At 36.3% G+C, this 234361-nt stretch overlaps 3 protein-coding genes across 6 annotated transcripts in view; 1 reads left to right on the top strand and 2 right to left on the bottom strand.

Annotated features, from left to right (window-relative positions):
- Positions 1 to 1266: 1266 nt before the first annotated feature.
- LOC123549897 (genetic suppressor element 1-like) lies at positions 1267 to 138667 on the bottom strand. Of its 2 annotated transcripts, none has more exons than XM_053546497.1 (15): positions 136234 to 138667; positions 130160 to 130346; positions 48410 to 48625; positions 27172 to 27341; positions 26727 to 26860; positions 25398 to 25613; positions 21187 to 21396; positions 18702 to 18958; positions 16306 to 16484; positions 15174 to 15945; positions 14222 to 14428; positions 13513 to 13887; positions 11127 to 11255; positions 10417 to 10535; positions 1267 to 7143 (listed from the first exon to the last, which is right to left on the bottom strand). In XM_053546497.1, exons 1-15 carry the CDS (start codon positions 138325 to 138327, stop codon positions 7048 to 7050), a joined length of 5361 nt encoding a protein of 1786 aa, XP_053402472.1. In that variant the 5' UTR covers positions 138328 to 138667; the 3' UTR covers positions 1267 to 7047. The 2 variants fall into 2 exon arrangements, with proteins under 2 accessions (XP_053402472.1, XP_053402473.1); XM_053546498.1 differs by having other exon boundaries at positions 10432 to 10535; positions 136234 to 138666.
- Positions 138668 to 144947: 6280 nt separating this feature from the next.
- Positions 144948 to 197849, top strand: LOC123548380 (uncharacterized). Of its 2 annotated transcripts, none has more exons than XM_053546490.1 (7): positions 144948 to 145063; positions 146820 to 146989; positions 152689 to 152828; positions 160484 to 167056; positions 168293 to 168393; positions 177585 to 177599; positions 191114 to 197849. In XM_053546490.1, exons 2-7 carry the CDS (start codon positions 146919 to 146921, stop codon positions 191327 to 191329), a joined length of 7116 nt encoding a protein of 2371 aa, XP_053402465.1. In that variant the 5' UTR covers positions 144948 to 145063; positions 146820 to 146918; the 3' UTR covers positions 191330 to 197849. The 2 variants fall into 2 exon arrangements, with proteins under 2 accessions (XP_053402465.1, XP_045191520.2); XM_045335585.2 differs by having other exon boundaries at positions 168290 to 168393.
- Positions 197850 to 209924: 12075 nt separating this feature from the next.
- Positions 209925 to 234361, bottom strand: part of LOC123548381 (A disintegrin and metalloproteinase with thrombospondin motifs 18-like) — a 156186-nt gene continuing 131749 nt past the window's right edge. Inside the window, exons 10-25 of one of the 2 annotated variants that reach the window (XM_045335586.2) lie at positions 234021 to 234174; positions 233560 to 233655; positions 232321 to 232469; positions 231404 to 231579; positions 230938 to 231068; positions 230251 to 230374; positions 229537 to 229781; positions 228693 to 228834; positions 228175 to 228301; positions 225825 to 226032; positions 225267 to 225469; positions 224698 to 224893; positions 223839 to 224030; positions 221148 to 221360; positions 216588 to 216735; positions 209925 to 215967 (exon numbers count right to left, since the gene is read on the bottom strand). In XM_045335586.2, coding sequence (XP_045191521.2) covers positions 215852 to 215967; positions 216588 to 216735; positions 221148 to 221360; positions 223839 to 224030; positions 224698 to 224893; positions 225267 to 225469; positions 225825 to 226032; positions 228175 to 228301; positions 228693 to 228834; positions 229537 to 229781; positions 230251 to 230374; positions 230938 to 231068; positions 231404 to 231579; positions 232321 to 232469; positions 233560 to 233655; positions 234021 to 234174 — 2620 coding nt within the window. In that variant the 3' untranslated portion in view covers positions 209925 to 215851. The remainder of the gene's footprint in view (positions 215968 to 216587; positions 216736 to 221147; positions 221361 to 223838; positions 224031 to 224697; positions 224894 to 225266; positions 225470 to 225824; positions 226033 to 228174; positions 228302 to 228692; positions 228835 to 229536; positions 229782 to 230250; positions 230375 to 230937; positions 231069 to 231403; positions 231580 to 232320; positions 232470 to 233559; positions 233656 to 234020; positions 234175 to 234361) is intronic. The other variant, XM_045335587.2, reaches the window with a different exon arrangement.

The raw sequence follows: 234361 nt of genomic DNA, 5'->3' as shown, positions 1-234361 counted from the left end.
AGTTTATGACCCCACATGACCCAGTTTCAAACTTGATCTAGATATCCTCAAGACAAATATTCTGACCATGTTTCATAAAGATTGAGTCACAACTGTGGCCTCTAGATTGGTCATAAGCTTTTCCTTTGATCTGACCGGATTACCTAGTTTTTTGATCCCACATGACCCAGATTTGAAATTGACCAAGAGGTCATTAAGACAAACATTCTGACCAAGTTTCATGAAGATTGAGTCACAACTGTGGCCTCTAGAATGGTCATATTAAGCTTTTTCTTTGATTTGACTGGGTGACCTAGTTTTTGACCACACATGACCCAGATTCGAGCTTGATCTAGAGGTCATCTAGACAAACATTCTGACCTAGTGTCATAAAGACTGGGTCACAACTGTGGCCTCTAGAATGTTCACAAGCTTTTTCTATGATCTGGCCTACTGACCTAGTTTTTGACCCCATATGACCCAGTTTCGACCTTAACCTAGAATGTGAAACCAAAATTTGTAGTCCTGTTTGGCGCCATATAACCTATACTGTGTTGGTGCGCCGTAAAACCCAAATAAATAAATAACTTAACCTAGAAATCATTAAGACAAACATTCTGACCAGTGACCAGGTTTCATAAAGATTGGGTCACAACTGTGGCCTCTGGAGTGTTCACAAGCTTTTCCTATGATCTGGCCTACTGACCTAGTTTTTGACCCCACATGACCCAGTTTCAAACTTGACCTAGAGATCATCAAGACAAACATTTTGACCAAGTTTCATAAAGACTGGGTCACAGCTGTGGCCTCTAAAGTGTTCACATGGAAAATGTTGACGCCGGACAACGACCGGTCACAATACCTCACCTTGAGCACTTTGTGCTCAGGTGAACTAAAAATGTAACCTCTTGCTTAAAAGCTATGCGAGGTATAAACAGGCATTAGTGTATGGACCGGCAATGTTCGGAACCTTCGTTAGTACACAAGTCCAATCCGTCTTTTTCCGTAGGAATTCCTTTTCTATATTTAACTTCAGAATTTATCATTCTTTACCTTACACCCCTATATTAAGGGTGTAATATAGATGGTGCTGTGGTTGGAAAATGGGTTTCCCCAGACTGTCAATTTGCAGAAATTGTCACACTGGATTCCCAGGCTACCTATGGCCATGAGATGACCTTACTTTTTCTTGGAGCCAACAAATTGACTGATCAAAAGGTCAAGGCTTCTTCCTTGACTGACATTCATGAAACTTGTGGAATGATAAAACAAGATGAAAAACATGTATGACGGTAATAACTTTTAATTGATTTATCTTTAAAACATTAGCAAGTCAGAACCGAGCACACATTACACCTACGGTATCATAAATATATCAGCACATAACTAAACAAAAACATTGTAAAATATCTACTCTTTAAAAGTTGTTCATAGTAAGCAAAATTAACAATGCAAAAAATTACATTCACATATGCATGTGCTTTATGAAAAGCTGAAGGAACTTACACACTAAATTTCATGAAATTGATCAAATCTAAACCCTGCTGAAGTTAACATCATAGGGACTACATACACTGTATTTAGTTACACTGACCAAAGTGTATAACAAGTAACACTGACCACTTTGTATGATGGCTGCTAGAGTTAGCGTCATAGAAACTCTTGCACTAAATTTCACGAAACTACAAATTCCCTGCTAAGTTAGCATAATAGGGACTACTTGCACAAAATCTAGTTAAACTGGACAAAATTCAGAATTCCCCCATAAAAAAGCATCATAAGGAAATCGAATGCTTAAACTCAACAACAGGACAGGAACATTTTGCATGTAAGCACCGGAAACTGTAAACAAAGAAATACTGCAGAATGGTTAATTTGAAACAACATGCTTTAAATATATAACCGGGTACCAGCCATTAATTCAATATATAACCGGGTACCAGCCAATAATTCAATATATAACCAGGTACAGGTACCAGTCATTAATTCAATATATAACCAGGTACCAGTCATTAATTCAATATATACCCAGGTACCAGTCATTAATTCTTAACAATGCAAATAAGCTAATTACTAAATTGCAAACTAAAACCGAAGCAAAGATTTACCCACTACAGTAAGAAAATTTATTGAGATAAGAACCTGAAGTTTAGATGTACCGATAATGTACAATACATATTTTCTAAATACATTTCAGTAAATTTGTATTGAATTTACTGACATAAAACTGGGCAACAACTTTATTTATGCAACTGACAAATATTCTAATAAATTTCTAAATCAGCACACTATTACCATACAAAACGATACGGTGTTTTTTACAATATTTTCATAACCTCAATCACATATCTCATTTGTGCAGCACATTTTAAATAAATGCATTATGGGCCTTTAATGAAATGCAAATTCAATATATCACTGACATAAAAGGGAAAGATGAATTCTTACATCTTCAACACCAAGAGAAAAAGTTTAATCCACTCACACTGAATTTAGGGAATGTAGAAATTACACATGCTTGATGACATATATACGATACATTTAAATCTTGATTAAAGAGAAAAAAAAACTCCCAACAAAAAACATTTCTTTACAGTTTCTAAGCTTAGTATTAGTTAAGGGAACAAGTACACAAACAGTGCCACCACAATAAGAAAGGTATATAATACATTTATAGATTTAAGTCTTACTTCATTTTTCCTGACCTCCCTGAAAGTATTAGACCCCTTTTTTCAGAAATCAGTTTGTACAATACTGGGTTAATGCCATTATTCCACAGTTTCAGTTGTCTGTCGACCTATAACCTATGGCCCTGGATCTCTACTAGTACTGACCTGACAAGTTGCTGACATCTTCACCATATAAAGCAAGAAATGACCTGAGAAGTAGCCGACAACTTCACCACATGAAGCAAGCGGCTCTACATACTTAACTCACTGGGAAGGCAACAGACAAAAGCTATAATCTGCGTGTTATTGTTTGTTTTGGGTTTAACACCATTTTTCAACAGTATTTCAGTTATGGCGGACAGTTAACCAAACCACTGTTCCTTGAGTCTGTACCAGTACAAACCTGTTCTCTGCAAGTAACTGCCAACTTCCTCACACAAATAAGAGGTGGAGGACAAATGATTTCAGACACAATGTCTTTTATCAAATCGTCACGGAGAACATACGCCCCACCCAGGAATTGAATTCACGACTGTGCAATCCGTATACATCTTCACTCTCCCTACTGAGCTAAGCGGGTGCTTTAATTAAAATAGTTTTAACACTTTGTAATTAATTCCTATCGTTTCATAAACAACTTCTGAATGTGTATATGCATAGAAAGAATGCTTTATAAACGTGGTACAGTGGAACAACACTGGCTTGAGCCTGTACTCGCATGAACAATCCATGTAATGCCAGGCCGATTTCATTTTCTTTTCTATTTTTGGGTTATTCAAAAACCTCGATAACTCGAGCATTTAGCTCTTCCATTTGCGACCTCGTACAGGTGATGTTCTACTGTTAAACATTAAGCAACTTACAAGTTCTGGGGATTTTTCTTAGACACATTTAAGAAAATATACAACTGTTACTACAATAAGGGAAAGACCCTCCCATTGGCCACTTTATTACCAATTAGGGTTTTTTTCCATTAAAATTATACAATTCAGTGAAGTTGCACAAATTACAAAAATAAAAATGTAAGCTGCCGCAAATATATATTATATTGAACGCATTATGAAAGTTCAAATTAACAAGCTGAACAGAAAATAATGCCACTTAAATTAATGATATGCTATGTAAAATGACAAAAATCTACTTGCCAATTCAAATAGGCAGAAGTACTGGAATAAGCCATAGTGAAATGTGAGAGCAAGAAAAATACATGTTTGACATCAAGATAGAATGAACAATCAACGACACATAAAAATAAGCTGCACATGTAAAATTATTTTATTTCCAAATCAGAAAATGTTATAAAAGTTATATAGAATTCTAAAAAGTTTGCCAGAGTGCCTTTTTATAAAAATATACAAACAAAGATACCAACTGGATATAAAGTAAATGCCCCTTTTACAAAATAAAATAAATTTGATTCCGACAAAAAAATTAACCAGCTTTGATCGTATGGTTTCCATCTAAAAAAATTGTTGATAAAGTAGTAAATAACATTACTCCATCTCCCCTAATATAAAAGTGTCCTTAACAAAATTTTATTGACAATATAGGACATAAAATTCTTTACTGGTAAAACAATGCTGAAAAACTACATGTGTATGTATGATCAGACCTGTATTATAAGACCACGCAAAAAATAGGTCTTTATTTGTAATTTGTAGGCCTTCATTCACAAGTTAAAGTATACTGGAGGTCTCTTATGGGAAATGAAATCAGCAGTCATTATGGTCAGTATTATAATTCACAAATGGTCTTTAACACAGGTCTGACTAAACTTGATCATGTGCTATTTCACAGTTTTATTTAGAAACATTAAGGTATAAACCAATCAAATTTAAATGCATCAAATTGTTTTCATTTTCTTCCCTATTCATTCTAACCTTATCGAACTATGTGTCTCCATCTATAATAAAGCTGTAGAGAGAACATCCTCAATGCATAGAATACAGTTAGTGAAGAGATAAACCTGCTGTATGAAGACAGTGTCTTTAAATTACAGATGAAATCCTAATGTAGGGAGATTTCCATGTTCTAGTAAACAATGTTCAATGTTATATTGAGAATAATTACTTACAAAAGAAGGCAGTACACTTCTTAAACTATCTACATAATTTGTTTATGCAGATTACCAGTATCCTCAATATAGAGAAAATCTGTGAAAAATTAAAACTCATCTGTCATGTAGTGAATGATAGCTATATGCATAAAATCTGTGAAGAAATAAATATCCTCGATAAAAAAAAAAAAATTGTGAAAACCATCTGTGATGCAGCAGATGACAAGTAGGGAATGCAGCAAATGGTATGCAAGAAATATTGGCATGAATGCAGCAGATGGCATGTATGGAATATGTGATGCAGCAAACGGCATATAAGAAATATTGGTATGTGATGCAACATACAGCGAAATTGTTATGCAGCAGACAACATGTAGGAAACGGACATGCTGCAAAGGAATAGCTAACTGTGGAGATTAAAACAGCACAGGCTAGAAAGATATTATTAGTTCCTGCCCTTAATAATTTTACGCCTCAATTTATACAATAGAACCATCCTATCATCAACAGCTTGTGTACATGTCACCTTGACCTTTGTTCAATCTCAACGTTTCAATTTCATCAACACTGTCATATTTACTACTGTGTGCTATTTTTGGAACCTTCTTCCAAAATTCATCTTTTAGTCAACTTAACTTTAATTAATAAAACCTTTATAACTTGAGATTTAACTGTGTTTGTTTTTTCTCCTTCTGAGTATTTACTTTATTCTTGACTCCACAACCCCTAGACTACAATAACAGCAACTTCGAATAACAAATTAAAAACATCAGACAGTAATACTTGTTTCCTAGCAACAGATATAAGACAGGTTGAGATTTCAAGACTGTACATGTTCACCTATATGCTGACAACCCCCTTTTGTAGTACGGGTAATAAAGATCATAAATGTTCTATGGGCAGAAAAATCACTATGCATACTTCTTAGCATCTCCTGAAAACTGTCCGAAATTTTTGAAGTTGCTTCTTACACATAAATCTTCATGTTTAAATCTTCAGGCACAAGATTTACAAGTAAATTTTGAACATGTAAGGCTAAATTGTGTGAAAACCGCAATGCTCGAAATTTTTACACCTCTTAAACACATCATGAAATAATGAAATTTAACATATATGCATACACATACAAGTATGAAATCTCAAGTGTGTTTATGTAACAGTGTATCACAACACAGATAATGCTAGTACAATCAGCCTTCTGAAAGACATGGTGACACTAGCATATAACATTAATAAGCATATTTATACATCTATTTATAGTAACATTTAACATACTGTTTCCTTGGCATGAAACTACTGTCCCTGTCACTTAATCCACTGTTTGAATTACTAATTCTACAACAGCATTATCTAAATGATTAATCCTAATTTTTTCAGGGAAAAAATAGTAACAGTTTAAACGTCTTGAAACTTTTTCGAACTTTGAATGTTTCTTAAGAATTTTTTTTTAGAAAGTTGTATAACGATGGTCTCTGAAAATTTGGAGCAAATTTTTCTTGAAGTTTTGCAGTATTTGATACCATTATACAGCAATGTATGATATTTCTGAAGTTTTATTTTGATCTGACAAATGTTGTGAAAATTACATTTTTTTTAATTTTAGCAATCCGAAATGGGTGAAAATAACACTGGATCCTTTGACAATAAATTAAAAACTCCACAATTTCTTTTTTAAATTTCCATCCTTTAGTTCCTCAGAATGATTAAAATTACTAATACATGTATCATCATACAGTATCTAGGAAAACAAAAGAATAAAATGCTATCAGTGACACAAACTTTACAGTTACAACAGTTTAATGCCAAGGACATAAATATTAGGACATAATAAAGAACATCCAATAAAAAAATGTTATTCCAAGTGTATACATATGAAAACCTTGAACAATAGTTTGTGCTCAGCACTCAATTTTTCTCCACTATATAATGACTAAATAAAACATAAAATCTGAAAATCCTTTAAAAGGACAAGCTACAATATTTCAGTCTGTCACTCTATCCTCGTATTCAAAGCTCATTATACATATGCAACACATACTACAAAATTCTGTCTGAGGAAAGGATCAGAATAATTTGTTCAATAGAAAATAGTTCCAGACAGTTTCATCTGTCAGCATACACCTGAAGATCTGCATCTGAGTTAACTGTTATATACATTTCGCAGGCTGTAGTCTTAGCAACTGATGTTTTGATGAGTTTCCTCATCTGTGCTTTTCAAACATCTTGTAACCAAAATGTTTAAACCTCAATTTGAATTTCTTGATTAATAAGTGCAATATTTCAAATGAATTTCTTAAATTGGTAATTTGGGGACAATAACATGAATCTTGAATGTTCCGACCCTCATTTGAGTTTCTTGATAGATGATTTTAGTACATCCACACGTTCCTGATTGTAACATCTCAGTTCTTCAAGTTGCCGTTTATTCCTCAGTAGCTCCTGGAAAGAAAGACATTCAACTGTTAATATCTGCCTGGTTATATATTTGGCATGTTCAAAATAATTTTTAGCATCATTAACTGTTTGATCTGTCTTTTCCGTAAATTTTTTTTTTTTTTTTTAAATTTCTTTTAAAATCTATGAAAACACCACTGACATTATACATCATTCGCTCCAAGGGTGGTACCAGTAATAGGAACTTTCTGAATTTATATTTCAGCCATTTGAAAACCAGTATTTTTTTTTTAATTAAATTATAGTTCTGTTTTCTGGCAGACTGTTATGAAATTTTCTGGATATCTTATTTTGCATAAAAAATATATATCCGTGCAAAAATTTTGTAAAATTTTACAACAAAAAAACAACATTAATTTTTGTCAGATTGTTACAACATAAGATATATCGTAGGACATTTGGTTACATTGTTTTAAATGAAATGCATGACTTTCTGGTTAACAGATATTTTACATTCATGATCAGCTGATGGTAAAACACATATGCCCCCTTATGACAGTCTATTGGAGGTAAAATATGGCATGAAACTTCCTTCTAACATTCGCCTACTGACCAAAAAACTGGAGTCGTCTACTGATTACCGTAAGCCCAAGTGTAGTATACGTTTGTCCGAGCACGCACCAGGGATAGATATTCCTGTCTAGCATGCATTAAAGTGATGTCACATAGTACTGGCACTATTATGACATCATATACTATAAATATAATGCCAGAAGAACCCAGATCTATTTGTCACCATGATCTATTTTGAATGTGATAGGCAAGTAAATGATCTAGTATCTGTGCCTGTGTAAGACGGCTTTTTTCCCAACCCTCAGGACACCTTGGATAAACAAGAGGACCATGATGGTCCTGAATCGCTCACCTCTTCCCACATGACCCTGTTTTGAGTATGACGTCGTTTTTTCTATTATTTGACATAGTGACCTAGTTTCTGAGCTCATGTGACCCAGTTTTGAACTTGACCTAGATATTATCAAGATAAAAATTCTGACCAATTTTCATGAAGATCCATTGAAAAATATGGTCTCTAGAGAGGTCACAAGGTTTTTCTATTATTTGACATAGTGACCTAGTTTTCGAAGGTACGTGACCCTGTTTTGAATTTTACCTAGATATCATCAAGGTGAACATTCTCACTAATTTTCATGAAGATCTCATGAAAAATATGGCCTCTAGAGAGGTCACAAGGTTTTTCTATTTTTATACCTACTGGCCTAGTTTTTGACCTCACGTGACCCAGTTTCGAACAGGACCTAGATATCATCAAGGTGAACACTCAGATCAATTTTCATGAAGATCCATTGAAAAATATGGCCTCTAGAGAGGTCAAAAGATTTTTCTAATTCTAGACCTACTGACCTAGTTTTTGACTGCAGTTGACCCAGTTTCAAACTTGACCTAGATATCATCAAGGTGAACACTCAGACCAACTTTCATACAGATCCCATGAAAAGTATGGCCTCTAGAGAGGTCACAAGGTTTTTTATTATTTGACCTACTGACCTAGTTTTTTAAGGCACATGACCCAGTTTCAAACTTGACCTAGATATCATCAAGGTGAACATTCTGACCAATTTTCATGAAGATCCATTCAAGGGTATGGCCTCTAGAGAGGTCACAAGGTTCTTCTATTTTAAGATATACTGACCTAGTTTTTGATCGCAGTTGACCCAGTTTCAAACCTGACCTATATATAATCAAGATAAACATTCAGACCAACTTTCATACAGATCCCATGAAAAATATGGCCTCTAGAGAGGTCACAACGTTTTTTCATTATTTGACCTACTGACCTACTTTTTGATGGCACGTGACCCACTTTCAAACCTGACCTAGATATCATCAAGATGAACATTCTGACAAATTTTTATGGAGATCCATTCACAAGAATGGCCTCTAGAGAGGTCACAAGGTTTTTCTATTTTTAGACCTACTGACCTAGTTTTTGACCGCACATGACCCTGTTTCAAACTTGACCTAGATATCATCAAGTTTAACATTCAGACCAACTTTCATACAGATCCCATGAAAAATATGGCCTTTAGAGAGGTCACAAGGTTTTTCTATTATTTGACCTACTGACCTAGTTTTTGATGGCATGTGACCCACTTTCGAACTTGACCTAGATATCATCAAGATGAACATCCAGACCAACTTTCATACAGATCCCATGAAAAATATGGCCTCTAGAGAGGTCAAAAGGTTTTTCTATTTTTAGATCTTCTGACCTAGTTTTTGACCGCACGTGACCCACTTTCAAACTTGACCTAGATATCATCAAGATGAACATTCAGACCAACTTTCATACAGATCCCATGAAAAATATGGCCTCTAGAGAGGTCACAAGGTTTTTCTATTATTTGACCTACTGACCTAGTTTTTGATGGCACATGACCCAGTTTCGAACCTGACCTAGATATCATCAAGGTGAATGTTCTGACCAATTTTCATGAAGACCTTGTGAAATATATGGCCTCTAGAGAGGTCACAAGGTTTTTCTATTTTTAGACCTACTGACCTAGTTTTTGATGGCACGTGACCCAGTTTCGAACTTGATCTAGATATCATCAAGGTGAACACTCTGACCAATTTTCATTAAGATCTTGTGAAATATATGGCCTCTAGAGAGGTCAAAAGGTTTTTCTATTTTTAGACCTACTGACCTAGTTTTTGATGGCACGTGACCCAGTTTCGAACTCGACCTAGATATCATCAAGATGAACATTCTGACCAACTTTCATAAAGATCCCACAAAAAATGTGACCTCTAGAGTGGTCACAAGCAAAAGTTTACGGACGCACGCACGGACGACGGACGCTGCGCGATCACAAAAGCTCACCTTGTCACTTTGTGACAGGTGAGCTAAAAACCTGACTAAAGCTCGGTTTTTCGTTCCACGCTGTCCCTCGGGTAGGGAAAAACTCGTGTTACACAGACAGGCATGTAAGATCCTGATATTCTCCAGTTCCTAAATGACTGACCAACCAATGTAAGACGGGAGCATGATAAAAAGCATAGCATTCATGGTAAAATGATAATTACAAGTAAAGCTATAGTTAAATATCACACATAAGATCTATGAGATAAACAATATATCAAGTCGTAAGTTAAAGGGTTTAATAGTAAGTACCGAATCTATGAGTTAATGGGTTAAAAATACATACTGTATTATAAGCTTATGTTAAAAATCAAGATTTCGTAGTAAAGAAATATGTTTCAAAATTGAGAGTTGATGGGTTAAATAATATGTATTACATTTCCATAGTTTACCTCCATTCTCTGGCTGAGCTGTGCTGCTGCAGTATTAAGCTTGGCATTCTCTTCACGTAACTTACGGTTTCTATCGAGTAATACCTGCCGTTCTAACTTCTCTCCTAAATAACAACAGTTTATACTAATTTATTTTAGGTTGATTGTGAAACAAGTTCTATAAGTAACATTAATCACTCTCGACACCTCATTCCTGATGGAATCCATCGCCACGAGGGTTTGAGAGAAGAGGCCAGTTTCCCTTTTTTTATGCTCAGCGCCAAGCAAGTAAGCTACTGGTACCATTTTTCACGTCTTTGGTATGATGCGGCCAGGGATCGAACCCATGACCTTTCACACTCGAAGCAAACGCTCTACCACTAGGCTATCAAGGTGGTTAACAATAAACTCCAGCAATTACAACCAGTTAAGTATTCATCAATCAGTAATAGTCTAAGACAGCTATAAAAAGCTTTTTCGTTTCATTGGGTGCTGAACATTCTAGCAGATTTTACTGATAAAAGTAAGTATGTGGTTGACATGACTAAGAAATATTCAGATGTGCTATTTAAATCAGCATATGATACAACATAACAGGTACCCAGCTTAAAGTACTTGACTCTAGTCATAGTCTCTAAAGTTCCCTCCCTTGGACATTGATAGTCCATGCAGTTAAACTTGATAAATAAAAGAAACAAATATATTTCTTAACTTACCCTGATGATATTTCTGGTAAGTTTCCATGATGCCATCAACACCAGGCCATGCTTCCAGACTCATCGGTTGCCATGGTAACATATGCATGGACTTTGTTGGAGACAGATCAGTTATTTTCTGACTTTCACCTGTTGAAATAAAATTATTACTCATCATTTTGGTCAATTATCAAACATGCAAGTTACTATTAACAACTGAATGTAGACAAAATTGACCTTATCATTACTTACATATAATTAAACTGTTCATCAACATTTCATAAAGATACCAGAAAAGAATAATGTAAAAATATAAGCAATTTGATGGTCATGACTAAAATTGCTTTCTTGCAAAATACAATGCATTTAAAATTAGTACTAACACTGCATGTGTGAAGATTTATGTCTAAATATCATTATTTCATAAAATAACAGAAACATGTAAATTATCAAGAATTATAATAAACAGAAGAAAGCCTTATCTAAAATCCTACTGTCAACATTTTACACCATGATTATCATGATAAAAAGGTGTATCTACAAATCACATTACACATGCATTTTATTTTTTACAAAAACTTTCAAAGCTCTTTTAATCACACTGTTTTCACTTTTAATTTATAATAACTACACAATTTAATAGTTGGAGCTAAATCTGGAGGTGCCAGAGCTCCTTTCAGAAATAAAACAAGAGGGCCATGAAGGCCCTGTATCGCTCACCTGACCTATTGACCTAAAGATCATCAAGATTAACGTTCTGACCAAGTTTCATCAAGATATGTTCATAAATATGGCCTCTACAGTGTTAACTAGCTTTTCTTTTGATTTGACCCCGTGACCTAGTTTTTGACCCAACATGACCCAGATTCAAACTTGACCTAAAGATCATCAAGTGTAAAATTCTAAGTTTCATGAAGATACAGTCATAAATATGGCCTCTAGAGTGTTAACAAGCTTTTCCTTTGATTTGCCCCCATGACCTAATTCTTGACCCAACATGACCCAGATTCGAACTTGACCTAAAGATCATCAAGTTTAATATTCTGACTAAGTTTCATGAAGAGATAGTCATAAATGTGGGCTCTACAGTGTTAACAAGCTTTTCCTTTGATTTAACCTAGTGACCTAGTTTTTGACCGAAGCTGACCCAGGTTTAAACTTGACCTAAAGAGCATCAAGATAAACATTCTGACCAAGTTTCATTAAGATATGGTCATAAATGTGGCCTCTACAGTGTTAACTAGCTTTTCCTTTAATTTGACCTGGTGACCTAGTTTTTAATCCTACATGACCCAGATTCAAACTGGACCTTAAGATCATCAATATTAACATTCTGACCAAGTTTCATGAAGATATAGTCATAAATGCGGCATCTTCAGTGTTAACAAGCTTTTCCTTTGATTTGACCTGGTGACCTAGTTTTTGACCCCTGATGACCCAATATCAAACTCGTCCAAGACTTTTTTAAGGATAACATTCTGACTAAGTTTCATAAAGATTGGTCCAAAATTGTGACCTCTAGAGTGTTAACAAGCTTTTCCTTTGATTTGACCTGTTGACCTAGTTTTTGACCCCAGATGACCCAATATCGAACTCATCCAAGATTTTATGATGGGTAACATTCTGACCAAGTTTCATTAAGATTGGGCCAAAAATGTGACCTCTAGAGTGTTAACAAGCTTTTCCTTTGATTTGACCTGGTGACCTAGTTTTTGACCCAAGATGACCCAATATCGAACTCGTCGAAGACTTTATGGAGGGTAACATTCTGACCAAGTTTCATTAAGATTCGGTCAAAATTGTGACCTCTAGAGTGTTTACAAGCTTTTCCTTTGATTTGACCTGGTGACCTAGTTTTTGAACCCAGATGACCCAATATCGAACTCGTCCAAGATTTTATGGAGGGTAACATTCTGACCAAGTTTCATTAAGATTGGGCCAAAAATGTGACCTCTAGAGTGTTAACAGTCAAATTGTTGACGACGGACAGACGGACGGACGACGACAGACACAGGGTGATCACTAAAGCTCACCTTTGAGCACTTCGTGCTCAGGTGAGCTAAAAAATCTGTTATTTCAATCTCCATGCAGTGGTCTCCCCTTACAGTAAAGAGACCTCTTCCAACACAAATATTTCTATCCAAACTTTTTTCATCATTTGATATTAGATTTTAGTTACTTAATCAGTGTTGCATATTCTTTAGAGATCTGGGGCTAAAATGGATTTAAATATAAACTGAAAAATTTTTTAAAAAATATTTGAATTTCTTTTCAATGGTCATGTGACTTTCACAGTCAATGATATTTGTAACAGCCGTGATTAATGTAGCAACGGGGGAGATTATCACTGATGGAAGTTTGCTATTCTATGTAGACACACTGAACCTATAACTGAAAACAATCATACCTGACAATCTTTTCATCTCCTTTTGTCTTGTTGTTTGTAAAACAGATTCATGGAATTCCTGCACGAAACTTTTTCCGAACATGTTCGGCCGTTTCAAATTCACTGCACTGGAATCTGATTTACTTCTTTCCAAGCTGTCGAGAGAAGGTGATGACGTGCTTTTCCCTAATCTATTAGTATTTGTGTCTCTGTGAAAAAGGTTCAATTTACGGTCCGGCAAAAAATCTGAGTCTATTTGAGATGGACTGAACACATCGTCTTCAAGTTTACGTTTAACACCAGTTTTCAGACTATGATTATCGACACAAATCGGAACGTCTACATTCAGTCGCCTCTTTTTCTCTTCATCGCAAGCCTTCTTAATGACATCATGAACTGAAAATTTTGAAATACAAATTCAAATACACAAAGCATCAGTGAAGTTTCTTTGCAAATTTGTCTTTGTGTTTTCTTTTTTTTTATTTTCAAATACTGTGTAATCATTACATAAACTAATATTTGTGAGGAAATGTCTTCTTTTACTTTGTATTTGTGTCAATCTACAAGCATAAATCTTATCTTCCATTTTTTGCAACTACAAAGTCATGTTTCCACTAAACAGCTATTTTGTTAACAAATGTTTAACTCAATGATTCTATTTTGTAATGTAACACAGGCTTTATGTACGACTTCAGGGTAGCGTAATGCACAACAATTGCAGCAGAGTTACCTTTCTTTGTATCATGAGGAACAGGTTCTAGATGTAAGTGCTGAGACAGAAATTGACATTTCAGTTTATAGTCTGGTTCCATGCACAGATCTTCAGGTCTGTATTGTGACTTCAGTGGTGTAGGGGGTCCAGACTCGACAGACACCGGGCTCACGCTTCGCTCCTTCATTCTCCGTCGCCTCTTTCTAAATTTCTCAAAATCTGCATCTGTAAACAGTAACACATAACTTTATACATTTATACAACATTTACGATATGAAAAACAAATGAACAAAGCACTAACATGTTTTCCTGCAATGAAGTGTAATTTATATTTTCTTTTCAAAAATCTGTTTTATTTACATGTTAACACCACAGCACTTCTGTCAAGAAATTCTGTAGAAACAAATGTTTTGTGTCATGATGCTTCTGTTGGACATCATACAGAGTAACACAGGAAGGCTAACATTTACTTGGAGTACAGAGATTATTTTACTAAGAAAGTGATCTAGTTGGAATGAAATGCTCTTTTTTTGTAAGGCAGTATTTTTTCTTCAGATGTGTTGTTAACAAATGTTTAACTGATTTAAAACCATTATCTTCTTTGAAAGCAAACCATACCTGAAACATTCAAGTTTTTATAATAACAGTAAGGTAGTGGATTAATAATGATTACTGACAATTTGTGTGTCTTCTTTGTATGCAAATTATGAATGCTTCAGACTAACAGAAAATTATTTTTCATAACAACCAGGGTATGCCGACATTGCACACTGAGAAACGTAACTGAACGGAGAATGCTAAATGTCATTACAGGTTTATTACCAGCTGCAATGCTTCTGTAAACTATTATCATACTCTGCCTTACAAAGTACACTGAGTAAGACTGACAGATTGACTTTTTTCCCCAAGTACGTTTCAAGAATATTTTTGCCTAAAGTGGCATCAATATGGATCAATAATTATGAAGTACCTTTTTTATTTGAAAAAGTTGTCAGTCCAAGTTCTGAGAGGAGCTTGATCTTTTTTGGCGACGTGTCTAGTTTAAGTGGTGGACCTGAAGAAATTAGGAGTTGCTTTTCTTGACTGTCCTCTTCATTACTTAAGTCACATTCACTATCACTACAACACGTCTTATCTCGAGATTCATTTTTCCGTTTTTCGTCAAGATCGAGTTTACTAACGCAATTCTGAGATTCATGTCCTGAAGACTTAGAGTAGTCTGTCCCGACAACTTGATCACTTCTGTGTAAACCTGACTGAATTAACGAAGTGTTATATGACGGGACATTTAATGGTGTCGAGTATGCAGAGTGTGGAATACTATATGACGCATCCCTGTTGACTGAACGCGATAAAATCTGAGCATCAGATTCCATTTTTGAAATGTGATTCGCGAACGTCTGAAAGGCGCTAACAGAAGATCCAGTCTTGTGAGTCGTCTCCCTTGTATCTTTCTCGTACTTCGGATTTAAAAGATGCCTTTCATGGGAATGTTTCTTTTCCTCAGATTCCACTTTACAAACTGTAGAGTTTTCCCTGTCACGTCTATTGTGATTGTCGTACCCATTCATCATCTGGTTACTGTCAAATGGTCTAAACAGACCTGTATCGTTACTTTTACTGGAGCGTGACTGGGGATCTCCATGTGCCCTTGGGGAGACTAGTGGCGGAGGCCGAGGCTTCCCGCCCTCTCGCAACGGGTTGACAAGAGACATTCGTTTTTTATGTTCCTCTATGGAGCCCTGTTATAATGAAAAAAGATTTTAAAATGTTTGAAACCCAGTTCTAAAACATTATCACAACTGCTTACTTAATCAAAGTAGTGTTAAACTGTCTATTTTAAACCTTTTAAGATATCTATGAATAGCAAAATAATTTTCCTTAAAAACTTAGGCAACTTAAAGACATAACTGAGCTAACTTAGTGGGCTCTTGAATTATGTGAGAAGTTACTGACAGTGAACAATGACAATCAAAACATGATTGTCATTTATATCATCAATGCTGTTTTATTTATAACAGTTGTCTTTCTTGTAGACAATGACAGAGATGAAGTATTTTTAAATTTACAACAGCTAAAAGGGCTGGAGAAGATATACAAACCCTGTGTGAAGATTGTTGACTATGATTGCTAGGAAAACCATACTCTTCCTTTGGAATTTTCCTTTCATCTTTTCGACCGAGACCTGCCGTAGATGATGACGAAGATGTGACTCGTGGATATCTATCAGCAATCCCAAGACCTTTTGGTGTTCCTTGAATAATACTGCCAAATTTGGCAGCTGTAAGAAAACAGTAAAATCTGAATAGTTAAATATCTCTGGTATCATAGGAATTTTTCATAAGATTTTCGAACAACTCAACTGACGATATTAGCAGACTGAATTGCTGATTTTAATCCAATGGCAATATTTTATCCACATTTTTTAATGCATAATCAAATTTATTGTGACTCAGCAAATTGTTGGCGAAAAAAAATAGCCAGATACTCATGTATTACATTCAACTTCTATCACAAGACCTGTCAGATGACAGCTTGTTGGTTCCACCTAATAATAGCTTAGATACAAAAGCTTTAGCAACATTTTCTCACCTGAAAAAAAGAGTCATAATTTTGCAAAAATGTAAGCCAGAGTCATGAAACTTGCCATGTGAAGATAAAAAACAAGAGGGCCATGATGGCCCTATATCGCTCACCTGTTATCATTGCACTTGAGGACAAGAAGGTCCTCAGAAAAAGTATCTAAGTCCAAAGGACAGTAACAACAAAGGGAAGAAATTTAACCAAAACGAAAAAAAAAATCTTACAAGGTACAGATATGTCAAAATACACCTACAAATTGGAGGTACCATCCATGTTGTACCACAGAAAAGTGGTCTCGGTTTTTCCCTACGGCCAATAATAAAAAAGTTACTAAAAATAAGCTATTTATAGTAACGTAAAAGGGAAGTAATTAACAAAAAAAAAGTTATTGAAAGTGAAGAAAAGAAGGATCTGCCAAATAAATCTGTTGACATAAATGAAATTTCAGATCAGTATCTTCATTAGTTATGGAGATATACCCATTTTAATTTGAAATAAAGGGAGGTAATTTGACATAAAATCAGTCCATAGTTATCTACCCTGATTGGCTCAGTCCAACTAATGACAATAATGAAATTTCAAATAAGTACTATAAGTACTTACTGATATAAATGATATAAATCCATTTGGATTACAATCAGGGGAGGTAATCAGATATAAAATAACTCTGAACCTACGCTTGGATCTGATTTGTCATGGAATCCAAGAATTATTGTTGCTGAAGTTATTTTGGAAGTTTGTATCAAATAAAACCATAAATGAAGTCTCTATATGGCTGCAAAAGCCAAAATAGCCAATTCTGGACCTTTAAGGGGCCATAACTCTAGAACCCATGAAGAAATCTGGCCAGTTCAAGAAAAGAATCAAGATCTTGTGGTGATACAAGTTGTGTGCAAGTTTGGTTAAAATCGAATCATAAATGAAGCTGCTACTGTGCAGACAAGGTCAAAATAGCTAATTTTGGCCCTTTCAGGGGCCATAACTCTGGAACCCATAACAAAATCTGGCCAGTTCAAGAAAGGAACCAAGATCTTATGGTGATACAAGTTGTATGCCAGTTTGGTTAAAATCAAATCATAAATGAAGCTGCTATTGTGCAGACAAGGTCAAAATAGCTAATTTTGGCCCTTTCAGGGGCCATAACTCTGGAACCCATAATGGAATCTAGCCAGTTCAAGAAAGGAACCGAGATCTTATGGTGATACAAGTTGTGTGCAAGTTTGGTAAAAATCAAATCATAAATGAAGCTGCTATTGTGCAGACAAGGTCAAAATAGCTAATTTTGGCCCTTTCAGGGGCCATAACTCTGGAACCCATAATGGGATCTGGCCAGTTCAAGAAAGGAACCGAGATCTTATGGTGATACATGTTGTGTGCAAGTTTGGTTAAAATAAAATCATAAATGAAACCTCTATCGTGCAGACAAGAAATTGTGGACGGACGACGGACTAAGGGCGATCACAAAAGCTCACCCTGTCGCTACGTGACAGGTGAGCTAAAAATTTATTAACTTGATTGAATTGTTCACGAAAAAAATTCTTACATGCAAAAGATTCACATTTCTGTTAAACAGGAACAATATTTTGACAAATAAAAACTTGAGTTATGTAACTTGACCTGTAAGGTCATCTCCTGATACCAAGGACAGATGTGAAGTTTGAAAGCACCCGGTCTAGTTGTTTGTGAGGTCATCTCCTGATGCCTAAGAGTGAAGTTTGTAAGCATTTGGCCCCAAAGTTTTCAGAGAAACTTGCCTATGTACAGAAATTTATGCGACTAAGATGCATAATTTCAAGTGAAGGTGAGATTTTCTTGTAGATCTACTAGCAAATACTTGCATGTACAGACAAAGTTGAATTCTAGCCCTGTTGCAAGCTAACAAACAAAACTTTTAATAAAAACAGATATAACATACACAGAGAACTCTCAAGTGATTCTTTGCCCATGTCCTCATGCGATGGTAGTCTGTCCCTGTCTCTAGAGGGCAGCCTATCACGATCTTGACAAGCTAACCGGTCTCGGTCACGCTGTTTTTCAGCTTCTCTCTCTAGCGCCCTCTGTCTCTCCCGTTGTATAGCCATCTCTCGGTCCTTTTCTCGTTCCCGTTCACGCTCCCTCTCCTTTTCTCTTTCACGTTCCATTTCTCTCTGTTTTTCCTCTTCCATTCTTTGTCTGAAAGCAGAAAATGGGAGTACTTAATATATAGTGCAATCTCTGCAGATGGAATTTCTTGGACTATAATGCCAGACAAAATTTGTTTGCTATGCAGACATAGAAAAACTGGCAAATAAGGAAATAAAATATGTCTTTGTAAGACTGTACTATGAAATCATTTATATTTGTTAGCATAAAATACCATGGTTTATGCTAAATGGCAAATTCTGGGGGACCCATATCTGTGAATGTCAAAAGCTACTATTTTCACCCACATAATGGGCACTTGGCTATTAACTGATCTTAAATAAGCAATTAAATAAGCAGTTGCATATGCAATAATGTGTGCTTTAACCTTTAGCCTGCTGGTGGCAAGTGATTCTGCCTTTGCAACTAGTGCAGACCAAGATCAACCTGCTCTTCCATGCAAGCTGATCATGGTGTGCACTGTTTGCTATTTAGTCATAAAAAATTCGGTGAACACCTCTTCTAATAATAAATGGTACTGCCCAAACTGATAGACCAGTCCATTTTAGAAATTCAGCAGGGTGAAGGTTAAGACTCCATTTCTATCCATTCTTTCAAAGGCCATTTAATATATGTCCAGCTGTAGACTGCCAATCTGTCAGTATTAGATGGAAATCCAGACAATTATTCCCAATAACAATGCAATTATAGCTATAGCTTACGGCTCACATTTAATTCAGATTTGTGTACATATATCTACAAATACGGCTACAAATATAACGTACAGATATCACCTTAATGCCTGTTGGCTCAAGAGTGACCAAAAATGGGTTTCAGTTGCAAGGTCATAGTGACCTTGATGCCTCAAAATAAATGTTGTCATCTACTTAGCACATGCAGTCATATGTGAAAGCTAAACAAGAGGACCATGATGGTCCTGAATCGCTCACCTGTCCCCACATGACCCAGTTTTGAACTGAGTATGACGTCGTTTTTCTATTATATTGACATAGTGACCTAGTTTTTGAGCTCATGTGACCCTGTTTTGAACTTGATCTAGATATCATCAAGATAAAAATTCTCACCAATTTTCATGAAGATCTCATGAAAAATATGGCCTCTAGAGAGGTCACAAGGTTTTTCTATTTTTAGACCTACTGACCTAGGTTTTGACCGCACATGACCCAGTTTCGAACCTGACCTAGATATCATCAAGGTGAACATTCTGACCAATTTTCATGAAGATCCGTTGAAAAATATGGCCTATAGAGAGGTCAAAAGGTTTTTCTATTTTTAGAACTACTGACCTAATTTTTGATTGCATTTGACTCAGTTTCGAACTTGACCTAGATATCATCAAGATGAACATTCAGACTAACTTTCATACAGATCCCATGAAAAATATGGCCTCTAGAGAGGTCACAAGGTTTTTCTATTATTTGACCTAATGACCTAGTTTTTGATGGCACTTGACCCAGTTTCGAACTTGAACTAGATATCACCAAGGTGAACATTCTGACCAATTTTCATGAAGATCCATTGAAAAGTATGGCCTCTAGGGAGGTCACAAGGTTTTTCTATTTTTTGACCTACTGACCTAGTTTTTGACCGCACGTGACCCAGTTTCGAACTTGACCTAGATACCATCAAGGTGAACAATCTGACCAATTTTCATGAAGATTCATTGAAAAATATGGCCTCTAGAGAGGTCACAAGGTTTCTCTATTTTTAGACCTACTGACCCAGTTTTGGAACGAACGTGACCCAGTTTCGAACTTGACCTAGATATCATCAAGATGAACACCCTGATCAACTTTCATAAAGATCGCATGAAAAATGTGACCTCTAGAGTGGACACAAGCAAAAGTTTACGCACAGACGCACGCACGGATGACGCGCGATCACAAAAGCTCACCTTGTTCACTTTGTGACAGGTTAGCTAAAAAGTGGTCTTAATTTACAGCATGTCCTTATTCATAAGTTAAAAGAAAATGCAAATATTTAAACAGGAAAGAAACTGGCAGTCTAAAATTTAGAGACAGGAGGTCTACCTTCACAGGTGATCATTACCACAGGTTTGACTTGCCCTACTTAAGTATTTATGATACGGTGAAACAAATGACTGCTCAATCATTGGTGGCTCGAGCTTCTAAGTTCACTCAAGCAAATCACTTTTTCATTATACATGTATTTTCTATATTTAGTATGTTCAAAACAGTGGGTAACTTGAAAATTCTGCTTGTTGATCTTGAGCTACTGGTGTTTTGCTTTTGTTTTACCTCTCTGACAGCATAGATGGTGAGCGATGGTCTGACATCCTGCTCTGTTGTGAGAAAGGTGGAAACTGGGGCGGGAACAGGTCTGGCGGATATCTCCCTCCGGCTGCTAATAAAGGGTGTAGACTAGGGTGTGGCATCATTCCCTGGGGGTATGGCATGTATGGAGACTGCATCATTCTGTAACGCTCCAATAATAATGGGTCATCAAACCTGTTTAGCAGAAGAAAAAATTTAATCACTTGAATCAATAAATAAAATTTCTCAATCAACGTTTATATCAAATTAATTCCTGCATTAATCTTCATACCAAATTAATTTTTCCAATAATGTGCACACAAACACTCAAATCACGAATTTGTGTAGCCCCATTTACATTTTATTCTTGGAAAATTATACTAGCTTGCCTAAGACAGCTAGTATTACAGTAGGATTTTACTACAAGTTTCTGCCTTATTGTTAAGTCAAGGCCAGATGAATATTTATCAACACATCAAACAGTGCTCCTCAACAGCACAAACTAGAGCTATCACTGAAGGTGATGAATGTACACCCCGCATGCACTGACACAGTACACTGCAATTTGACGCACACAAGACTGCATAATTATGTGGACTGTATGTATCGTCATCTCAACACAAGAAGTTGATAACTGCATTGACTTAAAGGACTTATTCACTTTTTGCACTAAGGTGACAGTATATAGACTCTATGTATATAGTATAGTAAGAAAAAAGGAAGTCCCATAACTCTGCAGAATATTTTTCTGAAAGAACCTAACATGCACTTTGCACAAGTAAGGTTGGTACTGATCACTTGTGTGAAGTTTCATTAAATTGTGTGCAAAGGTTCGGGAGATTAGGCATGCACAAGATTGCATATGCAGACTATGTATATAGTATAGTAACAAAAAAGAAAGTCCCATAACTCTGCAAAATATTTATCTAAAAGAATGTAACATGCACCATGCACAACTAGGGTTGGTACTGATCACTTGCGTGAAGTTTCGTTAAATTGTGTGCAGGGGTTTGGGAGGTTAGGTGTGCACATGATTGCATATGCAGACTGTATGTATATAGTATATTAACAAAAAAGGAAGTCCCACAACTGTGCAGAATGTTTTTCTGAAAGAACCCAATATACACCATGCACAACTAGGGTTACTACTGATCACTTGTATTAAGTTTCATTAAATTGTGTGCATGGGTTCAGGAGATAAGGCACGCACAAGATTGCATAATGCAGACTCTATGTATATAGTATAGTAACAAAAAATTAAGTCTGGTTACTCTGCAATTTTTTTTTCAGAAAGAACTTAACATGCAACATGCACAACTACTGTTGTTACTGATCACTTGTATGAAGTTTCCTTAACTTGTGTCAAGGGGATGAGGAGACTTGGTGCACACAAGACTGTGTCTATGGACAGGCAGACAGACGGACAGACTGACAGACAACTGAAACCAGTATACTGCCCTTACAACTTTGTTGTTGGGGGGGTACAAATATCAACACTCTAACCTTATAGCATTAAACAAGAAGAACAGCCATGATAATAAAGTCTTTGTTCAGTTTTTTGCACTTTGTGAAAAAACAAAAATTACCGCAGTTCAGAACAATGGGATATACTGGACCTGGTTCAGAACTGGCTTAATTCATCACCATTAATAAGGCAGAAACTGAACACATCGTAAATGTGTCCTGATATATAACAGCTTACTGTAAAATGCATTATGTAGGGAATGGAACAAAAGGAAAAATAAAACCAAATTTTTCAGTAAAATTGTCAAACAAGAGGACCATGATGGTCCTGAATCGCTCACCTCTTCCCACATGACCCAGTTTTGAGTATGACGTCGTTTTTTCTATTATTTGACATAGAGTCCTTATTTTTGAGCTCATGTGACCCAGTTTTTAACTTGACCTAGATATTATCAAGATAAAAATTCTGACCAATTTTCATGAAGACCCATTGAAAAATATGGTCTCTAGAGAGGTCACAAGGTTTTTCTATTATTTGACCTATTGACCTAGTTTTTTAAGGCATGTGACCCAGTTTCAAACTTGACCTAGATATCATCAAGGTGAACATTCTGACCAATTTTCATGAAGATCCATTCAAGGGTATGGGCTCTAGAGAGGTCACAAGGTTTTTCTATTTCAAGACCTACTGGCCTAGTTTTTGATCGCAGTTGACCCAGTTTCAAACCTAACCTAGATATCATCAAGATAAACATTCAGACCAACTTTCATACAGATCCCATGAAAAATATGGCCTCTAGAGAGGTAACAACGTTTTTTCATTATTTGACCTACTGACCTACTTTTTGATGGCACGTGACCCACTTACGAACTTGACTTAGATATCATCAAGATGAACATTCTGACCAATTTTTATGGAGATCTATTCACAAGTATGGCCTCTAGAGAGGTCACATGGTTTTTCTATTTTTAGACCTACTGACCTAGTTTTTGACCGCACATGACCCTGTTTCGAACTTGACCTAGATATCATCAAGATGAACATTCAGACTACCTTTCATGAAGATCCATTGAAAAATATGGCCTTTAGAGAGGTCACAAGGTTTTTCTATTATTTGACCTACTGACCTAGTTTTTGATGGCACGTGACCCACTTTCGAACTTGACCTAGATATCATCAAGATGAACATTCAGACCAACTTTCATACAGATCCCATGGAAAATATGGCCTCTAGAGAGGTCACAAGGTTTTTTAATTATTTGACCTACTGACCTAGTTTTTGAAGGCACGTGACACACTTTCGAACTTGACTTAGATATCATAAAGTTGAACATTCTGACCAATTTTCATGAAGATTTCATGAAATATATGGCCTCTAGAGAGGTCACAAGGTTTTTCTATTTTTAGACCTACTGACCTAGTTTTTCACCGCACGTGACCCAGTTTCGAACTTGACCTAGATATCATCAATGTGAACGTTCTGACTAATTTTCATGAAGATCTTGTGAAATATATGACCTCTAGAGAGGTCACAAGGTTTTTCTATTTTTAGACCTCCTGACCTAGTTTTTGAAGGCACGTGACCCAGTTTCAAACTTGACCTAGATATCATCAAGATGAACATTCTGACCAATTTTCATGAAGATTTTGTGAAATATATGGCCTCTAGAGAGGTCACAAGGTTTTTCTATTTTGAGACCTACTGACCTAGTTTTTGATGCCACGTGACCCAGTTTCAAATTTGACCTAGATATCATCAAGGTGAACATTCTGACCAATTTTCATGAAGATCCATTGAAAATTATGGCCTCTAGAGAGGTCACAAGGTTTTTCTATTTTTAGACCTACTGACCTAGTTTTTGACGGCACGTGACCCAGTTTCGAACTTGACCTAGAATTTACCAAGATGAACACTCTGACCCATTTTCATAAAGATCCCATGAAAAATGTGACCTCTAGAGATGTCACAAGGAAAAGTTTACACACGCATCGACGCACGCACGGACGCACAGACGACGGACACCGCGCGATCACAAAAGCTCACCTTGTCACTTTGTGACAGGTGAGCTTAAAACTGAACCATGCCAGTATATCCCAAATACAGGACAGAAGTTGTATTTTACATTTACAACCAAGAAATGCCTGTTCTTTTAGATATGCATTTTGTATTAGAGACTATCAGAATTAATATGCATTTTGTCTTTGAGATTAACACAAAAAGAGAATACTCAGCTAGTTATTATGTTACAGCATACTCTTAACCTTTTCATACAAAGTGTGTAATTTCTCATTAACATTCAGCATTTTCTTTGACTGCAAAAATTTACAACAATCTACGCCTCGCAAACCATAATCTATTCAAATAAATGCAAAGTAATTTACACGATATTGTCCTAGAAAGCTTCCATACTTTAAGCAGACAAGCAGCACAGTAAAATTGTTACACCTGTGACAAAAAATTAATTTACTGTTGTTTTTCATTACAACTCTGAACAACTGGCTGTCACAATGGAGAATGAGAAACAATCTGTGGACCAAGTTTTGCCATTATCTTCACATAAAGAAAATTAATCTTTTCAATTTATCTATTTTTTGTTTTCCTCATATCAAATTAATTAATCTCTGTGAAAACTGAATGAATCAATATCTTTACATCTGTGAGGCTGCTGCTTTTGAAATGGAGTAATTCTGAAACACCATCTGCAGGAAAGACACTTTTACTTCCATTTACCTGAATGCTGGGTGTGGAAATGCATGGGGTGGTAAAAAGGCTGCAGGGTATGAATAAGCTGCTGCCGCGGCTGCGGCTGCATGGTCTAGGGCCAGCGAGGATGACATGGGCGGGCGCAAGTCGTCACCAGGTCTGTATGGCTGGAACCCTCGGGCTGGTGCCTCTTCTCTAGCAGACATAGGTGAAACAGCCCCAGGTGTTGAATGTGGTGTCAACCTGTAATGAAGAAATGAAAATAAATATTTTGTGGTTAACCAAACCTTTTCAGTCTATCATTTACTGAGAAATCACTGATATTTGTAGGAGGGAGGACAATTATTCGTGAATTTCATGGGTTAATCCACAAAATTAAATCTATATAAGTAAAATTCCTATTCATTTTACATTCAAACATAGAAATCCACAAATTCATATCCTCAAGAAACAGCCATCTTGGTAAAAATCATGAAATTTTGTGCCCAAAAAATTAAATGACTTTTCAGTACTAAATATAATAATTATGAAGTTAACTTATCCAGTATTCTTGGATTCTACTTGTTTTTCACAAGCTTCTGAAAACTAGGAATTATTCAGACATATTCCTTTGTCAAATCTGAAACATATCACCAAGGTAAATTAGGATCAAATTTGTGACTCTTCTACTCCAGCATACTGCATGATTAAAACTAAGACTAAATGATGGGGAGAGGGGGAAATAGGTGATCTGAATTTAAAAAGCTTGTACTGGTCTCAGGGACTGCTGCAACTTTTATACTGACAGAACTGTCGCTAAAATTTCATTCAGACCTTCCAAACTATTCCTAAAAATGATTCCTAATAGCTGTATATTTCTGTGTTCCTGGCTTAAAAACAGAAGCAGTTTTTTCTTGGCAAGTAAATAACAACAATCTAAAGGGGTCACAACAGCAAGTGTCTACAGATGATTGTTTTCTATCAAATATTTAATATAGATGAGACCATGTGCCTCAGCAAGGATCAAACTTTCAACTGTTTGACTGACTTTTTTTGGTGGCTTTAATGTTGCACCAACGCATCTGGTAACTTTCTAGCTTTTGATGGTAGAGGAAGACCCAATGTGCCACTCAGAACATTATTTCATGTATTGGCAGATAATTCGGAAGAACCGCCAACTTCCTTTCAACAAGCTGGATGGCTTGAAAGAAAAATTCTATGCCCCAGGCAAGGTTTGGAACCCAATGCAGTGAGGGGCAACTGATTCGAAGTCAGCAAATTTAACCACTGGGCAACAGAGGCCCCCTGCTTAATTGGTCAACATGTGCTCTCTATACTTATTCTTTATCCATATCTTCCTGAAAAAGTAAAATTTACCTTCGAGCAGACTGGGAAAGATTGTCCCTACTCGAGGCTCTGTCATCATCCCTTGAGGCAGAGGAGTGAGGCCTGTCCATCTTCCCTGATACTGACTCAAACATTGAGGAATTGCTGTGTAATCTTTCCAAGCTCTAAAATATAATAAAAGAAATTTTATAAAGTGAAAAACCATTTAATTTCAAAGTTTCTGCCATAATATATATTACCTGTAATGGATATTTCATGGGAACATGAAGCCATAGATTTCAAATTCTGAGGTAAGGTGCAATTAATAGTGACTTTTATTATTTGATAAAGATTTAATTTGCAACAAAAACAGTCCCCGACATTTTTTATGCTTTTATAGTAGTTCTTGTGTCAGTCTTTATATAACAAAAGTTTGAGAATTTGAAATCTACCTTATGTTAACAAATTATAAAAGAGCCCAAAACAATAAACTTACAGGTCTGTTATCACTGGCCAGTAGACTTGGATGAGACTGTGTTGGTGCTATGGTTACCACTGGAGGCGAGGTCAAGGTTGTAGACGTGCTATACATCAATGGTGGAGGCCCGCTCTTTGACGTTGTATCTCTTGGACTGGTAGAAGATGCTGTTTTTACAGGCCCTTCGTCTGTAATGTGAACCAAAATTAGTTTATGCTATTTCCTTTAACCCATACCATGCTGGACACGATTGATTCTGCCTTTGCGACCAGTGTAGATCATGATCAGCCTGCACATCCATGCAGTCTGATCATGATCTACACTGGTTGCTATTCAGTCAGTATCTTTTTGGTAAGCACCCCTTTTAACAGTTAATGGCACTGTCCAAATTGGAAGATGGACAAGTTCATTGCATAAATTTAGCATGGTAAAGGTTAAGCTCCATTATGGTAGGGATTTTTCTAGAGCAGAATAGCAGTGCGCAGCACCCTGCCCATTTTTAGCGCCGCCCTTCTGCCCAAAATCGCCGCCCTTTTGCCTTACTTCAGCACCCCTTTGCCCTTTTAGCACCGCCCCTTTGACCATTAATTAAGTATTTCTAAACGAACTGCCCATCAATCATCTGTCAAAATGATAGGGGGGAGCAGGTCCAGGGTAAAAAATGTACGAGTATCAACGGTACGTTCAGTAATATAATGAATGTATAATGACAGATTTGCACCAGAATTATTAAATTATTCAATAGTATCTTTATGGTATATTTCTAATCAAGAAAACTTTCAAGACAAAAATAATGTATGCAAACATAAAACAAACTACATGTATTTATAAATGATAAGCATGTTATATAGACAAACAGGTATTAATATTTTTCCTGACATTCAGATTCATTGCAAATCTTTCTGTAGTACCTTACAATGTAGACATTACAACAAAAACCATGGAAATCTACCTTATGATTTTCGTAGACAAAAGTACGCAACGCGCAAAATGCACCTTGCCCCTTTTTAGCAGCACCCTGCCCTTTTTAGAGGTCTAGAAAAATCCCTAATTATGGTGAAAGCTTGAAAGCTCACTTAAATCACGTGTTAGCCTGCTTCCTGGAAAAACCAGTACTGATGTCATATAAGAATGGGTTGTAACCCTAGCTGGGCTCCAACCCACAGCCTCTGGGCTGAGAGTCCGACACCTTCCTGACTAAACCAATGTTTAATTGTGCCATGTATATTCTATACCCCAGCTATTTAACTAAAAGTGTACTGTTTAGTTTAAACAGAGATCAATAATTCAATTTTATTTCAATTCAAAAAGACATGTCAGACTAAGGTTCATAAATTTTTTACATAAATTTAGCCTTTAAACTATCACTTTACAAACTTGCTGTCAAAACATCTTCTGGGTTTATCAAATAATGTCTGTAAAACTCATGATTAATGCATCAAAGCTCAAAGACAGCATATTGAAAATTTCTTCTCTCAAAGTTACTGACGGAAAATGATTATGAATTGTATTGGCTAAATGAGACACTACTCCTCAGAGCTTTTCATCAATAACAACATTATTATCTCTCTTAGCAAATATATTTTTTGAATAAAGTAAAATGCTGATTTTTTTCTGTATTTTTTGTGCACTTCCTTTCAGTTCAGACAAAAAGACTGCAAGATTATTTTTTAGATGCAGCTTTCAATTCCAAAATGTATCACAGAAATTGAGACATAAGTTGCTTTCTTTTATGCAGAACAGAAGGAATAAACACACACTTCTGGTTTTTTATGATTAATTTTCCTAGCAAATAAAGACTATATTTTATCAGAAAGGTCAAGATCGTCTTCAATAACTTTACTATAGCAGTGTCAGATATCACACTAAAATTGTTAGATTGTTGCAAGGTCAGTCAGCTTTCCATCATTCCAAAGGGAAATTGATAATTCATACAAAAAAGTGAGAACAAAAGCCAGACAACATTAATAAATGCCAGAAAACTACTGCTTCACTCATTAATTCTGTGACATCGTTTTTTCTATGCATTTCTTCTTGATTATAATGCAACAACAAAATAACTTTTTAAGACACAGTTATGTTCACTCATAACTATCCATTTTTAATGGTATCCCTTAGGGCACCATTTCAGGATTTGGCTTGCACCTGGGTCTACAAGACAGGTGGATGATAAAATACAACTACAAATGCTGAACACAGCCTAAATTATTGGAAGGTGCCAAACAAGTTATGGGATTCAGAGATGTAAAGCACAACTTATTTGATACGAAGTTGCTGAGCACAGCTCAAGTAATTCAGAGATGTTGAGCACAGCTTAAATGATTCAGAAGGGTCAATCACAGTTTAAGTGATTCAAAGGGGCAGATCACAGCTTAAGTGAATCAGATGGGCCAATCACAGCTTAGGTGATTCAGATGGGCCGATCACAGCTTAAGTGATTCAGAGGGGCTGATCACAGCTTAGGTGATTCAGATGGGCCGATCACAGCTTAGGTGATTCAGATGGGCCGATCACAGCTTAGGTGATTCAGATGGGCTGATCACAGCTTAAGTGATTCAGAGGGGCTGATCACAGCTTAGGTGATTCAGATGGGCCGATCACAGCTTAGGTGATTCAGATGGGCCGATCATAGCTTAAGTGATTCAGAGGGGCTGATCACAGCTTAAGTGATTCAGAGGGGCTGATCACAGCTTAAGTGATTCAAAGGGGCTGATCACAGCTTAAGTGATTCAAAGGGGCTGATCATAGCTTAAGTGATTCAAAGGGGCTGATCATAGCTTAAGTGATTCAGAGGGGCTGATCACATCTTAAGTGATTCAGAGGGGCTGATCATAGCTTAGGTGATTCAGAGGGGCTGATCATAGCTTAAGTGATTCAGAGGGGCTGATCACAGCTTAAGTGATTCAAAGGGGCTGATCACAGCTTAAGTCATTCAAAGGGGCTGATCACAGCTTAAGTGATTCAGAGGGGCTGATCACAGCTTAAGTGATTCAAAGGGGCTGATCATAGCTTAAGTGATTCAGAGGGGCTGATCACATCTTAAGTGATTCAGAGGGGCTGATCATAGCTTAGGTGATTCAGAGGGGCTGATCATAGCTTAAGTGATTCAGAGGGGCTGATCACAGCTTAAGTGATTCAAAGGGGCTGATCACAGCTTAAGTCATTCAAAGGGGCTGATCACAGCTTAAGTGATTCAAAGGGGCTGATCACAGCTTAAGTGATTCAGATGGGCCGATCATAGCTTAGGTGATTCAGATGGGCCGATCACAGCTTAGGTGAATCAAAGAGGCAGATCACAGCTTAAGTGATTCAAAGGGGCTGATCACAGCTTAAGTGATTCAGATGGGCCGATCGCAGCTTAAGTGATTCAGATGGGCTGATCGCAGCTTAAGTGATTCAGATGGGCCAATCACAGCTTAAGTGATTCAGATGGGCCGATCACAGCTTAAGTGATTCAGAGGGGCTGATCATAGCTTAAGTGATTCAGAGGGGCTGATCACAGCTTAAGTGATTCAGAGGGGCCAATCACAGCTTAAGTGATTCAGATGGGCCGATCATAGCTTAAGTGATTCAGAGGGGCTGATCATAGCTTAGGTGATTCAGAGGGGCTGATCACAGCTTAAGTGATTCAGAGGGGCCAATCACAGCTTAAGTGATTCAGAGGGGCTGATCGCAGCTTAAGAGATTCAGAGGGGCCAATCACAGCTTAAGTGATTCAGATGGGCCGATCACAGCTTAGGTGATTCAGATGGGCCGATCACAGCTTAAGTGAATCAAAGAGGCAGATCACAGCTTAGGTGATTCAGAGGGGCTGATCATAGCTTAAGTGATTCAGATGGGCTGAACACAGCTTAAGTGATTCAGAGGGGCCAATCACAGCTTAAGTGATTCAGAGGGGCCGATCGCAGCTTAAGAGATTCAGAGGGGCCAATCACAGCTTAAGTGATTCAGATGGGCCGATCACAGCTTAGGTGATTCAGATGGGCCGATCACAGCTTAAGTGAATCAAAGAGGCAGATCACAGCTTAGGTGATTCAGAGGGGCTGATCATAGCTTAAGTGATTCAGATGGGCTGATCACAGCTTAAGTGATTCAGAGGGGCTGATCACAGCTTAAGTGATTCAGAGGGGCTGATCATAGCTTAAGTGATTCAGATGGGCTGATCACAGCTTAAGTGATTCAGATGGGCTGATCATAGCTTAAGTGATTCAGATGGGCCAATCACAGCTTAAGTGATTCAGAGGGGCCGATCACAGCTTAAGTGATTCAGATGGGCCGATCACAGCTTAAGTGATTCAGATGGGCCAATCACAGCTTAAGTGATTCAGAGGGGCCGATCACAGCTTAAGTGATTCAGATGGGCCGATCACAGCTTAAGTGAATCAAAGAGGCAGATCACAGCTTAAGAGATTCAGAGGGGCCGATCACAGCTTAAGTGATTCAGAGGGGCCGATCACAGCTTAAGTGATTCAGAGGGGCCGATCACAGCTTAAGTGATTCAGAGGGGCCGATCACAGCTTAAGTGATTCAGATGGGCCAATCACAGCTTAAGTGATTCAGAGGGGCCGATCACAGCTTAAGTGATTCAGATGGGCCAATCACAGCTTAAGTGATTCAGAGGGGCCGATCACAGCTTAAGTGATTCAGATGGGCCGATCACAGCTTAAGTGATTCAGATGGGCCAATCACAGCTTAAGTGATTCAGAGGGGCCGATCACAGCTTAAGTGATTCAGAGGGGCCGATCACAGCTTAAGTGATTCAGATGGGCCAATCACAGCTTAAGTGATTCAGATGGGCCGATCACAGCTTAAGTGATTCAGATGGGCCGATCACAGCTTAGGTGATTCAGATGGGCCAATCACAGCTTAAGTGATTCAGAGGGGCTGATCACAGCTTAAGTGATTCAGATGGGCCAATCACAGCTTAAGTGATTCAGAGGGGCCGATCACAGCTTAAGTGATTCAGATGGGCCGATCACAGCTTAGGTGATTCAGATGGGCCGATCACAGCTTAGGTGATTCAGATGGGCCGATCACAGCTTAAGAGATTCAGAGGGGCTGATCACAGCTTAGGTGATTCAGATGGGCCGATCACAGCTTAGGTGATTCAGATGGGCCGATCACAGCTTAAGTGATTCAGATGGGCCGATCACAGCTTAGGTGATTCAGATGGGCCAATCACAGCTTAAGTGAATCAAAGAGGCAGATCACAGCTTAGGTGATTCAGATGGGCCGTTCACAGCTTAAGTGATTCAGAGGGGCTGATCACAGCTTAAGTGATTCAGATGGGCCGATCACAGCTTAGGTGATTCAGAGGGGCCGGTCACAGCTTAAGTGATTCAGAGGGGCCGATCACAGCGTAAGTGATTCAGATGGGCCGATCACAGCTTAAGTGATTCAGAGGGGCTGATCACAGCTTAAGTGATTCAGATGGGCTGATCACAGCTTAAGTGATTCAGATGGGCCAATCACAGCTTAAGTGAATCAAAGAGGCAGATCACAGCTTAAGTGAATCAGAGGGGCCGATCACAGCTTAAGTGATTCAGAGGGGCCGATCACAGCTTAAGTGAATCAAAGAGGCAGATCACAGCTTAGGTGATTCAGATGGGCCAATCACAGCTTAAGTGATTCAGATGGGCCGATCACAGCTTAAGTGATTCAGATGGGCCGATCACAGCTTAGGTGATTCAGATGGGCCGATCACAGCTTAAGTGATTCAGAGGGGCCGATCACAGCTTAAGTGATTCAGAGGGGCCGATCATAGCTTAAGTGATTCAGAGGGGCTGATCATAGCTTAAGTGATTCAGAGGGGCTGATCATAGCTTAAGTGATTCAGAGGGGCTGATCATAGCTTAAGTGATTCAGAGGGGCTGATCATAGCTTAAGTGATTCAGAGGGGCTGATCATAGCTTAGGTGATTCAGAGGGGCTGATCATAGCTTAAGTGATTCAGAGGGGCTGATCACAGCTTAGGTGATTCAGATGGGCCAATCACAGCTTAAGTGATTCAGAGGGGCTGATCACATCTTAAGTGATTCAGAGGGGCCAATCACAGCTTAAGTGATTCAGATGGGCCGATCACAGCTTAAGTGATTCAGATGGGCCAATCACAGCTTAAGTGATTCAGATGGGCCGATCACAGCTTAAGTGATTCAGATGGGCCGATCACAGCTTAAGTGAATCAAAGGGGCCGATCACAGCTTAAGAGATTCAGATGGGCCAATCACAGCTTAAGTGATTCAGATGGGCCGATCACAGCTTAGGTGATTCAGATGGGCCGATCACAGCTTAAGTGATTCAGATGGGCCGATCACAGCTTAGGTGATTCAGATGGGCCGATCACAGCTTAAGTGATTCAGAGGGGCCGATCACAGCTTAAGTGATTCAGAGGGGCTGATCATAGCTTAAGTGATTCAGAGGGGCTGATCACAGCTTAAGTGATTCAGATGGGCCGATCACAGCTTAGGTGATTCAGATGGGCCGATCACAGCTTAGGTGATTCAGATGGGCCGATCACAGCTTAGGTGATTCAGATGGGCCGATCACAGCTTAGGTGATTCAGAGGGGCCGATCACAGCTTAGGTGATTCAGATGGGCCGATCACAGCTTAAGTGATTCAGAGGGGCCGATCACAGCTTAAGTGATTCAGAGGGGCCGATCACAGCTTAAGTGATTCAGAGGGGCCAATCACAGCTTAGGTGATTCAGATGGGCCGATCACAGCTTAAGTGATTCAGATGGGCCGATCACAGCTTAGGTGATTCAGATGGGCCGATCACAGCTTAAGTGATTCAGAGGGGCCGATCACAGCTTAAGTGATTCAGAGGGGCCGATCACAGCTTAAGTGATTCAGAGGGGCCAATCACAGCTTAGGTGATTCAGATGGGCCGATCACAGCTTAAGTGATTCAGATGGGCCGATCACAGCTTAGGTGAGTCAGATGGGCCGATCACAGCTTAAGTGATTCAGAGGGGCCGATCACAGCTTAAGTGATTCAGAGGGGCCGATCACAGCTTAAGTGATTCAGAGGGGCCGATCACAGCTTAGGTGATTCAGAGGGGCCGATCACAGCTTAAGTGATTCAGAGGGGCCAATCACAGCTTAGGTGATTCAGATGGGCCGATCACAGCTTAAGTGATTCAGATGGGCCGATCACAGCTTAGGTGATTCAGATGGGCCAATCACAGCTTAAGTGATTCAGATGGGCCAATCACAGCTTAGGTGATTCAGATGGGCCGATCACAGCTTAAGTGATTCAGATGGGCCGATCACAGCTTAGGTGATTCAGATGGGCCGATCACAGCTTAAGTGATTCAGAGGGGCTGATCACAGCTTAGGTGATTCAGAGGGGCCGATCATAGCTTAAGTGATTCAGAGGGGCTGATCATAGCTTAAGTGATTCAGAGGGGCTGATCATAGCTTAAGTGATTCAGAGGGGCCGATCACAGCTTAAGAGATTCAGATGGGCCAATCACAGCTTAGGTGATTCAGATGGGCCGATCATAGCTTAAGTGATTCAGAGGGGCTGATCATAGCTTAAGTGATTCAGAGGGGCTGATCACATCTTGTGATTCAGAGGGACCAATCACAATTTTAGTGATTCAGAGGGGCCAGTCACAGCTTAAGTATGTTGTAAAGTTGGATTTTTACAACATAATGTTACATAATACATAGTTTCAGTATTGCATAATATTATCTAACAATCTAATATTTTATCATAAATGTTTGTATTTACAAATAGCAGGGTATTTTAAGATTTGAAAGCATAGACATTTAGTTAGTATATTAAGGGCATTCAGCTAGCCTATTAAAGACTGCTGATTTATCTATGTAGATCATTCTTCATTCACATTCACACAGTTCAATATATTCATTTGATACTTTATTATTGCTTATTTACTTCATAGTCATCAGTACTTTCAGTTTATCTTTACTGCAACAAACTGCATTTGATATCATTACATACATGTATTTTCATTTTGTATTTACATCAGCTATTTTTAGTAAGACCAGTTATGAAAGAACTTTGAGCTATTTTTAGATTATAGACAAATGGCCAGTTTTTCAACTATTAAGTAATGACTTAAGCTCTGACTTAAGCCGTGTCGGTTATATTTACAACGATTAAGTCAGCACGTGAATAACAGAGCTCGACAAAAGTTAAACCTTCGATTGGATTTTTCTACTTTGAGCGGTGTCAGCAATTGCTTATCTTTCTATTGTTATTTTAAACCTGGGGCATAGGTGGTTTAAGAAAAGATGGAGGCGGAATATCTAGGCATGGATTTAAATTTCCAGTATGAAGTTAAAGCAGAAATGTTGAGGAGGGAGGGAATGATACGGGACTGAACAATCCCTTTCGTTATGTACGATGATTTGGACTTTTGGATAGATTTCGTCTCAGTAAAGCTAGTATTACAGATGTTTTGCTTTATAAAAAAAAAACTTAAACCAACAGCGACGCTGATGCTGGGGCGAGTGCAAAAGCTCATTTTTTATTCGAAAAGTCGAGCTAAAAATGTAACAGATTCAACTCTTCAGTTTTAACTTTACTAAATTCGCTAAGTTTGTACATGTTTCAAAATATACATGCAAGCATAAATATATAAGTGCATGTATTTAATTATAAGTACATGTAACGCACAAATATGTAGGTGAACATATATATATATATATATATATATATATATATATATATATCCAGTTGTTATATATTCTTCAATACTGTGATTTGAAATTCATCATTATATTGAGTATATATATAATTAATTACAATGCTTCCTAATTTACGGGCTTGGTAAGTGCATACTGCACGTGTTTTGTACATGAAAGGTGGAACATTTAGGAATAATGAAAACAATAAGACAATGAGCAAACATAGGAATGCTTGTAGTCTTACATTGAAATAAATTCACCTTTTTTCCCAGCAATTATTTTTTTTCATTCATTAGACGGACGCTATTGCTTCTGTGTCTTTGTATTTTTCTATGATTTCTATGAGAATTTCTTTTTCGAAAGTAGTAAATCACCAAAGTAACACGTTTTATATATGAAAAAATACAGCGAAACGGTCCGATGACTCTATCTACATGTTCATAGTGTGTGACAAAGGCTTAGCTAATACATCGCAAATATACCCGCCGAGTATTAGTAAAAATCCGTTAGAAAACAAGGTTGAGCGATGGCTTAACTAATACTGGTTTGAGCCTTTCTTAGTGCTAGAGTTGAAAAACTGGCCAAAAGAGGTTACATAAACACTGTCAAGGTCATAGCTGATATGTACATCTACATCTACATCGGTACAACCAACAATCGATTTCCAATTATGACTGGTCGGCGCTGTCAGAGAAACAGTTGTTAAAGAAATTTAGTATATTACAGTATTAAAAGTAAAAGATAGAAGAACAGTATGCTACAGTTAAAATAGGACAGAATGGAAGAATTACATAGTGACCGCCGCCAGCCTCTCTGTAAAGATACTGAGGCTGGGGCTAGCTTTGACTGATGTGGGGAGGGAGTTCCAGAGATGGATGGTTCTAGGGAAATAAGAGTTAGCAAAGTATTGAGTGCTGGAATAAGGGATCAAGTAGTTCAGATTTCTAATGGGGGTCAAGTAACCTTGGTCAATAGCAACGGTCTGGGTCCTTACTTTGTAAAACAAAAGTAATGAACAGTTTAACCTACGGTACTGGAGAGTTTTCCATTCTAAGGATTTCAACATTTCAGTTACACTGCTTGTATAGTTGTAATCATTCATAACATACCTAGCTGCTGACCTTTGGACTCGTTCAAGTTTATGGGTGAGGGTTTTCTGCCAGGGATGCCACACAGTTGAACAGTATTCTAGCTGGGGGTGGACATAGGTGGTGTATGCAGCTTCTTTGACCTTTATGTTATCTGTCTTGACATTTCTCTGAATAAATCGAAGGGAAGAGGTTGCCTTAGAAGTTATGTTTTCTATGTGTTGTGACCAGTTCAAATCATTGGAGATAGTTATTCCTAGGTATTTAGCTGATGAGGTGGACTTTAACTCTGTATTGTGTAACCTGTAGGGATATATAAAGGGATTTCTCTTCCTACTTACTCTAAGGACTTCACATTTGTCGGGGTTAAATTCCATTTGCCAGACTCTTTCCCATGTTTCTAATTTATGGAGATCTTCTTGAAGGGCTATGCTATCATTATTTGATTTGACAGTGAGGTATATGATGGTGTCATCTGCTAACATACGGGTTTTACATTTGACTGAGTCAGGCAGGTCGTTAATGTATACAAGGAAAAGGCATGGCCCAAGGACAGACCCCTGTGGAACTCCAGACAGGACCGGAAGTTCGCTGGACAGGTGACCTTCAACTGCGACCTTCTGAGTACGATTAGAGAGGAAGGATTTGACCCAATTAGTTATTTGGGGACTAACACCTAGAGACTTAACTTGTAAATTAGCCTCAAATGGTCGACTTTGTCAAATGCCTTAGAAAAATCCATTACGATGACATCAGTTTGTTGGCCTTGTTCTAAATTACTATAAAGTTCCTGGGTAAAATTAATAAGCTGAGTTTCGAAACTATGACCCGACCTAAAACCATGCTGGAACTGGCTGATAATATTGTGTTTGTCAAAGAAGGACATAAGATTTGAAACCACGATGTGCTCAAGGAGTTTGGACGCAATACTGGTCAGAGAAATTGGTCGATATTTGCTGGGTTTTGATTTGAGACCTTTTTTAAAGACTTGTGCAACTGTTGCCTTTTTCCAGTCTTGAGGGACAATGCCTGTATTTAGGGATAAATTGAAGATGTGGCAAAGGACGGGGGCGATTTCTTGATGAAGTTCCTTGAGAACACGGGGGAATAATTCATCTGGCCCCGACGCTTTATGTGGGGATAGGCCAAGAAGGAGTTTGTCAACACCCTCTGGAGTTACATTTATTTGGTCCATTAGGGAGGAAGGGGATGTTAACAGTTTGGAGCACAAATGTTTAAGGCTTAGGGGCTTAGGTGGGGAGAAAACTGATTCAAATTGCTTATTAAGGATGTTTGCTTTAGTGACTGGATCAGTATGGGTGAAACCATCTGATTTGAGAGGGGCTATGCCGACATTTTCTTTTTTGCTACGTTTGATGTAGCTATAGAATTTCTTATTTCTACCAGGTTGGGAATCATGGCTAAAGATGGTGTTTTCCATGTATGACCAGTATGAGGCTCTTATTTGCCTTTGTATATAGGATTTTAGGGACTTCAGTTTCTGGTTCTTAGCTTGATTTGGGGATTTGTTGAGTTTGTGATAGAAATTATCACGCTTCAAGCCTGATAATTCTGGGAGTTAACCAAGGCAAGTCGGCACAAGATTTGGATATTTTAGTAGGGATATGCTTGATAGAAGATTCATTTAAGCTGTCCTTAAATGAGTTCCAAGCCTCATCAGGGTTTGTATGGGCCTTACTAATAAAACTACTACTAAATGAGCGCATGTCAGATCTGATCGCCTCCCAGTTAGTTTTCCGATATTGTTTTATTAGTCTCTTTGGCTGGATGGGTCGCCCTCTGTTTATTTTGACCTCATGAAATACTATATCATGGTCAGAGGTTGCAAGGCCGGGAAGTGTCTTTGACGAGGTGGACGTGGGATTGGTGGGAGGTAAGGAAGAGGTCAAGGGTATTGGACAACCTGGTTGGGACTTTTACCATCAGTTCCAAATTTAGGTGGGACAGTTTTTCCATAAAATCTTCATAGAGACTTCTATTTTTACAATTTGGTTTGAGTGTTTCATTGACCCAATTGATATCAGGCATGTTGAAGTCTCCGAGGAGCCATATTATGCAATCCTTCGGGATTTTACTTAAGGATGACCACAGTTCAGACAATGATAGTTCGTCAAGTTCATGTGGTTTATAGTATGCTCCAACATAAATGTTTTTTATACCAGTTAAAGTTATTTTTGACCAGGTTATATTACAGTTAGTTTTAAGGTCAGGTTGTTCTTGACTGAGTAACGCTTTAGAGATGGCAATCATCACTCCCCCACCCTGTCCACCACACCTATCATCCCTACAGACACTATAGTTTAGGGTATCTGGAAAAATTTCAGAAGAACTGACATCAGGTTTTAACCAGGTTTCAGTGAGACAGATAATATCAGGTTTGACTTGGTCTACCATTAGATGCAAGTCAGGTATTTTATTCTTTACAGACCTACAATTGATGTTGAGAACAGTGAGGCGCTCTGAGTTCTTGAGTTTAACTTTAGGTGGCCTTGACTTACTTTTGGGGTTGGGGGTGGATGTTGCTTTTGGGGTTGAAGGAGCGTCTTGAAGAAAAGAGGAGTGGTCTACATTTGTACTGATATTATCATGATCATTAGTGAGGGGTGCATAATATGAAGTATCACTAAGACTATTAAGGGAGTCAGTCAACGAAACTGAATAATTAGGAGAACCACATTGACAACAATACCAGCTAAACTTAGAGTCTGACAACCTGTTGTATGTGGAATTACCTACCCCTTCACAAGCTGCATGATACCATGTTTCACAGTCATCACATAATATGCCCTTCTGGGACCATGAGACATTTTCAGAGCACTTACCACAAGGATACTGGGTGCCACTGCAAGGACCTGGATTTGGTTCGATGTCTGAGATTTGGCTGGTCAGTAGGCAGAACATATAAATCAGGGTTGATTTACTAGCATTGGGCATTTCTTTATGCTTCTTAAGTGCTATTATGTGTTTGAAAGCATTCATGATAGAAGCACCTGTTAACATTTGTTTTGGGATCAAGCAATCATCTACTGATGTTTTGGGGTATACTACTTTTGGGGTAACATTACACACTAATACCAGTGCAAAAAGGCAGAACAGGGTAATCCTAAGATCCATACTCCCCAGCTCCCACTGCAACAACGATGTCACTTTTATCCGGAACTTCAACTGTATCCGAATTGACCACAAGTTCGAATGCAGGTCTGGTACGCTAAGCAGGGTGGGAAAATCAAGGGAATACCTACACAGACTAATACAGGTTAGTTTGTTTACCACCACCAATGCAAGAAAAGTAAAGATACTGTTGAAAGTAAAGTGAATCAAATTTTTGTGCACTTTTGAAAAACAGGATGTGAACTGCTCTCGACGCATGCGCAAGATACTAATGCATAATGGTGGGAAGAAAAGTATCTGATGTAAGATAAATGTTGAATGGCTTATCAGAAAGATGCTGACCAATCAGAATGTACTTTACATCCTTCATGGTTGACTGCATTCTGGAAGAGTTTAGGGGGCAAGGGACAGTTAATTTGAAAATTCCACAAATCTGCGCTGATACCAGTGCGAAAAAAATCATGAAAAATCCAATTTTGATAAATTCAAGGCAAGTGTGGAGCGAATGTATTGCATAGACTAAGCACTTCATTGTGTGACATTTTCAGCCTGCCGATTCTGTTGCTTCTGTGATAAAAACGAGTAAAACGCAGGTTTCAGGACACTAAATTTTGAGGCAAAAATGGCCCAAAATGCACAACTTGCGCGACCTGTACCGTATTATCTGCAAATGACTGACCTAAAACACATGCATATTTTTAAAGCATGTGGCCAGACGAAAATAATGGTGGGAAGAAAAGTATCTCATAACCGTTTACTTTTTCCGCTATTTTGAGCTGAATCTGGATGGATGAATGACCGTTTCCATTTCGTCTGAATTCCGTTACCTCAGGTTAGACTTTAGACACGGCCGTCTACACGGAGCTAGGAAAATCGATTCAAGTAAATATTTACTTTACACAATAACTACTCGTACGCAGGAATCCTCAGTTCTATAAACATCATAAATAACCAGTTGAATATAAATGCCTTTAAAGTGCATCTGTCTATTTTATTTAAAAAACATACCCGGGCCAAATGCAAAACTGGCCCCTGCCACTTTACCTCAGTAGAATTTCAGAGCCATTTCTTCACTCTGTTAGGAATTTTTGGACTGACAACATCTTAAAAACTCTCTTAGGGTTTAGTAATTAATAATTAATTAATTTTGTATTTATTTTTGGCTATTCATTTAACCTAAATTTATTGTAACTTTTCTCTAAACTAGTAAGTAATTTTCTTTAATTAAGTAACTTAAATTCTATTGTTTTAACAGCAATTATTTTAGATTTTCATCTTTAAATACTTCAGTAAATATTGATAATTAATTTATATTGCTGTTATATTTAGGCACAGAGTCATACAAGTGAAGAGTCACAAAAATACATTTAGATACTTTAATAATAACATTTATTTAGATTATTATTTAGCTTTTGGCAGAACTTAAAACTTTATTCTTTTTATTCATTAAGCTGATTTGTCATCTTTATCAGTATTTTTGGCATTTTTCTAACTTGTATATTTAGATCTTTTTGTAAAATATTAGTTTAGAAAGATAAGTAAAAATTTGGTTGGTTTTCAAATTCATTCAGCATTTGTGTTTTATTTTCCCTTTCTAAGTAAAGGGTGGTGTCATCCTGACGTGTCAGTTATTCTGACGTAATAATTTACTACTAGCAAACTGCTAGGCTAGACCACTGCTTCCAAGCAAACTATTAAACAAACGTATAGATAGACAGGCTGTTCAACAAAAAATTTTATTCCCCACAACAAGTAATTCACAGATGTTGATCACAGCTTAAATGATTCAGAGGGGTCGATCACAGTTTAAGTGATTCAGAGGGGCCGGTCACAGCTCAAGTAATTCAGAGATGTTGAGCACAGCTTAAATGATTAAGAGGGGTCGATCACAGTTTAAGTGATTCAGAGGGGCCGATCACAGCTAAAGTGATTCAAAGAGGCAGACCACAGCTTAAGTGAATCAGAGGGGCTGATCACAGCTTAAGTGATTCAGATAGGCCGATCACAGCTTAAGTGAATCAGAGGGGCCGATCACAGCTTAAGTGAATCAGAGGGGCCGATCACAGCTTAAGTGATTCAAAGGGGCAGATCACAGCTTAAGTGAATCAGATGGGCCGATCACAGCTTAAGAGATTCAGATGGGCCGACCACAGCTTAAGTGAATCAGAGGGGCCGATCACAGCTTAAGTGATTCAGATGCGCCGATCACAGCTTAAGAGATTCAGATGGGCCGATCACAGCTTAAGTGATTCAGATGGGCCGATCACAGCTTAAGTGATTCAGATGGGCCAATCACAGCTTAAGTGATTCAGATGGGCCAATCACAGCTTAAGTGATTCAGATGGGCCGACCACAGCTTAAGTGATTCAGATGGGCCGATCACAGCTTAAGTGATTCAGAGGGGCCGATCACAGCTTAAGTGATTCAGATGGGCCGACCACAGCTTAAGAGATTCAGATGGGCCGATCATAGCTTAAGTGAATCAGATGGTCTGATCACAGCTTAAGTGATTCAGATGGGCCGACCACAGCTTAAGTGAATCAAAGGGGCCGATCTCAGCTTAAGTGATTCAGATGGGCCGATCACAGCTTAAGTGTTTCAGATGGGCCAATCACAGCTTAAGTGATTCAGAGGGGCCGATCACAGCTAAAGTGATTCAGATGGGCCGACCACAGCTTAAGTGAATCAAAGGGGCCGATCACAGCTTAAGTGTTTCAGATGGGCCAATCACAGCTTAAGTGATTCAGAGGGGCCGATCACAGCTTAAGTGATTCAGATGGGCCGACCACAGCTTAAGTGAATCAAAGGGGCCGATCACAGCTTAAGTGATTCAGATGGGCCAATCACAGCTTAAGAGATTCAGATGGGCCAATCACAGCTTAGGTGATTCAGATGGGCCGATCACAGCTTAGGTGATTCAGATGGGCCGATCACAGCTTAAGTGAATCAGATGGGCCGATCACAGCTTAAGTGAATCAGAGGGGCCGATCACAGCTTAAGTGATTCAGATGGGCCGATCATAGCTTAAGTGATTCAGATGGGCCGATCACAGCTTAAGTGAATCAGAGGGGCCGATCACAGCTTAAGTGATTCAGATGGGCCGATCACAGCTTAGACTCGTTTTACCTGTGCTCGACCAGATTTACATGTATTTTTCTCGGAACAAATTAAAAACTGACAAGGTTGTGGAAAACGTTTAGTTTCTGTATTGACCTACTTTTATTGGTAAATTTCCACCCAAGCGTTTGGCTGACATTGATCAGGATAAAATATGGTGCGGTTCTTACTATAGGGTGTAAAACACTAAATTTTAAAGTGACATTTTCCTATGCTCGACCAGACCGATTTCTTTTTTCAGAGGTAATCATAAAATCAAACAAACAAATATTTTTAGAGTCAAAACTTCATATTTTCAAGTTTTGTTTTCAGATTTGAAAACTAATAAGTTTCAGACTTTCAAACAAGAGACAGAAACACCTACCTGAACAGCGGGCTTAAGGAACATTGGTAAATGGTGTGTCTGCAGTATCCATGAAGTAATTTAACAAGAAATCAAACTATTTTAACAATAAACAAACCGAAAAACTTCAAAATGTCAAATGTCCATAATCATTTTACCCAACTAGTCTTATGGCGCGGTGAATCTTTTTATCTCAAGCGTCTACATGACGCAACTAATGAAGGCGCCATTTTTGTTTTGGTCTGTCGAGAGGTGGGCGTGTTTCTTTACATCTTAAATTTTACTTTCAAGTCGATAGTTTACAGATATAAGCTTATGTTAAATTATCAATAAAGGTTAGAAGACTATAAAATACATTGTTCCAGTACTTTTCTTAAAGAATTCGGGAAAGACGCATCATTTTCAAGAGGAGATTCACGGTAAGTATTTTGACAGATGCAAAGAAGCTGTCGTCTGTAAACAAACAAGCCCCTTAAAGATCTAGATCAAATATGTAAGATGTCGTACAAGGATGCCGGGAAGGAAATAAATGAATAAAAACCGAGAGTTCAAAGGTTTATTTCAATAAACATGTACATTTATAAATAGTGGTCGAGCACTTGGCTGGTCGAGCATAGGTAAAATGACTCTAAGTGATTCAGATGGGCCAATCACAGCTTAGGTGATTCAGATGGGCCGATCACAGCTTAAGTGATTCAGATGGGCCAATCACAGCTTAAGTGATTCAGATGGGCCGATCACAGCTTAAGTGATTCAGATGGGCCGATCACAGCTTAAGTGATTCAGATGGGCCGATCACAGCTTAAGTGATTCAGATGGGCCAATCACAGCTTAAGTGAATCAGAGGGGCCGATCACAGCTTAAGTGATTCAGATGGGCCGATCACAGCTTAAGTGATTCAGATGGGCCGATCACAGCTTAAGTGATTCAGATGGGCCAATCACAGCTTAGGTGATTCAGATGGGCCGATCACAGCTTAAGTGAATCAAAGGGGCAGATTACAGCTTAAGTGAATCAGAGGGGCCAATCACAGCTTAAGTGATTCAGATGGGCCAATCACAGCTTAAGAGATTCAGATGGGCCAATCACAGCTTAAGTGATTCAGATGGGCCGATCACAGCTTAGTTGATTCAGATGGGCCGATCACAGCTTAAGTGAATCAAAGGGGCAGATTACAGCTTAAGTGAATCAGAGGGGCTGATCACAGCTTAGGTGATTCAGATGGGCCGATCATAGCTTAAGTGAATCAGAGGGGCAGATCACAGCTTAGGTGATTCAGATGGGCCGATCATAGCTTAAGTGAATCAGAGGGGCCGATCACAGCTTAGGTGATTCAGATGGGCCGATCATAGCTTAGGTGATTCAGATGGGCCGATCATAGCTTAAGTGAATCAGAGGGGCCGATCACAGCTTAGGTGATTCAGATGGGCTGATCACAGCTTAAGTGAATCAGAGGGGCAGATTACAGCTTAAGTGAATCAGATGGGCCAATCACAGCTTAAGTGATTCAAAGGGGCAGATCACAGCTTAAGTGAATCAGAGGGGCAGATCACAGCTTAAGTGAATCAGAGGGGCTGATCACAGCTTAAGTGATTCAGATGGGCCGATCACAGCTTAAGTGATTCAGAGGGGCCGATCACAGCTTAAGTGATTCAGATGGGCCGATCACAGCTTAAGTGATTCAGAGGGGCCGATCACAGCTTAAGTGATTCAGAGGGGCCGATCACAGCTTAAGTGATTCAGATGGGCCGATCACAGCTTAAGTGAATCAAAGGGGCCGATCACAGCTTAAGTGATTCAGATGGGCCAATCACAGCTTAAGTGATTCAGAGGGGCCGATCACAGCTTAAGTGATTCAGATGGGCCAATCACAGCTTAAGTGATTCAGAGGGGCCGATCACAGCTTAAGAGATTCAGATGGGCCAATCACAGCTTAAGTGATTCAGAGGGGCCGATCACAGCTTAAGAGATTCAGATGGGCCGATCACAGCTTAAGTGATTCAGAGGGGCCGATCACAGCTTAAGTGATTCAGATGGGCCGATCACAGCTTAAGTGATTCAGAGGGGCCGATCACAGCTTAAGTGATTCAGATGGGCCGATCACAGCTTAAGTGATTCAGATGGGCCGATCACAGCTTAAGTGATTCAGATGGGCCGATCACAGCTTAGGTGATTCAGATGGGCCGATCACAGCTTAAGTGATTCAGATGGGCCAATCACAGCTTAAGTGATTCAGATGGGCCGATCACAGCTTAAGTGATTCAGATGGGCCAATCACAGCTTAAGTGATTCAGATGGGCCGATCACAGCTAAGGTGATTCAGATGGGCCGATCACAGCTTAAGTGATTCAGATGGGCCGATCACAGCTTAAGTGATTCAGAGGGTCTGATCTCAGCTTAAGTGATTCAGATGGGCCGATCATAGCTTAAGTGATTCAGATGGGCCGATCACAGCTTAGGTGATTCAGATGGGCCGATCACAGCTTAAGTGATTCAGAGGGGCCGATCACAGCTTAAGTGAATCAGAGGGGCCGATCACAGCTTAAGTGATTCAGAGGGGCCGATCACAGCTTAAGTGATTCAGAGGGGCCGATCACAGCTTAAGTGATTCAGAGGGGCCAATCACAGCTTAAGTGATTCAGATGGGCCGATCACAGCTTAAGTGATTCAGATGGGCCAATCACAGCTTAGGTGATTCAGATGGGCCGATCTCAGCTTAAGTGATTCAGATGGGCCAATCACAGCTTAAGTGATTCAGATGGGCCAATCACAGCTTAAGTGATTCAGAGGGGCCGATCACAGCTTAAGAGATTCAGATGGGCCGACCACAGCTTAAGTGAATCAGAGGGGCCGATCACAGCTTAGGTGATTCAGAGGGGCCGATCACAGCTTAAGTGATTCAGATGGGCCGATCATAGCTTAAGTGATTCAGATGGGCCGATCACAGCTTAAGTGAATCAGATGGGCCGATCACAGCTTAAGTGAATCAGAGGGGCCGATCACAGCTTAAGTGATTCAGATGGGCCGATCAGAGCTTAAGTGATTCAGATGGGCCGATCATAGCTTAAGTGATTCAGATGGGCCAATCACAGCTTAAGTGATTCAGATGGGCCGATCATAGCTTAAGTGATTCAGATGGGCCAATCACAGCTTAAGTGATTCAGATGGGCCGATCACAGCTTAAGTGAATCAGATGGGCAGATCACAGCTTAAGTGATTCAGTGGGCCGATCATAGCTTAAGTGATTCAGATGGGCCGATCACAGCTTAAGTGATTCAGATGGGCCAATCACAGCTTAAGTGATTCAGATGGGCCGATCACAGCTTAAGTGATTCAGATGGGCCGATCTCAGCTTAAGTGATTCAGATGGGCCGATCACAGCTTAAGTGATTCAGAGGGGCCGATCACAGCTTAAGTGAATCAGATGGGCCGATCACAGCTTAAGTGATTCAGAGGGGCTGATCACAGCTTAGGTGATTCAGATGGGCCGATCACAGCTTAAGTGATTCAGATGGGCCAATCACAGCTTAGGTGATTCAGAGGGGCCGATCACAGCTAAAGTGAATCAGAGGGGCCGATCACAGCTTAAGTGATTCAGAGGGGCCGATCACAGCTTAAGTGAATCAGATGGGCCGATCACAGCTTAAGTGATTCAGATGGGCCAATCATAGCTTAAGTGATTCAGATGGGCCGATCACAGCTAAAGTGAATCAGATGGGCCGATCTCAGCTTAAGTGATTCAGATGGGCCAATCACAGCTTAAGTGATTCAGATGGGCCGATCTCAGCTTAAGTGATTCAGATGGGCCAATCACAGCTTAAGTGATTCAGATGGGCCAATCATAGCTTAAGTGATTCAGAGGGGCCGATCACAGCTAAAGTGAATCAGAGGGGCCGATCACAGCTTAAGTGATTCAGAGGGGCCGATCACAGCTTAAGTGAATCAGATGGGCCGATCACAGCTTAAGTGATTCAGAGGGGCTGATCACAGCTTAAGTGATTCAGATGGGCCGATCACAGCTTAAGTGATTCAGAGGGGCTGATCACAGCTTAAGTGAATCAGATGGGCCGATCACAGCTTAAGTGAATCAGAGGGGCCGGTCACTGCTTAAGTGATTCAGATAGGCCGATCACAGCTTAAGTGATTCAGATGGGCCGATCATAGCTTAAGTGATTCAGATGGGCCGATCATAGCTTAAGTGATTCAGATAGGCCGATCACAGCTTAAGTGAATCAGAGGGGCCGATCATAGCTTAAGTGATTCAGATGGGCCGATCACAGCTTAAGTGAATCAGATGGGCCGATCACAGCTTAAGTGATTCAGATGGGCCGATCACAGCTTAAGTGATTCAGATGGGCCGGTCACAGCTTAAGTGATTCACAGTTGTCGAGCACAGCTTAAGTGATACACAGGTGAATGTGTAAAGCACAGCTCAAGTAATTCAGAGGGGCCGATCACAAGTGACTGAGATGTGCTGAGCACAGCTTAAATGCTTCAAAGGCTAGTGATTCAGTCAGCAACTTTACCCACTCATCAACAAGGGCACTCTGTTAAACTTCAACAACCTGAAAACATATGTTGAAAACACTTTCTGCTACATGAAACAATACTGCTGCTCAGTGAATTATATTATAGGACTTGTTGTATCCCAAAGTTTCAAACTAATCCTCAACATGTCCAAACCTTGACCGTCCACCTACAGTTTATGTAACTTGTTACTGGATTCTGTATCACTTAATTAAGACTTGTTTTCCACAACTAAATTACATCTTTCCCCACATGAATCGGGTATGACAGATGAATTGTCTTCTGTTAAATCATCACAGAGAACTTTCACTCTGTCTGCAGATCAAAGGTACGACGTTTCAATTTACTGTCTTGTGCCCTACTACCGGGCAAACGGTAAAACTTATTTAAACTAACCTGGAGGATCTTTAGCCTGATTTGCCAACTTTCTTAGAGCTGCAGCAAAACTCGACGTTCTTGACGCATTTAATGACGCACTTCCTCCAAGAGACGTCACTCCATTTGTAGGCGAGGTCACATGATGCAGAGGGGACACAGTTGCAGTATTTCTCTGGTGCTTGGAGCCTGCGGGACTCATCATGTTCAGTGGGGGTGGTTTTGAACCTAATGGACCTGGAAGTAGAAATAATGTTTCCATTGAGATATGTCATTCATTTTTCATTATTTGGTTAGTATATGCTAATCTAAATGAAAATACATAGAAGCTGATTAGAACTTGTGCCTCAGTTAGTAACATTACTATTGATTTGGTAGCCTTGGTGATCATCAGTAAAATTCCAAACATTGTAGCTCGCATCTACCATGCATCATGACATGACCAAAGTTGTTACTAGGAGTTACAAGGCGAAAAAGACTACTGACTAACAACCATGAAATAAAAACACACAAAATTCCCAACCTTCAGTTTGTTACTTCTATTTCGTCACAAAAACAATATTTGTTTCTTTTTTTTCTGAAGGAAATACATTGCCACAGTTATAATCTAGATCTCTGATACCATCAGTACCTGATTTATCATTTTTCTCGTTCTTTTACAAAACCAGAATCCAAGAATTACATCTTCTGTCAAATCCGATCTTAAATTCCCTGGAATAAAGTCGTGAGACAGTCTCTCAGAGGAAATGTAAAGTTCAATAGAGCAAACAATACTTGGTCTCGATGGCAAAAAGCTCAGTTTGTAGACATTATGAACTAATCATCGTGATGTGGCATGAAATCCTATCTATTATTCATAAGATATCAAAGAATTTATACAATCACTATACCTAAATAATATTACTTTTGACTTCTGGAGCTGAAAAGGTCATAATTTGTTTGCTTTTATTTTAATGAAAGCTTTTACCCTACAGAGTGGGCATTGGGTGATAACAGGGGGAAACAACAGTATAAAAAATAATTCGGGGGGAATACAAAATACAGCATTAAGAATAAAAAGCGTTTTTCATGACGAAGTCCTGAAAATGCCTCATAAAATGTCCATAAATTGTCCTTTTTTTACTATATTATGTTCTTTAAACTGTTTCAAACATTTTTTTAAATTTATATATCTTCTATTATGTCTATAAAATGTCTCTATAATATCTGTTTTAGTGAGTGTTTTTGTTGTTGTTTTTTTAACTTGCTTAATTACATTTCTGTTTATGTCTAAAAACTGCCTCTGTGTCTATATTCCATCAATGGTCATTATGTCTGTGTACCATGAATGGTTACTATGTCTGTATTCCATCAATGGTTACTATGTCTGTATTCCATCAATGGTTACTATGTCTGTACTCCATCAATGGTTACTATGTCTGTATTCCATCAATGGTTACTATGTCTGTACTCCATCAATGGTTACTATGTCTGTATTCCATCAATGGTTACTATGTCTGTATTTCATCAGTGGTAATGTCTGTATACAATCAATGGTCATTATGTCTGTATTCCATCAATGGTCATTATGTCTATAGTCCATCAATGGTCACTATGTCTATATTCCATCACTGGCCATTATGTCTGTATTCCATCACTAGTCATTATGTCTGTATTCCATCAATGGTCATTATGTCTATAGTCCATCAATGGTCACTATGTCTGTATTCCATCACTGGCCATTATGTCTGTATTCCATCACTAGTCATTATGTCTGTATTCCATCAATGGTCATTATGTCTATAGTCCATCAATGGTCACTATGTCTGTATTCCATCACTGGCCATTATGTCTGTATTCCATCACTAGTCATTATGTCTGTTTCCATCAATGGTCATTATGTCTATAGTCCATCAATGGTCACTATGTCTGTATTCCATCACTGGCCATTATGTCTGTATTCCATCACTAGTCATTGTGTCTGTATTCCATCAATGGTCACCATGTCTGTATTCCATCAAAGGTCATTATGTCTGTATTCCATCTATGAGTATTATGTCTACAAAATATCAATGTCTATTATGTTTGTAACAGCAAAAAGAAGTAAAGACCCCTACCCTACCTCACACTACACATACCCAAGCATGTTTCCCAAAGTAATTACAGAATCTAGTGCTTTATTGCCTTGACATCTGTTTGACAAAGACATTTTAGCTTGTTTTTTCTTACATATTGCTACAAGATGTTGTATTACTGAATACCTGAATACTTCCATTGATTGGTTGTACAATAATATGCTCTATACAAACTGCACCAGCTGTAGGAAAAATATCAACTCAACAGACTGTAAAAATGAAATAACGAGGTAACAGATAAAAGGCATACTAATTACAATGCCTGTTTAAGTAGACTTATATTGTTTAATCCTTTTTGCCTTGACCTTTGACCTTTTAGAAAAAAAATGATTCAGATCTTCATTCTAAGATCATGCAAATGTATGCCAGATAATTTGAAAAACTACTGCCAAGGTCACCCTGCACTCTGAATCCTCAACAGAAGAGGCAAGTAAAGACTGGAGGTCACAGGTTTAAACATGGCACAGTGTATGAACCATAACCATTACTTGCTTTTCCTTGGAAGTGAAACTATTACTTGCTTTTCCATGGAAGTCAAACCACTGCTTGCTTTTCTTAAAGAAATCAAACCATTACTTGCTTATACCAAGAAGTGAAACCATTACTTGCTTTTCTTAAAGAAAACAAACCATTACTTGCTTATACCAAGAAGTGAAACCATTACTTGCTTTTCCTTGGAAGTGAAACCATTACTTGCTTTTCCATGGAAGTCAAACCACTGCTTGCTTTTCTTAAAGAAATCAAACCATTACTTGCTTATACCAAGAAGTGAAACCATTACTTGCTTTTCTTAAAGAAAACAAACCATTACTTGCTTATACCAAGAAGTGAAACCATTACTTGCTTTTCCTTGGAAGTGAAACCAATACATGCTTTTCCTTGGAAGTGAAATCATTACTTGCTTTTCCTTTGAAGTCAAACCATTGCTTGCTTTTCTTACAGAAATCAAACTATCACTTGCTTTTACTAGGAAGTGAACCCATTATTTGCTTTTCTTAAAGAAATCAAGCCATTCCTTGCTTATACCAAGAAGTGAAACCATTACTTGCTTTTCTTAAAGAAAACAAACCATTACTTGCTTATACCAAGAAGTGAAACCATTACTTGCTTTTCCTTGGAAGTGAAACCAATACATGCTTTTCCTTGGAAGTGAAATCATTACTTGCTTTTCCTTTGAAGTCAAACCATTGCTTGCTTTTCTTACAGAAATCAAACTATCACTTGCTTTTACTAGGAAGTGAACCCATTATTTGCTTTTCTTAAAGAAATCAAGCCATTCCTTGCTTTTACCAGGAAGTGAAACCATTACTTGCTTTTCCTAGGAAGTGAAACCATTACTTGCTTTTCCTGGGAAGTAAAACCATTATTTGTTTTCCATAGGAAGTGAAACCAAATGAGTAAATGACACGAAACAACAGTAAATTAGACAAAGTTCTCAATCATGAATCTGGCAGAAGGCAATACATCTTTAGTAGGGCTTTTTCCTGGTAACATGAGAAAACCATGTCAGCAATTGATTAAAAATTCTAGTAATAATGGACTGGTTCAATACCTTGAGGTGTTACATACCATGTATGCTCACCTGTAAGGCACATTTCAGAGGTCAGATTTCAAAGAGTGGGAAGTGTCTTATAACTGAGTTTTACTAGAAACATAAAAAAAAGCAAAAATTTTAACTACCATTAATAACAGAGTTAAAGCCTTATCAAACAACCATATTTTCCCTGAAAGCAAACAAGAAAAAATGCTTACTAAATTGGCAGTCTGGCTCAAGCCTTTTAAAAGCCTTTACTTACACAATTTGTGACAGAAATATCATTGTAAGAAGTCAGTCACTTAATTACTTGACATTTTAGAGAGACACTTTTTGTTCTACAAAATCCATTTCCCACATAATTGTTTCAGATATTCAAATCTCTTTTCTCAGTCCCCTGGAGTACATCATTCTAGACAAAAGGAAAAATATATGGTAACAGATATATGGCATATTAAAAAACCTGATGAGCTTTCATACGCTTCCCCGAGGACCACGCAAAATCAATATTTATCAAGAACAGTGTTCCTGCAACTCGTTTACTTCTGTTGTTTGGAACAATTTTCAATTGTCTCAACCGTGTTAGCTATACTCATAACCTAGTAATTGATTTCTTTCACTGTTCTAATTTCAATTTATTTGCTGTCAAAATGAGATTTGTTAATTTGTTTCCCATTTCAAGAATCGATAAAGATGAAATAAATCATGTGTCACATGACACTCGCTGTCACATGAAAACACCTAAAGCTCCATTACCAATGCTCATCTGTAATTCTGCTATATAGTTTTCTTCGCCGCAATGTCAATTAAGTCAGATGACTCCAGTGTGCGGTGGTATGTTAAAGTGGAAATTACTCTTTCAATATGCAAGACGCAAGCCAATACGCATCAGGGAAGCGATATTAAAATCTTAAAGGCGCTACTGAAGATGAGGTTACTGCTGTCTTCTTTACCGTAATTATGAAATCATTTTATGCCATTTCCGATGAATCACAGCTAGCATTAAAAACCTGTAAATGAAAATTGATTTTTATTATCTCCTTTTCTGAAGAGTTAAAGCAACATATCAATTTCTGTGCATATTATATTCTTATAACAGTTTTTCGAGAAACAGTAAGTTTATTGTTTTAACATGCCCCAAACAGCTGGAATCCTGCTTTTCTGAACAGACCTCACCTTTCAATACACTTGAACAGTAACTGCACTTTCTGCACAGCTGTTATTCCAAAAATTCACTACCTGGTGCCTCCCACTTGAAAATTTTCATTTAGTGTAAAATAAAACCTGTATATTATAAAACTGTGTGTATTTCTACATTCTGATTCATGTGGCAGTTGTGAGTTAACTTGTTACCAAAGCCAGGATCAATGAGTAGTAATGGTTATAGTTGTTTGTATAAATAACTGTTTTCAGAAAGCTTGCTTAAAGTGTTTGTCAGTACGGACAGTACCTCTGTATGAACTGCTGTCTTAAAAAGCTTGCAAAGTATTTGTATGCATCTTTGTATAACAAGCTGTCTTCAGAAAGCTTGCAAAGTGTATCTCTGTATGAATAGCTGTTTTCAGAAAGCTTACAAAGTGTTTATATGCATCTTTGTATAACTAGCTGTCTTAGACAGCTTGCTTAAAGTGTTTGTAAGTACTTTAGTCTGAACAGCTGTCTTCAGAAAGCTTGCAATAAATGTTTGTATGTATCTTTGTACGAATAGCCGTATTCAGAAAGCTTACAAAGTGTTTATATGCATTTTTGTATAACTAGCTGTCTTAGACAGCTTGCTTAAAGTGTTTGTAAGTACTTTAGTATGAACAGCTGTCTTCAGAAAGCTTGCTTAAAGTGTTTGTAAGTATTTTAGTATGAACAGCTGTCTTCAGAAAGCTTGCAATAAATGTTTGTATGTATCTTTGTACGAATAGCCGTATTCAGAAAGCTTACAAAGTGTTTATATGCATTTTTGTATAACTAGCTGTCTTAGACAGCTTGCTTAAAGTGTTTGTAAGTACTTTAGTATGAACAGCTGTCTTCAGAAAGCTTGCTTAAAGTGTTTGTAAGTATTTTAGTATGAACAGCTGTCTTCAGAAAGCTTGCAATAAATGTTTGTATGTATCTTTGTACGTATAGCCGTATTCAGAAAGCTTACAAAGTGTTTATATGTATCTTTGTATGAGTAGCTTGCACAGTGTTTGTAAGTATCTTCCTATGAATAGCTGTCTTCAAAAGGCTTACTCAAAGTGTTTAAAGTATCTTTGTATGTGTAGCCATGGTCAGAATGCTTGCTTAGTGTGTATGTATGTATCTTTGTATGACTAGATGTTTTAAGAAAAAATGTCATGATAAAAAAATTCTCAGTTGGCTACTAAATGGCAGCTTGCGTATGAAATTCCAAAACTGCTGTATTAATCACAGTAACTACAATAAGCTTAAAGGAACTGTACCGAGATGCTGATTACATCCATTAACAGCTTTGAAATAGATGGTCAATGTGACAGAAGGCAAGATTCAAATACAACTGTCATCAAATTCAACTGAATTCTCACCATAATCAGAAAATCTGCCACATGAAACTGTGTAGAGCCCAACAAAACCAGTTCTTCATCCCCTTTTGTGAGAGGTTTCAAAAGTAGAATACACTTCTCATGATGGTTGTTAGCTTATTGATTATGATAACTGCTCTTTTATCTCTATTACTCTTCTATCTTTGTAGGCTCTGTTCAAATTTTGAAGAGTTACCACAAGAAACACTACACTTAAATGAGTATTTATGATTAACTTGCCTAGAACTGCTAAATGGCATTGGCTTACAAGAAGTACCTCCCAGTAATCTCAGTAGGGGAGAAATCCAAACTGTCAGATAAATAATATCTAGGGAGACAGTGGCAAAGTGGATAGCAGGTTGGACTACAATGCCAGCTATCCGAGTTTGATTCCCAGTCACGGCTGATATCCTGACTAGAGTTCAGTGCTGGGCGATTTACTTGAATTGGTACTGTTTCCAGCAGTATCGGCTTAGACTGGATGCCAGGGAGGTAAATATGACACCTGCCAAATAAGTTGTTTCATCCATTCCAGGTGGGGACTTTCGTCAACTACTCACGTTAAACGTTTAAATTACATTGCCATATTTAATTTGCAACTGCTATATCAGTTAGTTTATAACATCCTATTTAACATAATTATATTGCCAAAAGAAACCCATAAAGCTTATTTCAAGGACTCTTGAAACAGTGATTTATATCTTTATCAAAAACGAACAATAGTGTTCAAACTTACTGTCTATCACTATATTGAATGAACTGTTTTTACAGTGTTTCTGGCATTAACAAACTAGAGTTATGTTCTGAAGTGTTTCTGACACTATAACAAATCAGTGTGTTCAAAGTGTTGATGACAAATGACCAGCTGTGTTCAACGTTTTTTCACCATGACAACAAATGAGCAATGGTGTTAAAATAATCTGAAAAATTGGCAATACAGACATATGTGTTTGATGTGTTTATACCTTGATCACATGATCAAAAACGTATGTTACTAAACAACAAATATGATACATCTCGATCTACTTTTAACTGCTTTAGCTATGCACCAAATGACAGCTTAGATATTCCAGAATACTTGCATGAATCAATTAACGTGTCATAGTAACTACAATTTATACTGGTATAAGCTAATAAGAAATGTACCTACAGGCATTGATGACATTCAGACTGCAGTTATCTATTAGGTTTCCTAAACAGCTCGGAAATATACTGCCAATATTAATATACAGAGGAGGCCTAGATACTCATAAAAGTGTCATCAAATGCAACTGATCTGTCACAACATCAGACAATCTTCCACATAAAACAGAGAAAATGTATCAAAACCCCAGCTTCTTTTCACTCCATTTAGGTAAGAGGCTTTCTTAAGCAGATTACAATCCTAATTATGTTTGATACATTATTAATTCTGACAAGCAGCTCTTTTATCTCTATCACTTCTATCTCTTTGCAAGCTCTGTTCAAATTTTGAAATACTGCCATCTGACACAATATACTTAGGTTAACTTGCCTGGAATTCCTTTACTGCAGTTGCATACAACAAGCAGCTCCCAGCAATTTACAGATTACAATCCCAGTAGGAGAGTAATTCAAACTATCTGATATTGCATGTTCTTAATTTTCTACATATTTTTAGATCATATTGCTCTTCTGGTTTTTTTTTTAATTCATAATTCCAATCATTCAATAATTTCCAAGATGTTCATACTTAACTTTCACATGTTAATTTCTGTGGAATTTCTTTTCTGCAGTTGGCATGCAACACATAGCTTCAAGTCATTTTCAGATATAAGATATAGTCAAGATTTTCACATGAACCTGAATCCTTTCATTCTGTACTTGCTTAAACCATGATTATTATGTTTTATGTTTTGATATGGCTTCTTGTACATAATGATTATCTGATTTGGTGACTTATAGGTCCATTGGGCCGGGTGCTATCATGCTGTATATATAATTATGTGTTATGATGAAATTGTTTATGCACACCTCACAATAATAAACAATTTACTTACTTACTTACTTACTTACTTACTTACTTACTTATAGTCAAATTATCTGAATATGTTATATACAATGTTTCAAATTTCTTACCTGCCTTTATACCATACTATATTTTTTTATAAAAGATAATCATAAATATTTCAAGCTGTTTAATTTTACCTATATTGTGAGCTTATTTCAATAACACTAAGATCAGTATTTCAAAACATTAACATCATTGTAAACTTGTGTTTAAAGTGTTCCTGATATTAACAAATTAGCAACTGCTTTCAAAAATTTCCTACATCACAAACCCTTTATGAACAATAGAAAACATGCTAAAAATGGACAGAACAATTACCTCTAAAGTGTTTGTACCAGCTTCATAAGATCACAAATAAAATTTTATATCTAAGTCCACTTTCAGACATAACCACAAATGAACAATAAATTCCAATATTTTGATGATATCATAATGAACAGTTATTCTAACTTAATCACAAAATGAACAACTGTATTAAAATAATTTGAATTATTATTAAAATGAACATAATATACATACAGTATCTAAAAAAGAGAAATTAATCAGAAATGAAATGATAGTCCACCTTGAACTGCTTCAGCTAGGTTAGATGTTTGAAATTTTCCAGAACTGCTGCATTAATCAATTAAGGTATCACAGTAACTACAATTTATACTTCTTTAATATATATATTTCTTAAGACACTGTACATGACGGCACTGATTGCATACATTATCCACTTGTCTATCAGGTTTCCTAAGAAGCACTGATGGTATTGTAATGTACATATTGTCCATTGGGTTTATTAACCTTTAGCCTGATGGCGGCAAGCAATCTGCCTATGTGACCAGTGCAGACCAAGATCAGCCTGCACATCTGTGCAGTTTGATCATGGTCTGCACTGTTCGCTATACAGTCAGTATCTTTTTGGTAAACACCCCTTTTAACAGTTAATGGTATACTGTCCAAATTGAAAGATGGACAAGTTCATTTTAGAAATTTAGCAGGGTAAAGTTTAAAGAGCTTAGAACAGCTTAGAAATATACTGCCAATGTTAATATTATAGTGCAGGCCTAGATTCCCATACAAGTGTCTTCAGATGAACTGAACTGTCAAAATATTCAAGAATCTCTAACATAAAACTGTGTAAATATATCATGTTAAATCTGACAAAACCAACTTTGCTGTTACTTTACACTTCTAAGGTAGATTATTTCTCATCATATTTCTTATGTTATTAATTCTGACAAGCTGCTCTTTCATCTCAGTTACATCTGTACTGTTGTATACTTTGTTCAAACATTATATTTGAATGAGTGCTCAGGTTAAACTGCCTGGAATTCCTTTTCTGAAGTTGCATACAAGTAGCTTCAAGCCATTTACAGAGAGAAATCCAAATCAAGAGTTGAGCACAATACTGCTGTAACTCCTTTATTTGATAAAGAGTTCAGCAGTATTGGGCTCATCCTCAAAATGCCTGATAATATATGTTATTAATTTCTTATCAACCTAAAAAGATGAAATCTCTCAACATTTTTTAAAAACAATAATTCCAATCTTTTCCCATTTCATTCTACTGAATACTATTAACAACAACAAACATTTATGTAAAAAAGGTTTTCAACATTATAATGACTACCTAAAGAGTTCAAAGAGTTTCTCACATTATCAGAAACAATATTATCACAAATGGACAATTATGTTCAAACATTTCTGACATTATGAAAATAAACAATAGTATTCAAAGTGTTTCTGACATTATCAAAAATGAACAACTGTACAAATATAATATCAACTGTTATCAAAACAACAGTTACATACAGTATCTAGAAAAACAGCAGTTCATCTGAAACGAAATCATTTGTCTTAATCTACTTCTAACCACTTTAGCTATAGGCACCAATTGACAACTCAGATGTCTGAAATTCCAGATTGCTGCATTAATCAATTAAGGTGTCTCAGTAACTACAATTTATACTGGTTATCAGCTCATAAGAAATATACCTAGAGGCACTGATGGCATACAACAACATTCATCTATCCTGTTTCCTAACAACAGCTTGGAAATATACTGTCAATGTAAATATAGAATGTACATTCACATAGAAGCATCATCAAATGCAACTAAATTGTGGTAATAATCAGAAAATCTCCCAAATGAAACTTTCTAAATGAACTGTCAAACAGTTACCTTGTACCAGCATTACAAAGAACCTGTATGTAATGGCACTGATGGCATAAAACCTTCATATGTCTATCAGGTTCCCAAAACTGCTTGGAAATATGCTGTCAACAATAACATGCAACTGTGGACTAGATTCCCATAAAAGCATCATGAAATACAACTGGGTTGTCACAATTATCAGGAAATCTCCGAAATAAAACTGTGTATTATGTATTGTGTTAAATCTGACAAAACCAACTGTGTTACTACTCTTCTCTCCCCCTCTGAAAATGGCTTTCAGAAGTAGATTACACTCATTATGTATTTTTATGTTATTAATTCTGACAAGCAGCTCTTTTATCTCTATCACTTCTATATCTTTGCAAGCTCTGTTCAAATTTTGAAATATTGCCATCTGACACAATATACTTAGGTTAACTTGCCTGGAATTCCTTTACTGCAGTTGCATACAAGCAGCTCCCAGCAATTTACAGATTACAATCCCAGTAGGAGAGTAATTCAAACTGTCTGATATTGCATGTTCTTTATTTCTTACCAACTTCAAGATTAAATCTCTCAACTTTAAAAAAAATATAATTCAAACTAGAGATTGTTTGAAGCAAAAGCACATATCTCCCTATTCTGCTTCATTTAAATGAAAGTTGAATTAATATGCAATATTCAAGCCATATTGTAAAGACACCTGTTTATAGATATACAAAACAATAATGTATCATTACTAAAAGTAAATGTTTCCCTAAGTCTTAACCCTTACCATGCTGGACACGATTGGTTCTGCCTTTGCGACTGTAGTGTAGCTCATGATCAGCCTTGCAGTCTGATCATGACCTGCACTGTTCGCCATTCATTTAGTATCTTTTTTGTATGCACCCCTTCTAACAGTTATGTATATAATGGTACTGTCCAAATTGAAAGATGGACAAGTTCATTATAGAAATTTAGCAGGGTAAGAGTTAAATCATATCAAGCACAGAAACATAAACTTCAAGGTAAAAACTTTCTACCTATTCTTGACAATGCTGCAGCATATTAAAATGTTACATTATTATACAGTTTTAACAAAATCTGACCTTTAATGGGTGTCCTTTTTGGCATAAAAATGGACAAAGTTTATCAAATCTGACCTTTATGGAGCAATAACCACTAAAGAGGTGTTTTAAACTAAAAATAACTCAACAATTTGCAACAACTGAGCATCTCTACAAAGTTAGGCTGAAATCACGCCAGTAGTTTCAGACCTAAAAAACTGACAAACACACTAACAGGCAGGACAAAATCAAAATATCCCAATACATAATTAGAAAGAAAAGAAAATCTAATGTTTATTTCAATCAATGAATAACATTTCACAACCAACAATTGATTTCAAAGTGTTTCCAGCATTACAAATAACTATAGCATTCAAAGAGTTTTGTGGTGAAATCACATTTGACCAACTATACCACATTATCACAAATAAAACAAGGCAGTCTGAAAGACAGCTAAATCCCCCGCCACTGCTATGGATAGTGAAAGGGTAAACCTTTGATTTTAGCTGTGACCTTGACCTTGAACTGACATGGCTGACTCATAAATTCTGCACAACGTCTTGATGAGGTGATCATCTGACCCAAGTTTCATGAAAATCCTTCAAGGGGTTTAGGAGATACAGAGCTGAAACCTTTGACCTTCAGTTGTGACCTTGACCTTGAGTTGACATGGCTGACTCATGAGTTCTTGATGAGGTGATCATTTGACCCAAGTTTGATGAAAATCCTTCAAGGGGTTTAGAAGATACAGAGTGGACACAAAATGGAAGGCTCAAACCTTCGACCCTTAGTTGTGACCTTGACCCTGAGCTGGCATGGTTGACTCATAATTTCTGCATATTGTTTTGATGAGGTTATCATTTTACCCAAGTTTTATAAAATTCCTTCAAGGGGTTTAGGAAATATAGAGCGGACACGAAATGGAAGGCTCAAACCTTTCACCTTCAGTTGTGACCTTAACCTTGAGCCGGCATGACTGACTCATGGGTTCTGCACATCGTCTTGATGAGGTGATCATTTGACCCAAGTTTGATAAAATTCCTTAAAGGGGCTTAGGAAATATACAGCGGACACAAAATGGAAGGCTCAAACCTTTGACCTTGAGTTGTGACCTTGACCTTGAGCCGACAAGGCTGACCCATGGGTTCTGCACATTGTCTTGATGAGGTGATCATTTGACCCAAGTTTCATGAAAATCCTTCAAGGAGTTTAGAAGATATAGAGCGGACACAAAATGGAAGGCTAAAAACCTTTGACTCTAAGTTGTGACCTTGAATTTGAGCCGGCATGGCTGACTCATGGGTTCTGCACATCGTCTTGATAAGGTGATCATTTGACCCAAGTTTTATAAAATTCCTTCAAGGGGTTTATGAGATATAGAGTGGACACAAAATGGCAGGCTCAAACCTTTGACCTTGAGTTGTGACCTTGATCTTGAACCGACAAGGCTGACTCATGGGTTCTGCACATCGTCTTGACGAGGTGATCATTTGATCCAAGTTTCATGAAAATCCATCAAGGGGTTTAGGAGATATGGACCGGACACGATTTTGTTACAGACGGAAGGACGGACGGACGCAGACCATTCCTATAATCCCTCCGCCACGGCGGGGGATTAAAAACAGCTTTTAGTGTTTCTCAAATTATCGTGAATAAACAGTTGTTCAAAGTGATCCATACATTATCACAAATGAACAACTATATTAAAATAACCTGATTCATTATTAGAACAAACAATTGCATGTACAGTATCTAGAAAACAGCAGTTAATCAGTAATGAAATGTTATGTCTTAATCCACTTCTAACCACTTCAGCTAGGCACCTAGTGACAACTTAGATGTCTGAAATTCCAGAATTGCTACATTAATCAATTAAGGTGCCACAGTAACTGCAATTTATACTGGCACCGATTAATAGAACATACTCCTAGAGGCACTGACAGCATATATTCTGTCAATGTTAATACAACAAGAGCTGTCTGTAAGACAGCGTGCTCGGCTTTTCTCAGTGCTCGACTCTGAATTAGAGCTTTGCCAGTAAAACCGTTATAAAACTTTAACAAAAAAATCTAAGTTAAACAGGGGCATAACTCTGTCAAAATTCAAACCAGAGTTATGGGGTTTGTTTCTCCTGGTGTAAACTTTGATAGTAAATAATTATTTTAAGTTTCAAGTCAATAGCTTTGACAGTAACAGAGATATTTGACTTCATCAAAAACTTCAACTAAAATTATAAAAAATTCTAAGTTAAAAAGGGGCATAACTCTGTCAAAATTCAAATCAGAGTTATGGGGATTGTTTCTCCTGGTGCAGACTTTGATAGTAAATAACTACTTTAAGTTTCAAATCAATAGCTTTGATAGTAACTGAGATATTTGACTTTATCAAAAACTTTAACCAAAAATTCTAAGTCAAAAAGGGGGCATAACTCCATCAAAATTCAAATCAGAGTTATGGGGATTATTTCTCCTGGTGTAGACTTTGATAGTTAATAACTATTTTAAGTTTCAAGTCAATAGCTTTGATAGTAACAGAGATATTTGAGTTTATAAAAAAACTTTAACCAACGGCGACGCCGACGCCAGGGCAAGTGCAATAGCTCTACTTTTTCTTCGAAAAGTCGAGCTAAAAACTGATGCCTAAATTCCCATAAAAATGTCATCAAATGCTATTGAACTGTCACAATCATCCTAAAATTTTGTACACAAAACAGAATAATACTATGTGAAGTCTGATAAACCTGGTTTCCCTTTTTTCCCTTTTGTAAGAACTTTTCTGCTGATAAACCTGGTTTCCCTTCTTTCCCTTTTTGTAAGAACCTTTCTGCTGATAAAAATGGTTTCTCTTTCCCTTTTGTAAGAACCTTTCTGCTGATAAACCTGGCTTCTCTTCTTTCACTTTTTGTAAAACCTTTTCTACTGATAAACCTGGCTTTTCTTCTTTCCCTTTTTGTAAGAACATTTCTGCTGATAAAAATGGTTTCTCTTTCCCTTTTGTAAGAACCTTTCTACTGATAAACCTGGCTTCTCTTCTTTCCCTTTTTGTAAGAACATTTCTGCTGATAAACCTGGCTTCTCTTCTTTCCCTTTTTGTAAGAACATTTCTGCTGATAAACCTGGCTTCTCTTTCCCTTTTGTAAGAACCTTTCTGCTGATAAACCTGGCTTCCCTTTTTGTAAGAACTTTCTGCTGATAAACCTGGCTTCTCTTCTTTCCCTTTTTGTAAGAATCTTTCTGCTGATAAACCTGGCTTCTCTTTCCCTTTTGTAAGAACCTTTCTGCTGATAAATCTGGCTTCTCTTCTTTCCCTTTTTGTAAGAACCTTTCTGCTGGTAAACCTGGCTTCTCTTTCCCTTTTGTAAGAACCTTTCTGCTGATAAACCTGGCTTCCCTTTTTGTAAGAACTTTCTGCTGATAAACCTGGCTTCTCTTCTTTCCCTTTTTGTAAGAATCTTTCTGCTGATAAACCTGGCTTCTCTTTCCCTTTTGTAAGAACCTTTCTGCTGATAAATCTGGCTTCTCTTCTTTCCCTTTTTGTAAGAACCTTTCTGCTGATAAAACCTAGCTTCTCTTCTTTCCCTTTTTGTAAGAACATTTCTGCTGATAAACCTGGCTTCTCTTTCCCTTTTGTAAGAACCTTTCTGCTGATAAATCTGGCTTCTCTTCTTTCCCTTTTTGTAAGAACCTTTCTGCTGGTAAACCTGGCTTCTCTTCTTTCCCTTTTTGTAAGAACCTTTCTGCTGGTAAACCTGGCTTCTCTTTCCCTTTTGTAAGAACCTTTCTGCTGATAAAACCTGGCTTCTCTTCTTTCCCTTTTGTAAGAACCTTTCTGCTGATAAAACCTAGCTTCTCTTCTTTCCCTTTTGTAAGAACTTTTCTGCCAATAAACCTTGCTTCTCTTCTTTCCCTTTTGTAAAAACCTTTCTGCTGATAAAACCTGGCTTCTCATCTTTCCCTTTTGTAAAACATTTCTGCTGATAAACCTGGCTTCTCGTCTTTCCCTTTTGTAAAACCTTTCTGAAGTATATTACACTCCTGATTACTGTTTGTGTTGTTACTATTTCTGACAAGTTATTCTTTGATCTCAATCATTTCTCCATCTTTGCATGTTTGATTCAAACTAGGAAACATTGTCATAGGAAACATAATACTTGAATGAGTGCTTTAATTAACCTGCATGGAATTCCTGTACTAAAACTGCATAAAACAATTAGCTTCAAGTCATTTACAGATTATAATCCCAGTAGGATAGTAATTCAAATTATCTGGAATTGCATTTTTAATCATTATCTTCTTTTTGATTATTTTGCTGTACTTTTCTGCAACTGACAATTACAGGTAGTTTAAAACATCTTATTTTACCTTTATTGTGAGCTTTATAATTTCAATCACAATAAAATCTGTATATGAAAATATAACATTATTATAACTGAATCCTTTTGTCCAAAGTGTTTCTGGAACTGTCACTATCATTCAGAGCTTATGTTATATTGTTTTATGTCTTGCCGACTTAAAATAAAACTTATTTTGTCTTTAAACAGTTTTTTTCAGTGTTTACCACAAACTGTTAAAGGGTTTTTGACACAATCACATTCAAAAAGTTTCCGACACATTTTTATTCAAATTTTGTTTGACATTTTCAAACGTAAAATTCCTTTGTATCATTATCAAAATGGAAATTATATAAACCACTCGTTCTTGCCTCAATGGCTAGAGCAGTGTCACGCGCTCACTCCATCAATTCGTATTCATTGTATTCTCCCGATAGTTTTAGTTCTATTTTCTGTATGAAATTACTAAGGTTTGGTCAAGAATTGGCAACATGATTGCTGAACCTGTGTATAAATTTATTCTTTACTGCTACTGGCAAATCCAGCACAGGTGTCTGAAATGTTCACACCTTCCCTGGTCTTAATGAAGCAGTAATTCAAAATTTTTGTATGCGGTCTGACTGCAGAAAAAAATCAAAATTTTTGTGCACTGTGATAAGTCTTCCCCCAATCATCTCAAGTGTTTTAATGATGATATGATTTGAGCTGATAATGAGACTGTTATTGATAAAAGGTTAAAGAAAGGTTAAGTAAATGTTATTTGATCAATAATTGATCAATAATTGTTTCCATCAGATTAAAGCAACTATACAATTTACAAATGCACTTATTACAATCCTTTTTGCGAGAGCCAAACGATTATTGATGAGAAAACTGCAAGCTGAAAGTATATCACAGGTAATATTTGCAATACACTTCTTGAAAAGCATCACCATCTCTTTCAAATGAAAACTGGTAAACAAAGTAAATTACCTACAATAGATTGGGTAATTTTCGTGGAGGCTTTATTTAGCAGTCATTGTTAGCAGCCTTATTCAGTGTTAAGAATTTGTGAAACAAAGTGTTAAATGTGCATGTTTCAGGACATTATGCAGCTTAATATTGACAAGTATTCTGATTTTCAGAGTGGCATTATTCCAGAATATTAGTTAAATTAAATTACTGCAAATATTGCCCAATCAGCAGAACATAAGGTTGCCAATGTATTGGTCCCTCGAGGAAACCATGAAAAACTGGAGCATTTTGCTTATCCCTTTGGATCTTTGGGTGATTGCTGTTTTACTGTCACCAAAAAATAAAATGTCTAAATCTACTTTAAACCACTTCTGCTAGACACCAAGTGACAGCTTAGATATCTGAAATTCCAGAGCTGCTGCATTAATCAATTTAGGTGTCACAGTAATTACAATTTATACTGGTATCAGCTAGTAAGAAATGTACCTAGATGTATATCCATATTGACAATATCATCTATCAGGTTTCTTAAACAACTTGGATATATACTGTCAATGTTAATACACAATATGTTGTCTAGACTCTCATAAAGTGTCATCAAATGCTACTGAATTGTCACAGTAATCAGAAAAGCTCCCACATAAAACTGTGTAAATTTGCTGTCATAAGTTGGTCAATCTCCAGTTATACTTCACTCTTCTCTGTCTTAAGTTGGCCAATCTCCTGTTATACTTCACTCTTCTCGGTCTTAAGTTGGTCAATTTCCTGTTATACTTCACTCTTCTCTGTCTTAAGTTGGTCAATCTCCTGTTATACGTCACTCTTCTCTGTATCAGGCCTTTCAAAGTGGATTTCACTCCTCATTATGTTTGATACATTATTAATTCTGACAAGCAGCTCTTTTATCTCTATCAATTCTATATCTTGGCAAGTTCTGTTCAAATTTTGAAATATTGCCATCTGACACAATATACTTAGGTTAACTTGCCTGGAATTCCTTTACTGCAGTTGCATACAACAAGCAGCTCCCAGCAATTTACAGATTACACTCCCAGTAGGAGAGTAATTCAAACTGTCTGATATTGCATGTTCTTAATTTTCTACATATTTTTAGACCATATTGCTCTTCAGTTTTTTGCACTGTCCTATAATTTCCAATAAGTTTACACTACTTTCTTTTACCTTTATTGTGAGCTTCTATCTATCACTCTCAAATCAGTATTTTTAAACATTTATAACACTATCACAACTGAATACTTATGTGCCTAGTGTTTCTGACATTATCACAACACTAATAACCAAAATGTGTTCTAAAGGTATTTTTACATAATCCCATATAAAGCAGTGTGTTATTAAAAAGTGTTTCTGACAATATCACAGCGCTAATTACCAAATGAGTTCAAAAGGTTTTTGACATAATCCCATATAAACAAATGTGTGATTAAAATGTGTTTCTGACATCATCACAAAATTAACGAACACTTCTTAAAATCATCTGTATTAATTATCAGAACAGACAAGGGCTAAATGTTTGGACCTTTTATCTAGAAACAAGCAATTTATCATAAATGAAATGTTATGTCTATACTCTACTTCAAACCACATCAGCATGGCACCAAATGACAACAGAGATGTCTGAAATTCTAGAATAGTGGCATTAATCAATTAAGGTGTCACAGTGACTGCACTTTACACTGATATCAGCTAATAAGAAATATACCTAGAGGCACTGATGACATACAGACTGCATTATATCATGCTATCAGGTTTCTTAAACATCTAGAAAGTATACTGTCAATGTTAATACACAATGTGATACCTTGATTCAAATAAAAGTGTCATTAAATGCTATTGAATTGTCACAATAATCTGAAAATCTCCCACACAACACAGAATGTTGACTGCTCTGTGTGAAATCTTACAAACAATCCTATGTATGAGGCTGGAGGCTTTCTACAATAGATTACACTCCTCATTATATTTGTTATGTTATTAATTCTGACAAGCTGCTCTTTCATCTCAATTACTTCTATATCTTTGCATGCTCTGTTCAAATTTTGAAATAATGCCATCAGAAACAATATATCTGAATGAGCTTTCTTGGAATTCCTTTACTGCAACCTTTACAGATTACAATTCCAGTACGAGCATTTCAAACTGTCTGGTATGATATATATTTAGTTTGTTACTTACTGTGTTAAACTGTTATGATCATCTACTATGCAAATACTTACTTCAGCTTCAATGTGAAGGATTTTTTAAGCTTATGTTCATTTAAATCACACTGAAAATCAAATTCTTGAGAGGCCGGTGCTGGTATGGTATGAGAGGGTTTTATTTGGTTTAACGTCGACCCACACATTTATAGTTCAGGTGGTGACTTTCCAGCTTTGATGGTGGAGGAAAACCCCAGCTGCATTATTCATGCATTATTTCATCACAGGTTGGCACCTGGGTACAACAATCGACCTTCCGTAAGCCAGCTGGATAGCTTCCTCACCTAAAAATGCAACACCCCAAGTGAGGCTTGAACACACATCAATGAGGGGTAAGTGATTCTAAGTCTGCGACCTAACTGGGATCCCAGTATGAAGAGGTGTGACTCATATGGTCCGAGAGCTCACGGACTTTTATTGCAACAATTGAGGCCAAAAGAAGTTTATACATTTTTGGAAACAATATTTTATATCCTCCATGAAAACCTATTTCTTAAGTGTCAAAGCCGTGCCTATCTATATTTTGTTCACTTATGTTTGTGATATGGGAGGTTAAACTCACTTGTAAAATTTAGGGGGTAGGGTAAAGTTTACGTCTACCAGTTTTTTCACTGTTTAATTACAGTAGCTATTTGATTGTCAGTAAATGTATATATGTCAACCAATGTCAGCAAAAAGAAATTCATCAAAAAGGAATGAAGGGCAAACTTGATATTTAAGGTCAAAGGTAAATTTATGTACAAATCACAAAAATTGGCATATTTCAAATTTATTTTTATTCTTAAAAATTAGTTTGTTATCATAAGTCACTCAGTTTTACTTATGTAATGTGTTTATATCAGCCAAAGTCAGAAATGCAAATCTTGTTGCAAAACGTTAAAGTCAACCCTGATAACTGAAGGTCAAAGTTCATTTTCATGCAAAAATGTGAAAAATGTTACATTTACTTTTTTAATCTGTTTAATATGTATTCACATTATTAGTCACCGGAGTTAATTTGTTTTAATGTCTGTATGCCAGGCCAAGTCAGCAGTGCAGATGTAACCCCAAAACTGCCAAGGGTAAAGCTTATATCAAGGGTCAGAGGTCAAATTTGAGTGAAAAATTGCATGAATAGCTTCCTTTTTGAAATATAAATGCTATTCCTAATCATTATTAGTGATTGCTCGTGATTTATTTTAATGTATATATGTCCCACAATGTCAGTAATAAAGATATCGTCTGAAATCAGAAAAGTTCAAATGTGATATCAAGGGTCAAAGGTCATTTTCATGTAAAAGGAAGAAAAAAATAGCTCTTTAACTTTTCTTCTTGTTGATAATATTTTGTCGATATTAGTCAACGATATCAGTTCATTTAATGTATAAATGTTAGGCAATGTCTAGTATGCACATACAATTTCAAAACATTCAAGGTTAAACATAATATCAAAGGTCAAAGGTCAAAGAAGTGAGTAAAATGTTGCAAAAATATCACCTATTTGTAATAATTTTTATGGTTTAAAAGTATTTGTTTTGTCATTTTAGTAACTGATCGTTGTTCATTTTACTGTATATATGTCAGACGATGTTACAGAGGAGAAAATAAGTCAAGGTCAAACCTGGCATTGGAGGCCAGGTGTCACTTTTGTATAAAAAATCACAACCTTTACCATACTTACTCATTACTTTGGTCAAAAATAGCTTGTTGTTATAATTCACTGTTAGCAATTTACTTTAATGTATACATGTCAAGCAAGGTTAGCAATGTAGGTCTTATCCTTATAAGTCAAAGGCAAACATATCATCAAAGGTCAAAGGTCAAATTTGTGTAAGAATTCGCAAAATAACAAGAATTTTGAAATGATTTTTGGTTGTGGGTTTATCCCGCTACCAAAGTTAAAGTATATTTCTGACTATCATAGCATCTTTATTTTATTCCGAATCACATCCAAAAGATGTTCATGTGCTACACAAAATAGTCCCATTAATGCACAGTGCGGATGAATGATCAATGAACAAGCAATTCTTATTCAACCTGTATCCACTGACACTAACCATTTAGATTATATAAGATCTATCAATGATAAGGTATTCCAGCCCATGGTTACATCACAAGCTGGGTCAGGCAGAGTTCATCTTAGATATGAGGCACATTAAATTTGTATTTGTTTCTCATTCATGTATATTCGTAGCAATTTTGTCTTATGTTTATTTGTAAATCAATGTCAGCAATGCAGATCTAATTTCAAAAACAGTGATTGTTAAAGCTTATATCAAAGGTAAAAGGTGAAATAAGTAGTATTTTTGTAATACTTTTCATTGTTTAAAAGTATTTTGTCATTATTAATATCTTATGGTTATTCCTTGAAGTCTCATACATGTATATATCTATATATGGGTCAATGTCTACAGTGGAGATATCATAAAACATGAGTCTAGATCAGCCCTGATGTTTAAGTTTAAAATTCATTTTCGGGTAATAAATACAAAAGATAGCACTGTTATTTTATTTCTTTGTTCAAACATATCTTGTTATAGCTTGATGTTAATTCATTTTAAAGTTAGCCTTTACTTCCTTACTTCGTTACTGCCTTCCATCTTCTTATTGCCGTTTTATATTTTATGATTAGATGCGGCAATGAACTGCACCGTATTCTGTAGGTCGCTGATATCTCTCCACGGCTTAGTCTCAAATGGGATGTCTGTTGACCAAACTTTCTGGCGTGCTTCTTCCAGATAGGAGCAGCTCTGCAGAATGTGAAACGGTGTTTGTTCCTCTGATCCGCACTGACATTTAGCTTTATCTGCAACTCCTAGCTTCTTCATATGTTTTCTCAGGTCACAGTCTTCAGTGCGCAGACGGAAGACAGTTAATTGGCTGGTTAGCTTGTGTAGACAGTTCTGATTTGGCGGGTAACCTCCATTTATGTTCTTCTAGTCTGACACAAAGCTGTTCTTCACCAGAGTCTGAGCTTCTCTGTATGAAGTTGAAGGTTTGGGCTGTATTTGTCTAGTTGCTGTCCTTGCAAGTTTGTGCTCAGCTTCATTTCCAGCTATGCCCACATGTGCAGCAATATATCGAAATGCTACATTGTTGTTCTCAGGCAGGAGTTTGATGTTATTCAACACCTGTCTGATTAAGTTGTCTGATGGACCTGCTGAGAGAGCCTGAAGAGCTGACTTGGGGTCTGTTAGGAATATATTGTCCCTTTTCTCCTCGCTCATACTGTTCGAGTGTCGCCGATGTGAGGGCTTGCATCTAGCTCTGTAGTTGGAGCATCTCTTGCCGACTGTATGAGAGAATATGAAGGAGGAGCTGTCTAAAAATTTGATGTAGGCACCACCCCAACCTTTCTGAACTGCCTTTTCCACTGATCCATTGGTATATTCTGGGATGCAAGAGTGTGCTGGATAGCGGTTATTGATCATTTCTAGCGTAAGAGATTGTTGGTAAGCCTGATGTTGCTTTCCCTTTTCTTCTACTCCTGGCACCTCAAATCTGATCTTGGGAGCACATTGTCTGGGAAACCATTCATTGGGCTCGAGCGGCTCTGCCTCTGTGTCCAGTGCTGCTGCTTTCTATTTTTGCAGTTTTTTGTCGATGTGGATAAGACTCTCTCTTTTCAGTTTTTTCTTGGTTCTGCTCTCGAATTTTGAGTGGAGTGGGTGGGATGGTAGTCTCTTTGCCTTCTCTGCATGGACAAAAGCTTTGTACTCTCCTCTTGTCTCTAATTGTTCAGGGTTGGCTGTCTTTTCGATTCATTTTATTTGAGTTATTTTCATTGCCCCGGGATTATCCCCAGACCTGAAATTTAACCTTGTCCAGTTTATCTTTACTGGTTTTGGAAGCAGGTACCAATGAGGTTGATGCGTACTCTGCTATGTACCGTACGTTGCCTGTGTAGACTTGCAGAGGATCTTTGCATTTACTCCCCAACCTGTTCCAGCCAGTTATTTTTCATAGTGGCAAGTTTTTTTAAGGCCCTCTTCTTTGACCTTTAATGTCAGATTTGACCTTGACTAATTTTTCATTATTATTTCAAGAATGATATCATCTCTTATAAATATATTAAAATGAATAATAATTAGTTAATAGTTTTCAAATACCCTAAAAAATAATGAAAAATCGTTGCAAAAAATACTGGGGTTTTTGGCTAATTTTCACGCAAATTTGACCTTTGACCTTTGATAATAGGTTTTGCTCTGCCTTATTTGGACAAAACCTACATCCCTGACCTTGCTTGACATGTATACATTAAAATTAATTGCCAACAGAAAATTCTAACAAGAGCTATTATTTTTGAACAAAGTAATGTGTAAATATGCTACAAATTGATCTTTTACATAAAAATGACCCCTGACCTTTAATACCAGGTTCGACCTTGACTTTTTTTCTCTTCCATGACATCGTCTGACATATATACAGTAAAATGAAAAACGATCAGTTACTAAAATGAGAAAACAAATACTTTTAAACAATAAAAAATATTACAAACAGATGATATTATTGCAACATTAAATTCACTTTTTTTGACCTTTGACCTTTGAAATTCTGGTTGACCTTGAATGTTTTGGAATAATATGTGCATACCAGACATCACCTACTTTTTATACATTAAAATGAATTGATATTGTTGATTAATATCGACAAGATACCATTAACAAGAAGAAAAGTTAAAGAGCTATTTTTTCATTCTTTTACTTGAAAGTGACCTTTAACCTTTAATATCACATTTGAACTTGTCTTATTTTAGACAATATCGTTATTACTGACATTTTTGGACATTTATACATTAAAATAAATTACGTGCAATTACAAATAATGATGGGAAATAGCATTTATATTTCAAACAGAAAGCTATTCATGCAGTTTTTCACAAAAATTTGACCTTTGACCTTTGATATAAGCTTTACCCTTGGCAGTTTTTTGGTTACCTTTGCACTGTTGACTTTGCCTGACATACAGACATTAAAACAAAATAACTTCAGTGACTAACAATGTGAATACATATCAAAAATGTTAGAAAAAGTAAATGTAACATTTTTCATATTTTTGCATGAAAATGAACTTTGACCTTCAATTATCAGGGTTGACCTTGACGTTTTGCAATAAGATTTGCATTTTTGACTTTGACTGATATATGCACATTACATATATAAAGCTGAGTGGCTTATGATAACAAACTAATTTTTAAGAATAAAAATTAATTTGAAATATGCCAATTTTTGTGATTTGTACATAAATTTGACCTTTGACCTTAAATATCAAGTTTGCCCTTCATTCCTTTTCGATGAATTTCTTTTTGCTGACATTGGTTGACATATATACATTTACTGACAATCAAATAGCTACTGTAATTAAACAGTGAAAAAACTGGTAGACGTAAATTTTACCCTACCCCCTAAATTTTTACAAGTGAGTTTAACTTCCCATATCACAAACATAAGTGAACAAAATATAGATAGGCACGGCTTTGACACTTAAGAAATGGGTTTTCATGGAAGATATGAAATACTGTTTCCAAAAATGTATAAAGTTCTTTTGGCCTCAATTGTTGCAATAAAAGTACGTGAGCTCTCGGACCAATACTCTCACTATTCACCAATGAAATCCATACCTATTTATATCAATGCATTTAGTTCTAAAAATAAGCTTGCAATGGGTGATATACATTTGCTTGGAAACTTGTGTGATAACCTTATGAAATTCACAGATAATCCTAAACCTTATAGCAATTCTGTTCAATTAAATGAAAGATTTACTGTTTGGCAAAAATACACACATAAAGTGAGAATTTCAGGAACACTATGTATCTACTTTCTCTTCCTTCCTGTTTAATACTTGAAATAAGTACAGCACAACATTTCCAATCAGGAGGTTAAAGGTTTGAATCTACTCAAGATCTATGTTCTTCTTAATGATTGACTACCATGGGGGAACTGCCAGTTACTTGATGAGATAGCCCTAGTAAAGAATGAAAGGAAACTGGATAGATTAATGAGCCAGTCTATATATAACTAAATACTGTTTCAAGAAAGCGGAGATGAACCCAACAAGACAGTGTCTTCATCACAGCTTGTCAGAGCAGAAAACTCTTTGCTAGCCCTAATCCTATATTCAATGTTGTGGCTCTTCAATTATTCACTTTTAAAAAGTAAGTCAACCTATTTCTGACTTCTTTACACTTTCAAGCAAATTACTTTTTCTTTTGTCTTCAAAGGTATGAACCTTTCCCAAAGAGGGCAGCAATTACAAGTAATAGGAGCATTACTTACATTACATCAGAATTTGTTCACAAGTTTTGCAATTCAACAATGACTTTAGGCCAAAAAAAAAACAGCCAAAATATTACAGCAATTAAACAATGACCACTGAGACAATATGCCCAAATTTAGCACCATTTCATCATGTCTTTGTGAAAAAAATAAATTGCCTGAACGTGGCAGTACAATTGAGAAAATTTATCTCCATGCAGTTTAAATTTGAGAATGCAAGTTTCTGTGAATGATAATCAGGTGTTGATGCAAAACAAGCTCTCTTGGCTGTATAATCATACACCTTATGACTTCCAGCTTCTTGTTATATTCGAACATTCCATCATAGCATTGCCCTTAGGATAAAAGCAAATCTCATGCCTGCTCCAATCTTAATTCTTTGTTTAAAGACAATTGCTTTTTTTATTACCCCACAAATTGTACACTGCATTCACCAGAACACACAGGTTTGCTAATATATTAGCAATGAACCTGCATTTCAATAAATTATAAAGCACCACAACTGCCAAAACCTGCACTAAGGCACCAGCTTTTACATTTATCTTTCTACAGCTGGGTAATTTCACCTGTAACCGCTGCCAAAACTCCAAGAAACAACTTTCTTCCAATACAAATATCTGGAACAAAACAAACTGACATGAAAAACAATAGATATGTTTTGACAATTATCGCCTACCAGGCTTTTAATGAATGGTATAATTTCTCATGGAACACAAAGGTGTATACAGATCATTACATGGAAAAAAACCAGAGGTTCTGCCAAGTTATCATAGAAGAAACATCAGAATGGTTCCAATATATAATACAAGAAAATTTTATTGGTTTTAATAAAATTATTTAAAACTGATAATATGCTTTTCTTACATTCTTAAGGCCTTCTTAAATCATTCAAAGCAGTAAAGGAATTTTTAAATGCAACACAAAATCATTAAAAAGGCAGGGTTCCAGCAAGAATTGCAAGAAAAATTTGAGACACCAGTGGTGGTGAAGGGGCAAGTGAGAGAGGGGTTTCATGTGGGTTTGGGGGCATGTTTTCTCACTGGGTTGAGATTTTACATACTATCATAAAGTTCTGATCAATAAAATTAATATTTTAATAACCATATTGAAGTAAATGCATCATCTGTATATTAATACTTGGTTCATTTGTAGTTGCACTGAAGCAATAAATATCGGGACTTTTTTGCACTGTATGTCCATAATTTCTGGAGCATTAACGTTTTCTAATAGCACGTAAACACATTGCTACCATATCAATTGCTGCCATCACATTTGAACCACTATTCCTAGGAAAACAATCATAGAAGAAAGAAAACTATTTCACAGATATTACTCCTTACATTCTACCCTCACCATCTAACCCACAAAATTACAATCCTCTTGGCCCTTTGAAAAAAAAACTCCTTAATATAATGATTATTCTGGAAAATAATCACCCCATTGTTGCAGAAAGTAATCAAAATAAATGTAATAGACAAAGACATTGATTTCTTGAATATTTCTCTAAAACAAAGTAATTCTAGTAGATTGAATTAAAGTGCAATGGTGACCCAGATAAACTAGAGCCATCACTAAATGTGATTCATACCCCGTCTAAAAGCCTTGTTCTATAAAAAGGTATAATTGTAATAAATAACATTTACTGTATCATTTTAAACACTACACACTGTAACATTTATGTTCAATCTGTGAAACAATTTTATACTTATTCAAGAAAAAGTTCTGGTAGCATGCTTTTCGGTTTATCTCAGCTTTACAAGCTACATGGAATTCCCTTCACTGGCTTTAAAGTTATTATCTAATCATAAACTGTGAAAAAGTACAGAAAGTTTTCTTTTTTATTCAACAGCAACAATAATGAACTCATTAAATTCCCTTTCATGATTTTGTGAAGTCAAAGTCATTCCATAAAACTTTAAAATTGCAAAAATGTATTCCGGGCAATGTTAGAGAGCCTGTCATTTCCTTTTATAGACATGTACCATAACATTTCACATTAAAGTTCATTCAGTTGATATAATGTCATTCTCTTAAATATGAAAAATGTGAAAAACTAAGTACTATTAGAAATAATAATAATAATAATAATAATAATAATGACTTTATTTATTGAGGCAACACTATTAGGCATGCCCAATCTTCCAAGTGGGCCTCAAAATTATGTACAATATTTACAAATAGATTTCAAATACAAATTTGACAATAGCATGATTACAACATTCTAAGCATATGTTATGTTGTTCATTTTCCAGTTTGTTAAATAGGATCTTTTGAACTGCTCAAGACTGTTAGAATTTTTTACTTCAAGAGGTAATGTGTTCCAGATTTTTGGTCCCGAGTATTCAAGGGATTTTCTGTACAGTTCTAAGTTTGGTTTAGGTACTTCAAGACATTTATTTGAGGGACACAATTCTATATAAAAGCAGAGGTATAGGTCTTATGTCAAGTTCCTCTTAATATTTTAAGGAAAATAATCATTTCTTGCATATACTCACCTTGAATGTCAAAAAGGGAGAATAATTTTGTCTAAATTAAATTTCAGTAAAATGCATGAATATAGAAGGAAATGTCCATTTTGGGAAATTTGTAAATGAAAAGGGGAGAGAATTTTGTCAAAACAAAAGACTTGGGATGTGAACAATTTGTCTTATGATCCTAAACAATGTCATAATTATATTGTTAGTTTCAAAATGGTATTTGTATCATTTCCATAGATGGGATGAGACGTTACAGGACAGGCATGGATGGGAATGAGGCAAATGATTCCTATCCTGGTCTGCACTGTTCGCTGTTCAGTCAGTTGATTTTCAGTGAACACCCTTTTGGATGATAAATGGTACTGCCAAAATTGAATGATGGACCAGTCCATTTTAGATATTTAGCAGGCTAAAGGTTAAGAATAGGCAGACCTGAAGCATCTACAAACTTCACATTTTAATTATTTAATCACTTACAAAATATCAATCTGCCTTCGTATACTAAGTGTTCTTTTAGTTGTTCAAAGAGAGGAGACTAATAGCTATTCCATATTATATTTTTTCTAAAAATAGGACGCACATGAAAACGCAATATCCCTACTCAGGATGAGCAAGAAAAACAGATGTATATCTACTCAAAACTTCCTATATCATGCATAATACTTATTGCATTCTCTTGTTTACAACAGGTGACTTTTGCATTGCAAGAATGAATAATTGAGATTGTGTTCCTCTGCTAACCTCTGCATAGTTTGGCATCATTCACACTTCCCAAAATTTGGTTTTCTCTTCAAACACCACTGGAAATACACTATGATATGATGGCTCATTTGAAGTAGAATCTAACTGATGTAAGAGCAAATGGCTTCTGAACTACAAATGGCAAAATTCTATTTATAGTAACAACTCCATGTAGAGATATACTATGATATGAATGTGTATTTCAAGAGGACTTCAAAGATGCAAGGGCAGTACTGTCAAATTCCTATAATAGTAACAGCACCATGGTAAAACACCATATGAAATACACAATGATATATTATAGTATTTTATGAGGAACCTTAGAGATGCATAAGCAGTGCTTTCTGTACTACAAATGGCAAAATTTCTATTTATAGAAACAGCCACTTTGGCCCTCCTTTAAATGGTTAAATCATGTGCATGGAAGGCTAAATATTACACACAAATGTCACTTGGTTTTATAGTGAGATGGTTTGATGTAGCACTCAGTCTGGTGTGAACTATAAATCAGACATGTATAAGTGTTATGCTAATTTAATTTATCAATAATTTTACAGCATTCAGATGCCCTAATTCAAGAACCAGACCAATTGTTACCCTAAAGTTCTAACAGTCATGTTTTAAATTTTAGCCAAAAAATTGTTTGGGTGAAATACTTTTAATAAACATAATTACCTCCCTTTATTGACTTTTGAGGAATTTTCTCCATTATATTTCCTATATTGTTGTTTACAATTCTACTCTTTTTCTGTCGGTTTTAATTAGAGAAGTCAGGTAGTGCAATGATCAATATAAGAACAAAAGTTTTATTCTCAATTAATAGTTAAATCATTGCTAACCTCCAAACCCTGGCATATTTACAGCAATGCATCACTTCCTGTTAATGGGTTCTATTAATTATTTAACGCTAGAATCTTTATTCTTTCCAGACATTGCAGTTATTTGAGAAACCAATGTTTAACATTTTAAGTAATATCCTCTAACTGATTACAGCAATAAAACCCCCTCAAGCAAAACTGTTTCATGCAATTTATTACCCATAACAAATTTCCTTACCTCAAAATGTATGTTTGCTTTCAGATGTACCAAAAAATATGAAATCATACTATATAATATTTCTGATGCTTTATCATGGTTCCCTCGTTAAGAAAGAGGCAAGTAATTAAACAAATGACCCTGAAAATATTTACAAAGAAATATAGATAAGACACCTTGCCAGCTTTCACACATTCTGCATTCTAAAAAAAATTCTCTCAATTTTTGCAATATAAAGATAAGATATCTCATAAAATTGCAAAATGAGTAAATTGACTTTATGACTATTAAAAACTTTTACAGTGTGTTACTTAATCTATTGATGAAAATATCTGATAAAAAAACTTTATGTTTACTTGTTTCATAGGGGGTTTATCATAATTTCATGATAATATATAATCTATGAAGGGGGCTCCCTTTAAAAGAGAACAGATCTCTGTAACCACTTTTTCATTGTCTGATTATTTACATTGTTTTGTCTACTGTTTTTTGATAATGTTAAATCTAAAATAAAGCACTTCAATTTATTTGCTTCACCTTATCATTATCTTCAAAATAATATTCATAGTTGCAGCCGCTGTCTTAACATTAATTATCACTTATTGTATGTATGCACACATTGAGTGTATATTATACTGACTAAGGTTAGGGTAAGGTTTAACCTGTATACACTCAATGCATATGTATGTTCAATGATTGAGAATCCGTGCCAACCCAGCAACAGCAAGAAACAGCCAACACCTAAAGAAATCAAGTGCTGAACCAATTACTCTTGTTCCACATACCATCGAGAAATCCCTCTTGTCCTGGGGTCAAACTTAATAACTTACCATAGAGAAATTCCTCTTGTCCAAGGATCAAAATTACCATTGAAAAATTGACTAGTCTAGTTCTTTTCCTACTTAGGTAGCTTATTACATACAGTTAAACCTGTGTTAAGACCACCTAACTCTACAGACCATTACTTTCATTTCTAATTTTGATCTATGCAAAATATTTCAACCTGTCAGTATAATGACAACATGCAAATAAAGATAATTTTTCTACTCTCCCAAAAGAGTGGTCTTTACATACAGGATTAATTGTACAAAAAGATACATGTACATCCTCAACATAATGTTCTGATAGTCAGCTGCAACAAGAGCTATTGCCAGTGCTTGACCATTCGAAGACATATTTCAACCTAACAATAGCTTACATACAATTTAGGCTTCAATAAAAGTTGAAAATGGGGGATAATTTTGTAAACTTGTAAACTGTAAGTCGTAGATATGGAACCTTGCCTAGAATGGTATGTCTTACTTAAGAGTTTGGAAGCATTCAGTACAATATTTCCTTAGATACGTTACATACAAAACTGTTACCAAAATTAAGTGAAAAAGGGACAAAATTTTGACAAAAAGAAGCTAGATATGCAACTTGTCCTGTGTAGTCATCTCATGATGCCAAAGACATTGTGTGGAGTCTGAAAGTATTTTGGCCAAACCTGCTGTATACATGCAAAACTTGTGAAGCAGATGCAGATAAAAAGATAACAACAAAATCTATACTGAAAAGATGTCAAATAAGGTAATCATTAAAAACAAGATTTTTTTTAGTTCAGCTGATTATTTCAGCAAAAAACATATCTCCACTTCTCATAGTGTTTGACATAACAGCTTCAAATAGGAAATCAATATGGAAAATAATGCAGTAGGCCATATAGACAGGCATGACAGACGCCAAGTGACACCGTGCCATTCTGTGTATTGTCTATTTGCCATTTAGCTGATCTTTTGCCAAGCAATTGTCATTAGCAGGACATTATACAATTGATATCCTAACAAACTGAATTAATCTCGGATCATTTTTTTTTTTTCTGGCTATTGCTTTATCAGTTAGACCAGCCTGGAAAGAGCTTCATGGTCACATGACAGTATAATGGGTCACATGACAATATGATACAGGTCACCTTTATCCTAACAAACTGAATTAATCTCGGATCAATTTTTTTTTGGCTATTGCTTTATCAGTTAGACCAGCCTGGAAAGAGCTTCATGGTCACATGACAGTATCTGGGTCACATGACAATATGTTACAGGTCACCTTTCGAGGCAGGAATCCAAGATGGGAAACCCTTTGCTACAGTATACTACCAGGAAAGTTCTAAGCAAAAATGCACTGGCTAATATTTGAGCATGGATACTTTGATCCTTGCAAATTATCTATATCTCCTAATTTTATTTTTTATATTTTCAAATATATGAGGGGCTGCTCCACTGTCACTGCTCTAGTAATATATTACCAATACATAATGTACAAAATACATCTTTTAAGTGAAGCCTCTTCAAACTTCACAAAGGTTGCAAAATGTATACCTGACAACTGTTAGATTGGGGATACATATAAATTCCACCTCTTTCCAGAAGCAGCCATTAACTAAAGCTCTTAGTCATCTTTCAATCTAACAATAATGTATTTCTAATAATTTTCCAGGTTGAAATGAAAACTAGATTATTAAAGTATTTTCTAGCCTGCACAGTAAAGAATGACATGAATGCCAAATAAATGCACATCATGCCAGTTTATCAAATCTCACATTATGTTAACACCTCCAAGGTGCAGACAGTTGGAAGATTTCCAGATGTTCATTTTTTTACTTACCTCTTTTTTTTCTTTCAGATCTCTTATTACAATTCTGATCAGAGGGAAAATCAATGAATTTCACAGTTTAGAAGACATGATAATAATTGCGTTTGATATTGACACAAGGTGCTCTATTATGACCCTATCCATTCAGTTTTCACACACGATGACATCCTTAAACTGAATTAAAATCTAGGTTTAGTATAATGCAATAGGTGTAACTTAATGCATGTTTTACGCATTCAGCTGCATCTTTAAAGGGGCATACCTTGTAATATCATGTCTGATTTTTTTTTAAACTGAGAAAGTGTTTCCATTTCTTTAGCGCCTGCTAATAAAAAGTACTTAAGAGAGTTTCAGCAAGTCAATTTTAAAGAAAATCTCTTTAGTGTGTTAGTTACACAGTAAAACTGCTGTATGAAAATAAGTTAGCAGAATATAGCTTTTTATAAAAAAACACATTATAGATTTTTGTTCTTTAAATTTTTCCACACCCATTCTGAAGATTTTGAAAAGCACTGTATATCTAAAACGTGCCCCTTTAAAAAAAGATTAACATAACCTCATGATTACAATGCTTTAAATGGTGGTAATTTAATGTTTAAAATAAATTAATCTTATTTGAAAGTTATACCTTTTACATAAGATGGGAAGGGTCATAAAAATCACTTGAAACTTTACACCTGCACTTCTGTCTAAATTGAAATAAATCTAAAATGTGAGAAAATCAGTTTTTACTAGGTTTACTACTTGATATTAAATGAGCCGCGCCATGAGAAAACCAACATAGTGGCTTTGCGACCAGCATGGATCCAGACCAGCCTGCGCACCCGCGCAGGCTGGTCAGGATCCATGCTGTTCGCTAACGGTTTCTCTAATTGCAATAGGCTTTGAAAGCAAACAGCATGGATCCTGAGCAGCTGGTCTGGATCCATGCTGGTCGCAAACACACTATGTTGATTTTCTCACAGCGCGGCTCAAATTTTAATTGGAGTTAAATGGATACTAGAACTAAATGCAGTTCAGTTCAACAAGATTTTTTTTTACCTGTAACATCTGGTCTTGCCTGGATTAAATAAGAATTATTGTTTCATCAATGCTCATTTCAAAATCTAATTAAAAACATGAAAAGTGATCAATTAATAATGAAAATATTTCCTATTTGCAAATAAATTCAAAATTTAGTTGAAGTTAAAAAAGAATGGGTTTTATATTTGAGGAGAGGATGGGGCCATAATGGAAGGCGGTAAACACTGGGGTGTGGTTTTGTCTGCCTGTGGGAATGTAAAATTAGCAATTACCTTAATAAAGAATCCAAAATACTACAGTCATGTAGTTGATTTAAATGTAACTGAAATACAGTTGAATTGGTGTCTCCCACTCCTGTCACTGTACATGGCTTCATAACTCTATGTGAAATATTTTTTAAGATAATTTATATACAACACAAACTTTTAAGCACTTCATGTGTAATTTTGTAACTAAGTCAAGGACCATAACTCTGGTCTAGCTGAGTGAAATCCCAAAGAGACCACCTGATGCACAATTCACATGCTATATAACAATCCTCTTATGTTTTATGATTGTTAAGTCAAGTGCATTTTGCGATACATGGGGCACAAATTGTTATTTTCTGACTAAGTCAAGTGCCATAACTCTGGTTTTGCACAGTGAAATAAAAACATTCAGGAGCATAAATTCCCATGCTGAATAACATTCCTATTTGGTTTCATGACTTACTCTAGGTGAATTTTTTTTAGATATATTCAATACAAACTTTTAAGCAATTTGTGTATTTTTTTAACTAAGTCATAAGACCATAACTCTGGTTTGGCTGGGTGAAATCCCAAACAAAAGACCAACTTCACATCTTCACACACCATTTAACCATCCTGTAATGTTTTATAACTGTAAGTCAAATTCTTTTTGAGATATATGCACACAAACTTGTATCCCATTTATGCATATTTTTGACTTAAAGAAGGGCAGTAACTCTTGTCTGATGGATAGAAATCCAAACAAAATCCTAGGTGCACAACTTCACATGCTGAATAATATTCCTATGATGTTTTATGACCCTAGGTCAAATACGTTCTAAGAAATATGCAACACAAACTTTTATGTCATTTTATACATATTTTTTACTAAGTCAAGGTACATAACCCTGGCTTGGCTGAATGAAATCTCTAACTAAGCCTCAGCAGACTGGTCTGACTGTGTGAGATCCCAATTAAAACACCAGGTGCAGAACTTCCCATGCTGAATAACAATCCTGTGGTTTGATGACTCTGGGTCAAATACTTTTTGGGATTTGGATGGGCAGACAGTCAGACAGGCAAGGCCAACTCCAAGTGCCCAGGGACAAAATATATGATGTAAATGGCCCAGTCATTCATCTCTGGAAAACATATACATCTTACCTTTCCTGTTGATCAGCAGTACTCACAACAATGAAAGTGTTAAACAACAAACTGTCTGCCATAATTGATTCTTGTTTATGTTCTTAAGAAAGTGAACTCATCAACCTGGCATAGAATAATGGGGTTGTTGCTCTTTCTGTAATTCGACTTATTCTAAAAGCATACAAGTCAAATGGTTTATCGTGGCCAGGAATTTGTACAAACCGGACAGAAGTTTGTCATTTATGCAGGAAAAAAGCGTTTACCATAATGTCCAGTACTGGACAGGTATAGTGACCATGCACGGACACAGCCAATTTTCTCAGAGGGTGTCCGATCCCCTGCCCCCCAACCCCCACCCTGGAAATTTTGAAATTTATCACTTTAATTTTTTGCATTCTGGGACAGTTTTATGGACTAACCTGTTAAATTTGGGAAAATGATAAAATCAAGCTTTCTTGAAGGTAAAATCCTTAGTTTGTTTTAGATAAATAATATGAATTATGTCGGGGTCGTATGTAGCAGCAGCCGCATATACTTTACATGCTGTCCTAACGTTGCCTTTTTCGAAAAACATTTTCTTTCCTTCTTGTCTTCTTTCCTTTTTTAAAGATTTTCCAGAGAGGGTCCGGACCCCCGGTCCCCCACACGCCCCCTCTGGATCCGCGCATGGTGACATATCATGCTTTCTGTTTATGCAGGTAAACTTGTGTTTGGTTAAATTTCAACAGAGCACAATTTTGTCTGAACAGTGTACAAACTCATTACTGTTTTTTCAGGCAAGGGTGGAAAAAAAGTGGTAGACAATGAAAGCAGTAACATTTTTATTAAAAAAAAAAAATGAACAATGAGACAAACATTTCCAACATCTTTGGACGGTTCAAAAATCCCATGTTAAACATACGATAAAGCCCAAAACGCGTGAAAATGTTCCGAATGTAAATCGGGTGAAGTAGGCGCTCTATGTATAGAGTTAGATTATGCGTCTAGATACTGTACCAGAGGGGTCGGTCAATTGTTGGTTTATTGATTAAACTGGGCTAGTCTACTTACTTATTACTTGAGGATGAAAAAAAACGTGTTTTTTAAATGTTGCTCTTAAACAAAGGTGGCGGTTGAACTGCTAAAAGTACAACAACAGTTAATTCACAACAAATCGTACGGTATGTTTTATAATCAGTAGAAGCTAGTCATATTTACTCTTATGAGACCTGTTTCACCCATAAGTAAAGAATTCACAGGTCCATCATGAAATATTTTCCCCAGCGCGCATATACTTCACCTATTCAATATGATCGCGGCCTCCCCGGCCGCGATCAACAATCACGTAACTTATGCTAAGAGGATTGATGTAACTTATGCCAAAAGGGTTAATTAATCTATGCACAAAGGATAATGTAACTTATGCTAGAAGGACTTAGTGTCCTGAACCAAACATTAGATAGATTATTATATCAATTGCCATATTTTTTCTCCAAGATTTGTTTCCCCTTTCATTTCATGATGGATCATTTATGAAATAACTGATTTGTCTTAAACTACATCACTTTGATACCAGTCTAAAGACTCAACCTTCAAGACCATTTTCTGACAGCACAAGAGCTGTCTCCATAGGATGACATATGCCCCCGATGGCACTTTGAATGAGTAGTTATGGCCGATGTTAGAGTTTAGGACCTTTGACCTACGGAGCTGGGTCTTGCGGGCGACACGTCATCTTACTGTGTCACACATTCAGGCGTAGTTATTTTAAAATCCATGCATGAATGACAAAGATATGGACCGGACACGCCCATCAATGCACTATCATGAAAAATGACCTTTAACGTCCAAGTGTGACCTTGACCTTTAAGCTACGGACCTGGGTCTTGCGCGCGACACGTCGTCTTACTGTGGTACACATTCATGCCAAGTTATTTGAAAATCCATCCATGGTTGACAAAGATATGGACCGGACACGCCCATCAATGCACTATCCTTTAAAGTCAAAGTGTGACCTTGACCTTTGAGCTACAGACCTGGGTCTTGCGCGCGACACGTCGTCTTACTGTGGTACACATTCATGCCAAGTTATTTGAAAATCTATCCATGGTTGACAAAGATATGGACGGGTGTCACAAATTGACATACGGGCCTTATTTTATCTGTACTGTAAATGCAGGTATTGCATCATCTTTTTGTAAATTTTTGAGTTATTGAGGTAAATGTCAGATTTCACGCATGAAATACCTCTCATGTTTTTCTGTATTTCATAACTTAAATTTCCATGTAAATTTCATTGAATTCTGTTCAGTAATAAGAAAGTTGATATTTTATAAACTTCAGTAATTCGTGTTTTTATCCCCAAAACCACTATAATGGGCCTCAAATTGTCAATTTAAATCCGCGCCAAAGTAGTTAGATTCCCCGGCTATATCGTGAATCCCGTGGAAACACAAATAGTCGGAGTCCACGGCTTAGCCGTGAATCCCATGAAATTTAGTATTTGGCGGGACATTATCCTTTAAATAGACTGGACTAGATATGCCTTGCGCACACCACCTTACGACTTTATAGACGAATCTATGTCTGAATTATTTTCTTGCTAGAAATTTATGCTCGATCGAGGTAAGAAATTTATTTGTTAGATTTTTGTATGATTTTTGCATTACGATTTTTATTTGGTAAATTTTTGTGCATTCTACAGAATTTTGTAACATTTACTTTTCGGCATGTGATTTTGGCTAGTTTCGGTATATCAGGATAATTTATTAAATTTTTCAGACTTCTGTAAATTATTTAGAAAGAGGAATCTAAAATGTTTCATTTATATAAGATGTTAGATTTATACTGAAATTTATAACATGATATTTATAAAGCACTGTTTCAAAAACTTATGTCAAACTTTTTGTTAATTATGGAACGCCATTACTGCATTGTATGGTTATGTATAAATCTATATGGCAAGTCTAGTACCATGTATATATTATTGTAATATGAAATTGTGTGACAGTCTATTGCATACACATACAATGTCCGTTTTAGTGTATGGCATTAGATATTATATGGATGCCAACTATCATATAACGTTTGATTTATATTGAATTTTGTTAATTTGTAGTTGTAAATAATGGCTGCAGTTTATCATTTCCATTACTATAATGTTTCATCATATACTTTTCATATCTTTTTCATACTTTAACTTTAGTCTTTTAAGTAAGTAATCTTTGTAATATGGAAGTAATAAGTGACGTATTTTAATCATGTGACGTTTGAACTTAGTAGCACATATATTTTGTATAAGTAGCACGTATTATTTATGGGAGCCTACGGAGGTATGGTGTACCTAAAGGAGCAGTTTTATGCCCTGACTTATTTGTTTTGCTATGGTGCTTACCATATGTTATATATTTTAGCTTCTTCCGCCAGACGATTTTTCCTGGTGATGTCATAACCCGGAAGTACAATGCCCGAGGTTCACTTGTCTTCACTCGCCTGGATGTGATATTCCCAGCGCAGAGCTTTCGTCCCATGGTTGTGCCGTAAACCGCAAAGACGATGATTTTTGTTATCCTCTGAAGTCAGCTCAGGGATGCAATCACCTACCACCATAGGGAGCCAACACGGAATCAACGTATTCACGGTTTAAAGGGACTGAATTTAGAAGCTATGTTTTGTTTGTGCTACTTAAAGTTCACAATTGAATTAAAGAACTGTGTCACGTCAGATTAGAATGGAATTATAAGAACTTTTGTATCTAGAGATACTGAACTTTCTTATTTTTTTCTTTCTTATAATTAGTTTTTTTTTTATTTCCTTCATATCTATTCATTGTTAATAATCATCTTATGTAAATAAATTTGTAAATATTGTAAAGGGTGTTGATTTGTTCTGATGGTTACTGTCGCCGGTACGGCCTTTCCTGTCACAACGGGACACGCCCATCAATGCACTATCCTTTAAAGTCTAAGTGTGACCTTGACCTTTGAGCTACGGACCTGGGTCTTGCGCACGACACGTCGTCTTACTGTGGTACACATTCATGCCAAGTTATTTGAAAATCTATCCATCGATGACAAAGATATGGACCGGACACGCCCATCAATGCACTATCCTTTAATGTCTAAGTGTGACCTTGACCTTTGAGCTACGGACCTGGGTCTTGCGTGCGACACGTCGTCTTACTGTGGTACACATTCATGCCAAGTTATTTGAAAATCCATCCATCGATGACAAAGATATGGACCGGACACAAAAGTTGCGGAGAGACTGACAGACCGACAGACAGACAGACGGTTCAAAAACTATATGCCTCCCTTCGGGGGCATAAAAAATTAATACTGGTGTCTGATGAGGATGTGCAGATGACCAGCAAGCCAGGGACTAACCAACAATTATGAGTACATCCTAATCAAACAGTGACCATTTTCAAATCTTCACAACAGTATTCAGACAACCTTCTTATTACACTATTTTCACTTTTTATCAGACACTTTAATTAAACATTCTAATCAATACAGACAGACAAATGGTAAGAATAAATGTGCAAAGTAATAAAACAACAGCAACAGATGTTGTATAATATTACCTGAAAAATAATAATATGTATATATATGCATTAACTTATTGCACTCTACCAATGCATTTATTATACATGTATGTACTTGGTCCATTAAAGCAGTCCCTTGCAGTTTCTGCCTTTTCAGCAGGTTCTAAAGTTATAAAACCCGAGTTTGAAGACCAGTCTAACAACTAAAGCGTCTGACTGGTTGTTCCCGAGCACAAATTGAAACTGACCAATGGTAAAGTTGCGCTCTGAGACTGGTGTACAAACTATGATGGCCAGTTTTTGGCATACACTAAGTAGCTCAGGATATAATATAGATTCAGTGGCTCTAACGGGACTGACCTGCCAGGCTGCCACACAGCATTGTGGTAAAGTCACTGTCCTTTAGCAAGCAATACATTGCACAGTTTAAGTTTCTGTCAATTATTTAAGTCATTTGTCTGTGTGCAGTGCACAGTTTTAAGAAGAAACTGCTGGGCATGAGATTTGTGTCGATTAGACATAGTGGGTAGGTGGGGGAAAAGAATGACAGTCAAGTTTCCTTCCAAAGCACACAGGTATCTTTGTGTCACAAATAATTTCTTTTCTTAGCAACAACTGTTTTCTGCTGTACTTATACAGATAAGGACAAGAGTACCAGAATGTCACAAAATATGATGTCTGAGCAAATTACGTATTACATGTACAGTTGACACTGTCAATTTCGACAGTTTACTAATTAAGGGCAATAACTCTATAGATATAACAGTCAGAATAAGCTGGTTATCAAACCCAACATAGATTTTATTGTTACATGCTTTCTAAAACTACTTAGTTTTGAGAAATAATACTAGAGTAACTTCGGGTATATTCGACACCTTAAGCATAAAAACGGTGAAGCAATTTTCTTTGCAGAATGACCGGTGCGAACATTTCATGAAAACGAAAGGAGACCTTTTCTGCGTCTTTAGTATAAAACGCTGCCCAGTGTTTGCATCTACATCGTCAATATGATGGATTTTATTCTGATTGTTGTCGTCGTGTAAGTTCGACATCTTTCGGGCAAATTCGGCACCCTGATGAATTTTAAAAATATACAAGTTGAACATTAATCATTTTTGTAGAACTGCATTAAAAACAGCTAATTTCGCAACAGACATAACACATGGTTTTATGCTGACGAGTAGGCTCTAATTTTTCAGATTTCATTACTCGAGCTATAAAAAGTAAATCAAACAATAATCTTTATTGTTCAGTAGATTATACAAACGCTGGCTAATTGTTTGGGGAAACAATATAAGATATAGCCTCATTAATGATGTTTATTTATTTATTCGCTGCTGCCTTCTTTTTTGACATGGTACCTACCATTTTCTACCACCTGAACGGCAGAAGCAAGTTTTGACGGAGAGCAGCTGCAACATTTCGCATGAATTTGTCTCGACATTTTAATCTGATAGAAGGGTTTTTGTTACCGAAATATGTGGATTACTCGGCTATGATTGTTTTAAATAACGATCGATAATATGCTCTTATTGAATGCTATTCAATATACTACACTTTGCATGAATTTTTATTGTCTGTTGTTAACTAATTGTCATATATTCATATTGGTCCCAGGTGTAATTATGTGCATGCTAATTAAATGTACAGGTGCTTTTTAATGACGTAATTAGCGACGTCAGCTCAGGTTACATACTCTAAGAATCTGTGTGGACAAAATTAGGAAAGCTTGGATTAGTAAAAAAACGCTTAAACCACTTGTATACCGTAAATATCCTTTAAAGGAGATATAAGCGAATAATTTTGAATAGTATGACGAATTTGCACGACAATGTTGTATCTTGTCTTGCAAATTCGTCACCCCCTAGCCAAGGTCATGCTTGGAAACATGGGATACTATTTGTTTCTAAACATCCGCATCAAATATAGTTCTGTTTATATTTCGGTTAAATAAAGTCAAAATGCAATTGTAAGAATAGTTTTACATACCTTAGCTTGGCTGACCATTCTTACAGAAAACTGTAACTGCTGTTTTCGTTCAAAATGAATTTGACTGTCGAAGTTACCCGATGAGCGTATCGGAAAAGGAAAGAGCACCTGTGTGATCAAAATGTTCTCATGATGTCATACATAAATATGACGTCATATAAATTACCTAAGAAGAATTATTCTAGGACATTATGGGTTTTTCCACACGGATATTAATTCAAGGTGTCGAATATACGCGACTGTCGAATTTATCCGAAGTTACTCTACTTATAATTTTCTCAAATTTTACAAAAATTCAACATCCATTAATTCTGGATATAATATAGTAGATTTTATAGAGATTTACACTTTGTATAAGTGATTTCGTATGCCCACACAACATTGTTTAAAGGATGAAAACATAATAATGTCTCATTTTTCCAAAAACTGACCTATAAAAAAATCTAAACCTCACTCCACCTTTGTCAATTACCACAAAATCAACAGAACCTTTTTTTCTCTCTTCAGCAGCAATAATATGAGAGTATTGATAAACAATTATCTCTCATCAAAAGGTGTCTTGCATTCATCAAATGATATTTTACCATGTTCTAAATGATTAATGAAGCTAATGTCATGGGGCTTGTTTAACCAGAGATATCAGTTAATAGCCACGCTCTCATCACACTAAAATTTACTTCTTCAAATCGATTATTAGAGTCAATGAGGCGTTAATAATGAATTACATGTACATATTCGTTTAACTGACCTACTTGCATCCTTTTCCCAAGGCTATCTTTTTTATAATTCTGATGAAGATGTGTGAACACTGAAACCGGTAGATTATTATTAAATTTAGACCATCATATCCCGTCGTTGTACGCGTTGTTCTCCTTCTCCTACCTTTATTAAAAATGAAGCACAATATATATGCAGTGTAACAGTGCAGGGTAAGCACAATATATACTGGTAAGCACAATAGTGCAGGGAGCCATATATTCATCTGCACTTTTCTTTTTAACTTAAAGCCTACTTCTTCATGAACTTGTTCTTTAACTGCACCAAGTTCTCTAGCTCTACTACATACTAAACTATGGTAAGGAAATAATATTGATACCTTCAACCAAGTTTAGTGACTTTCTGATTCAGTTGCTGATATTTCTTGGCAAACCCATTAATATCAAAAGTTCACCTGTCTGGTGAAAGATTGTGACAATTCTACAAGGATCTCAACCAGAGAAATTACTGAATATAATTCTATGTTTCTTCTGTAATTGGAGAAAATCTTTAAATTATCAGCCACAATTATTCCAAGACTCCAATTTCCAAAGAATTATAATTACTGCTGTAGTATGTTTTTATCTTGTAATAATTCCTGATTTTATGTCCATAAATACTTTCCAAGCTTTGATCTGATAGGCCTTGACAGCAGGGGTTTCCCTACTAATGATGTAAAATTATGAGGTAGAATGATGGGAGAATATGAAGAAAAAATTCTTGGAATTATCTAGCAATTTCAGCTTTCCATCTTTTGTATTCTGACAATTAAAACGTATCATATTTCCTCAAGAAAGACAAGATAATCTGAAGTAAAAGAGGGGAGGTATACACAATGGCCCAGTAGTAAGCATGCTGGCCTAGCGGTCCAGGTTTGATTCTCGGTTGCGGCAGATATCCTTACTTGTGTACAGTGTTAACAGGTACTGTTTCCAGCAGTATGGACCGAAAGTGGATGCCAAAACCTACAAAAGGCTTTGCTCAATAACAATTATGTTCCATCTATTGCAATAGGGACTTTCGTCTTCACTACCTAATTGTTAAATAAGAAACCTTTTGTGGTACCATGAATAGCTTTCAAAGCTGCAAATACAATAGATATCCTTTCCGCAGCCTTAACGTACTAAAACGTATTAGCGTCTGATGGCCCTTTCATGCTTCTGTAGAAACAACATTTATTACACGAAACTTATTTTGAAAATATTTTCTGAAATGTCTAGGTCTGACACTCTCAGACAACATCAAAAATGACATTTTGAGCGATTTTATGAAGTTCCAAAATTATAAATGTACCCTTGGTCCGTTACGGACCCCTATGTGATTTGTGTTTATCCAGAGCTCAAATATTTTTTCATAGATTAAAAGCTGACATGCTGTACTAAAGCCCAGGTAATTTCAATTCGTAATTAAGTGCTGAAAATTGGCTCCCCAATAGCCAATAGTCCACGCACATACATTAAGACCGGGTGACCCCTGACTATCTACGAATCAAAATGCGGCTTTCTTTAGCATTTCCACTTTCATTTTATCTACTTCCGGAAATAGCTGAAGGTCGAGTGACGTCCTTTTCTGTGTTGTCAAAAACATACATATGCCTGGCGAGATTGCATAAATATGTGCTGGCCGTCCTAAGGATATGGAAAGTTTGAAAACTAAGTAACACAATGATATAAGACTGACATTATAATGGGTACTGAGGAAAAAGAAAAGTCTTTCAAAATGTAGCAAGAACTAGCATGTATGTTAAAGATGGGAAAATAAATTTGTATAAGCGGTCGACTAGCGGATGGCATTAAAAAATACAAGGAAGTTTAGCTGGTGAAATCTGAAGACCAAGTCCAACATATTGCTCTTTGTAACTTCATTATTAAATCATAATCCTCCTCATAATCATCATGTATTCTAATACTGATGTATTGTCTTAATGACATACCTTCATACAATAAAGAATTTATTATTCTGAATCAGGCTTTCATGTGCAAAATAGTGGCAGATTTTTCAATGACATTAACCTCATTGTATTAAATATAAAACAAGCTAAACTGCCTTGCAAAAAAATGTAACCATGGCAGCATCAAGTGTTAAAACAAATTAACACGATTTTCATTTAAACTCTCCGTTTAATTTCCATTATTTAATTTACAGAAGTTACAGTTCTGCAATTCTTGAAAATAGATGATGCTGCTTCTTATTTAACATTTAAGTCACTTTTAATCAAGACTTTGTTGTTTTTATTAATTGAAACTACTGGCATTTCATTAGTTAAAGTTTTCGGAAAAAAAAAAACACTAATTTTTTGGTTTGTTTGAAAAATGAAATTGTTAATCAATCAATGAAAGGCCAGTAGTAAAGTTAATAATCTTCTACGTTTTCTAAAAGTAGGTCTCAGCAAAAGCTCTTGGGAATTAAATATCAAATTGTAACTGTATTCCATTACAATAAATATTATTAAGTACAAGATTACCCTGGTGCATATTTTACCTGGCTGTACCATGAATGATTCCAGCGTATAAAGTACTGCTATTATGAGTGCTACTTGTTTGCTTTTTTCCAACATTTTTCAGGTTAACCTACCCACACACTTAGCCTGGCTTCCTGGCTACATGGTTATTTTTTATAATTACTTCAAACATTTTACAAGTTACTTTTAAGCCCCTAAAATAGCAAGTTTTTATCTGATGACTGAACCATACCTAGGTTCGGAGCCAGGGGCAATAAAAATGTCAATGTAGAAACAACCTGCTGGAGTTACTTCCACTGTTAATGAAACTAGAAATGTGTCCATGGGACACAGATGCCCCCACTACATGTCATAGGACAGGGGCCATAACTCCTACAATACTGAATGAATCCGGATGCGAAACCCCAGGTGCACAACTGCACATGCTGATCAACATTCCTGTAAACCTTGGTGACTCTAGGTCAAATACTTTTGGAGCTACGCACGACACAACATTAAAATGACCGATTTTTAACTAAGTCAGGGGCCATAACTCCTACACAACTGAATGAATCCGGACGCGAAACCCCAGGTGCACAACTGCACATGCTGACCAACATTCCTGTAAACTTTGGTGACTACTGGGTACCGACCAGTCACCGGACAGAAATCGAGGTTTTTCCATTGCCGTTTTATAAAAGATAAACACAAAAACATGAAATTTGCCGCGATAAAACTTCAGCTCATTAGTCTTCCGAAAATGTAAAAAACTCAAACAAGCGGACGTAAAAATTGGATATTTTGAGGCTCAAAAGGGGTAATGAAATGTATTACATCAAACAACAAGGTGGAATAGTCACCGGACAAATATTTTGAAGACTGATTATTTTTACTTGAGGATGACAATTGTACCAAAAAAAACTGATTATGTCCATCTGTCTTTTACGCCTTCTAGAAACATGTTTTCATGCACATTCAAAGTGTTAAACTATCCTCAGGGTCGAACTACATAACATCAGTGATTTACCCATGTTACCATTTTAAACGAAATACTATCTGCAGAAAATACCTCGGTGCTTATGCCATCATAAGGAGCCAACAATCAAATCTATTTCAGTTTTCGTTACTTTCGGAAAACCCAAGCAATCTATAAATATATTTTATACAAATGAGGCTCGGAATGGATGTAAATATATATTATCATATGCAAGGGCATTCACTCGTGCTGTATTAACACATGACCTAGTAAATGATGCAGACGTTCATTCATTTTGCAGAAACAGTATTATGTTTTATCAATACGTGGTCCAAGTGAGGAATGAATCAAAAAGAAAACTGTCATCTGCAGTTCTGTGCTATACATGTAATTTTTTGAGACCTACCTGGTGCCCCCCAAAAATAAATCAAGTTGCGCATGCGCACTGCCAGTCCAATGCCCCAAGGTCAGAGGACAGCAGGTTTGTTAACACGGGTGAGAATTGGTACGATATTCCTTGTTCATACTTATTTGTCAGTCAATGTTGATAAATGAAAATGAAAACAAAGTGCTGAATGTTTCTGATTAGCCGATATAATCCAAACAAAGCCGTAATTACGTTTGTCCGGTATATATTCCTGTCTGGTGACTGGTAGGCACCCAGTAGGTCAAATACTTTTGGAGCTACGTGCGACAACATTAAAATGACCAATTTTTACAAAGTCAGGGGCCATAACTCCTACACAACTGAATGAATTCGGATGCGAAACCACAGGTGCACAACTACACATGCTGACCAACATTCCTGTAAGGTTCTGTGACTCTACGTCAAATACTTTTGGAGCTAGGCGCGACACAACATTCTCGGAAGGAAGGACGGACGGACAAGGGCAAAATCTATATGCCCCCCTCAAAGTGAGGGCATAAAAAACTTTAAATGAGAAATACGACAGAATAAACGTAGGGACGGAAGCCATTCTAACTCACACTATATGGATTCCATAACATTACCCACTATCTCTGCATGAATAAGAGTTGATCTATCTCAAAAAGTATTTACTATTTAAGTATATGAACAGCTCGATAAGACTTTTTTCAGTTTTGGTTAGGTATTTGAAACTGCTTATGGCATAATTTCATCTGCAGTACAAAAATTGCAACTTTTATTTAGTTTTCCAGATGATTTTACAGAAAAGCATTCTGCCACAATTTGACAGAAACTGATATGCAACAATTTGACAGAAAACCTTATTTGGCAATTGGCCAGAAAATGTTCTAAATAGGTTCTGCGACAATTTGGCAGAAAACATTCTGCCTTACTTTGACAAAAAATGTTATGCTACAATCTGACATAAAAAGTTATGCAAGAATTACACAGAAAACATTCTGCAACAACTGGACAGAAAAAAAATCAGCAACAACTAGACAGAAAACATTCTGCATTACCTGGACAGAAAACGCTCAGCTACAATTTGACAGAAAACATAATATGCAACAATCTGACAGAAAAAAAAATTATGGGACAATTTGACAGAAAAAGTTATGACAAATTTGACAAAATACAATGTGTTAAGTGATTCATCCTCCACCTCTGATAATATGAGGGGGAAATATCATTAATTTGAATAGAGTAAATTTTATTGGTTCCAAGGTAAATAAAATGCCATTACATGTAGAACTGAAGTTTTGTCAAACAATTGTTGCTACCGTAATACATACACCAAACAAACACAATTTCTTCTGAGACCATGTCCTTGGTGCAATTCACTTCTAATGCAGTTACATTACTCACAGAATTTTGTAAATGACAGGAAGTGTGTTCCTCTGGCTTACAAGTTAGTTTGAGACAATACATGTGCAGAAAACATAAATATTTACCAACAGTTTATCGGCTTGCCTGATAGATCTTAACCAGGCATTTACTTAACACATATACACATGTGCCACTGATGAAATCTTTCGAGTGCTTTGCTTTTCATTCAGTTTACCAAGATTTTAGCACATGCTGAGAATCAACATTTTCTTTTTAAACATAAATAACAAAATATCAACACAATAGATATAGATACCCTGAAAGGAAAGAACTACCAGACTGGCAGAGGGATTTTGTGAATTCTGTTGACTAAAGTTTAATTTTTGACTTGTCAATTATCAATTAATGCTTGTCAGTTATCAATTAACGCTTGTCAATCATCAATTAATGCTTGTCAATCATCAATCAACGTTAAACTGCTAAATATACCTTAACTTTTGATGAACTTATTTAGTGTCATTTCAATCACCAGAGGAAAACATGGGTTGCAATAAATATCTTTTTGCTTTTTATCATCAATTCTGTAAGAAATTTAACAGAATGATTGCTTAGTATGGACTTCTCCAAAACTATTACACTCAATGACCTAACTAACCTTAAATAACCTTTTCTTAAATTATTCTTAAGATAATATAACAGAATAATAAACAATATTGTTTTCATCCTATAGTTTCATTCAGTACTGCTTATTTATACATGCATTGCCCTTTTCCTAGAGTCCAGAATTTGCCCTTTTAGCATAGTTTGCATAGTTCAATATTACACTGCATTCCTCAATACTATGTCTGCTGATTAAAATCTGAAACAGTCTGTAATATATTTTAATTAGTCCAAAATTTAATTCAAATTGAATTCAGATGTCAAAATTTTGTCATAAGAACCTCCTTAAATACTACTTATTATTGGCAGTGCATCACCTTTGCTACAGAACAGTAATCAAATTTATGAAAGGTAATATAATTATGATATATATATATAAAGGTAACTTTCAGGTGCAAAAGGTAAACTGCACCTACTTCTTGTTGATTATCAAAGGCATTAATATACAAACAGAAATAACATTAGTTCGATTTCGAGGTCAGCGATGTTTTTGTACTTTTAATAATGGAATGGTCTGTTATTTAGGTAGTGTTATTCAGTGCGATACAGTGGTTCTTACCTAAATAAGGCAAGGTAAATCATGCTGATTTCCCTTATCGGAAGACGAGTCTATAAACTGAACTCTCAAATGTCAAAATCAAACTATAGCACAGTAACAAAAAATTAAACTTAACTTTCCTGAAAGCAAGTAAGAAAAAGATGACCATTTATCTAAGTTAACGAGCCAATTATTCACGAAAACAAAACTGTTGAATGAGATCAATCAAACGCCCAGTCAACACATTTAGTTTATTCCATATGATAAACCTGTCCATTATTGATTTTAATTGGGACCTCCATACAATCAATGTCTCATTAACTGTGATTAATGAACTGTACTCTCCATAATATATCAAATGTGTGATTAAAATACATCCTTTATTCATGCTTAAAAACGGCTTTCTCCTACCTTTGTCTCTGTTTGTGTGTGTTCCAGGTTTGCAGGTTTGTTTCCTGCTACATTTCTATCTTTTAACCTTTACCCTGCTAATTTGGGCATTACCATTTATTATTTGAAGGGGTGTTCACTAAAAATTTACTGACTGAATAGCGAACAGTGCAGACCATGATCAGACTCCACAGATGTGCAGGCTGATCTTGGTCTGCACTGGTTGCAAAGGCAAAATAACTTGTCTAAATAACAGTTAGATACATCTGTTTTTATTTTCGGGGAAAGGGAGTAATACAGGGTTCTAGTATCTGACCCTAGCCATGTGTTCAGTTCATAGATTTGATTTCTACGGAATCCAAACCCGAAATCTCTGGATTCAAAGTTTTGTTGTCTACCTAAGTTATATTAGGCAATAAGTAAGTGGAAAAAGTTTTTAAAAAAGTATTTAAAAAGTGAGCTACGACTGACCCAAAAGTGGGATGCCTTTGACTTTGGATTATGTTCAGGTGCCTTGCCTAAGACACTTCCATTAGGGGTCCTCAACTCTTGCATACTACTGACCATCCCTCATGCTTAAACGTTTGTGTAGTTTCATTAGAATTTCTGGATTCTTTCAGGTAGTTCTGCATGATTATATCAAAATTTTATCTACAATGTAGAATCTAAGAAGTTGCATCATTGCTTCTCCTTTGTCAAATGTGCATAACTACCTTAAGTTATAACCCTTAAGTTATAACCTTAAGTTATAACAGAGTCAATATGTGTTTCTAACAGACAGACAGACAGACAGACAGACAGACAAACAACATACAACACTATATTTCTCTATTTGGGACAAAAAAAAACACTGCTTCTGCAGTTGCACAAAATAATCCATGACAACCATCTCACCCCAGTGAAGATGCATTAAAGCAGACAGTTTGTCATTTAGGTGTAATGATGACATGTCTGACCCTAAATGACATTATGTGACACAAAGCAACTAGAGTTGATAGCAAGTAAGTAATGAGCTGTAAATTATGACAAAGACTTTATTATCACACGCCATACTTGTCCTTTAAAAGAAATAAGACATGGAACCGTAGAAAAGATTAAGTGAGACATTGAAAAATCCAAGACAAAACATAGATAAAGACATTGAAAATGGTATCGAAGAAGAGAATGATGATATTGTAATGGAATAAACGATGAAACAGGACAAGATTATGAACCCAGGAGGAATTAAGGAAGAGCATGTGTTCGAGATTAGCGTCTTTTTCAACAACTTCGAGGGAATTAGAAAGAGACTAGAAATGGAAGTGAAGATGTGATCACATACGAACCAATTACTACTGAGAAACTAAACACTAAACAATTGAGACAAAACAAAAAATGAGGAAAATTAGAGAAAAAACAGAAATGGAGACAGATGAAGAGATAAAATTAAAAAATCACTGTACACAGCAGTTAAGAAAGATGAAACTGAAGCTGATGGAAGAATTGTAATGGTGTATTTACAGCGGTTACAATGTAAGATATTAAATAAAATATTTCAATTGAGCAATTTTCCTTCCATAATTTAAGCTCTATCATACTATTGGTCAATTGAAATACAAATGCTGACATGTCCCCCAAAAGAAACCAACAACTTGCTCACATGAAAAAGGGGCTTCTGAAATAAAAGTAATCCGAGATGCAAGTGGTCCATGCATATATAATTTCAGAACAATGTCAAACATGCAGCTTGTTAACCTGCCATCACATCAAAAGGCAGGCTGTCCTTTTGTTTGTATCTGCATAAATACATCTTGGTTTGTTTATATTTTACATGGAAAACACGTGTTTCATCAAAGTTTTAACAGGTGAACAGTATTCACACCTAGCATATGACACTGAAAAATGCATGTGACAAAGTGTAGGGCTTTTTTCTTCTCTTTAAAAGGATAAAATGTTTAGTATCGCAACAAGAAGACTTGACAATAGGCCGGCATGCAATTAATTTTACATCTGTTCTCTAATATTTTCTTAATATAACATGAATTCCTTAGATTACTTTTCTTACTTAATAGCGAAAAAGTGAAGAAGTATGAGGTACTATTCTGCAATGTTAATTTCAAAATTGGCAATCCTGAAAATGATGGCCTCAGACCCTAATCTAATCAAATAAAATATTTTTGGTTCCAGAGGTTTAGTCATCACATCCTTAGCATCAGCTACATCAGCATTAGGAACACAACTGTTTTACGAGGGTTCAACGCAATAAGGGCGTATCTACATATAATAATTATATGTAGATACGCCCTTATTGCGTTGAACCCTCGATTTACAGTTTCTTAATACCTTAGATTGTTGTTGTTTTTGTGGGGTTTAAAATCACACCAACACAATTTAGGTCACTTGGAGACTCTTCTCATTTTTAATGGTGCAGCAAGACATCAGGTGCCCCTATGAGCAGTTTTTCACCACGGGCAGGAACCTGGGTAGAATCATCAAACTTATGAAAGCCAGCTGGATGGCTTTACCACATGAAAAATTCTACATCACAAGAAATGTTTCAAACCCACATCAGTGAGAGGCCACAACAATAAATGCTCAGCCATGGAGGCCCCATCAACACCTCAGAGGCCATGGAGGCCCCATCAACACCTCAGAGGATTACACTGAACTGGGTTTTTTCCTTGAGTGAACAAAATGTGATTGCTGTACAGAAACATTAACTGCTGCTATGTACAGATTAATCTACTAAGATTTTTCTCTAATGAACTACATGGAAAGTTTTTCCATTTGCTCTTTGGACATGCAGTTATAGAAGTTTTACTGAATACAATTCCTAACTATGGGTAAATAATTGTGATCCATGTCAGAATAAGGATACAGCACAAGCATTGAACAGCCCTTCTAGTATGCCGTAAGGACAGAAATAAATCTTCTTGTCACTAATACATGCAAAATGTTATATCGTATTGTCAAGATTAATAATGCTAACATCTGTTACATCATTCAGTGATTGTGAATGTCACAATACAAGGTATATAATGGTATATAAACCCTGCTAAACAATGCCAGCTGTTTCAAGGCATTAAACTTATTTTCAAAGCGAGGTACAACTTTCTCTATTCACTTCTCAATAAAGTCAATCTTGTAACAAGCCATTCCTTGCATTTCAGTTGTTCGGAAAATCTGCTGTACAGACTGACCATTCCCTAAACAGAATATTTACATTTGCCCTGTTCTATTCCATTGAAAATTATGACGTTTATTTGGTACGAACAGCAAAAGGAAAGGCACCAAAATTACGACAATGCTGTTAATGATAACGAACCGCTGTTTTGACAACGTCCGCATATAGTCAGGGAGAACGTTCCTTAGATGACTTCGCAATTGTTCCATTTGATGAACAGAAGGCCAGGAAGCTGATTTTAATGTTAGTATATGCAATTTACAATATAACATTGTTTACAGATGGAAAGGAAATATAATGCAAATATAAGATATGAATTTTTTTTCGGAGTTCAGGCGAGATGAACGGCAGAATAGGATGGGCAAAATAAACATGAATCACTAGTGCAATTCATGGATTTGCCGATCCTATTCTGTCATTCATTTTGCATGAACACCGAAAAAAATTATTTCATTTCTTAAATAACAAGGCAGTCTGAAAGACAGCTAAATCCCCCGCCACTGCTATGGATAGTGAAAGGGTAAACCTTTGATTTTAGCTGTGACCTTGACCTTGAACTGACATGGCTGACTCATGAATTCGGCTAACGTCTTGATGAGGTGATCATTTGACCCAAGTTTCATGAAAATCCTTCAAGGGGTTTAGGAGATACAGAGCTGAAACCTTTGACCTTCAGCTGTGACTTTGACCTTGAGTTGACATGGCTGACTCATGACTTCTTCATGAGGTGATCATTTGACCCAAGTTTGATGAAAATCCTTCAAGGGGTTTAGGAGATACAGAGTGGACACCAAATGGAAGGCTCAAACCTTCGACCCTTAGTTGTGACCTTGATCTTGAGCTGGCATGGTTGACTCATAATTTCCGCACATCGTTCTGATGAGGTAATCATTTGACCCAAGTTTTATAAAATTCCTTCAAGGGGTTTAGGAGATATAGAGCGGACACGAAATGGAAGGCTCAAACCTTTGACCTTCAGTTGTGACCTTGACCTTGAGCCAACATGGCTGACTCATAAGTTCTGCACATCGCCTTGATGAGGTGATTGTTTGACCCAAGTTTGATGAAAATCCTTCAAGGGGTTTAGGAGATATAGAGCGGACACAAAATGGAAGGCTCAAACCTTTGACCCTAAGTTGTGACCTTGACCTTGAGCCGGCATGACTGACTCATGGGTTCTGCAAATCGTCTTGATGAGGTGATCATTTGACCCAAGTTTTATAAAATTCCTTCAAGGGGTTTAAGAGATATAGAGCAGACACAAAATGGAAGGCTCAAACCTTTGACCCTGAGTTGTGACCTTGACCTTGAGCTGGCATGGCTGACTCATGGGTTCTGCACATCGTCTTGATGAGGTGATCATTTGACCCAAGTTTTATAAAATTCCTTCAAGGGGTTTAGGAGATATAGAGCGGACAAAAAATGGCAGGCTCAAACCTTTGACCTTGAGTTGTGACCTTGACCTTGAACCGACAAGGCTGACTCATGGGTTCTGCACATCGTCTTGATGAGGTGATCATTTGACCCAAGTTTGATGAAAATCCTTCAAGGGTTTTAGGAGATATGGAGCGGACACGAAAGTGTTACGGAAGGAAGGACGGACGGAAGGACAGACGGAAGGACGGACGCAGACCATTCCTATAATCCCTCCGCCACGGCGGGGGATTAAAATATTAAATAAAGGAAGGTAGGTTTATTCCATTACACACTAAAGGGGCAGTTCTTAGCTATTTACACAAACAGAAAGGACATAATTATACACTTTTACAAGAACTGAAGGGGCATAATTCTTTATTTTACATAAACTAAAATTTAATATCAAAATGCTGAAATACTTTGGGACACTCACTCTTGACTTTAAATATGCTTCTGTATATTCTGTATATCAAGCTAGACTTTTATGAAATATTCTTTCTTAAATTAAAAGATGCTTTAGAATGGGGTATTTTACAAAGAGAGATATTATGAACATTTCACTGCTTACTTAGGTTAATTACCATTATGCAGTAAAAGCTGGCAGTCATCATAACCAGTGTTACAGGATTTTGTACCAGTACTGACCTGTTCTCTACTAATAACTGCAACTTCTCCACATGTATCAGAGGTGGAAAACACAGTCTTTCATCAAATCATCCCACAGAACATATGCCTCACTAGGGGATCAAACTCACAACCCAACAATCTGTAAATTTCATACAACTTCAATATTAAGCAGTGTGGGTAGAACATGTATTAAGCTGAATTTTCAGGAAACATTATCACTACTTAGAATATGCTGAGGCAGTCAGACAGAACTAAACAGTCACTCTAGCTTATCATAATAATGCTTTACAAAGTAATAATCCATCATGAGAGACAGGAACACTAGGAAATATTCACTTACTTTAGAAAGTAGCATTCCAGAAGAGATCACGGACATTTAGCTAAAAGTATATCATTCTATTACAAGATATACAGACATGGAGAAGACATTCAGTCCTGTTTAAAATGTGTAAGATATCACACATACAGCTAACATATTTAGGGAAAATTCAATTTTGACTGATTATACAGCCCAAATAATACATTTTGTCACCACAAGCATCTATATTGTGGGAAATAACTTTCAAAATTTATTACATGTCAAATGTGTTTTTTTTCTTCTTTCAACACAATTTCAAACACTTACCACATGTTATATTTCTTTATTGATCTATTGAAGACTGCAGCAGATAAATCAAACCTGATAATATCTCTAATTCATCTCAATTCCCATTTAATGCAGTTAACAGATTTTTGAAAATACAACTTTACTTAATGTTCCCCTATGCTCAAAATCGTTTGAAGCCATAACACATGACTTTGTTTAATTATGTAACTGAAAGACATGACTTTGTTTAATTATGTAACTGAAAGACATGACTTTGTTTAATTAAGTAACTGACAGAAAAATGCTTTTAAAATGCTGTTACTGTCTGTGCAGGTCACCTTCTGGAAATAGAACAAGTGGTCATATTATCAGGTTGACTCCCTAAATAAACTGCCCTGTATGTAGGTAAACCTGAATATAAAATACTGAACTTCCATAGTCCTGGTCATTAGTACAAGTAAACACAATAATTAAAGATATTTAAGGACCATTCCAGTGGAAGATGTACAGTGGTATATATGCACAGTTTATCTATATTCAAAGGTTAGAATAAAATGAGTGTTTTATCTGGAAATGTACTCAAAGGTCTTTAAAGACAGGTGGTCTCTGTCCGCAGATCTTTGCTGTAGGTTTCACTGTACATAAAAAATCTTGGAAGATATCCAATCTGCATCCGAATGTTAACCTGAACATTATTTATTGTTTTAAGTTCAAATGTAATTCCTTGTTCATTTATAAAAGCAGAAGTTTAGAAGTCATTTAAAAGATAACTTTAATGGAGAATTAACAACTGCTTAAATCTGAAATTCTAAAATAACATTGTGGAATGTTACATAACCTTCATACATATTCTTATGATACAATCGGGAAAACTGTTATCCATTTCATTTTAATGTCTGGACTAGTCCTCTTGGGAATATAATTAGATGTGTATCTGTACAATTCTACTAAAATGATAGTTACATGATCCCTACAAACCTTTCAAAACCCTATCTTTTCCACTACTTTCCCCTACAAACATAATATCCATGGTTATATACCCACTTACTGCTTCAAGACCTACCTGATAAATGGTTTGGTGGATAGATGCCATGTAAGGCGGCGAGCTGCGGGTACATGTTGTACATGTCCATTCCCAGCATCCCGTACATATTCTGTAGCGACATTGCGGCTCTTTAATGACTAGATTTGAAATCTGACGACTTTTGTAATAATTCACATAAACTCAAAATCCAAACTAACATCTTATTCAGAAAGTGCACTTCGTTAATTATCGCTTCACATACTGTTTCAATTATCCTCAAAATGATTTATATTTAAATACATCAAAATCCATTATGTAACACATGAAAATACACACTTACTAGCTTATGTTTTCATAGCTCGAAATAGATTTTATGATTAGTTATAAATCTGACAACAGTTTTTTTTAATGTAGAATCACAAGATCAAGGCCTCCACGCAGATATAAATGACTGCCTTATGAAATTCTACTTCAATGAAGGCACCACAAAGCATTTAGCCTTTATTGATACCCGCTAACCTTTGGAATCTTTTTTCTTCTATTTTAAATAGAGAATCACTTTTTCTCTATTAATTCCGATTAAAAATCCTTTAGTTTCTGTAAATAATCGTCTCTTGTCTGCGGTAATGACAATGCATGCACAGGTCAATGCAATATTTTCATAATTCATAATGCCGTGCTATTCACGCTTCTATAAAATCAATTTCAATCAAAAAATTCTTTTCTCTATCTGCCATTATACAGAACAATTTTGATGAGTAAAGATTGTCTACATATTTACGCACTAGATAATTTAATCCGGAGTCTTCACAAAAGAATACCATTTATCCACATTTATCAGGATAACCCGATGTATTGACATTTGACAGCTACCGTGTCCTGATCAATTAACGAATAGTTAAGAGTTTAATCTATCGCCACAAAGAATTGTTTCTCGATCAGAACGCCATATTAACATATTCGCCACATCCGTAAACTTCCTCACTTTTAATTTAGTTAACTAAATCAATGCTAACAAGTAAAAGCCTGTAGCAATTTGTCGTCCTAATCACACGTTTATATACAAATATATCCACATTCCTAAATTCAAACCATATAAAAGGTCAACAAAGTCTTTTTATGTTTGTATATTATTAAAGCAACCTTTGAAAATACACAGGTTATCTTTCTAACAAGCAGTCAACTGACAGTCGATGATACTTCTATACACACATTAAGCGTTAACAGCTTTGTTGTTCAAAACGTCATGCTATCCGTTTTTATCTCAGTGTGAATCTACTTGAGCAAAAAAAAAAAGATAAATCATTTTGCCGACTAACTATTTCTTTATAAGATAGTTTGACATACACATAACATGCCTACTGCATTGTCGGAAAATGCAAATACAAACTGAACGAAGATATCAGCTCTCACCACTGCTTATAACTATCTAACAGCTTTGTAACTGCTACTGTGCTGTAAGCTATTTATAATTTCCAATACACACACCATCTTCTCACAAACGCTCACTAATTGAAGCTTCGCTTATTTCACAATTATTGATGATGTGAGGGGAAATCCATCCACTGCGGATCATCGACCTCCTTCCCGCAGACTTGCCGACCTCCGACCTTGATTAACTCATGATGGATCACTCGTTGGTACTTGTCAGTCAACCAAATTATCTGGACAAACCGAGTTATATGTCCTGGAAATTTGGTTTGGAGACTAGTCTCAGAATATGACCTTGCCATTGGTCAATTTCAGGACTGGATTCAGGATAAACCAATCAGGACTTTGTATTGGACACTAGTCTCTGGATGTGACCTTGCCTTTGGGCAATTTCAGAACTGAACTTTGGTAAAACCAATCAGGACTTGAGATTGTAACCTTGCCACCTGTCAGTATCATGAATGATCTCGGGGAAAAACCTATCAGGACTTTGGATTGGACACCCGTCTCAGAATGAGATCTTGCAAATGGTCAATTTCAAGACTGTATACAGGTCCAACCAGTAAGATACAGAACTTTTTCTGATCTCGAAACTGTTACGACAACTATGAACAAAGAGAAACATCTAAATATGGAAACATACCCACAAAGGAATTTCTCCCAATGCTTGTATTTTTGATCAAGTTATATCTATTGTTACAGTCACGACTCCTAAAGTCTCATGAGGATTCCTTTAAATGCCTTGTCTACTTATGTGACATCAATGACGTTCTGATGGCAACTTTCTTTTTCCTGGTTAAGTTCATGGCACTGATGTTGTTGCTAGGCGCTTTTGTAATGTTGATGTAGGTTCGAAGTCTGGCTCATGCTTAAATCGTATTCACAACTGCATCATATGTACAGTGTCAGTCAAAGTGATACTAAATAGACCAGATTGTTAAGCATTATTTGCACAAGTTTTTCTTCAGGATGTGCTGTTTACGAATTTGGTATAATTGTTGGATTTGTTGTTGCCAGGTGCTGTTGCCATCTTGATATTAGTAAAAAACTTAAATCCTTGCCATTAAATAATTTCTATTGATAATAACAAAACCAATAAATGAGCCGCGCCATGTGAAAACCAACATAGTGGCTTTGCGACCAGCATGGATCCAGACCAGCCTGCAAATCCGCGCAGTCTGGTCAGGATCCATGCTGTTCGCTAACAGTTTCTCTAATTGCAATAGGCTTTGAAAGCGAACAGCATGGATCCTGACCAGACTGCGTGGATGTGCAGGCTGGTCTGGATCCATGCTGGTCACAAAGCCACTATGTTGGTTTTCTCATGGCGCAGCTCAAATAACAACAGATTCTTTTCACACATATCATTCATTCTGTACTTTTCTAGAGTTTCTGTGAAGCAGTATAAGGTATCGAGGAGTATATTTTATTCCATTGTCTGTCCATCAACTGACAACATTCTTAAACTGTAGCAGACAGAATCATTTGTACTAAACATGTCAGGACATACAAGCATTTTCAAAGAAACAGACTGACAAAATTGCATACAAAATTTATATGATGAATAAGTAGTCTGTCTTTAATACATTATGTAACAACTTTCTGGCTCAACAGGACCATCAACCACCATGAAATGTCATACTGCTTAAAAGTTATTTGAAATCATCTAATTTTGTGGGGACGAAATTCCCCAGTATTGGCCAAATGGTTAGTCAAACTCAGGATTTCAAATTTCTAAGATAAAATAAATAGGTATTTTCTTTGTTCATTGGGATTTAATGTTGTGGATTGAAATCCATGAAAATTAACCTCTCATGAATGCTCATGACTTCACAGTATCAGATTCTCTATAATCATTATCAGCTTTAACCCTTAGCCTGCTGCAGGCGAATTTAACAGCCTTTGCAAACAGCTTGGAACCAGATCAGACGCCGATTAAATCGGCGTCTGATCAGGTTCCAAGCTGTTTGCTACTCTGACAATATTTCTTCCAGTTTTGGAGCAAAATGAATGAACTTTACAATTTTAGCAGACGACATTTCCTGCAGACCACAATTTATCTAGCATGCTAAAGGTTAAATATATACACACCTAATGAGGTTCTGCTCTGACAATGACATGTCACAACAAGATGCAAATCTCTATCCACCTTTTGCTGTTTAACATACAAGCTTTAAACCTGCTACAGGATGCACCTTTTTATATACCTTCATTCCCTCAACAGAACCAATGCTCTGGTCTCATTTCAGTCTGTTTAGTTCTGCCAATACACATCTTGCTTCAAGAACTATTTCAAACCTTATTTTGAATAATAATAATAATAATAATTTATTCAGAGTAATTGGGTTTTTTTCTGGACATTTTGGCTATATCACATAGCCTTCATCAGCTGACTGCACCGAGTTCTTTTTCTTTTTTTTTTTTTTTTGGGATTTAACGTCGCACCGACACATGATAGGTCATATGGCAACTTTCCAGCTTTTATGGTGGAGGAAGACCCCAGGTGCCCCTCCATGCATTATTTCATCACGAGCGGGCACCTGAGTAGAACCACAGACCTTCCGTAAGCCAGCTGGATGGCTTCCTCACATGAAGAATTCAACGCCCCGAGTGAGGCTCGAACCCACATCGATGAGGGGCAAGTGATTTGAAGTCAGCGACCTTAACCACTCGGCCACGGAGGCCCCGCACTGAGCTCTGGTCAGCTATTGAAGGCTATGCGATATAGCTGAAATATCCAGGTAAAAAACCAATTGCTCTGAGTAAATGGATTTATTCAAAATAATTGGACAATCCAGAGCAAGAGAACAACCTTCAATGTTGTATTTCTAGCCTGTTGCTAACTTCCTTGTACACCTCAAGCTGCATCTGCTTGTATCATCATTGTCGTAAAATGCGATCGTCTGTATACGTATTGTTAAATAAACCAGTCCTTTACACCTACCGACAGTTCCTTTACACCTACTGCAAATTGATACACATGCCCGTACACCTATCATTCAAAGAACTGATCCTCTACACCTATTGCTTTCTTACACCTTTAAAAGCACTCATCTTCTGTACATCTACTGCTATAACATACTACTGTCTTTTTATTTAAAGACCTACTTTTTTTTTACACCTGTTGTCATATTATGTGATGTTCAGATACTTATTGGTCAAAGCACCAACCTTCTATAATTGTGATAATGTCTACACACCTATCATTCAAAGCAACATCTTCTTTACACCTGCTATAAGATACAGCTATCCACATACACCTTTTGTTCGAAACACTGACCTTTTTTACACCCACTTCTATAATGGTGAAAATGTCTACACACCTATCATTCAAAGCACTATCCTCTTTACACTTGCTGTAAGATACAGCTATCCATATACACCTTTTGTTCGAAACACTGACCTTTTTTACACCCACTTCTATAATGGTGAAAATGTCTACACACCTATCATTCAAAGCACTATCCTCTTTACACCTGCTGTAAGATACAGCTATCCATATACACCTTTTGTTCGAAACACTGACCTTTTTTACACCCACTTCTATAATGGTGAAAATGTCTACATGCCTATCATTCAAAGCACTATCCTCTTCACACCTGCTCCAAGATACAGCTATCCATACACCTTTTGCTCAAAGCATTGATCCTTTTCATGTATTGTTATAATATGTGCCAGGTCATTCAAACTGTTTATAAAACCATCTATTTATTATACATGCACTACTCAAAGAACCATCATCCCTTAAACAATTACTTCAAAAACTGCCTAACATGGCTTTGAGTAAGGAACGTATACCCAAGATATCCTGCTAGTTTACACAAGCCACTACATGAAAATAATATACAGTGGGGTATTATTATTTCAAACTGGGAAGTAAACATAAATGAACCAACTTCCCTTGAGTAAGGGTACAGGACCTTTAATGCTTCCCTACAGGACCTTTAATGCTTCCCTTCAGTAAGATACAGGACCTTTAATACTTCCATTCAGTAAAGTAGAGGACCTTTAATACTTCCATTCAGTAAAGTAGAGGACCTTTAATGCTTCCCTTCAGTAAGGCAGAGGACCTTTAGATGACCTTTAATACTTCCCTTCAGTAAGGTAGAGGACCTTTAATGCTTCCCTTCAGTAAGGTAGAGGACCTTTAATGCTTCCCTTCAGTAAGGTAGAGGACCTTTAATGCTTCCCTTCAGTAAGGTAGAGGACCTTTAATACTTCCCTTCAGTAAGGTATAGGACCTTTAATGACAATCAGCAATTTTCATGTTATTATGTTTCATCGTATGCTATTTCGGCATCCTTTGTCATATCAAGAAAATGCTTTTCCATAACAACTGGAGAATGCTAAACTTGCATTAGAGAATATGTTACTGAACTGTCATACTGGTCCACTACCTTTAGTTCAAACTGGAAGGTCATGTCTTAAAAGTGCACATGTTATAACAAGCCTATTAAGCAGGTGATGGGCACTCATAATACTATGCAAGTAACATCTAAGGAAGTCTTCTTATGTCATGTTCACTTTCATTTTCTGACTGACATTAATTTTTTTCCTGTGTGGCCATGTCTTAGGTTCTATACGCATACCTACATGATATGAAGGGGATGTAAATATTCCAAACATGCTGTCTCAGATATCATTCATAAAATATGTAAGAGCAATAAACAGCTTGTAAAATTAGGTACTCACAATGAGATGCATGAAGGGCTTTCTAAAATATTTCATTATAAGCAGTGACAGTTAATGATGTTAGTGAGTGACTTTATGACAACATTTTCAGTGAAGACGATGATTATACAGTAAGACGAGATCGTTAAAGATGCAAAGTTCAATTTAAACGATCAATTTCATTGCTTTCAACATTTTTTTGCCATATGTGAATATCTAAGTTTCTTTACTTAAGAATATTTCATTTTAATGCAAATATATGCTCAAAAAACTCAAAATGACGTGACACATTCAAACATGTGAAATAGAAAAATTGAACTTAATGTACTGTGCACACCTCATTTAATGCAATATCACAATCTGTATACAATACCGTCTTTATTTAATGTGGCCTCTCAATTTGATTTTAATTGTATCTTTAAAACTAAATCACTGGGAGAAAATAATACTTTGCTCTTCTTTATAAGGAGTGGGAGTGTGGTACACGTCTGACAAGATAATCGTATCATTTTTTTGCAATCATTTCATTTCACTAGAAATCTCAAACCATTTAATTGAATTTTTATTTTTTTTATTTTTGGATTTAACATCGCATCGACACATAATAAGTCATATGGCGACTTTCCAGCTTTAATGATGGAGGAAGACCCCAGGTGCCCCTCCGTGCATTATTTCATCATGAGCGGGCACCTGGGTAGAACCACAGACCTTCCGTAAGCCAGCTGGATGGCTTCCTCACATGAAGAATTCAACGCCCCGAGTGAGGCTCGAACCCACATCAATGAGGGGCAAGTGATTTGAAGTCAGCGACCTTAACCACTCGGCCACGGAGGCCCCATTTAATTGAATAAGAGCACTAGTATTAGTGTAAGGATGATTTCTTTTTGTTGGGTTTAACATCCCACTGATGCAGTTATAGGTCATATGTCAACTTTCCAGCTTTAATAGTGGAGGAAGACCCCAGATGCCTTTCCGTGCATTATTTCATCACCGGTGGGCACCTGGGTTGAACCATTGACCTTCTGTATGCCAACTGGATGGCTTCCTCGCATGAAGAATTCAACGTCCCGAGTGAGGTTTGAACCCATAAACGTGAAGGGCAAGTGATTTGAAGTCGGTGACCTTAACCACTCGGGCCACGGGGGTCCCAAGTATAAGGTTGTAGGTTTAAATCTCGGGCCAGATGTATGTTATACTTAAATACTTACTGAAAATGTGTCCAAGACTACTAGTCCTTCATCTCAGACTTGATGAAGTGGAGCTTTAAGGTACTTACTTATCGTGAACAGGTTAATACTGTAAGAAATCAAAAATACCTGGCTAATATATGTAACTGTAATACTGCTGAAAATGGCACCAAAACTTGAAAACAAGTGCTCACTTTGTTTCATCTGATACATGGTTTGAAGAGTATTAAATGGAAATAATCTACTGAAATGTTTCGAATCCTACCTCCCATGATGAAATCCAGACAAGATTTGGTATTGCTATATAGAGGTGCTATACAGAGGCTGTACTGTATTATTCTACTGCGCACCATTCGTATAATTCTGCACGTAGATATTTTTTGTATCATTTAAGTCCCTTGACATTTTATAGATCAAATTTATACTGCTAACTTACTCGTGCCCTTATCTAGATGGTACAGCACGATTCTGAAAGTAACGACTTATCTCCTTCTAAATCTATGCAACAATATTTTTTTTCTCCAGGAAATTATTCCAAGCCTACTGGTTGTTGGGTGTGATGCAAGTTCTTCGCCACACTTATTGCTTTTTGAATGTTTTCCATGGGGAGCACTCTCTACTTCACTTTCAGACAAGATAATTCCTTACTTTCTGTAGATATAATTTCTGATTTATGTGATCATGCCATTCTCATTAATTGATAAGCCAGCAGAATTGCAGAGATGCCCTTGCAGTATAGGTTACAAGCAACACAGTCTAAGTTTGCATGATTATGCAGAATGCGAAAAAAAAAAACGATAACAATTCAAGACCTGATATTTCTACTTATTCACCAAAATCAATTTTAGTGCAATCGCAGTTTGAATAGAGCTTGATTTTCTGCTGATCTTGCAGGGTAATAATGTTGTTTATGATGTAACTAAATAATTAGAAGCTTTCTGTTTCACTGGAAATCAAAGTGCTGGTAAAAAGAAGACATTATAGAATAGGTTAGACATGAAACCTGAAGTCAGTGTAATGACAAGGCAAAGAAACTGACTCAAGTCACAATGTTGGCAAAACACAAAACCTGACGTCATAATGCTGCTGCAGTGCCATGAAACCTGAAGACATAAGGCTGCAGCAGTGCCATGAAACCTGAGGACATAATGCCACTGCAGTGCCGCAGCCATGAAACCTGAAGACATAAGGCGGCTGCAGTGACACGAAACCCGAGGTCATAATGCTGCTGCAGTGACATGAAACCTGAAGAAATAAGGCAGCTGCAGTGACACGAAACCTGAGGTCATAATGCCGCTGCAGTGCCGCAGCCATGAAACTTGAAGACATAAGGCAGCTGCAGTGACACGAAACCTGAGGTCATAAGGCTTCTGCACTGATACGAAACCTGAAGACATAAGGCTACTGCAGTGACATGAAACCTGAGGACATAATGCTGCTGCAGTGACACGAAACCTGAGGTCATAATGCTGCAGTGACACGAAACCTGAGGACATAATGCTGCTGCAGTGACATGAAACCTGAAGTCATAAGGCTACTGCAGTGACACGAAACCCGAGGTCATAATGCTGTTGTGACACGAAACCCGAGGTCATAATGCTGCAGTGATACTGTACCTCCCTGCGAAAGTTTATCTCTAACTCTACTTGCTATTTTATGGCTGAACATTTTTACAGTTCAAGAAGTTGTACTATGTAATTACATCCACAACTTGACTAAGATTTACCTTCAAATTTCTGAGTACAAACATTAAATTTCTTTAATGCTCATAAATGTTTACCATCCAAAGACAATCACTAAATATAGCCAAGCAATACAACTGCATCTATATTACTTCTAAAGTAAATTTAAGAGGAACTTGGGGGTAATAAAATAGAAAGAAGCTCAAATTTACAGTGTTCTTAAGTCTGACTATTGATTTTATCCTGGAGATTCCATTAAAAACTGTGGTAGTCACTAACAGAACATTATACAATTGCTGTAAAAACATAGGAAAACATGCTCTTCTGATTGTTTAGTGACTGGTTACAGGCAATTAGAATCTTTAGTTTCTGGGTCCAAGACAATAAAAAAAGTTGGGAGACCAGTCACAGAACTCTTGAATCTGACAGGTTATTTCTGGATACAATTTTGAAATTGACCAATGGCAAGGCTGTATTTTGAGACAGAGTCTCAAACTCTATTTCATAACCATGGAGCCAGTTTGGTAGGAATTCTGAGGAAATAAAAACATAACTGAAATACAATGGAACACTGTTCGCTCAAGCAACCGGGCTTGCTCGAGAAATTCATATGGTCTCCAGCCATCTTCCTTATAACTTCTATGTTTGGATATCTTGAAAGCATTTTGCTGCATTTTGCTTATTCCCTTGAGACCTCATGTGGCATTTATGTCACACAAAAGTGTATGCCAATATGTCTGTTACTTTTCAAAACTAAAAACTATTCAGGAATACTCAACAAAATACTCACAAGTACTGAGTAATTTAGAACAGGAGTATGAGTACCAATATTTTTTCATAAGTCCTGAGCACTGCCAAGTACTGGGGAAAATTGTAATTGTACTCATAATATTCGAGTACTGATGTACCCGACCCAACTCTGTTTCTGTGAGAGATGGTATTTCATGACTCTTGCTAATAAATTGGGACTGAGACCTTTCAGATGCCAATGGTAATGATTATTTACTGCAGAACAGAAAACACTCATTCATGAAAAAAAGGTTTGCAAAATGAAAGACAGTAAAATTGAACAATATCATATTACCAGAACACTATCTCCTTTGACAACGCCTACACTTTCAAGCACTGTGGAACTGAACAATGGATTTCAAAATTTCCTGCAAGAATATGCAATGCAATCATTGTCTGAGTGCTGATGATTTTATTCCAGGCCCAATGACTATACCAGCACTGTGCAAGTTTAAGTTTGCTTAGGAATGTGGGTTGAAGAGATGGGGGGGAGGGCGGAGCTTAACAACTTTACACTGATATTTTTTTAATAAATTTTGTCCCTTCAACATATACTATTGTAACTGCATATAAACATAGAAGCAGCTACAGAAGTTTCGCACTTAAGCAACCATGTGTTCAGTTACTTTAGGCTATGAACGAACCTAGTACCAAACTGTGAAATCATTAAATGTTCGTGGGGGACTAGTTTTCGTGGATTTCATGGTTGAGTCAATCCACAAAATTTAATCCCAACGAACAAGTAAAATTACCATTCATTTTATGTTCAAATGCTGAAATCCACGAATTCATATCCCCACGACATTGCTGTTTTGACCAAAACCACGAAATTTCATGCCCACGAAATAAAATTATTTTACAGTATTTCAGAATTCCATGTTGCTATTAGTATGCTTTTTTTAAAGATACCAAATCAGACTCCTCAAGAGTATAATAACCAAAACAATTTATCAAACTTTCTGGACTGTCTATTCCTCTAACATTGTGAGTTTTAGATAAATTTTTATATTGTTTTTTTTGTCCATAATGATAACACTCCTGCACTGAAGGGTGAAAGAAAAACCCTCAAGACCTCTCCAAGTGTTATTTCAGAAACAAGACCACACCTGGCTGGAACCTGCAATCTTCCATGTCACTGGATAGCTTCAACATATGAAAGAATTTGATCACAAGTGTCAAGTGTGGCCTGAAACTACACCAGAGAGGGGCAAGTGCATCAAAAAGCTTGAAACCACACCAGAGAGGGGCAAGTGAATCAAAATGCTTGAATCCACAGCAGTGTGGGGCGAGTGAATCAAAAAGCTTGAATCCACAGCAGTGTGGGGCGAGTGAATCAAAATGCTTGAATCCACAGCAGTGTGGGGCGCGTGAATCAAAATGCTTGAAACCACAGCAGTGTGGGGCGGGTGAATCAAAAAGCTTGAATCCACAGCAGTGTGGGGCGAGTGAATCAAAATGCTTGAAACCACAGCAGTGTGGGGCGAGTGAATCAAAATGCTTGAATCCACAGCAGTGTGGGGCGAGTGAATCAAAAAGCTTGAATCCACAGCAGTGTGGGGCGAGTGAATCAAAAAGCTTGAAACCACAGCAGTGTGGGGCGAGTGAATCAAAAAGCTTGAATCCACAGCAGTGTGGGGCGAGTGCATCAAAAAGCTTGAATCCACAGCAGTGTGGGGCGAGTGCATCAAAAAGCTTGAATCCACAGCAGTGTGGGGCGAGTGCATCAAAAAGCTTGAATCCACAGCAGTGTGGGGCGAGTGAATCAAAAAGCTTGAATCCACAGCAGTGTGGGGCGAGTGACCCAGCAGTGTGGGGCGAGTAAATCAACAAGCTTGAAACCACAGCAGTGAGGGGCGAGTGGATCAAAAAGCTTGAAACCACAGAAGAGTCTGAAGGGCAACTGAATAAACTAGAAATACATTCTGCATGCCCATGGGCAGAATGCCGAGCCCACCAGCACCTTTGGCCTCTAAGTATCACCTTGACCTTAGACCTAGGGATCTGGTTCTTCGGGTGACACTCTGTCTCATTATGGTGAACATTCATGCCAAGTTACATCAAAATCCCACCATGCATGAAGAGGAAATGCTCCGGACAAACATAAATTTGAACTTTGACCTCCAACTGTGACCTTGACCTTTGAGATAGGAAAATATGGTTTGTGCACGACACTCCGTCTCATTGAGGTAAACATTCATGCCAAATATAAACAAGATTGGTCCATGCATGTCAAAGTTATGGTCCAGACAAACTTCAATTTGACCTTTGACCTCTAAGTGTGATCTTGACCTTAGACCTAGGGACCTGGTTCTTGCGCATGACACTCCCTCTCATAATGGTGAACATTCATACCAAGTTATTTCAAAATCCCACCATGCATGAAGAAGAAATACTCCGGACAAACTTCAATATGACTTTTGACCTCCTATTGTGACCTTGACCTTTGAGATAGGAACATGGGGTTTGCGGATGACACTCCTTCTCACTGAGGTAAACATTCATGCCAAATATAAACAAGATTGGTTCATGCATATCAAAGTTATAGTTCGGACAAAATCGGACGGGTGCACGGACGGACGTATTGACGCACATACACCGACCCGCCAAAAGTTACGACTATATCGAGCTCACCACAAGCGGGCTCGACAAAAAACTTGAATCCACAGCCGTCAGGGGCAACTGAATCAAAAAGCTTGAATCCACATCTGATAGGGGCAACTAAAATCAAAAAGCTTGAATCCACAGCCGTTAGGAGCAACTGAATCAAAAAGCTTGAATCCACAGCCAATAGGGGCAACTTAATAAAAAAGCTTGAATCTACAGCCAATAGGGGCAACTTCAAAAAGCTTGAATCTACAGCCGACAGTGGCAACTGAATCAAAAAGCTTGAATTGGGCAAAATTCACAGCCGATAGGGGCAACTGAATCAAAAAGCTTGAATCCATAGCAAAGAGGGGCAAGTGAATTAAAAAGCTTGAACTCACTACCAATGAGGCAAATGAATAACAAGCGCTGTCACTATTGGTGACAAATGCCCCCGAAGCATGCCCAAGAATGCTATAGTTGTACGCGCAAAAAAATCACACATCATTTCATGACCTTGATCTAAGAGGCCCGAGTCATATGTGTGACACACCTTCTCAATATGGTTAACATTTGTGTCAAATTATTTTCAAATCCCTTGATAAATGGCAGAGTTATGGCCCAGACAAGAAGCACCTTTGACTTCTAAGTGTGACCTTGACCTTGGAGATAGGGGTCTGGGTCTTGCGCATGACATGTCATCTCATTATAGGGAACATTTATGCCAAGTAATTTCAAAATCCCTTCATCAATGCAGAGTTATGGACTGGACAAGAAACAGACCATGTGAACCTTTAACCTCTAAGTGTGACTTTGACCTTAGAGCTAGGGGTCTGGATCTTGCGCATGACACATCGTCTCATTATGGGGAACATGATTTATGCCAAGTTATTTCAAAATCCCTTTATGGATGGAAGAGTTACAGTCCAGACAAGAATTTAACAGACGCACTAGGGGTGTAACGATACATCGAACTATCGATGCATTGCGATACTAAGTGTCCCGATAGCATGCATCGATAGAAAAGTCACGATCCAATAACAATCGCCGATAGTTCCTTCAACAATCGATAGTTTCGATAGTTTTGAAATTTTAGTAAATACAGAAATATTTATAATTTATAAACCAAGAAACAGAGCCAGCTTTCATTTGCGTCTCGGAAAATGTTTACGTCTCCATTACAATAATTACCCTCACGGAATTTAACTACCATAAAGGACTGAGAAGTCCGGGAGATAATTAATAAATTAAGTTTCTTAGAAACTGTGATTAAATATATTTAAATAACCTGTTAATCTTAGATGAGAAAATGTACTATGGACATTGAGAAAGAAGGCTACGTGTATTATACAGCAAACTGTTCGGTAGGGCCCTTCATTTAGTGCTGGTACACCTTAATCCGATCCGTTAATTTTCGTCTTTTTCGATGCTTTAGGTTATTAAACATGTTGACATTCGCAACAAAATAGCCGATTCGTTTGAGTATACCTTGCATAGGTTTATTGTTTTACTTATTGTTCCAAAGCCAAGGAAGGCAAGAAATGTTTAATGTTAGAATTATTTCTGTCCATTTCATTTATACAAACATCTCAGTGTGTGTTAACAGCAATTATAAACAGTGCCGTCTCTTACACTGTGTAACAATGCCAGTTGGTAGCTTTACTGAATAAATTATGATGGCCGATAACTATTGCAATAGTATCGCAATAGTAACCTGCAATAGAATAGTATCGCAATAGTTTTTAAGCAATATCAATAGTATTGCAATAGTCAAAATTGGCCTCAATAGTCACCCCTAAGACGCACACACGCACATTTCTATTCTTAAGTGGTATTTCCAAGCCAGCGTAATTGGTTTTTTCATTAAGTGGTAACCAACATATTTCATATACAGAATGAAGGAAAATTAAATTCATATAACCACCTAACCCTAATCCTTACACACCACTAAACCACTAGAGTCTGAATCGTTGACCTGGACGCACGCACGCACGAACAGTGCGATTTTAATATGCCCACCTTCGGGGGCATAAAAAAACAGTCAACTAGACAACTCAGACACTGAGACCAAAGTATCTTTAACTATCAATAAAGAGCAAAATGACATTTTGTACTATATAAGGAAATCATTAGATTTCAATAAATTACCCTGTGTGATTTGTCAAGACAAATTTTTGTCAATTTTCTGATCTTTTTTTACCTCTGCGCAATGACAAATCCGCTGCAAGTCTTCTACTAGAATATTAATTAAAGGAAAACAAGAAAGTTACCGACACAAGCAATTGTTTATGATGATAAATTAACTTAATTTGTGTGGACTTTTTTTTACTTTCAAAACATTAACAACTTCTTATATGCCACCTGAGGTTAATAGGTAAGAAATAACATTATCATATAAATGAATCACTTCCAATGATGAAGTGTCCAATAAACTTCAAAAATGATAATAAAGTTAAACAAATCTTCTGCTGTCTTAAACAAATCTTCTGTCAAAAAATAAATCTGACCAGACCCTTAAGCATATATAAAACTGAGTCTGAAGACTTTCGGAATAATACTTTGCCACTGTTCAATGTTTAAAACTGCTCAAAAATAGCAACTGAATCAGATGGAAGGGTTTTGACTTCAACACTCGGGGCGTTGAATTTTTCATGTGAGGAAGCCATCCAGCTGGCTTACGGAATGTCGGTGGTTCTGCCCAGGCAGATCAGTGAAACAAATAAACAACTGAAAATAAACTAATTTAAAAGATGGGCATAAAATAAATTAAAAAAGAGGGTCATTGCCCCTAAAGTGCTCACCTGTACAAGGCTTCAAGTGCATTTGTATAATGTATTGGTACAAGTACAGAGTTAGGTTTCTTCTATGTTAGCCTATATTATAGACATGTCACACAATTTTTAAAGTTTCCACTGTATACATATAGGGAAAAGTAACCACGCTCTCTGGCAGCCATGTTTTTTGACAAATCAAAATAATCAGAGGGTCACAAAAGGACCATTTGTGTAAAATTATTTTAAAATCAAGGCAGCAGTTTCACAAAAGAAGATTTTTTAAACTTCCACCATAAACATATAGGGAAAAGTGACCACGCCTCCTGGCAAGTTGGCAACCATGTTTTTTGACGAATCAGAATAATTTGAATAATCTTGGTAGAGGGTCACACAAGGACCAAGTGCATAAAATTATTTTAAAATCAGGCAAGCAATTTCACACAAGAAGATTTTTAAAGTTTCCACTTTTTACATTTAGGGAAAAGTAACCACGCTCTCTGGCGGCCATGTTTTTTGACGATTCAAAATAATTTGAACAATCTTAGTAGAGGGCATCATAAGGACCATTTGTGATAAATTATTTTAAAATCAGGGCAGCAGTTTCACACAGGAAGGTTTTTTAAATTTCCACCATATACATATAGGGGAAAGTGACCACGTCCCCTGGTGGCCATGTTTTTTGACAAATCGGAATAATTTGAATAATCTTGGTAGAGGGTCACACAAGGACCATTTGTGTTAAATTATTTTAAAATAGGGCCAGTGGTTTCACACAGGAAGATTTTTAAAGTTTCCGCTATATACATATAGGGAAAAGTGACCATGCCCCCTGGCGGCCATGTTTTTTGACAAATCGGTAAAATTTGAACAACCTTGGTAGAGGGTGACATATGAACCATTTGTGTGAAATTACTTCAAAATTGGACCAGTGGTTTAGGAGGAGATTTGTTTGAAGATTTTTTTATTTATAGCTCTGGTGGCCCCTATGTGCAACCAAGCGGTACCATTTGAAAATATTTGGTAGAGAACCACCCAAGGAACATCCAGGCCAATTTTCATCAAAATCCATTCAGTGGTTTTGGAAGAGATGTCATTTAAACACAACTGTTGATGACGGACGGACGACTTGACCGACGCATGATGGACGCCAGACACAGCGTGATCACAATAGTACAATGCAACACAAGCAACAAACAGTAAACTTGACCAAACCTGATTGGTTCTAACTGAACAACACAAGCAACAAACAATAAACTTGGCTAATTGGTTCTAACTGAACAACACAAGCAACAAACCTTGACCACAGCTAATTGGTTCTAACTGAACAACAGAATGCAACTTCAGGCATGGGCTGGCACCAGGGCACCAGGGCAGAATAACAAACCTTCTGTAACCTGATGGATGCCTTCATCACATGAAGAATGCTACACCTCAAGAAAGGTTTCAAACCCACATTGCTAAGATGCAAGTGATTAATAGTTAGCAACCTTACCCAATCAGCAACAGAGGCCCAGTAACGAGAAAACTTAACATGGACATAAAATAAAACAAAACTTATCAAAATATTACAAACATGGAAAACTGAACTTTGGCATGAACTAAAAACAAAACTTGTTCAACTGCTATAAACGTTACTGGAACTTGAAAACTTAACATGGGCAAAAATTAAAACAAAACTTGAACACAATGTGAAAACATAACAAGTGCATTAAATTAAAACAAAACTTATTCAACATCTTCAAACTAGAAACTTGAACACAATGTGAAAACTTAACAAGTGCATAAAATAAAACAAACCTTATATTCAACATCTTCAAACTAGAAACTTAAACACAATGTGAAAACTTAACATGGGCATAAAATAAAACAAGACTTATATGTCTACAGATATACACTAGAAACTTAACACAAACTTTAACACAATGCTAAAACTGAACAAGAAAATAAGATAAAACAAACCATAGTTTACTATTACAAATTTAACTGCATCAAACTAGAAACTTGACTGGACCAGCAAGCTTAACATGAGTATAAGTAAAACAAACTTTATAGGTGCTGCAAACGAGAAAAGTGACTGAACATAACTTGAAAACTTAACATTGGCATAAATTAAGACAAAACTATGTCTTATTTAACTGTTCCAAAACAGAAACTTATCTTAGAACTGGCATGAATAAAACAGCTACAACTGCTACAAACAAGAAACTTGAACACAATGTGAAAACTAAGCAAGGGCATAAAATAAAACAAATCTTACTCAACATCTTCAAACTAGAAACTTGAACTGATTTATATTAGAAACTTGACTGGAATATGACATGGGCATAAAACAAAACTGAACTAATAAGACATACTCAACTGTTTCAAACTAGAAACGAGTCCAGAATGTGATACCTTTGCAAAGACATAAAATGAAACAAAAGTTTAAATGAACATGGGAAACTCTTAAATGAACATGGGCAAAAACCAAACTAAACAAAAATAATTTTAACAAGAAAACTGACTGGTGCTTGAAAAGGTATCTGAAATATCAAATTTTGAAAGCAAATCATGAATTATCAATGGCAATGTTTGTTATTCAAGACATTTGGAATAAATGACAAATGTGGTACCTTATTTTTACTGACTGACAAGTTTTAGTATTTAGAGGTTTTAATATGAGCACTACCTAAACTAGATAGAAAGACCCATGACAAAACAAAGGTTTTAATCTCTATAATACTCATCTAAAATATATACAATTGTACAGTGTAACCATTAGTGAACATTAATGAGTTAATTTTACATGACGGGAATGCATTGTATTATGAAAAAGATAATCTGTTCATGTAAAGGTGTTTACTACTGGGTAGCGTTTTTCAGAGGTATTACTGTATTCAAAGGTGTAATTATCTGACCTACACAACAATGAATTAATACAATTACTTTTACATTAATATACCAAAAGTTCCTTTAATAAAATATAGAAGAGACAAGCAAATTAAATTCTTCTTACAATTCAGGGCTTTTCAAAGTTTAAATCAAATGAACTTGCAATCAAGAAAGTAATTTTCAAACAGTTTTTTTACAGCTCTTTGAAATGTAATTAAAAACCCCAGAAGCTTATTCTGATTGTAGAAAACATTGAATTACTTCCTGTCCCGCGTTAATGTTAATTTCGCACTAAAGATTTGTAATCAATTATTCATGTAATAAGTTATCAATACCCGCAATTCCGTTGACACATTTGGACAAGTTCAACTGAAATCTTGTGAAAATTGCTCTTTTAGGAAGCTGGTTTATAACTAATTCATGGCTGCTAGCAAGCAATTCGGTGAAAAGGCGGATGAATATTTCATCAAGAATTGTCGCGAAAAAAACATCAAATCAATGGCTGCAGTTTGTTTTACAAAAGCTTTGCTATTGACGATTCAAGATCATACGCAGAAGGAAATTAATTGTAATTAATTTATATAAATCGTATGGAAGCCCCATGGGAAGAATGAACGCAAATGAGCAAACACGTTACCATGTAAGAGTTAAAACAGATCAGTGTTAAAAGATTGTCGCGGCTGACAACAATTATCGACAATCCTGAGATATTGGATTGAGACACGGCAAATGTTTTTCTATCACATCCGAGATATTATTGAGTTTTGAACAGAAGCATATTGGTTAGGCCTCTCTATAACCGCTATAATGAATTTAACAGTGAGTAAATCAATAGCGAAACCTCAAGGCGATCGCGAAGTTATTATGGAGTGATCTCCCCTTTGACACCTATTTAAACATTACATCCTGTAATGGAGAACCAATAATGGCAGGCTTTCAACTTCTTGTAGAAGAATAATGCTGGTAAATCACGCTGGTAATTTAGCGGCATTTTCTATTGATTCGTGTCTCTCAAGATATTTATGAGAATATGGTTTTCATGAGGCAATGTCAAATAATTGATAACTACAGGCAAACATGGTTTGGCAGCTGAATAAGGCTGTGTAAATAACAGAAAATAAAATAAGGTAACATAACCAATGAACTCTGAAAAAAAAACGTTAGAAAACGATTATGAGGATTTTTTTATAAATAGAAATTCAGTCTCGCAAAGAATCAAATTCTTCTTAAAACAATCAAGTACAGGTTTTAATTAATTTCTTGTTTCATATGGTAGAATAAAATCGAAGAATCTTATTCCAAGTATTTTGTTACTCAGAAATACTACTTATTCTCTGTGGCAACAGTGACAGTACATGTAGTTTTAATTCCACTTTTTCCCACAAGATAAAGTAGATATTCAGATTATTCTGTTAAAAAACAAGGGTTGTTTTTTTCAGCCTCAGATAGGAGCCTCTTAACTACTGTTGAATGATTTGATAGAAGTGTTTCAACTTTTCAATTAAAAAAAAAATACAGAAATCAACTCCAAATTTCTGACCAAACTATAACAAACACCACAAGTAAAAATTTAATTAATTTTGGCAGCTTGCCAGATAACTAGATATAAATAGTAACAAATGTTCTATAAATAGTAACAAAAACCACATTTTTAGTACTTCAGTCACTATTTTTCTATTGGAATGTATCCTGATGAAGGTCTTAGCAGACCGAAACCGGTCGATCATATAATAAATAGTCTACAACCACCCTGGTGTTTGACGTGTTGTTCTCCCCTCCCATGTTTTATTTTTTGGTGTAATTTTTTTTATGTTAACTTTGTCATCTGCATATACAGTCAAACTTGTATAGAAACATTACACTAATGGTCCTTATTCACAAGTAACTATACGCTGTACAATGAATCCAATGGTCTAGAGACTTTGTCTCTTTTGTAGTCCTGTTTGGCACCATATAACCTATACTGTGTTGGTGCGCCGTAAAACCCAAATAAATAAACAGTTCACAAGGTGGTCTTTATAATAGGTTTTACATTTCTCAAATTCTTATAACACACTTCTAGTAATTAGGTACTGCTTATAGGTATTATAGGCAGCAATTTATATAATTATCTTATATTTATTCCTAGCATGCAGAATTCACATACACAAAGGGAGGAAACTCTTACATTGCCAATCATTTGATCTCTTCCAAGGAATGTTATAATAGAAACATTATACAGCAATATTTTCTAAATTGAAAAAGGGGCATTATTATGTAAACTTTAGTCAGAGGTATGAAGCCTGGCTCAGAATGCAGAAGATTTTGAAACAAGAAACATGGAAATTCCATGAAAACCAGGTTTTCAATTGCATCACACCAACAGGTACGGTCATATTCTATTATACATATATTTTTTATTATAACTATGACCATATTTTTCTATTTTTAGTTACCCAATGGCATTAAAATGACCTTTTTGTCACCAAAAAAAAAAAAAAACGAAAAAAAATTTTTTTGGATCTCAGTGAGATTAGAACCGACACCCTTCCATTCCATGGCACAAAAATCTATTTTTTATTTCAAATATGACTCCATTTTTCTTATTTTAGCTACAATGACCTTGACCCTGATCAAAATGACCTCAAATACTTTCCCAACCTTTTGTGTTTGATAAAAGCTATCTACACACCAAGTATGCTGACAATAAGTGTACCCAAACTAAAAATACTGAGCGAAAGCCATTTTTCTATTTTCAGTAAATCATTCAAACCTAATTTTTCAGATAAGCTTGCTGTACACAAAGTTTGATGGCAGTATGTAAGTCCAAGCTAAAATTATAAAATGGAAACCACCTTTTTGATGATGACACTGAGAATAAAATCTATTTTTAGTAACTGTGACCTTGACCATGACCTTTTTATCACAAAAAAAGAAAAAGAAAATTATCTGGATCTCGGTACGATTTGAACCGACACCCTTCCATCCCACTGACTAAAAAGTAGCTTGTTCACCCCCTCGATAGCCTAGTGGTAGAGCATCTGCTTCGAGTGCGGGAGGTCGTGGGTTCGATCACCGGCCGCGTCATACCAAAGACGTGAAAAATGGTACCAGTAGCTCCCTTGCTTGGCGCTCAGCATTAAAAGGGAAACTGGCCTCTTCTCTCATACCCTCGTGGCGATGGATTCCATCAGGAATGAGGTGTCGAGAGTGATTAATATAAGTTGTAAAACTTCCTTCACAATCGACCTAAAATAAATTATGTATAAACTAAAACGTAGCTTTTGGCCCAGCGCTCTAGACCACTGTGCCACTGTGGAATTCTCTCAGTTAGAAGATTAAATAAGTTATCCTGACCTTGAACTTGACCCCAATGTCCCCCATATACAATCCCAACCTTGGTTTTTCTATAAGCTACCCACAGGCCAAGTTTAATTTTAATATATCATTTCAAACTAAAGTTATTGTGCGGAAACCAATTTTTCTATTTTTAGCAACAGCAACCTTGACCTTGACCCAAATGACCCCAAATGCAATCCCAACCTCGTCTCCTTACCATCTACATGTATCTACAGGCCAAGTTTGGTGTCTATAGCTTGTTCCAAACTAAAGTTATTGTGCAGAAACCACATTTGACGCCCGCCTGCCCACCCGCCCGACGACATACCCCAATCTAATAACTGGTTTTCTATGAAAACCTGGTTAAAAATGCAGTATAACAGTTCCTGACAAAACTTCTTACATGCAAAACTTTCAACAAAAAGTCTATGTTAAAATTTGTAACTTTTAACAAAATGTAAGCCGGAGATCTATATGAAAACTGCTGTTCTTTTGTCATATAATTATAATGCATATTCTCCGTTTGGACAGCTGCTTTATCTCTTTTTAGCATAAAAAGTTTCATGGAAATTTAAAACAGTAATGAATCATTGACAAGAAATGGCTAATTCAGCAAGTCAAATTTGACAAAAATACTGAAAACATTTTGCAAACCTCACTTTACTTGTGCAAACCACATGCAGTAATTTAGTAACTGTCGAATGCATTTGCTTATAAAAATCACCATTTAAAGTTGAAAAATTCTCCAAGACTAAAATGTAGGTGTCTGCAGAAGGAAATCTACCCTTTTATTACATCTCTGTATAGACAAAGGGAGATTATAAGAATAATAGAAACATCTGTGAAAAAAACATAGTTGTCCTAACAAAACAAAACTTTTAAGACAAAGGGAGATTATAAGAATATTAATAAGATCTATGAAAAACATAGTTGTGCTAAACTTTCTGCCAATACTGATATTTACAAAAAATAGCAGTCGGGTTGAGCGGAAGGGGTGGCAAACAGAGTGTAAATATCTGCATTTTAACAGGCCTGTGATAGGCTAATATTAAGCTGAATAGTAGTGTACAAATCCAGTATTAACAATCAAAAGCCTTTAATCAGAATCAGAAACAAAAACTGTTCGTAAAACCGTGTGTACATCACCATGACGATCTATTGGAGGTAACTGGGTTGGCAATTTTCAGTCTTGAGTATGCTGTGATACTGGTCATCTATTGATATAAACAATCATGCTATCTGCCGGTAGACAGATGCCTCTAGACCCAAAGTGTTCCTCAGTTAAAAGATCCTAAACCATTTTCAGTCTCAAGGTAAATGTACATGTAATTGTTACCTTGAACATTATCCTCCCACCACTATTAATATTTGGAGTTATCTACTGATCACAGACCTTGACCTTTGATCTTGAGCCCAAAATCTTACCGAGCCATCTAGCAACCACAGGCAAATTGACAGTCCTAATTCTTTTAGCATTGCCTAGTTATTGAACAAAGGGCCTGAAGTCTCGAAGTAATCGTGACCTTGGACTAAAACATACTGACCTCATAAACTACTGGGGTATTCTAATGACCACAAGTAACGTTCCTATGAAGATTGGTAAGTATAGGCCCAAGTCAGGGCTCCGGAAATTTGCCGGTTTGTCGGTTTTGGACCGATTTTTGACTTTTCAGACCGATTCCTGGAGTGAAAAAATAACAAGAGGACCATGATGGTCCTGAATCGCTCACCTCTTCCCACATGACCCAGTTTTGAGTATGACATCGTTTTTGACCAACTTTCATGAAGATCCCATGAAAAATGTGACCTCTAGAGTGGTCACAAGGTTTTTCTATTTTTAGACCTACTGACCTAGTTTTTGAAGGCACGTGACCCAGTTTCGAACTTGACCTAGATATCATCAAGATGAACATTCTGACCAACTTTCATAAAGATCCCATGAAAAATGTGACCTCTAGAGTGGTCACAAGGTTTTTCTATTTTTAGACCTACTGACCTAGTTTTTGACCGCACGTGACCCAGTTCCGAACTTGACCTAGAAATCATCAAGATGAACATTCTGACCAACTTTCATGAAGATCCCAAGAAAAATGTGACCTCTAGAGTGGTCACAAGGTTTTTCTATTTTTAGACCTACTGACCTAGTTTTTGAAGGCACGTAACCCAGTTTCGCACTTGACCTAGATATATTCAAGATGAACATTCTGACCATTTTTCATGAAGATCCCATGAAAAATGTGACCTCTAGAGTGGTCACAAGGTTTTTCTATTTTTATACCTACTGACCTAGTTTTTGACCGCACGTCACCCAGTTTTGAACTTGACCTAGATATCATCAAGATGAACATTCTGACCATTTTTCATGAAGATCCCATGAAAAATGTGACCTCTAGAGTGGTCACAAGGTTTTTCTATTTTTAGACCTACTGACCTAGTTTTTGACCGCACGTGACCCAGTTTCGAACTTGACCTAGATATCATCAAGATGAACATTCTGACCAACTTTCATGAAGATCCCATGAAAAATGTGACCTCTAGAGTGGTCACAAGGTTTTTCTATTTTTAGACCTACTGACCTAGTTTCTGAAGGCACGTGACCCAGTTTCGAATTTGACCTAGATATCATCAAGATGAACATTATGACCAACTTTCATAAAGATCCCATGAAAAATGTGACCTCTAGAGTGGTCACAAGGTTTTTCTATTTTTAGACCTACTGACCTAGTTTTTGACTCCACGTGACCCAGTTTCGAACTTGACCTAGATATCATCAAGATGAACATTCTGACCAACTTTCATGAAGATCCCATGAAAAATGTGACCTCTAGAGTGGTCACAAGGTTTTTCTATTTTTAGACCTACTGACCTAGTTTTTGACTTCACGTGACCCAGTTTCGAACCTGACCTAGATATCATCAAGATGAACAATCTGACCAACTTTCATGAAGATCCCATGAAAAATGTGACCTCTAGAGTGGTCACAAGGTTTTTCTATTTTTAGACCTACTGACCTAGTTTTTGAACGCACGTGACCCAGTTTCGAACTTGACCTAGATATCATCAAGATGAACATTCTGACCAACTTTCATGAAGATCCCATGAAAAATGTGACCTCTAGAGTGGTCACAAGGTTTTTCTATTTTTAGACCTACTGACCTAGTTTTTGACTTCACGTGACCCAGTTTCGAACTTGACCTAGATATCATCAAGATGAACATTCTGACCAACTTTCATGAAGATCCCATGAAAAATGTGACCTCTAGAGTGGTCACAAGGTTTTTCTATTTTTAGACCTACTGACCTAGTTTTTGACTTCACGTGACCCAGTTTCGAACTTGACCTAGATATCATCAAGATGAACATTCTGACCAATTTTCATGAAGATCACATGAAAAATGTGACCTCTAGAGTGGTCACAAGGTTTTTCTATTTTTAGACCTACTGACCTAGTTTTTGACCGCACGTGACCCAGTTTCGAACTTGACCTAGATATCATCAAGATGAACATTCTGACCAATTTTCATAAAGATCCCATGAAAAATGTGACCTCTAGAGTGGTCACAAGCAAAAAGTTTACGGACGCACGGACGCACGACGGACGACGGACACTGCGCGATCACAAAAGCTCACCTTGTCACTTTGTGACAGGTGAGCTAAAAAAAATCGGTCCCGTAAAAATGATTTTTTTTTATAAATTTCGGTCGGAAATCTCAATACACGATGACCTGCCAAGCAGGAAACTGTTGGTCGCACCCTCAGATAATCAATAAACGTGTCAAACGGTCTGATTGTCACCTTGATAATCGGTCCGTAATAAGCGCGTGACGCAATAAGTGCTCGCGCGGCACATCCTTTAATGTTTGCAGACAGCCGACTGCAATGTATTAAACATTTTTGACTGGTTTCCAATTGTTTCTGACTGGATCCAAATGGTTTCGACTGGGATCCACTTCTTTTTAGAATCCGACGGATGTCTTTTTTTCTCAAAAGGCTACATGTTTGATCACGGGTAAAAATCAAATGGTCACTGCATTTAATGAGACATCACACGGGAAACTGATATAAATAATTTTTATAATTACTTGATTTCTAAAAATTACATGATTCATTTGTTGGGACTCCAGTTGAAACAAGTACAGAAAATCGTCTTTGCAACCCGACTGTACATAAAAAAATAAAAGAAAGAAAAAAAAATGGACTGGCAAGCACGAATGATAAAGAAAACCGGAGCGGCGCTGTTTATCAAATCGGTCTTTTAAAAAATGTTTCAAAATGAAATTTTGTTTACATCAGAAGAGAATTTTATAGAATGTAGCTGCTTGTTGAAGTACAACGTCAGCGTAATGAAATATCTGTGGCCAACGCGCGTGACCTTATGGCACTGTACATGCGGGAAGTTCGATCTCAGCCTTCACATAACGTACCCATTCGGTCCGCGGCAGAGTATTCTTAAAATACTAAGTATGTTTGGCAGAGAATATGTGTCGAGTAAATCGCTCTGACGCATTGTATTTTATAAAATTCCGTCAAAGAATGAGGAAACATCATAAGTGTCTGCTGTGTATACGGTACCGAACTCACGTGCGTTGGCTTTTAGACTAGTTAGGTACACGGTGTCAATGCCTCGACAATTTTATCCTGCAAGTATTTTCTCGGAAAAACATCGAAATTTAAACAAAGTAACGATCACACATAACACTGAATAACTGTCTCCATTGTATGGTAACTCGCGGTGACCGGTAAATCATTTTTAATGCATGACATGCTTATTTCTTTACTCTATCACATTTTACAAATATGTTATATATTGGTAACGCGGTGGGTGGGGTAGCGCCGATGTCATGATTTTCGTTTCGGACCGATTGAGTTCTCAAAATTTCCGGAGCCCTGGCCCAAGTGTTAACAAATTAATGATCAGAAATTTTCAGTCTCAAGGTCACAGTGAGCTTGACCTTTGACCTACTGACTGCCTAAATCTAACGACCATAGGCAATCCTCCAAAGTAGTTTTACAGTGTGTCCACACCTCTCTCTATATTTTGTAGTTATTAATTGAAAGCCAATAAATTATTTCTACTGACCAAAATGAGCAAAACATTATACCACCTCTAATTCCAAGGAGGCATAAAAATCCCAATGCCTCATTAAGTTAAACAAGCCAAATAGAAGTTAGAAGCTGGACATACCTTGCTGTGAGTTCTCTTCTTCCTTCCCACCAAATGATAAACGTCTCTGTCTATGGACTTCTTGTTCTGTCTCAGACGGACGTCTGTGATGGAGAGAATCGTCTTGACATGTCTCTGGCCTTTCATACCCTCTCTCCGCCATATGTTTATATTCGTGACTGCTTTCATCATCTTCTTTTATATTGTCCTGTAACACCATTTAACATAAGCACTTGCTTTTTTAAACAACAAAAAAAATCTGACATTATCTTCAAAACTTCATATCTATCAGTATACTGTGAAATCATTAATATTCGTGGGGGACTAATTTTCGTGGATTTCGTGGTTGAGTCAATCCACGAAATTTAATCCCAACGAACAAGTAAAATTCCCTTTCATTTTATGTTCAAACGTTGAAATCCACAAATTCATATCCCCAAGAAATTGCCGTTTTGACCAAAACCATGAAATTTCATGCCCAGGAAATTAAATGATTTTACAGTAGGTGCGCCTGTACTGCAGTTCAACACCCCAGTACATGAGAACAAGAGCTGTCCATAAGACAGAGCGCTCTTAAATCATACGTATAGTTGTTACTGAGATACAGCTTCACAGTTGCACAAACACTTTAACGACATCTTTTAAGTCAAAACAGGATCACAAACTGATTTAAATTTAACCAAGACTTGTAAATGTACTTGGATACATCGTATTTCAGTAGGTCTGATGACTGGGAAGCACCATGTGAAGTTTCAATCCAATCCATGTATACAATTGTTACTGAGATACAGCTTGAAAGCTGCACAAAAATACTTTTAACGAAATTTTCAAAAAAGGGCTGTAACTTGAATTAAATTTAACAAGAAAGAGTTAACTAACTTGGTTAAGTCAGCTGGTCTGACGCCTGGACAGCACTATGTGAAGTTTCAATCCAATACATATATATGTAACTGTTACTGAGATACAGCAGGGTTTTTTCTAGCTAATTTGGGAACATAGCCTATACCCCCAGAATTGGGAATTTTGATGCGTAAATGTTCCAAATTGGGAAATATTTAGTCCCATAGGATATATTAAGGATGTGTGTAAGCACTTTCTCATACACTTGTTTCACATTGTAGAACATTTTTAACATACTTCCAATATGAAATTGTCCATAACTTTGTCAATTTTTGTGCAATTTTAATGAAATTTTTTCAGAATGTAGATTGAGAATTTTTGCATTAATTTTGGGAAAAATACATACTTTTTGGCATTGGGAATATAGCTGAATAACGGCTATAAAAACGGCCAAAAAAAACCCTGTACAGCATGATAGTTTCAAACAAAGTTAACTGGATTTTTTTAAGTTGAAAAAGGGCTGTAACTTGAATTACTTTCTCCTATGAGTTATGTAAAATAATTATTTAATTAGTAGCCTTGCAAAAAGTTTCTGTCCAACACATGCAATGGTTACTGAGATTTGGACTTTCACCTAAAACTATAACCAAGGACATCACCAACACCAGGATAAGTAGAACAGCTTTCCCTATTCTTCAAACAGTCAAGCTAAAAATGGACCTTTAGTTCAGTGTTTTCCAAACACCTATTCAACAATGTTCAATATAACAAGATTTCCTGCAGAAAAAGGTTTTGCAACATGCTTTTAAATAGAAATATATATTCATAGTACATAAACTGTCACTATACTTCCTCAACATATTTTAAGGATAAGTACCACTATACATGTACTATTCTACCACATTAAAGGAAATCATTAACAAGAGCTGTCCGTAAGACAGCCAAGCTCGACTATTCGAAATATTGTCCCAGAAGCAGGAAAATTCTACCCAAAAAGGTTAAATATCAGAAGAGTTTTAAGTTCAAAAGGGGACATAATTTGACCAAAATGCGTATCAGAGTTATGGGACTTGCTGCTATCAACTAGTTTTGTATTAGTTTTGGAGATAGTAACTTGCATGTAAAACTTTAAAGGTGGTCAATCACATTTAATCAACATTTAATGACATTTTTTACTTTTTGTATATTCTGGTAGAGAATTATTTAAGGAACAAAAAGACCGATTACATAGAGTTAGATTCCTATTTGAAATGTATATTTCATTATTTTTATAAAATTTTGTAATTACTCCCCTTTAATTGAAAGTATATAAAAAGCTGGGTATTTCTTTTTATTTCGATACAATGTCTAGTTTTACATTTGCATTTGATAGACATATCAACTATTGAACAATCTGAACCAAAATGCAAGTTTTAAAGCTGTGTGTAGCTTCTGAATTCATTTATTTCCAATCTATCTTGGTTGCGCAACCAAGATAGGCAAAGGGAGGTAATAATAATTTTTCAAACTTGCGTTTTTAATGAATTCCATCTAAATACATAATTTTTAATGCAAATATTTTACAAATATATTACAATATGTCTAATATTTATACATTTCCTTAGGCAAAGTATGTTTATCAAATTTATACTTATGATAAAATAACTCTATCTTGGTTGGGCAACCAGGATAGGAAAATGAAATTTTAAAAATACCTCCAGTGAAAATCTAATTTGTATTAAGTGTTAAGTGAACATAAATGAGTGTAAATGTTCAGATGCTAAAGTTTCGAACAAATCCGTTACATGGCCAAAATCTGATTATCCACCTTTAACTAGAACTTTCTAAGTCCAAAAGGGGGCATAATTTGCTCAAAATACACGTCAGAGTTATGGGACTCAACCCAGTGAGGTTGGTAATTGACCTAGAAAAAAGAAAAAATAAGTTTCAAATCTTTATGCCTTTTAGTAATAGCTGTATGTACTTGCACGCAAAACTTTAACCAGAATTTTCTAAGTCCAAAAGCGGGCATAATTTGGCCAAAATGAAGGTCAGAGTTATAGGACTTGCTGCTATCAACTAGTTTTATAACCCCAAAGACACAAATGAAGTTTCAATTCAATATCTGCATTAGTTTTGGAGATAGTAACTTGCATGTAACACTTTAACCAGAATTTTCTCAGTCCAAAAGGGGGCATAATTTGGCCAAAATGAAGGTCAGAGTTATGGGACATGCTGCTATCAACTAGTTTTATAACCCCGAAGACACATGTGAAGTTTCAATTAAATATCTGCATTAGTTTTGGAGATAGTAACTTGCATGTAAAACTTTAACCAGAATTTTCTAAGTACAAAAGGGGGCATAATTTGCTCAAAATACATGTCAGAGTTATGGAACTTGACCCAGTGAGGTTGGTAATTGCCCTAGAAAAAGAAAAAAATAAGTTTCAAAGCTATATGCCTTTAAATGATAGCTGTATGTACTTGCATGCAAAAACCTAACCAAGGTGTGACGCCGACGCCAACTCCGACGCCAGGGTGACTAGAATAGCTAGACTATTCTTCAAATAGTCGAGCTAAAAATTTACACATAAAAGTATATTGCAAAATGCATTCAGAAAAGTTTTTGCCCTATGGGTATAAACACTCTTAATATGCTGCTATAAATCATCAATTTTTTGTTAATATTTTTGTATTACAATCATCAGTTTCCTCATTATTAATTCAAGACCAACTATAGTAAATAATTTTTATTACCTCCATAAAACAACTTGTTCATTATTATCATTATAATTTTTAAATTCTACACTTGGTATATAAAAACAAAATATTTTGCTTAACATGTGTACATATGCATATAAATTTTATACGCCTGTATTGAAAAACGGAAGTATTACGTGATGGCGCATTCATAACCATTAAAGTTATTGACTTTAAACTTGGCATATAGGTAGATGGCTATGAGACGATGTGCAGTGCGCTTGAACCGGCTCTGTAGGTCAGAAGTCAAGGTCACAAACTGAGCTCAAAGAGTCAAAACTGTCCATCGTATTTCATGCCCGGAGCTTAACTTATCAACCATTCAAGGTATTGACTTCAAACTTTGCATTTAAGTAGGTAGTGATGAGAAAATGTGCAGAGCGCTTGAACCAGGGTGGTAGGTCGAAGGTCAAATCTGCCAAACATATTTCATATCCTGAGCATAACTTAAAAGAAATAAAGGTATTGACTTGAAACTTAGAATATAGGCAGGTAAAGATGAGACGATGTGCATACTGCAACAATCTACATTACAAGGAGCTCAATGCCAAACTTTATAGTGCTGCCTCACTGGAATATCACGCCGTTGACATGTGACATGATACCCAACCCAGTCACATTATACTGACACTGGGCTGACCAGTCCTAGCACTATCCTCTTAATACTGAGCGCCGAGCAAGGAAGCTATTAGTACCATTTTTTATGTCTTTGATATGAAGCGGCTCAGCTGTAAGTGGGTACCCGCAATTGCTGAGGGTAAGGTATAATTAATTGGTTTTAACTGTTCTTAAAATACGATCACTTGAAAGCTCTACAGAGCTTATGTTCATTGTTTCAAAAAGCGCAGAAAATAAAATTCACATAAATTCAATTTACCTTTTACCTTTATACCAAGTCCAGCAAAAAAATTAATGCTGTTACAGGTATATGACGAAAACAGAACAACTTCTTTACCTGGCTTTTTCTCGGAAACAAATTTCAATTGGTATTTGATTATATATCAGGCAAAACTAGTGCATCCTTATAAATGATATATACCTGCTCATTAAATAAAAACAAAACATTCATCTTTATTTTTGCCACTATATGAAAAAAGATCAAGATGGCAAAATGAATGAAGTTATAATTTTGCACAATTTGATTTCCTCAAATATTTTATGTCATTTCGTAATTATTAAAGAGATTACAAAAAACAAGAGCACCGCAATGCGGAGCAATATACGCCTGAATGTATCAGGACTTTTCTTCAGGAAATTGGGAAGAGGCCCTGGCCTTTAAAATTGGGAAATTCATATGCGATAATTGCTCATTTTGGGAAAAGAGCATTTTATTGAAACAGGGTCTTTTTTCTTCTACAAAAGAGGTATGTACATTATTTTTGTAACAGAGGTCACAATTTGGTGGTTTTCTAATCATAAATGAGCACATTGCTTCCTATTTTGTGAAATATAATTGCCAAAAAAAAAAAAAAAAAATATTTTTTTTACATTTTGGGAAGTTCCTCTGCCACAGTTGGGAAAAAATGACCTTATTTTCACTTGGGAAGTGGCCGAATATCGACCTCTGTTATATAAGGATAAAAAGCCTTGGGTATGACCTCTGACCACTAAGTGTGACCTTGACCTTGAAGGGAGCCATCCGAAACATACGCTACGCACGTCGTCTCTATGTGGTGAACATTTTGTGTTAAGCTTCTTTAAAATCCTTCAAGCAGTTCAAGAGTTACAGAGCAGACACGAAACAAAGTCATATGACCTTTGACCCCTAAGTGTGACCTTGACCTTAAAGCAAGTCATCCAAAATATGGGCTTGGCATGTCATCTCAATGTGGTGAACATTTGTGTCAAGTTTCTTCGAAATCCTTCAAGGGGTTCAAGAGTTACAGAGTGGACACGACATTGCTAAGGGACGGACACCAGCATCATAATGATAACATACTACGTCCTTTCAGATGTATAAAAATGTGAGGATATCAGAATATATCATTTCAAAATGTTGTCACAGATACATAACTGCGTATTTTTTGTTTGTTTTTTAATTGAACTTTACTTCCGCTAAATTTATATGAAATCAAAGATATTCTAACAAAATAATAACTTTTAAAACATTACAAATTGACCTGCTTTTTTTTTAATAGAATGTAAAATACACAGATAAAACTGCGTATCATGATTAAAACACACAAGTTTTTTGTGTAATAATTAATGTTTAGAAAAGAACCAATATATTTTGGAAAGAATAGCTTAATTCTGAAGACAATGTCCTAATTTCCGACAAAAATGTGGTGAAATGTAACTATGTAAACATAATATTCAAAAAAGCATGAAGGTTATATACAGAATCTTCTGCAAAATACTGCAATGCTGCATTTCTATATGTGCAGAGTATATGATTATTAAAGTAAAAGTAAAATATCCTATATACATCTGTACAAAGTCTAAGTTCATTCTGCTCTTAGATTAGAATTTTCCCTTGCGTTTGAACAAAGAAAACATTAAAATAATTTCTAACATACCTGACTTTCGTCATCATTACACATGTCAGGTATATTTTGGTTCAACTTCTGCATCCAGTTAAATCTGCGCAGCTGATGTGGAACCCCCATCCTCTCGTACTCGGAAAACTGTTGCATCAAACTGTACGCACACGATTTGCACACAGCCACACGTCTTCCATCATCAATAACTAGCGATCCTTTCGGAGCTTTGTGCTCTTTCAGAAAATTAAAATTCTCCACTGATATTGTTCTGGTGAACTTCCTCTCATTTTCAACAGCACACACGTAACAAATATAGTTCGGAAGATGGTATTTTCTCAGCCAACGATTGCTGTCTGCTGGGTTTGAAGACTGCTCATATTCTGTCCACTGTCTCAATACACTGTGAAAGCAAAGTTTGCAAACTATAACAGTTCCATCTTCTGTTAAAGACTCTGCTCCTGGTGCCGGAGTACAATTTGCTAGGAACGGAAAGAACGGTTCTACTTGCGAATTTGTGTGTTTAGCTTCATGACGAGCTGGATACGAGCATAAATGTCTCATCTTATGAATAATGCATTTCTCTCCACACAGGAAACAAATGCGATTAGGTATCTCAGTTACTTGTTGCAGTGGGTGGGGTACAGTTTTTGATATCGAGCTTGGACATGTGTAAGCTTCAGCAGCAGTCGTCTTTGAATCTATGACAATGTCCTGTGATTTATTTGGACTGCCTGAAAAACTTGAGCTTCTACTTCTAGAAATAGACTGTGTTGCATTTTCTGCTTGAGAGGCTATGGCCAGAAGTCCTTGAGGGCAGTTTGTGCCAGAGGTAGTATTTGAATGCATAGGACTAGCCGATGAAATACGAATATTTAATGGTTCAATTCTTTCCCCACTTGGGCCTCCAGTTTGGTTTAGCATTTCTGAAACTGTACCTTTCGGCGAAGATTTTTCGTTAAGGAAGTGAAGCGAGTACTGTCTACAGTACACTGGCACTCCCTCTGATTCTTGTATTTCCCACTGGTAACTCAAGTGACTGTAGCACTTTATACATACTATCACAGTTCCATCGGACCTAAGAGGCTCTGCATTTGCTGGTCTCTTCAACTCCCGAACAAATGGGAAAAATATAGCTGCTGGAGTTGCTCTCTTTGGAGGTAATGTATTCAAAAGACGTACATGATCAGTTATATATGAACAGCCACAAATGTAGCAAAAATATGATGAGGCACTTACATTATTTGCATATTTATCTTCTGTTTTTATTTCCATTTTTCTACTTTCTGTTTCCCTTGGAAGTTTGAAGTTTCTATGAGAAAGTGGCGTCCCTGACATTTCAAAAGCTTGCCATTGCTGAAACAGCATGTTTTTGCATTGATTACAAGCATGGACTTGGCCACTTCTTGTCATATATTCAGCACCTGCACTTGGCGTTATTCTTTCTAAAACTGGAAAAAATGGTTCTCCATTTCCTTGATAGAAAGCACTTAAAAAATTATTGCTTTGATGGCAATATAACTGGCCACAAATATAACACACGGAGTTACTGCTTTCGCATTTATTCTTTGATTCAGTTACAAGGTGACTGTCAGAGTGCTTCTTTGGAGTAGATAAATCTAGGGCTGAACTTTTCCCTTGGTTGTGTGGCCGAGGAGAATAATCCCTTGAGTTCCTATGACTCTGGTTATTAGAATTTGAACGACTATACATTATGGCACTTGTATTATTATTACTGTGATTTGAATATTCTCTTTCTGCTGCTGTATTTTCAGGAGAACCTCTTTCATCCACTCCTGGAGGATACTGAAGTCCCATTACTTGTGCTATATATTCTCCCTGAATTCTCATTTCTGCTCCTGTGAAGCTGCCATTGTCTGACCTCTTCAACCAATACAAGCGTTTCACAGCAGGTGTCTTTGACCTCTCGTACGATTCCCATTGCTGGGTCAAGAACATGTAGCAAACAGCACAGCTATCTATCACTCCCTCAGAACTTGGCAGCCGTGCACCTTTCGGTGGGTCATGATGCAGAAGGAAGGGAAAATATGGCTCACGGTCATTTTGCCGAACACGTAGGGTAGTCTCTGCACCAGGGCTACCGCAAACAAAACAAATCATGCGACCTGGCATTGTGTCAAATCTTAAGTCATAATATCACATGCTCTGTTTTTCACAAAGTTGAAATTTTAATTTGACATGTTCATCATTTGCATATGACTTAGAAACTTTTGAACAGATGACATTGTTTTTTGTTTTCGTAAATTATTTCATGTTTACTCCAGCATCCTATACATATCTATATTGAAACCGATGAGAAATAAAGTGTTATCCTCTATAATTTGAGACCAGTGAGTGTCATGCAATGTTAAGTTCTCTAAATTATGGTAAACCTCTGAGAAATCAAAATGTTTGGAGGGAAATTTCCTTTGGTCGCCATTTTGGACATCTGCATGTCAACTTCCGGTTACTAAATTCGGTGAGTGTCTCACTAAACTATCTCTTCCACTACAGGCATTGTCACTAAATTGTTTTTTGGTCGGGAGTACTGCAAAGCATTAACAAGAAGCAAAATAACAACAATATTTCATTATTTTACTTTTCTGCAGGGGAATGTGGGTATATCCAAAATAAATGTGCAAAACTTAAGGAGGTAGGTTACCTTGGTACAAGGGTAAATTCAAATTAGTTGAACCGCAGCAATTTTTTGTATTTCGTGTAATATGAAGTTTTAACTGCTACAATCTCAATTTCGTCTGTCTCTGTCCCTTCAAGTTCAATTTTTATCCAGGTTTGAAGAACATGACCCTCCAAACGTATGTCATATTGAAAGAAGAAGGAAAATACGGAAATTTAACACTTTTCAGAGTATTTTAGTTTCATTGATATCCGTAGAAGTCTGCATAATTGATAATTTTACTAAAGTTTTTTTTTTAGTATGCACGTTAGCTTTCTAATATAAGCTTAAAATGTATATGTCGCGGGGCTCGTGTTTCCATGGTAATGCTTTTCTCTCATTTTTAAACAACTATGTATAAAAATAGGGGTTTTCGACGGCTTCAGTGCCATTCTGTTAATGACCATCATGGAATATTTGGGTAATATTATTAGCAAAATGCCACCCACTTTACATGGTACCCTTAAAGTTTAAAGTAACCATGGCAACAGAGATGTTTAAAATAGCTTTTATCATGTTTTTTTGTCGTAATTTCTTATAAAAATTATTGAATAAGATCATCTTTTTAGTTAATGTAACTTTAAAATATATTATTTCTAAAGTAAGTTACATTTTCGTGTTATTTGCATTTATTCAAACACAGGTTAGAATACTTACAGCAGTACCCCTCGTATGGTATTTTTCATGGAAAAATCGTTCAACTTGCTGCTACTATTCTCATGGATATTGTTGAAATGAAAATAAAAAGCCGAAGCTGTGTTTCTTAAATAGATCAGTGTCAACGCTTTTGAATTTTACATTTAGATACATAGGTCACGGGCTTCGTTTCCATGGTAACAACAATTCAATTTAAGAAACCACTATTTTCTACTGAAATTGAACAATTTTAGATCTTAGCTTTAGTATATAAGTAACAAATTATCAACGGACCCTGAAAAAAAAGTATTACAAATCAAACTGGTAGATTTTTTATTTGAAAATGGCCGTAAAAAGTAACCTTTCACCCAACTATATTCCAAATAACATTGGTTACCATCATCCATTTTCTTACATTCCGCATAACATTTCAATATAACTACATAAAAGAAGCAAAATATTGATTATTATTCTTAGCAAAAGACTCATAAAAAATATTTTAGCAAATAATGGTTATTTGAAAATAGTTAAAATAAAGGAAATGCACAGAATTACGTATTTTCAAGATAAAAGCTATTAATTTTGCGCGGTAACTGACACGTAACGTCATAACGTCAATGACGTCATTTAAAGGCAACATTGTTTTGAAGCGTTTCTGCGGCAATTTATTCATTATTTCTACATTATTAAAACATAAAGCATCAGCTCGAAGACTGGTTCATGATTTGTTTTTAGAAAAATGAATATACAAACACATTTAGTTTGTCGTAAACGTCGTCGTAAATCGTCACGTTAGCTTCCGGTTGGACATGCGCACATACAAATATGAAGGTAACCTACCTCCTTAACATGCTGTCAGAATTTCTATATTTAAAGTTTCTTTACTTCTTGAGTCTACTCAGGAAGGTCTAATATGTATCAGTTGTTCCAGGTCTACTGTAGTGCGATGTAACTTATATTTCAGGTGTATATTCAAAGAGCTATAAAATTAAACTTCTTTCAAAGTTTGATATACTTTTCACCAAGTCAAAGGCCATGACTCTGGTCTGGCTGAGTGAAATCCCAAACAAAACACAATTCAGCGATTTTTATGCAGTCGAATATCGGCTGATTCACATAGGCAAAACTAGCTATATTTTCCCCTAAAATCGCTATATTTTCACCCATAAAAAGATAAGATTTTCCTTTTGGATTTTATTTTAAAAAATGTTCCGTTATAGGGCCTACACATGAACCGTAGAGAATATTTTTACGGAAGCCATACTCAGTACCGGCCTTTCAATATCAAATTCGAAGAAGTTTTAGCTCCAGTTATCCAGCACGTTTCTTCAAAAGAGCTATTCTGTTTATTTCTGATATTTGCCACTACCCCTGATGTCTTGATGGCTGTCTTTAGCGAGTGGTAAGCACGGTTCGGCTGTAATGCACGTTATTTTTTACGCGCTATTTTTTGCAAAGTATTTATCCACGATTAACTAAAATATAACTCTTTATGATTGACGATCTTATATATGTCAACAAAATACGATGATTTGGGGGGAAACACTAAAATTAGATAATGGAAAATATATATATGACAGACGAAATTGATTTCCCGGTAACTTTTTTTTTTTGTACAAATGATGTTTTTTATGAGCGGAATCACAAACAAAAAGCCAAAGTCAACACTTGGAAATTACATTTTCTAGCGAAAAAGATTACAATGATGTGGACATCCCTAGAAATTAACGTCTGACAGATTAAAGGGACATCTGCGATATTTTCAAAAATGAAAATGACTTCATGGTCGTAAAGTGATCTCGTAAAATTCCTATAAAAATACTGCCGTAAGCAAGCAGATATCATTGGTATAAATTAAACTTGGTCATAGAAAATAAGTTATATAAGTGTCTTATAAGTAACATTAGCTTTAATAACATTATTTTCGTCTGTCACTTTGGGGCAACTGAAAAAGAAATGATATGTATTTTCTACCTCACCACATACACACAATAGACTGCTTACAATGCTTGTTTTTTATAGATGTTCATTTAGAGAGCTACAGTCTGCCATGAAGAATCTGGTATTTCCGTTCACCTGGGTGACAAGGGACTTTCGGTGGGAGAATTCCTGTGATCTAATGGTAGTTGGTTCCAGTCAGTGACAGCTGATGGCAAAGAAATGAGTGTGACAAAACAGGTTTCTAGAATCACCGGCATTTCTAAGATTGTATACGGATGTTTGTGCAACAGTTTTAGATACAAAGGAAGAAAGATATTGTGGCGTTAAATGATTTTTATTATTCTGTAGAAAATAGTTAGTTAGTGCTTTTGTCTTCTGACTCTGAGGGGTTTAATACCAGTCTCTTTAAAATAATGTCAAAAGAAACGAGCTTGGGGGCTCCCGTGATGATTCTGCATGCTTCGAGTTGGATTTCTCGATTTCAAATTCATCATGTTTGGCAATGTTATACCACATGATATCAGAGCACTCCAGAAGGGGCCGTATAAAAACAGATAGATAAATTCAACTGACTTGCGGTCAAGAATAAATTTTAAGGTTCATTATTATTTATATACGTTTCCTTGCCTCTTTTCTTTGATGCTGTCAATGTTTTCGTGTCAGTTCCCGTCATTTGAAAATATGATTCCAAGATGCTTGTGAGACGTCACCTCGTTGATTGGAACACCATGCGTATACAAAGAGTGATGTAAGGTTTGTTAATTTTACGAGAAATGAGAAGAGCTTCTGATTTTTTCTATTTTCTTCAGGTCCGAATTTAGGGTTGCCAACAACAATGTAGGGCCTACAAGCTAGTATCATCAGCAAAGAGTCTAATAGTTGAACTGATATTGAGGACAATGTCATTAATAAAGACGATGAAACGAAAAGGACCAAGAATAGACTCTTGTAGCACACCTGCTGAGATATAAACTGGTTGAGAAGAACCTCCAGGAAAAAGTAAATTGTGATTTCTCTCGGATAAATAGTCACGAAACCAATTTAACAGGCTTGTTTGTTTGTTTATTTCGATATTGACAACATGACTACAATGACAACATTCATGATATGATATTAAGATTTATCAGCAAGGAAAAATAATAATAATAAAATTCATGAAATAAGCATATATAATGAACCATATCAGTAAATCAATATCAGGGATAACACAAAAAGGGGAGAAATCCCTTATTTCCATTGTGGTCCCTGTTAGTGATGTTCTGACATAAAGAGGCATGAAACATGATATTAATAAGAAATTATAAAAGACTTAAGATATTTAATAATTAAGAATTGCACTTAATTAAAGACTAGGTACAAAGTTTGGCACAATAGGACAAAGTTCTGCATGTGTAATCTAATACTAGTATTTTAAAAGAAGATCCTTAACAGCACTTTTGAAAACAGCAAGGCTGGACCGATTCCTTATTTGAGATGGAAGCATATTCCATAATTTACAGCCTATAAAGGAAAAAGACTTCAAACCAAAGCCTTTCACCCTTGGTAGCATAAAAGACCCACTATCATTAGACCTTGTTCTATATGAATGCACAGGATCTTCGTTCACAAAGTATTGACTCATATAGTCAGGAGATTGACCATTCTTAAGTTTGAAAACATGACAAATGTTATTTGTTCCACCCTTTTACAGACGGGTAACCAATTCAATAAAATAAAATGTTCTTGGGCAATATGGGACATATTTTCCAGATTGAGTATAAACCTGATTAATTTATTTTGGGTAACCTGTAGCTTGTTTTTCTAAAATTGAGATAAGCCGTGAAACCAGAAAGAACAGGCATAGTTAAAATGACACTGAATCAAAGCTAAAATCAAAAGTCTTTTAGTCATGCAGATATACCGGTAGATTCAAGCTTGGACGAAAGATCTGTGTGCCATATGCGGTGCACGAACTTCTTTGCCTTCATCTAATATCAAATAATCAAGGCCTTCAAGTGGTTTGTCTTCTAATTTTTCACACTTCAGAGTTCAGATGCGTAGGAACTGAACTACAAGGGCGTTAATACTGAAGCAACTGAACGACGAACCGTGGTAAATTAGACGATAAACCACAAAAAGGCCTTAATTGTTTTCATTCTAACATGCTAGTAAAGCTATTGTGATAAAAACAATGCTGGACTTCATTTACCTGAGAAGTAATGAACCGGACGTCATACGGCAATTTGACGTCATAGTTGACGTCATAATGCTCTCTTACCGGCCCGCGCGTTGTTTGGGGTGGCATTTTACCAGTCTTAATGGATATGTTAAAAATCTGACAAAGTGATCTACCCTTACATTTTATCTTTGCTAGCTCCAGTGAAAGTTCCTTCAGGATCTGTCATTCATATCATCAGGCCCTACAGCTTTACATCATTGATTTTCTTCTTTAACTTTGATTTATAAAGACCTTCTATTTGAAATTCAATTCTGTGACAGATGCTTGTAAATAATGGAGGGCATTTTAGGCAATGATGTTGATCAAAGATTTCTGAAATGTTTGTAAGTTTTAGTACTCCAATGTCTGTTTAGAAATGCATCATAGCGCGCAAAATTAGTTAATAAAACAAAATCTTAGGGGAGAGCCCCGGTATCCTCCCTAGCAGGAGGGAAAACCCTCCAGCAATCTCCCCTTCGGCGGCGTTGGCCTGCAACATACCTTCCAAATTTTCTGGTTAGAACCCTGTATAAATAAGTTTTGAGTCCCAAAATGAATTTCTCCCAAGATGTCATTTCTTATAAAATATTAACGTGTCTGTTACTACGAAATTCCAGTCATGAATATTTTTTTATATTAAATTTGGATGTTTCCCTTTTTGGAAATTATCGCGCTATATTTTCCCCTACAGAAAGCCACAGGTTGTTTTGTAAAAAAGTACCAATTCGGACGGACAGACATGCCCTTCATTCCTTCTCTCCCACACTTGTCAAAACAAAAAATGTTGGGGGGCACAATGATACGAGAATACGAGTATATATTTCACTCGCGAACACCGTGCATAATTAACATTTTCTAACATTATATGATATATATATTGTGTGGCTGAAGAGTTACGTTAAAATCCTGATGTGTACTGTTCTGTGCTGTCTCGACCGTTACGACCTTAAAGGCGTGTGATACAGCTACAATATGACGCCAAATCTTTTTGAATTGCGCGGAAATTTTTTCCAGACTAAAACATACTTAATAGTTTTGTGAGACTTTTTTACTATTGTACATACTTTTCAAAAAAGGATAGTTATTTTCAACTGAATAACTACCCTACATACGGTATACAACTTCGTGTCCAGCTTACAGAACAGTAGATTTTCTTGCTTAAATAAATAATGAAATTATATCTAAATAATTCCCAGAGAGAAAACAAAAAATAAATCGCTGAAAATTACTTTGCAAAATCCTGGTAATAGTTCATGAAATATACAAGCTATCCTTTCATAATATTTTGATTGGCATGTGCGCGTGACGTCATGTACTAGTTTCATGCATATTCATAGCCTATTGTGTTTGCCGATTACGGGCAAGAAGGGGAGAGCTTGCGTGGCCAAAACTATTCTTCGAATTTCACAATGATCTCCGTAAGTTTTTATGCTGATGTTATGCAGTCGTTTGAAAAAATGCATCTTCTATTGTCTTAAATGTAATTTTATTCAATTCAACGTCTACATACTCCATAAAACTGGAATCTTTGCGGCGTGGGCAACCGCACGATTCTGCTTGTCGCGGAAACATGGCGGCCACAGTTCGTCTTTCTGGAAGCAGGAACATTTATAAAGATACGTAACTTTTACATTTTGGTTTCGGAAACGTCTGAGCTGATTTTTCTTTCAAATTGACAATAGTTCTATGACTTTGATCATTTCTGATCTGAAAAATTGCAGTGGCCCTCCAGTTGGCCCACCTCTGCTTCTCCCAGTTGCTGAACTTCCAGCCGTTTGCGTGAAGGGGCTCTGAGGGGGGAAACATAAACATTGTCTTGTTAAAGGAAGTAATTTGAGCCTAGTTGATAATAAGTAAGAGAATGTTATTTATTAAATGCATTGCTGGTTGATAGAAGCAAAAGAATTAGTAAAGGTTTATTCAATAAATTAGTGAAATAACAATTTTCTAATGAAGTGTACTGGTAATATTTCTGTGAATGGTTATTCATGGACATTTGCAGCCAAAAGGGCCAATAGACACAGTAGGCCACTTTTAGGTATGTTCTATGTCAGAGCAAGTAAATCCCTGGTCCAAAATATTAGACATGTACATGCTCATTTTACCTTCAACGTTCATTATTTTACATTGCATTTTCAATTTGCATTGTAACTGACATAACGATAGACGTCAAAATGTAAAAATATGTTAGATACAAGAAGCTTTATTTAACGTCGGATACAATATAACAAGTTAACATTAGCTCATGAGCTATTTTCCGACAAACATATATAAAACAGAAATTAACAATGATAAAGTAGCTACAGAGGAAAAACATAATAAAGTGCTTTAAGCATTTTGAAACATATATTATGTTGAGTAAGCTCTTTAATAATTAAGAGATTTAGAATAAAACAACTAATATCTATGAAAGGATTAAAGTATACATAAGACAAATTAGTAATAGTAATAAAGAAAATTCATGAAAACATAAAAATAATAATAGCAATTATTAATATAGCTACTAAAATGATTTTAAGACATATTTAAATAAACAAAACAAGTTTATGAAACATAGAAATAGTAACTATTAAAACTATATTAATAGTGGATTAATAGCCATAGACACATGACTAACTTATAGCTAAAACAGGCATATTTACAGTCACATGCTAGGAAAATAACCTATGGAAACAAAAGAGAAGCAAACAATATAAAGAACACAAACAAACAGAACACAGTGAACACGTACTCCAAGGTGATGATCAGAACTCCTGGCTCTTACTGACATTTGAATGTTGTCTTATCTATTGAATACGTCCATTTGAAGGGGGTTAACTACAAAATTTGATATATTAAAAAAGAATCCACAAAACATGTTTTTTAACTGCATGGGACCTTACTCTGTGTATTCAAAAAGCTGTATATTTTGATTCCAATAGAATTTCCAGTACCCTATCTGATTTACCTTTCTGTTTACAATATACTAGGACTTTTCGACAATTTGAACTAAAAGCAATTATATTAATTTAAGAAATTAAGATACAAATCTATCTTGGTTGCACAACCATAGCCAATATAAATAAAAAGGGAGGTAATAATACTTTAACAGACTTGCATTTCTAATAAATTTCTGTTTCTGTTAAAATTTTCTTTCCAACAAGTCTTTGATAAATGTGTTGTTTTTCTTTTCAGAAATAATGATTGAATTGATGATTGTGAAATGTTGATGACTATGAAGTTATTACCTTTGTAATACAGTGTTGGCAGACAGCATTTCTGAAGAAAATCACAATGATACGAAAGTGTGAACTGTGTGATTTCACTACCAAGAATGCTTTCTTTTTTAAGAGGCATAAAGTCAGGTATGTAAGTGCTAAAAGTTATTAGTATTCAGGGCTCAACAAATCCACTGGTCCACTCGTAAATACAAGTCTGGCCAGTTGAAATTGGTGCAATACTCCTGCAGTACAAGTGGGATCTTTAACCAAAAATATAATAAATGAAAATGGAGCCATGCAGAAGCTGGATAGCTAAAAGATCTCAAATGGAAGTTAATTTATTGTTCGCAACTAAACAATCCGCTTTGTACAATTTTTAACGTAGTTTAAAAAGGAGAATGCTTGTAAAAATTGAGTTGACTTGGTGAATTGCATGACAAGGTTAAATTATAACAGGAGGAGGGAACATTCTAGACAGTTTGTTCTGCAGGATGAGTTGTTTTCATAGAATTTGTCTAGCCTGGGTATTCCTGTTATATGTTTAAATAGAAAATCATCAGAATTATTTCTCTTTAGTTTGCTTAAATACTTTCATTGCAAATGAAAATGATGGGAAGAAAACATCCCAGAAGCAATTATTAAAAAGCAATCTCAAAAGCAATGAATTTTTTCCCACCAATTTTTGATTAGAAACAGAAATATATTACACTTATGAAAAAAGGATATCACATGTATTTTTATTTAATTAATAGAACTTTATTAAGTTAAATGCCTCTATAAAAAACTAAGGGAAATCTCTGCTTATAAAATATACTTTTAAGTCTTTGGATTTTCTTCCTTTTGTAGGACTAAATGACAAATGCCTGTAGGTTCAGTTCGGTTCTATTACTCATTTTTTTAAGAACAATTGAATCTCACTCTAGCATGTAGTGGCAGAGTCAGACAGCAATAAGTATCTTAACCTTAATCTGGAGTTTTTTAAAAACCTGTCTTTTTGCTAGTATGGTATTAAAATTATGTGTTTTCTGTCTGCTTTTGCCTAGTAGGTATTCCATGTTAAAGATATTATGTATCAGAAAATGATAGTTCAAATTTGCTGACAACTGCCCTCTTGAAAATAGTGTAGATATTCAAATGATATTTTTTGTATCTGGTGTGTTTAAAAGGACAGGCAGATTATATTGTATAGATTTAAGGATTTTGTTTGAAACTATGAATATAGACAGTTTGAAAAGAGCTGAACTGTTATTGCTGTTATGTTTTTAGCTCACCTGAGCACAAAGTGCTCAAGGTGAACTATTTTGACCAGTCATTGTCCGGCGTCCGTTGAAGTCCGGCGTGTGTCATGCCTCAACATTTGCCTTGTTAACACTCTAGAGGCTACAGTTGTGACCAAAAATTATGAAACTTGGTCAGAAAGTTTGTCTTGATGATCTCTAGGTCACGTTTGAAACAGGTCATCTGGTGTCAAAAACTAGGTAAGTAGGCCAGATCAAAGGAAAATCTTGTTAACACTCTTAGAGTCCACAGTTTAAGTTTGAAACTCATGAGAGTTGATCAGAATGTTTGCCTAGATGACCTCTAGGTCAAGTTCGAATCTGGGTCATGTGGGGTCAAAAACTAGGCCACCGGTTCAAATCAAAGGAAAAGCTTGTTAACACTTGAGAGGCCACAGTTGTGACCAAATCTTTATGAAACTTCGTCAGAATGTTTGTCTTGATGACCTCTAGGTCAAGTTCAAAACTGGGTCATTTGGGGTCAAAAATTAGGTCAGTAGACCAGATCAAAGGAAAATCTTGTTAACACTGGAGTCCACAGTTTAAGTTTGAAACAAATGAGATTTGGTCAGAATGTTTGTCCTGATGACTTATTGGTCAATTTCGAATTTGGGTCAGTGTGGGGTCAAAAACTAGGTCACTCGGGTCAAATCAAAGGAAAAACTTGTTAACACTTTGGAGGCAACATTTTTGACCCTATTTTCATGAAACTTAGTCAGAATGTTTATCTTGATGATCTTTAGGTAATGTTCGAATCTGGGTCATGTAGGATCAAAAACTAGGTCAGTAGGTCGTATCAGAGCAGGGTTTTTTTATGGCCGTTTTTATAGCCGTTATTCGGCTATATTCCCAATGCCAAAAAGTATGCATTTTTCCCAAAATTAGTGCAAAAATTCCTTATCTACATTCTGAAAAAAATTTTATCAAAATTGCACAAACATTGACCAAATTATGGACAATTTTGTAATGGAAGTATGTTAAAAGAGGTTGTACAATGTGAAACAAGTGTATGAGAAAATGCTTAAACACATCTTTACTATATCCTATGGGACTAAATATTTCCCAATTCGAAACATTTATGCGTCAAAATTCCCAATTTTGGGGGTATAGGCTATGTTCCCAAATTAGCTAGAAAAAACCCTGCAAAGGAAAATCTTGTTAACACTCTAGAGACCACATTTTAACGTTGAAACAATGAAACTTTGTCAGAATGTTTGTCTTGATGTTCAAATCTAGGTCAAGTTTGAATATGGGTCATCTGGGGTCAAAATCTAGGTCACCCGGTCAAATCAAAGAAAAACTGTGTGTGTACATTAGGGGTTGCATTTTTGACTGGAAATTTGATAATTCGATCAGAATGATTTTGTTGATGAAATCTAGGTAAAGAACGAATCAGGGTTTTTTGGGGTGAAAAACCAGGTTACCAGGTCAAGTCGAAGAAAAACCTGGGCTGCATTTTTCATTCGGTGTGCATGAAAATTGGTCAGAATATACATGTAATTTGTCTCCATGAAATCTCAGATGATTTTTTATCTGGGTCATGTGGGATCAAAAAATAGGTCACCAGGTCAAATAAAACGAAACATTGTTTACACTCTAAGGGCCACATTTTTTTATTCTGTCTTCATAAATTTGGTCAGAATGTTTGTTATCATGAAGTCTTGGATGATTTTGAATCTGGGTCATGTGGGGTCAAAAACTAGGTCACTAGGTCAGATCAAAGGAAAAGCTTGTTTACACTCTAGAGGCCACATTTTTGGTTCAATCTTAATGAAAATTGGTCAGAATATTTGTCTCCTGAAATCACTAGGTCAAACATGTTTACATTGTTATGGTGTGGTTCTCCGGTGAGTGACCTAGGGCCATCTTGTTTTTGTTGGGTTTAATGTCGCACCAACACAATTATAGGTTATATGGCGACTTTCCAGCTTTGATGGTGGAGGAAGACCCCAGGTGCCCCTCCATGCATTATTTCATCACGAGCGGGTACCTGGGTAGAACCACCGACCTACCGTAAGCCAGCTGGATGGCTTCCTCACATGAAGAATTCAATGCCCGGAGTGAGGCTTGAACCCACATCGGTGAGGGGCAAGTGATTTGAAGTCAGTGATCTTAACCACTCGGCCACGGAAGCCCCTTGAACTGTGGTCCGGTATGTAGCATCTGGCTTAAACATCTTCTGCTCTGAAACTTCTTGTCAGAATTGCACCAAACTTGATCTGTAGCATCCTAGCATGGAAAATTCAGGTTCCAAATAATGAGTTCATTTTCGGGCTACCAAAGTTATAAGTAGAAAAAAAGCTTTAAACCTCTTTTTCTCGGGAGCCACCAGATGTATCATCAGCAAACTTGGTTTGTACCATCCACTAGTGTAACCATTTTAAAATTTGTTCAAACAGGTCCACCTTCTTCTTTAATGGACCTTTCTCAGATTAGTTAAAATGCGTCTGCTTGACTGCATTTAGGGGCAACCATATTTGAAAATTGCAAAACCTTTTTTAGAACTTTTTCTTATGAGCTGCTTGATGGATCTTGACCAAACTTTTTCTGTGTTGATCAGTGTTCCCACTGGCATTTAAAGTTAAAGCCGATCAGCCTTAATTCTCCCACATTGAACATATACACGCATCGTATGATTTCTATAAACTTTGCGTGGGTTGAATTTTGCAGTCGGTAAACGGATAAATTACCGGAAGAAGAAGCTCTTACTGGTTTGTTTAGTTACTACTGATATTAAAAATGATTTTAATTCTTATTTTTCGAGAAATAAACAAATCGGTGAAATATTAAATTGTATTTTCTTGTAGTTTTTGAAATCGAAAGTAGATCGTCTATGTTTGGCTGCTTTCACGAAACGAAACAACTTTTTCATGAAAAGATTTAAATAAGAGGTAATTTAATCGTAAACTTCAATGTCAGATACTGCCAATTGCTGCTAAATGTCTCCGTATCATCACAATTTGTAAAATATATTGTTGAAACTGGAGAAAAGTGTAATCGTATCCAGATATAATATTTTGGGTAAATATCGAGCTGTGTTATGAAATTTTAAGAAAAAAACTAAAAACAAACTGAAACTGGTAGACTATACTGTCAGTACATCAATCATTAGCCGACTCAGGCCCTTCAGGCCTTTGATTTCACTTTTGCACCTGTCACTAACAGCTGTCTCCAAAACTAGAGGTGCAAAGTACCATTCTAGGGGGGGGGGGTGGAATCCCCATTTGGGGGTTTCTGGGAACAATGAGTTGTTCTTGGTTAAACCATTTTTGAATGTGTTCGAACAGATCCCTTTGATTGCACTTAAGAGTAGAAAAAAACTCTTTTGTGAGCTATAGATGGATGTTCACCTTTAAAGGCATGCAAGAATTCCCTGTATATGAGATGGGCAAAATTTTTCCAAATATTAACAGAATTTCTTCAAACTTTGGATATTGAAGGACAATCATCTAAGAAACAAAAATATGCACTAAAAATCATAGATCACCGGCATTTTCAAGGGCAGATAACTCTTTTTCGATACCGTTGACCTATGTTTTTTATTGCATATTTTTGTTTCTTAGATGATTGTCCTTCAATATCCAAAGTTTGAAGAAATTCTATTATTGGGGAAAATTTCGCCCCGAATTCTAGCATATGTCCTTAAATGATTATTGACCTGATTCAATTTGTTCAAATGGTTTGGATTGACTGCATGTTGGGGCTGCTGAACAAAAAGTTTTAAAAAAGCCTATAAACCACTTCTTCTCATGAACCACATTTTAATGTATTTAGATATTCATCAGTGTTGATCAGAAACATCCTTTAATGGACGTTTTTCAACTTTGTTCAAATGGTTTTGTTTGACTGCACTTACGGGTTCCACTACCATATATAAGGGAAAAAACACACCTTTAAATGATTTTATTTCATGAACCCCTGTAAGCTTAGAAGTATTCATAAATTCATGGACTTCAGATAGTCTGAACTAATGGAAACTCCCACTGACTGGAAAGATGACTGTAAGGGTTAACAAAAACAATTAGATATTAGATGGATAAAAAATGAACAGGTGTGTAAAAAACTTGTGTGATAAACACCTCAGTGGTAGTAAAAACAGACCTTTTCAGTACCATATTGGACGTACGGTCCAGGCGCCCCGACTGTCTTGACAGGATTTTGCCATGACTGGAACATAAAATTAATGATACATGTTTTTTTCCCCTCCCCCTACAAAAAAAAAAGTTGGCCTTGTCCATCCATCTGACATAGGATTGTTATTCAGGATGTGAAATTGTACACTTAATGTTTTGTTTTGGATTTTACTCAGCAAGACCAATGTTGTGTCCTTGAGTTAGTTAAAATACACATAAAAGGCCTGAATGGTTTGTGCCACATGTATCTCAAAAATCATTTGACTTAGACATTGACAACAGGTAACATATTACATGTACCATACAGTGACAGTTAGTGGGTACTGCAGTGTCCAAAGGATACACAAATAGATTGATACTATAAAGAAATAGTTACTTTGAAAAGGTTTGATCATTGTTTGTTGTAAAAAATGTAAATCATTTATGCTGTTAGGTGCCGTAGAGATCATGGTATTGTAAGAGGAGGTCGGCAGAAGTTTGCCAAAGATGCATCTGTGGACAATGCAGATGCCAACACAACTCTTGATAGCACTCTAGAGGAGCCAAAGGAACACATTGATGGAACTGAAGCAGGTACAGTGAAATATACTGAATAATTTAAAATGAAATAGTTTAAACATATTGATTTTGTATCAGTTATGAAGAGAGTTTTCACAGCTTGTATTAAGTAGACTTGATACCTGCTTCCTGGGCTTTTAAATCAATACTTGAGCTTAAGGTAAGGAAGTGTAATCTGTGGTAACATACTGCTTTTATCTGGTTTCAAACCCAACAGTTGTTATATGTGGTAACATACTGCTTTTATCTGGTTTCAAACCCAACAGTTGTTATATGTGGTAACACTGCTTTTATCTGGTTTCAAACCCAACAGTTGTTATATGTGGTAACATACTGCTTTTATCTGGTTTCAAACCCAACAGTTGTTATATGTGGTAACATACTGCTTTTATCTGGTTTCAAACCCAACAGTTGTTATACGTGGTAACATACTGTTTTTATCTGGATTCTAACCTAATGGTTGTAAACTGGAAAATATTGCTTTTTCCTGGGTTCGAACCAGCCATTTTCAATTGTGGTAGTGGTTAAATATTGTTTTTACCTAGATTCCAACTGAACAATATCACCTTAAAAGGCTGATTCACTCGTACACCACTGAGCCAGACAATGATAGTGTGCTTGCCATTTTGGAAAGAAAATAGAAAACATTTGTTGGGCTGTAACAGCGAAATATAAGCTTTTGTGAATAAAACATGGCATCTTATTATAAAGTTTAGTGATAACTATGTTATATGAACCTGTATTTGCAGCCCTTTGAAAAAGAAGGATATTGTGTTGCTCATGTCAGTTTGTCTGTCAGTAAACAATTTGGGTTTTAAACAGTACTGGAGAATACTTCGGTCTAAAATTGTCAAAATTTCATAGGATGATTGTCAGTGGTCGGGAGATGACCTGTATTGTTTTAGGGTTCAGTAGGTCACAGGGCAAGTTCACAGTGACCTTGAGATTAAAAACAAATTTCCAATCAGTAACTTGTAAGTGATTGGGCACTCAGTGGTCGAGTGGTCAGTAGTCCATGTCTGGGTTTCAATGATTCTGAGAATAAAATTTGTTTCCGATAGATAACTAGGAAATGCTTGGCTTACAGTGGTCTAGGATGATGACTTTGGTCTCGCCATTTCCCTTGTAGTTTTTTTTAGCTCACTTGAACTGAAGGTTCAGGGTGAGCTATTAGTATAGGGTGGATGGTCCGTTGTCCTTCGTTCACATTTTTAGCTCACCTGAGCAATGCTCAGGTGAGTTTTTCTGATTGCTCAATGTCCGGCGTCTGTCTGTCGTCTGTCTGTCAACATTTAGCTTGTATATGTGATAGAGGCTGTATTTTTCAATTGATCTTCATGAAATTTGGTCTAAATGATAACCTTAATGAAATCTAGGCCAAGTTCGAGAATGGGTCATCTGGGGTCAAAAACTAGATCACTAGGTTAAATCAAAGAAAAACCTTGTGTATGCAATAGAGGCTGTATTTTTCAACTGATCTTGATGAAATTTGGTCAGAATGATTGCATTGACGAAGAAACTAGGTCAAGTTTGAATATGGGTCATCTGGGGTCAAAAAGAAGTTCATTAGTCAAATCAAAGACAGTGTTCGAAATTCACGGTAGTCCGACAGCCCGTGGCTACCAAATTTCAGCTCGGGCTACCAATTTTCCACAGGTACAAGCCCGACTGGGCTACCGAATTTTCCTCATTTGTTAAAAAAAAACATGCTAAATTAAACGAGTACTGCATCGTGATTTTCCAGACTGAAAAACGCTTATGGAATTATTGGTTTTTGCACTCTTACTTGTTGACAATCAAACACAGTGCCAAAGACGTTACCGCAGCTCTAATTGGCTGAATACAATCACCTCTAGCGTAACGGATAATTTGATTAGCTTTCACACTTCTCGCGAAAATCTCACAAGTACCTGCAGTAGGTGGAGCTTAAATTATGCTATCAGCGTGTGTGTAATGTGTATTCAGCACTCGGTATTACATCTTACATATTGTCAACAGTCCGAGTTGCAGTAATTGGAGAGTGCGGATCCTAAAAAAACGGGCATAACAGTTTAGATTTCGTTTTGGCAAGGAGTGTCATGTCCGATGCTTTTGCACTCTGACAATGCTGATCTGGACTGGAGTATTTCGAGTTAAAATTTTTCAAAAACATGGCAAACATGTACTGTATGTCTTTTTTATTACTTCAAACATGCATAGAGATGTCTGTAAAACAAAATGTTATATGGTGCAAAAATTATGTATTTTAAGGTGTTAAAGTTCGGGCTAGTGAAATTGATGTTGGAAAATTTTTAATCTGGTAGCCCGAACGGGCTATTGGATTCAAATCTGAATTTCGTACACTGCAAAGAAAAACATTGTGTATGCCATAGAGGCTATATTTTTCAATTGATCTTCATGAAATTAAGTCAGAATGATTGCCTTGGTGAAATCTAGGTCAAAAGTTCGAAAATGGGTCATCTGGGGTCAAAAACTAGGTCACTAGGTCAAATCAAAGAAAAAACTGCTATAGAGGCTGCATTTTTATGCCCCCGAAGGGAGGCATATTAGTTTTCAACTGTCCCTTAGTTCGTTCGTTCGTTTGTCACAACGTTAACTTTTTGCATGAAGGCACTTTACCAGCGAACCACTGCACCCAGGACCTTCAAACTTCACATGGTGATGGTACTTATTGAGTACACCACAACTACTGACTTTGGGGTCACCAAGTCAAAGGTCAAGGTGCTGCGGGGGCATTTGTCACCATTAGTGACAGCTCATGTTCAATTTATCTTCATGAATTTTGGTCAGAATGATCACCTTGATAAAATCTAGGCAGAGTTCAAAAATGGGTCATCTAGGGTCAAAAACTGTCACTAGGTCAAATCAAAGAAAACATTGTGTATGCGATTGAGGCTGTATTTTTCAATTAGTCTTCATGAATTTTGGGCAGAATGATAACCTTAATGAAATCTAGGAGAGTATGAAAATTGGTCATCTGGGGTCAAAAACTAGGTCACTAGGTCAAATCAAAGGAAAACCTTGTGTATGCGATAGAGGCTATATTTTTCGATCGATCTTGATGAAATTTGGTCAGAATGATTGCATTGATGAAATCTATGTCAAGTTTGAATATGGGTCATCTGGGGTCAAAAAGTAGTTCATTAGGTCAAATCAAAGAAAAACATTGTGTATGGGATAGAGGCTATATTTTTTCAATTGATCTTCATGAAATTAAGTCAGAATGATTGCCTTGATGAAGTCTAGGTCAAGTTTGAAAATGGGTCATCTTGAGTCAAAAACTAGGTCACATCAAAGATAAACCTTGTTTATGCCATAGAGGCTGTATTTTTCAACTGCTCTTGATGAAATTTGGTCAGAATGATTGCATTTATAAAATCTAGGTCAAGTTTGAATATGGGTCATCTGGAGTCAAAAAGAAGTTCATTAGGTCAAATCAAAGAAAAACATTGTGTATGCAATAGAGGCTGTATTTTTCAATTGATCTTCATGAAATTAAGTCAGAATGATTGCCCTGATGAAATCTAGGCCAAGAACGAGTATGGGTCATCTGGATTCAAAAACTAGGTCACTAGGTCAAATCAAGGCAAAACCTTGTGTATGACATAGGAGCTGCATTTTACACTGGATTTTCATAAAATTTAGTCAGAATGGTTGCCTTGATGGAATCTAGACCAAATCCGAATATGGGTTGTCTGGGTCAAAAACTAGGTCACTAGGTCAATTCGAAGAAAAACCTTGTGTATGCGATAGAGGCTGTATTTTTCAATTGATCTTCATGAAATTTGGTCAGAATGATTGCCTAGATGAAATCTAGGCCAAGTTCGAATATGGGTCATCTGGAGTCAAAAACTAGGTCACTAGGTCAAAACAAAGAAAATACTTGTTTATACTCAAGGTTTTTGCTCCAATTTTAATGATAATCAAATCACTAGGTCAAACATGTTTACATTGTTATGGTGTGTTTCTCAGGTGAGCGAGCTAGGGCTATCTTGGCCCTCTTGTTACTTATACATCTTCTCCTCTGAAGCATCATTATATGGTCTCTCAAGTTTGTTCAAATGGGGGCACTTGGCCCCCTTTAGGGGCCGCTAGAGCTAAAAATAGAAATACCTTTAAACAACTTCATACCATGCACTGCTTGATGGATCTTCATTAAACTTGGTCTGTGGCATCATTATATGGTCCTCTCCCAAGTTTATTCAGATGGGGGCACTAAGCCCCTTTTAGGGACCACTAGAACTAAAAATATAAATACCTTTCAAACAACTTATCATGAACTGCTTGATGGATCTTCATCAAACTTGGTATGTAGCATTATTATAATTATGGTCCTCTCCCAAGTTTGTTCAAATGAGGGCACTTGGCCCCTTTTAGGGACTGCTAGAGCTAAAAATAGAAATGCTTTTTTAAATCTTTTTGTAATTTAGATTTAAAAAAAATTTTAATTCTTTTTTAAATTTAATACTTTGTCACAAGCAAGACCTAATTAGGTCAGTCAGCCTCATGTGAGCGAACATAGGCCCACTTGGGCCTCTTGTTTTTATAATACATCTGTGTCAGGTAGATGTCTGGTCTAAGATGCTTCTAGTGTTACTTAAACATACCAGGTATGTTAGATGTCTTGCATAATCTCATATCTTAGCAGAAACTTAGAGGAAAATAATTTTGACTAAAGCTTCTCCTTGAGTTCGACCACTAAGAGACTTCCAGAAGTAATATAAGTATATGAAATTCATATGAATATTCATTTAATAGATTAACATGTAAAATTGAAGGAAAAAATGTATAATTTCAGTCTGTTTTTAGCTCACCTGAGTTATTGTGATCACTCGATGTCTGGAGTCCGGCGTCTGTCGTCCGTCATCTGTCAGTCGTTTGTCAACATTCAGCTTGTGTATGCGATAGAGGCTGTAATTTTCAACTGATCTTTATGGAATTTGGTCAGGATGATGACCTTGATGAAATCTAGGCCTAGTTCAAAAGTGGGTCATCTGGGGTCAAAAACTAGGTCACTAGGTCAAATCATAGAAAAACCTTGTGTATGTGGTAGAGGCTTTATTCTTCAATTGATCTTCATGAATTTTGGTCAGAATGATGACCTTGATGAAATCTAGGCCAAGTTCAAGAATGGGTAATCTGGGGTCAAAAACTAGGTCACTAGATCAAATCAAAGAAAAACCTTGCGTATGCGATAGAGGCTGTATTTTTAGCTCACCTGTCACAAAGTGACAAGGTGAGCTTTTGTGATCGTGCAGCGTCCATCGTCCGTGCGTGCGTGCGTAAACTTTTCCTTGTGACATCTCTAGAGGTCACATTTTTAATGGGATCTTTATGAAAATGGGTCAGAATGTTCATCTTGGTAAATTCTAGGTCAAGTTTGAAACTGGGTCACATGCCGTCAAAAACTAGGTCAGTAGGTCTAAAAATAGAAAAACCTTGTGACCTCTCTAGAGGCCATAATTTTCAATGTATCTTCATGAAAATTGGTCAGAATGTTCACCTTGATGATATCTAGGTCAAGTTTGAAACTGGGTCACGTGCCTTCAAAAACTAGGTCAGTAGGTCTAAAAATAGAAAAACCTTGTGACCTCTCCAGAGGCCATATATTTCACAAGATCTTCATGAAAATTGGTCAGAACGTTCATCTTGATGATATCTAGGTCAAGTTTGAAACTGGGTCACGTGCCTTCAAAAACTATGTCAGTAGGTCAAATAATAGAAAAACCTTGTGACCTCTCTAAAGGCCATATTTTTCATGGGATTTGTATGAAAGTTGGTCCGAATGTTCATCTTGATGGTATCTAGGTTGAGTTCGAAACTGGGTCACGTGTGGTTAAAAACTAGGTCAGTAGGTCTAAAAATAGAAAAACCTTGTGACCTTTCTATAGGCCATATATTTCACAAGATCTTCATGAAAATTGGTCAGAACGTTCACCTTGATGATATCTAGATCAAGTTCAAAAGTGGGTCACGTGCCATCTAAAAAAAACTAGGTCAGTAGGTCAAATAATGTGACATTTCTAGAGGCCATATATTTCACAAGATCTTCATGAAAATTGGTCAGAACGTTCACCTTGATGATATCTAGATCAAGTTCAAAAGTGGGTCACGTGCTATCAAAAACTAGGTCAGTAGGTCAAATAATAGAAAAACCTTGTGACCTCTCTAAAGGCCGTATTTTTCATGGGATCTGTATGAAAGTTGGTCTGAATGTTCATCTTGATGATATCTAGGTCAAGTTCTTAACTGGGTCATGTGCGGTCAAAAACTAGGTCAGTAGGTCTAAAAATAGAAAAACCTTGTGACCTCTCAAGAGGCCATATATTTCATGAAATCTTCATGAAAATTGATCAGAATGTTCACCTTGATGATATCTAAGTCAAGTTCGAAAGTGGGACACATGTCTTCAAAAACTAGGTCAGTAGGTCAAATAATAGAAAAACCTTGTGACCTCTCTAGAGGCCATATTTTCCATGGGATCTGTATGAAAGTTGGTCTGAATGTTCATCTTGATGATATCTAGGTCAAGTTTGAAAGTGGGTCATGTGCCTCCATGAAAATTGGTCAGAATTTTTATCTTGATAATATCTAGTTCAAGTTCAAAGCTGGGTCACATGAGCTCAAAAACTAGGTCACTATGTCAAATAATAGAAAAAACGACATCATACTCAAAACTGGATCATGTGGGAAGAGGTGAGCGATTCAGGACCATCATGGTCCTCTTGTTCAACTGAGCTTCATGAATTTTGGTCAGAATGATTGCCTTGATGAAATCTAGGCCAAGTTCGAGAATGGGTCATCTGGGGTCAAAAACTAGGTCTCTAGGTCAAAGCAAAGAAAAACCTTGTGTATGCAGTAGGGGCTGCATTTTACACCAGATCTCTTTGAAATTTTATCAGAATGGTTGTCTCGATAAAATCTAGGTTGAGTTTGAATATGGGTCATCTAGGTTCAGAAACTAGGTCACCCTGTCAAATTAAAGAAAAACCTTTTGTACACAATAGGAGGTGCATTTTGCAATGGATATTCATAAAATTTAGTCAGAATGATGGCCTTGATGAAATCTAGGTCAAGTTAGAATATGGGTCATCTGGGGCCAAAACTAGGTCAAATCAAAGAAAAACCTTGTGTATGCGATAGAGACTGTATTTTTCAATTGATCTTTATTAAATTTGGTCAGAATGATAGCTTTGATGAAATGAAGGTCAAATTTGAATAGGGGTCATCTGGGGTCAAAAACTAGGTAGCTAGGACAAATCAAAGAAAAACATTTTGTATTCGATAGAGGCGGTATTTTTCAATTGAAGTTCATGAAATTTGGTCAGAATGATTGCTGTGATCAAATCTAGGTCAAGTTCAAATGTAGGTCATTTTGGCTCAAAAACTAGGTCAAATTGAAGAAAATACTTGTTTACATTTAAGAGACCACATTTTTGGTCCAATCTTAATGAAAATTGGTCAGAATATTTGTTTCCATGAAATCACTAGGTCAAACATGTTTACACTGTTATGGTGTGTTTCTCAGGTGAGCGACCTAGGGCCATCTTGGCCCTCTTGTTGTTTTTTTTTTTATCAGACTTGATCAATGGCATGTGCTGTCTAGTCAGGCAAAAAAGGGATTAACATATGAATTTTCATATGTACCCTAATTTATTTAATTTTTTAAGGTACTAGTTTGGTAATGGAAGGTACTGATGGTTCTTCAAAGATGGAGGTAGATTCTCACTCAGACCTGGCAGTCTCTGAATCAAGCAGTATAGTAGGGAGTCAATCTCAGAATGGAGCAGAAATTACAGAAGCACCTTGCAAAGCTGAGCCAGCAAAAAAAAGGTTGTATCAATGCACAAAGTGTGAATTTGTTTGCAAAAGTTCACGTAAATTTTTGTACCACCAGGTGGAGATACACAAAGTGAGTATGAATATTTACACCTGTGAATACTGTGAATACAGTTCAAGATTTAGACACAAGGTACTGCGACACATGAAGGCGGGGCACAGTGCGGATATCTCAACCTTGCAGAACTTGCAACCAGAATATGTAAGCACTCAAGCGCCATTTCCAGTTAAGCCGAAAACTTCTGTGCCAGTGAAACCAAGACTAACTGGCGCAAACAAAAGAGCTCTTATATCAAAACATGGAGCTGGTAAAAGGAAGTTGATGGTTAAGTTTGGAAGACCACAAACTGGTGCAACTGTGACAAGTTCAGAACCAGAGGTCCCAAAAAGCAACATACCACCACTAGTGAGTGTGCCAATTAAGGATCGGTTATCAAGGGTTGTGGAAGAAGTTGATCTTGGAAATGGTGAAGTGACATTCAAATGTAAGGAATGTACATTTGTCTGCGAGGACAGACAGATGGTTGCTAAGCATGCAGTATCATGGCATGTAGACACGAAATCCTTTACCTGTTCACACTGTGATTATATAACATTTGAGAGAACTGACTTCATTTCTCATCGTTTGACACACAGAAATGAACACCAATTTAAATGTGATGAATGCACATATTCGACAGACTTTAGACCAAACTATGATAGGCATATGTCAAACCACAAAGGGTCATTCCCATATAAATGTTCACTTTGTACCTTTGGATGTGGAAGCTTAACGGTGATAAGACGGCACATGGCAAATAACCACACACCAATTCCACCTCAATTTACAGTAGTCCCACCACCAGCAAAGAAATTGAAGTTACCTGTCCCCAAACCTACTGGGTCTGTTGATAAGACAACAGCTGCAGTTTCAGCTACAGCAACCTCATCAACTCCTGTCAAAGACATTTCAACTGTTAAGATCACACATTCGCCTTCTAAGTCACCTCAGAAGACGCCAGAGAAGCCACAACAGTTTCCAGATCTGTCAGATCCTCTTGATCAATCAAGTGCTAATTATCTTTTTCAGATGAGTAAAGCTTCTTTCCTGGAGTCTGATAGTGTTTCCATGGTACCAAGGCCTACAATACCACCTCCCAGTCTGGATTATACTGGCCTTCTTGGTAGAGAGCTGTCTCCTCAGAGAAAACTGCCACCAAATATCACTCAGTATGTTGAAAAAGATAACGGAAAGCTAGTTTGCCCAGTGTGCAAATTGAAATACAAGCGTTCCTCAGATCTGAATCGTCACATGAAGAGAAAGCATGGTGTGAAGCTGAGGGAGTACCTGGAAAATTGCGCTGAGAGCGGATTATTGCCAGGGGTGAATGCTAGCAGTTTGGCGGAACTTAGTTTTGGAGACGATGATGGAGATATGGATGAGCATGACGATACTGATGATGTCAATGATGGTGATAATAATGATAGTGGGATGATGGAGAGTGAGGAATCTCCGCTTGATTTGTCCTTGAGGACAGACTCTGATGATTCGCCAGTACCTGCTGAGAAGCTGAAATGCAAGTACTGTAATTATCAAGCAAAGTGGTTGAGTGATTTGAAAAGGCACTACTCAGTTCACTCAATTGAGAAACGATATAAGTGCAACTACTGTACCAAGAAGTACAAGTACATCGGGGATCTTAATGTACATGTGAGAAAAGATCATAATAAAGAACCAGGAGAAGTTAAAGTTGTTAAAGTTGCAACTATGGCAAAGAGAAAAACATCTCCTGCTATATTCAAGTGCCCATGTTGTAATTACACATCAGCATGGAAGTCTGAAGTTGATCGCCACTCGCGTCTGCATACAGGTGAAAAAACTTTTCAGTGCAGCAAATGTGACTACCAAACGTACTGGCGAGGTGATATAAGAAGACATGTGTATAAGCGTCATCCAGATATTATGGGAGAAGGCGTTGCTATTGATGATGTCATTATAAAGAAAAAGGCTAGATCTCCTGTACTTTTACCAGGTGGAGTAGATAGAAGCTCTCATCTAGATCAAGACAGACCAGAAGATTGTATGGATTCAAGTTTTCAGTCTGATGGGGAGCGCTTATCAAGGGAAGTCACGCCAACCAAAATGAATGTGTCAAGGTCACACGAGCCTTCCCCCGAAGTGAATATGAGCGATTATGTAACAAAATGTGTTTCTGGTCATTCACCAACACCGTCCCCAATAAAAGAGCTGGGGGCAGGAATGTACAAATGTCAGTACTGTGGTTTTATTGCAAACGCACCATCTAAAATGAACTCCCATATTGCAACTCACACAAATTTGAAACGCTACATGTGCCCTGTTTGCGGACGCAGGGCGAACTGGAAGTGGGATATTGCAAAGCACATCAGACGCGATCATAACGACCAAATTACTCAGGTCATTAAGCTTAGCAAACATGAGGCAGAGGAAACTATCCAAACATACATGGATTCCAATCCAGTTGTGAGGCGGGATCACCATTTAAACCTTTCCCCAGAGAGAACCTTGGGAACAGAAAACACTGACCAGTATTATAAATGTTCCTTATGCGACTTTTCAGCTGAGAAAAGAATTTCTGTTGCTAGGCATATGCGTTACATGCATGTCAATGTTGGTCAACATGGCAACATTCTAATGGTCAAGAGGTCGAGTCCAGGTAAAAGACCAGAGGTGGATCAGGATCAAGTGGCTGCAATGGAAGAGTTAAAAGCAGGGCATGTTACTCCCGAAAAGATGTCTCCACAGCATGTTTCCCCAACCAAACCGATACTAGACCCAAAGAAATCCATGTATGTAACTGCACCCAGCAGCACCTCTTCTCCAGCAAAGTACACGCATCTTGTGGAGAATTTTGGTCCACAAGATGCTGCAAAGCCATTTATGTGTTCTGAATGTGGCAAAAGGGGAGCTACCAAAGGAGATGTCAAGAAGCATTACCACTACGCCCATGCAGACAAAGAAATCAGGATCATTTACCTTGGTGATGGTTCACAGAGTGTCTATTCGGCTAAAGCTGACATTGGTCCAGGGATGCCAGAAAAACCACCTGCACCTGAACCAGAAGTGGCTACAGCACCGGTGCAACCACCTCAAGCTGCAGAGAACAGTACTCCAAATACAAGTGGTGTAAAATCTATTTGTAAAACACCAAAGGTAGTCGGCTACATCAAACCTTATGTTTGTGGTCTCTGTGGCCGAAGATCAAACTGGAGGTGGGACATGAGTAAACATATTCGCGAGAGACATCCTGGTCAGGAAGTAAGAATTATTGAATTAACTGAGGAAGAAGCTAGGGGAACAATACAGGACTACATTAATAATGTGTTGCCAAGACTTAATAGGGCCTCAAACTCTGTACCAAAAAGGAGGAATAAGGATTCTGTGCAAACATCTTCAAAGGAAGATCAAGAGCAAATACAGAAAAGTGTTGCAAATATTGTAAAAGCGAGAGATGAATCTAAGCAGGTTGAACAAATAGTTGATGACAAACTTCCTGAAGGTGGTAGTTATTCATTTGCAGGTGCCCCAGTTGTTGGACAATTTAAACAGTACAAATGTTCAGGATGTGCATACAGATCCAACTACAGAAGTGATATTCAAAGACATATTCCAAGACGTCATGGTCAACATGCAAAAGTTATTCTTTTGGACAAGGAGACAGCAAGAGCGACTTTAGATTCATACACATATAAACGTTGTTATGACAGCACCAGCACGCAGACAAAGAAAAGCAGTTCAGGAGGTCATGCAGCACGTACCACGCCCACAGGAACACCATCTGGACCACTTCCTAAAGAAGCTTGGGCTGGACTTGAGAAAAAGATTTGGAAATGCAGCATGTGCGCATATTCGAATGAAGACAAAGTGGATGTACTAAAACATGTTGGCAAGCATAATTTGAAGGCTTACAAGTGTACTACCTGTAATTGGACATCAAATTTTAGATCAGCAGTTCAGAGGCATATCCAGAGTAAACATCCAACGGATGACATAGCACAGTGCAGACTGAGCATCAAATTGATAAAGGAAGGACCAGGTGTAGACCAGTCTGGAAGATCTATTATGCCTGATGGTGTTGCTGCAGCAGAAAACTTTGCAAACCAGTCTGAAAATTCTGCTGAGTCATTGCCGAGTCAGATAACAGCTATTACAGGATTACAGTCTATGAACAACCCACAGTCATTTATGTCAACTGCATTGTATTATTGCAAAGTGTGTAACTTCAATTCCACTTGGAGGTCATGTGTATGTAGACATCTGTTAAAGATACACAGGAGAAAAGATTATGTAGCTCAGATTGTGAAGAAGATTGTGAGAACAAGTATTGTGCCACAGCAGACAACAGCTATGTCATCTTCTTCTTCACCATCCCAATCCTCTGTCCAGATGCCAATGGCTGTGCCTTCATCTCCAGCAGCCTCTCCTAGAAAGAAGAATTTCCACTGTAACGTTTGTCCATACAAAACTTACAAAGGCAAAATGCTGAAGTTCCACATGACTTGCCACAAACCTCAGCCAGGAGTTAAACAAGTAAAATGCAAGTACTGTCCTTACTATGTGAGTAGCAATCGTCTGTTGAGTCAGCATTTGAATCTCCACCTGAAAGATTTCAAATCAAACCCCGAGTTGATGTTTTATCCTACCACTCCAATGAAAGCACCTCTGCCAACCACATCCAAAAGTCCACAGGCTCCTAAAAGACATAGGTGTGAGAAATGTCCATACACAACAAACAGCAAGAATGATTTCCTGTACCACAAACAGTTCCACAGACCTAAGCCTACAGCTGATTACAAGTGTGATTTTTGTGACTATTGGGTGTCTCACAGGCGTCTTATTAAACAACACATGAAAGTACATGAGGAGGAAGGTTACTATTCTGACTCCATTGCTACCCCGTCAAAATCAGAATATTCAGAAAATTCTCTTGTTTATGACACAGTTGAAATTGCTGCTATCAAGCAAAGAATTATTGCATCAAAAATCACACCCAGTATATCGCAGAGTCCGTTGGTGTCTCCAATGAAGATTGCATCTAGTTGTTCTGTTGGTGGTCGAAGAAGTTTCCTACGCAAGGACGGGACTTACAGAAAGATTCATCAGTGTAGACATTGTCCTTACATGAACATAAGACTGAGAAATATGAAGCTTCATGAACTGATGCATGGCAAGAGGTCTGCGACACATCCACTGATGAAATGTCCACATTGTGACTATTATGTTGGATCTAAAGGACTTTTAGCTCACCACATGAAAGTCCATCAGCCGAATTATGGTATTGATTACATAGGGCAGGAGAAAGAGAAGGATCGTCGAGACAGTCGCGCTAGCGAAGATTCAGAAATGGACTCCAGTATTGCCACTGAGAACAAAGTTGACACACTCCTTGAAATTACGCGATTTAAGAAATATGGGTGTGAAAAATGTCCATATGCAAGTTCGAAGAGGAGCAGGTTCCAGCGGCATGTAGAGATGCACGGAAGCAAACAAAAATGCAAGTGCGATTTCTGTGATTACAGCGTTCCCACAATGAATCTACTTAATCAACACATGAGGCTGCATTTTGAACCAAATCAGAATCTTCTTGCAGCTCAGTCCATTCTGAATTTACAGTATCTTCCCGAGATGCCAGCTGATGTAGCACTTGCCAGTATGATGACAAATAACGATTCTAAAAATCCTGTTAGCATCACACATGATCATATTGACCTGTATGAAAATCAGCCTGAAGATCTGGAGCCAAAGAAGCTATATCGCTGTGACAGGTGCCCTTATGCAAATATTCGGCGTGATCATCTTTTGGCACATTTAAGATGTCACATGGTTAAGAATGAATATGCATGTCCATATTGTGATTACAGTGTTGGAAAGACGCATGTCCTGGTACAACATGTTAAAGTTCACTTCAGTCCACTTCCAGAATTTTCCGAGTGGTTAGCAGAAAATGGTGACAAAGAGAGAATAAAAGAGGTAAAAAACAAAGATATGAAAGAAGCAATGGAAGTGGTAAAGCTGTTCCAAAATGAGAAAAAAGGAGAATCGAAGGTCAATGGGGATTCAGTAAATGGTGAAAAGGTTAAAGAAAATGGTACTAGTCAAGAGAATATTGGAACTGATGTGAAAAGATCTGGTGGAGAAACTATAGAATTGGTTGGTGAAGAGACTACTGAGAAAGACATTGAGCAAAAAGAAAAGATGAAATTGAATGGTAAGAAAACAGATAAAGCAAGTGAAGTCAGTGGATCATCAGAGGAGAAGAATCAAGCTGTAAAGAATGAGATGAATGGGAAGCCTGGTGTGACTGATGAACAAATGGATGTTGATACCAAAGATGCAGCAAATGGCAGTGAAGAAACAAAAGATGTTAAAGAGAAGGTAGAAACAGGTAGATGAAATTTCATTATAGATTTTGATTTATTGAGGGCATAATGTGAAAAAAATCTTAACACTTAAAATGTTGGAGAATTTTTTTTCTGTTAAATCCAAAATATTAAAAAAAGAATGTGATAGATTTTATCAGTCCTTCCAAAGAGTTCTACAAAATAAAGTACTTAAGTTGTCAAAAAATTTCTATCAAAATAAACATTCAAGTAAAGAGTTTAAATGCATACAGTTTATTCATGTCCACCCACGGTCAAATTACACAGTATTTCTTAGAACAAAAAAAGGTTATTCAAGTTAAACACCCACCTTATTCTCCTGACCCTAGTCCCTATGGCTTTCCCTATATCCCTTGCTAAAGAAAGTACTCCCAGGTTAAAGCTCTGCCACAAGAAGGGCCTTGGTTCTGCATTTTCGGTGTCTCAACAGTATACCAAGGGGAGACTACTCTGCAGCATTTAGATCATAGATAGCAAGACTCCAAAATTGTGTTTCTGTGCAGGTAGAATACTTTGAAGGGATAACATGACAAATGACAGAATAGGCTGATTGTTCAGGGAGGTAAAAGTTACAGACAGTTGTGCATATTTCTTGCAAGAGTTATTCTTCCAAATTGGAGATACAAAAGTCTCGGCCTATAGACACTGTTGATGTAACCAGTGCATTGCTGACCAAGTGTTGAAATTATGTCATTAATTTATAAGGAACTGTTTATTATATAACCTCAGATATAAGAAATTGGTTGCTACAGGGATAAACAGAACCTAGGTCATAAGGAACAAATTTGTCCTAGTGCGAAAAAACTGTTTTACTGTATATATGTGTGGAAAGCGTTGCCTGTAATGTTTATTTTTTACATTTTATGTAGTCTTCATTATATGTAAGAATAATTTACAAAATTTTAATAATTATCTGTGTAATTGATATGAAGTATTGTCTTTTGCAAGAAAATTAGGGTCAGATCCCCTGTTGGCCCAGCTAAAAACTTGCACTCTGAAGATAAGACAGTTCACCACTTTTAATTCTGAGAGGAAGTAATCAGTTGCGCATGGAGAACTGTTTAGTACTGGTACAGCATCCAGGGGCAGTGTTTAACAGGTTACATACCTGGTGATAAAAGTGCTGTTAAAAACAATCATATAAACTACAGCCATATAAGATATTGCTGTATCACATAGCTGGAATTTATTTATGGCAAATCCATATTGAAAAAAAAACAAAAACATTTCCACTTCAGCAGAAGATGTCTCGTACGTATGCCAGTACTGTGATAGAGATTTCCCGACGTCAGATTGCCTTGTCCGACACGAGATGCAGCATCTTATTGGCAACAACTATGAGGTAATTAAACTGAGCTAAACTAAGCATGCCTTTATGGGCAGAAAAGTCTTGTCAAGAGTTTTGGTCTCTGTGGAATTTTGAAGGTTACCACTATTCAGCACTAATTGCATAACAAATAATACATACCTTTCGAGGGCCATATGCAAGTGTTTGGACTAGGCAGACCAGAATTGTTGGACTGAATCTTTGCCAAGGTTCACATCACGTTTTTGTCTGACTGCCACGTCCATAAAATACATATGGACTGGAAAGAAGTATTTGCTGCATTATACTGAGTAAATATCATATTTGGTCATATGTATGAATTCTAAGAGGGCCTTTGTGGCCGAGTGGTTAAGGCCACTGACTTCAGATTACTTGCCCTCACTGATGCGGGTTTGAGTCTCAATTGTGGCATGGAATTCTTTATGTGAGGAAGCCATCCAGCTGGCTTATGGAAGATGGTGGTTCTATCCAGGAAGTTCCAACTGTGTAGTCTATAAAATAAATGGAAATAGCAAACCTCAGCTTAATAGTATAGCAGTAAAAATTGGATGTAAACTTTAAGGAATGTAGCTGTACTTGGTATCCTACTCCTAATACATTTTAATTGACTTTGCTTGCGGTTATTGTTAAGGTTCCACTCCCTATAAAATAACCAACAAATGACAGCAAGTATGGAGGCGTGCACCCTTCATTGAAATATTATCCAGTGGAAGTTTTCTTTCCATCATCAATAACAATAATAACAAAAACGACAATTAATTCTTTGTTTAATGAGGGTAAAACACCAGAATCAGCGACAACAATAATGACAATAAATTCTTCATGTAATGAGGGTAAAACAACAGTTTTAGACATAAACAAACATAATTATCTTATTTTCATTGTGGCCCTCTAACAGTGATAAAGATAAACAATTTACAATGATAAACAAAACAGTAAGTAAAGTTTTGTTGAACATACTTGTAAATAAAATAACATTTATTGTGGGTTTTTTTTTAAACAAGATTTATTTTGTAGAGATTTTTCAATACATCGATAAACTTAGTAAAAACCTTTACAGAAAACATTTCTAGACTTGACAATAAATAAGCCTTTGGCAATAAATAAAGTTTTTTATTATCTGATTAATAGAAAAATTGCAAAGGTTGCAGGTTTCATCCCATGGCACAATGGGAATTCTCTCTGATGACTAACTTTGGGATTAATTTGATGTAAGCATTTAAAATCCAAAGTTGTTTATTGTCGTGTGAATTTTTAGAATTGTAAAAGAAGTCATATTTTGGGGACTGATCGACAGCCAAAGATTTATGATAAAAAATATCTAGCCCAGGATGATAAACATGTTTGATGAAACTACTTGAACCAGCTCTTTTAATGTTTGGAAGTTGTTAGTAACTAGTTAACCTCAAGATTATCATACTTGCATACCCACAATTTTTCATACTGCCCCGATCATTAAATTAACAAAAAAAAAAAAAAAAAACAAGCGGTAGGGTCTGTAACAGCTTGCTGTATTACCCATTAATCAATGTCTGTATAATGCACCATTTGTCACCAATTTCTGATTTTTTTATGCATTTTAAACATTTAAAGACATAAATAGAAGTTTTCCCCACATTAAGATCAATTTGAGAAGGACAGAAAAAGCCAATTCCCGCATTACTTCTGGTGAAATAACGTATATATTGCAGTTTACTTTAAATGAAGTAATCACTTTTAACAGACATTGTCATTATCCCAATACTTTGCAGCAGCACACAGTCCACAGATTTAATTTAAAAAAAGCACAATTCAAATTCACAAGATGCCAAGTAAACATAGTATATTTGATTAATTTCAAAGGCACTACTTCCATTGTGCATTTTATGTGCAAAGCATCTTTCCCTTAATTGTACTTTAGCTAGCAGTATACATAACAGGGTTGAGGGGGCTGCATAAAGACAAAATGGCCAATGAAAAAACCCAGAGTAACAAGGTTAAAAAGAGTTTCTGACAGTGTGTTTAATTTTCAGTCCAAGTCGAAGAGCACTAATACATGTAAGACAGGACTATCTCACTCTGAGGTAACATTAGGTTCATCTTTTTAAGAGTCGTCGGATAAATAACAAGTAAAACTAGAAACAAAACATTTCTTAAATTGATTCAGTCTGTTGTGGTGACTTCTGCAATAGGTAGAAAAATTCCTCTTTGCTTGCCTTCAAAAATGTACAGTTGGAAAGTTCATGGGTATTTTTGTAAAAACGATATAACAAGGTTTTGATGTATAATGCAAAATTAACACAGCATGGTGTAGATATTTTTAGCTCTTTAGATAGGTCTTGTAATCAGCTAGTTATTCACAAAAAAGGCTATATATCTACTAAAATTTCTTTCATTTGCACAAAAAAAAGAAAGGAGTATTTGGTGTTTGTTCAAATATTGTGTTACTACTCAACAGAACAATATAAACATATATTCTTACTGTTTTTACGGTATTTTTTTTAATGGAAGGCCTTTGCACCATGCCAGTTGCCAAATGCTAAAATCCAAAATGCTATGTGCCATATACTAACAGCTAAATGCCAAACGCTAATTGTCAAATATTTAATGCTTATTGGCAAAAGGTAAATGCTTAATGACAAATTATTTAAATTTACTTGTTAAAATTCTGTATCCCTTAAACTTATGAATGTAACTTTCAGTTATTTGCAAGCAGATTAATATATAATAATGTTTTATGGTTTAATTTGAAGCAGTAACATTTTAAACCAGTCATGTGACAGTGGGACTGAAGCTTCTCACTCTTGAATGATATGAAAAGTTTTGAAATGAGACAAAGTAATGATATAAAGCCTAAGGACTATATAAAGCATGCATACATCTACAGATATAGTCAGTTGTTTTTAGCTCACCTGAGCAATGCTCAGGTGAGTTTTTCTGATCACTCGATGTCCGGCGTCTGTCGTCTGTCATCCGTCATCTGTCAACATTTAGCTTGTGTATGCGATAGAGGCTGTATTTTTCAATTAATCTTCATGAATATTGGTCAGAATGATAACCTTGATGAAATCTAGGCCGAGTTCGAAAATGGGTCATCTCGGGTTAAAAACTAGGTCACTAGGTCAAATCAAAGAAAAACCTTGTGTATGCGATAGAGGCTGTATTTTTCATTTAATCTTCATGAATATTGGTCAGAATGATAACTTTGATGAATTCTAGGCAGAGTTCGAAAATGGGTCATCTCGGGTCAAATACTAGGTCACTAGGTCAAATCAAAGAAAAACCTTGTGTATGCGATAGAGGCGGTATTTTTCAATTAATCTTCATGAATATTGGTCAGAATGATAACCTTGATGAAATCTAAGCCGAGTTCGAAAATGGGTCATCTCGGGTCAAAAACTAGGTCACTAGGTCAAATCAAAGAAAAACCTTGTGTATGCGATAGAGGCTGTATTTTTCAATTCTTCTTCATGAATATTGGTCAGAATGATAACCTTGATGAAGTCTAGGCAGAGTTCGAAAATGGGTCATCTCGGGTCAAAAACTAGGTCACTAGGTCAAATCAAAGAAAAACCTTGTGTATGCGATAGAGGCTGTATTTTTCAATTGATCTTCATGAATTTTGGTCAGAATGATTGCCTTGATGAAATCTAGGCCGAGTTCGAAAATGGGTCATCTGGGGTCAAAAACTAGGTCACTAGGTCAAATCAAAGAAAAACCTTGTGTATGCGATAGAGGCGGTATTTTTCAATTTATCTTCAAGAATTTTGGTCAGAATGATTACCTTGATGAAATCTAGGCCGAGTTCGAAAATGGGTCATCTTGGGTCAAAAACTAGGTCACTAGGTCAAATCAAAGAAAAACCTTGTGTATGCGATAGAGGCGGTATTTTTCAATTTATCTTCAAGAATTTTGGTCAGAATGATTACCTTGATGAAATCTAGGCCGAGTTCGAAAATGGGTCATCTGGGTTCAAAAACTAGGTCACTAGGTCATATCACGTAAAAACCTTGTGTATGCGATAGAGGCTGAATTTTTAATTGATCTTCGTGAATTTTGGTCAGAATGATACCCTTGATGAAATTTAGACCAAGTTCGAAAATGGGTCATCTGGGGTCAAAAACTAGGTCACTAGGTCAAATCAAAGAAAAACCTTGTGTATGCAATAGAGGGGGTATTTTTCAACTGATCTTCATTAAATTTAGCCAGAATGATTACCTTGATAAAATCTAGTCCGAGTTCGAAAATGGGTCATCTGTGGTCAAAAACTAGGTCACTAGGTCAAATCGAAGAAAAACATTGTGTATGCAATAGAGGATGTATTTTTCAATTGATCTTCATGAAATTTGGTCAGAGTGATTGCGTTGATGAAATCTAAGTCGATTTTGAATATGGGTTATCTGAGGTCAAAAACTAGGTCACTAGGTCACATTAAAGAAAAATCTTGTGTATGCATAGAGACTGTTTTTTTTTCAATTGATTTTTATGGAATTCGGTCAGGTTGATTGCCTTAATGAAATCTAGGTCGAATTTGGATATAGGTCATCTGAGGTCAAAAACTAGGTCACTTGGTCAAATCAAAGAAAAAACTTGTGTATGTGATAGAGGCTGTATTTTTCAGTTGATCTTCATGAATTTTGGTCAGAATGATTGCCTTGATAAAATCTAGGTCGAGTTTGAACATGGGTCATCTAGGGTCAAAGACTAGGTCATATCTAAGAAAATGCTTGTTTTATCGCAAGAGACCAATTTTTTGGTCCAATCTTAATGAAAATTGGTCAGAATATTTGTTTCCATGAAATCACTAGGTCAAACATGTTTTACACTGTTACGGAGTGTTTCTTAGGTGAGCGACCTAGGGCCATCTTGGCCCTCTTGTTATAATTAAGAATGTGGCATGTATTTTTTCGTATTTTGCAAGTAATATTGAGGCTTTTGTCTTTTTACAATAACCATTTTATAGTGTTGATATTTGACATTCAGCTGTTAGCAATTATCTTTGCATTTAATAATTGGCAATTAGCAATTGGCATATAATTTTTCATGCTTTGATGAAAAATTGTTAATTTTTTCTCTTTTTACAAGTGGGTTCAATGTCTTCCTTGAACACTCATATCTCAAGATATTTGCACAGTATTGTATCATTTGAATTGTTGATGTTTGACACATAAATGTAGTGGTATTCAGGAAAGTTGTAAGAAATTCTGTCTACTAAAAAGGAACTACCAGATGTGCCTGTAATGAAATATGTTAAAAGAATCCCATAAGATTTTATCCTCAGTCATTGCCGAAATCAAGTCTTAGTACCCTTATGTAACAAGTATAATAATTTTACACACAATCAAACTTGTACTAAGAACCCAGTCAAGAGAGCAACACAATGTGGCTGCTAAGGCAGGTTTAACTGTATTCCTAAAAACAGCTTTGTTAAGTTGGCACAAGATCAGAGACCATCAATTGATGATACTCCAGATGACGTAGGTGTTGTATCTGTAGTGACTATGTCAAATATTTCATATTTCATGGTCTGCGCTTTTTCCTCAAATTGTTTGCTAAATGGTGAAAGCAGCTTAAAAATTTCCATTTGGCTCTCTTTAAACCACATAACATAGAGAAATGGGTCTAATATACAGTTTACCATTGAAACGATTTCCAGTGAAATGCGTACTTTAGGCACATCAAGGTTTATGATCTTAATGGACAAGATAATTAGTGCATAGGTTACTGATGTAACGAGAATCACAAGTAAGTAAACGAGAACAAGCGAAGTTGATTTGTAGCTCCGCAACAAGTTAGCTGTTAATGCGAATGAAATTTTCTTTTTCTCTATGTTGGCCAGTTGTGTTTTAACGATTTTGAATATGCCGCAGTAGCAGATCATCGATACGCCAAGAACTAAAACGACTAGAGTGGAGTAATAAAAAGTGACGATTTGGTTACACTGTCCGGCTTGTACAAAGACAAGCAAAGATTTAAACTTCAAAAAACAAGCACCATATCTCACAGACTGAAATATTGTTACTGTTGTTATCCAAAGAATAAAGGCAGCAGTACGTAGAAATGGTTCTGTACATCTTTTCATGTAGGTCATCGGCTTGTAAAACATTATAAATCGCTCGAGAGACATTAGTCCAACTGTGACATAGGCCAGCTGTAAAACTGTTGTTGACAGCACATTGATACTTGTGTTATATGCAGGATCTTTTATGAATTTTCTAACAGTTATTGATGTAATGTACAATGAATCAAAACACAATAGTCCTGTCGACAGAAACTTTGCCGCATGTGGAATCCTCTTTGTCCGTCGTAGAACAGTAAGTGAAATGCTGCTGATCGCCAGTGATATAATGCACAAGAATGCATATATGGCTTTCACAGAGTCCGAAACATTCTCTATGAATAATGTGTCTGTGTCAAATTCTCCAAAAATTTTAGATGACAGATCATCTGGTAGCTCAAGCTGAGATCTGCCATTTGACAAATCCTGATGTGTTTTGTTCCACAAATCATCTGTGGCAATATGTGTTTGATTTTCATTGTCATCAAAAATTGTTCTTTTGATCAGATGACTTTCCTCTGATTTGCTTAAATTCATGGTCACTGAGTAAAAATTCCTTTTTATAGTCTGCTTTATTTCGAGTTCTTAAGTAGTCCTCAGAATATTTTCACCATGGCACTTGATGCATTGACAACTTAATCAGACAATCATTTATAAAGAACTGGCTTATCCAAAAAATAGTGTAGGCAGTTTTACATCATCGTTTTTACAATTTTGTCTTTCTAGCTTGCATATATCTAATTGTTCAGGTATAACTGTGAAACAAGACAAAAAACATCATGTTGATGAAATCATGGTGTTTGTTACAGGTTAGAATTTCATTAAGTATCCAGAATAATAATGTCATGTATAACTGTGAAACAACACAAAAGCATGATATCTCTTGTCTGTATAGAATTTAACATGATTGGATTGTTGGTGTTTTGTTCTGCATGTTATTAACCAATCATAAGCCAGTGTCTAAAAGTAATTAAAGCAGTTATTAGGAGTATTAGTGTATGAACCTCTCCCAGCTGAGGGGTAGATGTCTAGTAAATAATGTCTGGTGACAAGATCACAGTATTAGTCTAAATAAGGATAATTAATTTTCCTGAAAATGAAAGATAAATGCTTGATAGCAGCATGCTTTACTGCTTTTTAGCATGACTGTTATTTGCATTTATTCAGCCCCACTCTGAGTTTTTACTGACATGTAGTAAACTACTAGTACTTAGGGACTATTAAATATTATAAAATTAATTGCTAGATTTGCGTACAATGCATTATTGCCCAATTCACATTACACGTGTCTCGGCAGGAAATAACACATGCAGAAGTTCAACAGCTTGTAATTTTAGATGCAGATTCATTTTGCAAAAAGCATTCGGATGAAAGTCTAGCAACCAGTTTATAATAGTTTATGTAAGGATTACTATGGTTATAATTATACTAGTACTACAGCCATGTACAGAACGTTTTTTTTTCATGAGTCTAAACCATTCATATTGTATCAGATGTGTGCAAAAACACATTTTTTGCAACTTTATATTTATATTTTTGTTTTGATTATGAATGCTAATTGTGCAAGACTATATCCTAGGTGCTAAGATTTGACACTTCAATTGGCGCCAACTTTTCTTATTGAATATCTTACAGTTTCCTTAAGTTTTGCAAATTAGGGGTCGTATAAGATAACGCGGTCGTTAATTGGCACATAATCACTTGCTAATCTCCCATGGCGTAGATTGCAAATTCGAAAAACCGCAGGAGCGCTGTTTGACATGTGTAGGTTTCACATGACGATTGTAAGAACAAATTGATCCTGTGGAAAAAAAAAATTTTTAAAAATAAAAAATTTGAAATCATTAATTTACGTCTCCATGAAACCACCAAAACCACGAAATTTCTTGCCGACGAAATTGAATGATTTCACAGTATATATTGTTAATGTAAAAAGTGATAAAAATGAAATACCTTGACAGTTTCTCTACTTTCTTTACTGTGTTGGTGCGCTGTAAAACCCAAATAAATAAATTGATTCGAAATCAATTATTTTATGGGGAAAAAGCATAATGTTACACTACAAATGATCAATTTTAAATTTAACTGAAACTTTGTTGTTGTGAGTTATTGAAACAACTTGATGTCATTTCTAGTTACTACATTAATTTCCCGCACTTGGTTGAAATATGCTACTATAAGAGTGCCAGAAAGGAACTATTTTACTTGGCTTTATTTATTCTATAATTTGTAAAAATATGGTATGCAAGAAAAAAAGTCTACCACTGGTTGTAGATGCAGATGGGACTACCTGACTACAGATGTTAAATGCTAGTAACTTGGCAGAGCCTCATTTCTGCCATAACGGTAGCTCTCAAACCAGATATACCCATCTTCATCTATAACCAGTAACAGAATATTGTATTCTAGACCTCAAATATCATTTAGTGTCTGCAACAAAGGGGGGGAAATATTGTCTGATGATGTCCAGTATTCAACAAAACACCTTACCCTAGAAAAAAAAATAGTGAAATCTATTAAACTTTAAATTAAAGTATTAAGTGTTTTGATATTTGGATTAATTTTGACATTCCAGGGAATGGACTCCAGATTTTGGCTAAAAATGACCTTTCTTTAAAGTTAAAGTTTGGTCATGTTATAAACATTAGAACACAAGTTTTTGCTTCTAACTATTTTGAAAAATGCAAAATCAAGAAAGAAAGAAATACTGGAATAGGGAATTGAACTAGACTGCCTCGGCTACCTTCTTGATCAACAAACCACAGAAGAATTCATACTAATTGGTTGTAGAATTTAAAGCAAATTAAGACAGTTTTTACTTCCAGTAACCTGAATTTTGAATGGAAAAATTAGAATAAACAACTTACTCTCATGTGTTTACATAACATATAATCTGTCGGTATTAAACTAAGATGTAATTATCATTTCCCGAAATCTAAAAAAAAATTCTCTTTGTTGTTGTTGTACGACCTGGAGGTCAGTGCCTTTAGGTCCAGATGATAAAAGTTGAAATATGCAAAAAAACTATTCATAGCTCATTCAGCAACTGCAGTAAATTTCATATAAAAATCATGTTAGAAGTATGAACAAGTTGCTTCAAAACAAAGAAACATTGAACAAATATAATAATATATTGTTATAATTGAAATTCTCTTTTTCTCTTTTTCAGGAATTGGTCCATCAGGTAATGTTTATAAAAGTTTTGTATTTTGATCAGTACTAATATAACTGCACAGATACCTCACACGAACCATTGTTTTAATTGTTGAAATATGATTGTTACATAACTATTCATGATGGAAATATCTCAATATCAAGCCAGTACAAGGAAAAGACTGGAGAATAGTTTGCTCATATTTATGGTCATGGATTGGAATATTGCTGGTTCAGTGGTTCAGAAATCAACCATAAATTTGTTTGAACACTTCCTTCATAAAGTTTTGTACAGTATGCACAAAGCTTGGTAAGGACCCTTTCTTATAGGGAAGTCTGTTATGCACCCCTAAAGGGGAAGCATAAATATATGTTTGCCACTTTGTCTGTTTATCCTGCAATTCTTGTCTGGAGCATTTCTCAGCAACCACTTGATGGAATTGAATGAAACTTAATAGGAAGCTTCATTTCGAAGAGGAGATTGGCATTATGCCTTTATGTTCCTGCTGGATTCTTTTTCATAGTTATTGCCCCCTGATTTTACAACATTAGTACACAATAACATTGTTATTGTTGCTTGTCTATAGAGTATTCCACAGCAACCACTGCCTTGAATTCAGCAAAGCTTCACAGGAAGCTTCCAAGAAAAATACTGTATCCTGTGTATATTTATGCCCCCCTTCAAAGAAGGAGGGGTATATTGTTTTGCAGATGTCTGTCGGTCAGTCGGTCGGTATGTAGACCAATCCGTTTCCGGATGATAACTCTGTCTGTTGGACGGTCAGTCAGTATGTAGACCAATCCATTTCCGGATTATAACTCAAGAAGGCTTGGGCCTAGGGTCATGAAAGTTGATGGGGAGGTTGATCATCATCAGCAGACGACCCCTATTGATGTTGAGATCAGTATGTCAAAGGTCAAGGTCACAGTGACCCAGAACAGTGAAACGGTTTCCAGAGTAACTTAAGAACGCTTTGGCTTAGGATCATGAAAGTTGATAGGGAGGTTGGTCATCACCAGCAGATGACCCCTATTGATTTTGAGATCAGTAGGTCAAAGATCAAGGTCACAGTGACCCGGAACAGTAAAAGGGTTTCTGGATGATAACTCAAGAACGCTTGGGCCTAGGATCATGAAAGTTAATAGGGAGGTTGCTCATGACCAGCAGATGACGCCTATTGATTTTGAGGTCAGTAGGTCAAAGATCAAGTGACCCGGAACAGTAAAACGGTTTCTGGATGATAACTCAAGAATGCTTCGGCATAGGATCATGAAAGTTGGTACGAAGTTTAATCATCACCAGCAGATGACCCCTATTGATTTTGAGATCAGTAGGTCAAAGGTCAAGGTCACAGTGACCAGGAACAGTAAAACAGTTTCCAGACGATATTTCAAGAATGCTTGGGCCTAGGATCAGGAAAATTGATAGGGAGGTTGGTCATCACCAGCAGATGATCCCTATTGATTTTGAGGTCATTAGGTCAAAGTTCAAGTTCACATTGGCCAGGAACAGTTAAACAGTTTCCGGACAATAACTCAAGAACGCTTGGGCCAAGGATCATGAAAGTTGATAGAGAGGTTAATCATGACCAGCAGATGACCCTATTGATTTTTGAAGTCAGTAGGTCAAAGGTCAAGAGTACTGTGATCTGGAACAGTTTCCAGATGATTACTTGAGAATGCTTGGGCCTAGGATACTAACTTAATAGGGAGGTTAATCATGACCAGCAGATGACCCCTGTTGATTTTGAGGTCAGTAGGTCAAAGGTCAATGTCACATTGAACCAGAACAGTAAAAGTTTTGTTTACAGTGAGCAAATAATTTCTGTTCCTTGTGCAATTACTGAATGCATCAAGGGGGACATTTCATGTTCGACGAGCTCTTGTTTTAACCAAACTTGCACAAAACCTGTATCACCATAAGATCTCGGTTTCTTTCTTGAACTGACCAGATCCCATTATGGGTTCCAGAGTTATGGCCCCTGAAAGGGCCAAAATTAACTATTTTGACGTTGTCTGCGCAATAGCAACTTTATTTATGATTTGATTTTTACCAAACTTGCACACAACTTGTATCACCATAAGATCTTGGTTCCTTTCCTGAACTGGCCAGATTCCATTATGAGTTCCAGAGTTATGTCCCCTGAAAATGCCAGAATTAGCTAATTTGACCTTGTCTGCACAATAGCAGCTTCATTTATGATTTTAATTTATTCAAACTTGCACACAACTTGTATCACCATAAGATCTTGATTTCTTTCTTGAACTGGCCAGATTCCATTATGGGTTCCAGAGTGTTGGCCCCTGAAAGGGCCAAAATTAGCTATTTTGACTTTGTCTTCACAATAGCAGCTTTATTTATGATTTGAATTTAATCAAACTTGCACAAAACTTGTGTCACCATAACATTTCAGTTCCTTTCTTGAACTGGCCAGATCCCATTATGGGTTCCAGAGTTATGGGCCCTGAAAGGATCAAAATTAAGTTAGCTATTTTGACCTTGTCTGCACAATAGCAGCTTTATTTATGATTTGATTTTAACCAAACTTGCACACAACTTGTATCACCACAAGATCTTGGTTCCTTTCTTGAATTGGTCATATTCCATCATGGGTTCCAGAGTTATGGTCCCTTAAAGGTCCAAAATTTGCTATTTTGGCTTTTGCAGCCATATAGAGACTTCTTTTATGGGTTAATTTGATACAAACTTCCAAAATATCTTCAACAACAATAAATCTTGGATTCCATGACGAATCTGTCAGATCCAATCGTAGGTTTCAGAGTTATTTTTTATCTGATTACCTCCCCTGATTGTAATAAAAATGGATTTATATCAGTAAGGACTTGTTTGAAATTTTATTATTGTCATTAGTGAGACAATCAGGGTAGATAACTATGGACTGATTTTATTTCAAATTACCTCCCTTTATTTCAAATTAAAATAGGTATATCTCCGTAACTAATGAAGATACTGATGTGAAATTTCATTTATGTCAACAGATGGACTTTGACAATCAGTGAAGATGCATATTGACTGAATTTATGACAAATTACATCCCTTTATTTTTAGCTCACCTGTCACGAAGTGACAAGGTGAGCTTTTGTGATCGCGCAGTGTCCGTCGTCCGTGCGTGCGTCTGTCCGTGCGTAAACTTTACCTTGTGACATCTCTAGAGGTCACATTTTTCATGGGATCTTTATAAAAATGGGTCAGAATGTTCATCTTGGTAAATTCTAGGTCAAGTTCGAAACTGGGTCACGTGCCATCAAAAACTAGGTCAGTAGGTCTAAAAATAGAAAAACCTTGTGACCTCTCTAGAGGCCATAATTTTCAATGGATCTTCATGAAAATTGGTCAGAATGTTCACCTTGATGATATCTAGGTCAAGTTCGAAACTGGGTCACGTGCCTTCAAAAACTAGGTCAGTAGGTCTAAAAATAGAAAAACCTTGTGACCTCTCTAGAGGCCATATATTTCACAAGATCTTCATGAAAGTTGGTCAGAACGTTCACCTTGATGATATCTAGGTCAAGTTCGAAACTGGGTCACGTGCCTTCAAAAACTAGGTCAGTAGGTCAAATAATAGAAAAACCTTGTGACCTCTCTAAAGGCCATATTTTTCATGGGATCTGTATGAAAGTTGGTCTGAATGTTCATCTTGATGATATCTAGGTCAAGTTTGAAACTGGGTCACATGCGGTCAAAAACTAAGTCAGTAGGTCTAAAAATAGAAAAACCTTGTGACCTTTCTAGAGGCCATATATTTTACAAGATAGACATTATGAAAATTGGTCAAAACATTCACCTTGATGATATCTAGGCCAAGTTCGAAACTGGGTCACGTGCCATCAAAAACTAGGTCAGTAGGTCAAATAATAGAAAAACCTTTTGACCTCTCTAAAGGCCATATTTTCCATGGGATCTGTATGAAAGTTGGTCTGAATATTCATCTTGATGATATCTAGGTCAAGTTTGAAACTGGGTCACGTGCGGTCAAAAACTAGGTCAGTAGGTCTAAAAATAGAAAAAGCTTGTGACCTCTCTAGAGGCCATATATTTCATGAAATCTTCATGAAAATTGGTCAGAATGTTCACCTTGATGATATCTAAGTCAAGTTCGAAAGTGGGTCACATGCTGTCAAAAACTTGGTCAGTAGGTCAAATGATAGAAAAACCTTGTGACCTCTCTAGAGGCCATATTTTCCATGGGATCTGTATGAAAGTTGGTCTGAATGTTCATCTTGATGATATCTAGGTCAAGTTTGAAATTGGGTCACGTGCCATCAAAAACTAGGTCAGTAGGTCAAATAATAGAAAAACCCTTGTGACCTCTCTAAAGGCCATATTTTTCAATGAATCTTCATGAAAGTTGGTCTGAATGTTCATCTTGATGATATCTAGGTCAAGTTCGAAACAGGGTCATGTGCGGTCAAAAACTAGGTCAGTAGGTCTAAAAATAGAAAAACCTTGTTACCTCTCTAGAGGCCATACTTGTGAATGGATCGCCATAAAAATTGGTCAGAATGTTCATCTTGATGATATCTAGGTCAAGTTCGGAAGTGGGTCACGTGCCATCAAAAACTAGGTCAGTAGGTCAAATAATAAAAAACGTTGTGACCTCACTAGAGGCCATATTTTTCAAGGGATCTGTGAAAGTTGGACTGAATGTTTATCTTGATGATATCTAAGTCAAGTTTGAAACTGGGTCAACTGCAATCAAAAACTAGGTCAGTAGGTCTTGAAATAGAAAAACCTTGTGACCTCTCTAGAGGCCATACCCTTGAATGGATCTTCATGAAAATTGGTCAGAATGTTCACCTTGATGATATCTAGGTCAAGTTTGAAACTGGGTCACGTGCCTTAAAAACTAGGTCAAAAGATCAAATAATAGAAAAACCTTGTGACCTCTCTTAGAGACCATATTTTTCAATGGATCTTCATGAAAATTGGTCAGAATTTTTATCTTGATAATATCTAGGTAAAGTTCAAAACTGGGTCACATGAGCTCAAAAAGTAGGTCACTATGTCAAATAATAGAAAAAAGGACGTCATACTCAAAACTGGATCATGTGGGAAGAGGTTAGCGATTCAGGACCATCATGGTCCTCTTGTTTATCTAAATGAATACACCTTGGCAGCTTCTAATGAGATTGGTTTGAAACGTTATTTATGTCTTCCATGGTAAGAAATAGTCATAGTAGATAACTATTGATTGAACATTTATCAAATTGATTATGAATTCTTTACTAATATATTGTTGTATATATATATATTGCTTGTACTCTATCTTCTAAATGCATATACCAATGCATGATTACCTCACCTGATTTTAATAGAAATGGATTTATCTTGGTAAATATTTATAGAACTCATTTGAAATTTCATTATTGTCATTAGTTGGACTGAGGCAATCAGATAACTATGGACTGATTTTATGTCAAATTACCTCCCTTTGTTTCAAATTAAAATGGGTGTATCTCAGTAACCAATGAAGATACTGATTCGAAATGGCATTTGTGCCATCAGATGGACTTGGACAATCCGGGTAGATAACTTTTGACTGAATTTATGACAAATTACCTCCCTTTATTTTATGTAAACGAATATATCTCAGCAGCGTCTAATGAGATTGGTTTTAAATGTTATTTAAGTCTTCCAGGGTAAGTAATAGTCATGTTAGTACAAAAATGCAGCATTTGAGCCTAGGACCCTCAAACTTGGTATGGATATTGGCCCTGACTAGGTCAAAAGGGACTGTTACAAGAAAATGTTCATCCTGATGATATTTAATGTGTATGCCTATATGCTCTATGTCAAAACTTGATCATATCATTTTGAGCAGTGGTACTCAGGTGAGTGATACAGGGCCATCATGGCCCTCTTGTTTTGGCTTTATTGAAGACTTCGTGTTAAAATGGTAGTTTTCTCTGCTTTGTAGAAAGGAATTTTCATAAATTCAAAGATGTATTTCTTTAAAGAGGTAACATATATATAATTTACATAATAAATGGTAAAAAAACTGTTCTTTATCCTCCCTTTAGGGCAACTTACAGCGATTGCAGCGTCCATCTGTTCGTCAGTTAGTTTCTTAGTTTGTTCATCCCGATTTTGTGTCCAGTCTGTAACTTTTGGATGGAATTCAAAATAACTTGGCACAGATCATGATGATCAGCATGACATGACAATGTGTCGCATGCAATCCTTCTTACTTTTTAGCTCACCTGTCACGTAGTGACAGTGAGCTTTTGTGATCGTCTGTCGTCCGTCCACAATTTCTTGTCTGCACGATAGAGGTTTCATTTATGATTTTATTTTAACCAAACTTGCACACAACATGTATCACCATAAGATCTTGGTTCCTTTCTTGAACTGGCCAGATTCCATTATGGGTTCCAGAGTTATGGCCCCTGAAAGGGCCAAAATTAGCTATTTTGACCTTGTCTGCACAATAGCAACTTTATTTATGATTTGATTTTTACCAAACTTGCACACAACTTGTATCACCATAAGATCTTGGTTCCTTTCTTGAACTGGCCAGATTCCATTATGGGTTCCAGAGTTATGGCCCCTGAAAGGGCCAAAATTAGCTATTTTGACCTTGTCTGCACAGTAGCAGCTTTATTTATGATTTGATTTTTACCAAACTGGCACACAACTTGTATCACCATAAGATCTTGGTTCCTTTCTTGAACTGGCCAGATTCCATTATTGGTTCCAGAGTTATGGCCCCTGAAAGGGCCAAAATTGGCTATTTTGACCTTGTCTGCACAATAGCAGCTTCATTTATGATTTGATTTTAACCAAACTGGCATACAACTTGTATCACCATAAGATCTTGGTTCCTTTCCTGAACTGGCGAGATTCCATTATGGGTTCCAGAGTTATGGCCCCTGAAAGGGCCAAAATTAGCTATTTTGACCTTGTCTGCACAGTAGCAGCTTTATTTATGATTTGATTTTTACCAAGCTTGCACACAACTTGTATCACCACAAGATCTTGGTTCCTTTCTTGAACTGGCCAGATTTCTTCATGGGTTCCAGAGTTATGGCCCCTTAAAGGTCCAAAATTGGCTATTTTGGCTTTTGCAGCCATATAGAGACTTCATTTATGGTTTTATTTGATAGCAACTTCCAAAATAACTTCAACAACAATAATTCTTGGATTCCATGACAAATCAGATCCAAGCGTAGGTTCAGAGTTATTTTATATCTGATTACCTCCCCTGATTGTAATCAAAATGGATTTATATCAGTAAGTACTTATAGTACTTATTTGAAATTTCATTATTGTCATTAGTTGGACTGAGCCAATCAGGGTAGGTAACTATGGACTGATTTTATGTCAAATTACCTCCCTTTATTTTAAATTAAAATGGGTATACCTCCGTAACTAAAGAAGATACTGATCTGAAATTTCATTTATGTCAACAGATTTATTTTGCAGATCCTTCTTTCTTCACTTACAATATTATTTTTTTTAATTACTTCCCTTTTACTTTACTATAAATAGCCTATTTTTAGTAACTTTTTTATTATTGGCCATAGGGAAAAACCGAGACTACTTTTCTGTGGTACAACATGGATGGTACCTCCAATTTTTAGGTGTATTTTGACATATCTGTGCCTTATAAGAATTTTTTTTTTCTTTTTGGTTAAATTTCTTCCCTTTGTTGTTACTGTCCTTTGGACTTAGATATTTTTTCTGAGGACCTTCTTGTCCTCAAGTGCAATGATAACAGGTGAGCGATATAGGGCCATCATGGCCCTCTTGTTAGCTCACCTGAATTTTGTTCAGGGTGAGCTGTAAGTATAGGTGGATAGTCAGGTGCCCGTTGTACGTTCTCCTCTGAAACTACCGGTCAGAATTGCACCAAACGAAGTCAGTAGCATCCTGGCATGAACCTCTATCAAGTTTGTTCAAATGGTTCACCTTGGCCACTTTTAGGGGCCGTCAGAACTAAAGATAGAAAAACCTTTAAAGAACTTCTTCTCATGAACAGCCTGATGGATCTTCATGAAATTGGATCTGTAGCATCAGTATAAGGCCCTCTCCAAAATTTGTTCAAATGGGGGCACTTAGCTCCTTTTAGGGGCTGCTAGAGCTAAAATTAGAAATACCCTTAATGACTTGTTCTCATGAACAGCTAGGTGGATCTTCATCACAGTTGGTCTGTAGCATGATTAGAAGGTCCTCCCCCAAGTTTGTTCAAATGGGGGCAGTGTAAAAATAAAAACAGCTTTTAACAATTTCTTCTTATGAACTGCTGAATGGATCTTCATCAAACATGGTTTGTATCATCATTATAAAGTCCTCTCTCAGATTTGTTCAGATGGGGGTAGTCTAAAAATTAAAAATAGCTTTTAAAGATCTCTTCTTATGAATCGCTCACTGGATCTTCATCAAACTTAGCATCATTATAAGGTCCTCTCCAAAATTTGTTCAATTGGGTGGGGGTGGGGGTTTGCTTGGCCCCTTTTAGGGGCCAATAGAGTTAAAAATAGAAAAGCCTCAAGATGGCTTCTCATGAACTGATTGATGGGTCTTCATCAAATTTGGTCTGGAGCATCATTTTAAGGTATTATCCCAAATTTGTTCAATTGGGGCCACAAGAGATAAAATAAAAATACCTTTGAATGATTTTTTCTGATGGTTATGCGTTTTTGGTGTGTGACAGCAAAATATAGAAAAAACCTTTAAATAACTTGTTTTAATGAACAGCTTAATGGATTTTAACCAAACCTTGGTAGAAGCAAAGTCAGATGATTAAGGTTTTATCTCCTTTTATTGAAGTTCTTTTAAGCAATCTTTGAAACTTCGGTGAGCGCTCGGGGCCATATTGGCCCACTTGTTTATATTTTATAGTGATTTGACATATATCATAATCGGTACGAGATATCAGTCGCTTTAACCAGCTGGATAAAGAGCAGCATATGTACTTGAATGATCAGTGTTAATTGAAAACAAGTTTAATATAACCTAAAGCTATCTAACTTACAAAAAAGCTTTAATTCATGCGTGAAAAAAAATAAAAGACACACATGATGCAAGCAGGTTTTATAAACAGTAAAAGGTGAACAGTTGTCAATATATTGTATTGTTTATAATCATACAAGATATTTTATTATGCCCCCCTTCGAAGAAGGAGGGATATATTGTTTTGCAGATGTTGGTCGGTATGTAGACCAATCCATTTCCGGATGATAAGAACGCTTGGGCCTAGGATCATGAAAGTTGATAGGGAGGTTGGTCATAACAAGCAGATGATCCCTATTGATTTTGAGGTCAAAGGTCAAGGTCACAGTGACCCAGAACAGTTAAACGGTTTCTGGATGATAATTTAAGAATGCTTGGGCCTAGGATCATGAAAGTTGATCGGTATGTAGACCAGTCCGTTTCCGGATAATAAATCAAGAATGCTTGGGCCTAGGGTCATGAAAGTTGATAGGGAGGTTGGTCATGACCAGCAGATGACCCCTATTGATTTTGATGTCAGGAGGTCAAAGGTCAAGGTCACAGTGACCCAGAACAGCTGAACAGTTTCCGGATGATAACTTGAGAACGCTTGGGCCTAGGATCACGAAACTAAGCAGGGAAGTTGATCATGACCAGCAGATGACCCCTATTGATTTTGAGGTCATTTGGTTAAAGTTCAAGGTCAGATTGGCCAGGAACAGTTAAACGGTTTCTGGATGATAACTTGAGAACACTTGGGCCAAGGATCATGAAAGATAATAGAGAGGTTCATTATGACCAGCAGATGACCCCTATTGATTTTAAGGTCAGTAGGTCAAAGGTCAAGGTTACAGTGACCCGAAACATTTAAACTGTTTCTAGACAATAACTTGAGAACGCTTGGGCCTAGGATCATGAAACTTGATAGGGAGGTTGGTCATGACCTATAGATGACCCCTATAGATTTTGAGGTCTGTAAGCTAAAGCTCAAGGTCACATTGACCCGGAACAGTTAAACCCTTTCCGGACGATACCTTGAGAACGCTTGGGCCTAGGATCACTAAACATAATAGGGAGGTTGATCATGACCAGCAGATGACCCCTGTTGATTTGAGGTCAGTAGGTCAAAGGTCAATGTAACATTGAACCAGAACAGTAGAACTTCTGTTTACAGTGAGCAAATAATTTCTGTTCCTTGTGTAATTACTGAATGCATCAAGGGGGGTGCATTTCGTGTTCGATGAGCTCTTGTTTTCAGTTGGGTTTAACGTTGCACCGACACAATTATAGGTCTTATGGTGGCTTTCAAGTTTTAATGGTGGAGGAAGACCCAAGGTGCCCCTCTGTGTATTATTTCATCACAGGTGGGCACCTAAGTAGAATCACCAACCTTCCATAAAATTTTGATCATGAAATTCATACTTTTAATAATAAATAAATAAATGAATAAATAATAAAAACTCACATCAATACATGATACAAACTCTGCCCCATTACTGAGCTTAAAGCATAAACAAACCAATTTTATCAGTGTTTATCAAGTAACCATGAAGAAAAGGAAAGAAGAAAATAAACCTTTCATTTATTTATTCCAAATTGAAATGATCTAGCATATCCGAAACAACAATATCCCAAAGAGTGACTTCACGTCTCGTTACATAGAAAGACATTTAGCCTATCTTAATAGCATATGACAAAAAAATAAAAATAAAGAGCAGATGTTTTGCTATTATGTTAATCCAATCAAAGACTACGCATTTTATTTTCACCTGAGCACCTGTCACAAGGTGTGAACTATTGTGGTCACCGTGTTTCTGTCGTCAAGAACATTTTCCTTCGAATGGCATCTCTCCAACTGCTTGGCCAATTTTAGGAAAACTGAAGAGGAATATTCTTTGGATGTCAAACTTCCATGCCGTGCTTAACTCTTATTGCCATGGTAACAGAAGAAAAAACTTAAAAAACATGCTTGTCAGAGTCATCAGACACCTATCATGAATTGAATTGGCCCCATTACTTAGCTCACCTGAGCACAAAGTGCTCAAGGTGAGCTTTTGTGATCGCCCTGTGTTCGTCGTCGTCCGTCCGTCGTCTGTCGTCAACAATTTGACTGTTAACACTCTAGCGGTCACAATTTTGGCCTAATCTTAATGAAACTTGGTCAGAATGTTACCCTCAATAAAATCTTGGATGAGTTAGATATTGGGTCATCTGGGGTCAAAAACTAGGTCACCAGGTCAAGTCAAAGGAAAAGCTTGTTAACACTTTAGAGGTCACAATTTTGGCCCAATCTTAATGAAACTTGGTCAGAATGTTACCCTCAATAAAATCTTGGACGAGTTTGATATTGGGTCACCTTGGATCAAAAACTAGGTCACCAGGTGAAGTCAAAGGAAAAGCTTGTAAACACTCTAGAGGTCACAATTTTGGCCCAATCTTAATGAAACTTGGTCAGAATGTTACCCTCAATAATATCTTGGATGAGTTTGATATTGGGTCATCTTGGATCAGAAACTAGGTCATCAGGTCAAATCAGAGGAAAAGCTTGTTAACACTGTAGAGGCCACATTTATGACTGTATCTTTATGAAACTTAGTCAGAATATTAATCTTGATGATCTTTAGGTCAAGTTCGAATCTGGGTCATGTGGTGTCAGAATCTAGGTCACCGAGTCAAATCAGAGGAAAAGCTAGTTAACACTTTAGAGGCCACATTTATGACCATATCCTAATGCAACTTGGTCAGAATGTTAATCTTGATTATCTTTAGGTCAATAGGTCAGGTGAGCGATACAGGGCCTTCATAGCCCTCCTGTTCCTATCCATAATTAAATCATAACAATTTGAAAATATTGAAAAAGAAGAAAACACTTGATGAAGCGCAGAACAAACAAGTGCAAGGACAGAATAGTCTTGTAGAAAAGAACTTTCTCATAACTACATACAGTTGCTTTAAATTTATCGCCCTGAGTTTGGTGTGGTTGTCTGTTTGCCATTGTCAGCAATTTTGTTGTTAATCTTTGTCAGACTTTGCCTAAATTAAATGTCACATTAGTTTGAAACTGGGTCAGAAACTAGAGTAGTGGAACTGGTGCTTGGCATATTTCAGAGCTGTGTGTTAATCATCCAAATTAGCGTTGCTTGGTATATCTTTCAATTGTAATCATATTATTACTATTATGTTAGTTGGAATAACTATTAGTTGAACTTGCATTTTGTATAAAGTCAAAAATAGTACCGACACTAAAAATTTACGAGACAATGTGTCAAAATTTACAGCATATTTGTCATCTGTCTAAGATAGATCATAAATTTTATGTCATTTTCACAATTTATATGGCTTCAGCTTACCTCTTTTATGGAAAATAGGTCATGTTTGACAATCCATCATATAGTTTCTGAAAAAAACAACATTTTTTTCATTTTTAGCTCGACTATTCGAAGAATAGGGGAGCTATCCTACTTGCCCCGGCGTTAGCGTTAGCGTGATGGTGAGCGTCACACAAATGTTAAAGTTTGCATACCACCACAAACATTTTCAAAGTCCATTGAGATATTGCTTTCATATTTTGCATACTTGTTTACCATCATGACCCTAGTCTGTAAAAAGGAGGAGGCAACTCTATCAAGCTATTTGACTGAATTATGGCCCCTTTTCGACTTAGAATAAATGTTAAAGTTTGCATACCACCCCAATTATTTTCAAAGTCCATTGAGATATTGCTTTCATATTTTGCATACTTGTTTACCATTATGACCCCAGTCTGTGAAAAGGAGGAGGCGACTCTATCAAGCATTTTGACTGAATTATGGCCCCTTTTCGACTTAGAATAAATGTTAAAGTTTGCGTACCACCCCAAATATTTGCGAAGTCCATTGAGATATTGCTTTCATATTTTGCATACTTGTTTACCATCATGACCCCAGTCTGTAAAAAGGAGGAGGCAACTCTGTCAAGCATTTTGACTGAATTATGGCCCCTTTTTTACTTAGAATATGCTTATTGTAATGTTAAAGTTTTACTCATTGCTTCTATTATACTATCAAGCACTGAGAATAGTCGAGCGCGCTGTCCACTGACAGCTCTTGGGTGTGAAGGGGGGTGGAGGTTGTGAATGAAAATAATCACATAAATGTTCTGTGAAAGTTTAGTTCCATGATAGAGAATCATTCAGCTTGAAAACACGGCAAACTCTGGTTCCACTACTCCAGGGCCACATTCCATTGACTACTTGGATCAGTGTTCAAAAAAAGTTCTAGAGTAATCTTCTCATTGTTTTCAAAGGAATGAAATGGTACTTGTTGACATTTCAGAAGCCGAATTTTCTACCAGATCAATATTGAACCTGGTGAAAATGTTTGTCCTTATGAAATCTAGGTCAGATCTGCCACTGGGTCATTTTGTTTCATATTAGTTTCCAAATGTGTTTTTATACCTGGTTGAGCTGAGGTATTAGGAATCTAGGACCATCATGGCCCTCTTAATAAGTTTAACTAGATTTTATGTTTTGAACTCTTAAGTAAATCATATATTTACTGAAATAGAATTTGAAAAAAAGATTTTACTTGAATGTAATACGTTGACAATTTCAGTTGGTGAAGGCAGCAGAAGTTCAACAACCTCCAGACCAGTCTGTGTCTAACCAAGATATGAAAACTGAGAGCCAATCAAATGGTAAAGCAGAAGAAACTGGTTCCCTTGAAGATGAAGTGAAACCTGGAACCAGCGGTATAGGTAAACCAGCAAAGGGTGTAAATAAAGGAAAAAGTAAAGACAGTAGTGAAGAAGTTGTCATGGAAACTGATTGAACTTGAAATGCCTATTTGTACAGATTATTTTGATGTGATGTTTCATGGAGGAGTGCTAGACAAGATTTACCCTAGACACAGCAGCCCCACTACCTGCCGATTTACCAAAGTTTGAGTAAACTATGAACTTTGTTCAGGATGAGCTGTTAGTACAGGTGGAATGTCTTGCATTAACATAATTATAACTTAAACATCTTCTCTGAAACTACTGGGCAGAATTATACAAAATCTAGTTTGAAGCATCCATCATGGACTCATCTCAAGTTTGTGTATCCCTTTTAGGGGCTGGCAGAGTTATTAATAGAAATAGCAGTAAGTGATTTAATTTGCTTTACCAAACTTTGTCTGTAGCATCCTTGTATGTACCTCAGTCAAGTTTGAATAATGGCGTTGCTTGACACCACTTTAGAGGCTATCAGAGCTATATATAGAAAAAACTGCAAATAACTTCTTACCATGGACCCTTTAATGGATCCTCACCAGACTTGGTCTATAACACCCTTGCAACATTTCAAACATCATCTCTGAAAGGAATTGTGTACACCAAACTTGTATGTTGCATCCTGGCAAGGTCCTTTCTGAAGTTTGTTCAAATGGGGGCACTTGAGTGGTTTTTTGTTTTTGAGTCGGCTAAACGCTGTCAAGCGTTTGACGAGTCCTTGCTATCGCACGATTTCTCATTCTTAAATGGCCTCACAACACAGCGAAGTGATGTAGTTCCATTGGACTGTCTCTAATTTCAAAGAGTTCATTGATCGAATGAAGTTCATTTATGTCAATCCTATTTGCTATGACCAATATACGATGTAATCTGTCATATTTATGACTTGTAATTGTGCAATACTCGGAAAAAGCCACGTATTTTCTTCCGCGGTAACTTATTAAGTATAAACACGCATAACGATTCTGCAGGATTTGGTAATACATTTGCGCATATGATTATGGTGACGAATTTTATGCCCTTTTGTCACAAAATAGCAAATATGATGTTCACAAATTCAAATAAAAACTGCATACTAACTTATTAGCCAAATTATCTATTTGTTACCCTGTCCGTTTCAAAAAATAATATTTAAAATCATTGCGCAAATAACAAATTTATTGTGCTGTGCATTTTATGAATTGCGCAGACTTACAAAGCTTGCGTAACATCCAGCGAAAGACAAAATATAGTTCCAGAACATACTGCTAGTATTTTATTGAGTGGGTACCTCTGAAAGCATTGGAATGCCTCTTATCAAAGAGTTTACCACATCGATGAAATTAAATTATGACAGCTTCATTTTAAATGATCCGAATAAGATATGTGCAGTACGTTAATTCTTCCGCAAGACTTCGTGGATGAATCCTAACTACATTCTGGACACTTCTCGGCGAACACGCGTGATCTGTTTATAACAATGCTTCTACGACTTTGCTTGGGTCGAATTTTGCAGTCAGTAAACGGATAAATTATCGGAAGAAGAAGCTCTTACTGGTTTGTTTAGTTACTACTGATATTAAAAATGATATTAATTCTTATTTTTCGAGAAATAAACAAATCGGCGAAACATTAAATTGTATTTTCTTGTAGTTTTTGAAATCGAAAGTAGATCGTCTATGTTTGGCTGCTTTGACGAAACAAACAACTTTTTTATGAAAAGATTTAAATAAGAGGTAATTTAACCGTAAACTTCAATGTCAGATACTGCCAATTGCTGCTAAATGTCCGCTTATTGTTGAAACTGGAGATTTTGGCGGTGTAAAAGAAAGTGTAATCATATCCGGATATAATACTTTGGGTAAATATCGAGCTGTGTTATGAAATTTAAACATTAAAGTAACAGACATGATAGATATTATTGTAACAGAAATGATTCTAGAATTTATTTTTATAATACATACATAGAATCAATATCAGACTTATATTCTAGTGCTGAGGCATGACCCGAAAGTAAAACTATGAAGTGACAGTCATTCATACTTTGAATATTGTAATACTAAAAAGAATCTAGGTAATATTTAGAAATTGAAACATAAAATTTTCAGTTAGAAATCGCACCAAAGGCTGTATCAAGGGTCTACATTTTCAAAATTTCCTTGTGGTGATACCCCAAACCCTACTTGCAGGAGGGGGTATCCTCCCACACCCTCTCCCCATATTGCCACTTTACAGTTTGATACATTTGCCCTTTTACCACCTGCCCCAATGCCCATTTCAAAATCTGACTGCAGTTCAAAGCGGGAAGGAACACCCCTCCCCACACCCACCCTGCTACCGACCACGTTAAAATGGCTCAAATATTTTTCAGCCCAGTCTGGGCCTGTCTGTCTACATGAATCAAAACGGATAATTGAAAGTACATAGACTACTGACATGGTTTTGAAGGGGTTAACAGGTCTGAAATAGAATAAATGATGGTTTTAACTAAAAAAGAACTGCATTTATTAATATTGGTTATCTTTTCCGAAATTGGTAGCTAGTCCGAGTAACTTCTCTTAGTTTCGAATGTGCAATTTTCCTGTCAGTGTAAACATTCATGACACTATATATTGACACTCAGCAACATTTACATATCTTTAAACGCAAAAGTAAGTATACTTTAAATTCACATCCCTTATAATATGATTGAACAATACCTAGCGTGTGACACGGTTATTGCCAGGCCCCTTATCTGTAAAATATCTGAACAGTTCTTTCGTCCATCCGTTACAAATTGTATGTGGCAATCCGCGCTATAAAATTTCAATATATAAATTTTCATATTCAAATTTTATCACGTGCGAATATATACCAGCCGATAATTGCCTGTTTTGGTAATGCCGGAGGCAAATGTTTACTGGAAAAATATTTATAGTCATGGGCAGTATCTTAGTGTCACCTGTCAAATTGTAGTTTGTACTTTCAACATTTTTATTTTTGCGAACCACTCTTCAATTTTAGAGAAATATATTGGGTTTAAATACTTGTATAATGTCAATCAAAGTTTTACTAGGCATCGATTGAATGTCCATTTCATCTATTGTAACAAAATCTCTGTTCAGTTGGGGAAAAAAACTAAAACCAAACTGAAACTGGTAGACTATACTACCAGTACATCAATCATTAGCCGACTCTCAGGCCCTTCCGGCTTTTGATTTATTCTAAAAGCAATTGTTACCATTCATGATTCAGTGTGTCAGTCATATATTTAAGGGTCAGCTGAGTGATTTAGGGCCACTATGGCCCTCTTGTATTTTGGGGTTTTTTTTTTTACTTTATAATAATTCCATGGAAGATGTTTTATAAATAGTTAATACTTATTAAGTATAGAACTGCTTAATTATTATTATGTTTTATCAGCAGAAAGGGTTAAGTCCAACTCCAAAAATGTATCTTGTAGAAATAAGAATGAATTACCAGTATGCTGTATATAGCTTTTATATGTAAATATGTGATATAATTGAACAAATGTTAATCACTTCACTTTGTTGTACATAGTAACCTTTATGTGACAGGTTATGCATCTGTTAATAGATGCCATTTAAAGTCTTGACATGAAATGTTTCATTAGCACTGGAAATCAAAATTTTCAAAGTGATTTTTTATCAATAGCCTGATTGTTGATTGAATGATCAGTAGCCCGATTGTTGATTAATTGATCAGTAGCCCAGTTGTTGATTAATTGATCAGTAGCCTGATTGTAGATTAATCATGTTTATAATTATATTCTCATGTAATGAAAATTCGTCCAAGTAGTGAAAAAAAATTATTTTGGACAACATTATCATTCAAGTATTTTGCTATCATACCATTGACTGATTAATTTTGCATAATTCTGTCTACTTAAAAATCATATGACCAGTCAAATTAATATATAAGAACAACAATTTTGTCATCCTAATGGTTATTAATTATTGGATTTAGCTTATTTCGTATACATCAAAAGTTTTTGACTTTGGAAATTTTCTTCATTAATCCATGAACCATTTCTTGATTTGTTAGTTTTGTGAGTATTGCACATAAAATATTGATACCATTTTGATTTGTCTTGTTTGACTTTCAAGACAAGCTAAGGTTTATATATACATGTACATTATGTATATATCATTGTTGATCAATTGATAATGAATTGTTGGGTCTAAAAGAGGGTCAATACATAATCTAAAATTACTTGTGTGTTCATAAAATTTTGTGGTTTTGGTCAAAATGTCTGTTTCATAGGGATAGAAATACAGTGCATTTGCGATGCTACGAATCGCAATTTAACGAAATACCAGTATACTACAAAAAGGTGTTGTGGTCCCGGCTGCTTTCATTCTTATTTCTATGTTACAAAGTCGCGGTTTTACGAAAAATGCGCTCCTACGAATGTATTGTTATGCCCTTACAGACTGTTTTCAGCTTGTTTGAAATGCAATTTTACGAATACCTGTATCGGCTAAGTTTTCACACCTTCCTCTCTGTCAAGTCTGGGCCGTCACGGTGAAGTGTGAAAATTGCTTTAGAGTAGAAAGTGTCATTATCCATTAACTGGGCGTAAACAGTTATTAAAGTGTGAAAACTGATAAATTAGATTCTAAATGCGAAACACATGCACTGTACACAATGACACAAGTTATTTGACATAAGAGTGATATTTTCTCCTATAAATATTGGATAGGATGGCACACCAGTCACTCTTGCTTTGATTTCTACACGATGTGTAGATATTTCATTTGGGTAGTTGTTACAAAGTGTAGACGTAGCGAAATTTCCTATACTGTGCTCGAACGAAAATACGATATTACGAAAAAACGGCCGGTCCCTTGGCTTTTTTGTAGGACCGCGATTGTACTGTATACTGAAATCAAAAAGGATTTTAACTGTATATATTAGGTGTAACCAAAAAAATCCAGCACAATAAGTCCCCTTGCGACTATAACTGCTTTGTGTATAGTTGATAATGAATTGTCAGGTGTAAAAAGACTTGTATATTATTCTTTGTTAATCTGTCAGTTATGAATTGTTGGGTCTGAAAAGATCAGATTAATGAACAAACTTTTTAGGGAGTGACATTTGAATATTGTAGCATCTGTAATGTGTGCAGACAATTTTGTTTCATCTTGTAATATTTAAAGGTATATTATATCCAAATTTCATATTTAAAAACATGGAACAATCACTTGATTTAGTATATGTAAACATAAAATTAACAAGTTATTTATTTTTGTAGTACTATGTATTAGTACACACTGTATACATGTATAGATAAACACAGTATAAATGGGTACTACATGTACCTCTAAAACACTTGTTATTGCATTACATTTAAGTTTGAATAATGCTCTACATGCAAACTTAATTTACATATTTAGTAAAGTTAAAATACATTTGATTGAATTTTATACATTTGAAGTAAATATCTAAACAAATATTTAGTGAAAGATGGCCATTTCATGTAAATGTGATGAAATAGAAAATATTACATTGCTTTAGACTTAGGTCTCCCCATCTGTCTGTCTGTTCAGTTTGCATTTAGTAAGTGTGGCTGGTGCCAACACTGTTATTACTCTTTGATAAACTTTTTAGTTATTGAATATATTATTTATGAGTTTTGAAGCTACTTTTTTTACTCACAAGTTTTGTAATTGTGCTTTCAGTATTTTGGAAAATGTGCTTTAATAATTCTATAGCTGCTGGTGCAGTTTTTAAAACTTAAAAAATACTGTTTTTGAAATTCAACTGTTTCTTTAGAGTAGAGTATGATATGTTATCATCATTATTATTAATATTATATAAAACTTCAGAGAAAGTTCAGGCGAATGAAGATTTCAGGTTAGGTTAATAGATGGATAATTTAGCCTGAACTGTATGTGAGTTTTCATACTTACAAGGAATGTACCTGCCAATCTTCATGAAAAATATCTTGACCTTAATGAATTTTTAGACTGCCGCACATTTCCTGAAAATGACAAACACATTCACAAAGTCTAAGTTTACATTCAAGATTACAGAATATAGACTAAAACGAAGGGTTGCTTAATCTTTTGGACTTTTCTCGTGCGACTATTAGAAGATGACGTTCCTTTAATAAAGAGCACAAGAAGTGACTTGCCAGACCTCTGTTTGAACAAAGACACCCATCAAATTTGTGTAAATTGAATTTTAAAAGTAAAATAAAAGTGTATTTATGCAAACATGTAACATTTAAGGAAGTTTTAGTATGTTCCTTAGCAAATACTGTTTTTTAATGAAGTAAGAATAATACAGTTATGGAGTTGTCACCTCAGCACTTAATGCTAGTGTTGGTACGCCGTAAAACCCAAATAAATAAATAAATAAATATAAACTGCTAAATGTCAGTGCAGTTACCTTTATGAATGTCGGCTACAGACAAGTACTTCTAGGCAAGGTTGGTAGAACATGAAGTGATTGATAATGCTGAGTGTCAGACTAAAGATGATTTATAGCAAATATTTATAGAAAAAAAGTGTTATATTCAAATCTAAGGTTGAAAGCCTTGTTTTTAATTACTGTGTAATGCATTTATGCAAATAAAAAATTAACTGAAAGAGTAAATATTGTTTTGTTGTCATTTGTAAATAGATACCCACCTGGTTTAGCCAAACTAGCAAGAGCACATGACCTTCAAATCAGGTGGTCATACCCGCACTTTTGACTGCGACAATTCCACTGGTAAGAGTATAAGAATCTTTCACTGGTTGAAGGTGCAGATGGAAATAAATGGCTTGAGGGTAACTCTTTAGGCGGTAACGCAGCTCTGCCGAATTCCCGTAAAACGGTTACCTGAGAACCAGATATTTCCATCCTCACCTTCAACTAGTGATAGATTCTTTTTATTGCATACCATATTCTTCAACTAATAGAAGAAATGAAATTAAACAAATGCTTTTCTTTTATGCACTATTTTATTATAGTAGCATATGAATTCACATATTCATAAACAGCACGCAAGTTGTCTTGCACCATGTAAGATGAGTTTTTCCACCACCGGGAAAATCCTAGCATACAAGAATAAAGCATATGCTCAGACATGACCATTCAGATTATGGAGTTTAAACTTGGTTTCCTACTACATGGGACTTAAATGAGGAGTTCAAAAAGGCCTAGGTGGTTAAGGCCACCGACTTGGAGCCACTTCATGTCTTACTGATATGGGTTCATGTCAGAACTCGCGAATGGAAGTCCTCCAGCTGGCAAAAATTAGTGTAACAGTAGCTGCAGTATCAGTAGTATGACAATAGTCTTTTAAGCAATGTCTATGCTCTGAAGAAGTAAATTTTGATAAAGGGAGATAATTCAACAGGAGGGCCATGATGGCCCTATATCGCTCACCTGAGTAGAGTTGCTTGCTTGAACAAATTTGTTAGCTAAAGCTTTAAAAAGAAGAAAATTAGGAGAGTGGGTCAAGGTAAAGATTATGCAAGATTACTTTTAAAATCTGTAAAAGAAAATATTACAGGTGGTCCAAATCCTTTTGCTGTAGCTTAGAAAACAAGAAAGTAGGTCAGTAGGTCACATTGATGGTAACTGAAAGTCTGTTTAAAGATCAGCATGCAAAACTATACATGTCATCAAAATTTCAAAGCTGTATCTTAACAAGAGGACCATGATGGTCCTGAATTGCTCACCTGTCTCCACATGACCCAGTTTTGAACTGAGTATGATGTCGTTTTTAGCTCACCTGAGCACAAAGTGCTCAAAGGTGAGCTTTAGTGATCACCCTGTGTCCGTCGTCGTCAACAATTTGACTGTTAACACTCTAGAGGTCACATTTTTGGCCCAATCTTAATGAAACTTGGTCAGAATGTAACCCTCAATAAAATCTTGGACGAGTTCGATATTGGGTCATCTGGGGTCAAAAACTAGGTCGCCAGGTCAAATCAAAGGAAAAGCTTGTTAACACTCCAGAGGTCACAATTTTGGCCCAATCTTAATGAAACTTGATCAGAGTGTTATCCTGAATAAAGTCTTGGACGAGTATGGTATTGGGTTATCTGGGGTCAAAAACTAGGTCACCAGGTCAAATCAAAGGAAAAGCTTTTTAACACAGTAGAGGCTGCATTTATGACTGTATCTTCATGAAACTTGGTCAGAATGTTAATATTGATGATCTTAAGGTCTAGTTTTAATCTAGGTCATGTGGGGTCAAAAACTAGATCACCAGGTCAAATCAAAGGAAAAGCTTGTTAACACTCTAGAGGCCATATTTATGACTGTATCTTCATGAGACTTAGTCAAAATGTTAAACTTGATGATCTTTAGGTCAAGTTCGAATCTGGGTCATGTCGGGTCAAAAACTAGGTCACCAGGTCAAATCAAAGGAATAGCTAGTTAACACTTTAGAGGCCACATTTATGACCATATCTTAATGAAACTTGGTCAGAATGTTAATCTTGATGATCTTTAGGTCAAGTTTAAATCTGGGTCAGGTGGGGTCAAAAAATAGGTCACTAGGTCATATCAAAGGAAAAGCTTGTTAACACTAGAGGCCACATTTATGACTATCTTCATGAAATTTAGTCAAAATGTTAAACTTGATGATCTTTAAATCAAGTTCAAATCTGGGTCATGTCGGATCAAAAACTAGGTCACATGGTCAAATCAAAGGAATAGCTAGTTAACACTTTTGAGGCCACATTTATGACCATATCTTAATGAAACTTGGTCAGAATGTTAATCTTGATCATCTTTAGGCCAATAGGTCAGGTGAGCGATACAGGGCCTTCATGGCCCTCTTGTTCCTATTATATGACATAGTGACCTAGTTTTTGAGCTCATGTGACCCAGTTTTGAACTTGACCTTGATGTCATTAAGATAAAAATTCTGACCAATTTTCATGAAGATCCATTGAAAAATATGGTCTTTAGAGAGGTCACAAGGTTTTTCTATTTTTAGACCTACTGACCTACTTTTTGACCGCAGTTGACCCAGTTTCGAACTTGACCTAGATATCATCAAGATGAACATTCAGACCAACTTTCCTACAGATCCCATGAAAAATATGGCCTCTAGAGAGGTCACAAGGTTTTTTTTAGCTCACCTGTCACAAAGTGACAAGGTGAGCTTTTGTGATCGCGCGGTGTCCGTCGTCCGTCCGTAAACTTTTGCTTGTGACCACTCTAGAGGTCACATTTTTCATGGGATCTTTATAAGAGTTGGTCAGAATGTTTATCTTGATGATATCTAGGTCAAGTTCGAAACTGGGTTACGTGCCTCCAAAAACTAGGTCAGTAGGTCTAAAAATAGAAAAACCTTGTGACCTCTCTAGAGGCCATATATTTCACAAGATCTTCATGAAAAATGGTCAGAATGTTTACCTTGATGATATCTAGGTCAAGTTCGAAACTGGGTCACGTGCCTTCAAAAACTAGGTCAGTAGGTCTAAAAATAGAAAAACCTTGTGACCTCTCTAGAGGCCATATATTTCACAAGATCTTCATGAAAATTGGTCAGAGCGTTCATCTTGATGATATCTAGATCAAGTTCGAAACTGGGTTTACGTGCCTTCAAAAACTAGGTCAGTAGGTCAAATAATAGAAAAACCTTGTGACCTCTCTAAAGGCCATATTTTTCATGGGATCTGTATGAAAGTTGGTCTGAATGTTCATCTTGATGATATCTAGGTCAAGTTTGAAACTGGGTCACGTGCGGTCAAAAACTAGGTCAGTAGGTCTCAAAATAGAAAAACCTTGTTACCTCTCTAGAGGCCATATATTTCATGAGACGTTCATGAAAATTGGTCAGAATGTTCATCTTGATGATATCTAGGTCAAGTTCAGAATTGGTTTACGTGTCTTCAAAAACTAGGTCAGTAGGTCAAATAATAGAAAAACCTTGTGACCTCTCTAGAGGCCATATTTTTCATGGGATCTGTATGAAAGTTGGTCAGAATGTTCATCTTGATGATATCTAGGTCAAGTTTGAAAGTGGGTCACGTGCAATCAAAAACTAGGTCAGTAGGTCAAATAATAGAAAAACCTTGTGACCTCTCTAAAGGCTATATTTTTCATGGGATCTGTATGAATATTGGTCTGAATTTGGTCATGTGCGGTCAAAAACTAGGTGAGTAGGTCTAAAAATAGAAAAATCTTATGACCTCTCTAGAGGCCATACTTTTGAATGGATCTCCATAAAAATTGGTCAGAATGTTCATCTTGATGATATCTAGGTCAGGTTTGAAACATGATCATGTGCCTAAAAAAACTAGGTCAGTAGGTCAAATAATAAAAAAACCTTGTGACCTCTCTAGAGGCCATACTTTTCATAGGATCTGTATGAAAGTTGGTCTGAATGTTCTTCTTGATGATATCTAGGTCAAGTTTGAAACTGGGTCAACTGCGGTCAAAAACTAGGTCAGTAGGTCTAAAATTATTAAAATCTTTTGACTTCTCTAGAGGCCATATTTTTCAATGGATCTTCATGAAAATTGATCTGAAGTTCACCTTGATGATAATTATCTAGGTCAGTTTCGAAACTGGGTCACGTGCGGTCAAAAACTAGGCCAGTAGGTATAAAAATAGAAAAACCTTGTGACCTCTCTTGAGGCCATATTTTTCATGAGAACTTCATGAAAATTAGTGAGAATGTTCACCTTGATGATATCTAGGTAAAGTTCAAAACAGTTTCACGTACCTTCGAAAACTAGGTCAATAGGTCAAATAATAGAAAAACCTTGTGACCTCTCTAGAGACCATATTTTTCAATGGATCTTCATGAAAATTGGTCAGAATTTTTATCTTGATAATATCTAGGTCAAGTTCAAAACTGGGTCACATGAGCTCAAAAACTAGGTCACTATGTCAAATAATAGAAAAAACGACGTCATACTCAAAACTGGGTCATGTGGGAAGAGGTGAGCGATTCAGGACCATCATGGTCCTCTTGTATTATTTGACCTACTGACCTAGTTTTTGACGGCATGCGACCCAGTTTCAAACGACCTAGATATCATCAAGGTTAACATTCTGACCAATTTTCATAAAGATCCATTCAAAATTATGGCCTCTAGAGAGGTCACAAGGTTTTTTAGCTCGCCTGAGCCAAAGGCTCATGGTGAGCTTTTGTGACCGCTCAATGTCCGTAGTCCATAGTCAGTCGTCCGTCGTCAGTCGTGCGTCCGTCAACATTTTCTAAAAAAATCTTCTTCTTGAAAACCACTGGGCAGAATTACACCAAACTTCACAGGAATGACCCTTGGGTGGTCCCCTTTTAAAATTTTTTAAAGAATTTAATTCCATGCAGAACTCTGGTTGCCATGGCAACCGAAAGAAAAAACTTTAAAAATCTTCTTGCTCAAAACCGCAAGGCGTAGAGCCTTGATATTTAGCATGTGACATCATCTTATGGTCCTCTATCAGGTTATTCAAATGGTTCCCCTGGGGTGAAAGAGGCCCCGCCCTGGGGGTCACAAGTTTTACATAGACTTGTATAGTAAAAAACTTTAAAAATCTTCTTATCTAAAACCATAGGACCTAGACCTTTGATATTTTGTTTGTAGCATTGCCTTGTGGTCATCTACCAAAATTGTTCAAATTGTGCCCCTGGGGTGAAAAGAGGCCCTGCCCGGGGGGGGGGGGGTCTCGTGTTTTACATAGACTTATATAGGAAAAAAACTTTAAAAATCCTCTTTCCTGAAACTGCAAGGCCTAGGCTTTTGAAATTAAGTATATTGCCTTTCCTAGTGTTTCTCTTCCAAAATTGTTCAAATTATGTCCCTAGGGTGAAAAGAGGCCCTGCCGTGGGGGTACTAAGTTTAACATAGACTTATATAGGAAAATAATTAAAGATCTTCTTGTCTGAAAGTTCAAGGCCTAGGCATTTGATATATGGTGTTTGACATTGCCTGGTGGATCTCTAACAAGTTTTTTCAAATTATGCCCCTGGGGTGAAAAGAGGCCCCGCCCCGGGGTTCATTTGTTATAATTATGTGTTATATAAAAAAATACTTCAAAATTAGCAGTTCATAATTCCTAGACTATTTAATTATAATTACCTGATGACCCAAGAGATTAGGGATCATTTGACTATGACCTTGACCTACTGACCTATTTTCTTGTTTTTTAAGATACAGCCTTGAAATTTGGATGACATGTACTGTTTTGCACACCAATCTGAAAACTGTCTTTCATTGACCATGAATGTGACCTACTTACCTACTTTCTAATATTTTATTTTGGCATTTGAAACATGTGGCTCATATTACTCAGGGTCATCATGACCCTCTTGTCTATTGTTAGACCTGCTGACATAGTTTTTGACCGCAGTTGACCCAGTTTAGAACTTGACCTAGATATCATCAAGATGAACATTCAGACCAACTTTCATACAGATCCCATGACCTAGTTTTTGAAGGCAGGTGACCCAGTTTCAAACTTGACCTAGATATCAAGGTGAACATTCTGACTCACTTTCATGAAAATCCATTAAAAAGTATGGCCTCTAGAGAGGTCACAAGTTTTTTCTATTTTTAGACCTACTGACCTAGTTTTGGACAGCACGTGACCCAGTTTCGAAGTTGACCTAGATATCATCAAAATGAACATTCTGACCAACTTTCATAAAGATCCCATGAAAAATGTGACCTCTAGATTGGTCACAAGCAAAAGTTTACGGACTGACGGACGGACGCTGCGTGATCACAAAAGCTCACCTTGTCACTTTGTGACATGTGAGCTCAAAAGAAACCAAGAAAGTAGGTCAGAAGGTCACATTCATGGTCACTGAAAGTCAGTTTAAAGATCAGTGTGCAAAGCTGTACATGTCATCCAAATTTCAAGGCTGTATCTTAAACAAGAGGACCATGATGGTCCTGAATCGCTCACCTATCTCCACATGACCCAGTGTTCAACTGAGTATGACATCGTTATTTCTATTATTTGACATAGTGACCTAGTTTTTGAGCACATGTGACCTAGATATCATCAAGATAAAAAATTCTGACCAATTTTCATGAAGATCCATTGAAAAACATGGCCTCTAGAGAGGTCACAAGGTTTTTCTATTATTTGACCTAATGACCTAGTTTTTGAAGGCACGTGACCCACTTTTAAACTTGATCTAGATATCATCAAGGTGAATATTCTCACCAATTTTCATGAAGATCTCGTGAAAAATATGGCCTCTAGAGAGGTCACGAGGTTTTTCTATTTTTCGACCTAATGACCTAGTTTTTGACCGCACATGACCCAGTTGCGAACCTGACCTAGATATCATCAAGCTGAACATTCTCACCAATTTTCATGAAGATCCATTGAGAAATATGGCCTTTAGAGAGGTCACAACGTTTTTTCTATTTTTAGACCTATTGACCTAGTTTTTGACCCCACGTGACCCAGTTTTGAATCTGACTTAGATATCATCAAGATGAACATTCTGACCAATATTCATGAAGATCTCATGAAAAATATGGCCTCTAGAGAGGTCACAAGGTTTTTCTATTTTTAGATCTACTGACCTAGTTTTTAACCCCACGTGACCCAGTTTCGAACTTGACCTAGATATCTTCAAGGTAAACATTCTGACCAATTTTCATGAGATCCATTGAAAATATCGCCTCTAGAGAGGTCACAAGGTTTCCTATTTTTAGACTACTGACCTAGTTTTTGACCGCACATGCCCAGTTTCCAACTCGACCTAGATATCATCAAGGTGAACATTCTGACCAATTTTCATGAAGATCCATTGAGAAATATGGCCACTAGAGAGGTCACAAGGTTTTTCTATTTTTAGATCTACTGACCTAGTTTTTGACCCCACATGACCAAGTTTCGAACTTGACCTAGATATCATCAAGATGAACATTCTGACCAATATTCATGAAGATCTCATGAAAAATACGGCCTCTAGAGAGGTCACAAGGTTTTTCTATTTTTAGACCTAATGACCTAGTTTTTGACCCTACGTGACCCAGTTTCGAACTTGACCTAGATATCATCAAGATAAACATTCTGACCAATATTCATGAAGATCTCATGAAAAATATGGCCTCTAGAGAGGTCACAAGGTTTTTCTATTTTTAGACCTACTGACCTAGTTTTTGACCCCACGTGACCCAGTTTCGAACTTGACCTAGATATCATCAAGGTGAACATTCTGACCAATTTTCATGAAGATCTTGTGAAATATATGGCCTCTAGAGAGGTCACAAGGTTTTTCTATTTTTAGACCTACTGACCTAGTTTTTGACGGCACGTGACCCAGTTTCGAACTTGACCTAGATATCATCAAGATGAACATTCTGACCAACTTTCATAAAGATCCCATGAAAAATGTGACCTCTAGAGTGGTCACAAGCAAAAGTTTACGGACGCACTGACGCACGACGGACGACGGACACCGCGCGATCACAAAAGCTCACCTTGTCACTTTGTGACAGGTGAGCTAAAAACAAAGTACCGGTAGGTCAAGGTTACAGTCAAATGACCCTTAATTACTTGGGGGTCATACGGTAATTATAATTAAACAGTCTAGGAAATATTATCAGATAATTTTTAGCTCACATGTCACAAAGTGACAAGGTGAGCTTTTGTGATCGCGCAGTGTCCGTCGTCCGTCCGTCCGTGCGTAAACTTTTGCTAGTGACCACTCTAGAGGTCACATTTTTGATAGGATCTTTATGAAAGTTGGTCAGAATGTTCATTTTGTTAATATCTAGGTCCAATTCGTTATTGGGTCACGTGCGGTCCAAAAGTAGGTCAGTAGGTCTAAAAATAGAAAAACCTTGTGACCTCTCTAGAGGCCATACTTTTCAATGGATCTTCATGAAAATTAGTCAGAATGTTTACCTTGAAGATATCTAAGTAAAGTTTGAAACTGGGTCAACTGCGGTCAAAAACTAGGTTAGTAGGTCTAAAAATAGAAAAACCTTGTGACCTCTCTAGAGGCCATTCTTTTCAATGGATCTCATGAAATTTAGTCAGAATGTTCACCTTGATGATATCTAGGTCAAGTTTGAAACTGGGTCACCTGCAACCAAAAACTAGGTCAGTAGGTCAAATAATAAAAAAATCTTGTGACCTCTCTAGAGGCCATATTTTTCATGGGATCTGTATGAAAGTTGGTCTGAAAGTTTATCTTGATGATATCTAGGTCAAGTTCCAAACTGGGTCACGTGCCATTAAAAACTAGGTCAGTATGTCAAATAATAAAAAAACCTTGTGACCTCTCTAGAGGCCATATTTTTTATGGGATCTGTATGAAAGTTAGTCAGAATGTTCATCTTGATGATATCTAGGTCAAGTTTGAAACTGGGTCACGTGCCATCAAAAACTAGGTCAGTCGGTCAAATAATAGAGAAACCTTGTGACCTCTCTAGAGGTCACATTTTTCAAGGTATCTGTATGAAAGTTGGTCTGAATGTCCATCTTGATGATATCTAGGTCAGGTTTGAAACTGGGTCAACTGCGATCAAAAACTAGGTCAGTAGGTCTAAAAATAGAAAAACCTTGTGACCTCTCTAGAGGCCATTCTTTTCAATGGATCTTCATGAAAATTTAGTCAAAATGTTCACCTTGATGATATCTAGGCAAGTTTGAAACTGGTTCACCTGCCATCAAAAACTAGATCAGTAGGTCAAATAATAAAAAAAACCTTGTGACCTCTCTAGAGGCCATATTTTTTATGGGATCTGTATGAAAGTTGGTCTGAATGTTTATCTTGATGATATCTAGGTCAAGTTCGAAACTGGGTCATGTGCGTTCTAAAACTAGGTCAGTAGGTCTAAAAATAGAAAAACCTTGTGACCTCTCTAGAGGCCATATTTTCAATGGATCTTCATGAAAGTTGGTCAGAATGTTCACCTTGATGATATCTAGGTCAAGTTCGAAAGTGGGTCACGTGCCATCAAAAACTAGGTCAGAAGGTCAAATAATAGAAACCTCTCTAGAGGTCACATTTTTCATGGGATCTGTATGAATGTTGGTTGAATGTCCATCTTGATGATATCTAGGTCAAAATCGAAACTGGGTCAACTGCGGTCAAAAACTAGGTCAGTAGGTCTAAAAACAGAAAAACCTTGTGACCTCTCTAGAGGCCATTCTTTTCAATGGATCTTCATGAAATTTAGTCAGAATGTTCACCTTGATGATATCTACGTCAAGTTTGAAAGTGGGTCACGTGCCATCAAAAACTAGGTCAGTAGGTCAAATAATAGAAAAACCTTGTGACCTCTCTAGAGGTCACATTTTTCATGGGATCTGTATGAATGTTGGTCTGAATGTCCATCTTGATGATATCTAGGTCAAGTTCAAAACTGGGTCAGTAGGTCTGAAAATAGAAAAACCTTGTGACCTCTCTAGAGGCCATTCTTTTCAATGGATCTTCATGAAATTTAGTCAGAATATTCAACTTGATTATATCTAGGTCAAGTTTGAAACTGGGTCACCTGCCATCAAAAACTAGGTCAGTAGGTCAAATAATAAAAAAAACCTTGTGACCTCTCTAGAGGCCATATTTTTTATGGGATCTGTATGAAAGTTGGTCTGAATGTTCATCTTGATGACATCTAGGTCAAGTTCGAAACTGGGTCATGTGCGTTTCAAAACTAGGTCAGTAGGTCTAAAAATGGAAAAACCTTGTGACCTCTCTAGAGGCCATATTTTTCAATGGATCTTCATGAAAATTGGTCAGAATTTTTATCTTGATGATATCTAAGTTAAGTTCAAAACTGATTCATATGAGCTCAAAAACTAGGTCAGTATGTCAAATAATAGAAAAAACAACGTCATAGTTGAGAACTGGGTCACTTGGGGACAGGTGAGCTATTCAGGACCATCATGGTCCTCTTGTTGAAGTATTTTTTCCTATATAACTTGTATAAAAACTATGTGACTCTCGGGGCGGGGCCTCTTTTCACCCCAGGGGCATAATTTCAACAATCTTGTTAGAGAGCCACTAGGCAATGTTACATACTGAATATCAAAAGCATAGGCCTTGAACTTCCAGTCAAGAAGATTTTTAAAAGTTTTTTCCTATGAAAGTCTATGTAAAACTTGGGACCCCCAGGGCAGGGCCTCTTTTTACCCCAGAGGCATAATTTCAACAATCTTGGTAAAGAACCACTAGGCAATGCAACATGCCAAAAGTCAAAAGCCTAGGCCTTGTAGTTTCAGACGAGAAGATTTAAAAAAAAAAATCCTATAAAAGTCTATGTAAAACTTGGGAACCCCGGGATGGGGCCTCTTTTCACCCCAGGGGCATAATTTGAACAATCTTGGTAGAGAACCACAAGGCAATGCTACATACCAAACATCAAAGGCCTAAGTCTTTTGGTTTCAGACAAGAAGATCTTTTAAGCTTTTTCCTATTTAAGTCTATGTAAAACTTGGGACCCCCGGGACTGGGCCTCTTTTCACCCCAGGGGCATAATTTAAACAATATTTATAGAGGACCATTAGATGATGTCACATGCCAAATATTGCTCTATGCCTTATGGTTTTGGACAAGAAGATTTTCAAAGTTTTCCCTATATAAGTCTATGTAAACCATGTGACCCCCAGGGCAGGGCCATATTTGACCCTAGGGGAATAATTTGAACAATCTTGGTAGAGGACCACTAGATGATGCTACATACCAAATATAAAAGCCCTATGACCTGTGGTTTTGGACAAGAAGATTTTTAAAGTTTTTCCTTTCGGTTGCCATAGCAACCAGAGTTCTATATGGAATTCAATTCTTTGAAACTTTTTTAAAGAAGGCCATCCAAGGAACATCCCTGTGAAGTTTCATCAAAATTGGCCTGATGGTTTAGGAGGAGATGTTGTTTAAAGGAAAGTGTGGACGGATGCCGGATGGTGAACGATCACAATAGCTCAACCTGAGCCTTTGGCTCAGGTGAGCTAAAAAGTAGGCAAGACAGTTATTATACCACCACAAAATGAGGTTTTGTGGGTATATAGGAGTGAGCTTGTCAGTCGGTCGGTCCATTGTTTTTCATGGTTTGCGGACAATAACTCGTGAAAGGCTGGACAGATTTAAATACTTTTTGGTACACATGTGTAACATCAAGGTCAAGTTTGACTTCAAGGTCAAAGGATAAGGTCACAAGGACTCGGAACAGTTAAACGGTTTTCGGATGGTAACTTGAAATGCTGAAGCCTATGATCATGAAAGTCGATAGGAAGGTTGGTCAAGACCAGCAGTTGATCCCTATTGATTTTGAGGTCAGTACTTCAAAGGTCAAGATCCATATTGTAGGGGTATAATTCGTCACTCGTGCGAGGACTCAGTTTGTCTTGTATAGTGCTCTTCCACTCAATGTCGTCTATCTTTGCACACAGATTGAACACTAAAGAGATATGCACCATAAATGGATATCAAATAAAGGGGAATAATTCAAAAAGTAACCAATGAAGAGTTACAGCTCGATGGTACTGCACTTTCCCTTGATAATCTTTGTCATTGTGTATAGTTTGACCAAAATTCCCCAAATGGTCCAGTAAAGCAAGTACAGGGAGACAATTCAGAAAGTAAAAAGATAAGAGTCCTGGTTTCTTGTACATTGTCCTTTGCCTCAAGTCCTTTGTCATAGAAAAATGTTTTAACAAAATGCCTTTAATAGACCTCGATTTATGTACAGCCTCCTGTAAATGAGATATGCCAGAACATTTGATAAGTGAAAACAAAACAAACTGTTGGCAGGATTCATTTTTAATGACATCAAAAATAAACTTGATAATTTTCAAGAAAATACTATAAATAACAATGATATTCACAATTTATACATACTAAATGATTCATGAACAATGTAAAATCTGAATGTTAAAACATGGAACAATGAGGCACACAATGCTACAGGAACACAAAATGATAAATCAACTACAATTAAAATTGTCATTAAATTTATATACTTTTTCCATATTATTTAACGGTTTGTCATTGATCCAGGAAATATTAAAGATTTTTTTGGCTAGTAAATATTGTATGACATTTTTCTCCCAAAACTCCACCAGCCACTTGATTATGCGCTTTATTTGTTATACAGCAAAACCTGTGGTAAGACCACCTGTCTACAGAGATTACCAGTTTCTAAAGACCACATTTTCAGTTTAAAAATTGACAAACCTGTTAATAAAGGTCACCTTATAACTACATCTTTCTTGCCCGTAATAAGCTGGTTAAAGTATATGCCCATCTTGGCCTCTATCTTCATTACAAAGATTTGCTTAAACATACTTTCTCCCTGACAGAATTTCAAAATCTTAAATGTAAAACATTTGGTTTTCAGATATTGATATTTTAAAATTTCAATCAAAGTTCCTGAATATATTTAAAAAAAAAACAACATGTTTTAAAAGATTCCATCACTGAATTTTTTGGTAAGTAAGTATGATTTGTGACACTTCCATTTTAGTTATGCATGTGTACAAATAAGAGTTTTAACCTTTAGTCTGCTGGCAGCAAGTGATTTTGCCTTTGCTGATCATGGTCTGCACTGTTCGCTATTCAGTCAGTATATTTTCAGTGAACACCCCTTTGAATAATAAGTGGTACTGACTAAACTGAATGATGGACCAGTCCATTATAAAAATATAACAGGGTAAAAATTAAAGCAGGTGTATCAGTGTAACAGCAGTCTGCCTTTGTCTAGAAAGTGTTAATTGTGAGAACAATTAGTGTTTAACAAACCTTATTTACATGTTGTGTTTTGATTGTGAGTTTCTAAGTATGAAAACTCTTCATACTTGTCAAAATTTATTCACTACCACATACTGGAAAATCTTCAACAAATCTTTAATAATGTAAATATACAGTTAGTTTGATAACGGTTTATTGAACAATTAGGTGGTTAGTGAAACATTTGTTTTGCCTGCATACACATCAATATTACATTTTTTCTAACCTTAACATTCTCCAATAAAAACGCCATGAAACTGCTGTTGGTTTTTTCAAGGTGAGCAAGAAAGTAAACATCACCTGCTGTTGAAACAAGTCATCAAGTGGAAACTTTCCTATTTTTAGTAATAGTGACTCTAACCCCATAGGCTCTAATGCAATCCTAACCTTGGATTTGCTCCAAGCTACTTATAACCAAGATCCATTTCAGTATCTCAACTCTTGAACAGAAATGAAAAACGAGGTATATCCATCAAAAAGAAACATGATTGTGTTATCCCTATATAGAAGGTACATATTTATATTGATTTTTTCAGCATATGTGGTAGTGTGTTAGAGATACAGTGTGTTATTGCAAACAGTGATGTATCATTTTCAGAGAAAATGTGTTATTTGCACAGATGTATTACACAAACATGATAAAGTTTTTGTTTCTTGTAATATACTATACACCTTTATTAGCTTGTTAAATCAATAAACATGCATTATGTACATGTCTAAGTCCTTAAAGATACACTTTGTACATAAAAGTCTGAAGTGGTTGTAAATAATTTTCGTCAGACATGTGAAAATATTGTACAGAGTTATTTAACTTTGAAATTATTGTTATTATTCCCTTCTCCCTCTGGAATTCAAATCTTCGTTCAACAAAATAAACAAATATAAAATACACACTAAACAAAATACCTCCATATATTTACATATATTTGTAGATTTCTCAGTTAAGGACTTGAGGTAAAATCACCTGAAAGTCCCGCGTACTTCAAAATAAAATTCTTTCCGTCTCTGAACACTTCCATAAATGCATAAAAAAAAATTTTAATAAATGAAACACTAATTCATATTTTCAAGAATACTTAAAGTAAAAGAAAATGCACAATTTACAAAAATGTACATATGTTTTGCTTTGTCAAAACAGTAAAATAGGCACCATATTAAACGCCTTATTTTAAACTTAATAAACTTGATGAAAGAAACTAATAAATGCTTGCAAAAATGAGTTTCTCGCACTTAAAATGTGCTTTAACGTTGTGTAGATTTTTTTCCCCTTTTTATGTTTTATCCAGGTAATTGATCTTTAAATTGACAGCTCATAAACTGTAATAATTCCTTTGTATTTAAACTGACCTTCAAAATATATAAAGAACAGCAATATCACACCAAATACCCACAGTGAATATTCCACATATGACAGACCTGTGTTTAACAACAACAATTTCTTTGTAGAATAACTGTAACAACAACAACAACAACAACAAACTAAACAAATAGCCAAAAATGGCATCACACAACTGTTTATTCTTGCAAAAGAAAAAATGTTGAAAACAAAAATGCAACACTTACATTTAACCAGTAACAAACAAATCTAATATGCAGTCTCGGCTATATAAATGCTTAAGAAAGTGCCTTCATCTATGAACAAGATCTCATTTGATTAACACAAGATTTAGCGAGATTTTGCTCTATGTTATGGAAGTCTCAGACCTGTTTTATATCATATATCTTTGGCTAAATACAGTCAATTGTGGTAACAGTCAACTGCAGTAACACATTTTGAATATCTAAACATCAAATTCAATAAGTACTGTGATTTTAAAGCCAAATAAGCTAAAACTAGAATGTGTCTGTAGGACACAGGGTGTGCCCCCCACTGGTACATTTGTCACAAATAAGGGGCAATAATTCAAATGTTTGTAGTCTCAGTTTGAGGGTATAGCCTCAACAAACATTTTATGAAAAGGATTCATTATTCTAGGCCATATACTTTTTGAGCTATGTGCATCACAAACAAAGAATCCACTATTTTGGCTATTTCAAGGGCCATAACTCTGTAATAAGAGCTAAGATTCTTAAGAAGAATGCCAAGTGTGCAAGGTCACATTATGATAAAGACTCCAGCAAGGTTTTCTGAATTTACATCAAATACTTTTTGAGCTAGGCACATAATTAGGTGAAAAAGTGCATTTTTTTGCTATTTCAGGGGCCATAACTTTAAAAATAGGGGGTGGAGCCAGCCAAAAAATTAGAGGTGTGCAAGTTTATATCATGATTCAGACTTATGCAAGTTTTCAACCATTTATATTAAATATTTTTTGAGCTAGGTGCTTCACAAAGTGAAAATGTACATTTTTGACTATTTCAGGGGCAATAACTCTAAAAATAGGGGGCGGACCCAAATGAAAAATAGGAGGTGCACAAATTCATATCATGATTAAGACTCATGCAAGGTTTCATGAATTTATATCAAATACTTTTTGAGCTAGGTGCGTCACAAGGTGAAAATGTGCATTTTTGACTATTTCAGGGGCCATAACTCTGAAAATAGGGGGCGGAGCCAGACGAAAAATAGGAGGTGCCCAAGTTCATATCATGATTAAGACTCATGCAAGATTTCATGAATCTATATCAAATACTTTTTGAGCTAGGCATGTCACAAGGTGAAAATGTGCATTTTTGACTATTTCAGGGGCCATAACTCTGAAAATAGGGGGCGGAGCCAGATGAAAAATAGGAGGTGCACATTTTCATATCATGATTAAGACTCATGCAAGGTTTCATGAATCTATATCAAATACTTTTTGAGCTAGGCGTGTCACAAGGTAAAAATGTGCATTTTTGACTATTTCAGGGGCCATAACTCTGAAAATAGGGGGCGAAGCCAAATGAAAAATAGGAGGTGCGCAAGTTCATATCATGATTAAGACTCCTGCAAGGTTTCATGAATCTATATCAAATACTTTTTGAGCTAGGCGTGTCACAAGGTAAAAATGTGCATTTTTGACTATTTCAGGGGCCATAACTCTGAAAATAGGGGGCGGAGCCAGACGAAAAATAGGAGGTGCGCAAGTTCATATCATGATAAAGACTCATGCAAGGTTTCATCAATTTATATAAAATACTTTTCCAGCTAGGCGCATCACGAACTTCGGACGGACGGACGGACGTACGGACAAGACCAAATCTATATGCCCCCACCACTCATGGGGGGGGAGGGCACAATTAAATGCTTGTATTTTAGTATGCAGGTACGCAACAGAATAAAATTTATCTTGATCAAACTTTATATGATGTACATGCCAAAAACATGAGAAAGTATAAATAGCAATGGTAAATGCACAATTACAGTAAATAAGATTGAAATGAAATGGATGATAATAAATCAGATAATGTTTGAGACAGTTTTTTGACCTATATAACTTTAATTTACATGCATTATATTCTGCCTCCCACATTATTCAAAATGAAGTATTCTATTAAAGGTCCTAGTCTCTAGATACGTGTATTTTTTTTAATTAACCAAAGTACTTTTGTTTAGAAGATCCTGTACATAGGTTAAAAAAGATGGTGATTAAACTAAGTTTAGGAAGTATACCTTTAGAAAAAGAAAAAAAAAACAACTTTTATAGCCAAAAAAACAGCTCCCTACCTTTTTATTCCTTGATTAATAGAAAAAAACAATTTCACAACATAATCAGACCCAGAGGGGGTAGACTTGGTATATGCTTTTTGTTAAATCTGCCAGATATACCTGACCTTGTTGAAATCATCTCGGTAGAGATAAAAAAAAAAAATCCCAAGTTCAAAAAAAAATTGACACAAATTTAGAGATGAGTACTTTTAATAACAATCAGTGATAGGCAAATATTGCGCAAATGTAACCGTATTGCTGTACACAATTACTTCATTTAGTATTGTGTGTGGTATGAATAAATCGCATATAAACTACACGCACAATTTCAATATAAATCGTAGTCAAAACATAATTAACAACCGTAAAGACAACTTTATCAGTTTCTGAAAATGTTACATATAACAAATATTTATGATCTACACAGTAAAATGCACAAAACATGAAAAAAAATATGCACAAAACATAACAAAATGAGGTCAAAACACAGCAAATGGCTTTTATGAAGATGTGTTATTGAGACATACATGTATTGGTCCTTTTGTAAAAGACATGTGATGTCTTTCTTCCATATTCATCAAATTCTCTCTTCACTCTTTTCAACTTTTTATCGTAACTCTGAATCATAGAAGTTTTCATTCCAAGATGAACAGAAGTTTATCACTTTGTTGATATTACACATATTAAAATTTCGTTTTCTCTCCCCAACATCTTTAATCTGCATGTCAACCCTTTACACAACAACTTTACATATTTCATTCTTCAACAAATTTACACAGCATCTTAACATATTACACAATCCTTACACAGCAAAGCCATGTATTTTTGTAAAGTTTGAATTCTCAGAATTCTTTGGTCACAACCACATTGGGCAGCACTGTCCTATCCAGCAGGACTTGACAATCACAAAAGGTTATCACAAAATTTTGTCGTCTGCCGTCTTACACACCACTTTGATGCGCTCTCCATTTTGAGGAGGTAACAAAAATACCTGTTTATATGATCTGAAGTGTCATTTTGCACTAAATACCCCATATGAAGACTTCAATAAACACACATCAAAGTCACAACTACTTTTAAGCTGCCCTCACCACATGAGAGGTTTCCCTTTTTTAGCAACCAATTGCAACTGTTTGCAATAACAAAATTTGAATTTTGTACAGATGTTTACCATCAGCAACTGATGTGTTTGCAACAACAAATGTTGTTTCCTTTTTAGTTACAGAGATATTTTCACTGAACAACAGCTACTGATGTTTGCAATACAAAATTTGAATGTCAAAGAATTGTTTCTTTTCCTCATCCCCGTCTGGTACCTCATCCCCGTCTGGTACACGATTTACAACATTTTTCTTTGTATGATGGGTTATTGCACACCTTATGATAAGGCACTAAGTGACACCAAGAATATTCGTCTTTACACCATTTGCGACCTAAAAATTATACAAGAATGATTAAATGAGTAACAAGAAAGGGTGACACATCATGCAATACTTAACAGGTTTTAGTACAAGGACTAACATCTAGATACAAAAGGATCTACTCAGGTACCTTTGGAGGATGAAGAGAACAACTAACCAGTATTTCACGGTTTTAAATAAAACAAAATCAGTCGAAACCACCATCAAGATATAGCTATCTGGGGCCCAGGTAGCATATCTTTATTGGGCCAGTATTGGCATTTTATACAGCTCTCTCATTATATGTATTTGTAATTGCATTTACATGCACTCCTTATTTTGAATTAATGTACAGCTTAAATCTATTAAAATGAAAGCACCAATTGAATTCTTTGTGTAAATATCAGAAAAAGGTGTGGTGTCCATAGGAAGTACTCCTTCTATAATCAAAAATATGTGATGCTTACAAAATGTGTGTAAGCATTATTTTAGGTGGAAAGGTGACTCGCAAAGGTAAGAAGTATTTTTTTAACTTACATTTTGTGAGAAATTTGTTTAATTAATACCTACTGATAGGCAGTTATATTTAAATTCTACAAAATACATTATATAACTGCCAAAATGCAGAGCATAATAACAGTTTGAAAGCTTACCCTGTGGAGTGGGTAAGCACTCTCCATAGTTGCATGCCTGGGTGGATGATGGTTTTGTTGATTCACTGCAGAACGTTGATGGCTGTCCGCGATTGTTCACACATGACACTATTCGAGACTGAATACCAACACCACAGCTTTTGGAACACTGAAATATGTTGATAAATCCTTCATAACTCATTACCTAGATAATTGTAGCAGTTCTCCAGCAGCATCAAATGTGAGTACAAACACTTTAAAGCTGCTCAAGTATAGTTAGACTTAAGATATTTAATATTATCTTTGAATGGCCAATAACTGGCCCATAAAGCTGTCAATTTTTGCATATACGTATATAATGTACCATTCAATATCACATACTGGCCAGTACTTATGATTTGGTATAATTATATAAAGAAAACAAGAGCGCCGCCAAGCGGGGCAATATATGCCCGAAGGGTTACATCACAGGATGGGAGCAAAATTTAAAGAACATGACTGTTGAAGCCCAAAGGACAGGAACAACAAAAAGAAGAAATTCCAAAAAAAAAAATTTCTAAGTCCAAAAAAAAATTCTTACCAGGTAAAGTTAAGTCAAAGTACATCTAAAAATTGGATGTACCATCCATGTTGTACCACAGAAAAGTGGTCTCGGTTTTTCCCTACAGCCAATAATAAAAAAGTTTCAAAATAAGCTATATATAGTAACAACAAGAGCTGTCCCCATAGGATGACACATGCCCCCAATGGCACTTTGAATGAATAGTTATGGCCGACGTTAGAGTTTAGGACCTTTGACCTACGGAGCTGGGTCTTGCGCGCGACACGTTGTCTTACTGTGCCACACATTCATGCGTAGTTATTTTAAAATCCATGCATGAATGACAAAGATATGGACCGGACACGCCCATCAATGCACTATCATGAAATATGACCTTTAACGTCTAAGTGTGACCTTGACCTTTGAGCTACAGACCTGGGTCTTGCGCACGACACGTCGTCTTACTGTGCCACACATTTATGTGTAGTTACTTGAAAATCCATCCATGGATGACAAAGATATGGACCGGACACGCCCATCAATGCACTATCCTTTAACGTCTAAGTGTGACCTTGACCTTTGAGCTACGGACCTGGGTCTTGTGCGCGACACGTCGTCTTACTGTGGTTCACATTCATGCGAAGTTATTTGAAAATCCATGCATGGATGACAAAGATATGGACCGGATACGCCCATCAATGCACTATCCTTTAACGTCTAAGTGTGACCTTGACCTTTGAGCTACGGACCTGGGTCTTGCGTGCGACACGTCGTCTTACTGTGGTACACATTCATGCCAAGTTATTTGAAAATCCATCCATGGATGAAAAAGATATGGACCGGACACGCCCATCAATGCACTATCCTTTAACGTCTAAATGTGACCTTGACCTCTGAGCTATGGACCTGAGTCTTGCGCGCCACACGTCGTCTTACTGTGGTACACATTCATGCCATAATATTTGAAAATCCATCCATGGATGACAAAGGTATTAACCGGACACGAAAATTGCGGACAGACCGACAGACTGACAGACCGACAGACAGATGGTTCAAAAACTATATGCCTCCCTTCGGGGGCATAAAAAAGGGAAGTTATTAAAAAAAATTTATTGTAAGAGATCAAAAAATGATCTGCCAAATAAAAACAAGAGCACTGCAATGCATAACAATATATACAAAGCAAAGTCATATATGACCTTTGACCCCTAAGTGTGACCTTGACCTTGAAGCCAGTCATCCAAAACATGCGCTCTGCATGTCGCCTCAGTGTGGTGAACATCTGTGCCAAGTTTCTTTGAAATCCTTCAAGCAGTTCAAGAGTTACAGAGCAGACACAGCAAAGTCATATATGACCTTAAACTCCTAAGTGTGACCTTGACCTTGAAGTTAGTCATCCGAAACAAGCGCTCTGCACGTCGTCTCAGTGTGGTGAACATTTGTGCCAAGTTTCTTTGAAATCCTTCAAGCAGTTCAAGAGTTACAGAGCGGACACGAAACACACTCATATGACCTTTGACCCCTAAGTGTGACCTTGACCTTGAAATGAGACATCCAAAACATGCGCTCTACACGTCGTCTCGGTGTGGTGAACATTTGTGTCAAGTTTCTTTGAAATCCTTCAAGGGGTTCAAGAGATACAGAGCGGACACAAAACTGCTAACGGACGGACGGACCATAACATAATACGTCCCTTCGGGCGTATAATAAGAAGAGATGCCACTACTTTAGTGATGAATGTCTCCAAAATCAAGTGCCCTTGCCTTGACTTTTAAGACCTGACTCGTGCCCTTGGCTTAACATTTGTGTATTTGAATTGTTTAAAGGTTTTAGCTTAGAAACAAAGTGTTTCAGAAAGACACGCTTATGTAAGTACAGAGAAACTGACTTTCAGAGGCATTAAAATGTGAAATTCAATATTGCATACCAATAAAACAGTCTATAGATCTATTCATTCATTGAATCCCTTTTGGATCTTTTAAAACACAGATAATTATTTACTGTATAATTTAAAACAATAGTCAGAAAAATTGTCCTGAATGGGGACTTCAAAGAAAAAATTGTATCACAAAATTTTTAAGTAGTTTTTCTTGTATCAAAAATATGCAAATAAGTGTCTCTAAAAAAATGGGACAATCCTCAAAAGAAGAAGGAGAAAGAAAAACCTTGAAGAACGATGTTTTTAAAGAATTACTTTAAAATCATTTCTTTCTCTATCAAATTTAAGTATCTGTAAGGTTATATTGCAACCTTGTATACTGATGTCTACATTTCATATTGTGTTTATTGTACACCACTTAAGATGGGTTTCTTTTTGAGTTAAAAATACATTTTGATCAATTATTTTATGAACAAGAGTGGCGAACTGTCACATTATTACGCCTGTCACAGCAACCTTTGACTTTACTTGTACTCTACTTACTGAGTTGATTCATTGTCATTTTTTTCAATTTTCCACTTATTCAAGGGGCATATCTCTAAAGCAATTAACACTATCCACCTGGTTATTGAACTTGGTCAAGTTAATATACCCATTAACACTCCGACTAAGTTTGGTAAACACTGGATAAGAACTGCTTAAGTGATTAACTGAACAATGTCATTTTTCACAATTTTAAGTGATTCAAGGGCTATAACTCCAGTGTGTCTACAGGTATCTGGCTGGTTATCAAACCTGTCTGAGATATTCTGCCCATAAACCTGTGATCAAGTATTGTGAACACTGAATAAATACTATCAATTTTCACAGTCTTTAAAAATTCAAGTGCCATAACTCCAGATCCTTTGAGACAATCCAGCTTGTTACTGAACTTGGCCAATATAGTATGCCCATAAACACTGTGACCTAGTTTGGTGAACACTGGATAAAATCTCCTCAAGTTAGAAATTGGACACTGTCAGTTTTCACAATTTTATGTTATCCAAGGGCCATTACTCCAGAGAGACTTGGAGGATCAAACTGGACAACAAACTTGGCCTAAATATTATACCCTGTAACCCATAAACATTCTGACCAAGTTTGATAAACACTGTATTAGAACTACTCAAGTTAGAGGGTGGACACAATCTCAAGTAATGCAAGGGCAATATCTCTAGGTGCATCTGGGACAAACAAGCTGGATACTGAAGTTATGCTCATAAATTGTGACCAAGTTTGATTAACACTGGAGTTCTGTTAAAGTTAGACAGCAGGCAACTTTTGCGAATGCTATCTGCCACTCAGCCACAGTTGCAGGTTATGGTAGAATGCAGGAATATTTCTCCATACAAAACTTATAGATTAACAGAGAAGAAATACTTTTTTATACTTATTTCAAATGTGTTAATATGTAAGTTTCTATGCCTATCACAGCCTATTTCACCACACTTCATGCAATTACAAATAATTTGTGTTACTTTCAAAAATAGTGTTCCTAAACCACTCAAAAAATGCTTCCTACAAATAAATAGTAAAGGCATTTAATTATTGTTTGCAATGTTCATGTGGCATGCAAAGTTCAAAAATTCCAGTTCCCGACACTGTATATTCTATTTTGTCTGCATAATAATAGAAATAAACATAATTTCAAGCTATCTATGTATATTTGTACAAGGTGCATAATGCATTAAAAAGCTGAAACTCTTTCATTTATAATTCTTGTTATATTATTAATATGTGATTAGAAACGCATTAACAAAATTATTTCATTTAAGTAACTGTTAGCAAATATACAATTTACATAAATGTTAATATCTACTATACTTTATTCAAGCTAAGCATTGTTATTCATTCTTCTAGTATGTAAAAATTAAAATGAATTCTTGCTATGGAAATATGTTACTATGATTTATACCCAATGAAATACTTTAAATGTATGAATGAAACTGAAACAAAATCCTGGAAACAAATCTCACACACATACAACAGAAAAAACATTCAGAACTCACAACACTCATGCAGGACACAACAACTAGTCAATTCCTAGCAAGTCCAAGATCAGCCAAAAAGATTTCAAAAAGAGGCACAAACTACGTGCGGGGCATATAGCATCACCTCTTACCTGAGACCAGCCCGTTATATCCCATCGTGACACAGTTACTTCCTGAGAGATTCTTATACATGGCATAATGCTGCATGGCTCAGTCATTGGAACGTTTGGTTTTGGAATGTTTCGACAGTAGTTGTCGTCAACGATGTTTGGTCGCTGCTGGTCATCAAGTTGAGAACATCGCAGGAACCTTGAGCTGTGACCCTTGCCGCATGTTTGAGAACACTAAGCAGCAAGACAGAAGCAAGATACAAGCCCAATCTTGTGTAATATAATAGACATCTAACATTACAGAAAACTCCTCCCCTTACATTACAGCATTTCCCATTTATGTTACAGCACCCCCCTCCACCTTACATTACATTACACCATCCCACTCCCCCTTAGATTAAGCTCACACTTTCACCTAACATTACAGCAAATTCATTCCGTCTACATTAAAGCAACCCTTCCACATTGCATTGTAACAACCTACTTCCCCCTTGCATTACAGCGACCACTCTCAATTACATTATAACAACCCTCTGCCCCATACATTATAGCTACCCCACCCCCTTTCATTACAACAACACCCTCACTGTTACATTAAAGATAATGCTCCATTATGTTATAAAAGACCCTCCCTCTTGCAATAAAGCTACCCTTCCACATTGCATTATAACAACCTACTTCCCCCTTTGGGTTATAGTTACCCATCTCACTTACACTATAACAACCCCCACCCACATACATTACAGCTTCTCCTCCCCATTACAATACAACAACTCCTCCCTTTATGATAAAGCTATTCCTTCCTCTTACATTACAACAAACCCATCCCCCTTGCATACCCCTGCTCCTTACATTGAAATAATCCCCTTCACAATAATTTTCCCAGAACCAACAACCATATAGAAAAAGAAAGAAGAATTTACTAGCTATAATTAACATTTAAAAGTTTCATAAAGCAATTTCCTATTCGAATATTGAGCAAATTTTAAGAAATTTCTGCTTGTGGTATCATATCTGAGCATCTGTTTGTAACACTCTTTTAAACCTTATGTCCACAAACAATGAAGAAATCTAAATCTATGGTTTTGAAAAAAAATCCTTATCTACCTTATAATAATGATGACAAAATTAAACAGCACAATATAGTTAAATTCCTGCTAAACAATAACTCAAGTAAGGCTAATTTATACATGTTTTCAATCTACCCTTTCTAAATCTAACACTCTTAGTAACTAGGTCATGCCAATTGTCAACATGATTGGAAATGTTGCAGAAAAATTGTTTTCAGTTAATGCATTCTGAAGAGTTGTTTTGTGTTAACATGTTTGATTAAAACTTCTAAACTTCTCAAATTGAATTGAAATAACAAAACCATAATGTTATTACGATTGGAAAAAAGTCAGCAAAATTAAATTAGCAGCACATGAACTGTTTCAGTATGATTGGATATTATCAGTATGCTTACAAATGAAGTCTAACTCGTTCATAAAATGACAGAAAAAAACCTAAATGGTATAAATATGACTGGAAATAGCACCATAACTGTTCTCAGTATGACTGAAAATAGCACCTAAAAATGTTATAAATGTGACTGGAAATAGCACCATAATTCTTCTCAGTATGACTGATAATAGCACCTAAAATGTGATTGGAAATGGCATCAGATCTTTTCTGTATGACTGGAATAACACTTAACTAAACTGTTATAAAAATAACTGGACTTGCACCAGAACTGTTCTAAATATCAATGAAAATAACACCACCACTGCTATAAATACAATTTGAATTAGCACCAGAACTGTTCTCAATATGATTGGAAATAGCACTTTGTCTATTTTAGTATGACTGGGAACAATCTGCATATTTGTTAAAACTTTGATTGGAAAAAATGGGAACTGGGAAAAACATTTGATTGTTATAATATTATTACAATCATTATAACTATTATAAAATTTGACTGGAAAAAAAGACATATAACTGTTTTAAATATAATTGGAAAGGCACTATAACTGTTCTCAATATGATTTGAAACGGAAAAATTACTTCTTCAATGTGACCGTGAAAATATCAAGTTTTACTTAAATTAATGACAATAGCACCTTAATCATTACACGCAGGACTGGAAATAGCACCATAACTGTTCTAAATGATTGGAAAAAGCAGTTCTCAGTATGACTGGAAGTTACACCTTGTATTCAATATGATAACAAAAATATTAAGGTGGACAACAGAAACTGCTTAAATTGCATATTATTCTAGCTTATTTACGGCATATATGTGTGTGTGTGCAGAGCATTTTCATATTCTAGCTGCATATTACTATAAAGAAAATGTTTTTCGCAGTGACTGAAAGCAATACAAGCTACTTCAAAATTGAAAAACTAGCAGGCAAGTCTATTTCTATTCTGTTTGGGTCTATTTTCATCAGAAATATTTTTACTTTGAATATTACAAGATCTATTACTTGAAAACAGATCAATGAAACTTTTACTACATTAATTAATGCAAATGACTGTTAACAGGTGTGAGAAAGGGGGGAAAGTAGGTGTATCTATATATAGATGGGTGTGTCTATATATAGAATTGAAAATGAATACATATCTACAGGTCAAAAAGCATGCATTACACTCTACATAAGTTACCACTGCACTATATATATATATTCATTAAAATACATAGATATATACTGATAAAATATTGCAATATACTTACTGGTCCCCATGGTGACAACAGCCAATCAAATTCCTCCAACATTGGGTCACATGGTCCGAGGTAGCAAGAACGTGATTGGTCGGGTTTGTTTGTGAGACACTGGTCATCTTGGAGAACTCTGTGACCATTTGTGTCCTTGGTACGGCATGTGATTCTTCTTTGCTGAACTCCACTGCCGCAAGAAGTTGAACACTGAAGATTTGAAACAAAATTTAAAAAATCAATCTTTCATCATTCCATAGCCTAAGCGCAAAACTATTCTATCTGTTTTTTTTATTTCATATACAGTTACAGTAGTTATGTGCTCAGCATATGATTTATAGCAGTTTGAATAGTTTTTTTCATGTATATTTTAAAAGGGCATCTTTGGTGTCTTTCAGTTAAACTTGAATGGTGAAGGAAGTGTTACGGTACCCTAATAAGTATAATTTCAGGCAAGGACACTTGTCCGACAGGCATCTAGGTAAAACGACAAACCTGGATGGCTTCTTCAAATAAAGGACTGAACACATTTGAGGCTTCCACAACAGTATTTCGTCTAACACAGAGCATACTGACAAAGGCCTAGAATGGGTATGATCGCATGACCACTAGAGAAGATAGCGCAAAGCCTATCAATATGGAGCGGGCTTGGTGTGCATTGTTTTTAAACTGGCTAAACTGTCTAGATAAGTTAACAATTTCTTCCACTGCTTTCTGATATCGAAGTACATACAGAAGTTAAATTATTATTAATAGTTTCAGGGGAAGTAATTCATGCTTTCTAAACAATTGTTGTATAAAGAGAGTTATCTTGCTGGTTTTCTATAATTTCAGTTTACACTGTTGAAAATGTTTCTGCTAAGACCTCCATTATTACCTCTGCCCATTTCCCAGAATGCCATGCAGGTGGACAATCTTGTTCATTGCAGGCTTGTCTACGTTCTGGTTTCTTCAAATGCTTACACATTTTATTTTTGACCTGAACATTGTCTATGTTTTCACACCATACCCGACGTTTCTGGATACCTCCAGCACAGTCTCGTGAACACACACTCCAGTCACTGACCACCCATCTACAAGAAAAAGAATTTGTTAAGTCTATCACAGAGACAAGTTCCATATCCTTTGTACAACCAAACATGTATATTATGACCATGCCAAAAACAGCCAAAAAACTGACTTTTTTGCACACTGTCTTTCTGCAGGAGATTTTTAGAGCAATGTAGTCTCACTTCAGATGTGGTCTACAGCATAGATTTGACTGTATTCATGTCACCACATACTTCAATCATGAAAGCACTTATTACACTGTGTATTTAGCCAAGTTTTCTATATTTGTTAAGGATTATGTACATGAATTTCCAATGACAGAATATTTTAGATAAATGGACATCGTATATCTTTAAGCAATGAAATGTATAAAGGAAATTGATATTAAATGGATACCTGGTGGCACATTCCTCTCCAATACAAGGTGGGTCCAACTGACGGGCACTCTTCTCAAGGCCATTACAAGCTCGTAACTCACACACCTGTGTCGTGACTGGTGAACTTGTGTGACACATGCTCTCTGGTAATATCTTGCGTCCTTTTGCACTGCGACATGTCACTTTCCGAACCTGTGTGCCCATTCCACAAGACACTGAACACTATAAGAAAAGACAAGTAAATTTTAAACTTGCAAAAACTGAAAAAAAAGATGAAACAGTTATGTCAAAATAAAACTTTTTTCAAAACAACATTTTTTACTAAGAAATATTGCGTTAAAATTATTCACAACAACATAATTTCATTCCGTTTCGGAACCTTTACTTCAACAGTCCTTACTTAAGAGTCACATTGCAGGTAAACCGTCACAAAATCTATAACAAAAAAGAAATGCAATTAAGTTTTGAATCTTAATCTCTATACTTCAGAATTTGATACAGAAAATTAAGAATTTAAAACCAGTACATAAAACAACAAAGATTTTTTTCTTTATATCTATAAAGTCGGTGTTCAAACCTTTGACCAATCAGCCGCATGCCAGTCAGGTGGACACTCCTGCTCATTGCACCTTTGCCTTGTAACTGGTTTTTGTAGATGCTTGCACATTTTACGTTTTAATTTTTTATCTTTGGTTCGTGACAGCTTCTGTCGACAGCGAACACGGCGCTTTTGTTTTCCACCTCCACACATCTTTGTACAAGGCCTCCAATCCTCCGCTACCCATCTATAAGGACAAGAAAGTTCAATTACTAAATAATTGCTTAATTTTTTTTTTGTGTATTGGTGGAGTAATTTTCAGTCCTATTTTACCAGTTCAAGGATGAAGTGGTAAAATGTTTGTTTTTATAGTGTCACCCATATACAAAGGGCAATCTATTTTGATTCATGAGACACCTTACTTCCAAACTGGAAAACTTTGCTACCAGAAATCAGTAAGTAAGTAAGTAAGTAAGTAAGTAACGACTTTATTTCTAGAGGCTACACATTGGGTTTCCCCATCTACCATGTAGACCTCAAGCAGGAAAGTAGTAGCAATTCTTTAACAAGGTGGCAACTAACCTAAGTGAAAATCAGTTTGTATCTTAGAACAGAAATTTATTAACAGTCAGTTAAAGCTCGTAACACAAGTATTACCTATTTTAAGATGCTGAATGCCTGAAAACATGTCTTGGCAAAAGTTTGTTTTAATAAACATCGAAACAGCTATCTTAGACAATATTAATTTCATAAAGATTCATTTCTAATTAACATGACTTTGTGTTTTCATGGCTATTAATGAAGACAATTTAACATATTTGAGTACAACTCCCACACAACCATCACCATTCAGACAGCTATTAGCAAGAATAAATTGCCTTTCTAAAAAGAACAATGTCTAAATCTGTCTTAATAAGAATTGTTCATGACAAATATATAACTCTTTGGACAGAGATTAACTATATGAATAGAACATCACAATCTCATTTGTACTAGTATACCTCACTTATATTTCAAACAGTAATTTCTTTTTCAATTTCAATGGATATTTTTTTTATTAATTTCGTGACTTTCTCTGTATCTGTGAGGAATCAATTACTGATGATAAGCTCATGATTTTTATTGGAAATACCTAGAAATAGAGCAAAAGTTTCTAATAAACTTGATTGCACAGACAAAGTATAATTTTCTGCTGAAGCCACCAGCTGCGTCTCTTTTTTTCAGCAAATGAGCCGCACCATGAGAAAACCAACATAAAGCATTTGCGACCAGCATGGATCCAGACCAGCCTGGGCATCCGCGCAGTCTGGTTTTCAAAGCCTCTTGCAATTATAGAAACTGTTAACGAACAGCATGGATCCTGACCAGACTGCGTGGCTCAAATATAAAAGAAAAGTGAGTACTTCTATAACAATTGCCATTCTCAGATAAGAAACAATTTTTTCATATGTGCACTTTAACAGTATGCAATTTGAATCAATTCTCTTTATTTAGTTACTACTAAAATTAATAAGGAGATACTTTGAAAACACAAATGCAACCAATCAAAATAATATCTGACCTACTTGGACTAAATCTATTCATGAGAGGAAATGAAATATGCAATATCTCTCATGCACCCCCAATTCCAACCCGACTTAAGTAGAACTTTATTACACAGATACAATGAATGAACATTATGATCCTAAACAACAAGCAAATATAAAAAATACTTTATTCTTATGTTGGCTTCTCCCCTCCCCAACCCCATTCGCTACAACCCCTGTTATCTTGTTTTGTCTATTGAATGAATAATTATCAAGGTGTTTTTTTGGCAATTGTAACAAATAAAGCCGGTAAGAAACTACATGTATATAAGGGGTAAATTTAGTCAAAACATGAAATAAAAAGAAATTTGTTTGTTTTACATACATGTAAGATCAAAAGATCTTTCACTCAGGAACACCATATCTTACATTTTCACTACTGGCTACTCCACTGCTGAAGATATTGCATCTGGTATTCAACCATGAAAGATATTTGAGCTGCTCCATGTGAAAACCAACATAGTGGTTTTGTGACCAGCATGGATCCAGACCAGCCTGCGCATCCGTGCAGTCTTGTCAGGATCCATGCTGTTCACTAACGGTTTCTCTAATTGCAATAGGCTTTGAAAGCGAACAGCATGGATCCTGACCAGACTGCGCAGATGCGCAGGCTGGTCTTGATTCATGCTGGTCGCAAAGCCACTATTTTGGTTTCCTCATGGCACGGCTCATTTCAATCTTACACTGAAACAAACAATTATCCTCTATGTATCATTAAAGTACATTCTATCCAAATACAATAATACAGTGCACCCTCTGTATATGGGCTGACATTTTTTCCTTGTACAGTTGAAAATACATACCTAGGTTCACATGGCTGCTGGTTACAAGGAAACACGCCTGTTTTTGGTTTTTCAAGGTCTTCACAGAAGCTAGACTCCACCTCTTCATCAAAGTTACGGTGACATATGGCCGTCACAGATTTCATTCCTGTAAATTAAAACATACCCGAGTTACATATTAGTGTGAAGACTGCAAACTGAATGGTACTAAGATATTCAAGATCAAACTAGAAATAGCTTTAATTAAAACTACTTGAAGCATCAACAAAACTGCATACAATAATTACCTTAGTCAACTTCAGCAATGCAAATAACTTAATGTCAATTAGCAAACAGCATCTTTTTTTTATATTCCACAAAGTACATTTGATTCTTCAATACTTAAAAATTTTACAGTTTCAGCCAGAACAGCCATTTTATGCAGACATAGTTCATAATTTTTCAATTTTAAACATTCCAAGAAATTAATGTTTTCAAAATTAAGATAAATACTCTTACAGTATCAAAATGAAAATGTCCCACTTCCACTGAAACCTTACCTCCGGCACAGGGTTCTGAGCATGACTGTACTGACAAGCTCCATGTGTAATTATCTGGGGGTGGGGTAGATATAACTTCACTAGCAAGCTTTGGTAACGTGTACTCGTACTCTATACCTGGGTTGTGATCTTGAACCAAAATCTGCAGAGAAAATTTTGGTCAATGATGTGAATATTATGTGAATAAAAATGTGGATAATTTGTGAATAATGTGTGAATCAAGATGTCAAAGGTGTGAATAACAGAAAGACAGTTTGTGCCTGAAGAAAATATTGAGGTTATTCAAATCAACCTCTAGCCTGCTTCCCAGGAACATGGCCTTAACTAAGTTTGAAGTCTGAGACAAAACCTAAGAACACTAATCATTCAATTTGCCATACTTTTGTTAACAGCAAAGTTTCATTAGTATTATATTTGTTGTAAACAAAGTTATGGCAAATTGAATATTTAGTGTTCTAAAATTTATTTCCACTTTGTTATTGACAGATTAAACAGATTTTAAAGAAACTTTGTACAAATGTGCAGTCTGCAGTTACGGACAACTAATGTAATTTGTCAAGGACAGAACGAAAAGAAATTTTATAACTTATAGTCAACATCTAAATGTCAGGTTAAAAACACCGAAGAATACAGGCCCTGGTGTTTTAGGAGTTGTCAAAGTTATGGCCACAGTGGTGTATGAACCTGTGGTCTAAGGATTGGATGGTATACACTCTAGCCACTATGCCACTGCCTTAAAGCTGGCTCTTGTTCAAGTTTAAAAACCAGTAAATATCATATACTGATCTAAAATATTGTTTTTAATCAATTCACTTATTATAATATTAAATGTCTGAAAACATACCTCTAAGACCAGTTCCTGCTCAAGTGGCCCCTCAGCTTCCAGTGTTTCTGGCACGTTGTACGATCGATTATACTTGAATTTAGCACCAGCAAGGGTGTAAGTTCCTGGCCAGGCAACTCTCTGATGTCCATTCAGAAAATATTTACCAAATATATTCCTTACTGCTAGGTAATTTGAAGACAGTGACTTTTCTCTTATACGAATGGACCTCGCTGACTTTGGCAGAATTGTAACGGGGAAATATGCTGAAATGTTGATACAAAAATGTATGTATATCAAAGGCACTGCAGAGTTTTTCTGGTTATAAATTGATAACTTTCTATCTACACCTATACTGTTATGACTGTCTGACAAAAAACGGGTGTTAAAGATACTTTCTATATCAATAAAATATGATTAGACAGGACTGTCATAAACTTTGTTTCCTGTAAATACAGTTTGTTCCTGTTTACAGATCAATACACAGTCCAACAAGTAAGACAGAACACCACATAACAAGATTCTGCTTTAAGAATGGCCAAAGAAAAGGTCTGATCAGTTTGAAATCCCTCTAAAATGACCTTTAACTTAGCCTTATCCTGTCTCATGCATACATGAAAATTTCACACAAAACTCTTCTTTTACAAATGCTAAAAATCATGATTGATAAAAAGAACTGCCGGTTCTTATTTCCTGCTCCAATGGAAAGAATACTATGTGATGAACTTGGCTTACTGTTCAATTTGGGCTGTTCCAGGTATTCTCCCTGTATCAGCCTACATGTAGAATTGTCCCCATCACACACACCACACATATCATCATGTAATGTAGAGCCAACAACCCAGTCACAACCTACAGGCTAAATATAATCGAAAGAATACATGTTATAAAGACTCGTAGTAAACTGCATTTTCTGCATCAATGTACTTTCACAAAATTATTGTGACCACTGCCTCATCCTTGGAGTTGTTCAAATTGCTGATTTTAGATCACTTGCCATTCCTAACTTCTGGATGAAAATGAAGGGCACAGATTCTTGGTTACTGCTCATTCAAAGGAAAGAAACTGTTTAAAAATTTCAAACTAATAAATGCCTTGAATACAATGTCATAATCTCCAGGATTTTGAACAGCTGGAATCCTGCCAGTATTTTCCAAGTTGTAGATTCCAAATTAAAGAAACTGGAAAAAGCATGAATGTTTGGTGTGATTACTATAGTACCTGCTCTCCAAAACCAAGCCATTACTTGTCCAAGCTCATGAAATCAAGTTTGGAGTAAAGTCTAAAGCGAGGAGTGTTTCTCTGCACAATCCTGAAACTGAACAAGGGCAAGGAGCAATACAAGACGGGTCTCCTAAGTTAGTTTCTTGTCACAAAACCAGGGTTGTGAACTTGCCTATTAATGTGGGTAGGTACACTTACTCTACAATCGCCTTGTACACATATTTTCTTTTCATCTATCCCACAGTCCATTCCATCTGTTGCGGTATGTTTAATTGTGAACACGTAATCCGGGGTGTCAGCAATACAGTGAAGCTTGCAAGGCTCATTCTCTGTAAAAATATATGCAAAATTTGTAGTCCTTTTCCAAAAATTTAGGAGACTATTGAGTCATAAACTCTGCAAAATATCTTAACACTCAATATTGACTAAATGACCAGTATTGACCAATCGATTAATACTGACCCAACATTGCTTTTGACAAAGTTTATCAAAGAAGAAACCAGCTGTGCATAAAAACATTATCATGAAGCTAATCAGAATAAGGTTATTGTGGTATACCAAATATGGCATTACTTCTGTAGGAAACTGTTGTTGTAAAGTCAAATGAAGAAGAAAGTATCAATGTGAAATCTAAAAATAGTAGAAGAAAGTCAAGATGGTATACCATTATTATACAGTTTTTGTGGCTTCCACTGCAGATACCAGCCCTGGAATGGTTGTTTATTATAGGTGGCGCACTGTGCTGTGTGAAAGTCGTCTGCATCAACTGGGCAGTCTATCACGTTACACATTTTGAACACTTTATCCTCACCCAAGCAGGCTTTTCCTCCATACTGAGGTCTAAAATAATCAAAATGTAAACAACAATGAGATTCAAGCTCATCATAAACTGTTTTTCTCTGAAGCATTTTAAAGATATAGAATGTCTTTGCTAAGTTCCTTTCATTTGATTTATATGGATGTAATGCAATTTTTCAATCTTATTTCAGCTACGTTATGGCTGCCTTTTAACTTACTGGCTTCTATAAAAGCTACTATTTCTCCACAAGTAACTGACAACTTCCCAAAATTGATAAACAAGTAGAACAAAATGACTGTAGACGCATTTATTGATTTACAAAAATCCAATTGTCGCACTCACTACAAACGATCATCTTACTGGAGATTCAAACTTATAAATATTGCACCACTAAGCTACCTAAGAAGGCCTTTTCTTTAGATAATTAAAATAAACTTAGTATTTTAGGATATAATAATTGAGGTATACACATTATACTCTAGGTTGGGGTATATTCAAGTCACTTGTATTTCACAGTTTGGTAGCCATAGACGATATTTGTGTTAAGGATTCTTGCTTTGTGATTTGTTACACTTCTGGAGATAACGCGGCTTAACATTCAAAAGTGTTTTTAATTCAAATGCTGATCTGTTGTTTGAATATTACTGAAAAATAAAGCCATTGTAAGTTTTACCTCATTTTCAGAAGCAAACTATTAAGGAACCTAGAAAATCACATTATGTAGCCAAGATTTCATATTTCAGACTGAGGTAACTACACAAGATACTGCCAATATTTCTTACAGAGGTCTAGAGCATTCTCTGTCTCGTGTAATGATGCCACCCCCGCAGGTCCTTGAACACTCGGACCATTCCGACCAGCTTGACCATTCACCATCAATCGGCTTGGGACCTTCATTGCCGTAGTCTACACATTTCCCTTGCCTGCACCACTACAACATGAAATAGACAACATGATATCGCAAGCTGTTACACAAGAATATTTAAATTTATACACAGATAAATGCATCTCTTCAATCCTGGTTTACATTAATTAGAAATATGTCAATCATGTTTTACATTACACAAGTTGTATGTCAGTCATGCGTTACTTTACATTATTAAGGTAGTTCTGCACTTTTCGATCGATTTTTTTTCTACAATGTAGAATTTGATTAAACTCTGATTTTTCAAAACTTCAGAATATACCTAGAAAATTCAGCAAATAAAAAAGATAGGGTCGTGTGCTTGATTTTTTGTTAGACCGATTTGAAAAAATTAGATCTCACGCAATTTTTCATAATGGAAGTCTATGGGAAAATCATAACATTCATAACATTTTCGCGAATAGAAATATTTCTAAAATGTAGAATTTAATGAAACTTCCCATAGTTGTAAATAAACATAATACCTATAATGTGGTGAAATAAAATGTATAGGTCCGTGTGCTTGATTTTGAGATATTTGAAGATGATTAAAGTGAACCGCACTTTTCACGCTAATTTTAAGACATTATTTTGAATTTTTAACGTGTCAGATATTTTAATATCATATTTTAACTTTAGAAAGACAGTAACAGTGCCATTGTAATAAATTTACTGATAGGTTGCTATTCATTTATAAAATGAGTTTCATTTCCGTACGTCGAATCCAGGCTTTATTCCACGTTTTCCGGATAAATGACGTTACGCCATCACTTCCGGTTTATCAAACGTGCAGAACTACCTTAAGCAGCACATCAACTATGTTTTATACAAGTGCTGGCTTACCAAGTATTCATACAAGTGCTGGCTTACCAAGTATTCCTTGTTGAACACATCTTATATATTTATAAAGTCTTGTATATATCACAAGCATTATGTCTATCATGTTTCACACTACACACACATTATGTCAATATGCAATCATACATTGTGCTACAACATTATGTCTTATCACATTTTACATTACACAAGCATTATGTCTATATGTTTTACATAACACAATTATTTTTAACATTGCACAAGCATTATGTCAATCTTGCTTTACATAGCACAGGCTTACCTTTCCGGTACCACATGAAGTACCTTCTGCTGCTGGTAAGAACTTTGTCTCACATCTCTTGTTACCACGGTAACACCACAATGCTTTGCAAATATCCTGTTGGAAAAATGAAAAAATATTCTAATAGTCTAGATCTTTGGTAGAATATCTTTCATGAAGTAAAAGCCTACCAGTGAGTCTCACCTACTTTTGAAATATATCAGCAGTTTTAAATGGCTCAAAGAAATATTGTTCATGACATTAGTTTTAAAGAGGCGCAATATCTTCGTTGCAAAACTTGTGCATATTTCTTGACAAAAATAATTTAAATTATGTCATCAGTGACATCACACACCTAATATGAAATTTAAATATCACTATGGAAAAATACTGACATTCTCTTATAGTAGGTAAATGGAGATTAAAGATAAATATATTACTGACATTAAACCAGAATTATTTCCAAGTGAAATAAAGAGTACCTTTCCAAAGTCATAAGTGCAGAGCCTAGCACGACTTCCAAACTGCCATTTACACTGAATGTCTGCATTGTATAGCTCTCCTGGAAGCTTGTTTGGGAATTTCAGTTCCGCCACTTGTTTTGGCTCATCATCAAGACAATCAGATTGTGGAGTGCTGGAATGGGAATGAAGTAAGGTCAGAAAGTAGTGTGATACAGTCAGAATGAAATGAAGTTGGATAAAGCCATACTGCAGTGTAGGGAAAATGAATGATATTGTTTTCTTGTAAATTATGTTATTCTGCTAAAAACAATTCTCTAACTCTGAAGAAGGATAAGCAAAAAGTCTGAATTTCCTAACAT

The sequence above is a fragment of the Mercenaria mercenaria genome, chromosome 6 (assembly GCF_021730395.1).
Source record: "Mercenaria mercenaria strain notata chromosome 6, MADL_Memer_1, whole genome shotgun sequence".
Taxonomy (NCBI): domain Eukaryota; kingdom Metazoa; phylum Mollusca; class Bivalvia; order Venerida; family Veneridae; genus Mercenaria; species Mercenaria mercenaria.
This window is presented reverse-complemented; position numbering and strand designations above follow the sequence as displayed.

What these genes read in the sequence shown, in the direction of transcription:
- LOC123549897 (XM_053546497.1), bottom strand. Translation starts at nt 138,327, where the DNA reads ATGCCAGGTCGCATGATTTGTTTTGTTTGCGGTAGCCCTGGTGCAGAG. An exon ending in GTCAACAATCTTCACACAGG is followed by an intron (nt 15,946 to 16,305) that starts GTTTGTATATCT and finishes TCATTATAACAG; the next exon opens with GGCTCCATAGAGGAACATAA. An exon ending in GGAGATGAAAAGATTGTCAG is followed by an intron (nt 11,256 to 13,512) that starts GTATGATTGTTT and finishes TTATTTCAACAG; the next exon opens with GTGAAAGTCAGAAAATAACT.
- LOC123548380 (XM_045335585.2), top strand. Translation starts at nt 146,919, where the DNA reads ATGATACGAAAGTGTGAACTGTGTGATTTCACTACCAAGAATGCTTTC. An exon ending in TTTAAGAGGCATAAAGTCAG is followed by an intron (nt 146,990 to 152,688) that starts GTATGTAAGTGC and finishes TTATGCTGTTAG; the next exon opens with GTGCCGTAGAGATCATGGTA. An exon ending in CATTGATGGAACTGAAGCAG is followed by an intron (nt 152,829 to 160,483) that starts GTACAGTGAAAT and finishes TAATTTTTTAAG; the next exon opens with GTACTAGTTTGGTAATGGAA.